A 250,096-nucleotide genomic window follows, 5' to 3' on the forward strand; every position below is an offset into this window, starting at 1 on the left:
GAGATGCTGGATGGAAAGAAGAATGAAGAGGATAATTAAAGCAAAAACGACAAAAGGTAGATTTTCTTTGTTGCTTTATTGTAGCTGTACTGATAAATGTTTATATATATTTCGATTTCTATCCCGTTCTCCCAGAAGCTCAGAATGGGTTACAAGTAGACATTCACAATCATTTGAAAACAGACTAATCATGACAACAAATAGGTTACAGTAGACAATAACAGAGCTTATTCTAGAGACCAGACTGGTCATAGTGAAGAGTACTAGGAGAAGTATATTGAGGAGGCAGTTTTTAATGGCCCGATTGGCGGAAGAGGAAGGTCTTTAGTGAGTCTAGCGACCTAATCTGTGTGTGTAGTTGGTTCCATAGCTGAGGTAGGAAATAGCTAATGGCTAAATAGATAATGGAAATAAAGTAATCTTTTTATTAGACTAATTTTTATACATTTTTACTAACCTGGTCAGGATAGGATACCATAACAGCAGTATGCTGTACTGACCTGAAGAATGAGGTTTTGGCCTCTGAAAGCATGTATTAGTCCAATAAAATTGTATTTTTTAATTTTTATTTTATTTCTATATGTTAATTTGTAAAGTGGTGATTATTATTTGTCAGTTATGTCAAATTTACATCTGCTATCTTTATATTTTGCACAGTATTAGGGAACATGTGTTACTGTTTCTGTGGTGTTGGACTGTATGCACAGTCTGGCTTCTTGGCAGTTTAGTTTAACTTTTGTCTACATATTTCTATTTTTAGTTTGTGATTATTTATTCCATACTTAGTGAAGGTGTATCTGTGTCCTGTGTGTATGAAAAGGACATGGTTTTCTGTTAGCATTGACTGCAGGATCAATCTTTATTAATCTTTATTAATTGTTTAAAGTTGAATCAATTTTTATTGTAAAACTAAACTTAAAAAGCTTGCATTGAAAGCAAATCTTATTGAATTTAAAAATTGATTCAATAGACTAAATCGAATCAAATCAAATCGAAAATTTTTCCCTGAATTGGACAGCTGTATAGTAGACTGGCCACACAGACATCCTGGCAGAGCAGTAGGGCACCATAGGGGGCATTGTAATGAACTTCACATATATAATTCTTAATATCTTAACAATTCTTATGTAATCCGCCTTGAACCGCAAGGTAAAGGCGGAATAGAAATCACTAATGTAATATAAAAGGCCCAGGCACACATCTCATTCACCATAACCCCCTTAAAGTGTATGGTGAGCCGTCCACAATCCACCCAAAACCTACTGGCCCCATATTGTGCACCATACCAATAACCTTTATGCCTGTATGTAGGTACAGTAGGATTTGGGTGGGTTTTGAAAGGCTCACATATTCCACAATAAGTGTAATAGTGATATGGGCCTGAGTCTTCATCTCTATAATTCACTACACCACCCATCAGGCTACTCCAGGAACCTGCTTGCTGCTCTATTAGGACTGGCCATAACATCTGAAGCTATCATACAGGCAGGTATGTACTATTTCATTCATATATTTGGGGGATGGGGTGGATTTAGTGATCACTGTGGGAGTGTATGTGGGGGGGGAGGGGTCATGTCTTCATCTCTCCAATGGTCACCTGGTGATTTTGGGCACATTTTTGGCACTTATTTATTGTTAAAACAGGTCTAGCCTGAAGCATCCAAATTGTACCCTGGACGTTTTCATAGGGTTACCATAAATCCGAGTGTCCCTGGACATGTTCTCTTATTCAGGACTCTGTTGGGTGTCCGGGCAGCTTTTTTATGTTATTGTTTTGTCTGGGGCTCTGGAAAGGTGTTGAGGCAGCAGCCTGAGAAAATCCCTGCAGTGACAGACGCACATGCACAGAGCTCTGGTCCCTTTTCCATGCTGTAGCCTACAATCTTTGGGCCGCTGAAACTTGTCCAAAGAAAAAATCCATAGTCTGCTATTGAGGCAGACATGGGGGAAGCCATTGCTTGCCCTAAAATCTGTAGCAAGGAATGATGCTACCACATGGGTTTCTGCTGGGTACCTGTGACCTAGACTGGCCACTGTGGAAACAGGAAACTGGGCTAGATGAACCATTGGCCTGACCCAATATTGCTGTTCTTATGTTTTCTTTCATTTAGAGCAGGGGTGTCCAACCTGTGGCCCAAGGGCCACACGCGGCCCAGTGAAGTATTTTGTGTGGCCCCGGTCGAGGGCGATGCAGTGTTTTCCTCTGCTGCCATGTGTTTAATGTCTTGCCGGCTCCCTCCTCTGTCTTGTTTCAGCGTTTGCGCATTTGTGTGGCCCCAGAAACATTTTTTTCGACCAATGCGGCCCAGGGAAGCCAAAAGGTTGGACATCCCTGATTTAGAGTGTTTCTTGCTTTCACTTTTACCTGACAGGTAAAGATATTGACAGGCAAAGTACTCCTCAGCAGGTTTCTGTCATATGTTTTTGATGTCAGCTTTTAATCATTTATTTTAAGGAGCTGATACAGTCTGTATCTGTTGCACAGTTTTCTAGCATTACAGACTTACACACTGCAGATACAATACATTATGAGTAGTTACTCCTGGGCTTGACAAGAGCCAGGTTTATTCACAACATTTCTTGCTCTGACTCACTTTGCTACAGTGTTTTCAGGAGCAAATGGTCTGCCCTGGGTGCAGCCCATAAGGGGGTGCTCCGATGACTCCTCCGAGGGCCGGCACTGGAGTCAAGAACTTCCTCCCAGCAGCAGCAGTGTTCACAATTTGCTGCTCTTATCAGCATTGGGCCTTCCTCTCTGCCGGGTCCTGCCTACTTCCTATTTCTGCGAAGGCAGGACCCGGCAGAGAGGAAGGCCTGATACTGGCAAGAGCAGCAAATTGTGAATGTTGTGCTCCTGACTGGAGAGTGACAAAGAGAGGGAAGGGTGGGGGAAGAGAAATGCTGCACCCGATTTGAGAGAGGGAGGGAGAAGGAAGACCAGGGAATGGAGAGGAGACAAAAGAGAGATGCCAGACCATGGGGAAGGAAAGGAGATGCCAGGCCTTGGAGGGAGAGGAAGAGATGCCAGGGTATGGGAGGGAGGGAAGGGAAGGAGACAAAGATGTCAGACCAGGAAGATAGGAGAGAGAGAAAGGAAAGAGAGGAGATACAAAAGCATGAAGGAGGATGGAGAGATGGAAAGGAAGAAGAGGAGAGAGATGCCAGAGCATGAGGGGAGGAAAGGGAAGGAGATGTCAGAGATGGAGGGAAAAGGAGAGATAGAAGGAAAAGAGAGGAGAGAGAGATCCTAGGGCATGGGGAAGGGATGCAGATGCCAGACCATGGGGTGAGTAGGGTTGGGAAGATGGGAAGAAAAGGTGAAGGGAGAGATGCCAGAGCATTTGCGTGGGAGTGAAGACAGAAAGAGAGAAATGGAAAGGACAGAGAAAGAGGGCAGACACTGGATGGAATGGAGAGTGAAGAGAAGTTGAGGAAAGCAGAAACCAGAGATGACAAAAGGTAGAAAAATATTTTTGTTGTTGTTTTAGAATATAGTAGTATTGTAGCTGTATTGATAAACATTTATAAATAGAAAATGGAAATAAGGTGTTTTTTTTATTGAACTAATTTTAATACATTTTTTACTAATTTTTGGAGACCAAAATCTCCTTCCTCAGGCAGTGACATACCAAGAGGGTTGAGGCAGTCTGCCTCGGGTGTAGCTCCTAGGGTTATACTGGGGTTTTTTGTTTTTTTTAATGATCGACCCCGGGTGTTTCATACCCTATGTACAATAGTAAACACTTTCAATAACGACTAGAGAGGTGTTCATAAGTAAAGTGTAAGAACAGTAAAGGCTCTGTACCATATAAAAAATGAAGGAAAAAGCCTCAGAACAGGCCCTCCCACCTCCACAAAAGTGGATAGTAAAAGGTGGTCAAGCGGTAACTTCACTGGCAAAAAACCTTCAATAAATACTGGGCACTTGAGCTTAAAACTGTGCTTCACTAATAAATAAAACTGATAGAGGAAAAAATCCACTTATCTTCTGCTGATCGGCACACCAACGAAGGCCAGCGTTTCACCGATAGGCTACATCAGGGTGTATCCCGACTGATCAAGCTTCTTTCAAGAAGGGACGCCGAAACGCCTCACAAGTCCGAAAAGAGCTCCCCCGTTCTGAGGCTTTTTTCTTCATTTTTTATACAGTACAGAGCCTTTACTGTTCTTACACTTTACTTTTGAACAGCTCTCTAGTCGTTATTAAAAGTGTTTACTATTGCACACGTTGGTTTTCAATATACAGTAAAACCTTGGTTTACGAGCATAATTCGTTCCAGAAGCATGCTTGTAATCCAAAACACTCGTATATCAAAGCAAATTTCCCCCTAAGAAATAATGGAAACTCAGACGATTCGTTCCACAACCCAAAAACTATAATGCAAAATATGTACTTGTATTGCAAGATCTTACTTATATAGAACAGTCACTACACTCCCGCAGCATCAAAGAGAGAAGAACCGTCGGCTCAGTTGTGATGATGTGACCCGTGTATACTGTACTGTATGTACTTGTATTAAAAGACTTTGCTTGTATATCAAGTTAACATTTAATAAAATGTTTTGCTTGTCTTGCAAAACACTTGCAAACCAAGTTACTTGCAATCCAAGGTTTTACTGTATCTGAGTTTTTTGTCGTTATACCCTATGTACGCCACTGGGAGCAAATACCTTTTAATAGCTTTGTCATGATTGATTTAAGCTTTTATACATTCCTCTTGAATTTTATCGGTATAATGTTTCTCTTACACAGAGCTCTGGTATCCAGTTATTTCTACATTCAATAGCTCAGAAGTAACTGCAAAAAGACTTAAAACATCCTTCGCTAAGCAATAATTGTAAAGAATGAGCACAATACGATCAGCACGATATACTGTATGTTTTATTCTAAGAAGATGATTTATCCTCATTCAATAAGAAACATCTCTTTTTTTGTGGAGAATATATGCTATATGAAGTCATATGATATTATTTCTATGTGTTAAATATTTCAATATGCCCTTATTATGCACATTTTGCTCTGTGTTTATTTGTATTTAAAATATGAAAATACATACTAATGTTAAATCAGTGGTTTCAGTTTGTTCATCAACCCCTGTTGTAGCCTGTCAGTGAAATGTTGCGTTCTGTGAGATCACCTAGAAGTCAAGAAATATACTTTTTAACACAGAGCTCTGGTTTGGATTTTGGCGCAGCGTGCATTTTGGATTTGGGGAGTGTGTGGTGCAGTGGTTAGAACTACAACCTCAGCACCCTGAGGTTGTGGGCTCAAATCCCAAGCTGCTCCTTGTGACCCTGGGCAAGTCACTTAAACCCCCTCCCATTGCCCTAGGTACACTAGATAGATTGTGAGCCCACCAGGACAGATAGGGAAAAATGCTTGAGTACCTGAATGTACCTATACTTGAGGCTATAAGTGGAATATAAATACTAAACTTAAATTAAATTAAATTCCTTTTCCCTAGCTTTTTGTGTGCACTTGCCTCTTTTGTGTTTTTGACCTCTAGATAGGGTACATCTCTATCCCAAAATGTTTGACTTGACAGATTATTGTGCCTCAGGAGGTGATTCAGAGGAAATCTGAAACAAGGGGTATGCCTTTCAGTGCTATATAAGTGATAAATAGCGGTAGTAGTCCTATCTACAGAAGTTTATCCAAGTCCCATAAGTAGTTAAAGCTGCCCTAGGTTTAGGTCGGGAAGCACTGCTGGCAACATAATTTTAAACACCTGCGGAGAAATAGGGAGTGTTAAGCCTGAAGAATCAGACAGAGAGGGGAAGAAGAGATAAATCAGTGATGGGCTTGGTGCAAATGAGAGAGGGAGAGGCAGAGGAGTGTTTGCAGGAGAGTCGTGGCTTTCAGGAGAGAAGCAGGTGCAGAAGAGTGTACCCGGAAGAGTCAACAGCTCTAAGGACAGAAGGAGAAGCAGAGGAATGTGATCAGGACAGTCTTGGCTCTAAGGAGAGAGGGAGGGGCAGAGAGAGTGGGCCCAGGGACACAAGGAGTAAAACTGTGGGAGTATGTCAGGGGGTTGGGGTTAAGGAAGCATGTCTCAGTGGTGAGATATTAATCTTCCTGGGAGATTCTTTGATAGGTTTTTAATGGAAGGTGATAGGGTCGGGGGACAATGTGGAATCCTGTTTGTTCTTTTCTTATGGTTACTTTTCTTCTTTTTCTTCCACTGACAGAGAGAGATTAAAGTGAGAGTCCCTTCGTGTAAGAGAGTCTTCTTTGATGAGCTGTAGACTCTATTTGCTTTCCTTGTGCACAAAGAACTGCTGGCAGGCAACCGTCACCATAGCAATCAGGGTAGAGTACTCCTGGAAATCAATCTCTGAGTCTCCGTTGATGTCCAGATCTGCGATGAGTTGATCCAAGACCTGGGGTTCATGGATCTCCTGCAGCAAAGTGTAGGAACAGTGTAAGAAGAGATGGGAACAGCTAGGCAGGTAGTGTGTGTTAATCCATTCTCATTTCCTGTCACGAATTTGATAGCTATGTTACATATGGATAGGGTTACCAGATTTTTCATCTGGTAAAAGAGGACACATGGCCCCGCCCTGTTCTGCCCCCAGGTTGGCCCCACCCCATCCCCCAGTCCTTCCCTATTCTGGCCCCCAAACCCAGCCCCACACAAACTTCGTCTCTTCAGACCAGAGCTGGAGTGCATCTGTGCATGCATAACGTGACCATTTATTTTTTTCATCAAAACGGGACATCTATTAATATTCAGTCCCGCCCCCAATTTCTTCCATTCATTTTTCATGTACACACAATATCTTATTTCATAATGGTAACCATAAAATTTAAATAAACACAAAGCACCCTATACGCAGAGAAAATGTTAATTATCATTTATATTGGGGGGTTTTCAAAGATGTCACCTCAGTAACTATAGAAAAATAGACAAATATAGTGCAAAATATAGACAGCGGATATAAATTCTCAAAACTGACACATTTTGATCACTAAATTGAAAATAAAATCATTTTTCCTACCTTTGCTGTCTGGTGATTTCATGAGTCTCTGGTTGCGTTTCCTTCTGACTGTGCATCCTTTCTTTCTTCACTCAGGCCCAACAATTGTCCCTTTCTATTCCCTCCCTCTTTCCTTCCTATGTCCTTAGTGCCCCCAGTGCCTTCTTCCTATGTCCTTAGTGCCCCTTTCTATGTTCTTAGTGTCCCCAGTGCCTCCTTCCTATGTCCTTAGTGCCCCCCAATCCAGTGTCAGTTCTCCTTTGTACCTTTGTTCCTGGTCTCCCTCTCTCTCCCTCCTCTGTTATGATCTTGCCTCTCTCTGCTCTTCCTCAGGGGCTCTCCCCCTCTGTCTGCACCTCCCAAAGTCCTGCTTCTGCCTCCTGTCTTTCCCCTTTGGTCCAGGCCTTTATCTCTCTAGTCTTTCTTCTACTTACAACCCCCCCTTCTCTGCCTCTTTCTCTCCTTCCTTCATCCTCCTTCCTATGTCCCCCTCACTGCCTTCCAGCATTTGTTCCACCCCCTCCCAAAAAGCCTGCCTGCCTACCTCCCCTAGAGCCTGCCTGCCTCCCCCAGAGCCAGTCTGCCTGCCTGCCTCCCCCAAAGCCAGCCTGCCTACCTCCCCCAGAGCCAGCCTGCCTACCTACCTCCCCCCCTAAACCAGCCTGCCTGCCTGCCTACCCCCCGAAAGCCAGCCTGCCTTCCTCCCCCAAAGCCTGTCTGCCTACCTCCCCCAAAGCCAGCCAACCAGCCTGCCTGCCTACCTACCTCTCTGCCGCGCAAACGACAGCCAGCTTGCCTGCCTACCTCCTTCCCCCCCACCGCGGAAAAATAAAGCCTGCCTCCAGGCCCGATTTAAACTTCCCCAGGTCCACCGTCGCTGCTCCTCTGCTTACCTCCCTGCCGCTAATCACGCCCAGAAGCCTTCTTCCTGTCGGAGAGGATGTTCCGGGCCAGCCAATCGCTGCCTGGCAGGCCCCAAACGTCCTCTCCGACGTCAGAATTGACGTCGGGAATAAGACTTCTGAGTGCTATTAGCGACAGGGAGGTAAGTAGAGGAGCAGCGGCAGCAGACCTGGAGGGAGGCTTTTTTTTTTTTTTGGTGCGGCAGGGAGGGACAGGAAGCATTGCCTGTCTCGTTGTCCCCGCGCACAGCTTCGGGACGCTGTCCCTGAAAACGGGACATTTTGGCGTCCCGAAGCTTTGTATAGGGACAACGGGACAGGGGATCTGAAAACGGGACTGTCCCGTTCAAAACGGGATGTATGGTCACCTTACGCATGCATCAAGTCGCATCCACGTATGTGCAGATGCATTCCGGCCCCGGCCCCAATTTTACCAGCTTTTCAAATCTTGGACAAAGTGCCGGGTTTTGGAAAGAAGGCATGTCTGAGGAAATCTGGGCGTTTGGTAACCCTAACTATGGAGAAGCAACAGAGTCCTTGCAGATCCTTTGCTTCAAACATATGCAAGAGAATTAATTAAGACTTGCAACATCTCTATGGCAGTGCACTCAGGCCCTCAGAGAAATACACTCAGGCCTGCTCTGGGCATAAAGACAGCTGGCCAGATATTCAGAAGCGCTTCTCCAAATAGTGGCAGCATAATGGGCCCAATATTGAGATTGCGGGAGGCAGCCCAGCTACCTCCCACGGTTAGTGGCAATCCAAGATATTCAGTGCAGGGACCATATCCAGCCATCAGCACAGACTTAGCCAGCCAAGCCAATATTCATTGGCTAGCCAACTAAGGCTTCGCAGCCAATCTGATGAACTGGATATTCAGCAGGAGAAAGCCACTGAATAGCTATCTCCCCACTGAATATTGGTGAATAGCTGGCTAAGCGGTACTTAACCAGCTGGGAGCCTCTCCTGGTCAAATACCACTGAATAACGGGGGGATAATGCCACTGAAATTCTTTTTTATTCTGTTTCAAGTAATTCTTATTAATGTTTTATGTTTTATTAAAACTTGATATATCGCTTGTTCTTACGACAGGTCCAAGCAGTTTACAAATATGCAAAATTTAGAAAACTCCATTTAAAACAGGACAAACCTACATAGTTCTATAAACATGCACACAAGAACTTACATATCAAGATTCAATTTACAACATATCGCTTGTACTAATGTTACAGATCCCCAAATTTGGAACTCACTTCCTCTCAATATAAGAGAAGAAAAATTACCCACTAAATTTAAAGGCCTACTAAAAAGCTGGCTGTTTAAGGACGCCTTTAACTGACCCTTTTCATAATCACATTATCTCATTCCCTGAAATTTATCTGGACAAGGAACACTGTTAAGTAGAAATTAAATGGGTACTGTTCCCCAACCTTTTGTTTCCTTACCCTTCCTTTTTATTTATTTTTGAATTGTATTTAATCCATTTTCCCCCCCCTCCTCTTCATCAGTGTTTTTACGTCACAATTGTCTTTAATGTCCTGTTTATTGGAAATTTTTTATTTTTTCTATTTTTAATTTTGTAAATCGCATTGGATTTGGATACTGCGATTATATCAAATATTTTAAATAAACTTGAAACTTGATGTCTGCTAACAGTCCTGATTCCTCTAATATGTATGAATTGAGTCAGTTAAAACTGAATCTATTCCAAATGCTTCCTGAAACAAATGAGTTTTCAGCAAAATTGTAAAAGCCTTAATATTGTCTTCCAGCCTTATATGTTGTGGTAAAAGATTCCATAAAACTCACTGAAACCTCCCCCCCCCTCAACAAACTTGTATGGAACAATACAAAAAAGGGAGGAATTATTGCCCTCAACACAAGTTAAATAGTATATCAAACACAACCTCTATTGTCCTCTTACCATTTTTAAGAATTACATAACCAACTGCAACCCTCCAACCTCCCCCACCCTGGTCCTAGTTTATAGTTAGAAAACAACAAAGAAAAATGGCATTCACCATTGTTTCTGCAGTGGACACCAACATCCAAATTCCTCCAAACATTCACCGCTAACATTTTTACAGACCACTTTAGCACTATACCAACAGCACTGGGACAAAATGTTGGCATTCAGCCTAACGCTACGGATAGTCGGAAACGTTCATCTTGCTCTGCAGGTAAAAGGCTGACCTAACTTATACCACAGCGCTGAATAGCGCTGGCTGTCCAAAGAGCTAGTGCAGAGCTTCCTAAATGGTAGCTCAGGATCCTAAATGGGGGGGTTGTCACATAACCTGCATTTGGGATCACAACATATGTGGGCTCTCCACATATGCATCATTATTCTGCACCTCTAGTGGGTCTGTCACAAAAGATTGAACGGTACTGAGCTAGTGGCTGTCACTGCGGAATCCATAGATTCAGCTCCATTGCATCACTGCACAGCTGTACTGAATAATATTTATTTATTTAATTTTCTATACTGTTCTCCCTGGGGAGCTCACAACAGTTTACATAAATTTATTTATTCAGGTACGCAAGCATTTTTCTCTGTCTGTCCCGGCAGGCTCACAATCTATTTAATGTACCTGGGACAATTAAGTGATTTGTTGGACTGGGACAAGAAACAGTGTGGGTTTGAACCCATAACTAGAGAATGACACGGGGACCATTTACCACAGTAAACCGCGGGTCACTGCAGTAAATCCGCAGGAATGGAGACATTTGCAACTGGTTTATCGCAGCAATGGGGACAAGACCTTTCACCGCCCCGTGGGAAAGGGAACAAAGACCTTTTACCGCCCCGTGGGAGCGGTGAAAAGTCTTACTCCTACTCCTCTTGCGCCTATTTTACCTTCAGGAACCAGCCATGCCACAATGAAGACAGAAGGAACCTAAAACCAAAGCCTGAGACCAATGTGATTTGAAGAATAAAATCACCAGACAACAAAAAGAAAAAAAAAATTATTTTATATTTTGTGATTAGAATATTTCAGATTTGAAATATGTATCCTGCTAGAGCTGGTATTATACATAACTGGGGACCGCAAAGTCCAGGCTGTGCTTCTTTAGCTTCTAGCTGGCTTCGGGCTCACTCTTTCTGACCAGGGGACAGTTGCCCTCCCCTAACACTATTCCTGCCATGTGTGACTAAAGTATTCTGTTAGCTTGATTTGTCTATGTAGCATTCTGTAGTAATTTGGTTTGTTCAGTTTTCACAATAGTGGAATGGATATTTGTGAAAGGGAGGGGAGACAGGGATTTTGTTGATCCTTGCTCTGTATTATTTGTGTTTATAAAATAACAATTGTACAGAATATTGTCTCTTTTTATACTTTAATAAAATAAGTTCAGTATAAAATCATAACTATTCGAGGCTTATGCGAATGGTATCTGACAGTTTGCAGGGCGGGGACGGGGACTGAACTCACAGGGACGGGGCAGGGACAGGGACTGAGCTTGCGGGGACGGGACAGGGATGGGGACGAGCTCACAGGGATGGGGCAGGAACGGTGATAAATTTTTCCCCATGTCATTCTCTACCCATAACCTCAGGGTAGGGTTACCAGAGTTTACACCGAAGGAAAATCCGGACCCATGGCCATGCCCCCAGTTCCGCCTGCGTCCCGCTCCATTCCGCTCCCACCCCCTTAACCTGTTCATGCCTCGGGACAGCATCTGCACATGCACGGATGCGATGCGTGCATGCAACATGATATCACGCGTGTGTTCGTAACGATACCTCGTTGCGTCCATGCTTTTGTGGATCCTATCCCAACATTGGAAGCTTTTCGAAACCCGGACAAAGAGATGGGTTTTGAAAAGCCGTGCGGACCCCTGGACGTGTCCTCAAAAGGAGGACATGTCCGGGGGAATCTGGACGTCTGGTAACCCCACCTCAGGGTGCTGAGGCTGTAGCTTTAACCACTGCACCACATGTGGACAATGTAAATACCACACTGGTGTTTAAAACAAACTCTGCCTGTGGCATTCAAATACTGACCAGGGGTATGCTTGGTCTGAAGCCCCCACCAAGAGATGGGAGAAGCTTGTGGACTGATAGCATAGTACCAAGCCATGACATTCTGTATCTGTTTTGGAAGCTCTCTTTATTTAGGTCTGCCAGCGTCAGCAGGTAACCTGGGTCTCACCTGGATGAACTGAGGCAGCTCCTTGTTAATTAGCTTTTTCAAATCTGCTTTCTTCAGCTTGCATTGGTACCTGGAGTACAGGTGAAACACCCTCATAATTGTCACCATGGCATTCTCCAGCTCTGTCAGTTCTTCTCTGAAGAAAAAAGGGCCATATGGAGTTAGTATAGTACAACAGAGTGATTCTCCAAAGGATACTCTCAATAGAAGCTTGAAATTAACACACATGTACCTCTCAGAACGACCATGTTTACCCAGTTCCAGGGGGAAGATTTTTATCCAGTCTTACTTTTGAAATTATAACTGCAGTTCAGCATGGTTTTTGTTGTCTCCGATTCATGCATTGATTTATTTATTGGGATTTATTTTTTTTCTATACTATACCATTCTCCCAGGGGAGTTCAGAACGGTTTTACATGCATTTATTCAGGTACTCAAGCAGTTTTCTCTGTCTGTCCCGGCAGGCTAACAATCACGCTATGAGCGTCGGGAGCAGCGCGGGCCATTCAGAACGGCTCCCTGCACTAGAAACTGCTAGCGCAGTTTCGTAGAAGAGGGGGTTGGTTTACTTACTTAATTAGAGGTAGCAGTTTACATGCAAAGTAAAAATTAGCAATTTTAACTATTGCTAGTCACTTAACATGGGGGTTGGGACCATTCCATTAACAGCGCAGGACATGTTCATTAACTTCTTCTATTTTATGCATTTTCTTCTAAATACCATCAGTGGTGTAGGGAGGGTGAAAGGTGCCCGGGGTGGGGGCACCCCTCTCCCACCCTCATCTCCACCCCACACTCCTTCCCTGATCTTCCCCGCCATGCGCGTTCCCCCCTTCCCTTGCCGTGAGTGACAAGAACGTCAATGTTTTGGAAGCTCTCTTTATTTAAGTCTGCCAGCGTGTGCAGATAATGCGGGTCTCACCTCGTGGCCCCGTCGGCTCGCCCTCCGTCACTTCCTGTGCGCGACACCCAGAAGCGACATCAGCAGGAGAAACAACACAGCTGCGAGGACCACGTTGAAGTTGTTCCGTGCGGCGGTGAACAACTAGAGCAGGGCTGCCGAAGTCCGGTCCTCGAGATCTACTGGCAGGCCAGGTTTTCAGGATATCCACAATGAATATGCATGAGAGAGATTTGCCTGCACTGCCTTCTTGGTATGCAAATCTCTCTCTTATGCATATTCATTATGGATATCCTGAAAACCTGACCTGCCAGTAGATCTTGAGGACTGGACTTGGGCAGCCCTGAATTAGAGGTTCGGGGAAGAGTGGGAAGGGGCTGGGGTGGAGAAGAGGAGGAATGCCGGTGCCCCCACTAACATGGCGCCTGGGGGGGGGTCCATCCCCCTTACTACTCCACTGAATACCGTATCATAATTCCAACATATTTCTGCAAGCAACATAGGTAATGAAACTATTTGTGGATTCAAGACAGTTACGAGGAATGTTGAATGTGAGTTAAGGGTTGTGGAAAGACTGGTCTGCATTGAGCAGTCTATGTCCGTTAGCAGCTTAACAGTAGTAAAAAGACCAAATATAAACTGAAAATAATAGACTACCATGAAACGGTATCAGAAAAATACTTATTAACAGCACTGAAATTCAAATAAGAGAGATATGATACATACTAAAACAGAGAAAAAATACTTATGAAGCATCTAATAAGCAAAAATCAAAACAATCAAATAAAATAGATATGACATTAATGCTTTTTTATAGTACAACTTATCCTATAGCCAAGGGTTCAAATGCAGATATTAGATGGGGAAAAGATAGGTGGTACAGAGTGAGCTGGGATAAACATATGGGGGGGCTAAACTCAAGGCAAGTTCTTTATACAGTTAAACAAGGTATAAGGAATTGGTTTAAACCCCCCCCCCCCCCACACACACACACTTTTACTAACCTATGGTAGAGGAAACGAAAGCTAATGTTGGTGTGAGCAGCAGACCAGAGAAGTTGCTTGTGCTGGTGAAGATTTTAAGAAGTATGTTTTGGGGGGGATGGGAGATGTAAGGCAAGAGCATGGGGGGGGGAAGAGGTGCCAGCACCTTCACCAAGACGGTGCCCTGAGCTATCCACCACTCCCCCCCCTAACACTGGCCCCAGCATATCTAAAACCATCCCTGCACAGAAGCCAGCTCTGTGGGTGCTTGAGCACCCCTAATATTGACTATTTATTTATTTATTTAGATTTCTATCCCGTTCTCCCGAGAGCTCAGAACGGATTACAATTGACATGCACAATAAAGTTACAAGACAATAAAATTATAGACATTCGAAGAAGAGACAGGTGAGAAGACAGAGAGAAGGGGAGGGGGAGCACGGGAAGGGAGGAGGGAAGAGATTCGGGCAAAACTGGGCAGGGACAGGCAGAACTGGGTGGGCCTGGGGGCGGAAAATCTGGTAACCCTAGTTCTGTCTCTCCTCTCCCATCCAGCACTACCTTATTTCATGCTCTTTTCTCCAGCACTCTCTCCATTCCATAATTCTTCTCTGCCCTCTCTCTCTCCCTCTATACCAGCAGTTCTCAACCTGTAGGTCGCAACCCTTTCACATGGGTCGCCTAAGACCATCAGAAAACACATATTTCCGATGGTCTTAGGCAGTGTTCTTCAACCGCCGGTCTGCTTGTCCGGCACGTCCATCGGGCCCAAGATAGCATTCTTCAGCTGCCGGTCCACAGTACAATCAACACGGCGTCTTCGGGCCGGCTCCCTAAGTGCTGCAGTGCACAAAACCGAGGGAAAAGGCTCATACGTGCGGCCTGCGCCTGAACCAGAAGCTTTCTCTCCGACGTTGCAACGTCAGAGGGAAGGCTTCCAGATGAGGCGCGGGACGCTACCCACAGCTTTGTGCAATGCAGCACTCAGGGAGCCGGCCCGAAGACGCGCTAGTGGCTGTGCTGTGCTAATGGCCCCGAAGCCCATAGAGATTTAAAAGGCTTCGGGGCTGTTGCTGTGCGGCTTTGTAAAAGAGGTCATAAATTTTTAAAATAGAGAAATCAATCACTAAATTAAAAAAAAAAAAAGCATTTCCCTACCGTTGTTGTCCCTCTCCCTCCATGTGCCTTGCCTTCTGGCCTGCCCCTCGGTGTTATCTTTGGGCCAGTCCACTGTGCGATCAACACAGCATCTTCAAGCCGGCAGTTAGTGATTGATTTGTCTGTTCAGGAAGAAATGCATTTGTTTCTTTTCCTCTGGGGTTGTACTGCTTGCAGAGTCTTGCATCTTAGGGTTTGTTTGTAAATATTAGTACTTTTAGTTTTTGGTCCTGCATTTGCATGGGGTTATCTGTTTTCTGGTAGGAATGAATGTTAAAAAGCATACAGTATGCTTTGTGTATTTTAATTATGTGGTTAACCATTATGTGTTGTTAATATAATTATATTGTGTGTATATATGAAAAATGAATGGAAAAAATGGTGTTACAATTAGTACTATTATGGGGGCAGGGTCTGAGGCGGAGATTGAGTGGAGATGGGCTTAGCCCAATATTCTTCAACTGCTGGGCCGCGGACTGGTGCCGGTCCACAAAATAATTCTTTTTTTTCCGCCGATCCATAGGTGTCAAAAGATTGAAGAACACTGGTCTTAGGAACCGAGACACCGCTCCTCTATCCGTCTCCAGGCGGGTCCGCCTACATGCAGATACGCCCACATACATTTAGTTGTAATTAGAAATAAATATTTCACAATATATAATTACATATTGGTTTCGTGATTAATCATTATGCTTTAATTATGTTCAATTTGTAACAATGAAAGTACATCCTGCATATCAGATATTTACATTATGATTCATAACAGTAGCAAAATTACAGTTATGAAGTAGCAACGAAAATAATTTTATGGTTGGGGGTCACCACAACATGAGGAACTGTATTAAAGGGTCACGGCATTAAGAAGGGTGAGAACTATTGCTCTACACTTCCCCCTCCCCATTCGCAGTTCCTGCACTCGCAGTTTCATATAATTGCGATTTTTTTCTGGGGAGGGGTAAAATAAAAAAAACAGTCTTAATGTAAAAAAAAACCATCTTTTTTTCCTCCCTGCTTATTTCCCGGCCTTACCTGGTGGTCTAGAGGGCTTTCGGGGCAGGAGCGATCTTCCTACGCTCCTGCCCCGTGCAGATCGCCATGAGGAAATGGCTGCTGGGAGTTCCCGTAGTCTCCAGGCCAAACGGCGCATCGCCACAGAGCAGGCTGCCGCTCGGGCCAAGAGCTCGAAAGCATCATAGGCAGATTGTATCAATTGAAGACGAAGCTGGGACAGCGAGGCAATCACCTCCTCGAACTCAAACCTGGGACTCGATGTAGGGCGTGAATTTCCGAAGCACAGGTAGAAAAAATTCCAAGTAGGTGGCAAAGTGGAAATTATAATTCAGGACTCGAGACGCCATCATAGAATTCTGATAGATGCGTCGTCCAAACTTATCCATGGTCCTGCCCTCGCTTAGCGAGGAGGAGCGGCGGGCGGTGTCCAGTTCGTCGAGGTGGTCCTCGGGTAGTGCCATGCCTCCCTTGGAACTGATTCCCTCGAGAAAGGCCTCCCTTAGTGATATGCCTCCCTTGGAGCCTATTCCCTCGAGGAAAGCTTCCCTTAGCGACTTACCTCCCTTGGAACCTATTACCCCGCCCCATGACACAGTGTGGCGTCCACCTTCGAGGCCTCCCAGTCCTGGGCATAGCAGGAAGCAGGATGAGTTCTTCCAAACCCCCTATCAAGCCTGGGCGGTTTCTGGGGAGGCGCCGACTCTTCCGCCTCTCCGATCGACGGCCTCGAGTCCTATCTGCTCCTTGGAGGCCTATGCACTTCCCTTCACTCTTACCTCCATCCCTTCTCCCCAATTCCCCTGCCTCTTATCCTGCTGTCCACTTACCTTTTCTCTACCCTCACCCTCTCACTTCCTCTACCTTCTCTCCCTCTCCTGTTTCAAGACTATTCATATTCTAATCCAACCCCACACTCTCCTCTCTGCCTTTTACTCTTCCCTCCTTGTTTATACATGGGCAGAACACAGCAGAGGGAAGAATCTGGCGTCAGTCCAAACTGCATGTAATTGTGACTGCTGCCTGCAAAGGAGAAAAATTTGAAGGACTGGGGGGGGGAGGGTATATCTGAGTGAGGTCGAGCGGTGCGGTGGAGGAGGGGGGGTGGGCCGCCCCTCGGAGCCGGAACTGGCAGGTCACCCTGGATCGAGGCAATCAGCCGGGGACCCATGGTAGTCATGAGTTCCACAAACTGAGCCTCCAGAATTGACCTCAGCGAAGCCGATATGGAGGGATCCGCACCAAAAGGGGGCCCTTCCGCACGGTCTCCGCGCTCTTTCGGTGCTGCGTGCTTTTGCTTGCCAGCCTTCGGCACTTTAAGCACCACCGGTGGAACTATAGGAGTCGATACCTGTTCCGAGGAGACGGAGGAAGGCACCAGCGCTGAGGTCGAGGCCGAAACCGGCGTGAACGAGGCTGGTTTCAGAAGGCCCGAAGCGGCCGGGGAGGCAGAGGGCTTCGCCGACGATGTCGAAGCCGAAGGATCCAACGAAGCTTCCATCTTGAACATAGACTCCCACAGCAGGCAGCGGCGCTTAAACGCTCGCGCCGTCAGAGTGGAGCAAGGCCGGCACGATTTCGGAAAGTGGTCCGGGCCCAGACACTGTAAGCAGCGTCGATGAGGGTCCTTGAGCGAAATTGCGCGCTGGCACTTGCTGCACTTTTTAAAACCGGTGATCGGCTGGGACATAGGCCGGAAAAGTTCCGCCGCATGGTCGAAGGCGCGGGGCCCCAGCCACGCGGCCGACTCGGTATCGGAAGTAAAAAATTATTTTTTTTTTTAAAAGAAATCAAAGAAAGAAAATAAACTCACGGGAGAGCCAAAAGAACCCAACCCGCGGCAATAAGAAGGCAAAAAAACAGATTCAATGGGCGTAGAATTGAAGTGAACTTCTCAGCTCCGCGGAAGAAAAAGAACTGAGGAGACACGCCTGGACCATCGGGCGGGAAGGCACTGGCGCATGCGTGGTGCGGGCATCTCGAAACCTCTGAGTTTCTTCAAGCAAGACATGCTTGTGAGACGTCCGTATCGGGGCTCTGTCGGATGACATCACCCCACTAGTGAGAATACCTGCCTGCTTGTCCTGGGATAATGGGACATTTTGGTGTCCCGAAGTGGTGGGTCGGGACAACGGGACAGTCGGTCCAAAACCGGGACTGTCCCGTTGAAAACGGGATGTATGGTCACCTTAGTTATGGCAATCTACCGACCTCTTAGAACTTTGAGATCTGAGGGTGCAATGCGACTGTTGGTGATGGACTTCTCAAAAATGTGCTATGAGAATTCGAGAGCTTCTACTTTCTCCATCATAGGAGTAACTCTGTGGAATAAGTTAACTGGACCACAAAAAGCTCTCACCGATATTCAGAAGTTCAAGAAAATGCTTAAGACTACACTCTTTGTAGAAGCATTGTAATGAATGACGATTCTTGGTTTTGATTGATATAACAGAACACTGTAGTTCTTATTGAAGGACTTGAAATGTTTACTGACTGTTTAAATTCTATTTTCTGTATGTTTTTAGTTGTTTTATGAATGTTGCTATTTGTAAATCGCCTAGTAATAGATGGTTGAGAAATTTGTTAGATAAATAAGTAAGAGTTCCACCCTGGGCTATAACCACATTAATATTTCTTACTTCTAGCAATTCTATCTTCTTCAGTACAGTTGCAACTTCTCATACATAAATCCAAGGTCTGGCTCCAACTATGGCACTCATCTCCCCCCTCACCCTCCCCCCCCACATACACTGTGCAGCCAGTGGTGAGCAGCACTTTGACTGCTCACCACCAGCGTTCAACTCGGATATTCATTGCTGGGACTTTTCCACTGACCGGCATTGAGTATTCAGATTTAACTAGTCCATGCCTTAGCAGGTAAAGATAGACCTGCTTTTTATGCAGACTGGTTAGCTCTCAAGACACGAGTTAACTGGTCAGTGGCCATTCCTGGGTCTTTACAGAAAATTAAAGGCACTATTTTACCTTTCCATTCTTCTGTTTCTTTTCCTGCAATCCCTGGGGTTCTATAGGGTGCAAACCTCTGAGCTAGGATCACTCCTTAAGAACATAAGAATAGCCTTACTGGGTCAGACCAATGGTCCATCTAGCCCAGTAGCCCATCTTCATGGTGGCCAATCCAAGTCACTAGTACTTAGCAAAAAACCAAATAGTAGCAACATTCCACGCTACTGGTCCAGGGCAAGCAGTAGCTTCAACCATGTCTGTCTTGATAGCAGACTATAGACTTTTCCTCCAGGAACTTGTCCAAACCATTTTTTAAACCAGCTACATTAACCGCTCTTACCACACCCTCTGGCAATGTATTCTCTGAGTGAAAAAATATGTCCTCCTATTGGTTTTAAAAATATTTCCCTGTAACTTCATCGAGTGTCTCCTAGTCTTTGCAATTTTTGATGGAATAAAGAACTGATTCACTTGTACCCGTTCTACACCACACAGGATTTTGTAGACTTCAGTCATATCTCCCCTCAGCCATCTCTTTTTCAAGATGAAGAGCCCTAACCTTTTTAGATTTTCCTCATACAGGAGGAGTTCCATCCCCTTTATCAGTGGTGTACGAAGAAGGGGAGAAGTTTCTGCACCGGGTGCAGACCATAAGGGGGTACTTCTGGGGTTGGCATCATGGTTCAAGTTTCAAGTTTAATAGTTTTTTTTGATTAATCGCTTAATCATACTTCTAAGCGATGAACAGTTTAAAAATTACATTTGATGGGTAACAATACAATAAAAGACAAAATTTAAAAAAACAACACGGGATTGAAATTAAATTTTTAACATACTCATAACATTGGGTAAGGGGGAGTGAAATACAAATCAATAAAGTAAAGAAGAAACATTAAGGGAAAAATACAAAAGGTAAAGTATTAAAATTAGTTTTCAAAGGCATCACTGATGATGTGGCAGAGAGAAGCCCTGGCTGTAAAAAATCTCATGGTGAGATGGGTAGGGGGCTGGGGGTTGGTCAGGTCTGGAGGTGATGCACAGGGGATGGGAGGGAGGGATGGAAAGCTGCTGCAAATGGAGAGAGGAAGAATTGTTAGAGATGGGCTGAAGAAGAGGAAGGGAGATGCAACAAAGAGGTAGAAAGGGGTGTGAGAGGGAAATCCTGCATATGGTGGAGGGAAGGGAGACATATATGGAGAAGAGAGAAGAAGAAATGTTGGACATAGGGTGGAGGGCAGGGAGAGCTGGTGCATAGGGAGAAAGAAATGTTGCACGTGATAATGAAGGGAAACAATGGCGTAGTAAGGGGGGTGTGTGCGGTAGGTCTGGACCGCCCTGGGCGCCATGTCAGTGGGGGCACTGGCACCTCTCTGGCCCGCCATACCACACAATGCTCATGCCCTCCCTCCCCCCACCCTGTACCTCTGTAGATTTTCGCTAGCGCGAGCAACTTCTGCCTGTTAATCGTGCCAGCCTGGTTCCCCTCTGAATCAATTCTGGGTCATGGGCCAGGAAGTGACATCAGAAGGAAATCCAATGCTGGCACGAGGAGCATGCTGCAGAAGCCATTCATTCTGGCAAAGATTTAGAGGTACGTGGGGGGAAGGGGAGAGAGAGAGCACAAGTGTGGAGTGGGGTGTGTGGAAGGAGTGGGGGAGCGGAGAGGAGGGCGCAGGGGGGTGCCACTACCCCAGGCGCCTCCTACTCTTTATATGCCACTGGAGGGAAGGAAGGGAGAGATGCTGCATGGAGAACAGAGAGCTTTGACCCAGGGCACAAGGCAGGGAGAGAGAGAAAGAAGAGAGATGGTAGACAGTGGGAAACAGATGTTGGATATGGCAGTGGAGGGGAAGGTACAGAGAAGGAAGATGGATGGTGAGCACAGAGAAAGAAGAAAACATCAAATGGGCAGGAGACCCTGGCAAGCGAGTTAACAGAAGACAAACAGAAACCAGAGCCTGGGATCAACAGGATTTGACTAATAAAACGACCAGACAACAAAAGGTAGAAAAAATAATTGCATTTTCTGTTTTGTGATTACAATATGCCAGATTTGAAATGTGTATCCTGCCAGAGCTGGTGTACAGCGAGCCTGAGCTAGGACCTATAAAAGAAAAGTCTTTTTTGTTTACACCACAGCGCCAGCATGGGGGTTGGAGAGGCTGTAACGCTATGTAATATTATATTGTAACACTGTGAATGTTAAACTGTAACCTATTCTGAATTCTCTGGGGTGGACGGGATAAATAAATAAAATTACTAAACATTTTTTTTTTATACGGGGGGTATTAAAAAATGATCAGCACCAGGTGTCGCATACCCTATTGTTCTTTATCACCTTGGTCATTCTTCCTTACTTCCTCGGACTCCTCCATAGATATTGCAGCCCAGCCGTCACTTAAGAGAAATTTTTTCATTTGGAGCCTCCCTCCAGATCTCTGCACTCAGGATTTTCCTGGAGAACTCTTACCTTCGAGCCTCTCTGATCCACTCTGCTCCAGGGCATTTATCCTCTGATATGGCAGTTTAGTGCCACCTTCTGTAAAGTGACTACAGTGTAATCTCTGTGAAGAAGTGTTCTTAGTAACAGCTGCCCCTCTATAACACACCCTCCTTCATACACGCATATTCATTGTAGTAATCCTGAAAACCAATGGGCATGATGCACTCCCCAAACAAAAAAGCGTTCCGCTGCTGATGCCCCCAAGGGAAAGAGAAAGCAAATACTTCCCCTCTCGGAGAATGGAAGAAAGAATCTTTGCACCCCTTCCCCCTCCCCTGACAATGTAATGAACAGGCCCTTCATATTTCCCCTATAGAGAAATCAGATGGACTTCTGTATTCACAGTTCAAAAACAGATTCCTTAGACTCTCTATTAGAGAATGACACGGGGAAAAAATTTACCACTATTCCCGCCCCGTCCCTGCCCCATTCCCGCAAGCTCAGTCCCCGTCCTGCAAGCTCGGTCCCTGACCCCACCCTGCATACTGTCAGATCCCATCAGCACAAGCCTCGAATAGTTATGATTTTATACTGAACTTATTTTATTAAAGTATAAAGAGACAATATTCTGTACAATTGTCATTTTATAAACACAAACTAGTCTTTAAGCCCGTTACATTAACGGGTGCTAGAATAGATGTGTGTGTGTGTATGTCTTTCTTTCTCTCTCTCTCTCCTTGGCCGCTGTCTTTCTCTCTCCTTGGCCGCTGTATGTCTGTGGGTTTTTTTTTGCTGTCTGTCTCCTTGGCCGTTGTCTGTCTGTCTTTTTTTCTGTGTGTCTCTCTCTCCTTCTCTATTGTCAGTTTTTTTTCTCTTTCAGTCTCTCTCCCTGGCCCCCTGTCCTTCTGTGTGTGTCTTTCACTCCCACCTACCTGTCTTTCAGTGTGTGTGTCTCTATTTCTGTCAGTCTGTCAATGTCCCGTCTGTTTTTTTTTTTCAGTCTCTCTCCCTATCAATTATCGTGCCCCATCCTACCTTTTTTTTCAATCATGCGTTGTGTTGGGAAGGGCAACCGGCACACAGTAACCACTGCTGGATTAGGTTAAACCGCCACTCGAAGTAAATCATCATGTGTGCACACGCCAAACGTGTTCACGCGCCGCACACTTTACAATTTCTCTACCGGCCACGGAGCTACAGACACACGGAGCCACGAAGACTGAAGTGTGCATGTGCGCTAAGGGTATTATTATATAAGATAATACAGAGCAAGGATCAACAAAACCCCTTTCTCCCCTCCCTTTCACAAATATCCCTTCCACTATTGTGAAAACTGAACAAACCAAATTACTACAGAATACTACATAGAAAAATCAAGCTAACAGAATACTTCAGTCACAAATGGCAGGAATAGTGTTTGGGGAGTGCAAGTAGGGCAACTGCCCCCTGGTCAGAGAGAGCCCTAAGCCAGCTGGAAGCTAAAGAAGCACAGCCTGGGCTTTGCGGTCCCCAGTTATGGCTAATACCAGCTCTAGCAGGATAATATTTCAAATCTGAAATATTCTAATCACAAAATATAAAATAAATTTATTTTTTGCTACTTTTTGTTGTCTGGTAATTTTATTCTTCAAATCACATTGGTCTCAGGCGTTGGTTTTGGGTTTCTTCTGTCTTCATCGTGGCATGGCTGGCTCCTGAAGGTAAATTAGGCACAAGAGGAACTGGGGAGGAGATGCCAAGTCTGACACAGGCGCAATTTTTTTTACCACAGGAGCAAGACTTTTTACCACTCCCACGGAGCGATAAAAAGTCTTGTCCCTCATTCCTGCGGGGCGGTGAGAGGTCTTGTCCCCATTCCTGCGGTAAACCAGTTGCAAATTTCTCCATTCCTGTGGATTTACTGCGGTGACCACGGTCGTGTCATTCTCTACTCTCTATCTCCTGATTCCCTGTCCCTTATAAATCAGAGACCCTCTTACCTGTCATAGGACCTTGAGCGCTTGTCCATGATGGCAGCAATTTGAAGGCAGCTAGAAAACAGACCTTACTGTAACTTGTCTTTCGGAGAGTCTGACTTCCAAAAGCACAGGATCCAAGGAAGCATCTCAGCGATGTCCTAAACAGAAGTATCGTAAATATCAATCTTTAAGCACATCCCCTTTGCTAAATAAATTAAAGTCCATAAAGCTGGGGTAACTCTGAAAGTCTAGCTCAATTATTCAGTATTCCTCAAGGAGCAAAAGCTTTTAAAAAACCTAATGGATGGGCAATCAAGTCTTAGAATAAAATGTACCGGTATATATTTATCAACAAAATCAGTCAGTCCCTGCAAGGGCAGTATCTGACACACATGAAGGTAAATCAAAAAGTAAAGGCAAAATACATTTAGTGGCTTTAATAGAAGTAACTGTGAGCAACTGAACATATCACTTTTCCACACAGTCCCCCAGCAAGACGACACATTTGTTATATCATGTGCCTAGCTTCTGTGTTCCTGCAGAAAAGAAATTTTTGGGCTGCTCCTGAAGCCAGTTGAGCACTCTTTCCCTTACTTCATCATGCTTTGTCTTTTGCTCTTTGGGTCATAGTAATGCGTCCATTTCTTGTTGCCGGTGACAATTCTCTCCAGAATACTCAGATCTTCTTCATACCATCTCAGGAACTGGGTCGCAACCTCCACATGCTTTTGCTTGTGCAGATCAGTAAGCTGTTTGGGAACCCATCATGCGTAGACATGTCGAAGTGAACTTCCAGATATTTCAAGCACTGAAGTTAGCTGATGACTCTTTCAGAAGTTGACTATCCAACCCAACATCTAGAGAAAGATTCCTACCTGTTGTACTATGTGCTTACCTTTCTTTTGTGAGGGGGCTCTGATTAGCCAATTGACCAGGTAAGGATGCACCTGGATGCCCATCCTGCATAGGAGGCTACTATAACCACATCATCTTGATAAAGGTGCGGGGAGCTGTGTCAAACTGAAAGGGAGTGCCACAACCTGGAAATGTCACTGCAGAATGTGGAATCTTATTTCCTGTGATCCAGAAAGATGGGGATATGAAGATGCACCTCCGTTAAATCCAGAGAGGCAAGGAATTCTCCCAGAGCCACCGCAGCTATAACAGAGTGGATCATCTCCATATGAAAGCGAGGTACCTTTAGGGCCTCATTTACTGACTTCAAATCCAGAATGGGCCTCCAATCCTCTGTGCCTTTCTTGGGCACTATGAAGTATAAAGAGCATCTGCCTGAGCCCGATTCTTCTTTGGGAACTGGTTTTATGGCATGAATGTCCAAGAGTCTTTGCACTGTTGCTTGGACTCTGGTCTCCTCCTGTCATCCAACTGGGAAGTCGAGGAACAGATCTGGAGGGAACTGAGAAAACTCAATCTTGTGCCTCTCCCAAATAATGTCCAGAACCCAACAGTCAGACAAAATCTGTTCCCAATCCCTCCAGAAAGCTGACAGCTGCCTGCTATGAGGGGCAGCCGTTGTCCTGGCATCATTGCTGCTTCTTAGAGGCTGAGCCACTGTGGGAATCCGTGGATTGCTGGCGTCTGTAACTGCTAAATCTCTGTCTGGACCTCTGAAAGGGCCTCTGAGAAGAGTAACCGGAGGGAAATTGATGGGATCTCCTAGAGGCACGAACACTTCTTCTGCTGCCCCTGGAAGAATGACAGCACCTGCTGTCCAGGAGGGATTTGGGGCAGCAATCCGCTACATTGGCCATGAAGTCATCCAGTCCTTTGCCAAAAAGCATCTGCACTTTGAAGGGTAATCTGCTGAGAGTGGTCTTGGAGACAGAGTCACATGCCCATTTTCTGATCCAGAGCATTCAGCAGGCATAAATGGAGTAAGCCGAAACCTTACTCAGGACTCTGATGATGTCATAAAGAGCATCGGCCACATAATCCACTCCCTCCGTAATCATGGGAGGACAGGCATACCTAAGCTCTGAGGAGCTGGTCCACAGTCTGGTAAGACAGGCCCATGCCAAGAAGGAGGCAGCTGCTGCAACTCTGATACCCAAAGCCAGCGCTTTTAAGGATCATGTTCATCTTACGATCCTGTGCATCCTTAAGCATCACTCCATCATCACTAGGAAAGGAGGTGCACTGAGTCACTTGCGCTACTGTGGAATCCAATTTTGGCTGCACAAACAGCTATTGGAAGTCTGGAGCCAAAGGACAGAGCCTAGACATAGCCTTAGTCACCTTCAGAGAGCCTTCAGGTGACTCTCATTGGTCAGTGACAAAGGAGGTGATGTCTGGATGAGCAGGAAAAAAGGACATCTGTGCATTAGTGCCTCTCATAATGGAGTGCTGAGAGGTGAGGGGCTGCTGGGCCTTGAGCTTCATCGCAGAGAGAATGTCAGAAATGACATGTGAAACAGAAGCTGATTTGAAAAGGCGACACACTGAGGGATTATCACCGTGATCCGCAGCCAGTCCTGCCACCTGACTTCTGGATCCCGAAAGGGATTCCAAATCATCCACAGAAGCAGAGGAGCAATGTGATAATAAGGGCATAGAGAGAGGCATCCAGTCATCCCATTTCTGCTCCAAAGGGTCACTGACACTGGAAGCCAGCGTGGTATGAGGCGGAGATGGATGCTTGGGAGAAGGATTCCCCCTAAGATGGAGCCGGCACGTCCAGTAGGCAGCACAGTGCTTCCTGGACCTATTAAATAGGCTTTCCATAAAAAACTGACAAAATCAGAAAAATCTTGCACCAGAGGCCCCGAGGACCCCTGTAAGACCTCAAACTGGGAATCGGGCTCTCCTCTGCCACTACACGCTTATGTTTTACCCCCTCATTACTCACGGTTTCTGAGTGGGATCTCATCCTCCGCAGACCGTGCTTTCTGGGCTTTTTGGGGTTCTAACTTCCTGGCAGACTGATTAGAGGCTGAACCTGAAGCACCCACCCCTTTCTCCTGCACCCCGTGAAACACGGCCACTCCTCAGCCGGTACATCTGTGCAGAAAATGCAGGTATTGGCTCTAGTTTGATCTGGGGCATCCATTACAGATGATCCCTACACAAAATGAGGGATTTTGAAGTAGAAAATAGAACTTACAAAAAAAAAAAAATGCTAAAAATCCAAAATGACCACTGCCAGAAAATTCACACCAAAAACAGCCCATTGAAGCCAAACCAAAAAATAAAAAATAGCAAATTAGGGATTTTGGAAGTGGGGGAACCTAGCCCTAACCCCAGAAACCCTCAAAACTAAAATTTTTTTAAGACATCCCCGCCCTGATTTTCCACATAAGGAATAATGGATACTCACTTTGACTTCAGATGCCTGTCAGCTTAAATCATCCTGTCTGCAGGGAAAGGATTTCTGCTTCAGAGATAAAGCCAGTACAAGTCTGTCGATGGAGATCTTCTGGCTGTCGATCGGGTGGATCTCGACCATGGATTCCCACTGAAATGGATAACCTGGACATACAGGCCTCACTTGTGTATGCTGGACACTACAGACATTTTAACACATTTTTCCACAGCCTAAAACAGCCTTCCTTTACAAGCTAACCAGATGGAACAGTATGGACTTTGCTATCTGTGAACATATGTATCCTTTGAAATGCTAACCCAGCTGACCACTGCTACAAAGTTTTCGTCTCCATTCCCTGCTGGGAGGATACTTCTCTAAGGCTCTGCTGAGCTATTATCAGTTCTGTATGACTTCACAGATGCAAGGCAACCTGGAAAGCCATAAACCATTTATAATGAGCAACATCCTCTGCAGAAGACGTAGGCGACTGATACCAAGACAGAACTTTTAAAAAAACATGCTGGACATTTGCCTATGGGAACTAGGGGCTGCTAGAATGTCACCCTTGCATTTTTGTTTCAACTTTCTGCATAAGACTGTCTACAAGGACACCATCCTGAAGATATACAGTGTTGTAAAACCACAAATCAGCCTCTGCAAGGTGATAAGGATTTCAGAGCTGGAGGAAGAAAGTTCATGAAGAATTCTCTGTTTCTGCAAGGGCCCCCCTCCTGGGGGGCGGAGTGAGAGAGGCGTGGACTAGGGAGAGGAATAGTTAGGTATACATTTTTGTACCAATAGGGAGTCACATGACCAGAGTTCAGGGATGGGCCTTTTGAAACAAAGAAAGAATTTATCTGTATAAAAAAGCATGCATCACAGGTAGAGCCAGAGAAAATTTAACTTGGGTATGCCAGCAGGGACATGCTAGCCCCCTGCTAGGCATATGGGTATAAGTTCTTCTCTCTATTGCATATTCTGAACTGACAATATATTTTTCTGCTATGCCTTTGTTGCTGTAATTTTGTAAGTTTTTATACTAACAATAAACAAATATTGTCTGTTTTGGAAGAGACAATGCCATCTTGTAGTTATTCCAATGAGGTAAACAAATCAGCCTTTACTTCACCACCCCCATAGTTCTCGCGATGCGCCAGGGGCATAACTCTGCAGCCGGCTCCGTGATATCCCGAGGTTTGTTATACAGGGTCCCACAGCCTGCACTTAAGTCTCTGATAAATCGGTAGGCAAGCAGCTCCTAGGGGAACAGACCCCGAGCTCCTGAAGGGATACAAAGCAGGTTAGCTCCACAGATACTCAATGAGATTGGCCTGGGAGCAGCAGTCCACCCACTTGGAACTAGATCCTTTCCCTGGCAGAGTTAGCCCAAGAAAGGAACCTATGATAGTCGAAGTCACGCAGAAAAAAATTCAAAGACAGATGGCAAAAACACCCGAAAATAACAAAAAGAAATAGAGCAGATCAAAACATACCTTATGAGTTTGCTTGCAGAAGGAAAAACTGAGGATAGAGATGTTCTCCACTATACTATGTTGTCCTGCTCTTTCTTTTCTCTCAAAAGATTCTCTTTATGATTATATTTGGCACGTTTGTAAGCCCTATTTAATAATTTCTTACTATATCCACGCTCCTCCAAATCTGGGCTGAAGTTAAGTGCTTTTCTTATATACCCTAATACACACAGTTGTTGATATGACAGCCTAAAATCACAATTCAGTATGCAAAGAAAATAAGACCGATGATGAATGCACCACCCCAGTAAGGGCACGAAAGAAATTCAAGTAAGGCCCTGGGTGTATGAAGTCATATGAAAATATTGGTTATATTGCATGAGTTTGCTCTCTATATTTGTTTAGATTTAAATTTAGAAATAACTTTTGCTTATTAAAAGCTACCTCTCATGCCATTAATACTGTAATGAAACAATTATATCAGAATTGGACTGATATTGCAGTTATCTCACTATGGTATAGTTCTTTTTTATTTTAAGATTCCTTATAAAATAAGAAGGGAATGGTGTAATCCAAACATTTGGTCTCTCTCAACTTTATGAAAATGATAACTTACCGTACTTACTTTTCAGGTTATTAGAGACAAATATGATCTAAGTTTGAAACATGAGTCAGTTTGGTTTCTATTGACTCAATTTGTGGAAAACACTTTTAATCCTCCTGCAGTTACTTCTAAACCTCCATCTGTGTATCACTTCTACAGACCGCAAAGCTAGCGTCTACTGTATACAAAATCCTCCAAGCTTCTAAAGACCAAACTGATGTTAATCTTAAGTGGAATATACAATTAGATCTGCACTTAACCTCTTCTCAATGGAAACATTTTTGGTCTAAATCAATTAGACCATCTTTATCTGTGTCTTTATTACAATCTTCATACTTTATTTTGTATAATGCTTATTGGACCCATGTAAAACTTGCAAACCTTTCACATAAACCTGGTTGCTGATCTTTGTTGGTGGGATCATTATCGTATATGATTTTTTAATGTACCAATTTAACGCAATACTGGACATAAATTTGGGACACTATTTCCAATGTATTTTCTATATCAAACTGTATAATATATGAAACTATAATTCTTCGATCATCCAACCCCAATATTGTCATTAATTCCACTCATTCTAGATTGTTTGAGCTCTTGATAACCTTGGTTTTACACATCATTGCAATTCATTGGATAAATAATTAAAAATGTTTCTTTTCACAGAATGGTGGAATACTCTATGTGGCTTTTAGAAAATACTAGCCGATCCCCCGGCATTGCCCGGATATTTATTTATCCCACATGTCCCACCCCCACATCACCCCTCACATGTCCCACAGGAACGTACCTCTCAATGGGGCTGAACTTGGACTTAAACAGCATTGGGAGTGTCACTATTCATCTCAGCAAGCCCGAAAAGTATGGGTTAGACACTAATATCTGTCATTTTCAAAAAAATTTTAATGTCACCTCCTTCCCACCCCCACAGTATTTTCCCTAGATAGTAAGTAACATGTATACCAAGTTTGGTTGAAATCTGTCCATGCGTTTCAGAGTTATGCTGGGAACATACATACACACACAGATACATCAGATTTTATATAGAGAGAAGATAGATGACAAAAAAACAAGAGGGCATTCAGAAAAGTCGAAAGGAGACAGTTTCAAAACGAATGCTAGGAAATTCTTCTTCATTCAGAGGGTGGTGGACACCTGGAATGCGCTCCCAGAAGAGGTGATAGGACAGAGTACAATATTGGGTTTCAAAAAGGGATTGGATGATGTCCTGAAGGAGAAGGGGATTGAAGGGTACAGATAGAGGGTATATACAGGACACGAAATTAATAGGGAATACACGATTTAGGTAAAGGATCAAGTCATGGACCTGGGGGGCCGCCGCGGGAGCGGACTGCAGGGCACGATGGACCCCTGGTCTGACCCGGCAGAGGCAATGCTTATGTTCTTAAGAAGTTATAGCCTTAAAACAATCATTTGCCATCTTTATCAAAACATGGGGAGTCTTGGATGCATATTGTACTCATTCTTAACATGGGTAATACTATATTCATGTTCCTTTTGTGAACTCTCTTAATATTATTGCAGCTATTTGCGGTTATTGTGCTTGTTATTTATGGTTTGAAAAATTTACAAATAAAATTAATAAAAAAAAAAAAAAGAAGAAGAAACAGTCACTGAGCAGCAACACTCACGCGACAACCCCTCTCTCAAACCCAGCATCTCGCTCTCTCATTCTAAGCACCACCCCCTCCCTCGCGTCCCACAGTCCAATCGCGTTCCAAGTCGCAGTGACCAACCCGTTTGGACGCATTCACGTCTTTCCCTTTGCTGCACCCCGCCCCCCCCTGCGACGTAACTTCCGGTTTCTCGGCGAGGCGGCACGCTGGGGGAAGGAAGGCTGTTGGGCTGGTCACGGGCCGTTCTGAAGCACGAGCTGGAAGGTAGGGCGGGAGGGAAGTTTGAGAATGAGTGACAAATGCCGGACCGAGGGCAAGGTAGGCTGCGAAAAGGTCCCTTGTGAGGAGGCGCGCTCCGTGTGCGAGAGGGTGACTTGGTTATGCGAGGGAGGGCCACGGACTAATAGGGATGTTTTTAATTATGGGGCGTCGGGGGGGCAGCTAAGCAGGTATTAGACCGCTAAGGATCTCATGTTTGATGTTGGGAGGAGGAGGGGGAGGCGGGCATGCGATTTGGAGAGACAGAGGGGGAGCATTAGAATAGTAGGGCTTTGTGTTTAGGGGCGGGTTGGAGGTGGGGAGGGAGACTCATTGCCTGAGTCAGTCACTGCGCAGACACTGACATGAAGGGTGACATTTGAGAACCAGCTGAGGATTACTGCCACATTTTTTAATGTTTACAGTAATTTCCCTGCTCATTGTTCATACTAGCATAGCTGCAGGATTTGTTTGAGTTAATTGCGTGGTAAAACTGGCTCGCTGAACCAGCTCTGCCGTTTGTCTTTTTGTATGGGCCCAAGAATGGTTACATTAATTTGCTGCAAGGAGTTAGCCTCGGGTTATCATTTATGGTAATAATTGCAATAACATCTGAATACAGTGATTTTTTTCTTCTTCTTTCTACTCAACAATCCAGTAAAAGCAGCTGTGCTAGAGGATTTGCAGCCACAGTGCTGTTGAAGGGTCGGTCACAGGCGCTAGGGGTTTGGAGGGTACATGGTGACTGTTACCCTTAATTCTGGTCTGACCATCCAAGGAGGCACAAAAAGAGATGGAGAAAGGTAAGAAATTCACTAACTCTCCCCCCCCCCCCCACCATTTGCAGCACCCAGTGTACTGGTGACCAGCTTGGGCCCCCAAATAATGGAGACAATTTGCCTAGTATTCAGTGCTATTTGGCTGACCAGGAACAGCTCCTTACCAGCCAAATAGTATATAGCTGGCTAGCCGCTGATATTCAGTGGAAAATAGCTGGCTATTTCCTGCCAAATATCCCATTCCCTGGATTGGCTAGTGACTTAGCTGGTCAATGCCAATATTCAGCGGCTGGCCAGCTGAGGCTACCAGTTAGATAGACCTTAGTTGGCCAGCCTATGGTTATTGGCTTGTCTGGCTAAGTCCGCAGCAGTGAACTTTGACCCAGATGTTCAATACTGATGGCCAAACATGGCCCTGGCATCGAATATCTGTTATTGCTATGGACCACAGGAGGTAGCCAGACGGAGTGTATGCAACTGTAGAATTATCCCGATGGGTATGCAGTAAAAAGAAGGAGTTGCCTTGTTCTAGGTAGCAGGAAGAGACATAGGGCTCCGTTTACTAAATCGCGTTAGAGGTTTAAACCGCGGACCAGCAAGGTAAATTCTCTGATGCTCATAGTTTTAATAAAAGCCAGCAATAGCAGAGAACTGGCCAGGTTTCATGGTACATACTTTGGTGGTGGAAGTGTGCATGGTAAAATTTGGGCATAGTGTTCAGTTATAGGACTGGTGTAAGTGATGCTTAAATGTATGTTCTTTCTCTGCCACTTGCACTAATATTCTGTAAAGAAAATTTGGAGTCTACATCTGTTTGTAGAATAGGCTTAAAATAAATATCATAACTAGTGCCTATAGCACTGCTTTCCAATCTTTTTGTGCCTGTGATTCTTTGATTAAAGCCAAATAAGATTTTATGACCCCCATGGAGGTGCAGAATAATGATGTACTTAAGGAGAACTCACCTAGGTTGTGACCTCAAAAGCAGGTTCTGTGACCCACAGTTTGGGAGGCTCTGGGATGGAGAACGAGGGCTGCAATCCAGTCGGGTTTTCAGGATTTCCCCAATGAATATGCTTGAGATCTATTTGCATACAATGGATGCAGTGCATGCAAATAGATCTCATGTATATTCATTGGGGAAATCCTGAAAACCCAACTGGATAGCGGCCCTTGTTCCCCACCCCTATGTATAGTAAGTGTCTTATACTATTACTACTTATCATTTTATAGTGCTGCCAGATGCATGTTTATGGTAGGATATACACAATGATGTTAATTCTAACAACCCAACTGGTTGATAGACTGAGAATTGGTTTTGGCACTGTTGACTGAGGCAACAATGATGCATGGAGGTGCCTTGAAACCACTCATGGGGTTTAGTGTTATCCTGGGGACTACCAGCCCATTGGGTTTTCAGAATACCCACTATGAATCTGCATGTACTGATTCTTATTTACAGATTTATCTTTTGCACATTTATTGTGGATGTTCTAATAACTTGGCTAGCTGTGTGGTCTCCAGGTCATTTAGCTGTGCAGGAGAAGCACTAGACTAGAGCTTTACAATGCTTTAATCCTGTGTTCTTCAACTGCCGGTCCGCAGAAATTTCCTGCCAGTCCACAGGGTCAGCAGGTGCAGTGTTCTTCAACTGCCAGTGATCGATGTAGCGTTATCTTCAGGCCGGCTCCCTCTTTCTCACTGCCATAGTGCACAAAGCCACGGGCAACGGCTCCTACACGCATCCTGCGCCTGAACCGGAAGCCTTCTTTCTGACATCGCAACGTCAGAGGGAAGGCTTCCAGATAAGGCGCAGGACGTGTGAGGAGCCACTGTCTGCGGCTTTGCGCATTGCCTGAGGAAGAGGGAGCCGGTCTGAAGATAACACCGGGTGCGGCATAAAAGACCAGACAGGAGCAGGCCAGAAGGTAAGGCACAGCATAGAGGGAGGGAGACAACAAAGGTAGGGGGAATGATTTTATTTATGAATTTAGTGATTGAATTGTGTCAATTTGCATAGGGGTTATATGTGTTCTGGTAGGAATGAATGGTTTAATTTTGTGGTTAACCATTATGTGTTGTTAATGCGATTATATTGTGTGTATCTATGAAAAATGAATGGAAAAAATAGTGTTACAATTAGTACTATTATGGGGGCGGAGTCTGGCCCACGACTTAGACCAGTGTTCTTCAACTGCTGGTCCGTGGACTGGTGCTGGTGCACAAAATAGTTCTTTTATTTCCGCCAGTCCAAAGGTGTAAAAAAGGTTGAAGAACAGAGCTTTAATCCATTAGAAGGATAGCAATCTTGGGTTAAATACATCACTGCAAAGGCATGCTTTCTTATATTCATAAAGCGTTAATAAAAAAATAAGGCAGAACAAAAAATATCCCTGAGGTAACAAGATTTGTCAAAAGTGCTTTCAGTCCATAGTGCTTCAACCGTGTGGAGTGAATCTGTTGTCCTCTTTGTGGCTGCAGATAGGTGAAGTGATTGGTGCTGAATGTGAGAGAAAATCTGTGTTCTAACCTAGGTGATCTGTTAATGACCTCGGGTGCTGCCAGCAGATCAGAGGATGAGGAATCAATGGCAGGACAGAAAAGGAGCATATCGCAGGTATCGGGAGTCATTCCCAAACGCAGGAGTTCATCTAGGTAAGATGCTTAACCTCGGGTAAGAGAGAGCTCTGCTGCTTTTTCTTTCACTTGGTCCTGATGCTCTTTATCCTGCCCCCTCTAGGTTTATCAAGAGGAAAAAGTTTGATGACGAGTTGGTTGAAAGCAGTCTTGCTAAGTCTTGCAGCAGAGCAAAGGGCCCAAGTGGCATGGAGCCAGGACGCTGCTCAGGGAGTGAACCTTCATCTAGTGAAAAAAAGAAAGTAAGTTTGAAACTCAAATGTGGATCTCCTAGGGCAAATGTCTGTAACCTTTTCAAAACACAAGACCTATCTCACATTTTTGATTTTATTGTTGTTTTGATCCATAATATCCCGAGAGCCAGATTCCTGTTGTCATCCGTGATACTCATTTAAATTGCTGCCATCTCCAGCATTATGTTTTTTCCCTATCCTCCCATTTATTGTTTTTCTTAGTGCTTCTGTCAGCATTAGTATGTCATGACATATTTGATTTGAGGAAGATTTGGTTCTTTTCAAGATTTTTGCGGTATCTCTTCTAAGCAGCAGTTTTCCAACTTTTGATGAAACAAAAGTCATGGAGTTAATTCTAGCAACCAGGGCTTGCGTATTGCATTTTGGACCCATATCCATCAAGGGTTATGAAAATGTTTTTACTTATAATAGGTAAGCAGTTGCCTATCCTGGTAAATTTCATGTAAGGGTCATTTTCCAATACAGTTAAGATTGGCTCTGCTGCTTCCAATTTTCAAGTGTGTGTGTGAATGCGCTTTCGGGTAGGAGAGGGTTTGGATTGGTTCTTTACTGGTCTGGCAGACCGTTAGGTTGTTTCAGATTTACTGTTTTTGGGAAAGTTGTTGATAAAAAAAAGTGTTCCATAGCTGCAAAACATCTAGTGGAATAGGCTGTGCAGGTTTTAGAAGGGCTTGCAGTAGTGAGATATTAGTGTGGGCGGTGGGAAGGAATTTGCTTAGTGGTCAGTATTCAGCTGGCAGCAAGCAGCATTTAAAAAATGCTACCATCCTGTGCTAAATGAGGCCCAGATATTTTGTGCTGGATCCTATCTGGGTAGGAGTAGGTTGGAGATGCCGTTGAATGTTTCCATTTAGGCTATCTGCTAGTTTTCCTTTGGACAAATAATCTTTTTTTAAAAATATTCTTTATTGATTTTCCATACTTCAATAGTGCAATACATGAATATATCACATATAATACTTACGTCAGTACAAGCACATTCAACTTACAATTATGCATAATCATTTTCTCCCACCCACTCACTCAATGATTATTCATTAAACACATAGACATAGATTTTCTCAATAACCTTACCCTAATCAAATTAATAATATCCTCCCACCCACCCTAAGCATCATTCTTTGACGTGATTGGTCCTTGAAAAATAACGACAAGTAATTTTAGTTTTATTTTTTATTCAATAGTTATTCTAACTTGAGCAACAAACCAATCAAGGCTTTGTTACTGTTTGGATCTTCTTATATTTGAGAACTTGGATTTTCAGCTCTGACAAATCGTAACAAAGAGAACGACTGCAGATGGTGGATGATGAAATGCGTGTTTGCTTGTTGACTATAGAGCCGCATTTTGAGTTAATTTGCACTAAAAAAAACAAGCACATCCATTGCATAGATTAGTAATTCTATCTACTTTATTTCTCTGTTGTTACAATTACCCATATGTAACTTAAAGAACTTTAAATAAATAACTCTCAAATTTAATTTTTTGTTGGTGTTTGCAATTATATAATTTCAATTTATTTAAAAAAAATTATAATCGCTTACAGGTAAACATACATAATTGTACTCCAAATTTTACAGTACACTTTACATCATATTACAAAACCTACATGTAATAAAATAGGAGAAAAAAAAATCAATCAGTTAACCTTAGTTTCTCTCTTCACCATGAACTTACTGTACCATCATCCCAAGTCTATATAAACTGCTAGAATCAACTAAATGCTAACACAAAAAAAATGTGTCTTAAGAAATTTTCTAAACACTAGTAATGTAATGTAATTTATTTCTTATATACCGCTACATCCGTTAGGTTCTAAGCGGTTTACATTCGTTCCATAGCACTGGACCTGCAACCGAAAAACATGACTTTCTGGTGGTAACATATCTAATTTCATCTCTTTTGTACATTTAAGAGCATTCTGATCTCAGTTCTCTGTTTGTATATTTTCAGGCATTTGGTCAGATAATCTGTCAAAATACCATATATTCCTTGCTGAATTATTTTCAAGATTTTAAATTCTACTCGGTAGCAGATTGGTAACCAATGCAGTTTCTTTAAAATAGGTGTAATATGTTCATATCATGATTTTCCCATCAAAACACATGCTGCGGAATTTTGAATAATCTGTAGTGCTTTCAAGTGGGATGAAGGCCCAAGTAAATGCCATGAAAAACATTTGTTCCATTTAGGGCTCCTTTTATGAAGGTGCGCTAGTGTTTTTAGCGCACGCACTGGATTAGACGCACGCTCAAGAGGAGGCGGTAGCAGTTAGCACGCGGGGCATTTTAGTGCGTGCTATTCCACGTGTTAAGGCCCTAATGCACCTTCGTAAAAGGAGCCCTTAGAGTGCTGGAGCTAAAAAAAAAGTTTGAGAGACATTGTTGTAGATAATGCCTTTTGCACAGCTTGTGGTTAAGGGAAGTTAGTCCACTTGCCAGGACTCATATGCCTTGTTACCAGAAAGAAGATAATTGAAGCATCAACCTAATCTTCCCATGTGATTTTAACAAATGCCTTCATATAAGAACGACTTGGTTATGTTCTAACAAGCTATTATTAGAAATGTAAAAGACTGAAATAATTAGTGTCTCTAGGAAAGGAGGTTCTGAAGTAAATCCCCTGATAGTGAAGATGAGTCTTTCACATTTAGGAGAAATATGGGAGTTGTTTGATTTCTCAGCTATCCTTTTAAACAGGTGGCTTGTATGGCTTTTTATAGATTGTTTGCTATGGAAACTGAAACACTTGATTTCAGCTCGCAGTTTGCATCTAGTAGTCCAGGCAATAGTCCTTTTCATCATTTTAATGTTGCATTTCTAGCATGGTTTTGGAAATGCTTCAGCTTTTTTTGGACTGGAGCAGCTAGGCTGGGGTCAGTGGGATCATATAACTCTAGCATTAAGTCTTTATTAGTTTCCTGTTAATGTATTGAGTAAGATTTTACATTTTAGTACTTCATGGACATACAGTATGTAAGTGACATCGTTTTTGATGTCTGGTCGACTCTGCTCCCCCAGAGCTCAGAAGAGTCTGCAAAAGCTCTCTGGGCATTTGTGAGTGCTGACTGACTTAAGTCAAAGGATAAAGAGAGAAGTAAAATTTAAGGAAAATATAACTTTATTAAGGCACCAACTAAAAGGACCCAAAATGGTATCTGCAGGGGATAATTCCAAAGGGCTCAGAGTGGTACCTGCAGGCATTCTGTCTGGGTCATCAAATGGCCATATACCCAAGGAACTCGGAGACAGTACCCTTGGGCTGCTTTGCAGAGCTGAAGTGATAATGACAAGAGACTCTTCAGTCTGCAAAGTGCTGTGTTTCTGCTGTGCTAATCCTGTGGGCTGCTTTGTGCACAGACATGGGACCGATGGTGATAGTGCATATTTTACAGGTAATCATGCTCATAGGGGGGTGCACATTTCTACTTACATAACTTATAGAATACTGTATATTATGTATGTATTACTGGCATGTAGGTGCACACTGAAGTCATCTCTATGGCTTGTGTTTAAGTGCCTATATACCCAGTTACACTAGGGTTCTATAAAGGAAAGTAGTCACCTACTTTCCTCTATAGACATGCACCTATATATAATAATAATTTATTTTTATATACTGCCAAACCTTCAGTTCAAGGCAGTTTACAATAAGAAAAAGTTGGACATAAAGCAAATTACAATAATTGACAAATGGATTCTCAGAAGAAATACAGATTACAATTAATTCAAAATCAGAATCAAAATTAATTAATTAATCTCAAAGGCAGTTCCAAATAAGTAGAAGTAAAAGTATAATAAATAAGAATCATGCTCAAATATATCATAAAAGATAAAAAATACAATCAAGTCAAACAAATAAGTTTTAAAAAGTTTTCAAAGTAAGTAATAGGATTGAGTTTGAGAGATAAGAGCATTCCAGTAAGAATTCATTGCACCAGCCTGAAATGCCAAAGTTTTCCCCCCAAATTTCTTATTACAGCATGCTTTTGCAGAAGGAAACAAAAACCAGCATGATCTTTGTGTATTCTTGTTAGGATTATAGAATTCAAAGTGGGAAGAAAGGTAGGTTTGAGACAATCCAAATAAAACTTCAAAACAGATACAACCGAATTTGAACAGAATTCTAGCCTCGAATGGTAACCAATGAAGCTTTAAATAGTAAGGGCTTACGTGATCATGTTTTTTAAGGCCAAAAATCAGGCAAACTGCTGTATTATCTATTATTCTTATTCTACTAAAGGTCTTTTTGTAAGAGCCTAGGTAAACAATATTACAGTAGTTCAATGTAGACAAGATTGATGACTGAACCAGAATCCAAAAAAGACGTTGAATCAAAGTATTTTTTGATGGTACATAGCTTCCATAGGATTGAAAAGCATACTTTAACCAAAAGGTTGGTATGAACATTAAATGATAATGAACGATCTAGAGTAACACCTAATATTTTTATCGTGGTAGCTGTGGAATAATTTTGACATTTAAATGACATGTCTTTTCAATGATTTTATCATGGGGACTGGCAAGGAAAAACTTTGTTTTCTTTGGATTGAGCTTCAGTTTGAATGTAGTAGTCCATTTTTCTATTTGTGTCTGGATAAACGATATCTGATTTTTTACTTCAGTCGTAAAAGATGTTAAAGGAATAAGTATTGTTATATCATCGGCATAAATATAGAATTTTACCTGTGGGCTGCTTAGTAAATTACTTAGTGATACTGGGTAAACATTAAATAGGATGAATGTGATGAACCCTGTGAGACACCACATAGGTTCACCCACAAAGAAGAGTATTCACCAGCACTGACCACTTGGTATGATATATTTTTCAGAAAGCCTTAGAACCATTTCCCGAAATGATACTGATACAAAAATATCTTCTGTGCCTCTAAGGCACCATAATTATTGCATTAGTTTGATCTAGGACAGCTGTGTTTTGATCATCATTATTTGATTGCTGCTTCATTGAATTAAAAATAATTGGCTCTATGCCTTAGAAAGGCATAGCAGGACAAGAAAAGCAGGCCTGGGTCATTATATAAGGGGCAGGGAGAGAAGGCATTTAAATGCTAAAGGTCCTGCAAATCCTGTCTAAATGGAGTGCAATCACATAAGTCTTATTTGTGTAGCTAAAGCAGGGAAAACAAGCTAGAGATTTTCAAAAACCTAGAAATCAATATCAGTTAGTTAGCAATAGATGCTATTAGAAAGGCAAAGACAGCTAAAAATAAACTACATTTAAATTCTCAAAGAGCCATGTGCGTCTCAGGAGCCATAGTTAGTAGCCCTCTATCTGAGGGACACTAGAGCTGTGGAAAGTATTTTGATATAGGATCTTGGAGCCACACACAGCATTATACTATGGCCTTGCTTATAAAACAGTCTGTGGGTTTTTGGAAAATTTGTCCAGTTTATTTGCACATCAGGTGTCAGTATGCACCTATTCCATATGGGGCAGTCTTGTTCATTTTCTTTTCTTCTGTCGTTCTCTGAGAAGGTCTGGTACTGTTGCTGGGATGTGGGGACTAGAATTGATGCTTGGTGAGGGAGTTGTAATACAAACCTTGATAGACTGGAGCCAAAATAAGAAACCGTGTTAATCCTGATACAAGACAGTGTTATCAGGCAGAAGCAGTATCAAGTTATAAAATGGCTGTAGTGTTGGAACATTTTGTGTTGTTGAAGAAGCCTTTGCTTTTAACTGCCTGTTCTGAATGTGTCAAAACAGCGAGCACCTTGGTTCGAGTCTTTAATGAACTGGATACTAAGCAGCTCTTGCCGCAGTCTTGGCGAATGGCAGCGGTGACCTTGCTTTTTAAACCGGGCAAGAATGCTCAATCCTGTGAGTCTTATAGGCCTATTTCCCTTCTGAATTCCAATTATAAAATTTTTGCAAAGATCTTAGCCCAGAGGCTTCAGCAGGTGTTACCCTCTTTGATTCATGTTGATCAGGCGTGCTTTATTTGTCGGTGTTAGGTGTTTGATAGTATTAAAACAGCATTACACTTGATTTGGCATGTACAACAGCAGAAGATTCCAGCCCTTGTGCTCTCCCTCGACACTGAAAAGGCCTTTGATCGGGTTAGATGGGAGTTTTTGATGGCAGTTTTGATTAAGATGGGATTTGATGAAAAGTTTTGCCATTGGATTCTTTTATACACAGCACCTTCATCCCAGTTTAAGGTGAACAGATTTTTGTCAGAAGCGGTGGAGTTGGGCAGGGGAATGCGACAAGGGTGTCTGCTCTCCCCGCTTCTGTTTGCCATTTCTATGGAACCTTTGGCTTGCAGGGTAGACATTAGGGGAGTAGAGGTTCGAGAGCGGTCTCGTAAAATTCTGCTTTTCGCAGATGAAGTTCTTCTGTTTCTTCGTGATCCAGAGGTCTCTTTGAGCACTTTGGTTTCCACTTTGGAAACCTATGGGGTGGTTTTGGGTTTTAGGGTGAATATGGAAAAATCTAAAATTTTAAATCTTTCCTTTTCAGACCCTCAGATTATATAGGTTCGTGTGCACTTTCCATTTCGTTGGGCGACTTAAGTCCATTAAATATTTGGGTGTTCAATTGATGGCGCATTCTTTCACCTTGTTTGCGGTAAATTTTCCGGCTCTTCAACAACGCTTGTTTCAGGAGCTTGACAGATAGGAGAGGATGACGATTGGTTGCTTGGGGCAGATTGCTGCCATGAAAATGATGATCTTACCTAAGCTGTTGTACTTTTTCATGGCTTTACCAATTCCAGCGGTATTTTTTCGTACTCTCAATAGGAAGCTGTTTGCCTATATCTGGCGTCGTAAGCCGCTGCGGGTGCTCAGAGCAATATTGTTTCAGGTGAAATAGCAAGAGGGGATGGGTGTGCCAAATATCTTTTTATACCACCAGATGGCTTTGTTGCAAGAGGTAGCAACCTGGCTTGGATATGTGGATCGGCCATGGGTGCATTTAGAACAGGCTTTTATGCCTGACACTTCCTTGTGGCTTTTACCTTGGGCTCCTCTGTCAATTCTGCATGCCCATTTGGGGATCTGCAATCCCTTTATGCACACCATACTGTCCGCTTGGTACTGGGTGCGGAAACAAATGTTCTGAGAACATTTGTATTTTCTTTAGATGCCCATTAGCTTGCTGACTGATTTTGTTCCGGGGTGGGGGGGTGAAGATACCATCCGTTACCAATGGGTTAGAGCCGGGTTGAGAATGGTGGGACAAGTCTGGCAAGAAGGTTCGGTGATGCCCATTGAAGCTTTACGGGATGAATTTGGTTTAGCGCACTCTGATGTATTACCTTATGCGCAATTACGGCTTTTTCTAAAGAAAGGGCTTATTGGGACTTAGTATTGGGTGAAACTTGGTTGGAAATAGCTTTATGAAGGGGAGTGGGGAGGGGGGACTTCTTGTTTGTATGGGGCACTGCTCCTACTGGAGGCCCCGGAGGATGTGTATAGTTCTCAATGGGATCAGGATTTAGGGGGGATAGGGGGATCCTCTGAGTGGCGGGTGTTCTATAAGGGTCTTTTTTCCCTTCCCAGTACATCAGCCCTTATTGAAAATGGGTATAAAATGTTCTATCGCTGGTATATGACACCCCAGCGATTGTCCCGCATTTATCCTGAGTATGACGCAAGCTTGTGGGGAAGAAGGCTCCTTTTTGCATATATGGTAGTCATGTCCCAGAATTAAGGACTTTTGGAATATGGTGGGACAATTAATTGTTTGCATAACTGGGAAGCATTATTATTATTATTATTAAATTCTTATATACCGCCATACCCAAAGAGTTCTAGGCAGTTCACATCAATTAAATTAGGATCCGGTCTGACCACGGATTTACAAAATTTTGTCGGAATTACAAGCAACGAGGAAGGAAGTATTGGGGTTTTAGCAGATGTTTGTCATAGTTGGATTGGAAGAGAAAAGGGAGGGAGAGGGAACCAAGAGAGGGGAGGGGGAGAGAAAGGGAGGGGTGGGGGGGTAGGATTGTAGCGGGGAAAAAGGGTTAAGGATCCTGTTCGCGGAAGAGGTGTGTTTTGAGAAGTTTTCTGAAGTCGAGATAGGTCGGGGCCACTAGCATCATTTGGGCTAGCCAAGGGTTCAGCTTGGCCGCCTGGAAGGCGAAGGTTTTGTCGAGGAATCTTTTGAGCTGGCATAGTTTTATGGAGGGGAAGGCAAACATCTGAATTCTGCGGGATTTCTTATTGGTGCAATACATAGTGAAATGGGGGGAGAGGTATTTTGGTGAAAGACCAAATACTGTTTTGTAGCAGATGCAGGCGAACTTGAAAAGGACTCGGGATTCGAAAGGTAGCCAATGCAGTTGGTGGTAGAAGGGAGTGATGTGTTCCCATTTGTTCAGGTCGAAAATGAGGCGAACGGCTGTATTTTGAATCAGTTTTAGTCTTCTGGTGATTTTCTTTGTGGAGCTTAGGTAAATGATATTGCAATAATCCAGTATACTGAGAATGGAGGATTGAACTAGTAGGCGGAATGCGGTGTCATCAAAGTATTTCTTTATGGTACGGAGTTTCCAGAGTGCTGAAAGGCCTTTCTTGACAGTGAGGTCGATGTGATTTTCTAGGGATAAATGTTTGTCAAGCGTGACTCCTAGTGTTTTTAATGTTTGTTCGAGTGGGAAAACCAATCCTTTCACTTGGATTGTGGTGTCTTTGATTTTGTCTTTGGGGGTGGCTAGGAAGAATTTTGTTTTGTCCGGGTTGAGTTTTAGTCTGAAGGAGAGCATCCAGAGTTCTATCTGACTGAGTATGCTAGTTATGTAGGTGAGAAGTTCCTGGGATAGACTGGTTAGAGGGATGACAATTGTGATGTCATCTGCATAGATGAAGAATTTGAGCTTGAGTTTGTGAAGGAGGTTACTGAGGGAGGCGAGGTAGATATTGAACAGGGTGGGGGACAGGGGGGAGCCTTGCGGTACGCCGCAGGAGTTAACCCAGCTGTAGGAGAAATTGTCATTTTTGCGTACCCTTTAGGATCTGTTTCGTAGAAACCCTTGGAACCAGCTGAGGACCAGGTCGGAGATGCCAATGTGGGCCAGGCATTCCAGGAGAATAGTGTGGTCGACTAAGTCAAACGCACTGCTTAGGTCAAATTGCAAGATCAGGGCGCTGGAGCCCCGACTGAAGAGTATGTGCAAGTGGTCAAGTAAGGAGGCTATAATGGTCTCTGTGCTGTGGTCCGTGCGGAAGCCCGATTGATTGTCGCTTAGGATATTGAATTTTTCCAGGTATGCGGAGAGTTCTGCTTTTACTGCCCCTTCCGCGATTTTGGTAAATAGCGGTATGCTAGCTATTGGTCTATAATTGGAAGGTGCGTTGGAAGGTTCCTTTATGCTTTTTATGATTGGAGTTATTAAGATATGTCCTTGCTCTGGAGGAAAGTATCTGGTATTAGCTGGGTGTTTGTTGAATGCCCCCGTTCCTGGCTATACCAGGCAGGTTGTCCTTATTTATAGTTAATTTAGCTAGGCTTGCCCTAGCCCGTCTTTGGCGTACTCGACACTTGCCAACCTGGGATTAGTTGTTTAGTCGTTTAGACCAATGGTTCCCAACCCTGTCCTAGAGGACCCCCAGACCAGTTGAGTTTTCAGGCTAACCCTAATGAATATGCATGAGAGAGATCTGCATATAATGGAGATGCCAGGCATGCAAATCTGCTCCATGCATATTCATTAGGGCTATCCTGAAAACCCGACTGGCCTGGGAGTCCTCCAGGACAGGGTTGAAAACCACTGGTTTAGACTATGTACATATAATGTGTAAGTTGACTCTTTACCATAAGGTTTGGGACCTTTATGTATCATGACAGCCGGCTTCACACCACTCTGGGGCAGGGATAGGAGGTTTATGGGGATTGGGTTTGAGAGGGGGTGGTAGGTTGGGGGGGAATGGGGAGAGTGGCTTGGGGGTTCTGGGTTTGGGGATTTGGGAGGGGAAGTTTTGACCTTTGTGCATCTTTCTTGGGTATTTTGGCGCAGTGTACTTTGGGATGTTTTGCTGACCTGTTTTTTGGTTGGGATGAGTAAGGAGGGTTGGGGGTTAGGGATTGCGCTTGGGGGGGTTGTCTTCTCATATCTCATCATTGTTTATCTTCAGTGTTTTATTTTGGCTTGTTTCTCTTTGGCAATGAGATATGATTGTATGGGGTCTTTGTTGGTCTTTACTATGATGTATTGGTGTGTTTTTTTTAAATTTAATAAAAATTTGCTTACAAAAAAAAAATAGTGGGGATGAAGAAAACAACAACGGAGAAAATCTCATATTGTATAAATACGAGGATCATTTCATAAATAATGCACACTATTTTTTTTTTTTCAAAGTATTTCTTTACAATCCTTCAATATAGTCTCCCTGCTTTGCAATGACTGAGTCCCAACATCCAGGAAGCTTCATTATTCCATCCAAGACACCGTTTTTGTTCAATTGCCGAATGACTCGGGTACCAGTGGAATAAAGCTCTTCCAGAGATGCAAAATGATGTCCATGCATAGGTTGTTTCAACTTTGGAAAAAGGTCGAAGTCTGGTGGAATTATATCTGGACTGTAGGGAGCATGAGGTAACACCTCCCAGCCGTATTTGTGTAGTTTTTCAATGACGAGTGGAGAGCTCCATCTTCCGCACGACCAAAAATATTTCGACAAGCTCAATCAAAAGTCAAATGATGATTTTTGCATATGATCATGAAGGAAGGCATCATCATCACAGACAGAGTTTCATGTGGAAGAAGTGTCACAGCAGTGTATTATTGTGATTTTTTGCAAAAAATGCACAGAAAAATGCACAAAACCCGACCTCAGTTGCTCTTGGCTGGGCCACTCATTCTTCACAACATCGCTCGTCTGCACATAGGGAATGTCATTGAAAAGCTACATGAATAAGGCTGTGAGGTGTTACCTCATGCTCCCTACAGTCCAGACATGAGTCCACCAGACTTTGACCTTTTTCCAAAGTTAAAACAGCCTATGCGTGGACATCGTTTTGCATCTCTGGAAGAGCTTTCTTCTGCCGGTACCTGAGCCATCCATCAACTGAACTAAAAGGGTGTCTTGGATGGAATAATTAAGCTTCCTGGACGTTGGGACTCGGTCATTGCAAAGCAGGGAGACTATATTGAAGGACTATAAAGAAATACTTGGAAAAAAAAAATAAAACATGTAAATTACAAAAATAGTGTGCATTATTTGTGAAATGACCCTTGTATTTTAATAAAAGGATCTTTAAAAAGTTAATTACTTGGTATACAAAATAAACTTGCTCAATTGCAGATATTTGTAGCACAAGGGGTTGGACTTGACACCATCATGTTTTTGCTATGTTGCCTGCATCAGGAGTCACCCAATCTAATAGTTATATCACAGGATTCAGCAGGGAGCTTATGTAGAATAGTCATACAGAACACAATATTCAAGTGACTCTGATGCAGGCTGTACCACCGAAACACAGGTGTCTCAATTCCAACCCTTTGTGCCACAAACATCTGTAGTGAGTTTGTTTTCTTGTGCCATGTTTATCTGCAATTGATCAAGTTTATTTTGTATATTGAGCAGTTGAACTTTTTATGAAAATATTTTTACAATATTAGGTTTTTTCCTTCATCTTCAATGTTTTGACACATTGTATACCCCGTGAGGATTTCATCCTTCTTGCTACGCTTTACCTGTTCTGAGTGTCTTCATTGAAACTGATAATTTAATGTATATTCTGGGATTTCTGAAGCACTTTGTGTGCCACAAGCTTCCCTCACTCCCCCCTACCTTTAATTTCAGCAGGTCTCCAAATCTGTGTCTATTCCTGTTGTTGCCTCTCCCAGTCCAAGCCCCAGTACTACTAAACGCATGAAGAAGAGCAAACAGCCCCTGCAGGTGACCAAGGACCTGGGACGCTGGAAACCTGCAGATGATCTGCTGCTGATCAATGCAGTGCTACAGGTAGGGACATAATGAGCTTGATTTTGCTGCTGGCTATTTGTGTACAGGCGCTATTAATCGGTGTGGAAATTTTAGCTCTCATTGAGCTTCTATGGCACAGTGGGCCCCTTAACTGAGCTCCTGACATTCAGATTATGTCCACTGCTCCATTGGGTTGCACTAACCATTTCATGTTTGTGTATATTCACTTCTAGACAAATGATTTAACGGCTGTTCATTTGGGAATGAAATTCAGCTGTCGCTTTTCCCTGCGTGAGGTACAAGAGCGTTGGTATGCTTTGCTTTACGACCCCGTCATTTCCAAGTGAGTAATAGACAGAAAGCAGAGCCACAAATCCTTTCCTTAGCTAGTCCCAATCCAAGAGGCCTCTGTCTGAATTCATACTTCTTGAGTGAATGCAAAGGGCCCAGATGCCTCAGAGTTGTGTGGAAATGATCCACTCTAAACTAAACTAAACCTTGGGTTTGTATACCGCATCATCTTTACATTCGCAAAGCTCGACACGGTTAACAAGGGTTAGGGTAGAAAGGAACTCCAGTGAAAGGAAAAGACAAAATGAAGAGAAAATTTAGGACAGAGTAACCAGAGAGAGGAAGAGTTACATTTTTGAAAATAACCAGGTTTTCAGATGTTTACGGAAGATTTGGAGGGAGCTCAGATTCCTAAGAGGGAAGGTAAGATTGTTCCAGAGCTCAGTGATTCTGAAAGGGAGGGAGGAACCTAGTTTTCCTACAAGGGAAATGCCTTTTCTAGAGGGAAAGGAAAGTTTCAGTTTCTGGGTAGATCTGGTGGAATTGGGGTTAGAGGAATTCCAAGAAAGAGGAATAAAAGGGGGGAGAATGCCATGTAGGATCTTGAAAGTAAGGCAGGCACATTTGAAGTGGACTCTGGAGATTATCGGGAGCCAGTGGAGCTTGGACAAAAGTGGTGAGACGTGGTCGAATTTGCTTTTTGCGAAGATAAGCTTAGCAGCGGCATTTTGAATCCGCTGGAGTCTTTGAAGGTTTTTCTTTGTTAGGCTTAGGTAGATAGAGTTGCAATAGTCTACCTGCAATAGTCTACCTGCAGCTACCTGCATTCTACCTGCAGCTTTCAGCAATGACTGGTATTAGTCCCACAGGATGAGGCAGCAGTGTGCAAATGTGTGTAGGCTGTCCTTCAGAGCTGCAAAGAGTTTCCAATTATTTCTCTGCCGCCTATCTAGCTATCTTCCTTGTTTGTTTGTGCTCTCTGCATTACATGCAATGCCCTACCCTGCTTTGTTTTTCCCTCTTGCGCTCCGCTTCTCTCTTGATAGACTGGAACCAAAATAAGAAACCATGGTAATCCTGATGCAAGACAGTGTTCCCGGGCAGGAGCAGTGTCAAGTTATAAAATGGCTGTAGTTTTGGAACACTTTGTGTTGCTGAAGAAGCCTTTGCTTTTAACTGCCTGTTCTTTCTTCTCGGAGATCCTTCCAGTTTTCCTCTGGTTCCTCTTCCAAGGTTCCAGACAGGGATTTGGCAACTACAGTGCCAACAACCCTCAGGTTTATGTGGTGGCTCAGGCGACAAAAAACAACAATGATGCCAGGTCAACGGCCAACCACCCCTCTCCCCCCATACACATTGGCGGGTGGCTTTCTGCAGGGAATAGGAACAGACCTCATCAGACTGTTTGGTGCTGGACATCATTTGGGAAGGGCACAAGATAAAATTTTTTCACCGCCCTCCAGATTTGTTCATCGATTCCCCAGCAGGTCAACCAGAAAAGGTGCTAGGGTCTGCGCAATGGTGCAATGATTCTTGGACATAAACACCACAGAACCAGTTCCTGAAGAAGAATCTGGCTCTGGCAGATATTCCATACTTCATAGTGCCCTAGAAAGGCACAGAAGATTGGAGGTTCATCCTGGACCTAAAGTCTGTGAAGCACTAGGAGTTCCCTGCTTCCGTATGGAGATGGTCCGCTCAACCATCATGCTGTCGCTTTCTTCAGCGTTCTACCTGACAAGACGCAGCAAGACCCGGAAACCTGCAACAAGCATGATGCCAGTTGCGGAAATCCTAAGAGAACATATAACCCAGCTTCATGGGGAGAGCATCTTTAAACTCACCAGAGACTTTTCCATTCTAGGGGAAAAAGAGACCAACTGATTTTCCCAACAAAATTCAGGTTGGTAACCAACGGACTTTCCTGCCTCATTCACCTCACACCCCAACTAATCGAGTTTGAGGACCTACTATATAAAGACAAACTGCAGACCTAACAGCATATCCTGAAGAAAGCCACAGCATAATGGATAAAATGTTGGTTCTGCCTGGCAAGGAGTAGTGAGACTCTGAAACTTACAATGGTGCCAGCTGCGGAAACCCTAAGAGAACATCATCCTTTCTTAATTGCTGTTCTCTGCCCTCCTATTGGACACTTTTTTCTTTGGCCTCCTGTTCATACCTGCTGCTGCCTGAAGGATGCCAACCTCTGTTTAGTGCCCTGCACAAATGTCTTATCCCCAGACTTGATCTCCTTTTTCTCAAAAGTTCCCTGGCTTCCTCCAAAGATGTTCTCTTTCTATTCACATCTCTGATGGTAACTAGGAGCAAATTGGTCCTGTTGTTCTAGTTTTTTGCATCAGTCTCTCCTTCTCAAAATTATGAATGCATGTCACAGTATCTCGCAACTGACTGCCTGGGGCTTCTTTTTGCTACTGCTCCATTTTCTCTGATGCAACTTCTGTGGGCAAGACAGCAACAGGGAAAAAGCTTTAAAGCCAGCAGCAATGGTGTGTTTTCCTGGCTGCCAGCGGCTTAGTGCAATTGAAGTATCAGGAGAAGGAGGGTGCCAGTGATTAGGGAAGAGAGGAGCGAGAGATGCCACACAGGTGTGGGGGAAGGAGATGCTTAACCCATGGGGGGGCAGAGGAAGAAATGCCAGACGTACAGGGAAGGGGAAGATACTGGACTAGGGTGGAGATGGAGAAGGAAGGGGGAGAGGTGCTGGACTCTTTTTGGGAGGGAAGTAGAGGAAGGAAGAGAGAGAGGACAAGGGAATCGGTGAAAAGAGAGGGTGAGATGCCAAACTGGAGGAGGGGAAGATAGAGAGGAGAGATGTTGATCCCATGTGTGTGTGTGGGGGGGGGTGTAGGAGAAGGGGAAGAGGGGATAAACTGGACAAGAGATGGGACAGGGACATAAATAAAATATTTAAGCATGGAGGGAGTATAGGAATTATGTTGAATACTAGGAGGGCTAGGGATACTCAGAGAGCAGATGATAAACATTGGGGAAGGATAGAGACAGGGGAGATGCTGGACAGGAAACAGAGACATAGAGGGAAGATGGATGGTGGACATGGACGGAGAGGAAATGTGAAATAGCCAGGAGACATGGGTGTCAGGTCAAAAGCACGCCGGGACAAAGGCGCGCCCAGACAATTGAGCGCAGCGCGCGCCGCCGCACCGCTCTAAATTACTGTTTTTAGCGCTTTGACGGGGGGCGTGGGGGGGAACCCCCCACTTTACTTAATAGACATCGTGCCGCATTGTGGGGGCGTTGTGGGGGGTTTGGGGGGTTGTAACCCCCCACATTTTACTGAAAACTTCACTTTTTCCCTGTTTTTAGGGAAAAAGTTCAGTTTACAGTAAAATGTGGAAGGTTACAACCCCCCAAACCCCCCATAACACCGGCGCGGTGTCTATTATGTAAACTGGGGGGGGTTCCCCAACAAAACCCCCCGTCGGAGCCCCTAAAAACTGTAATTTAGAGCAGCGTGGCGGCGCGCGCTGCGCTCAATTGTCGGCGCGCGCTTTTGTCTTTCGCGCCGTTGTCTATGAACCGGAGACATGACATGAAACATGCAGAAAAGAGACACTGGGACCAAAGCAAATGGAAAAATAAAATGCTCAGACAACAGGAGTATAAAAACAAACAAAAACCCCAATCCAGCCAATAAAGAGATGTAAGCGGGCAAGAGCCTCTTCTGTCTACTTAAATCGCTTACTGCCACCTAAGTGGGGATATTCCGTGGACAGTGCTGTTGAACATTTCCGCAAATCGCCCAACAAAAATGTGGGCAGTTCAAGGGTGGCACTGGGGGCAGTATTGGGGAGAAGCCAAGAGTTATTTGAGTGCTGAAAGTATTTAGTGCTAGTACCTGAGTGGGTGAATTTAGGACAGCTCAAAAGCTGTCCTAACTTCACTTACTTAGCTATGCAGGCTCTGGCATTGAATATTGGCCGGGATCTGCTTAATTATTTTTTATTTTAAAATCCCTCCTGAGCCACCTCTACCCCAGTCTGTTGGCATCAATGCCCCCACCCCCCTCAGGGTCCTGGTATGACCCCCCAGGATCTATCTGACTCCCTGGGGTTGTTGGAGACAGAAATGAGGCAAGTTGTTCTTGCCCCTTGCAAAATGGCTGCCATGACCTCTTGTGGCAGCTTGCAGTATTACATGGAGTACTGTGAGCTGCTGCGAGAGATTTCAGCAGCCATTCTGTAAAAGCAGGAGTGAAGGGGCTTCTGCCTCCCAACGACCCACCAGGGAGACAGGTAAGCCTGGGAGGAGAGGAGGGGCTTTGAAGCTTTCAGGCTGGGGGGAGGGAGGCTATTTAGGAGGCCAGGAGGGGGATTGTTACCTTAACTTGATCCTGATCTGTTTTTATCTGTAGAGATCAGGGTGGATAAAAATCAATGATTTCTTTAATAAATTGGATTTTTTAAAATTTAAATTGGATTTTTTTTTTTTTTTTAAATAAAATGCTTTTTTGAGGAAAAATCTCTTTAAAGATAGTTTTCTATTTAAGATATATTATAGTCCAAAAGTTATTCATCATGAAATAAGGATTAGTTTTTAATTATGTAGTATGGGGCTGTATGCTCATGCAATGCTTACATTTTTTGGTAAATGAATTCCATTAATTCATTCATAATGTTATGTCAATTTTTCTATCTAGAATAGTGGTTTCCAACTCTGTCCTGAAGGACCACTAACTAGTGAGGTTTTCAGGATAGCACTAATGAATACACAAGGGGCAAATTTTTAAGCCTGTCACCTTCATTATACACAGATCTCTCACAAGCATATTCACTAGGGCTATCCCGAAAACCCTACTGGTTTGGGGCACTTACCTGGTTATTGCCACTGAAAATTAACGGTTAGTGTTTAAGTGAAAACCAGCTATTTTGGGGGTGTTTTGGGGGCAGAGTTAGCAGTTGACCAGTAAAGAATGGAACTATACAAAACACAGTCCTATCTTTTTGTGGTAACCCATAGCTGTTTAAGTTCCAAATATTGACTTAAACCGGCTTTGCTTTAGCCAGCTTTGCATAAATCAGATATTCAGTGCCATGATCCAGCATTGAATATCTAGGAATAACATCAGCAGCGGTCAGCAAAATACTAGGGCCAAATTTCTATAAATGTCGCCTTAACTTAGGTGCTGGTAGGCGCCCTACCGATTCTTAAATTAAGATGAAAAGGCCGTTTAAAAGTGCTTTTAAAAGTTTTTTTTCCAGGCACCTACTGGTGATTAAAAAAAGGCACCGGAATCGCGCCTACGTAGGTGCTTTATGATGCCTAACGCCAGAAGTGGCATTAGGCGCTGTAAAGCGCCTACGTAGGCATAATTCATGTCAAAGGTAGGCACCGTAAATGTTGGCCTTGAAAACCTTGGCCTACATTTCTGGCACCTACCTTTGCCAGAGGTATGATTCTCTAAATGGTGCCGTTGCATGATTGACACATGATTGGCGGCTGCTTTTATGGTGGTTGACAACAACTGCGCCGTTTAGAGAATCTGGGCCTCACTGTCGCTGCTGAATATTTACCCCCATTAAATAACGTTGTTGGTTTAATTGTGAATTGATAATGAATAGGACTGTTAGGCAGACTGGATGGACAATGCAAGTCGTTATCTGCCATCATCTACTCTGTTGCTATGTTACGTGATTGTCTTCTATTTCTGGGAGACCCTGACTTATCAGGTTTTTTCTGCACATATGTTTTCTAAGTTCTATACCTTATTTAATAGCTCTGTGTTCGCTTCCTATGAATCCTTGAATGTTTTTGTTTTTTTTTGCAGATCTGTCATGGTCATGTTATAGTCCTCCTTTTTTTCATCATGTCTCTCTGGGCCCCCAATACCACCATCTCCAACTTGAGGCTTTTCATCACCTCCTTTTTATTCCCTCGTCACTTGTTACAGTTTCTGTTTTGATCTCTGCAATTCCAACCTTGCATATCTTCCTTGTAGTGATTTCTGTACCAGGTCTCTGTTCTCCTTGGCTGTTCATCCTCTGACTTCAGCTCCAAGAGCTCCACTGTTGCTTCAGCAGACATATTATATGGTACACTGCCCACAGTTGCTCTCGCTCTTGTTGCCTCTTCTATTTTTTTTTCCTTCTTGCTGTTTTCTGTAAAGAAGGCTAAGTTGGGACTGTGCTTTATTCTCTCAATTTGCTCTATTTAATTACTTCATAGGTTGGTTTGTCTGTCCCATCACAGAGCACCCATTTTAGGTAGCCATGCTCTGTGGTGATCTCACCAATTGTCTTCCATGCCCATGTTTTGAACCATTTCCCATAATGTCAAATGCCTTAAATCTTTGTTTTGAATAGTGTATGCTCTATGGAGCAGGGACAGTCTCTCCCATATATTTGTACAGTGCTATGTACAATAGTGCTATAAGTAGAAGTGATTTATTTTTAAAAAAAAAGTCTGTATAGGTTATTCTGCTTCCTCACTTTGCTTTTTAAGATGTTTTTTTAATTTTTATAGAATGGCCTGTCAGGCTATGAGACAGCTTCACCCTGAGGCAATTGCAGCCATTCAAAGCAAGGTTCTGTACAGCAAGGCTGAAGAGGAGCTTTTGAGCAGCATTGGATCAGTACGTACTGGACAAAGCCACTTCCATCCCCCTCCTTTTACACACTACTTCCAGCCCCCTCCTCCCCCTTCTCTCCTGTTCTTGCATGGCTCCCCTCCTCTTCTGGCATCTTTTTCACTGCAGTTTAATAAAGATGGCTGTTGTTCTACAGACAAGTCAACCCACGCTGGAGACGTTTCAGGAGTTGTTGAATACACATCCCCATGTTTTCTACCCTTCCCGCACAGCAAAGTCCCTGCAGATACACTGGCAGCTCATGAAGCAATATTACCTGCTGGAAGATCAAACAGGTATAATTCACCTCTCTTCTGTGGCATTAATTAATATCAAACAAATGCTGCTTTTCTGTGGCATTAATTAAGCATCAGACAAGTGCTGGGGAATCAGAAATGTTTCCTATTGTGCACATGCCCAGTTTATATGTGTTTGTCTTGTAACTGGGTGCTAGAAAATTCCTGGTAATGTAGCCCTTTGCACTATTTTCTTGTCTCTGCCTTGACAGCAGGAGATGCTATTTGATTCTTGTACACACTGTGTAACATGTAGACTCAGTGGACACAGAGGAGATATCAGACTCTGTGCACTCTGTAACATGGCAGATCTTGTGTTGTAACGAGCTGGGTATGTGTCTATGCACTGTAACCTGGGGGTGGGTATGCGGATGGCAAATTGCCTGATGTCTTTTGTCCCTGCAGTGCAGCCACTTCCGAAGGGGGATCAAGTGCTGAATTTTTCCGATGCTGAGGATATGATTGATGACAGCAAACTAAAGTAAGCTTTAAATTAGATTGCTTGATTTATTTTCATTGTCTTTAGTTTGGCGCGTTGTATCCTGTCTGTAGATTCCATATCTGCATCAAAGAAAGCAGTCTAACATGACTGGACTTTATAATACCCTAGTTTTCCTTCCTTGTTCTTATATCAGTCTCCTTTTCTCCTCAGAGACTTACGGGATGAGGCACTCGAACATGGTGAGTCTGCTGTCGCTTCCTCCCTTATTTGTGTCTCTGGTGCAGTGGTTAGAGCTACAGCCTCAGCCCCCTGATCCCATGCTGCTCCTTGTTATCCTAGGCAAGTCACTTAATCCCCTATTGCCCCAGGTACATTAGATAGAGTATTAGCCCACTGGAGCAGAGAGGGAAAAATGCTTGAGTTCCTGAATGTATACTACTTATAGATTCACTCAACCTCCTTCTGCTGATAAACTGCTCCTTTCCCTTCCCTGTTGGTGAGTTTGTCCTCTCCTTTCTACTTCTCCTTTTCCCTGTCTCCTTTATCCCCCCTTGAAGTTGCCCTATGTCCACCTCCTCTGCTAGTACACTGCTTCTACTTCTCCACCACAGGATGAGGTAAATCTCATTCCTGAGTTTCTTATAATAGTAATTTAAATAACAGCATCTGTCCGTTCCTTCTGGCCCTTGCTGTGAATTTACATTTTTCCTCTGTGCTGCCTGACTTCCATGCTGTTACTCTCTTATTCTGGCTTCCCCACTCCTGACTTGCTTCTGCTCTTGCCCAGTCTCTCACTCCTTGGTTATCAATGCTGCAGCTGGCAAACCAACCAAGCGTGCATACTCTTACTGTCTCACATGCTGGCCTGCCTAACGCAACTATAACTGCTGCAAAGTAAGTGGCTGGAATGGGGCATGGAGGGCTCTGATGTCAATTCAGCTACTGTTCTCCTCCTTCCTTCCTAGGCCATGACTTGCAGTGCTAGATGGGCAGCTCTAAGACAAGATGAGCTTGTGGTCCCGGCCCTTTGCTGCTAGTTTATTGCTCCCATTTTTGCAGCCATAGATGGGATGACTCTTAAGAGAAGGGATGGAGGGAGCAGAAAGTGAGGACAGTGAGTGGAGAATCCTAACGGGAAAGACCGAAGAAGAGGCACAAAAGGGAGAGCCATCTTGGATAACTGATGCTATCTACCTCTTTTTTCCTCTAGTGTTAATTACTACCTGCTGTGAAAGCAAACATACTTCATATTTTACACATGCCCTGAAAGAGGTGAGAGGTATATAAAGGGCCCAGAAAGAAATGGAGAATTTCAAGGAATTGAAGAGGGGATAGTGAAGAGGATAGATTCCTGAAAGAGATAATGGAGAGATGGGGTTGGGAACCTGAGAGGGGAAGAAAAAAGGGGTGATAATGCAAAACAGTATGAGAATTGGAAGAGATAGAAGGGAGGGAATGAAAGAGAGGTCTAGATGAGATTGGCTATGTGATAGTAAGGGAGCATGTGGTGGGAAAATTTGGAGGGCTAGAAAAGATGGAGAGTAACCAGCTTTCACCCCTAGCTACTTCACCTTGTTTCAGTACCATTAGATAAAAATAGGCAGTTGCCTAGGGCAACAGCAAACAGCACTTGCCATCAACACAGAACAGTGGGACCTGATAGCCACAGAAACTCAAAGAAACATCAGCACATACTTTAACCTGCATTTTTATAACATGCTTGTGTGATTATCATGACTGAATTTAACTATCAAAATCTTGGAGTGGGGCAGTGGGGGGTTGCAGCAAGGACCTGGAAGTTAATTGAGAGGGATGTAAAAATGAAGGTTTGCATAGGGTGCCTACTACTCTTACACTTGTTCTGATTAACACATCCTCTCCAAAGGACATAACACATTGTGATACCTGCTAGCGAGAGAAGGCAGGAGAGAGCAAGGGGCAGCGGCGAGAAGTAGCTCTGCCCACCCCCGACGTCATCCACTGGAGTTCTCCCTTAAAAGGGGAGGGGCCAACGGCGCTCAGTTAACAGGCTTGGGCAGGCGGGCAGGAGAGGAGAAGGAGGCAGAAGCAGAGAACAAGAAGGGAAGAAGGAGCAAGAGAAGGCAGGCGAGAGCAAGGGGCAGCGGCGAGAGGTAGCTCCGCCCAACCCCTGACATCATCCACCTGTCCTGACATCATCCATCTGAGCTCTCCCCTAAAAGGGGAGGGGCCAACGGCATCGAAGGCGAGTGTTAAAGGCACTCGCCTTAGCGAGAGCACCTTTGCGAAGGGATGAGTCACTGCAAAGAAGAAACACTAGGGAAGGACACCTACACAGGCACGTACCACAAGGGCAACAGGACAGAAAAGCAGTAGATAAACAAACACAGTAGTAGCAGAGGACAATCACAGCAGACACAGAGGACACACACAAGGAACAAGGGTGGCAGGTTTAAAATCAGGAGAAGGACTTCACAATAACACCAAGGACGCTACACAGATTCCTGCACAAGGAGAAGTCACTTCAGACAAAGTGTGAGAAAGCATATAGGGAAACAAGAAGAAGCCACTTCAGACGGCAGACCAGCAAGCGGACAGCAATGGAAGCAGCAGACAGAAGCAGGATGTTGAGCTACCCAGTTTTCTGCACCGTTTGCCATATGTTTGACTACCTCCCCTCTAGGAGGCGGTCTTATGTATGCACTCGATGCAAGGAACTGGAGGGCCTGAAGAAGCAAGTCAGACTCCTGGAGGGCAGAATACTGGAACTAGAAGCACTTCGAGAAGTGGAGGAGGAGGACAGAGAGGCAGAAAACTTCATGACAGAGGAAACCATTGAGGAAGAAGTTAGGGAGTTAGAGAAGTTCAAAGATGAGGCATACAGGGAGACCGTGGAAAATCACCAACAACAGTGGAACTGCCAAGATACACCTACAGAGAGTGAGGACCGCCTAGAGAACAACCACAAGGAAGGAATAGGTGACAGCAGTGAGACCTGGAAACAGCGGAGGGAACCCACAGGAAGACGAGTCTGGTGCATGCCAATGCCAGGATGAGGGAAGATGGAAGTGCACAGAGGACACGGACCTATGGCTGGAGAGATGGACATACAATAGGGACATGGACCTGCAGCTAGAGAAGCAAGAGAAGATGGATAAGACAGCAATCGTCGTAGGGGACTCCATCATCAGACAAGTCGACAACCACATAGCGGGAAGAAGAAAGGATCGGCTGGTGACCTGCCTACCAGGAGCCAAGGTAGAAGATGTAGTGAGCTGCATCGACAGCGTGGAAGGGGAAGACACGGCGTTGGTAATCCATGTGGGGACAAACAACGTAAGCAACAGGAACTACAGCAGGGAAACACTGAAGGACCAGTTCTGGATGCTAGGAAGGAAGCTGAAGACCAGAACACCAAGGGTAGCATTTTTGGATATCCTGTCGGTACCCAGGGCCGACAGGAAGAGACAGACGGAGCTGCAAGCAGTCAACGCGTGGATGAGGCGCTGGTGTGAGGAAGAAGGATTCTACTTTGTGCGCAACTGGATGACGTTCTGGGGGAAGAGCAAGCTTTACAGGAAGGATGGACTCCACCGCAGTGGAGATGGAACGAGGCTACTTGCAAGCAACATCAAGCGAGAAATTGAGAAGTTTTTAAACTAGGAAGAAGGGGAAAGCCGACAGTCGACCAAGAGTTGATGGTTCGAGAACCGGTATATCAAGAAGATACCATGTAGGAAGATTGCGGGGAAGAATCACCAGATCATAGGCAAGATAGAAATCCTGATGGATTGAAAGGGACACAAGAGGGAAGGAAATGTAAGAAAGTAACAGGCCGCAAACTCAAGTGTATGTACACAAACGCAAGGAGCCTAAGTAATAAGATGGGGGAATTGGAAGCTATGGCACAAAAAGATAACCTTGACATCATCGGCATCATGGAAACATGGTGGAACGAGGAAAATGTCTGGGACACTGTGCTACCAGGATACAAACTATACCGCAGAGACAGAGTAGGACAAAAAGATGGGGGTATTGCACTATACATCAAAGAGGGAAACGAGTCTCCTGGAGAGAGCATGCTGGAAATGAAAAATCTGTATGGGCCAAAATTCCGGGAACAAATTGAATGGACACGAAGAACGGCATCTACTACCGACCCCCAGGGCAGTCCAAAGAAACTGACAGAGAAATGACGGACGAGGTTAAACACAACTGCAAGGGAGGCAATGCAGTTACCATGGGTGACTTCAATTATCTGGGGATAGACTGGAGCCTAGGCACATCCGACTGCAGTAGAGAGACCAAGTTCCTGGATGTTGAAGGCGATTGTTTTCTAGAACAATTTGTCAAGGAGAATATGAGAGGAAATGCAATTCTGGACTTAATTCTTAATGGACTACGAGGACCCGTCGCAAGGTGTAGAAATAAAAGGGACGCTGGGAAACAGTGAACACAATATGATTCACTTCAACCTTGACACAGGGGCAAAACATCGATCCAGAATGACAGCCACGGCACTGAACTTCTGAAAATGGAATTACGAAGGGATGAGAATCATGGTGGGGAAGAAGATTAAGAAGAGGACTGTAAAAACGCTAGAGCAAGCATGGTCCCTTTTTAAGGACACAGTCACTGAGGCGCAAAATCTATATATACGGGTATCAACAAGGAACCGGCGTGGCTCACTGTAGCAATGAAGGAAGTGATCAGAGAGAAGACTTTGTTTAAGGAATGGAAAAGGTCAAAAACGGACAAAACCTGGAAAAAGCACAAACAACATCAAAGCAGGTGCCATAAGGCAGTAAGAGGGGCCAAAAGAGACTACGCAGAAAAAAAAGCTAAGGAGGCAAAAAACCTCAAGCGAAGGAAGTGGTGGGGCCGTTGGATGACTAAGGAATAAAGGGAGTACTAAAGAAGGACAAAGTCATCGCCGACAAACGAACACATTTTTTTGCATCTATATTTACCGAAGAGAATATATACAATATACCAGAAGCCAACAGGCTATACGCAGGAAATGAAGACGGGAAACTGACAGGGTCAGTCTAGAAGAGGTATGCAGGCAGATTGATAGGCTTAAAAACGATAAATCCCCAGGAATGGACGGCATTCATCCAAGGGTAATCAAGGAACTGAAAGGGGTTATATCTGAACTGCTCCAACTAATAGCCAATCTGTCGATCAAATCAGGAAGGATTCCGGAAGGCTGGAAAGTGGCGAATGTTACGCTGATCTTCAACAAAGGTTTGAGGGGATATCCGGGAAACTACAGACCGGTGAGTCTGACCTCAGTACCAGGAAAGATGGTAGAGGTGCTGATAAAGGACCATATCATTGATCACCTTGACGGACACAATCTGATGAGGACCAGCCAGCACGGCTTCAGCAAAGGAAGATTTTGCTTGATGGACTTACCACACTTCTTCGAGGGAGTAAACAGGCAGATAGATAAGGGTGACCCGGTCAACATTATATATCTGGATTTTCAGAAGGCATTCAACAAGGTCCCACATGAACGACTACTTCGAAAAATTGCGAGCCATGGAATCGAGGGTGAAATACTCACGTGGATTAAATATTTTTACTTATGTTTGACTTATTCTTGCTGTACACCACCTTGAGTGAATTCCTTCAAAGAGGTAGTAAATTAATCCTAATAAATAAATTACCATAGTAGTACTCAACCCTGTCCTTGGAGCCAATCTGGTTTCAGGATATTCACGGTGAATATGCATGGAGACAGATTTGCATACTGAGGGGGCAGTACATGCAAATTTTCATGCATGTGCATTGTGTAAACCCTGAAAACCAGACTGGCTGTGTCCCTAAGATTGAGACCCCTGCACTACTTGGATGAAACAAGAACTGTATTAAAAACAAAAAACAAAGCACATAGGAAAAGGAAGGAAGAAACAAGGATGCTTTTAGAACAAGGAATGAAAAGGGAAAGAAAAATTAGGTAGTATAGCAAGGAAAGGAGATGGAAGGAAAAAGATGTGGGGTTATGGAGGAAGAGAAAAAAATGGAGGCAGGAAGGAAAAAGATGTGGGGTTATGGAGGAAGAGAAAAAAATGGAGGCAGGATAAGAAAGAGGAATGGAAAACAAAGAATGTTGCCCTTGCATGTCTCCATGATGGCAACATCATCTTGAATACTGGGTGTAATTTTGGTTACCACCTCTGAAAAAATATATAGCGGAATTAGAAAAAGTACAGAGAAGGGCGATGAAAGTGCTAAAAGGGACGGGATGATTTCCCTATGAGGAAAGGCTAAAATGGCTAGGGCTTTTCAACTTGGAGAAGAGATGGCTCAGGGGTGATATGATAGAGGTCTATAAAATAATGAGTGGAGTGGAAAGGGAGGATGTGAATCGCTTATTTACTCTTTCCAAAAATAGGACTAGGGGGCTTGGGATGAAGCTACTAAGAAGTAGATTTAAAACAAACCAGAGAAAATATTTCTTCACACAACATGTAATTAAACTCGGGAATTTGTTGCCAGAGAATGTGGTGAAATCAGCTAGCTTAGCAGGGTTTAAAAAAGGTTTAGATAATTTCTTAAAAGATAAGTCCATAGGCCATTATTGAGATGGCTTGGGGAAATCCACAAAACTGAAGCAGGAGAGTGAAGTCAATGTTGTAAAAAAGTTTATTAAAACAATAGAGTCAGTTTGTAAAACAAAAGAAATAAAATATATTAACTAACTGGATAGCTATAATTGATAATAACTCATTCCAAAATATGGTCCAATGAGTATAACAGTTAAAATCCAAATATCGATATGATAAATATCCTTTGGGTAAATGATGCAGCAAAGGTCTGTATAGATGTTGAGTGGTAACATAAGGTAGAATAAAAAATGACCCAAATATCCTGGATAAGCCTTGCAAGAAAACTATCTGGGAGCAAGTCAAGCTGAGACAAGCAGTCCAAAATGGTGAACCTGAGCTTATTCCTAGGATAAGCAGCATAAAATCTGTTTTACTACTTGGGATCTAGCTAGGTACTTGAGTCCTAGGTTGGCTACTGTTGGAAACATGATACTGAGCTTGATGGACCAATATGACAACTCTTATGTTCTTATAGAACAATACTAAAAATCTTTGTTCTTTTACAAAACAAAAGGAACAAAAAAATCGATGATATTAGCTGGGTAGTATTGATGATGATGATGATGATGGGTATTTTTAGCCCACCAAATCCCCAAACAAGGCTTGAGGTAGATTTACATATCAAGAAACTAATTCATTAATCAGGAAATTGAACAAAATTTATAAAAAAAAAAAAATCATATACCAAAAGATCATAAAATAAAAAAATCACAAGTAAGGTTCATAATAAAAATTTAGAAAATAATGTTTCAATATCAATAATTTGAACACATCTGAATATTCACAGGCAATGTATTCCAACTTTTCACCAGTTGATAAAACTTTTCATATAAAGATAGCTTCTTTACCCACTTAAGCACAGGATATTGCAAAGCAGAATATTTGCAAGCATGCTTATGAATTCCTAACAATTGTACAGAAAATATCTGATCAGCTGAGCCAATGCCCTCCAAAATCTTAAAAGCTAAATAGAGCACAAATAGTTTTTAAATTATGCTAACGGGAAGCCAATGAAGATCAGCAAGCAGAGGGGTCACATGATCAAACTTTGACAGTCGTGTCAGTGAAGTATGCAATACATTTTCTTCAAAACCCTTCATTTTGTCATCTTTAATTGTTTGTGTTTTGGTGTCGTTGACTGTGGGGGCTTGTTCTTCCTTTGTTTTCTGCAAAATATTTACTGGCCATTAGTATATTGCTCTACATGTTTACATTCTTCCCTTGCAGAACTGACGGTAGCAGACAGGCGTCAGAAACGAGAGATTCGCCAGTTGGAGCAGGAACTGCAGAAGTGGCAGGTGCTGGTCGATAGTATCACTGGTGAGCTTATTAATAGGCAAATGGAGGGGACTGGCCAACCACACACTGAGGATCAGCCTAGAGTTTTCTAAGTGTGTCTTAAGCAGTACATGATCTGCTTTCAAAGCTGCCTCATTAAGATACAGCTTGAGTGATAGAATACTACATTTCATTAAAACTTTTAACAAAAATCATAGAAACATAATGGCAGATAAAGGCAAATGGCCCACACAGTCTGCCCATTCACAGTAACCATTATCTCTTCCTCTCACTAAGAGATCCCACGTGCTTATCCCGTGTTTCCTTGAGTTTAGACACAGTCTGTCTCTACCACCTCCTGAGCCTATCACCTCTTAACTTCATCCTATGCCCTCTCATTCCAGAGCTTCCTTTCAAATGAAAGAGACTGAGCCTTATTTAGATAGAGAAAAAGATGATTTAGAATTTTTAGAATTAATTAAGGGTCCAAAAATTCCTGATCATATAAAAGGAAGTCTGGAAGAGCCTATATCATTAAAAGAATTACAAACAGCGTTAAAAGTCCCTTAGAGTAGGGACCGCTCCAGGTGGTGATGGTTTTACAGTAGAGTTCTATAAATCATTCCAAATCACCCTATTACCTCATTTATTAAATTTATATCAGGCTCAACTAATTAAAGGTTGCATTTCAGGTACTATGGCAGAATCGTTAACTATAGTTTTGCCAAAGCCAAATAAAGATCCTACATTGGTTTCAAACTACAGGCCTATTTCTTTAATTAATGTAGACGGAAAACTTTTGACTAAACTTATGGCTTTACGTTTGGCCAAAGCTCTCCCTTATATAGTTGGTATCCACCAAACGGGGTTTGTTGCTTAGAGACATTCTTCCAGTAATACCAGGTTGGCTTTTCATATGTTGTATTTAACAAAAGCCATGAAAGATCCGGCCTTCTCTGTATCTTTAGATGTAGAGAAGGCCTTTGATCGGGTGGAATGGACCTTCATGTATCAGGCTATGGATTGGTTTGGTATAGGTCCAGGATTTGTACAAATGATTCAAACATTGTATAGCTCCCCTGTTGCTAGATTGTATATTAATAATAACTTCTCAGATCGTTTTAGTCTGCAGCGGGGGATTGTCCCTTGTCTTTACTTTTTGATATAGTATTAGAACCCTTGTTATTAGCTATTCAACAAGTGAAGGAGATACAGGGTATCCCACGTTCTGGTCGGTAATATAAGGTCTCTGCTTATGCAGATGATATACTGCTTCATTTGAGGAATCCTGGAACAACCATTCCACATTTGCTTGAATTGATAGATAAATTTGGGAAATTTTCAGGTTATAAAATAAACTGGAGTAAATCAGAAGATCTTCCTCTAAATGTACATTGCACAAAAGGTTTATTCTTTAGCACTCTCCAGACCAGTAGAGGTTAACTTTACGATTGGGTATATATCTAATCATGACCAGCAGGTGGAGACTGAAAACAAAACTTTGGGACAGTATATCCTAGCCCCTCCTCTCTATTTCCCTCAGTCTTCTTTCAGTCTCCAGCAGGTGTTGAGTGATCTGTACCCATCTCCCTTGGTAGGGCTGTTGGAATTTGTTTAGAGGTTTATTGTCCCTGTTTTTAGCCGGACGGAGCTTGGACGGACTCTGTTTGGGGGTTCGTCCGACCTCGGGGGTGTCAAACCCGGCGGGTCACGAGCGGGGTCCCTCCCCCCACTTCCTCCACCTCCCCATATTTTTTTAGAGGAGCCTCAGCAGTAAGCCTTGCCCCCTAAATCAAGCAAGGCATATTGCTTCGAGAGCCTGTGGAGTCTGTTCTGTAAAAAAAAAAAAAAAAAAAAAAAAATCCTGAGGTAGTGCTGGTCTGGAGGGTTGTATCCCTTTAAGAAAACTGTATTTTACTGTATTTTTTCAACTAACCGGCACTTTTTTACAGCTAGGTCGCGTATGGAGCAATGAGCACTTCTAAAGGGAAAAAGTGCTCATTGTGCTCCAGACGCGAGGCACTCGCGGCCGGCCTGTGCAAGCGGTGTTCAGGCCGGTGCGGTGGAGGAGCTCCGTCGGCAGCGGCTGCAGGCGCCCAGAGCTCCCCGCCGATGGTGCCTCGCGAGTCGGCAGGGAACGGTGGAGAAGCCCGGTCTTCTCCGTCCGCCCACGGAGGGATTCCCCGAGCCGCCGACGGTCGGGTTTTAGAGGATTCCCTCTCAGCTGATATTTTGACAGCTGATGCCGGCTTGCCTGTTTTAGCGGCTGAGACTATTCAGGTCTCTCAGCCGCTTCAGGCTGTGGAGGGAGCTGTTTTGGCGGGAAAGACGCCATCTTCTCTGTCTGGCCCCTCCATTTTGTCTTCCACCTCAGGTGACCTTCCCCCTGTTTTGTCTAAGCAGGGGCAGGTTTCTGCTGGGTCCCCTGCTGTGGCAGGGAGTCCCTTGGGACCCTCGGGGGGTTTTTCCCCTGATTTTTTCTTTTCATTATGCAAAGCCTATTTTCAGGCGGCTGGGGGTCCCGGTTGCGCCCAGGGGGTCTCGGGGGGTGGGGTTTCCTCCGCGCTCCCTGCGGCTTTGCCTCTCTCGTCTGACGTGACGTCCCCTCCGCCGCCTCTCTTGTCCAAGCGTCCGCGGGTGTCGTGGGACGAGGATTTGTGGTCGGAGGAACGTGTCGGTATGGAGGAGGACCTGGACCCTTCTGAGGAATTCCAGGACCCTCTGGAGGGGACGGAAGCTGGCGGCGGGTTGTCGGGTTTCCCGTTCTCCAGTGACGAGGCGTCCGTGGTGCGCCTTTTTCAGAGAGATGAGCTGCCTGACCTTATTCAACAGGTTTCTTCGGCTTTGCGTTTTGAGGACGCGCCGCCGGAGACTCCGCGTGTGGGGGACCCTCTGTTACGAGGGATCCGTTCCGTTTCCCGCTCTTTTCCTATGCATCAGGATATTCGGGATATTATTCTTGAGCAGTGGAAAACGCCGGAGACGCCGTTTCGGCTGGCGCGCAGCATGGCTCGCCTGTATCCCATTCCTGAAGGGGATCGGGCTACGTTAGCTTCGCCAGTCGTGGATGCGGTGGTCTCGGCTATTTCCAAGCGGCATACCGTGCCTGTTGAGGGCGGTTCTGCCTTGCGGGACTCTGAGGAGCGCAAATTGGAGACCATCCTTAAGCAAAATTTTCAAGTCTCTGCTTTTGGGGTCCAGGCGGCTATTTGTGGGGGACTGGTCGCTCGCGCCGTGTTTCGGTGGGCGGAGCGGGTCTTGGATCGAGAGTCTGACGACTGGTCTCTGGTGGATCAGGAGGTAGCAAAGATTGAGATGGCTGCCTCATTCCTCTCGGATGCTCTGTATGACTTGGTGCGGATCTCGGCTAAGTCCATGGCTTTTGGCGTGGCCGCAAGGCGTGTGTTGTGGCTGCGCGCTTGGGCGGCGGATGCTGCGTCCAAAGCTAAGCTTACTAAATTTCCCTTTCGGGGGTCGTTTTTATTTGGAGAGGACTTGGATAAGTTAATTCAGACTCTGTCGGACTCGAAAGTTCCCCGTTTGCCGGAGGACCGTGCCCGCCCGGCGTCTCGGGGGGGTGCGGCCCGGGGGCGTTTGCGGGAATTTCGCAAGTATCGCCCTGGGCGTGGGGCTGCTTCTTTCCAGTCTCCGGGGTTTTCCCGGGGTCGGTTCTTCCAGCGCATGCAGCCCTTTCGGGGGGCCCGTCGGGGGGCAGGGAACCCCTCCGCCGGTTCCCCCGCTTCCCGTCCTGCACAATGACGCCTTGCCGGCGCCCCCCTTGGTTCCGGTGGGGGCCCGGCTGCGCGACTTTTTTCCCAAATGGGCCGAGATCACGTCCGATCAGTGGGTCCTGGAGGTGGTGCGGGACGGTTATGCCCTGGAGTTCGCCCGCTCTCTGCCGGATTTTTTCCTCGCTTCTCCGTGTCAGACTCCGGGGAAGAAGCAGGCTTTTCGCCAGACCCTTCAGCGCTTGCTAGATCTCAGGGCAGTAGTTCCGGTGCCCCCCCCGGAGTGGGGCACGGGCAGGTACTCCATTTACTTTGTGGTGCCCAAGAAGGAGGGGACTTTTCGGCCCATCCTCGATTTGAAAGGGGTCAACAGGGCTCTCAAGGTTCCCTCTTTCCGTATGGAAACGCTGCGGTCGGTCATTCTGGCGGTTCAGCCGGGGGAGTTTCTCACTTCTCTCGATCTGACGGAGGCCTACTTGCATGTTCCTATTCGGACCTCTCATCAGCGTTTCCTGCGCTTTGCGATCTTGGGTCGGCACTATCAGTTCTGTGCGCTTCCCTTTGGGCTGGCCACGGCTCCCCGGACGTTCACCAAGGTGATGGTGGTCGTCGCGGCAGCCTTGCGGTCGGAGGGCATTCTGGTACACCCCTACCTGGACGACTGGTTAATTCGGGCCAAGTCGTTGCAGGAAAGCTACCGGGTTACGGCTCGGGTGGTGGAGTTTCTCCGGTCGCTGGGCTGGGTGGTCAACCTTTCCAAGAGTCGGTTGGTTCCGGCTCAGCGTCTGGAGTACCTCGGGGTGCTGTTCGACACCTCCTTGGGGAAGGTCTTCCTCCCAGAGGCCCGGGTGAGCAAATTGCAGTCTCAGATTCGCCTGCTTTTGGCGTCCCGGTGTCCTCGGGCGCGAGATTTCCTCCAGGTCCTGGGGTCGATGGCGGCGTCCCTGGACGTGGTGAGGTGGGCGCGGGCCCACATGCGTCCTCTTCAGTATGCTCTGCTCCGGAGGTGGTCTCCCCAGAGGCACGGGATGGATGTTCCGGTTCCCCTGCGAGGCTTGGCGCGCTGCAGTCTGCGTTGGTGGCTCCGGACCCCTCACCTAGTTCAGGGGGTGGGTCTGGATCTTCCGCAGTGGACGGTGCTCCTTACGGATGCGAGTCTCCTGGGTTGGGGGGCCCAGTGTCTGGGTCACTCTGCTCAGGGAACCTGGTCCACGGAGGAGGCCTCCTGGTCGATCAACGTGTTGGAGACCAGGGCGGTCCGGCTGGCGCTGTTGGCTTTCCACTCCCTTTTGTTGGGCAAGTCGGTCAGAGTCCTGTCGGACAATGCCACGGCGGTGGCTTATGTCAATCGTCAGGGGGGCACCAAGAGCACTCTGGTGGCGCAGGAGGCGGCTCGGCTCATGGTTTGGGCGGAGTCGCATCTTCTGGACCTCTCGGCCTCTCACATTGCCGGGGTAGAAAACGTTCAGGCGGACTTCCTCAGTCGTCACTTCTTGGATCCGGGAGAGTGGTGTCTCGGCGCCGAGGCGTTTCAGTTGCTAGTGCGTGCTTGGGGGCAGCCCCTGATGGATCTGATGGCTACAAGTGGCAACGCCAAAGTACCCCGCTTCTTCAGTCGTCGCAGGGACGGTCTGGCCGAGGGTCTGGATGCTCTGGTCCAACCGTGGCCAACGGAGGGGCTGTTGTATGTGTTCCCTCCTTGGCCATTAGTAGGCAGAGTACTGCTTCGCATTGTTCGCCATCCGGGGCTGGTGGTCTTGGTGGCTCCGGATTGGCCTCGTCGTCCGTGGTATGCGGATCTGGTGAGGCATCTGGTGGCGGATCCTCTTCCTCTGCCTCTCGAGTGCGATCTTCTGACGCAGGGTCCCATTCCCATGTTCGACCCGTCTCCCTTTTGTCTTACGGCTTGGCTCTTGAAAGGGGCCGCCTGAGTAAGAAGGGATATTCCGACAAGGTGATCTCTACACTTTTGGGGTCCCGGAGGCTTTCTACCTCTCGGGCTTATGTACGGGTTTGGCGTCTTTTTGAGGAATGGTGCCGAGCGCGGGGAGTGGTCTCCTTTCGCGCTTCTCTGCCTAACATTCTAGAGTTTTTGCAGGATGGCCTGGATAGGGGCCTGGCCTGGTCTTCTCTTCGGGTTCATCTGGCGGCCCTGTCGGCTTTTCGGGGGCTGGTGACAGGTCAGCGTTTGTCAGCCATTCCTGATGTGATTCGCCAAGTTGCTCAGGCCTCCCATAAGGCCCTCGATTCCCTCTTGGGATCTCAATCTGGTTCTCTCTGTTCTAGTGCGCCCTCCTTTCGAGCCGTTGGATGGCTGTTCGTTGAAGGACCTTACGCTGAAGTCGGTCTTTTTGGTGGCCATTACTTCCGCTAGACGGGTGTCGGAGCTACAGGCTTTCTCTTGTAGGGCTCCCTTCCTGGAGTTTTCAAAGGAGCGGGTTGTTTTGCGGCCTGTTCCTTCCTTTCTGCCGAAGGTAGTTTCTCCTTTTCATGTCAATCAATCGGTGGTCCTCCCGGTCTTGGGTAGTCGGGAGGGTTCTTCTGAGCAACGACAGCTGCGCAAGTTGGATGTCGGTCGGGTCCTCCATGCTTATGTGCAGCGGACCCGGGATTTTCGGAGCTCCGATCATCTCTTTGTGCTTCTGGCGGGTCCTCGTCGGGGGGCTGGCGCTTCTAAGGCTACTATTGCGCGCTGGATCAAGGAGACGATCGCTTCCGCTTATCTTCTGAGTCAGAAGCCGGTTCCGGAGTTTCTCAAGGCTCATTCCACTAGGGGTCAGGCGGCTTCTTGGGCTGAGTCGTCGCTCGTGCCTCCGGTGGATATTTGTAAGGCTGCGGTTTGGTCCTCCTTGCATTCATTTGTTCGGCATTATCGGGTAGATGTTCAGGCGCGTCGGGACGCGGTGTTCGGTGAGCGTGTTCTGGTATCGGCCCTTCGGGGGTCCCGCCCGTGAGAGGGACTGCTTTGGTACGTCCCAATCGTAAAGTTAACCTCTACTGGTCTGGAGAGTGCTAAAGAAGGAGAAATTAGGTTCTTACCTGCTAATTTACTTTCTTTTAGCTTCTCCAGACCAGTAGAGGTCCCCACCCTGTCTGTTGTTGTTGTTGTTGGGGCTGTTGCGCGGGCAGTTTTTGGTTTTTGCTGCGGGTTCTAGTATTTTTCTAGGGCCGGGGAGAATTGAAGAACAGCGGCTGTGGCTCGGCTGGCTTAGCTGGCGAGCTGTGGGGACCTTCTTCCTTCGGGAATTTCTCCTCTGCATTTTCCAACAGCATTTTTTGGGTATGTTATTGGTTACTCCTTTCGGAGTATTGTTTTTTCTCTCTGTTGTTTCCAGTTCTTGGTTCTGCTTGGCTATTCGGCAGACTGAGGGAAATAGAGAGGAGGGGCTAGGATATACTGTCCCAAAGTTTTGTTTTCAGTCTCCACCTGCTGGTCATGATTAGATATATACCCAATCGTAAAGTTAACCTCTACTGGTCTGGAGAAGCTAAAAGAAAGTAAATTAGCAGGTAAGAACCTAATTTCTCCTTTGATTCATTTCCTTTTTTATGGAAAGGGGAAGGAATAAAATATTTAGGTATATGGATAAAAACATGCTAGAAGAAACAATGAAGGTGGATGAAAAATCTTTATTAAAAAAGATAACAGAATTGTGTGAGCAATGGAATCATTTACATCTGTCTTGGTGGGGGAGAGTCCATACTATTAAGATGATGATTTTGCCTGTGGTTTGTTACCAAATGGGTATGATTCCAGTTTTTTTTCAGGGGTCTTTCTATAAAAAATTAAATAGTACTCTTACAAAATTTGTTTGGCTAGGTAAAATTGGTAGAATTGCATTAGTGTCTTTACAAAAGCCAATTGCAAGGGAGGGGTAATTTTCCCAACTTTTATAGGTATCATCAAGACTATATTATGCGCCAGGGTATGTATTGGGTCCTCCCAGAGCTCATGGAAAAGCTCCCTGACTGGTTGTGGTTGGAATGGCAGCTCCTGTTTCCTCTAGGCTCGGTCATGTTCTTAGTATAAAAATGCCTAGAGTGTATGAAGAAAACAGAATATTAATTGGCACATGGAAAACTCTGTGGTATGTCAATAATTTAACACCTATTCCAATTCAAAAATCTACAAATCGAACTATATGGCTGAACTCCAAGATTCAAATAGGCGGGTTTAAGATCGTCTGGAAGTATTGGATAAAAGCAGGTATACGCACGTTAGATGTTATATCTAATGGTAAACTGCTTGATTTTTCACAGTTGTAACATAAATTCGGTTTTGATAAATCACAAAGTTATAGGTGGTTGCAACTAAAGCAGGCTATTCAGGTGGGGTTTCCTGAATGGAAAAATCTTAATACTCAATTTATTCTAGAGTTCTTATGCTTTCAGGCGGACTTTCTGGGTCACCAGGCCATACAGTGGTACAAATTAATATCTGGATATATGAATAAAAAACCAAAAACTGGACTTAGAGATATTTGGAGCATTGAGATTAAGCATCAAATTACTGCGTCTCAATGGCTATGAATTTGGTCTTGGAGGATGAAATGTACAATGAAATGTCTGCATCTATGAGACAAACGTGGTTCTTCCTGTTGCATAGAGCATTCTGGACCCCTGTTCGTTTACAGAAATTAATTGCTCTAAGTCTAATAGATGTTGGCATTGTCATCTCGAAGCAGGGGCTTTAGATCATTTATTGTTCTATTGTCCATTTATTTTTGCTTTTTGGAAATCAATTTGGGGCCAAATAAATTGTTTACTAGAGAATCACGTGGCATTATCGTATGACACAGTTTTATTTGGCATGTCTATGAGTGCTAAGAGCCAAATATCTTCCAAAAATAATAAACTTTTACTGATTTTGACAGGAGTTGCCATTTAACAATGTATAATTGGAAAGATTGGAAAAGACTGAATTATAGTTTTTGGTGGTGTTCAGTATGTCACATGTATAAAATGGAGAGAGCATTAGCCTTTCAAAAAGGATATTTTAATAAGTTTCAGGATGTGTGGGGGCCATTAATAAATTATTGTAATGAATAGATATCATTTTCCCCTGATTATCATAAATGAAAGAATGGGGGGTGTTGTGTTTCGATTTTCATTATTGGTTATGAAGGGAAGGAATGATTTTATTATATTTTATGTATTAAATGATATTAGAATGGTAGGTGGGAAGGGATTAAATCTTATTTTGGGAGAAATTGTGGTATTTCAAGTGATGTACTAAGTTAATATGTTGTTACTTTATGTGCACTTGATGTAAAATATAAACATAGAAAATGACGGCAGAAAAGGGCCTCGACCCATCAAGTCTGCCCACTCTAATGACCCACCCCTCAACTTCACCCCCCAAGAGATCCCACATGCCTATCCCATTTTTTCTTAAAATCTGGCACGCTGCTGGCCTCAGTCACCTGCAGTGGAAGTTCATTCCAATGATCAACCACCCTTTCGGTGAAGAAATACTTTCTGATGTCACCATGAAATTTCCCGCCCCTGATTTTCAGCAGATGCCCTCTTGTGGCCGTGGGACCTTTAAGAAAGAAGATATCATCTTCCACCTCGATACGGCTCGTGATATATTTAAACGTCTCAATCATGTCTCCTCTCTCTCTCTACATTCCTCGAGTGAGTATAGCTGCAATTTACTCAGCCTTTCCTCATATGGGAGATCCTTGAATCCCGAGACCATCCTGGTGGCCATTCGTTGAACCGACTCAACTCTCAGCACATCTTTTTGGTAATGTGGCCTCCAGAATTGTACACAATATTCTAGATGAGGTCTCACCATGAATCTGTACAACGGCATTATGACTTCGGGCTTCCGGCTGATGAAACTTCTGCGGATACAACCCATCATTTGTCTAGCCTTGGATGAAGCCTTCTCCACTTGATTGGCAGTTTTCATATCTTCACTAATGATCACTCCTAAATCTCGTTCTGCTGTAGTCCTAGCTAAGGTCTCACCATTTAGGGTGTAAGTTCTGCATGGATTTCTGCTGCCAAGGTACATGACCTTACATTTTTTAGCATTGAAGCTTAGCTGCCAAGTCGAGGACCAATGTTCCAGTAAGAGTAGGTCCCATGTCATACTGTCGGGCAAAGTGCTTTTACCTACTATGTTGCATAGTTTGGCGTCATCGGCGAATAATGTTATTTTACCTTGAAGCCCCTGAGTCAGGTCTCCTATGAATATGTTAAAGAGGATTGGGCCCAAAACCGAGCCCTGCGGCACTTTACTGGTCACCCTCGACGTTTCGGAGAGGGTACCGTTAATCACCACCCTCTGAAGTCTACCGCTTAGCCAGTCATTGACCCATGCAGTTAATGTTTCTCCTAATCCCATCAAATTCATCTTGCTCAAGAACCTGCGGTGTGGGACGCTATCAAAAGCTTTACTGAAGTCCAAGTACACGACGTCCAGAGACTCCCCCATATCCAGCTTTCTTGTTACCCAGTCAAAGAAGCTGATTAGATTGGATTGGCAGGACCTTCCCTTTGTAAATCCATGTTGATGGGGATCCCGTAGATTCTCCTCATTCAGGATCGTATCTAATTTATGCTTAATTAGTGTTTCCATGAGTTTACTCACTATTGATGTGAGACTCACCAGTCTGTAATTCGCAGCCTCCAACCTGCAACCCTTTTTGTGGAGTGGAATGACGTTAGCTGTCTTCCAATCCAACGGGACTCTTCCTGTACTCAGGGAAAGATTGAAGGGCACGGATAACGGTTCCGCCAGGACATCACACAACTCTCTAAGCACCCTGGGGTGTAGATTGTCCGGTCCCATGGCTTTGTTCACTTTGAGTTTCGATAGCTCACAGTAGACGCTGCTGGGTGTAAACTCGAAATTCTGAAATGGGTCTTCCGAGCTTTGCCTTGCCTGCAACTGTGGACCGGACCCTGGCACCTCGCAGGTAAAGACTGAGCAGAAGTATTCATTTAGTAGTTCGGCTTTATCGGAATCCGATTCTACATAATTCCCATCCGGTTTCCTAAGGCGTACTATCCCATCTGTGTTTCTTTTTCTGTCACTAAGAAGGATTTATCCCCTTTCTTAATGTTCTTTGCTAGATTCTCTTCTATTCAAAGTTTGGCCTCTCTGACTGCTGTTTTGACAGCTTTAGACCTGGCCAGATAGTCTTCTTTTGCCTCCCTTTTTCCTGATCGTTTGCAGGAAATAAATGCTTTTTTCTTTTCTTTAACAAGGTCCGAGATCTCCGCAGTGAACCACTGGGGTTTATTGTTTCTCCGTCGTTTGCTTACTGTTTTTATATAGCGGTTTGTTGCTTCGTGTAGGGTAGATTTCAGAGTTGACCACATAGCCTCTACATTATTGGTTTCAGCTTGGTTTGGCAGTGCCTGATGGACGAAATCTCCCATGCGTTTGAAGTCAGTGCCCCGAAAGTTGAGAACTTTGTTGCTGTGTTTGAACTAGTGAAACCTTTCCTGAGGTTCAATCATACCATGTTGTGGTGACTGGAGGCTAGCGTATCGCCTACCAAAACCTCTGAGACGCTTTCTCCATTGGTGAGTACCAGGTCCAGTATCACCTGATCCCTAGTGGGCTCCAATACCATTTGTTTGAGTCGTGCTCCCTTTATGGAGGTTAATAGCCTTCTGCTGCCACTGGTTGTAGCGGAAAGCGTGTTCCAATCTACATCGGGCATGTTGAAGTCCCCTAACAGTACTGTGTCCCCACGCAAAGTGATGTTCTCTATGTCTTCGATTAATTCTATATCCTTGTCTTTCTGTTGTCTTGGAGGTCTGTATACCACACCAAGATGCAGGCATTTGTCGTTTCCACTGGCCAGGTTCACCCAGAGGGATTCCCCGGTCTACTTGACATCTGTGATTCTGGTAGCTTTGATGTCTTCTTTAGTGTATAGTGCTATCCCTCCTCCTAACTTGCCCTCTCTGTCTCGACGAAGTAAGTTGTAACCTGGTATAGCCATATCTCACCCTTGTGAATCCGTGAACCAAGTCTTGGATATCGCCACCACGTCTAGGTCGGCATTCATTATTTCCATCTCCAATTCCAGAATTTTATTGCCTAAACTGTGTGCATTAACATACATAGCCCTCCATATCTTATGTTTGCTAAGTCCCTGTGGAGAATTTCCCACCTGAGTTAGTGTGACTCCTGTATTATTGTTTTCAATGTGTGTACTTACCTCAGACTTAGAAATGGAGTTTCAACTTACCTCTCCAGGATAGTTACTTACTGCGCTGGTATGTGAGTGGGTACTCTCCCCCAACTTACCTAGTTTAAAGCCCTACGAAGTAGGCGGGCTAGTCGATGTCTGAAGATGTTCTTACCTCTTCTGGTCAGGTGGAGTCCGTCTGGTCCCTGAAGTCCGTGCAGTGCCTCTCCATGGTTCAGGAATCCAAAGTTCATCTCCTTGCACCATCCATGTAACCACTCGTTAGTCCTCTGGATACGCTCTTCCCTTGCCTCTTACTGGGAGGATCGAGGAGAATAAAGAATAAATGAATAAAGAATTAAAAAAAAAAAAAAAGATACAGCTTGAGTGATAGAATACTACATTTCATTAAAACCTTTAACAAGAATCATAGAAACATGATGGCAGATAAAGGCCAAATGGCCCACACAGTCTGCCCATCCACAGTAACCATTATCTCTTCCTTTCACTAAGAGATCCCACATGCCTATCCCATGTTTCCTTGAGTTCAGACACAGTCTGTCTCTACCACCTCCTGAGCGTATCACCTCTTAACTTCATCCTATGCCCTCTCATTCCAGAGCTTCCTTTCAAATGAAAGAGACTTGACTCATGTGCATTTACATTATGTAGGGATTTAAACGTCTCTATCATATCTCCCCTCTCCTGTCTTTCCTCCAAAGTATACAGATTGAGATCTTTAAAGTCTGTCCCCATATGCCGTATGACGAAGACTACGCACCACAAAGATAAGACAAAGTAATGGGGTTAATCAACTAGGTATGATGAGGATTAGGGATGGGGATGAGTGAATGAGAGCTTAATGGGAGAAGACCATATTAATGGTGTATGTGTAACACCTCTAACTTGGAAAGTGAAGCACCAGTTATTATCAGGACTTAGTCCTGACCGGCTGAGCTAAACAATGGATCTTCTTACTGATTTGAGGGTGGGAGGTGGGGACGGGATGGGACAGTAAGGCAGCAGAAGGGATTTAATTTTAGGATTCAAGGCAGTTAACTCAGAACAGTTCCAAACAAATACTTAACATCAATTTGATGTTCAAAAAAAAGTCCTGCACTGGGAGGGGCCTAAGGGGCCTGATTGGCCTAGGCACCTTTTGCTTCTCCTGTAGGAGGGGGTCTTAGGCACCTGGGCCAATCAGAGCCTTAGGCCCCTCCTTGGTGCTTTGAAGGCGGGCATGCCAGTGGGAGGGAGTGGGGATCCGTCCTGCTGGATTGTTATTGAAGGTATGGGGTTGATGTCGGGGTGGGGTGCTGGGATTTCGAGGAGTGTTGGGTAGGGTGCTGGGTGTTCAAGGAATGCCGCGGTTTGGAGTGGGGAGTCGGGGTTCGATGGAGCCCGGCAGCAGGAAGGAGTGGGCATCCTTCCTGCCAATTGTGCTGAGGAAAGGTACAGGGGGTATAGGGGTTGTCGGGGGAAGTTGGAAGGGTGTAGGGTAGGTCTCTGAGTAGGGTGCTGCGGGATTGCTGAGTGTGAGGGAAGGAGGAAGAGAGGAATCAGATGGCCCTGCAGGTTCAGCTGATCCTGGCAAGGGAATCCCCATCAGCTGAGCCAGCAGGACTTCCTGAAATCAGCTCAGCTGGTGGGGATTCCCCTTCCGTGATCAGACAAGATAGTTGAGTACATCTGCAAAACTTGCTTTTGTGTGTTTTTGATGTGGACATTTTTATTTTTGAAAATGGCCAAAAGAGATAGGCATCCTAAGGACCAAAACTTTAGCTCAGAGGTGATTGTTAGCACTGAATCCCCTATTGGCTTCATTTCACAGTTTAGGTTCAGATAAAGGCTGCAGAATTCCACGAGAGCATACAAACATGCGAACCGGTTGATGTAGTGTATCTAAATTTCCAGAAAGCTTTTGATAAAGTTCCTCATGAGAGGCTCCTGATAAAATTAGTCATGGGATAGGAGGCAATATTCAGTTGTGGATTAAGAATTGGTTATCAGACTGAAAACAAAGGGTAGGGTTAAATGGCCATTTTTCTCAATGGAGGAAGGTAAATAGTGGTGTGCCACAGGCATCTGTACTGGGACCGGTGCTCTTTAACTTATTTATAAATGATCTGGAAATTGGAACTATGAGTGAGGTGATTACATTTGCAGATGACACTAAACTGTTCAAAGTTATTAAAATGCATGTGGACTATGAAAAACTGCAGGGAAGACCTTAGGAAATTGGAAGACTGGGCATCCAAATGGCAGATGAAATTTAATGTGGAGAAATGCAAAGTGATGCACATTGGGAAGAATAATCCAAATCATAGTTACCGAATGCTAGGGTCCACCTTGGGGGTCGGCACTCAAGAAAAAGATCTGGGTGTCATCATGGACAATACGCTGAAACCTTCCACCCAATGTGCAGTGGTGGCAGCCAAGAAAGTAAACAAGATGCTAGGAATTATTAGAAAAGGAATGGAAAACAAGCCTAAGAATGTGCCTAAGCTCAATGGTGTGGGCCTCACCTTGAATATTTTGTTCAGTTCTGGTCTCCTTATCTCAAAAAAGATATAGCGGCACTAGAAAAGGTTCAAAGAAGAGCGACCAAGATGATAAAAGACTAAAGAGGTTAGAGCTCTTCAGCTTGGAAAAGTGATGGCTGAGGGGAGATAAGACTGATGTCTACAAAATCTTGAGCGGTGTAGAATGGGTACAAGTGGATCGATTTTTTTACTGCATCAAGATTTACAAAGACTAGGAGATACTCAATGAAATTACAGAGTAATACTTTTAAAACCTATAGGAGGAAATATTTTTTCACTCAGAATCATTAAGCTGTGGAATGCGTTGCCAGAGGATTTAGTAAGAGCAGTTAATGTAGCTGGTTTAAAAAAAAGGTTAGGACAAGTTCCTGGAGGAAAAGTCAGACATAGGGGACATAGGGGAAGACAGACATAGGGGAAGCCACTGCTTTCCCTGGATTGGTGGCATGGAATGCTGCTGCTATTTGGGTTTTTGCCAGGTACTTGTAACTTGGATTGGCCTCTGTGAAGACTGGATACAGGGCTAGATGGAAAAGACAAACAAAAAAGAGTCCAACAGCTCTGCAGTAGGAGTCGAACTGCAAAACAAGAAAAGAGACTGCAGAGATGATGCACAGGATTCAGGAGCTTTATTGAAGACAAACAAATGTGTTGCTTTCCAAAGAATGGTTCACGTTGGTTAGAAACCAGGAGCAGACATGGTCCATATTCGAAAAATTCTTCTTCAGGGGTCCTAAAGTAGAATATAATGGAGTATGTGTGTGTAAATTATTGGAATAACCAAAAAAAATTGTGTATAAGTGGTAAATTCAGTAAATAGTGAAAACACCACGGTGTGGTAATGAGAGGGGGTGTAAAGGGCATATAAATGACCTAGCTTGTGCAAAATATGGTGATAAAATGACATGTACACTGATGTGATGTGTGTTGAGTGGTAAAGAATTAATAGAGTCTGTGATGCAGCAGTGAATAGTGATCGGAAGTATAAAATAAAAGTTATGGAGAGAAAGTGGTATGGAGAAGATGGGGGATTTTGTGGAGGAGGAGGTTATGTTTACGAACCAAGATGTTGGGTATCCGGTGTACCAGGAACCAATTTGGCATATAACTAGAATCACATAAATTCTTGAAACATGAAAAATGAGAATTATTTTAAAAAGTAAAAATGAAATAATAAGAGTATTAAAAGAATTAAAAAAAAATAAAAAAAAATATATATATATGTTCAAAATCATATAGAGGAAGATACCAGTGTATAAAATCCTTAAAACATGAGGAAGAAGTGGTTTTTTTAAAACACAGACCATGTGGGGTCCTGGTTTCTAATCAACGTGAACTATTCTTTGGAAAGCAACACATTTGTTTGTCTTAAATAAAGCTCCTGAATCCTGTACATCATCTCGGCAGTCTCTTTCTTGTTTTACTGGGCTTGATGGGCCATTGGTCTGATCCAGTTAGGCTATTCTTATGTTCTTATGTACTAAGTTCAGAAGCTGACATTTACTCTGCAGTATCCTTAGGGGCAGTTCTTAACTGATGCACTGATGTCTCCATAACACAACAATTTATTTATATACTGCAGTACCTTAGGAGTTCTATGCAGTTTACAAAAGAAAATTGAAACAGTGACAATAAAAACAAATGACCTGGAAATTACAAAAATTTCTTAAATGAGTAGGTTTTCAATAATTTCCCGAACTGCTGGTAAAAGACGGAGCTAACAGATTTAAAAAAACTCTTTATCACAAGAAGCTGCCTGAAAAGATAGGAGTTGTTGAAAATAGCTCTTGTATAAACGACCCTTTAACGATGGAAAAGCAAACAAATTGCAATTATGTCTTGGGTGTTGTGAATTAATGAATAAGAAATGATCCACAAATAATCAGGTGCTAAACCATATAAGACTATAGCATATGCAACCAAACTTAAATCTGACTCTGGCCTCGACTGGTAACCAATGTAGTCTCTGGTAATAAGCTATGACATGATCTGATTTTTTTCAGATTGAAAATTAGTTGGACTGCCGTGTTTAGTATGATGCAGAGTCTATGAAGATTTTTCTGATAATCCGCTAAGTAAACTATATTACAGTAATCCAAAATACTTACAATTAATGACTGCACCGACAGTCTAAAAGAAGAAACATCACAATGTGGTCTAATAGCCCGTAATTTCCACAACATAGAGAAACCTTTCCTTACTAAAGCATTTGTATTTGAATTCATAGTGAGATTTTGATCTGAAATAACCATTAGAATTCTTATGATGGGATTAATCGAGTACAAAATTCCATTCAAATATATATTTGTCTCTATTTCTTTCTTCTTGCAAGGAGCAGCATAGAAGAATTTTGTTATTTCTGTATTAAATTTTAACACAAATTCGGTCACCCATAATTCTACAGTTGTGATTGTGGTGGAGGAGACAGAGAAAAGAAACAGCAGGAGAGAGAAGGCAGGAGAGAGCAAGGGGCAAGTGGCGAGAGTTAGCTCCGCCCACCCCCGACATCCACCGGAGCTCCCCCTTAAAAGGGGAGGGGCCAACGGCGATCAGGTAGAGGCTTGTGAACAAGCCAGGAGAGGAGACAAAGGAGAGAAACAGCAGGGGAGAGACAGAGGAAAAAACAGCAGGGGAGAGAAGGCAGGAGAGAGCAAGGGGCAAGTGGTGAGAGTTAGCTCCGCCCATCCCCAACGTCATCCACTGGAGCTCCCCCTTAAAAGGTGGGCCAACGGCGATCGGGTAGAGGCTTGTGAACAAGCCAGGAGAGAAGACCGAGGAGAGAAACACCAGGGAAGAGACAGGAGAGAGAAAGCAGGAGAGGGCAAATGGTGAGAGTTAGCTCCGCCCACCCCCAACATCATCCACCAGAGCTCGCTCTTAAAAGGGGAGGGGCTAACGGTGATCGGGTAGAAGCTTGTGAACAAGCCAGAAGTGGAGACAGAGGAGAGAAACAGCAGGGAAGAGACAGAGGAGAGAGAAGGCAGGAGAGAAACGGCAGGGGCAAGAAGGCAGGAGAGGGCAAGCGGTGAGTTAGCTCCACCCGTCCCCCTAACGTCATACACCGGAGCTCCCCATTAAAAGGGGAGGGGCCAATGGCGATCGGGTAGAGGCTTGTGAACAAACCAGGAGAGGAGACAGAAAAGAGAAACAGCAGGGGAGAGACAGAGGAGAGAAACAGCAGGGGAGAGAAGGCAGGAGAGAGCAAGCGGCGAGAGTTAGCTCCACCCCCCAAAATCATCCACCGGAGCTCCCCCTTAAAAGGGGAGGGGCCAAAGGCACACAGCCGTTCAGTGCGCGTCGAAGGCGAGCGTTAAAGGTGCTCGCCTTAGCGAGAGTATCTTTGAGAAGGGACGAGTCACTGCAAAGGAGAACAAAGGGCAATCGCAGCAGACACAGAGGACACACAAACAAGCAAGGAGAGCAGAGGGCAATGGCAGCAAACACAGAGGACACACAAACAAGCAAGGAGAGCAGAGGGCAACGGCAGCAGACACAGAACAACCACAACAGTCACAGAGGACAGCAACAGCAGACTGGCAAGTGGGCAGCAATGGAAACAGCAAACAGAAGCAGGAAGTTGAGCTACCCAGTTTTCTGCACTGTCTGCCATATGTGTAATTACCTCCCCTCTGGGAGGCGGTCTTATGTATGCACTCAGTGCGGGAAACTGGTGAGCCTGAAAAACAGGTCAGACTCCTGGAGGGCAGAATGCTGGAACTGGAAGCACTTTGAGCAATGGAGGAGGAGGACAGGGATGCAGAGAACATCAAGACAGAGGAAACCATCAAAGAAGAAGTCTGGGAGTTAGAGAAGTTCATCGAGGAGGCATACAGGGAGGCTGTGGAAAATCACCAGCAACAGTAGAACTGCCGAGATACACCTACAGAGAGTGAGGACCATCTGGATGACAACCACAAGGAAGAAATGGGAGACACACCAGCGAGATCTGGAAACAACAGAGGGAACCCACAAGAAGATGAGTCTGGTGCAAGCCAATGCCAGGATGAGGAAAGATGGAAGTGCACAGAGGACATGAACCTACGGCTGGAGAGATGAACATACACCAGGGACACGGACCTGCGGCTAGAGAAGATGGATAGGACAGCAATCACCGTAGGGGATTCCATCATCAGACACGTCGACAGCCACATAGCGGGAGGAACACGGAATTGGCTGGTGACCTGTCTACTGGGAGCCAAGGTAGAAGACATAGTGAGCCATATCGACAGCGTGGAAGAGGAAGATACAGTGGTGGTGATCCATGTGGGGACAAACAGCATGAGCAACAGGAATTACAACAGGGAAGTACTGAAGGACCAGTTCTGGATGCTAGGAAGGAAGCTGAAGACCAGAACGCAGAGGGTAGAGTTCTCGGAGTTCCCAGGGCCAACGAGAAGAGGCAGATGGAACTGCAAGCAGTCAATGCGTGGATGCGGCGCTGGTGTGAGGAAGAAGGATTCCACTTTGTGCGCAACTGGACAATGTTCTGGGGGAAGGGCAAGCTATTCAGGAAGGATGGACTCCACCTCGGTGGAGACGGAACAAGGCTACTTACAAACAACATCAGGAGAGAAATTGAGAAGTTTTTAATTAAGAAGAAGGGAAAAGCTGACAGTCGACAGAGAGTCGATGGTTCAGGAACTGGTATACCCAGAGAAAGATACAGGGGAAGACTCACTGGATCATAAGAAAGACAGAAATCCTGACAGATCGAAAGGGACACAAGAGGGAAGGAAATGCAAGAGAGTAATGGGCCGCAAACTCAAGTGTATGTACACGAACGCATGGAGCCTAAAGAATAAGATGGGTGAATTAGAAGCTGTGGCACCTTGACATCATCGGCATCACCGAAACATGGTGGAACGAGGAAAACATCTGGGATACTGTGCTACCGGGATACAAGCCATACCGCAGAGACAGAGTGGCCCAAAAAGGTGGGGGCATTGTCTTATACGTCAAAGAGGGAATTGAGTCTACCAGAGAGAACATGAAGAATAAGATAGAGCCTCTATGGGTCAAAATTCCGGGAACAAATGGAACAGAAACGAAGATCAGCATCTACTACCGACCTCCAGGGCAGTCCGAAGAAATTGATAGAGAAATGACGGACGAGATTAAACGCAACTGCGAGGGAGGCAACGCAGTTATCATAGGTGACTTCAATTATTTGGGGATAGGCTGGAACCTAGGTACCTCCGGCAGCGGTAGGGAGACCAAATTTCTGGATGCTGTAGGCGATTGTTTCCTGGAACAACTTGTCAAGGAGAATACGAGAGGAAACGCAATTCTGAACTCAATTCAAAATGGACTACGATGACCGGCGCTTGGTGTAGAAGTAGAGGGGATGCTGGGTACCAGTGATCACAATATGATCCGCTTCGACCTGGACACAGGCATGGTGCTGAACTTCCGAAAAGGGAATTACGAAGGGATGAGACTCATGGTGGGGAAGAAGATTAAGAAGAGGATAAGAACTGTAAAGATGCTAGAACAAGCATGGTCCCTTTTTAAGGACACAGTCACCGAGGTGCAAAATCTATATATACTGCGTATCAGCAAGGGATCCAAGAGGAAAAAAGAACAAGGAACCGGCGTGGCTCACTGTAATGCTGAAAGAAGTGATCAGAGACAACAAGACTTCATTTAAGGAGTGGAAAAGGTAAAAACGGACGAAAACTGGAAAAAGCACAAACAGCATCAAAGCAGGTGCCATAAGGTGGTAAGAGGGGCTGAAAGAGACTATGAGGAATAAATAGCCAAGGAGGCGAAAAACCTCAAGTCGTTCTTTAGATATATTAAGGGGAAACGACCCGCGAAGGAAGCGGTGGGGCCGTTGGATGACTATGGAATAGAGGGAGTGTTAAAGGAGGACAAAGCCATCACCAACAAACAACACATTTTTTTGCATCTGTGCTTACCGAAGAGGATATACACAACATACCGGAAGCCGACAGGCTATACGCGGGAAATGAAGACGGGAAACTGACTGGGTTGACGGTCAGTCTAGAAGAGATATGCAAGCAGATTGATAGGCTTAAAAACGATAAATCCCCGGGACCGGATGGCATCCATCCGAGGGTAATCAAGGAATTGAAAGGGGCTATAGCTGAACTGCTTCAACTAATTGCCAATCTGTCGATCAAATCGAGAAGGATTCCGGAAGACTGGAAGGTGGCGAATGTTATGCCAAACTTCAAGAAAGGTTCGAGGGGTGATCCAGGAAACTACAGACCGGTGAGTCTGACCTCGGTACCGGGAAAGATGGTAGAGGCACTGATAAAGGACCGCATCATTGAGCACCTTGACGGACACAATCTGATGAGGACAAGCCAGCACGGCTTCAGCAAAGGAAGATATTGCTTGACGAACTTGCTGCACTTCTTCATGGAAGTAAACAGGCAGATAGACAAGGGCGACCCAGTCGACATTGTTTATCTGGATTTTCAGAAGGTGTTCAACAAGGTTCCGCATGAACTGCTACTTTGAAAAATTGCAAGCCATGGAATCGAGGGTGAAATATTCACTTGGATTAAAAACTGTCTGGCGGATAGGAATCAGAGAGAAGGGGTAAATGGACAATGCTCGGACTGGAAAAGCGTCACTAGTAGAATGCCGCAGGGTTCGGTGCTTGAACCCGTACTCTTCAACATATTTATAAACGATCTGAAAATTGGTATGACGAGTGAGGTGATTAAATTTGCAGACAATACAAAGTTATTTAAAGTAGTGAAGACGCAGGAGGATGCAAATATCTGCAAAGTGACATAAAAACGCTTAGGAAGAGTAAAAGGATTCTAACGCAGCCAGAATGAATCAAATGCTTAGTGCAGAATTTAGTTTAATAGTAGGTTAATATCTAAGTACTGCTCTTTTGCTTTAAGTTTTAATTGTACTTATATCCCTTCTCCCCAGGGGTTTTTCTATTTGTCTTGCCTACCTCTTTGAGTTGAGGACTTGTACTTATATCCCTTCTCCCCAGGGGTTTTTCTGTTTGTCTTGCCTATGCCTACCTCTTTGAATTGAAGACTATATAAGTTGTATATTGCTTTGTACATTTTTCTTTAGTCAGTGTTGACTAACCATATGTATTTCAGTATTTCTTGTACCATTTTTGGTTGTATAGAATTATAAATAAATAATTAAAAAAAAAGCTTGAGAAATGGGCTGCGACATGGCAAATGAGGTTCAGCGTGGATAAGTGTAAGGTGATGCATGTCGGTAACAAAAATCTTGTACACGAATGCAGGATTTCTGGGGCATTACTTGGAGAGACCTCCCAGGAAAGAGACTTGGGAGTGCTGGTCGACAGGTCGATGAAACCATCCACACAATGTGCGGTGAAAAGGGCGAATAGGATGCTAGAAATGATTAAGGGGATCACGAACAGATCGGAGAAGGTTATCATGCTGCTGTACCGGGCCATGGTATGCCCTCACCTGGAATACTGCGTCCAGCACTGGTCACCGTAAATGAAGAAGGACACAGTACTACTCAAAAAGGTCCAGAGAAGAGCAACTAAAATGTTTAAGGGGCTGGAGGAGCTGGCGTACAGTGAGATATTAGAGAAATTGGGCCTCTTCTCCCTTGACAAGAGGAGACTGAGAGGGGACATGATCGAAACATTCAAGATACTGAAGGGAATAGATTTAGTAGATAAAGACAGGCTGTTCACCCTCTCCAAGGTAGAGAGAACAAGAGGGCACTCTCGAAAGTTGAAAGGGGATAGATTCAGTATAAACATAAGTAAGTTCTTCTTCACCCAGAGAGTGGTGGAAAACTGGAACGCTCTTCTGGAGTCTGTCATAGGAGAAAACACCCTCCAGGGATTCAAGACAAAGTTAGACAAGTTCCTGCTGAACCAGAACGTACGCAGGTAGGGCTGGTCTCAGTTAGGGCACTGGTCTTTGACCTAGGGGCCACCGTGGGAGCGGACTGCTGGGCACGATGGACCACTGGTCTGACCCAGCAGCAGCAATTCTTATGTTCTTATGCATAGATTGAGAGAATGATGAATATATTGGAATTGCAATAGTAATATCATCAGCATAACTGTAAAATGTCACACCTAACTTAGATAACCTACGTCCCAGAGATGACAAGTAGACATTGAAGAATACAGGAAAGAGAGAGATCCCTGAGGAACTCTACAAGAAGTAGTCCATTTGTTAGAAAATACCTTTCCAAATCGGACCTGGTAGGTACGAAAATGCAAAAAGCCCTCAAACCATTTATTACTAGTAATGCCCAAAGCATCCAAACATCTAAGCAGTTGACAGTGATCAACAAGATAAAATGCACTGCTTAGGTCAAATTGTAATATCAATTCCCCAATACCTTGACTAAACAGATTATAGTAGAGACTGTTTTAGACTATCTGTACAAAGAGGACGAAAGTCTGATTGAGATGACTGTAACAGCGAGTATTGTTCTAAATAAGCAACGGTGAATATACCAATCCCTCCATTATCTTAATGGAAAAAGAAATAAGCGATTGGCCTGTAGTTAGAAATAAGCGATTTTTTTTTTCCCAATTCTTTATTCATTTTTTCATCTTAAATCAAGTGCACAAATATTATTTCAATTGAACTTATACACATCACTTGAAATTCTTAATGTTATCATCTTACATAAATAAATTTATTATCTCCACCCCCCACCCTTTCCACAGATATTATAGTCAAAATATCATATAAATATTACATTCATATTATTAATTAAATCTTTAATACAACTAAAAACCGCCCTCCCTTCCCCTAATTATAAATATACTTTCAGTGTAAAAAGGCGTCTAATCATTACAATAGTTTTATCAATGGCCCCCAAATCTTTTTAAAATTATTATAATTCCCTTTTTGCATGGCAATTGTTCTTTCCATTTTGTATATATGACACAACGAATTCCACCAGAAAGTGTAATTAAGTCTAGAATAATTTTTCCAATTCATGGTAATATGTTGAATGGCAAAATAAGCGATTTTTAAATTATAGGTGTAATAACAATGTGCCCATCCTTTGCTGGAAATTCTTCTAAATCCAAAGCCATTTATCCACTGTCTGCCATCTGGTAATCTTTTATTCACTTGCTTTATCAGTAAGGTACAGTTCATGCAGGTCTTTCAGTCTGGCTTTCCTCAGCGCCTCAATAGCTATTGCAAAAGTATGGATCCAAAAAGATATTCCAAGGGATGTAGCCACTTAACTGTATGTTATTCCTTCACAGTTATTTTTATTTTTTTAGCAACATCCCTAAACTCTCTCCCTTTGTGGAACATGTTGGTAGATTCTGTATTTCCACAAACATTCTTATGCTATGAGCTTCCCGGTCAATATGGCTGATCTGCTAGATGACCTGCAGTACTTTTTCTTTCTTAACAAACCAGAGGAAGCGAGCATCAAAATATCTATTTTCTTTAGACCCCCACAGCTTATTTAGTGTCAAACATTAACTCCTTTGTATTCTCAGCTGCTTACATAAACTCCCATGTGCATCTTTTGAGTAATGATCATGAACATCCTTCACTCTCAAATTTTATTGCATCTTGAATGATTTTTTTACATCTTCTATTTTAGAGGGCAGCTCATTGGATTCATGACCAGCATGGTCTAAGGTGCTTCCCCCCATCAAGAGTATAGAGAACTCAGAGTTTCACTAATAGTAATTTTATTTTATCCTTTTCTTTGTTGAGTATACAATAATACTTCAGAAATCAGAGCAAATACAAACTAATATAGGCATACATAAATTATTCTTAAAGCACATTGAATACAAAGAAACTGAGGGAGAAAAGCAGTTTAACAGAGTTGAAACAGACTTGTGGCAGTCTCTAGTTTGCTCAAAGAAAAATTCCCTTCTTTCCTTTCTTAAATAGTTTATTTTTTTTTCTCTTTCTAATCTAATCTTCCATTTGTGCGTCGCACATACCTATACAGGCTCTTTGTCTTTGCCTGGTACTATTCAGTGAAAATATCTGCAAGTCTTCAAGTGTGACACATCCTGTCATTAATTTTATAATTACCACTAGTATTTAAGCCCGTTACATTAACGGGTGCTAGAATATATGTGTGTGTCTGTTTTTCTTTCTTTCTCTCTGCTTGGCCACTTTTTGTCTGTCTTTCTTTCTGTTTCTCTCTTTCTCTCTCTCTTTCCTCGGCTGTCCACCACCACCCCTTGTGTCCATCAGCACCCATTCCTTGCTCCCCCTGTCCAGTAGCAGACCTTCTCCCTTCCTTTTACCTCCCCCCCCTGTCTAACAGCACCTCTTCCCTGCTCCCCCTGTCCAGCAGTAAGCCCCCCTTCCTGTTATCTTCCCCCGAGGAACTGCCAGGCCTGTTACACTGTGTCACAATGCTCTAGTCTCAAGACTACAGGATTACTGACTTTTTAAGCCAGCTCAAATTTGAATAAAGTGTTGAAATGCAGTCACTACTGCATAGTTTGTGCTCCTTGCCAAGGTAAGTCTGAAAGGCAACCAAAGAGAAGATATACTGTAGTATAGCACAATCCTTAGCATGAATTGGCAAAACCCCCCTCTGGATCCACTCTTTTATAAGGGGGTGAAGCATACGGATGTCGGCATGTACCCGGGCTCCGTGCACCCCCACCCCTCCCTGCAGAGCTACCCTGGTGCCGCCCAGTACTCTGACTACGGAGGCTACCACAGCCTGGACTTGGACCCAGCCTCGGTGTCCCTGGCCTGGCTCTCCCCCTATAGTGCTTCCCGGGAGGAGTGGGGTCACACGAACTATAGCGTGGGAGCGGCCGCTCTCAACCCGTCCCCCGAGCCCACACTGGATTACAGCCCGTAAGCCGAGTACCTAACCCTTTACCTGCTTTTCCTGGTCTTCCCCGAATAAAGAGAGAAAGAGAGAGCAATCTGCAATCAAAAAAAGCCTACTGAGGATCGCGGCCGGCTGTAGCGAACCTTGCAGGCACTATGCACCCCGGTAGCATGTTCCCTCTGACGCGATCCGGTGCGTCAGAAGGAACATGCTACTGAGGTGCAGAGCAGCCAGCGAGGTTCGCTACAGCCGGCCGCGATCCTCAGTAGGCTTTTGCAGACAGAAGAGCCCTTCAGTGGACTGGGTGGAGGACTGCCGCTCGATGCCTGGAGGAGCTGGAGAGCAGGGAGGTCCGTGCTAGCTGCCAGTAGCACGCCTGCGCACTCCTTCGGCCACAGACCTACGGATCATGGAAGCACGCAGTTAAGAGTGCGCATGCGCAGCTAGGGTTTTATTATATAGGATGTTGTTACTACAGTGCTATAGTTACCTTATCTCTTGCTAAGTTCCCTGGTATGTGTACTTTCATAAATTTTCTTCGGGGTTGTTACTTATAGTGCAAGGGGTGGGGGGTCCTCATGAAATTCTCTTACATAGGCTTATGAGTATCTTGCTATAATAGGACCCTCCAGGCCAAAAAACAAATCTCTGTCTCTCTTGAATCTCTTGAGTGCCATTTTATAATTTATTCCCTAGATCAGTTATTTTGCACTACAGGCCTGCTGTATTCTCAGTATTTTCTTCTATTTTACATTGTGGCTTCTTCATTATTGTCAGCATGCAGTTCCTATGAACCACTCTGTATAACTTCCTTACGAGCAACCTGGATTATTCTAATGTGGCCACTCTGAGCATAGGAATTTTGACGTCCTCATGAAGCTCAAGGTGTGAAAAATAATAAAACATGCAAAATGACACCAGCACAAGCTAGAAAGGAGTACTATTGCAAATGGTTTATTTTTTCACTACTCTTGATAACTACAGTATATTGCCATCTGGGTGGCACATAGACCTTAGCAAACAGTCCATGGATGCTTTTAAATATGTTCTTCATTAATGGTTTCCTTTTCTATGTGCTCTGGTGGCAGGGATGAGTTCCCCAGATTTTGATAATCAAACATTGGCTGTGCTGCGGGGCAGAATGGTGCGCTACCTGATGCGGTCTCGTGAGGTAAGAAATAACTGACCAGCAAGAGCCAGTATTCTTGCATATATAGAAACAGAGAAACATGATGGCAGATAAAGGCCAAATGGCCCATTCAGTCTGCCCATTCACAGTAACCATTATCTCTTCCTGTTTTTTCCTGAGATGAAGAATTCTAAGTGTTGCTATAACGTCTGCTTGTCATGTTGGGCTTCTTCAGCATAATCCGCAATCTTATGTATTGCTGTTCTTGTCTAGGAGAGCATATTATTGTTATATTTTGTAGATTCTCCTGCAGGGTACTGAACGCCTGTGACACATTCTAATATGCACTCTGGGACTCTCCCATATGTCAAGCTGTACGACATTTTTTGCTGCTGAAATCTCTGACAATGCTGTTCTTCCCACCTTAGATAACTCTGGGAAGAGCTACAAAGGATAATCAGATTGATGTGGATCTGTCATTGGAAGGACCGGCTTGGAAAATTTCAAGGAAGCAAGGTAAGAGCTTCCTTCCACCACTGGATCTGGGACACTGGTATACAGCACTGCCTCCTGGATGTTTTTTGATTTTATTTATATCACTTTATTCCTCCTTACTAAAGTGTCTTAAACCACAAGCCAAGCAAATGAAAAAGTGAGCTCCTGTACTGAAGGATTAGGTTTATGGATGTGTCATGTTAAAGGTGTGCTTTTTGAGATTATTAAAAGAGGGATAGTGATGCACATCTTGAATGGTAGAAAGTGGATTATTGTAGTGAACCCCAGGACAAGGAAGCATGAAGAGGGAAAGAAGCTTTTTTTGGAGCAAAGCATTTTTAGATCATAGTAAGAAATTTAAAAATGGCACAGAAAGTTACTAGTAGTTGTAATGAGAGGGGAAGTAGTAAGGGGATTGCAGAGCAGAATTTTGGAGAGTAGAATTACAGAGGGTGTATGGTAAAATCAAGAAGTTTCATGTTTATTTATAAATTTGATGAATCGCTTATCCATGATTTATTAAGCGAATTACAATAAGTTATAATAAACTTACTAATAAACATACAAATTAAAATTTAGTAAATAAGGGTATAAAAACAGACACATGAACAAACAAAACAAAAATACGAGAGGATAAAGGGGAAAAGTTACATAGTTAATGTTTAGGAAAAAAAAGAGAGCCATCCAGGGAAAAATCATAAGGAGGGGTAACTCAACTGCACTGCGTAAATTCTGTTTAATTTAAAGACTAAAAGCATCATTAAAAAGAAAGATTTTTAATTTATTTTTAAAACGGCTGAGGTCTTTTTCATCTCTTAAGTATTGTGGTAAGGAGTTCCAAGTTTGGGGGGCCACTATTGAAAACAAGTTGTAACGTCTAGTACCTATAACTTTTAAGGAAGGAACTGCCAATAGTCCTTGTGCTGTTGATCGAAGAGCGCAGTAGTAGTATTTTCTTTTCCATACTTGACAAAGTAGGCGAAACAATCAAGATAAATGTGCAGACAATAAGGATTACAATCTTTGTATCTGGAGAAGAGAGAAAGTTATATTGGAATAGAGGAAAAGGTCTGAGTCCTTAGTCTTGCCCAGACTTTTCCTGGACTTGGTTGATGAATGAGGATGAAATTCAAGAACAGAAAAGTAAAAAGGAAGGCAGGAGTTGCCAGCAAGAATATAACTTTGTAGTGATAATATCTGGAAAGATGTATGTAACAGTTGAATGAGAAGATAGTGGGTAAGAGATAGAGGATAACAAGGCTGAAAATGGGATGTTTACGCTTCGGACAAGAGTATCCAATAAAGATACTGAACGGGAAAAATGCGGGGAAGAGGTCAAAGGCGAACTACAGGGGTCAAGGGACCAAGTGAAACTAGAGATCAAAAAGAAGAGGAAACAGCAGGAGCATGAAAAATGTTGGGAAGAACCTAAAAGCCAACTACAGGACAAAAAAGACGCACCACAAGGAGAGGAGGATCAAAGCAAACTTCAGGGGATGGCAGCCCTTGAGGGGGACAGCAAGAGAAACAAATTGCGAGAAAAAGCAGCAGGGGTAAAAAAGAACTGGGACTTAAATTGCCTATACGCCAATGCAAGGAGCCTAAGGACCAAAATGGGAGAACTGGAGATCATGGCCAAAAGAGAGGACCTAGACATAATTGGAATCACAGAAACATGGTGGATAGAGGACAACAAATGGGACGTGGTACTGCCAGGATACAAACTCTATAGGAGAGACAGGACTTGCAAGAAGGGTGGAGGAAGAGCACTATATGTAAGGGACTCTATCCACTCGGCCAGGATGGATACGGCAGCAAAGGCAGAAGGATTGGAATCACTATGGGTCAAATTAACAGGGAAAAATGGAGCTGACACAAAAGTGGGGCTGTACTATCGCCCACCTGGAAAACCAGAAGCAAACCTCCATGACCTGGAAGCAGAATTGAGACGGGAATGCAAAAGCGGAATTGTGATGGTGATGGGGGACTTCAACTACCCGGGGATCGACTGGAGTATTGGTCACTCCAACTGCGCAAGGGAAGAGGAATTCCTAGAGGCTGTGAGGGACTGCTTCATGGAACAGCTAGTCAAGGAACCAACGCGAGGGGACGCCACTCTCGACCTAATCCTCAACGGACTAGGCGGACCTGCAAAGGAGGTGGAAGTAGTAGGGCCACTAGGCAACAGTGATCACAACATGATCCGGTATAAATTAGAAGTAGGGACCTCAAGGGTGAAGAGAACCACATCGACAGCGCTCAACTTCAGGAAAGGGAACTATGATGCTATGAGGAAAATGGTGAGAAAGAAACTCAGCAACAGCTCTAGAAAGATGGGGACCATAGAGGAAGCATGGTCCCTTCTCAGGGACACGGTGCAAGAAGCACAAAACCTGTACATCCCCAGGTTTAGGAAGGGGTGCAAAAAAAATCGAACAAAAGACCCGGTATGGACAACAAAAGAAGTAAAGAAGGCGATAGGTGACAAGAAAGTGTCTTTCCGAAAATGGAAAAAGGACCAAACTGAGGAAAACCTGAGGGACCACAAAAAGCACCAAAAGGAATGTCACCGAGTGGTTAGAAAAGCTAAGAGACAATACGAAGAGAGGCTTGCTGGGGAAGCAAGGAACTTCAAAGTGTTCTTCAGATACGTGAAAGGGAAGCAACCAGCGAGGGAGGAGGTGGGCCCGTTAGATGATGGAGACAGAAAGGGAGTGGTTAAAGAGGAAAAAGAGGTAGCCAATAGGCTGAACCGGTTCTTCTCGTCAGTCTTCACAAGTGAGGACACCTCCAATGTACCGGAACCCGAGGAGACCATAAGTGGGGATCAGGATGAAAAACTGGAGACCTTAGAGGTAAGCTATGAGGATGTCCTCCGACAAATAGACAGATTGAAAAGTGGCAAATCACCGGGCCTGGACGGAATCCACCCAAGGGTACTAAAAGAACTGAGGATGGAAATAGTGGACACACTCCGACAAATCTGTAATCTATCCTTAAGCACTGGGAAGGTACCAGAGGACTGGAAGCTAGCGAATGTCACACCTATCTTCAAAAAGGGATCGAGGGGTGACCCGGGGAACTACAGATCGGTGAGCTTGACTTCGATTCCGGGCAAGATGATGGAAGCATTAATAAAGGATAGCATCTGTGAACACATAGAAAGAAATGGACAGCTGAAACCGAGCCAACATGGCTTCTGCAAGGGAAGATCGTGCCAAACAAACCTACTGCACTTCTTTGAAGGGATAAACAGCCAGATGGACAAAGGGGAATCCATAGATATCATTTATCTCGACTTCCAAAAAGCCTTTGATAAGGTCCCCCATGAGCGGCTACTTAAGAAACTGTCGAACCACGGGGTGGGAGGGGATGTACACAGATGGATCAGGCACTGGTTGGTCGACAGAAAACAAAGGGTTGGAGTGAATGGCCAATACTCCGACTGGCAGAGGGTCACAAGTGGTGTTCCGCAGGGGTCGGTGCTGGGACCACTCCTGTCCAATATATTTATCAACGACTTGGAAACGGGGACGAGGTGTGAAGTTATAAAATTTGCTGATGACACCAAACTCTGCAGCAGAGTTAGGAACACAAAGGAGTGCGAAGACCTGCAAAGGGACCTAAGCAAACTGGAAGAGTGGGCAAACAAATGGCAAATGTGCTTTAACATAGAAAAATGTAAGGTCATGCATATAGGGAAAAGGAACCCAAGGTACAGCTACAAAATGGGGGGAACATTGAAAAAGACTTGGGTGTGCTGGTGGATACAACCATGAAATCATCAATGCAATGTGCAGCGGCCTTGAAGAAAGCTAACAGAATGCTGGGCATCATTAAGAAGGGAATTACAACCAGGACGAAGGAAGTCATCATGCCACTGTATCGTGCAATGGTGCACCCGCATCTAGAGTACTGCTTCCAATATTGGTCACTGTACCTCAAGAAAGACATGGCGATACTTGAGAGGGTCCAGAGAAGAGCTACAAAGATGATAAATGGCATGGAAGACTGTTCATACGCTGACAGGCTAGACAAGTTGGGACTCTTCTCCCTGGAAAAGAGGAGGCTTAGGGGAGACATGATAGAAACTTTCAAGATCATGAGGGGCATGGAGAAGGTAGACAGGGATAGATTCTTCAAACTACGGGGAACCACAGGCACAAGAGGGCACTCGGAGAAACTGGAAGGGGACAAGTTTAGAACCAATGCAAGGAGGTTCTTCTTCACACAGAGGGTTGTGGACACATGGAACGCGCTCCCGGAGGAAGTGTTCGGGAAGAGTACGCTACGGGGATTCAAAGAGGGATTGGATGGATTCCTGAAGGATAGAGGGATTGAGGGATACAGATAAAGGTAGATAAGAGTATGGAAAGAGTAAAGATAAAAACAAGGGGGCTATAGGGCTAAATCAAATAAACATGACAGGTCATGGACCTGATGGGCCGCCGCGGGTGCGGACTGCTGGGCGCGATGGACCTCTGGTCTGACCCAGCGGAGGCAAATTCTTATGTTCTTATTATCATCTGCAAAAGACTGATGAGAACAACCAAAGGAAATGATTGAAGATGCAAACGTCATGCATAAACACAAAAGAGGTGCATTGTGTCCTGATTTCCCATCTTAGGCAGGTTAATTTAATTCAGACATTTCTGTGCCAGACAGTTCCAAGCAAAATGAAACAGAGCACAGACTATAGATGCTAAAATCGCATTTTTAAAAAATCCATAGCAAAACACACATTCAAATCTACCCAAAATTTATGGACTAGATTCATCTTTCAGGTTTTGATGGAATGTTGTTTAATTCCTTTCTGTTGCAGTAGCATTAAGGCATTACCTTCAACTGCAGTTTTAAACTGTATTGATTTCTCAAAACTAGGTTTCAGCAAACAAATATGAGCTGCAGGGAAACTAAATTTATACAGTTGAATTGATCTAATAGACCTTGTAGAAGATAATAGCCTTAATGAGCCCATCAGGTACTCTAGGACTAGCCCACAAAGAATTTTAAAAGCAAAAGTTAAGTTTAAAGAAGATGTGTGTTTTAGTAGGTAGCCAGTGTAAATGTATTGAAAATAGAGTAGCCTTCTTGCCCTTTCAAAATCGATTTCATTTCAACATTCTGTACAAGCTGCAAACAAAGCAGTAGTTTAGCAGGCAAGCCTAAATAGCAAATAAAGCAATAACCAACAGAATCATAACCTGAATGAATGATCTTGTGAGAATTTATTTATAATATCTATTTTGCTTTACTTGACATAACTATTCTCCAAGGACAAGAAGGAATATAAACCCTTTCTGAATGGCCCTTTCAACTGCAACCATTTATAACCTTGAGATTTTGAAATATCAAAAACGATTGTTGTAACTGCAATAAAGAAACCATTTTTCTATTCAAAATTACATTATTTAGAGTTTGAATGCCTACCTTTAACCAATGTTTCCATAGGATTTTAGAATCGCCCACCTTGGAGTTCAGCCATAGGGATTGACATTTTAGATGTTCTATTGGGACAGGAGTCAAACAATCTATAAATTTTAATGTAGTCCAAGTTGAATGAAAAATAATATTGTCCTTGTAAATTCTAGGAAGCTTGATATTCAAAATATGGCTAAGATGAAGTGGGACCATAAGATGATTTTCAAGAATCAACCAATCCAGTAGATTCTCCATGAGTTCAGGAAGGATCCAATACATACCCTGACACAAAATAAAAGCTTGATGATATCTGTAGAAATTTGGAAAATTTACCCCTTCCATCGATTGAGATTTTTGCAAAGCCAAGCCAAAGAAATTTTGAAAGAATCCCATTTAGTTTTTTATAAAAAGATAACTGAAAATAGATTGATAACATACTCATTTGGTAATAAACTACAGGCGAGATCATCATTTTAATGGTTTGGACTCCCCACTAAGAATGATGTAATGGATTCCAATGCTCACACAATTCTTTGACCTTCAACAGTAAGGATCTTTCATTTACTGTAATTGTATCTTCCAGTGTCTTTTGAATCATTATATCTAAGTATTTTATTCCCTCTTCCTTCCAAAGGAATGGAAATGGATCAAATATTCCTTTTACACAGTGTACATTCAATGAAAGAACCTCTGATTTACTCCAGTTTTTCTTATATTTGGAAAATTTACCAAAACGATCAATCAATTCCAGTAAATGAGGGATGATTAATTCAGGATTTTTCAAATGAAGCAATATATCATCTGCATAAGCATAGTGCCTATGGAGTCTGCTCCTATTAATTTAAGTTTTCTTAAAAAAAAAAAAAAAAGACTTGGGGGCAGTGCTTTTTCTTTCTGTGTTGGTTTGCAGGGACTGTTTTCATTTCATAATATTTTCCCATTCAACTGTCAGTTTCATTCAGCCTGCCTTGCGGTTCACAATGAGCACTTCTCGCAAGCCTAAGAAGTGTTCAGTGTGCTCCTGCTGAGGACTTAATGTGACCATTGTTTGTTGTTTTTGTTTGCTCGTTAACTTCAGAGCTGGTCAGCTTGAGAATTTCCCCAGCAGCTGCGAAGGATGAGTCAGCCATAGGTGGTGGAGATGACCAAGGTTCCCTAATCGCCACCACCGCTGGAGATTCCCCAGCCATTGCAGCTGCCAATGGTGGGGGAAGACCGGGTTTCCTTTACCACTGAAGGTGCTGGGAATTCCCTTACTGGCATATTGGGCCTTTCTAGGGATTTAGTTACCGTGGCTTTGATTTTTCAGGCTTCTCCAGTGGCCTCGGGTATGCCTTTTACAGCAGGCTTTTCTTCAGTGTGGTTTCTTTCTCTGAACATGATTTTTATTACTAATTGGCACTTTTCTTTGAAAGTTTAGTATCATTTGTAAATTTAATGACCTCACACATAGTCCAATTTCCAGATCATTTATAAATAAGTTAAATAGCACCAGTCCCAGTACAGATTCCTGCAGCACACCACTATTTACCCTCCTCTATTGAAAAAAATGGCCATTTCAATCTACCCTCTGTTTTCTGTCTGATAACCAATTCTTAATCCACAATTGAACATTGCCTCCTATCCCTTGACTCTTTAATTTTCTCAGGAGCCTCTCATGAGGAACTTTGTCAAAAGCTTTCTGGAAATCTAGACACACTACATCAGCTGGCTCACCTTTATCCACATGTTTATTCATACCTTCAAATAAGTCAAGTAAATTGGTGAGGCAAGACCTCCCTTAGCTGAACCCATGCTGACTCTTATTTAATTAAATCATGTTTGTTTACATGTTCCACAATTTTATTTTTTATAATTGTTTCCACTATTTTGCCCGTCACTGAGGTCAGGCTTACTGGTCTGTAATTCCCCAGATCTCCCCTGGAACCCTTTTTAAAAATCGATGTAACATTGCCACCCTCCAATCTTCAGGTACTACAGATGATTTTAGCAACAGGTTAGAAATCACGAACAACAGATCAACAATTTCATGTTTGAGTTCTTTCAGTACCCTGGGATGTATAGCATTCAGTTCAGGTGATTTATCATTCTTTAACTTGTCAATTTGGCTTACTACATCTTCCAGATTCACCAAGATTTCTTTCAAATCCTCAGGCTCCACCTCATCACCCTTGAAAACCATTTCTGGTTCAGGTAGATCTCTTCCATCTTCTTCCATAAAGACTGAAGCAAAGAATTCATTCAGTCTCTCCGTTATGACCTTATCCTTTCTGAGCGCCTCTTTTACTCCTTGATATCCAACGATCCCACAGATTCCCTCACAGGTTTTCTGCTTCTGAAGAAACTGCTGTCCCTTCTGTTTTAGTATGTTTCAGTTTGCACTAGAAAGACAATGGATTTTGGAAATATATTTTAAGGTTAGAGATCTTTTATTTATGAATTGCAAGATTAGAATGTTTCCAGATATCTGTCATGATGTACAGAGGAGGAAGCAATTTTTGCTGAGACTGAGGTTAATCTAGTTGGGGGCTACCATTGTTATGCTTCCTTGTCAGCGTGTAATCACATATCAGGGGGTTAGGTATCTGTTTGTGTTCATTTCTACCAAACAGTGGAAATTGCACCTACAGTCCAGCTTAATGTAAATCTTCAGGCACTTTGAGTAATTTGATGTAACTGTTATGTGCTATACCGTTTGTTTCCTTTATGTAATATTTTCCTATGTCTCTCCGGTTAAGTTGTTCGCCCCCCAAGTTCTACCTGATCTTTATTTCCTAAACTTGGTTTAACCTTATGGAGTATTGTTAGTTCTCTTGTATTACCTTAGAACAGTGTCAGTGTCTTGCAAACTGTGTGCTGTGGCTGAGAGATTCCAGAATTTATTTTCAAAATTCCCTTCATAAGAAATAATTTATAAAATAAATATACACTAGAATAAAAGACCCAGAGAGTGGTAGAAAACTGGAACGCTCTTCCAGAGGCTGTTATAGGGGAAAACACCCTCCAGGGATTCAAGACAAAGTTAGACAAGTTCCTGCTGAACCAGAACGTACGCAGGTAGGGCTGGTCTCAGGGCGCTGGTCTTTGACCTAAGGGCCGCTGCAGGAGTGGACTGCTGGGCACGATGGACCACTGGTCTGACCCAGCAGCGGCAATTCTTATGTTCTTACATGTACGTTGTGTACACAAGAGTATCGCTGCCAGTGCTTCCCCTCTTCTCTACCCCCCCAACGTGCCTCTGTATATGTTCGCCAGTGTGAGCAGCACCTTCCACCTGCTGCTCGTGCCAGCCTTGGCTTCCTTCTGATGTCATTTCCTGTCACGAGACCAGGACGTTGCATCAGAAGGGAGCTAAGTTAGATGCGAGCAGCAGGTAGAAGATGCTGCTCATGCCGGCAAACATTTACAGAGGTATAATTTCAGTTATAAAGTGCAGCGAAAAACATTTGCTTTGTTTAGTGTGCTGGAGCTAAAAATGTTTGCAACGCACTGCCTTAGAACAAAGTTTTGTTTGTGGTGATAAATTTAACACAGTAACAGATGGTAGATATTAAAGACCAGCATATCTAGTCTGCCTAGCAAAGTGATTCATGTCATAGCTGCTGCTTTGTGCAGAATTTGCAGGTTACCTCCTTTATGTCTTTGTTTAGGGCTGTTCTCACCACTCCATACGGGTTAAAACCCTCTGTCTTTTTTGAAGCATGAAAGTCATTTCTTTTGCTTTGATCCCACACTTGCTATACTAAATACAGTATAAATTTAAAAAATAGTTTCTAAATTAAATAAATGACTGCTTCATGGAGTAGCTGGTTCAAAAACAAACACAAGGGGGTGCTATATTAGAATACAGTACTCCCCCAAAATTTGCGGGGGGTTCCCGTTCCAGGAACCCCCTTAAATTTTGAAAAACCGTGAATACAGTTTTTAGGCAGGGGAGACAAGAGAGGGCAGCCAGAGTGCTGGCGAGTGAAGGAAATCACTCGCTGTATGCACCGACCACCTCTTCCTGTACTAAAGTTGGGCCTCACCAATCAAGAGCTGCTTTGACACGCAGATCCTGATTGGTAAGGCCCGACTTTAGTACAGGAAGAGGCGGTCGGAGCATACAGCGAGTAATTTCCTTCACTCACCAGCGCTCAGGCTGCCCTCTCCTGCCTCTCCAGCTGCCCGGTCATTTGCAGTCGGAAAATACCGCGAATGACCGGGACCGCAAACCGCCGGCTGCAAATTCGCGGGGGAGCACTGTAGTCATCATGAGATGATCAAATTTGACTTAGTAACTGGAGGGAAGCCACTAAGGAAAATTACTGTGAAAGCATTGAACTTTCAAAAATACAAATTATGATGAAATGGGGAAAATGGTTAGAAAAATAATCCTAAAAGGGGAAAATGTAAAGACAAAGGGCTTGCATTAGGCATGAACTTGGTATTTCTAATAATCTTGAAAGCCCAGAACATATGTATTCCATGCATAAAAAAGGTGGAAGGAAGGCGAAATGACCATCAGTATGATGAAAAGGTGCGATGGAAAAGGCTAATCTAACTAAAAACATTTTTAAAAACTGGGCAAAAGATTCAAAAGATAAAGCTGGGGCAACACATAAGTATTGATTTAGCAGGTAAAGAAAAAATTTGAAAAGAGTCTTTTTGTGGCAACGACTTTCAGATATAGCTGAAGCAAGAAGCCTGTGAGGGAGTCATTTGGACCATTAGATAATGAAGGGTAAAAGAAGCACTGAAGGAGGGCATGGCCATAGCAGAAAGACTAAGGGGCAGATGTGCAAATCTCCGTCGTTGTAGAGCAACAGCATCAGAGAAATACAACTCAACACAAACAGCATGCAAATTATATTCATACTGTAGTGTTGAGCATTGGCTGCTAAGGGGGTTGGAACTTCTCGGGCATGTTCACAAGAGCTGTGCGGTAAGTACAACTCTTGCATACATGTCCAGGGAACCCCGACCACCTCCCTCCCTAATAAAACAACAAACAACCCTAGCCAATTTGACCCCCTCACCCTGACCAAAATGAAAATATCCCTGGTGGTCCCCAATTCCCCTCAAGCCGTAACACATTATCTCTGGTGGTCCGAAGGTCAGGCTGGGCCTCCAAATCAACAACTTTTCTTGCTCCCTCTGTCCCAGATCCCCCCTGATAGGAGTGGGTGGGCTGCCCAGCTGGCTAGAACACAAATTAGGTATTCCCATCCTATACCTGTTCTGAAGTGGTAGGAGGGAGGTGTACCTACTCCCTGTTGCCTCTGGACCCATCTCTTCAATATGGTGGCACCCTGCCCCTGCCCAGTGCATTTTGAAGAGGTGAGTCCAGAGGCAGGAGGGAGTAGGCAATCCTCCCTCGTGCCACTTCAGAAGAAATACGAGAAAGGGGGGTGCTTAGCTTGTGTTTTGGCTGCCAGATCACCCACCCACTGTTGGAAAGGGGGAAAAAGTAAGGAGGGCTGTTGAGCTGTGAGTTCTTCCTGAAAATACCAGCTAATTGAACAATGTATGCCCATACAAAAGTTATTTTGAAAAGGTAAAAAGGATCTCAGATATCCATACCAGTGGCACATAGGTGTCAAATGGTAATATTTGGATGATCCTAAAAAAAAAAAAAATCAAACTTTTATTGAATCTTTAATTAAATCTTTTAACATTTTTAAATTTGATCTTTCTTTTTTTTTAAACTTTGTTTTAATTATTTAATTAAACTTGTGATTCTATACTATTTAAAAAGCAAACTATATGTCAAGACAAAAGTTACACAGCAAAAGTAGCAAAAATACTCTGCTAGTAACACTTTCTCAAGCAGTAATATAGCTCCATATGCAAACACAGACCCTGATGTGAAACATAGTGGATGATTAGAAGTTAAATGAGTTACTGAAGTTCTTCAATCTGATTATTCTCAATCCACTTCAGAGCTTTTGCATGATATACAAACTGGCATTCTTAAACTAAAGAAGCCACATAATTTGAGGTTGAAGGGTGGAAGACTCAAGAGCAATGTAAGGAAATTCTTCTTTACAGAGAGGGTGGTGGATGCCAGGAATGCACTCCAAAGAGAGGTGGTGGAGAGGAGAACGGTGATGAAGTTCACAGAAGCGTGGGATGAACACAGAGGATCTGGAATCTGAAAATAATAGTAAATATTGAAGAACTAAGGCCAGTACTGGGCAGACTTGCACAGTCTGTGTCTGTATATGGCCGTTTAGTTGAGGATGGGCTGGGGAGGGCTTCAATGGCTGGGATGGTATAGATGGGCTGGAGTGAGCTTTGACAGAGACTTCAATAGTTGGAACCCAAGCACAGAACCAGGCAGAGCTTTGGATTCTTGCCCAGAAATAGCTAAGAAGAAGAAAAAAAATTTTAATTGAATCAGGGTAGGTAGTCTTTATCTGCTGTCATCTACTATGTTACTATGTCACTAAAACAGCTATGAAGAAAAAAGGAACACTTAGCTCCAATCATCAGAAAAACAACTTGGGCTCTCTCATTGAACTCGGCCGAGAAACAGGGCTGTTTTATTTATTTATTTATTTAATTTATCATGTTGAACATATTTCAATAAAATACATATTGAATAGATACAAGAGTCTTACGCATTAAAATAAAAAAATAAAAAATTATAAACAAATAGATCAACAGTTCCTTACACTGCATCAGTACTCTTGTAATAGTCCTCATTATGGAGAGAGACAATTTCACAATCAGAAGGAATGATATTATAAACAAAAATTTATTAGGAAAAGTAGTGACACATCCCCATTTATGATATGGACTTGTGAACTAAGGTCCACTCTTGGAAATCTGCATTGTTACCCCTTTCCCCTCAGAAAAATTGTAACTGGGAGGGCTCATAAAAAATATATAGGAATTCTGATCCAGATAGATCATACATTTACAGGGATATCGCAATTGAAATTTTGCTCCCAATTCTTTTCCAGGAATCTTTTCCTTCTTGTCTGTGTAGTTCTTAATACATCTGCAAACATCGAAATTTTACTATTCAAAAAATGGGCTTCCTTCAGCCTACGAAGGAGTGCTTTTTTATATTGATGAAATACAAATGTTACAAGAAGCGCTGAACACAAAATGACTTCCTCTTGTGAGTTCTCCAATATATTTGATATATCTAGTGGACCAGCTGTCGTTATCTGAGGAATAACCTCAGGATCAGAAGAGGAAGGCTTTTTTGGAGAAACTGGCAAAAAATAATTTTTTTTTTATAAATCTTTATTAATTTTAAAGCCAAAAATAAGTGCAACATATTATACAGTCATTTTATACTTTACCATCACTTAAATTCAATCAAAATTATATTCTATGACGAATACATATATCCCCCCCACTACATATCCAACAATTTGCACTCTAAATTTTATGTAGAGGAGGCAGTCCATTATCAGGATATTTGAAAACTTCTTTCAGAAACATAAAAAGTTTCTTTTGGTGTCATAGTCAGTGTCTTAGGGAAATTTAACAGTCTTAAGTTCAATTTCTTAGTATAATTTTCAAGATTTTCTATTTTTCTCAACATCAAAAGTTTGTCCTGCAAAATAATTCCAGTAGTAGGTTTTATTTCCTGCACCAACTGTTCTTTTTTTTTTTTATAAAATTTGTTTTAAAACTTACAATAAGTGTGACAGTAAGTCAAAACATTTTTTTTTTTTAAATCTTTATTCATTTTCATATCTTACAACAAGTGTATAATATTCAATCAAAAATTTTTACAAATCACTTGACATTCTTATTTATAATCATTAAAGTATAAAAGAATCCCTCCCCACCCACCCCATCCATTAATAATAAACCAATTAGCAAATATCATATTTCCCAATCCCACCTTACTTATATCTTATATAATAACAAGGTTTTTAAGGTGTCTGATCATTAGAATATGTAATCAATGGCCCCCAAATCTTTAAAATTATGATAATTTCCTTGCTGTATAGCAAGCACTCTCTCCATTTTATAAATATGACAAACTGAATTCCACCAAAAGGTATAATTAAGTTTAGTATAATCCTTCCAATTTCCAGTAATATATTGAATGGCAACCCCCGTCAGTATTAATAAAAGTTTATTATTATTTGCTGAAATTGGACTCTTAAATCTCATAGATGTACCAAATAATATATAGTATCATATGAAAGGGCAACATGATTTTCTAACAATGAATTAATTTGGGACCAAATTAACTTCCAAAAGGCATTTATATAGGGACAGAAAAAAATTAAATGATCTAAAGTCCCAGCTTCTAAACTACAATGCCAGCATCTATTAGACCTAGAGCTATCCAACTTCTGTAAACGAACTGGGGTCCAAAAAGCTCTATGCAACAAAAGAACCAAGTCCGCCTCATAGATGCTGACCTTGTAGTTCTTATTCTCCAAGACCAAAATCGTGGCCATTGAGAGGCAGAAATTTGGTGCCCAATCTCAATGCTCCAAATATGCCTAAGACCAGTTTTGTGTTTTTTATTCAAATACCCATACAACAATTTATACCATTGTGCGGCTTGGTGACCCAAGAAATCTGCATGAAAGCATAGGAATTCCAAACTATACTCAGAGTTAAGAACTTTCCATTCAGGGAACCCCTCTGAACAGCCTGCTTCAATTGCAACCATTTAAAATTTTGTGATTTATTTAAACCATATTTATGTTGCAATTGTGAAAAACTAAGCAGTGACCCACTTAGAACAACATCATTTAAAGTCTGTATACCTGCAATAATCCAATGCTTCCAAATGATTTTAAATCCGCCAATTTTAATCTTGGAGTTTAGCCAAATGGATTGATTTAATGATTTAGAAATTGGATCTAGTGATAAATTACTAACATAACGTAAAGTGCTCCAGGTATCAAGCAAAATTCTATTTTCTTTATATTTCCTGGGCAAATTTATACTAATAGATGAGACAAATGCAAAGGAACAGGAGCCGCCATTCTAAATATAACCAGTCTGGGACATTTTCCATAAGATCTGGGAGGATCCAATACATACCCTGTCAAAACATTTTAACATTAAATAACACTTAATATTCAGCGATATAAAACATAAGTATCATATGATTAAATTTCCCCCCATCATTCTTATATTATTAATTAATAAACTAAAAATTACCCCCCTCCCCCAGTATTGAACTTGTAAATTTAAGGGAAAAAATGGAATCTATTCATTGCAATATTTTGTTAACGGTTCCTACACATCTTGAAACTTCCTTAAATACCCCTGCTTGTAGCTATTGCTCTTTCCATTTTATATATATGGCACAGCGAATTCCACCAAAAATTATAATTCATTCTATTCCAGTTCTTCCAATTACTTGTAATTTGTTGTATGGCAACCCCTGTCATAAGCAAAAGCTTGGCATAGAGGGAGATATACAAAGATGGATAGGCAAATGGCTGGAAAACCGAAAGCAGAGAGTGGGCATAAATGGGAAGTTCTCCGACTGGGAGAGAGTGACTAGTGGTGTGCCCCAGGGCTCGGTACTTGGGCCGATCCTTTTTAATATTTATATCAATGACCTGGAAAACGGAACATCCAGTGAGATCATCAAGTTTGCAGACGACACAAAACTCTGCCGGGCAATCAGATCGCAGGAGGACAGTGAGGAACTCCAGAGCGATTTGTGTCGGTTAGAAAAATGGGCGGAGAAATGGCAGATGAAGTTCAACGTGGAGAAATGCAAGGTAATGCATTTAGGCAGTAAAAATAAGGAATACGAGTACAGAATGTCAGGTGCAACTCTGGGGAAAAGTGAACAAGAAAGAGATCTGGGTGTACTGATAGATAGGACCCTGAAGCCGTCGGCACAATGCGTGGCAGCGGCAAATAAGGCAAATAGAATGTTGGGCATGATAAAGAAAGGAATCTCGAGTAGATCGGAGAAAGTTATAATGCCGCTTTATAGGGCAATGGTCAGACCCCACTTGGAATACTGCGTCCAACATTGGTCTCCCTACCTAAAGAAGGATATAAAACTGCTGGAGAGGGTGCAGAGACGAGCAACTAAACTAGTGAAGGGTATGGAGAAACTGGAATATGAGGATCGACTTAAAACACTGGGATTGTTCTCCCTTGAGAAAAGGAGACTGCGTGGGGATATGATCGAGACCTTCAAAATACTGAAAGGAATTGACAAAATAGAGCAGAGAAGATTATTTACAATGTCCAATTTGACACGGACAAGAGGACATGAAATGAAGCTAAGGGGGGGCAAGTTCAGGACCAATGTCAGGAAGTTCTGCTTCACACAGAGAGTGGTTGACATCTGGAATACTCTCCCAGGGGAGATTATTGCGGAATCGACAGTCCTAGGTTTCAAAAGCAAACTAGATGCATATCTCCTTGAGATAGGCATATAAAGATATGGTTGGCTATAAAATAAGCCAGGCGAATACCTAGCAGGGCCTCCGCGTGTGCGGATCGCCGGACTTGATGGACCGAAGGTCTGATCCGGAGATGGCGCTTCTTATGTTCTTATGTTCTTATGTTCTTATTGTTATTCGGAGATATCTGACTTTTTGCCCTCATTGACATGCCAAATAATATAGTATCATAGGTCAGTGCCACCGGGTTTTCTAATAAACTATTAATTTGGCCCCAAATTGATTTCCAAAAAGCCATATTAAATGGACAATAGAACAATAGATGATCTAAAGTCCCTGCTTCAAGATGATAATGCCAATATCTATTAGACTTAGAGCTATCTAACTTTTGTAACCGAACAGGGGTCCATAATGCTCTATGTAACAGAAAAAAACAAGTTTGTCTCATAGATGCAGACATCCTCCAAGTCCAAATTCGTGTCCATTGAGACGCAGAAATTTGATGCTTAATCTCAATGCTCCAAATGTCCCTAAGGCCAGTTTTTGGTTTCTTTTTTATAAATCCAACTATCAGTTTATACCATTGTGCGGCCTGGTGTCCCAGGAAATCCACCTGCAAGCATAAGAACTCCAAACTATATTGATTATTAAGATTTTTCCATTCGGGGAACCCCACCTGAATGGCCTGCTTCAGTTGCATCCGTCTAAAACTTTGTGATTTATTGAGGCCATATTTATGTTGCAATTGTGAAAAATCAAGCAGCTTACCATTAGAAATAACATCATCTAATACATGAATACCTGCTATCATCCAGTACTTCCAGATGACCTTAAATCCGCCAATTTGAATCTTGGAGTTCAGCCATATAGTTTGATATGTTGATTTGTGAATTGGAATAGGTGTTAAATTATTTACATATCTTAATGTTTTCCAAGTATCTACTAATATTCTATTTTCTTTATATAATCTAGGCATTTTGATACTAAGAACATGGCATAATCGCAGAGGAAACATGAGTCGCCATTCCAACCATAACCAATCTGGGATATTTTCAGTGAACTCTGGGAGGACCCAATACATGCCCTGGCGCATAATATAGGATTGATGATACCTATAAAAATTGGAAAAATTTACCCCTCCCTCTGCAATCGGCTTTTCTGACGATACTAAAGCAACTCTAGGAGTTTTACCCAGCCAAATAAATTTTGTAAGAACACTATTTAATTTTTTATAAAAGGACCCTTGGCAAAAACCGGCAACATACCCATTTGATAACAAACCACAGGCAAAATCATCATTTTAATAGTTTGGACTCTCCCCCACCATGAAAGATGTAAAGGATTCCATTACTCACACATTTCTGTTACCTTCTGTAATAAAAATTTTTCATTCACTTTCAATGTGTCTTCCAGTGTATTTTTAATCCAAATACCTAAATATTTTATTCCATCATCTTTCCATAGAAAGGGGAATGAATCAAACAGACCTTTTGTACAATGCACATTAAATGGAAGAACTTCTGATTTACTCCAGTTTATCTTGTACCCTGAAAATTTTCCAAATTTCTCTATCAAGTTTCAAGTTTAAGTTTCAAGTTTAATTCAATATTTGATTAATCGCCTATCGTAACTACTAAGCGATTTACATTTACAGAAAATACATCATAAAAATTAACAATAATATAATAAAATCTAAAAATCAATTTAAAACAAACTAGACAAATTTGGACAGGAAACATTGGGAAAGAAGGGGAAGAAATACAATTTATAATAGGAAAGGAGGGATCAATAAGGGTAAATACACAGAATGGATGGGAAAACAAAATATATATATAGCTGACTGAAGTGAAAGGGAGTTGTAAAGAGTAATTGGTAATTCAATTAAGGATTAAAAGCGTCTATAAAAAGAAAACTCTTAAGTTGGCTTTTGAATTTGTCGAGGTTTTTCTCCTCCCTTAAATAAAGTGGGAGAGAATTCTAATAAGCTTGGAATGGTTGTTTCTGGATTCCTCAAATGAAGCAGTATGTCATATATTCCTGGTCTGAATAATAAATACCCTGTATCTCCTTCGCTTGCTGAATAGCTAATAACAAGGGTTCTAATACAGTATCAAAAAGCAGAGGAGATAATGGGCAGCTTTGTCTAACCCCCCTCTGTAGACCAAAACGCTCTGAGAAATTATTATTAATATACAACCTAGCAACAGGGGAGCTATACAATGTTTGAATCATTTGTATAAATCCTGAAACTATACCAAACCACTCCAAAGCTTGATACATGAAGGCCCATTCTACTCGATCAAAGGCCTTCTCTGCATCCAAGGATACAGAACAGGCCGGATCATTCATGGTTTTTGATAAATTTAACATGTGAAGCCAACCTGGTGTTATTGGAGGAATGTCTCTGAGCAACAAACCCTGTTTGGTGCATACCAATAATGAAGGGGAGAGCTTTATTAAAGAAATAGGCCTGTAGTTTGAAACCAATGTGGGATCTTTATTTGGCTTCGGCAATACTATAGTTAATAATTCTGCCATAGTACCTTTAATGCAACCTTTAGTAAGTTGAACCTGATATAAATTTAATAAATATGGTATGCAACGACTGTTCTAAGGAATTAACTTTTTCTCCCTGGGACTTCAAATTATCTTCAAGTTTTTCTAACCTCAAAAATTGAGTCTGAACAAGAGGATAGATTCCCAGACATACCTTGTAAAGGGAATCTAACGCAGTCCAAATAGTGTCCAAAGTAACCTCAGCAGGTCTAACAAGGGGCTGTAATGTTAGTAATTCCCCTCTCTCCATTGATTGAAGATCTCCCAGCCACAAGTTCTGGTGAAGCTGGCAAGCCCTATAGCTCTGGGGGCAGCGGAGAGTTCACTGCTGACATTGCTGCCAAAGTTCCCCTCTCTTGCGGCTGCAAGGGAGATGCAGGTCCTGCGGGACTAAGCGAGATCTCGCTTCCTAGTGCGAACGCTTCCTTTGCATCTGTCTCAGCAGGATCGCCCCGAGGCGAGGATGTGTAGAAGCTCGTGGAAGGCCTTGCCTCGTTAAGGTAGATTCCGGCTGTTGGGCTGAAGCAGCCACCCTGCCTCGTCTCTTCGGCATAACAAATTTCACTCAGAGAGCTATTAACGTAGAAGGAAAAAACTTTCTAGCGAGAGGAGAACTCGGAGCATCCTTCCACTATGACGCCATCTTGCCTCTGAAACAGGGCAGTTTTAGATGGAATTATATGAGCGTCGGAGCTATTACCACCGCGGCCAGTGCTAAAAACTGCTATGTTTTTGTAAAAAGAGTGGGGGTTAGTGAAGTTGCAAGAAACTAGATTATTTTTGAGCCATCTCGGCTGCAATTATTTTTGGAAGGCAAAGGAACTGGTGTATTGAGTGAGTCTACAATGTTACTGTATTTAGGGTCTTAGGAAAACAAGTGTTTGTGCTTTTCTTGTAATAATTTTCCTTTTCTATTCTAGCCCCCAGGCTGTAGGCTAGCTTAAGTACAACTGTAACTCTTTTGGTATATTTTTTTCCTTTTATTATCTATTTATGGAAATTGTACATTTTCATATGAAAGATTAAATTCTTTTGTAATTTTCTTATTTTAAATGCAATAAAAAAAATTTGGGGAGAAAGATGAATATAGTAGGGATGTGCATTTGCTTGCAACAACATGGGACATGTCAACACATTTCCCATCTGGTTTCATATCATTTTTTCCCCAAATGAAAGGAAACCCCCCTGATATTTTGGTGTTTTTTTAATAGTATGCCATTAATAGTGTGCACCCTTCCAAAGGAGTATATGCTTACAATGTGTGTTTATACAAATGAGCACATGCTCTTAATCAGTGGTCTCAAACCCTTTGCAGGGCCACATTTTGGATTTGTAGATACTTGGAGGGCCGCAGAGAAAATAGTTAATGTCTTATTAAAGAAATGACAATTTTGCATGAGGTAAAACTCTTTATAGTTTATAAATCTTTCCTTTTGGCTAAGTCTTAATAATAATATTATAATTTATAGCTAAAGAGACATATGATCAAGAAACCGTTTTATTTTACTTTTGTGATTATGATAAACATACCGAGGGCCTCAAAAGAGTACCTGGCGGGCCGCATGTGGCCCCCGGGCCGCAAGTTTGAGACCACTGCTCTTAATGATATTGCTTTATAATGAAAAAATAGAGGAAAAAAGCCCCAAACAAAATGACAGTTCCAGAAAATGATGCAGGAAACAATATAACATGAAAATGTTTGGGTTGTACGCCCCCAGGAATCTGTACTGAGATCACTGTTTTTTAACATATTTGTAAATGGTTTGGAAATAGGAACAAGTACTGAGGTGATCAAATTACAAATGACAGCAGCTACTAAAATGGACAGTAGTCTTTGTCATAAAGCATGATTTACAGTAAGATCTGAATAAGTGGGAAGGAAAGATAGGAGAGAAGAAACAATATATCGCAATGAAATAAATGCACAGGAGGCAGGCCTCTGCAAAGAAGCTCTGGAATGAGGAGCATAGGATGAAGGTGAATGGGGACCAACTCAGGAGTGATCTAAGGAATGACTTCTATACAGTAAAGGTAGCGGAGAGGAAGACTGTCTGAATTCATTGGACAAGCACTGTAAGGAAGAGAAAGGGATTGTAAAGGTTAGCAGTTGGTATGGATGGATAGACTGGATGGGCACAGTTGACATTTGTGGGGTATAAGAAACAATATGGTATGGTGTTTTCTGTTTCTATGGCACAATTTTTATTCTCAATTGAGAAATTGTAAGAACACCTTGAGAGAATGAGAAAATAAATGGCAGATGAAATTCAGTGTGATCAAGTGCAGAATAAGAACATAAGAATAACCTTACTGGTTATTCAGACCAATGGTCCATCTAGCCCAGTATTCCATCTTCGCAGAGGCCAATCCAAGTTACAAGTATCTGGCAAAATCCCAAATAGTAGCAGCATTCCATGCTACCATCCCATGTCTGTCTCAACTGCAGACTATGGACTTTTCCTCCAGGAATTTGTCCAAACCGTTTTTTAAAACCAGCTTACCACATCCTCTGGCAGTACATTCCAGAGCTTAACTATTATCCGAGTGAAAAAATATTTCCTCCTATTGATTTTAAAAGTATTACTCTAACTTCGAGTGTCCCCTAGTCTTTGTGAATCTTGATGCAGTAAAAAATCGATCCACTTGTATCTGTTCTACACCACTCAGGATTTTGTAGACTTCAGTCATATCTCCCCTTAGCCATCTCTTATCCAAGCTGAAGAGCTCTAACCTTTTTAGTCTTTCCTCATACAAGAGGAGTTCCATTCCTTTTATCATCTTGGTCACTCTTTGAACTTTTTCTAGTGTTGCTATATCTTTTTTAGATCAGGAGACCAGAACTGAATGCAATACTCAAGGTGAGGTCGCACCATGGAATGATACAGAAGCATTATAACATTCTTATCCTTATTTACCATCCCTTTTCCAATAATTCCTAGCATCCCGTTTGCTTTTTTGGCCGCCACTGCACATTGGGCAGAAGGCTCCAGTGTATTGTCTACGATGACACCAAGATCCTTTCCTTGAGCGTTGACCCCCCCCCCTCAAGGTGATCCCTAGCATCTGATAACTAAGATTTGGGTTATTCTTCCCAATGTGCATCACTTTGCTTTTGTTCACATTGAATTTCATCTGCCATTTGGACGCCCAAGGGTGGTTTGTAAAGTTTGGTAAAAAGGCAAGTTAAGCAATGTCTCCATTGAGGGCTATACACTTAGTCCAGTGAGTCTGCATTTTTTTCCGTAAGTTATTTTTCCTACAATATGAACAAACTAGAAACTTGCTGGACTAGTTTATGAAAATCTGGAAAGTCACTGGACTAAGTGTATAGCCCTCAATAGAGACTACATTGTCTAACTTGCTTTTTACCAATCTTTTCCAACCACCCTCATAGTTCCATATAAGGCATCACCACCAGAAAACATTTCTGGATCTCTTTATGGGAAATTCTCTGTTCAGTGTGCAGCAGTGGCCATGAAAGCAAAGAGAATGCTAGGGATAATTAAGAAAGGAATAAAGAATAAAACAGACTTTCATAATACCTTTGTATTGCTCTGTGATGCATTCACTGAGTATTATGTGCAGTGCGATTTGAGTCCTGGATTTTATGGTTCACCTACTTCTCTGGCTGCTAGGAGCTACTTTGCCACTCCGTGGGACCTTGTATATAATTTAGCCTTGTCAGTATTTATACCACTCTGATCATGCACTCCTTCCTTCTACAGCTCTTCTCTACACATTCATTCAGCTTTTTCTTTCTTTTAGGTGTCATTAAACTGAAGAATAATGGTGATTTCTTCATTGTGAATGAGGGGCGTCGACCTCTATATATCGATGGCAGGCCTGTGCTGCCAGGCAACAAGTGGAAGCTGAGCAATAACTCTGTTGTGGAGGTGAGCTAACCACTATGACTCTGGTCATAGCCCTTTTCCTGTAGATTTCCGACTTCTGTCCCTAGATGTGACATCACTTCTTAAACCAGCTGCTTGCTGACTTGTTACTAGAGAATAGCACGGAGACAAATTTGTCCTCGTCCCCCGCAGGAACTCAATTTCCCCATCTCGTCTCCGTGTGTTTTGTTGCTGTGCCTACCCCATTCCTGTAAGCTCTGCCTTAACCGCACAAGCCTCGAACACTTATGATTTTAAAGTGTTTGAGGTTTGTGCAGATGAGGATTGAGCTTGCAGGAATAGGGCAGGGACAGGAAAAGAACTCACTGGGACGGGACAGGAAAATGAGTGCCCGTGGGGACAGGGAAAAATTTGTCCCCGTGTCTACTTGTTACCTTTCACTTGTTCATACTTTTTTTTTTCTCATTACAGATTGCCTGCCTTCGCTTTGTTTTCCTCATTAATCAGGATCTGATTGCACTAATAAAAGCAGAAGCGGCCAAGATTAATCAGCAGTGACAGGAACGGAGGAGATAAGACTGGTTACAATAGTGGTGGAAGAGAAGGAGATGTACCTTCTGGGCAGCATCTTGGAGGGCAGGCTCCTCATATTCTGCATAAGTCCAGAGTATATACTCTGACATTTGACCTGCAACTTGGGACGTTTCCAGAGAAGAAAACACCGGGTGCTGCTGAATGTTGTTGGGGACTGTTCAGATCTTCTTTATAATTCCTAGACAAGCAGGGTATATGCTACCACAGAAGTGGGTGAGGTCAAACTGATTCTGATTTCATCCTTGCAAAAACAAGAGCTTTCTGTAACCCTGAAGCACAGTCCATGGTTCCTGACATTTAGCTATAGAAGATCTCAGAAGTGGAAACTTTACACACATGGGGTAATAGGAGATAGGTATTAAAGACCCCAGTCTGAGAGTCCCCCTAAATGCCCCTGTGGATTTTTGTGGTAAGATGAAATTGAGAACAGAGCTCTTGGTAATAAGAATAATTAGATTTTAGAGCTGCCAGCCTGTGAGACTGAGGACAAACTCTTTTGGGCAACAGGTGACAATGGAGGCCCAACTCAAGAGTTTTAAGGACAGTGCTGTGGCACAAACATTCAGCTGAGATGTCACACTGTACTTTTCTAACTGTGGCTGAAACAGACCCTACTTGTTTTTCCCACATGCAAGAGACATCTGATCCCTCTCACTCTTGTATCTCCTTTCATGTATGTTATATAGACACTACAAAATGACACGGGGGAAAGAATTGGTCCCGTCCCCGTGAGCTCGTCTCTGTTCCCTCCCTGTTCAGTCCCATCCCCACGAACTCAGTCCCCATCCCTATGAGCTTGGTCCCCATCCCGTCCCTAGAAACCATCTGATCCCATCCATACAAACCTCAAATAGTTTTATACTGAACTTAATTTATTAAAGTATAAAAAGAAACAATATTCTGTACAATTGTCATTTTATAAATCAAAGTTCTGGCTGCCGAACTAGAGAAAGATCTTCAGCTGGCAGGGCTTTGTTTATAAATGTTTATCAACACAACTAATATATTATTTATTCTAAAGCAAAAAAAAAAAAGAAAAGAAATATAAAATTTTTTTCTACCTTTTTGTCTGGGTTCTGCTTTCCTCATCTTCTCATTCAATTCCTTCCATCTATTGTCTGCCTTTTCTCTGCCTCTTCCAAATGCTCTGTTACTGTGCCTTCCATCTCTCCCTTAAACCTCCCCCCCACCCACTGGTCTGGCACCCATCTTCTTCCCTCTGCTTCCCCCATAGTCTGGCATCTCTGTCTTCTTCTCTTCCATCTTTCCTTCCCTCCCCCAGATGATTTTTAGCATTTCTCTCCTCCTTTCCTCCCCTCAGATCTGGTATCTGTCTCCCCAATCCAGCATGTGCCTTTTTTTTTCTTTATCCCCTCCTATTCAGTTCCCTTCAGTGTCTGTTCCATTCTCTCCTACCCCCTTTCCTTCAGCGTCTTCTCCCCTCTCTCTCTTCCCCATTTCCCTTCAGTGTCTTATTTCCTCTCTCTCCTACCCATTTCCCATCAGTGTCTTCTCCCCACTCTTTCTTCCCCATTTCCCATCAGTGTCTTCTCCCCATTCTCTCCACTTCCCTTCAGTGCCCTTTGCGCAGTCCAGCAGCCCCCTCCCTTAGTCCCTCTCAATTGTCGCGGTCCAGGCTTCTCTCATCCCTTCGCCTTCGTGGTGATTTTCTTTTTTTTTAATCTCCTAGCTGCCCGAGCCGGCTTTCATCAAGTCACGTGCAGGTGCCTGAAACTTCTAACGCAACTTCCTGTTTCCAGTTGTGTCAGAGGAAAACTTTCATGCAGCCATGCGCAACTTATTATTATTATTTTTTTTTTTTAATTCTTTATTCATTTTTAGAACTTACAATAAGTGTATAAGCAAATAAAAACATTTTTAACTTAAATACAACAGCTCGGGCAGCTGGGAGACAAAAAAAGAAAATCGCCATGAAGGTGAGAGGGAGGGAGGGAGATGCCCAGATGGCGGCGATCAGAAGGAGGGAGGGGGCTGCTGGACCACATGATCGGTGACTGCGCACATTCCCTCAATTAACTGCGGAGACAAGGCCATTCACCGCTCCACGGGACAGTGAATGACCTTGTCCCCATACCCACGGCAACCACTTTTTTCCTCTCACCATTTCGGCTGGTTACCCATGGCTAGCCGTCATTCTCTAATAGACACACACAACAGCTGTAAGCCTCTCTGTTCCATGTGTGAGACATTTATAAGCTGTGGCAGGGTACCTTCTCTACGAGTTTGTATTACATGAAAAAAAAAATCTTTGTTTCATTTGTAAATGTAAATTTTAGCATTGACAATTAACTTACCTTGTTACTACCTATTTAAAATATAAGAACATGGAAAGATTTGTTTAAGGAAAGAAAGGATGTCAGATATGGAATGGCTACTTAGCCAGTTCTGTACTTGTAAACATCTTTAGAAAATTTATTGTGCATAGGGGTGCTGCAATTGCTTTTAAGGAGGCTGGTATTTTAAAATTGATCAGTGAGACTCACAGAGCCACACTGGAACCTTATTGGAGTAGAATCAGGTCTTCCTTCAGCTTTGCACCAGTGACCTATTCAAAGGTTTCCACCTCTTTAATTGTTTCTGTATCAAGGCCCTGTCCACCTGGGGAGTTAGTACTGTCATAGCCCTCCCTAACCACTGTTTTAGATTTGAGCTGACAGGAAGCTGTTTAAACAAAAAAAAAAGTCCCTTCTCCAGTAGCATAAGCTCTATGAAGCTTCTCCCCCCCCCTAAGATCGAAGAACTCCACTGCCTAACCTCCAAGACTTATGAGAAAGATCATGTCAAACAGCTTTCCAGTGCAATAGGAATGGTTTGATGAACCTTAGGGTACTTTGTCCATTCTTGCAAGCATTCTGCAGGAAGATGTCAAGCACAGCTTTCGAAACCTCATCCTTCTCCCAGGAGTCTGCTGCCCCCATCAGTTTCTCTTTCTGAAGGCGAGCTTGAAAGATGTCTTCTGATCTGCTTGGTTTATTTCTTTTTTATTTTATGATAGTTTTGCTTTTTTTTCTCTAGTTGTGTGAAATCAGAGATCCTTTTTGATAAGGGTCTCTACTCTGCCTGTTTGGAGAGGAGCAGATTTTAAATCTGCAGCTAGCAGATGTATCCTTCGGGGACCTGTTTCAGCCAGTCTGCTGAAGAATAGTGGAGCTCAGAGTCCATTCCCCTAGTCTTTGCTCGCCCCTTTGACTTAGTCAGGGGCTGGAGCACAGGCTGTTTAAATGCTAATGGCATTCCGTTGGGAGATTCATGGTGCCATCTGCGCTTCATCTCCCCCCCACTCCCTTTTTTTTGTGAGTCTGGGGGGAGGTTGAGGGTTTGTCCATGGAGGTCTGACTAGCAGCCTGAATATCCCAGCGAAGTGGCTTATTTATTGATATTATAGCCTATCTTCCCAGAGAGCCCAGAATGGGTTGCAAATTTACATTCATAGTAAGAATAATTCCAACACAGGAGTAAGGGTGATAACAGTAGTATGACATCTGATAAATTACAATTACTACATGGGTGATGGGACTAGGCCAGTCCCATCACTATAAGAGGATTACCACAGTAGTATGACAGCACTGACAGATTCTGACAAATTATAATTATAACTTAAGTGATAGGGCTATTTGCAGTAGCAAGACAATGTTAGTAAATCACAAGTCTGATCAAGATTGGTTAAGGGTAGAGGTGGCCTTTCTGGACTGTGCTTAATTAAAAGATGGGGTTGTCTGCCTTTCTGAAGTTGTATTCTTGCTAGTGATCTGATAGTGTGGGATTCTGTTCCATAGTCTGGGTAAGAAGTGAGAGTAAACGTGCTTTCAGGCATTTTCTAGGTAGAGGGTTTGAGCTGGCGGGGCGGAAAGTCTACTCTCAGTTTGCGATCTTAGAGGCCGGTTAGGGATATATGTTGTTAATTTTTTTGTCATATAGGCTGGGACCACATTTTCAAAGAATTTAAAGGATAGTGTCAGGGCTTTAAAGATAACAGCAGTTTTAAATGTGTATACAGTGTACAGTAGCCAAAGCTGGAGAGATGGGGTCACGGATGGCTGAGTGACTAGAAGCAGAAGGCTTCTCCTAGAGCAGTACCAATTCCCCAGCACATGATCTGTGAGTAAGGCTGTGACAGCCTGTGAAAAATTGTGTGTGTGTGTGGGGGGGGGGGGGGAGTGTCTTCAAAAGCTGTTTTTTAATTGTTTCTACAGCTAGGATCTTAGTCTCCTTCCTCTAAAATTCTGGGGTTTTTTGAGGTTTTTTTGTCATATCTAAAGTGATTTTAAATTATTTTATAGCACTAAAATTCACCAGCTACGATCATCTTGGATTTTCCCAATTTTTTTATTTTCTAAGTTCTCAAACTTCTCCAGAACATCACATTTTGTTTCCAAAGTACCAGGGATGGAGTCCTCTAACTCCAATACCCCTATATGATGCCTTGTTTGTGAAGGATGGATGATGAAAGGAACATCCTTTCAACATGTGCTGCATTGAGCGAATTAGAGAGGGGGGAAACTCTAGGGCAGCGATGGCGAACCTATGGCACGCGAAGGCCTTGCAGCTGGCACGCGCAGGGCCGCCATCAGGGCAGTACTACCAGGGGGTGCACAGGAGAGAGAGCTGAACGGGGACGATGGGGGACCCGCGGGGTTAAATATAACTCGAGCCGCGAGGCTCGTCTTCTACTCCGACTGCCCTGCCGCTCACACAGCCGATCGGAAATCTTCCCCGATGTCAGTGCTGACGTCGGAGGGAGGGCTTAAGCAAAGCCCACCCTCCGACGTCAGCGCTGAAGTCGGGGAAGATTTCCGATCGGCTATGTGTGCGCGGAGGGACAGGCAGGAAATAGAAGACAAGCCTATGCGGCTCGAGCTACATTTTGCTGAGAAAATTGCTAAGATGGGCTGGGAGACAAACGGGGAACACAAAAGGAGGGAGTGCGTTTTGGACACAAGGCATGAACTTGGGAGAAAGGAAGGGAGGGAAAGAGATGCTGAGGTGGGGGAGGGAATGGGTTTTTGGACACAGAAGGCATGAACTTGGGAGAGAGGAAGGGAGGGAAAGAGATGCTGAGGTGGGGGATGAAATGGGGTTTTGGACACAGAAAGCATGAACTTAGGAGAGAGGAAAGGAGGGAAAGAGATGCTGAGGTGGGGGAGGGAATGGGTTTTTGCACACAGAAGGCATGGACTTGGGAGAGAGGAAGGGAGGGAAAGATGCTGAGGTGGGGGAGGGAATGGGTTTTTGGATACAGAAGGCATGAACTTGGGAGAGAGGAAGGGAGGGAAAGAGATGCTGAGGTGGGGGATGGAATGGGTTTTTGGACACAGAAAGCATGAACTTGGGAGAGAGGAAAGGAGGGAAAGAGATGCTGAGGTGGGAGAGGGAATGGGTTTTTGCACATAGAAGGCATGGACTTGGGAGAGAGGAAGGGAGGGAAAGAAATGCTGAGGTGGGGGAGGGAATGGGTTTTTGGACACAGAAGGCATGAACTTGGGAGAGGAAAGGAGGGAAAGAGATGCTGAGGTGGGGGATGGAATGGGTTTTTGGACACAGAAAGCATGAACTTGGGAGAGAGGAAAGGAGGGAAAGAGATGCTGAGGTGGGGGAGGGAATGGGTTTTTGCACATAGAAGGCATGGACTTGGGAGAGAGGAAGGGAGGGAAAGAAATGCTGAGGTGGGGGAGGGAATGGGTTTTTGGACACAGAAGGCATGGACTTGGGAGAGAGGAAGGGAGGGAAATATATGCTGAGGTGGGGGAGGGAATGGGTTTTTGGACACAAGGCATGAACTTGGGAGAGGAAGGGAGGGAAAGAGATGCTGAGGTGGGGGAGGGAATGGGTTTTTGGACACAAGGCATGGACTTGGGAGAGAGGAAGGGAGGGAAATAGATGCTGAAGTGGGGGAGGGAATGTGTTTTTGGACACAGAAGGCATGGACTTGGGAGAGAGGAAGGGAGGGAAAGAGATGCTGAGGTGGGGGAGGGAATGTGTTTTTGGACACAGAAGGCAAGGACTTGGGAGAGAGGAAGGGAGGGAAAGAGATGGTTGTGTACACGGGGAATAGAAGAAAGGAGAATTTTTGGTCATAGGGAGGGAGGTACAGACAGTGGCATACCAAGGTGGGGGTGGGGGCGGTCTGCCCCGGTTTTATGCCCCAAGGGGGTGCACAGCTGGCCACCCTCCAGTGTTCTCCCTAGGCTGGCAAACTGCGTCTCTTTAGCCACTTGAGTGCTACCGCTGCCATTGGGAACAGGCCGGTGCCAAGTTCTCCCGGCTTTTCCCTGTGGGGCCGACCAACTCTCACCACACACATCAATTCTGATGTCGGAGAGGACGTTCTGGGCCAGCCAATCGCTGCCTGGCTGGCCCAGAACGTCCTCTCCGATGTTAGAATTGACGTCGACTGGCGAGAGTTGGTCGGCCCCGTGGGGAAGAGAAGCAGGGCGAACTCGTCGCCGGCCTGTTCCCGATAGCGGCAGTGGCAGCCTATTCCCCAGTGGCGGTGGCAGCATTTTCCCATTGGTGGTAGCATAGGGGAGGGCAAGGAGAAAGAAAGAAAGGGGGGACAGGGAGCCAAAAAAAAAAAGAAAGAGGGCTGGGTGAAACAAAGAAAAATGGGGCACGGAGAGAGAGACAGACATACAGAATGAAAGGGGGTATGGAGAGAGAGAAAAAGAAAGAAGGGGGCAAGGTGAAACAAAGAAAAAGTTTGGGGAGGGAATGAGGTCTGGAGGAGAGAAAGCATACAGGAGGCTGAAAAAAGGGAAGAAATATTGGATGCACAGTCAGAAGAATAAAGTGAAACCAGAGACTGATGAAATTACCAAAGGTAGGAAAATGATTTTATTTTCAATTTAGTGATCAAAATGTGTCCGTTTTGAAAATTTATATATGCTGTCTATATTTTGCACTATGGCCCCCTTTTACTAAACCGCAATAGCGTTTTTTAGCGCAGGGAGCCTATGAGCTTCAAGAGCAGCGTGGGGCATTCAGCGCAGGTCCCTGCGCTAAAAACCGCTATCGCGGTTTAGTAAAAAGGGAGGGGGAATATTTGTCTATTTTTGTATAGTTGTTACTGAGGTGACATTGCATAAAGTCATCTGCCTTGACCTCTTTGAAAACCCGCGGAATATAAATGATAATTAACATTTTCTCTGCGTACAGCGTGCTTTGTGTTTTTAAAATTTTATTGTTGGTAGATCATTTTGACTTGGCCACAAAGGTAAGGGGGAGGGAGGGGAGCTGCTGAAAGAGTCTACCTTGACGTGGTTGCAGGCTTACAAATCATTTGGTCAAAGAGTGCGGCGACAGAGAAAAGTATGTGTGTATTCGGCCCTTGAATGAAATCATTAAAACATTATAAATTGCCAATAAATTGAAATGAAAACCAAAGGATTGTGAATCAAATTGATTCTCTGACAATACAAAGATTCCAACCTTTAAAAATGATGTTACATAGTTCAGGCAACTTTATAAAGAGTTTTTAGATACTAAAATCTTGTTATTAAGGTTTAATTGACGTGCTGGCACTTTGAGGAAATTCTTTGGTTTTGTGCGGCAGTTTGGGCACTCGGGCTCAAAAAGGTTAGCCATCACTGCTCTAGGGCATGGTGCACAGCTTTGAGGAGCAAAAATTTCCCCAGGAGTCTCAGAACAGGGCATGGCATGCCGAAATGGCACAAAGGCTCCGCAACCAAAGAAGAGGCATCTCTTCCCTTCTAAAGGGGAAAGGAGAGTTACCTACTAAGTCCTTTACCGCAGAGTTCAGTAATCTGCTCTGGTAGGTGTATGTCCATAGCCAAAATACACAATTTAGGTCTGCTGAAGAGTCACCCTCGGCATATGCCTCTAAGAATCCTCAGAGCGCTTCTTCTATGAGAGCAGAGTTCCTCCCTGACTGTCAGTCAGACAGGGATTCAGGGAATGAAAGTTCAGTCTTGATCCCTTTACTGTCTCTGAGCAAGGCCTTCCTAATTGGAGATTCAGCCTCCTATGTTGAGGATCAGGATGGAGTCCCAGCTGCGGACCCAGGAGAGGATCCTTCTATATGGCAGCTGTTCAAGTCTTTGGCCCTGCCAGACATTACTGAGTCTCTTCATGAGTTCAAGATTGATTCGCCTCAGTTCCAGTCATTTCAGTGTTCTCTTTTGAGCGGGGTACGATCTCAGCCCATGTCCTTTCTGTGGCACCCAGACATGAAACTCCTGGTTATAGAGCCCTGGGAGATCCCAGAAGGCTCCCTCAAAGAGATCTTATGGATCAAGAGTTCCAACAAATGTTTTTAAAAGGAGGAGTGTGTGGCGCAGTGGTTGGATCTACAGCCTCAGCACCCTGGGGTTGTGGGTTCAAACCCCACACTGCTCCTTGTGACCCTGGGCAAGTCACTCAGTCCTCCATAGCCCCAGGTACGTTAGATAGATTGTGAGCCCACCAGGACAGATAGGGAAAATGCTTGAGTACCTGATTAGATAACCTCGATAGGCGGTATATAAAATCCTAATAAACTTGAAACTTTGCTATGCCAAAGGTAGACTCCCTGGTGGCATAGGTGTCTAAACGCAAGTCCTTTACCCAATGAGAGAGGAGTCGTGCTGAAAGATACATAGGAATGCAGAGTGGATATGGTCCTCAGGATACAGTTTGAGGCCCTGGCCCTAGGAGTTCAGTTGGCGTCAGCTGCTTCTGTCGTGTCACATGCCTGCCATTCAAGGCGTTTTCATCAGTATCCCTCAAGAGGCTTGTCTTGGAGAATCTATCAAGGTTCCAGACAGATATTCCAGAAGTCGGAAAATTCCTGGGCCACAATTGCAGCCAAGAAGCTACAATGATGCCAGGCCTCCAGCTGCCCTTCAGAAAATTGGAAGTTGGCTCTCGACCTTTCTGGAGGCCTGGGAAAGCATAATAGATCTTTGGGTCTTGGATATTATCAGAGAAGGTTACAAGATAGTTTGCATACCCTCTGTCCAACTGGTTTGTGGATTCTCTGACAGGCCAACGGGATTGGGTGGTCCAAGTTTGGGCAATGTTAAACAGATTGCTGGATAATCAAGCCATAGAACACATTCTGGAAGAACCCTCGGGTTCAAGCAGGTACCCGATATGCTTTGTCATGCCTAAGAAAGATTCCAACAACTGGAGGCCCATTCTAGATCTTAAACATAGCAGTGTGGCCCAGAAGGTTATGCGTTTCCAGATGAAGACGGTGAGATCTGTCATTTCAGTGGTCCAGCCCGGAGAGCTTCTGGCCACTCAGGATTCCAATTTTCCCGGCAAACAGAAAGTTACTGAGATTTCATGTTTTGGAGAATCACTGACAATTCTCAGTGCTACCATTTGGGTTGGCAATGGCACCCCAGATGTTCATCAAGGGTGATGGTGGTGGTAGCATCTCATCTACGCAGGGCGGGCTGGCTGGTTCATCCTTATCTAAAAGACTGACTCATCAGAGCCCCCTTCAGAAGAAGGAGAAAAAGTAGTGGCGGCAGTTGTGCAAACTTTGCAGAGTCTGGACTGGATTGTAAACTTTCAAAAAAGCCAGTTAGTCCCCACTCAGTCTTTGGAATACTCGGGAGTACTCTTCAACACAGTGGAAGGCCAAGTTGTTCTACCAGAGGCACGCAGACAGAAGCTTTGTAGGCAAATTATGAATCTCCTGTTGCAATACCTAGAGGTTCTGGGCTTGATGGCAGCTACCAAAGAAGTAGTGCTTGGGCAAGGGCACATATGCGTCCTCCTCAGGATGTGCTATTATCTCGGTCTCCCCAGAGAGACTCCCTACAGGCCCCACTCTCCTGGGTGGAGGCAGCCGCAGCAGCATGAGCTGGTGACTCCACCCAATCTCTAGCAAAAGGGATTCCACTTCAGATCGATTCCTGTGTCACACTAACAACTGATGCCATCCTGTTTGGCTGGAGGGGCACACTGCAGTGGTCGCCCAGTGCAAGGGAAATGGACATCATCCCAGCAGAAGTGGTTGATAAACAGGCTAGAACTGTGAGTGGTTCACCTGGCTCTGCGAATCCTACAGTTGGTGCAGGAAGGCAGAGTCACAAGAGTATTTTCAGACCATAAGAACATAAGAATAGCCTTCCCCCATGTCTTTCTCAGTAAAAGACTTTTTCTTCTGAAACTTGTCCAAACCTTTCTTAAAACCAGCTACGCTATCCACTCTTACCACAATGCCACAGCAGCACCTATGTCAGTCAGCAGGGAGGCACCAGAAGTATATTTCTCCAACTAGGGGCTAAACTACTGTTTGTTTTGGCAGAAAAGCACCTGCTGACCATCATGGTGACACATGTAGCCGGAGTGGACAGTCTGCAAGTGGACTACCTCAGCAGACCCAGAAGAGTGGTCATTGGTCCTGTGGGCGTTCCAAGACATTGGAATGGCAATGGCATTCAACAATAAAACACCAGTTTTTCAGATGAAAATACAAGACTGGAAGTGCAGGGCTAGACATAGCCATGGCTGAAGTCTGGACTGCTCTATGTGTTTCCTCTATGGCCCCTAGCAGTGGCATCCCTTAAGATTCAGATGGAAGGCCTGACTAGCTTTGGAAGCCGAGATAAACTAATCTCCTTGGCTACTCATCCAGAGATTATTAGATTCTTCAAAAGAGTCCTGAGGCTCAGGTCGCCAATCCGAGATCTCTTCCCTTCCTGGAATCTCAACATCATATTAGAGGATCTTTGGAGGGCTCAGTATGAGCCTTTGGAGGAAGCTTCTCTCATGGATCTTACAATCTAAGTGATGTTCCTAGTTGCAATTGCTTCAGCCAGAAGAGTCTTAGACCTGCAAGCTTTCTCATGCAGGGAACCGTTTCCTAGGATCATGGAAATTAGAGTGACCTTGCGTATAGTATCATCCTTTTTGCCAAAGTCTATTTCAGCATTTCACATCAAACAGGAAGTCAGGCTACCAGCCTTTCAAACTACGGGTTCTAAGAAGAAAGACAAGGCTTTAAAGCTGCTGCACATCCACAGAGATTTCTTGCTTTACCTGGAAGTGACAGTTTCATCTATTGAACCATCTCTGTCCTAACCAAAGAGTCAACCAGCCTCCAAAGCCTCCATTTCCCGGTAGATTTGGACAGCGATCTCCACCTACATTTTCTGCGGCAAACAACCACCGTTGTAGTTGAAAGCACATTCAACCAGAGATCTGTGACATGATCTTCTCTACCCACTTTTACTAAGTTCTGTAGGGTGGATGTAGCAGTGCAAGAGGATTCAGCCTTTGGATCCTCAGTATCAAAAGCAGACTTATCTCTCCCACCCAGAACTTCAGGGACTGCTTAGGTACGTCCCTAAGGTTCAGCATGCCATTTCTATTGCACTGGAAAAAGAGATTAGGTTCTTACCTTGATAATATTTTTGTCTAATAGATGGGAATGGTATGCTGAACCTTCCACCCGATAATTTCTGATGTGCCTATTTTTGCCTTATGTTTCATGGTCCTCTCCATAGCTAAGACTTCTCTGCTAGTTGGACTATGGGTTCAAAATCAGTTTGTATATATAGAATCTAAAGAGAGAATTGAGATTCATTAATATTCAAGTTGTTGCCTTTATTTGATGTGTTTTTCTGTTCAGTTGTAATGTTTGTTCATTTATTCATTACATTTTCATTATTAACATATGAGCAGATCAGATGTTATCCCAGGACAAGCAGGCAGGTATTCTCACTAGTGGGTGATGTCATCCGACAGAGCCCCGATAAGGACGTCTCACAAGCATGTCTTGCTTGAAGAAACTCAGAAGTTTCGAGATGCCCGCACCGCGCATGCGCCAGTGCCTTCCCGCCCGATGGTCCGGGTGTGTCTCCTCAGTTCTTTTTCTTCCGCGGAGCTGAGAAGTTTACTTCAATTCTGCGCCCATTGAATCTGTTTTTTGCCTTCTATTTTTCCGCGGGTTGGGTTCTTTTGGCTCTCCCGTGCATTTATTTCTTTCTTTGATTTCTTTTTAAAAAAAAAAAAACAAAAAAAAATTTTTCCTTCCGACCTTGCGGCGGAGATTTTCCGGCCTATGTCCCGGCCGATCACCGGTTTTAAAAAGTGTAGCAAGTGCCAGCGCGCGATTTCGCTCACGGACCCGCATCGACGCTGCCTACAGTGTCTGGGTCCGGATCACTTTCCGAAATCGTGCCGGCCTTGCTCCACTCTGATGGCGCGTGTGTTCAAGCGCCGCTGTCTGCTGTGGGAGTCCATGTTCAAGATGGATGCTTCGTTGGATCCTCCAGCTTCGACATCGACTGGTGCTTCGACTTCGTCGGCAAAGACCTCTGCCTCCCCGGCTGCTTCGGGCCTTCTGAAACCAGCGTCGTTCACGCCGGTTTCGGCCTCGACCTCGGCGCCGCTTCCTCCGTCTCCTCGGAACAGATATCGACTCCTACAGTTCCACCGGTGGTGCTTAAAATGCCGAAAGCTGGCAAGTAGAAGCACGCTGCACTGAAAGAGCGCGGAGACCGTGCGGAAGGGTCCCCTTTTGGTGCGGATCCCTCCATATCGGCTTCGTTGCGGTCCCTTCTGGAGGCTCAGTTTGTGGAACTCATGACCACCATGGCGATCCAGGGTGACCTCCCAGTTCCGGTCCCGAGGGGCGGGCCGCCCCCTCCTCCTCCTCCACCGCACCGCACGACCTCATTGCTCGGCGAGGAGGAGCGGCGGGCGGTGTCCGTCTCGAGGCGATCCTCGGTTGATGCCATGCCTCCATTGGAACCGATTCCCTCGAGAAAGGCCTCCCTTAGTGATATGCCTCCTTTGGAGCCTATCCCCTCGAGGAAAGCTTCCCTTGGCGAATTGCCTCCCTTGGAGCCTATTACCCCGCCCCATGACACAGTGTGGCGTCCACCTTCGAGGCCTCCCAGTCCTGGGCATAGCAGGAAGCAGGACGAGTTCTTCCGAACCCCCTATCAGACCTGGGCGGCTTCTGGGGAGGCTCCGACTCTTCCACCTCTCCGATCGACGACCTCGAGTCTGATCCGCTCCCTGGAGGCTCCTGGGGACCAGTATTCTCATAGACGGGCTCGATCCCCTTCCAGGCATCGAGAAGGGCATCGATCCAGATACTCCTCGAGGCATTCCTCTCGGCACTCGACCATCTCGCCCCAGAAGAAATTGCCTCGGATGGGGTATGCTACTTCAGCTGGGTTTCCTCCGGGACCGGAGTTCGAGGACCCCGAGGTTTTTTACTCGCCCTGCTGTTCCCAGGCCTCTGTGGAGCCCGAAGCCTCGTCTTCTAGCCCTTCTCGAAGACCGGCGTTGGCGGACCAACTGTCTTTTTCTTAGTTTCTCCGACAGATGGCGAATGACATGGACATTACCCTTGATGGTGGGTCTCGATACTCCAAGGAGTACCTCGATACCATGCACTTGCCTCGTCCTCCGGCCGAGTCCTTGCGCCTACCTCTGCATAAGCTCCTCGACCAGACCTTCATGAGGTGCTTTGAGTCTCCATACTCTATTCCTGCGGTCCCTGGAAAATTGGATGCTCGATACCGCACGGTGCATCATAAGGGCTTCGAGGGACCTCAGCTTTCTCATCAGTCCCTCCTGGTCGAATCCTCGCTCAAGCGGTCTCATCCTGGCCAGGTGTATGCTTCGGTGCCTCCGGGCTGCGAGGGCAGGACCATGGATAAGTTTGGACGACGCATCTATCAGAATTCTATGATGGCGTCCCAAGTCCTGAATTACAATTTCCACTTTTCCACTTACTTGGAATTTTTTCTGCCTGTGCTTCGTAAATTCACGCCCTACATCGAGTCCCAGGCTCGGTTTGAGTTTGAGGAGGTGGTTGCTTCGCTGTCCCAGCTTCGTCTACAGTTGATGCAGTCTGCCTATGATGCTTTCGAGCTCTTGGCCCGAGCAGCGGCCTGCTCTGTGGCGATGCGCCATTTGGCCTGGTTGCGGACCATTGACATGGACCCGAATCTTCAGGACCGCCTGGCAAACGTCCCGTGTGCTGGGGCGGATCTTTTTGACGAATCCATCGAGACAGTCATGAAGAAATTGTCTGATCATGAAAAGTCCTTCCAGTCCATCCTTAGGCCGAAGCCTAAGCCTCAACAGTCTCGACCCTCTCGACCGCCATTGATCTATCAGCGGCGTTATCAGCCGAGGCAAGCTCCACCTGCGAGGCAGCCTGCGAAACGGCAGCCTCCTCAGAAAGGACAGCAAAAGTCTCAGCCAGCTGCTGTCCCTAAGGCTCCTCAGCCTTTTTGACTGTCTCGTCGAGGGCATAACCAGTCTCGTTCTGCCTCCCCCTGTTTTTCCTATCGGAGGGCGCCTCCATCATTTTTATCATCGCTGGGAGGCCATAACCACCGACCTCTGGGTCCTCGCTATCGTCAGGGAGGGATACTCTCTTCAATTCCAGCAGGTCCCTCCAGACCACCCTCCAAGAGAGTATCCTTCCAACTTGACCCAAACCGCCCTTCTTCAGGAAGCTCAGGCTTTGCTTTGAGCCGTCGAGCCGGTCCCTGCGGACCAACTGAACCAGGGGTTTTACTCCCGGTACTTCCTTGTTCCGAAGAAGACGAGCGACCTGCGACCTCAGGGTCCTCAACAAATTCTTAATCAAAGAGAGGTTTCGCATGCTGACCCTTGCTTCTCTCTACCCCCTCCTCGAGCAGAACGACTGGTTATGCTCTCTGGATCTCAAGGAGGCCTACACTCACATTCCCATTCATCCGGCCTCTCGCAAATTCCTCAGATTTCGGGTGGGACATCTGCATCTGCAGTATCGAGTGCTTCCATTCGGTCTGTCCTCGTCTCCCAGGGTCTTCACGAAGTGTCTGGTAGTGGTGGCTGCGGCACTCCGGAACCAGGGTCTTCAGGTATTTCCCTACCTCGACGACTGGCTCATCAAGGCTCCCTCAGCCTCGGAGGTCATCTCGGCGACCTTGTCCACGATTCTGTTCCTGCAGAGTTTGGGATTCGAGATCAACTTTCCCAAGTCTCATCTACAGCCTACACAGTCGCTCCCCTTCATCCGGTCCTGGACACCATACGTCTCAGAGCATTCCTTCCTCCTCAGCGCATGGAGGCTCTTCTTCATCTCTGCCAGTCTATCTCTTCTCGCCAGTCCATCTCGGTGAGACACATGATGGTCCTCCTAGGCCACATGGCCTCTACAGTTCATGTGACGCCATTGGTCAGGCTCCATCTCAGAATTCCTCAATGGACCCTGGCATCTCAGTGGAATCAGGTGTCGGATCCGTTGACTCGACACATCATCGTCACTCCTGCTCTTCGGCAGTCTCTACTTTGGTGGATGACCTCTTCGAATCTATCCAGAGGTTTGCTGTTTCACACACCTCCCCACCAGAAGGTTCTCACAACCGATTCCTCGACCTATGCCTGGGGAGCGCATCTGGATGGGCTTCGCACTCAGGGATTCTGGACCAGTGCGGACCGACTCCATCAGATCAATCTTCTGGAGCTCAGGGCAATCTACAATGCTCTTCAAGCTTTTCAACATCTGCTTCACGACATGGTGGTCCTCATTCGCACAGACAATCAGGTCGCCATGTATTATGTCAACAAGCAGGGGGGCACGGGCTCGGCCTCCCTCTGCCAGGAAGCTCTCAGAGTCTGGGATTGGGCGGTTTGCCACAACGCCTTCCTCAAAGCTGTCTACATTCAGGGGAAGGACAATGTCTTGGCGGACAACTTGAGTCGTCTACTCCAGCCTCACGAATGGACGCTCCATTCCGCAACCCTTCATCAGCAAAGGCTCAGTGGGGAACGCCTCAGATAGACCTCTTTGCGGCTCCCCACAATTTCAAGCTGCCTCAATTTTGCTCCAGGATCTACGCTCCTCATCACCTCGAGGCAGATGCTTTTCTGCTGGATTGGGGGAATCGCTTTCTGTATGCGTTTCCTCCATTTCCTCTTATTCAAAAGACTCTGGTCAAGCTGAAATCCGACCATGCCACCATGATTCTGATTGCTCCTCGGTGGCCCAGACAACCTTGGTTCTCCCTTCTACTCCAACTCAGCAGCAGGGAACCGTGCCTCCTTCCAGTGTTTCCTTCACTGCTTACTCAGCATCAGGGGTCTCTGCTTCATCCCAACCTGCAGTCTCTCCACCTGACAGCTTGGTTCCTCTCAACGTAACTCCTCACCAGTTTTCCCAGGCAATGAGGGATGTCTTGGAGGCTTCCAGGAAGCCTGCTACTCATCAATGCTACTCCCAAAAATGGACTAGATTTTCTTCCTGGTGTGTTTCCAATTCTAAGGAGCCTCAGCGAGCCTCCCTCTCCTCTGTATTGGACTATCTTCTACACCTGTCTCAGTCTGGTCTCAAGTCGACATCTATACGAGTCCACCTGAGTGCTAATGCGGCTTTCCATCAGCCTCTACAAGGGAAACCTCTCTCTTCTCATCCTGTGGTCTCCAGGTTTATGAAAGGACTTTTTCATGTCAATCCTCCTCTCAAACCGCCCCCAGTTGTTTGGGATCTTAATGTTGTCCTTTCGCTGCTTATGAAACCGCCTTTTGAGCCTCTGAGAAAGGCTCCACTTAAGTTTCTCACTTGGAAAGTGGTTTTTCTGGTGGCCCTCACATCCGCTCGCAGGGTCAGTGAGCTTCAGGCCTTGGTGGCGGACCCACCTTTCACAATATTCCATCATGACAAGGTGGTCCTCCGCACTCATCCGAAATTCCTACCTAAAGTGGTCTCTGAATTTCATCTCAACCAATCCATTGTACTTCCAGTGTTTTTTCCAAAGCCGCATTCTCATCCTGGAGAATCAGCTCTTCACACTCTGGACTGTAAACGTGCTTTGGCTTTCTACTTGGATCGCACCAAACCACACAGAACTGCTCCTCAACTTTTCGTCTCCTTTGATCCAAACAAGTTGGGACGACCTGTATCAAAGCGCACCATCTCCAACTGGATGGCAGCTTGTATCTCTTTCTGCTATGCCCAGGCTGGATTACCCCTTCCCTGTAAGGTCACAGCCCATAAGGTCAGAGCAATGGCAGCCTCTGTAGCCTTCCTTAGATCGACACCGATTGAGGAAATTTGTAAGGCTGCCACTTGGTCCTCGGTTCATACATTCACCTCTCATTATTGTCTGGATACTTTCTCCAGTTTGGCCAAACAGTGTTACAAAATTTATTCTCCTAAGTTGCCAACTCTCCCACCTTCCCATTGAGGTTAGCTTGGAGGTCATCCACTAGTGAGAATACCTGCCTGCTTGTCCTGGGATAAAGCAATGTTACTTACCATAACAGTTGTTATCCAGGGACAGCAGGCAGCTATTCTCACGTCCCCCCCACCTCCCCTGGGTTGGCTTCTCTGCTAGCTACCTGAACTGAGGAGACACGCCCGGACCATCGGGCGGGAAGGCACTGGCACATGCGCGGTGCGGGCATCTCGAAACTTCTGAGTTTCTTCAAGCAAGACATGCTTGTGAGGCGTCCGTATCGGGGCTCTGTTGGATGACATCACCCACTAGTGAGAATAGCTGCCTGCTGTCCCTGGATAACAACTGTTACGGTAAGTAACATTGCTTTTTGGTGAGTTCCCCATGTCCCACCTTCTGTCTTTTACTCTAGAGCTCTTGCATGCTTTGGAACGACTTGAAGGGGGCAGCAGACTCCTGGGAGAAGGAATAGGTTTCAAAAGCTGTAATTGACATCTCTCTGCAGTATGCTTCCGAGAATGGAGAGAGTACCCTAAGGTTCAGCATACCATTATCAAGGCTAGAACCTAATCTCTTTTTCTATTCAAAAAGTTGCCATGCTGTCACCTTGAATGACAGCATACTGCCTTTCCCTAGCAATGGGAAAGCATATGAGCACCTTGATTCCAACAGTCAGGTTGGTCTATCCTGGCAAGAGATTTCTGCCTGGCAGCTTGAGATGAAGTATTGACCTGTTTCTCTGGCTGCCAGGGCTTTGATGGAAGTCAAAGGGAGGCAGTACAGCAATGCCTTGAAAAGTATGTTTACTGTGCTCTGCCTCCTCCACTAAAGTGTTGCATTACAGCGGCTCCTTCTTGACTGCTTCTCTCCTTCCCCCTGCACTGTGGGAGTTATGTGGGTGGAATTTATGCCACTACCCTCCCCCTCCCTTTCTTCCAGACTGTGTTTTAAAGTGGGAAACAAAACTATTTTCAATCTATTGACAAATTCAAAACATAGAAACAATTTTATTTTTTTTGTACAAAGTATTGTTTCCCCTTAATACCCAAATATAACTCTGGCAGATTTCAAAAGTAGAAAGGGGAAGACTGTTGTAGTCTACCAGAAGTTACATTTGCTGTAAGAAACCCAACATAGCTGAAAAGGGAAAGATTGTGTATTTACATAAACATTTGTTAGCCTAATACAGGCATCATCTGTACTCCACACACAAAGGGTGGAGGTTCTGTTAGTAACACACAGTAAAACCTGCATGCATAGATGGTAGCCAGTGTTCTGTGGTACTGCTTGGGCTTTGTCCATTTGTCCTGTGCTACTGGCAGCTCTCCGTTTATCATGCTCGGTAAGAGTCTATTCCATGGGAGAGGGATGCATTTGTAGCTGCCTGTGGCTGTACGTTCTGAGACTGGAGACAGAGCCGGTTGCGTCCCCCCCTCCACATTTCTTATTTGTGCTTCTGATCCTGTGATTTGCACAGGGCTGCTGTTAGGGTATGTTCAGTGCATTGTGGCTGTTCTGGTAAGAGGCTTGAGGCTGATTTGGCAGAGCCCTGTTTTCCCTGTCACACAGTACAGAATTGTTACCTCCCCCTACAAGTACTGTACAGCTGCAGGGGATGTGCATAGACTGGATTGCTGGGGACCACACTGTGTCCTTTTTTTGGGTTTGAGCATAAATCATGGTAAAATGGAACCACCACCTTGCACGGTTGTGAGGCTTCAGCCCATCACTATAGCTTCCTTGGCACTTCAGGCAACAGCAAAGGGTAGCCAAAAAAGTAAAATTTTGAACCAGGGCTCACAATAGAATCTGAGTAAATTCCACATAGGCATAACCAGGGCCAGCACACATCGGGATCAGTCTAGCTGCTGGTGAATTCTGTTCCCTGTTTTTTTTGTTTTAGATGTATCTGTAGGAAAGCAACTTTAGCCCATTGCTTAAGCTGAATGAAATATTAATTGGTTCATAATATTGTTGCTTCTTCTGAGGTACTTTTCACCCCCCCACCCCAGCAGCGGTGGGTGCAGGTTATGCTATGCTATGCTTTGTAGGTTTTCTTGCTAGTCCTTGCCTGTATAGGCAGTACTGCAGGATCTAGCCTCCTTCCGTGGGATTCTCACATCTATCTTCATCTGAAGAGCCCTTTGCCTTTCAATTGAGGAATGCGATGACACCCTTGTGGAAGTCATCACTATATGGTTTCTTCTATCTCCTCAGACACCTGTACTTTCCTCACAAGACCACGCTATTGTGCATGGGGTGGATTCTTCTGCTACACTGTCTTGCTGGATCAAAGCTGCCATCTCTAGTCCAGGAGAGTCCCATGGATTTGGGCTGCTTGGAACCTCGTGGTCTGTTTTTGATCTATCAGTTGGTGGCTTGAAACTCAGGTCACTGGTGTGGGTTCCCTGGGCTGATGAGTTTGGCTCTGGAAGTACTGGACTGCTTAAGCTTACCTCTGCATCAGTCCCTGCAGAGGAGCTCCAGAAGACTTTATAGTGAGGCCATGGGGAACTTTGGGAAGCAGGGGGAACCCAAAACCAAGGAGGTGGTGTTTGGTGGCTTTCACCTCTGTTCCTGTTGCACGTTGTGAGGCAGGGACTGGGAGAGCTATGCAGGTAAAAGGCCTGGAGTCCTGTGTCTACCCGCAAAGGCTGCAAGAGGGGAGGTGCAGAGCTAGAGCCTCGGCTGGCAGGATAAGGACACTCTGTCCCACTGTGGAGGTAGGAGGTAGCACTGCGAGAGACCAGAAACAACTGCACAGCTTGCCTGAGCGTCTGAAGGCCTTCCCGCATCTGGAGTACCTGTTCTGAGAGTTCAGATACCTGGAAAGGAGAGAATGGAGGCAAGTCAGCAGGAAAAGGTTCATTTATTTTGCTCATGCAAAATTTATATGCATTTTAGGCTATCTGATAAGATTTTTTTTTAACTTTTAGCTAGGTTTTGAGCATGACACAATGGAGACCAGCATCCCTCCTCTCAATTTAAAAACCAAAGTTTTCCAAAGGGCTAGTACTATATATACTTGAATATAAGCTGAGATTTTGGGGCCAAAAAAAATAGAGGTCTTTGCTTATATTCAGGTCAGCGCCCATCCATCCTCCTCCTGGACCTGTGTAGGCCTCCAGTGGGCCTGCCATAAGACCTGGTGGTCCAACAGTGGGCTGGGACAAGAAGGATGCCTTCTGCCTCCTATCCCAACCGACCGTGACAACTTTTACCTTCCGCCTCCCCCACGCACCTTTCAATTCCCTGGTGGTCCAGTGGTGAACTGGGGCAGGAGTAATCTTCCTGAGCTCCTGCCCCATGTAGAGCCCCTAGCTGAATGGTTGCTGTGAATTCTCAGAGACTGCAGGAACTCAGCCATGTAAATGTACCTGAGCAGAGAAAATCTCTGACATGATCTGCATTAGTACTCTGGGAACTCACCCACAAAAGAGAATCAATTACTCCAATAAATTTTTATGTGAATGTGTACCCTCAGTGTGTTCAAACGAACTAAGAGAACTATGGAGTCCATGCTCAGAAGCTCATACACTGAAAAACCCAAGGCTTTATGGCAGTCCTTGGTTACACACCATCATATGAGTACACGTGTGTTTTTGTAAAATAACAGTGAATTTTTATTTATTTATATTCCACTTATATCCTAAGTGGTTTACATTCAGGTACTTTATCATATTTCCCTATCTGTCCCGGTGGGCTCAAACTCTATCTAGTATACCTGGGGCAATGAGGGGATTAAGTGACTTGCCCAGGGTCACACGGAGCGGCAATACTTTGAAGTGCCCAGTGTACTAGTGCTTGAAAAAGGCTGCACTAATCGCAGTACTTGTTTTGGGAAAGTCCGTTTTCTTTCATCTTCAGATGGCATCCCGGAAATCTATGCAATAGCAGGCACTTTTTGACTGTGCCATGAATTTTCAATTGTCACTACTGTGGTTCAACAGAGCTCAGTTTCGGGATGGTCTCCCCTTGGTTAGGAACTGTAGAGATGCTTATCTGGAGCCAAAATCTCAGTATAAAGTCCACTTCTGAAATTACCACTCAAATCAATGGTGCAGTGCAGGCTGAAAGGAGAGGAAGTCGTCACCCACTCTAAATATGCTCCTGTGATGTCACTTTCAACAAACTTTCTTGTTCACATAATAAAGCTTACACAATGGTAAGACATGAAAAAGGTTTCAACGCTCCATAAAAAAAAAAGAGAAAAGGAGCCCCACTGTAATCTCAATTAACAGATCCAAAAATATTGGGAGCTCAATAAAAGGCTTCAACAAAAAGAACCTCACACTACAGCAAACAGAGGCTAAAGGATAATTTTATAGATCCTTTACAAGTGCTCTTCAGCATAAACCAAAAAGAGCAAAAAGCTAAATTATGGTATTTCATTCAATGCAGTGGCGTACCAAGGGGGTGGGGGGCAGTCCGCCCCAGGTGCAAGCCCTGAAGGGGTGCTCCCGGCCTGAAGTCATTGGCGTCCGGTTCTCCCGTCTGGCGTCTGGATTTCCTCTCCCTGGCCTCCCCACACCATTTACCGTAGCGAAGCAGCCTGCAGCAAGATCGTGATGCCAGCAATCTTGTGCTGCTTCGGTGCTGTTTCCTCTGCCGCGGTCCCGCCCCTCCTCTAACGTCAGAGAAGGGGGCAGGACTGCGGCGAAGGAAACAGCACGAAGCAGTGCAAGATCGCTGGCATCGCGATCTTGCTGCAGGCTGCTTCGCTACGGTAAATGGTGCGTGGAGGCCAGGGGAATAAGCAGTCCTTTGGGGTGGGGGGGCGAGTGGTCCTTCAGGGTGGGGCAGCAGGCCTTCATGGGGGAGACAGGCCTCCAGGGGGGGACAAGCCTTCATGGGGGGAGACAGGCTTTCGGGGGGACATGCCTCGAAGGAGGACAGGCAGGCAAGCCTTCAAGGGAGGGACAGGCCTTTAAGGGGGGGGGACAAGCCTTCAAGGGAGGTCAGGCAGGCAGGCCTTCAAGGAGGGGACAAGTCTTCATGGGGAGACAGGCTTTCGGGGGACATGCCTTCAAGGGGGGGACAGGCCTTCAAGGGGGACAGGCAGGCAGGCCTTTAAGGGGGGGGGACAGGCAGGCAGGCCTTCGGGGGGGGTGCAGGTCTTCAGGGGGGGACAGGCCTTCAGGGGAGGGGGGCCTTGGTGTAGAAGTACATGGAGGGAAGGGGGGGTTCAATGAGATGTGCATATGCCGGACTTTGGGGGGAAGAAATAATGGGTCTGAAAATAGAGGAGAGGGAGAGAGATGATGGACCATGGGATTTAGGGAGGGAAGGAACAGAAAGGGAGAGAAGTTGGACACAAGGGATGGTATGGAGGGGGGGATAGAGATACTGGATAGGAGGGTAGTTGGGAAAAGAAAGGGAGAGATGGTGGACCCTGGGGTGGTGGGGAAGGAGGGAGAGATGGCGGATGAAAGGGTAGTTAAGAAAAGATGGATCTGTGGAGGGAGACAAAAAAAAAAAGAAAGATACCAGACCTCCTGGGGAGGGAAGAGGAGGACAGAGATGGCAGATGGATGGTTAGCACGGAGAAAGAAGGAGACCCTGGCAAACAAGTTATCAGAAGACAACCAGAGCCTCGGACCAACAAGATTTGAAAAATAACCAAACAACAAAAGGTAGAAAAATTAATTTTATTTTCTGTTTTGTGATTACAATATGTCAGATTTGAAATGTGTATCCTGCCAGAGCTGGTGTTAGACCGCAAACGTGAGCTAGGATTTAACAGAGAGAGGAAAAGTCCTTTTTGTTTCTTTATTTTATTTGCACCACAGTGCCAGTGTGGTTAGGAGAAGCTAAAGGGGGTGAAAAAGCTATAAAATAAACCCACCAGGATGTTTGAAAAAAAACACCCAATTGGGCAGGAAAATCAAATTGAAAAACCAATTCAATAGGCTGAGTCAAATTTTTTTTTCCTGAATCGGGCAGTACTAGTTTGCGCTACTGTCTTAGACTTTAGGACCTGGGATTGGGGAGAGATGGCATCCTCAGTACTTTATAATGCAAGTGAAACGAGGATTTGGTGAGACTTTTAAAGGGGCTGCAGAAGAAAAATATTATATAGGCCGGGGACATGAGACAGCAGGAAATGGGAATTTTTCTTCCTTCTATTTTTGTGAATGGCAAGGCTGAGGATGTTAGAGAGTTCAGTTAAAATATGCTCTTTATAAGAAAATATAATAATGTGTTTTATAAAGTTTATAAACATTGCTGGCCTACCCAGTGAGGTGTTCCTAGTGGTGGTGCTGGTGGCAGCGTGTCAATGTGTTGAGAGGAAGAGGTGGTCTGGGAAATTCTGCTGAGCAAACTCCGGGCCCATTTCCACCCCTAGTTAGTCCACTCCACTCAACTGGTTCACACACTGAGTGGGTCTTTGGATGTTGTGCCTGGGTAGTTCTTTTGGGATCTCTTCCAGTGGTTTGTCAGTATCTCCTTGTGGTCCAAGGAAGGAAACTTTGTTAACCTTAGCATTGACCTTCAGAATATGTTTGTAACAGCGTTGCTTGTGTGGCATTAGGCTATGTAGTGATCGAAAGAAAAAAACAGACCTTTGTACATTTTTGCACTATATGGTGGGTGTATGAGGAGATTCACATTTCCTGCACAGCTAAGTCCGTGTGAAGTTACCTTGTGCTGTATTTGACATCTAGCAAGGTCTCTGTTTGGAAGGAAAGATCTAAGCTTAAAAATGAAGTGGCCAGAAGTTATGGTAAAAGCAGATAGCGTAGCTGGTTTTAAGAAAGATTTGGACAAATTATTGGAGGAAAAGTCCATTGTCTGTTATTAAGACATGGGGGAAGTGTCTGCTTGCCCTGGATCGGTAGCATGGAATGTTGCTACTCTTTGGGTTTTGACCAGGTACTAGTGACCTGGATTGGCTACCATGAGAATGGGATTCTGGGCATGATGGCCCATTGGTCTGACCCAGTTAGGCTATTCTTATGTTATGTTCTCATCTATAGGGGCCTTTGTTTTCACTTCTTATTTTAATGTATTTTTTTCTGGGAACTTATCAGTGTTTTTTTTATAATGGGAACAAAAATGGAAGAGAATTAATGTGTGTGGAATGGGGGGTAACTAATTTCTTCAGCTAAACAATTCAATCCACCTCAACCAGACATAGGAGAACTCACGCACCATTCACACACCCTCCAACCAAAAACGTCAAAAGAAAAAAACTGTTCGACAACCTCCTAGCCATTCGAGCTGCAACACTCGACCCCCAATTGACCTTGACCATAGACTACAAAACCTTCAAAAAAGAAATAAAAACCCTTCTATTCAAAAAATACATATAACCGAACTAATACAATCAGAACTGTCCCAAGCATCACCTGCAACTACTCCATATGTACTTCTGATGTCATGATAATTCAGACATAATTTATGTTATGTTATGTTATGTTTGGAATAATGGTTACATATATGAGGTTCAATAAATGAAAATTTTCACTGCCTGTTTCTATTCTGACCATTTATTCCATTTCATGGTTATTACAAAAAATATTTTTTTATATGGGGGGTGGGGGGGTGTCAAAAAATGATGGGCTCTGGGTGCCACATATCCTAGGTACACCACTGATTCAATGCATTCATTAAGGCCGTTAGGTATAACTATATTAAGTTTAAAGATCCAATATTGTTCCCTCAGCTGTATTTGGGCCTTTCTATCTCCCTCATAGGAGTTCGGAATCTGCTCAGTGACTAGCCACCTCAGGTCATCAAAAGTATGACCCTTTTCAATGCAGTGGGGGACCATAGGCGCTGTAGCTACTGCAGTATGTAGTCTACTGTTATGTTCCAGTACACTTCTCCCTCTGTATTCGCTAGGGGATTAACACCTGCGAATACAGAAAAACTGTGAATAACTTTTTCATATGTTATTCGCTGTTTCCTATTAAAAACCATCGTGAATACGATGAAACCGCGCATAACATGGTGGGAGACCTGGCCTGTTCCTGAAGGAGAGGCAAAACACGGTGAAGAAAGTGCTGGGAATCAGCAATTTCTCTGTAAACGCTTGGAATCAGCGATTTCTCTATGGAAGCTGATGTAATTGGGGGAGGGGGGGAGGAGCCAGCAAGCTAAAAACCATGAATAATCGAAACTGCGATTGCTGAAACCGCAAATACAGAGGGAGAAATGTAGTCTGATTTTTACTTGTCTCATTGTGCGCCCGACATATATCAGGTCACAAGATGGCGTATACCACCCATGTTGATCTGCATGTTGTCTAGTGGTACGATCTGTATGTTTTACCATTATTTGGATGAACCGGTGAATTACGACTCAGGTAGTACATACAGAATATTGTCTATTGTCTACAGGAGTTGTGACCCCCTATCTCTTGGTGACGAGCAGGCTGAGCAGGATATTGTGTTCTCACTAAATGATTGGCTAAGAAGTTAGAACGGTTCCTGACGAAGGGGAGACCATCCTGAAACTGAACTCTGTTGAAGTGGAGCAGTTAAACAATTGAAAATTAAATGGCACAGTCAAAAAGTGCCTGCTATTGCATGGGTTTCCGGAATGCCATCTGCAGATGAAAGAAAACGGACTTTCCCAAGATAAGTACTGTGATTAGTGCAGCCCTCTTTCAAGCGCCAGTACACTGGGCACATCAAAATATTGCTTTATTAGTTCACTTTTATGTTATTTCACAAAAACACACACACGTACTCCTATGACGGTGTGTAACCAAGGACTGCACTAAAGCCTTGGGTTTTTCAATGTATGAGCCTCTGAGCACAGACTTTGTCCACAGATTTCTTAACTCGTTTGAACACACTTGAGGGTACTCATTCACTTAAAAATTTATTGGAGTAATTAATTCTCTTTTGTGGGCGAGTTCCCAGAGTACTAATGCAGATCGGGGATTTTCTTTACTCAGATATTTGACATGTCCCCTTATTGGGTGTTTTGTTAAGACATGTAAATGTAGTACAACAATGTCATTACTATTAAAATAGTATAACAATGAGGTCATTCTCTAATTTACAACACACGTGAGGTGCCCAAACCTTAGCCTGATCTCCAATTATGCAGCCAAAATAGAGTTCATAGGCTTTCCTTATGAGTGGAATCATATTTCTCTTCTGAGACTTAACTGCATACTCATCACACACGTAAACAGAAGACGTCAGGGTGGTTCGCACACTTTCTTGACATTATACTAACAAAACAACAAAAACGTTTCAAAAGCAACAAGTTGATAACTAAGAAGCAAAACCCTGATACAAAATCGACGATTTAATCTCAACTGTGCTGATGAAGCTTAAAAATTGCTGATGATGCAATAGGCATACAAAGAACTGCATATTTCAGTTCTACCTCCTCAGCCTTAATAATTTGATTATATAAAGCACAATATTTTTGCATTATAGTGCTCTTTTGCCAACAATCAGAGTGTTATACTGAAAAATTAAGGTCAGTTTTGAATTCAGCAACCCCATATCACCATAGAACACCCACTACAATTCATGCCCCAAAACCTCTGTTGCACAGTGTAATTGAAGTCATAACTCCTTCCTCTGCTAGTGCATCCTGGAGCATGCCCAGTAGAGATTCCAGTCTTACTTTCTACATGCTAAGCCTGTAGAAGCTTATTTTTTTCTAATCATGTTTTCTTTTGATAGTTTCAGTAATGTTTTGTTATTTCTCTTGTAGGTCTGCCCTTGTGCTGTGGAGGTTCCCTGCGGGGACATTCTTGCGGCAGGAGATCGCAGATGGTTGGAGAACGTCTGCTTCTGCAAGGCATTAAGCCCCCTAGACAGCCTGCTGGACAGATCTAGGCTTCGGGATCTGGAGCTAGCTCACCCCTGGTTTGTCTTCTAGTGGGTGTAGTGCAGGCCAAGCGGTTCCATGGAGGCGCGACCAGGATCGGAGCCAGATTGCATGCCTCCGCCAGGTGGTTGTGCAACATATCAGAGGGTGGTGGATGTCACTGGTTGTTATGGTCGGGCCAGTGGGGCAGTCAGAAGACTTGAAATCCAGTTTTACAGCTTCCTGAGGCTTTGGATCTCCCTACATGCTTTCCCAGCATTGCCTGTATTCTCTCTCATTCAGGACAATGGAACAGTGAGTAACAGTGTGACAGCCTGTTTTGGTGATTTTTGGAAGTCTTAAAAAAGGGATTTTTGAGTGGTTTCCCTGCATGCCCTACCCCCCACCCCACCTCTAAAATCCCCAAATTGCCATTTTCTGGGGATTCCTTTTCCTTTATCAGATGATTTTATTGCAAAATTGGCACCCGGTGGCCATCTTGGATTTTCCTGATTTGAATAAATCCATATTTTTGATAGTTAGGAGCTTCATTTTTGCTCCAAACTTCATAGTTAAGTTTCGCCTCAGGGTAGATCCTCCTTGAGCCTTCTTCCCCAATTTCCACAAAAATCGCATTTGAGGGCACTCAGGTGAGCACTGTAGCGTTTCGGTGAAACATAAGTGCGGTTCTGGAGAAAAACCTTATAAGTCCTCCAGGTACTCTAAGTCTTTTGCCGAAGGAGTCCTCTTTTTCCCCAGGAATTGTGCTTAGGCTCTCTCAGGCATACTTTTTACAGAAGTCCATGCTTGTGATCATCCCACTGAAATCTAGGCCGTCCGTGGGGACATTGCCATCACTCAACCTGAGTCTTTTGCTTGGTTCCCCAGCAGGAATTCCAGAACGTAAAAGGGCAATGCCCGCGATGGCATTTGGAAATCTCGCAATCCCTCTGTTTTTGTACGGATGTTCGGCGGCAGCCACTGATGTGGAGTGTTTGGCGGAGCTCCGTGATCAGGCTCCGTGTGGGTCTTTAGACCTGACTGACAATCTCACAGCATGCAGGTTCCTAAAACCTGCTTGTTTGGAGGACCTTATTACAGAAGCTCTACAGGAATGGACACTGCAATCGACTCAGCCTGTGCAGCAGGAATATTCCCTCATGAGTGATCAAGAGGCCGCTAACTGCCTCCTTTCCTTGATAACCCCAATGCTGTTTATATCCTGTCAGAGATTTGGGGTAAGCCGGAGGGTCCCCTGTTTTGCGCTTGGGCCATAGCAAGGATTTGTCCCATGGCGGGCGGTTTTACCAAGTGCTTTGCTTCTTTGAAGGTGGATTCAGCTTTAACTCAGGTCACCAAACCTTTTTTGATTCGGCTGCGGCCGGGGTCAAGGCAGCGCCAGCCTCGTCCTTCGTTGCATGGACGTGCCTCTCCACACTTCACCATGTCCTGTCATTGTGGCGCTACGTGATTTGGATTTTCTCATCTCTGGGGTAGATTGTATGGCTGATGCCGTAATTGACATTCTGAAAGTTTTTGCAGAGCTGGGCATTTCTTCATTGTCTTCCCGGAAGATGCCGAGGATCAGGCAGTGCTCTGGGGACTCCTCCTCTGAGGCCACCTTGAACAAGTTTCCCTTTTAGGGACAGGTTCAGTTCGGCCAGCATCTGGATGACCTCATGGCAAGTGTACAAGACTGCAAACCGAAAGCTTTGCCTGGGAACAGATCACGTCCCACCAGGGGTTTGTGGCATTCTAATTTTAATCTGGACGTCCTCACCAGTGTGACTGTCCTCCCTCCTTAGGGCAGAGGAAATCTGTGATTCCAGGCCCCGTTTCGGGGGGGTCTGGACGTCAGCAGTCCTCAAACTAATGTCCAGCAGCCCCCCCCTAAGAGACAGTTCTGGCGCCAGGCCTTAGGCCCCTCTTCCGTGCATCAGGGAGCGACTGTCTGCTTTCTTGTTGGAATAGGAGACTGTCACATCTGGCTGCTGGGTCTTGGAGGTGTTGCATGACGGGCTCACATAGGAGTTTCTCCGTCCTCTCCGTGTACTTTCTAGTTTCCCCTGCAGGCCGCCCTGCGGTGGCGCTTCGGGTGCAGGCTGCGGTCCGCAAATGTTTGGATCTTGTGGCCATTGAGCCTGTGCCAGAGGGCGACTTGGGCTTTGGGGGATACTCGATATGCTTCATTCCAATGAAAGACTCCAAAGTTTGGAGACCGAGCCTAGATCTCAAAGCAGTTAATACGGCACTCAAGGTGCCCCACTTCCGCATGAAGACGCATGGTTTCATCATTGATTCACTGACGCCGAGGGAGTTTCCAGCCTCCATGGATCTCACGGAGGCATATCTGCATATCCCCATTTTTCCTGGAGCAGCACTTTCAGTTTGTGACTTTCCTTCGGTTTGGTGACGGCTCCCAGGACCTTCACCAAGGTGACAGTAGTAGTGGCAGTGCATCTTTGCTATCTGGGTGTCCTAGTCCATACGTATCTGGATGATTTGCTGTTCAGAGCTCCCTCTCTGGCTGATGGGATCCAGGCAGTTCTGCAGGTGGTCCTGTCAAAGGAAAAACAGTTTGTTCAACTAATAAACAGACAAATTGATCTTAATCTGAGTGATATGAGAAGAGCCTTCGTGACATAAATGAGGAAACTTGCCAGTGAAACAACTGGGTAGCTGCCGGGCCACAAGTTAAGTGCTCTTCTTAATATCAATTATTGCACCATAGTTGTAAAATTTGTTTTTGCTTGCACTAAATAATAATTTTGAAACAAGACCAATGATGAACACTTCACCCCCAGTAAGGACACGAAATACATTCAAGTAGTGTCTTGGGTGTTTGAGGTTTTGGACACTAAGTAAATCTGCACCGGTTTGTTCATATCCAGTTGTCAGTTCAGCAGGTGGTCCACTTGCTGCAGCATCTGGGCTCGGTGATCAACCTTCGGTGGAGTCACTTGAAGCCCACCCAGGATTTGGAATACTTGGGGGTTTGCTTTCACATGGGATAGAACAAAGTGTTCCTTCCATTTCCCGTCAAGAGAAGATTCGGACAGTCATCAGAGACATTCTGGCCAATCAGACCCCGAAGGCCTGGCAGTAGAGAATGACACAGGGAAAAAATTTGTCCCTGTCACAGCCCCGTCCCCGTGACCACTGTCTCTGCCCCTGCCCCATCCCTGTCCCCGCCCTGTCCCTGCGACCACTGTCTCCACCCCGTCCCCGTGACTACTGTCCCTGCAGCATCCATACAAGCCTCAGTACTGCAATATTTAGCTTATTCCTTCCTTATAAATCAAAGTTCTGGCTGCTGAACTAGAGAAAGAGATGTTCACCTGGCAGAGCTTTATTTGTAAATTTTTATCAACACAACTAATATACTAATTTATACTAAAGCCAAAAAAAAAGAAAGAAAATAAATATAATTTTTTTTTCTACCTTTGTTGTCTGGTTTCTGCTCTCCTCATCTTCTCATTCAATTCCTTCCATCCACTGTCTGTCTTCTCTCTACGTCTTCCATTTGCTCTGTTACTGTACCTCTCTCTTCACACCCCCCCACTCCCAATTGGTCTGGCACCCATCTTCTTTCTTCCACTCCCCCCATAGTCTGGCATCTATGTCTTCTTACCTTCCAGGGTCTTCTCCCCACTCTCTGTTCCCCATTTCCCTTCAGCGTCTTCTCCCCACTCTTGTCTTCCTCATTTCCCTTCAGCATCTGTTCCATTCCTTTCCACCTCCACCCTTCCCTCTTGCCACCCCCTTCAGTGTCGGTTCCTTTCTACTGCCCTTCAGCACCCTTCACATGGTCCGACCATCTCCCTCCCGCTTACCTTTGTGGCACGTTACAATGGAATTTGTGCAAGCTGCTAGAGTTTGCGATCTCAGTCCCCATCCCGTCCCCACAAACCATCTGATCCCATCTGTACAAATCATCTTGCTTCTGTGTTCCTATTTTCCCCATTTCTAATATATCTCCTATGTATCTGGCATTACCCCCCATGTCCATATACCATCCTCATGTATGTCCCCTTTATGTCTCTGTCCCTATGCCCCCATGCACATAATTTCCCCTGTTTCTGTAACCTTCCTTTGTCCAGATTTCCCCTCTCTTCCTCTTCCACACTAATGTGTCTCTTCTCTGCAACCCCATCTAGCTTCTTTCCCTCTTTCTCCCCCCCTGCTTCCAGAAACTGGCTCACCTGCCTGTCCTCCCCTTTCTTTCCTGCTGTGGGTTTATTTCTCTCCCTCTTCATCCTCTTGGCCCAGCATCTCTTCCCCTTTCACTCCCTCCTTCCTAATATGAGGGAACATGCGTGATCACAGATCGCATAGTCCAGAAGCCCCCTCCCATCTGATCGCCGCATCCCGCCATCTCCCTCCCTCCACCTCACCTTAGGTGCTGACTTTAATTCTTCTCCCAGTGGCACACTTTAAATAAGCCACGTGTGCCTGCTTGAACTGTTGAATTATCTCCTCTGATACAACCGGAAACAGGAAGTTGCATCAGAGGAGAAGAACCTTATCCCCATCCTCGCTGCAACCACTATATTTTCTCTCCCCGTTTCGGCGGGTTACTCGCGACTACTTTCTTCAGCAGGATGCCGCTTTTGGTGCTTCAGTGTTGGTAGAGAGCTTATCAGTCCCACCCTGAATTTGCGGGGACTGCTCTGTTACGTTCCACTGGTCCCAGAATAAAGTGGGATTGCATAAGAATGAAAGATTAGTTCTTACCTCTGCTAATCTTCTTTCTTGTAAATCAACACTTTATTCTGGGAACCCACCCTATATATGTCTGATTCACTGATCACCTGCCTTGAAGTACTGGTAAGTTGGATTTATGTTTCAGACCAGCCTTTATAAGAGTACCATCTAACTAGATGTAGTACTATATTTGGGGGGGGGGGGGGAGAATCCCTGGGTTAGCCTCCTTCTGACATTGCAGGTTGTGCCTCCATTTAGCACAGTTTTATAGTTCAGGTTCTAATGTTTCATAACCTGTTTTACAGTTTTCATTGTTACTGTTTTGCATATGTTCATATGAGCAGAATTTATTTGTTTGGTGGGAAGTTCTCCGTTTCCCTTTCTCTCTTGTTTATTGTTTTGTATAGATGTTCCTGGCTGCTTGAAGACTGACTGGAATCTATTGGGCATGCTCCAGGATACACTAGCAGAGAGAGGATTTATGACTTCAATTATCTGGAGCTTTCTACAGTGCCTAGCGGTCAGAGATTCATAAAACCCACTGGCACTCGCTGAAGTTAGAAGGGAAAAGATTCTGTACAAACGTAAGGAAGTTTTTCTTCATCCAGAGTGGTAGAAACCTGGAATGCTCTTCTGGAGGCTGTTATAAGGGAAAGCACCCTTCAGGGATTCAAGACGAGGTTTGATAAGTTCCTACTGGAACAGAACATACACAGGTAAGGCTAAACTTTAATAGGCACTGATCTTTGACCTAAGGGCTGCTGCATGAGCAGACTGCTGGGCACGATGGACCACTGGTCTGACCCAGCAGCGGCAATTCTTATGTTCTTATGACTATAAACCCATTTCTGTCCATCCACCGGTATCAGGATTCATGAAAGGACTTTACCATTCCAAGCCTCTACTAAATCCTCCACCGGTTGTTTGGGACTTGAATGTGGTTCTTTCCCAGTTAATGAAGCCTCCTTTCGAAGAATTCTTCTCCATTTCACTGACGTATCTCACCTGGAAAGTCATATTCCTGATTGCTCTTACCTCTGCTTTTAGAATCAGCAAACTACAAGCATTAGTTTCTACCAAAGGTGATCTCTGCTTTTCATCTCAACCAGTCCATTGTTTTTCCTGTTTTCTTTCCAAAGCCACCTGCTCATCCTGGTGAGTCAACTCTCCATACCCTTGACTATAAAAGAGCTCTGCCTACTAAATAGATCACACTGAACCATACAAGACTACAACTCAATTGTTTATCTCTTTTGATCCTAACAGTCTTTGAGTTCCAGTTGCTAAGCAGACTTGATCATGCTGGCTATCAGACTGTATATCCTTTACCTATTCTCAGGCTGGGCTGATGCTCGAGAGTCAGGTCACTGCATATAAAGTATGAGCTATGGCCGCTTCTGTCACTCACTCTAATTCCACTGAGGACATGTGTAAAGCAACCACCTGGTCCTCAGTTTACACATTTACTTCCTATTACTGCTTAAATCAACATTCCAGAAGAGACAGTCAATTTGGTCAGGAAGTTCTCAAAAAATTATTCTCTCAATAAAAGCCATCTACCCTCCATCCTCAGGCATTTCACCAGCCTCATGACAGTTATATTTAACCCCCTTCCTAGAGGCATAAGCCTGGCAGCTTGGAATTTCCATATGTGAGAATATACTGTCTACTTGTCTTCAGAGAAAGCATAGTTACTCAGCAGGTGTTCTCCAAAGACAACAGGCAGATATTCTCACAACCCACCCACCTCTCCTAGCTGGCTTTTTAGTTTTTGAATGGAACCGGGGTTCATGCGTGCCAACATTGGGCAGGAAGGCACATGCACACATGAGGTTTGGACAGTGCTAAAGATTTAAAGAAACAGAACTCTTTAGTACGTGTCCGGGCTGGGCTCCGTGGACGATGACATCCATAGCTGAGAATATCTGCCTGCTGTCCTCGGAGAACACCTTCTACAGGTGAGTGAGTATGCTTTTCTACTAGCCATGGCTCCCCCTAACTTTAATTCTTACCGCTTGACTCAGTTTGTCAATGTTCTCTGTAGTCCTTTGATCTTCTGCTCCAGGCTGAATAGTGAGTAAACCTGTTTCTTGAGATAACAAAAATGTATGATGATTTAACCACAAATTATAACATCCCTCCTTGGTGTCTTCCCTTCCTCCTCAACATATTTATCCTATTAAACTCAGAAATACTGAAAGAACTAGCAAGGGTTTATAAAGTGCCCATTCTTATTTGTCTGAAGCTCCTAATCTTTACTAAAAATATTATCTGAAGTTCCAGGTCTAGCAAATCTCATTTTAGAAGAGGATCACTAGCCCATGTTATTTAAATGTAATTGAAATAGTATTTATACCTTTTCCAACAGTTACCAATACTTAAAATGACATAACCCCCCTCCTTCCTTTTACAAAGTCGCATTAGGCTTTTTTTATTGCCAGCCGTAGTGGTATTAGCTCTGATGCTCATAGAATTCCTATGAGCTAATACTGCCACAGCCAGCGATTATAAAAAGCCTAATACGGCTTCAAATTTATTACAAATTTAAATCCAGTCAAAGATATACATCCATTCAACATCATAACTATCTTATACTGCATCTCCCACCCTGCCATTTTGAAATTCACAGTCTCAATCAATCAAAACTTTTTATTAACCCTTTACTTGGCAGATGGTGAAATGGCTGCTTAATGTAACTTGATGTTGAATGAGAGCAGCAGTGCCAAGTAACAGGCATATGGAGATGTAGATCTCCCATAAGAGCCATAGGAAACACGTTACTTCTGAGCAACAATGCCAAATAAAAGGTTTAAAAAAATCAGATAATTCACTGCCACATTTCTCTTAACCACCCTTGCTCTCTTTTTTCTATTTTAGAGGGTCCCACCAATCCAATTTCAAAGTTACTTAAAATTTTCACTATACGTATGTTATCTCCTGGAACAAACCTAATTTGGAAGGATCTGACTGACATTACCTTGAATAGATATGAACATTGATTCCCAAACCTTGTCCTGGAGGCACCCCAACCTACTGGACTTTAGTTTAGGTTTTCAGGATATCAACAATTAATATTTATTTATTTAGTGTCTTCCTTTCCCCCCCCCATCCTCCCAAAAGAGCCCAGAACAGGTTACAAGTCAACATACACAGTATAAATAGGCAACTGGATAGTATGTGCAGACACTTATTTCTACATAGATTAGCAGAAAGGAAAGATTAGATTCTTACCTCGGTAATCTTTCTAGTAGACTGACAGACACATTATTATTCCTGAATCTGCAGGTAGTCAATCTATTTCCACAAGAATTCTTGTAGAGAGCCTCATTAGCATTCTTTTGCTCCACCTCCCATCCCTCTGGGCTGCCTTCCAATTCCTCAGTTTGTACCAAAGCAGATGGTCAGCCCTAAAGAGGAAGCAGAAAAGGGAGGGGTATGGGGGCTCTCCCCAAGAAACATGTCTATTCTGCTCATATCATTTACATGTAATGGATGAAACAAAACTTACACCATTTACAATGCATAACAAGGTAAAAACAAACAAGTCACCTACTGAAGTGCAAACTGCACTAAGAGTGTAGGAGATTCATCAGATACCTTTGAAGCGGCAGTTGCGTCCTCTATTCTTGTCAATCCTGGGTAAAGGAAAGAAACAAGATGTCTGGATTCCCCGGCACATTTGAGGCAGTAAGTAGACAAATGAACAACTGACATGAAGGACTTTAGGAATAATGTGTATACTAGAAAAAAGATTACCAAGGCAGACACATTATTTCTGAACCTGTGGAACATATCAAAACAGTCCCCTGCGTTTAAGGCAGGACAGATGAGCCCTTCTGACAGAATGGATGATCCAAATGCAGAGTCTGTTTTGGCTGCTATGTCCACCCTGTAAAACTTTGTGAATGAATGGAGAGAGGGCCATGTGGCTGCTCGACATATTTCTTCTGGGGACACCACTGAAGATTCCTCCCACGAGGAAGCTACGCTTCTAGTGGAGTGCACCTTTATGGATATAGGTGATTTCCACTTCTGATATAGGCTGAAGAAATGGCCATACGAATCCATCTTGAAATAGTTGGTTTTGAGGCTGGTTGATTTTTACAAGCAGCACCCATCAGTATAAAGAGATGATCTGCCAGTTGAAATTTGTTCATAACCTCCAAATACCGTAGTAACACTCTGCGCATATCCAACAATTTCAGCACTTTTATCATTCTTCCTCAATCCTGAGGGAGTGAAGGCAGGCAACCACACTTTCTAATTGATATGAAAGTTGGAGACTACTTTTGAAAAGAAAGATGGCTACTGTACACAGTACTATGCCTGAATCTGAAATTCTGAAGATGGGATCTCTGTGTGAAAATACCTGTGATTCCGACACCTGTCGAGCTGAAGTGATTACCACCAAAAACACCATTTTGACTATAAGCTTATTCTGGAGATTCATAAGGTACTCTAGCTAATGTCGGTAGAACCAGATTAAGACTCAGTGCTGGAAAACGCCATTGTACCGGAGTACGTAGGCACAAAGCGCCCTTCAAAAACCTGTCCACATCTGGGTGTGTGGCTATGGTGCTCTTATTAACCTCGCTAACTGAACTTTCAGGGAGCCAGCTGCTAGGCCTTTTTCTAGTCCTTCCTGCAGGAAGGCAAGCACCACAGATATTGGAACTGAGCTCAGATCTTCACTTGTCTGTGCACATCAGGCTTGGAAACACTTCCAGGCTTTCACATTTGTGGCTATAGTAGCTTTCTTCCTACATCTTAGAAGGGTGGTCATCACTCCATCTGAATAGCCTTTTATGTGCTAGTGCTGTGCACTCAAAAACCATGTCATAAAACCAAAGCGTTCTGGATTCTACAAGGTATTTGGATCTTGTGTAAGCAGTTTCAGATGGTATGGAAGTCTGAGACCCTGGTCCCTTTGCAGATGGACCAGATATGCATACCATGGGTACCTCAGCCAGTCTGATGCTACTAGAATCACCAGGCCTGGGTGTATCATGATCCTGTGCAGAAGTCTGCTTTTCATGGGCCACAGAGGGAAGACGTAGAGAAGTCCTGCCTTTGGCCAAGGTTGCACCAGGGCATCCAAGCCTTCACTTCCTGGTTCATATCTTTGACTGAAGAACCAAACTGCCTTCTTGTTGGCTGCTGATGCTATCGGATCTAAAATCGGGTTCCTCTACCAACTCACAATGCAGGTGAAGGCTGCTTGAGACTGTGCCCACTCCCTGGGATCCAGAGTCTTGCAGCTGAGGAAATCCGCTTGCATGTTGTCCACTGCTGCCACATGTGCTGAAGAGAGCACCATGAGATGGGTTTCCATCCATCAAAACAGCATCTGGGCTTCCAAGCGCAGAAGAGAACTCCTGGTGATTGACATAAGCTACCGCTGTTGTGTTGTCCAAGAAAACTCTTAGTGCTTTGCTCTGCAGTGCGCTCCTGTATGCCTGAAGCACCAGATGAATGGCTTCAAGCTTTAAGCAATTGATCGACCACTTCCTCTGAGAAGGGGACCTGCGTCCCTAAACTGGATGCCTTTTGCAGTGTGCACCCAGTCGTATAGGTTGGCATCTGTCATCAGGATCACCCATGCCGAGATGCAGGGGAACTCTTCTGGCTAGAGACTGAGGCTTCAACCACCAGATGTCCAAGGGCGCTGCTTCTGCAGCGCATCTCTCTGCAGGCACCATCGAGAGAGAGAGCATTAGAGAAAGCGTATTTTGGAGAGGACACATGTGCGCCCTTACCCAGGAACCACATTCTTGGTCACTACCATTGATCCTAGCACCTGCAAGTACCATATTTTCCCATATATAGGCCGCGGCAGAGGAAATTAAGCCAGTAGAAGACCCGAAGCAGCGTGTTTAGTGTGCCTGGGACGCTGCTGGAGCTGCCAGGTTTTTCAGCCGTCTAGCGGTGGAAGGGTCGGCTGGGAGGGTCAACGGGGGTTTCTGTTGTGCCGGGTAGGGTCGGCGGGGGGGAGGGGGGAGTCGTGGCGTGTTAGTGGTGTGCCTAGGGTGGGGGGAGGGGGGATTCACGGCGTGTTAATGGTGTGCCTAGGGTCAGCGGCAGGGGGGAAGGGGAGTTGCAGCTGTTACCTGGCCGATCCTTACACGCACGCAGATCATGGAAGCACGCAGTTCAGAGTGCGCATGCACGGCTAGGGTTTTATTATTATTGATGAATAATTTTTATTGATGATAAACCATAACACTCACAAACACACAGCAAGATCATATCATAAGCAGCAAATAGGAGGTCAGCAGAACAGAAAATAAAATAAACATAGTTGTATCATCATATTTTACAATATTTTACAATAACAAAGGTAACATTAATCTCCCACCCCATGGAATCCAAACCCCTCCCCCAAACACAAAAATTGAAGTTCAAAAACAGCCAACTCCCCCCCCCGGAAACCTCTCAACCCCCCCTCCTTTGTTTACCCCCTCCCACCCAACCCTCCACCCTCGCAGCCAACCCAATGATAAGGTCCCAGGTAAATGAGGACAAAATACCTTCGGAGCGGGATACGTGTCCTACGTTCCAAGTTTATTGAGAAAATAACTGCCCACACGTGGGGGCAGCCGATGAATATACAGACCCCAGAGTAAAAATAATTAGATCATTTAAAGGTAAAATTCAAAGCACGAAATTGCAACAGCAGCAGTGCATGTAAGCGATTTCTCCATTGCTAAAAAGTGGGGGTTTCCACCTGAGCCCAAAATTGAAGAATACATTTCTTGCCCACGAGACAAGCTTTCAGGACCCAGCAGTGAGCTCCCTGCCCTCGAACCTGCAAAGCAGACACTTGCCCGAGCAAGATCCCACCAAGTTGAAGGGTAAGTGATTGTCGTAAAACATCTCCCAAATAGGTAAGAATCTCCTTCCAAAAGCCTGTTATGGGAGGACAATACCAGAAGGCATGTAGAAAAGTATTGGAGGCCTCCTTACAGCGTACAGAAAGAGCCGACAGGATTCCATCCAATGAAAGCAGGAACTAGGCCTAATTTCCTCTGCCGCGTCCCTGATGGAAGGGGGATGGGAGGCAGATAGGCTGGTATCGGAGGTGGGATGGAGGGGTTCAATGGAAGGCAGGCAGGCAGGATGGCATCGGGGGGGTTTCCATGGAAACATGCTGCTCAGGGGGATGGGAGGCAGGCAGGCAGACTGGCATCGGGGGTGGGGTGGGGGTGGGTTCAGTGGAAGGGGGATGGGAGGCAGGCAGGCAGGCTGGCATCAGGGGGGGTTCAATGGAAGGGGAATGGGAGGCAGGCAGGCTGACATCGAAGGGGGGGTGGAGGGGTTTCAATGGCAGGCAGGCTGGCATCGGAGGGGAGGTGGGGGGGTTTCAATGGCAGGCAGGCAGGCTGGCATCGGGGGGGGTGGTTTCCATGGAAACATGCTGCTAAGGGGGATGGGAGGCAGGCAGGCTGGCATCGGAGGGGGGGTGAGGGGAGGAAGGAGGCACTGGGGGCACTAAGGACATAGAAAGGGGCACTGGGGGCACTATGGACATAGGAAGGGGCACTAAGGACATAGGAAGGAGGCACTGAGGGCACTAAGGATACAGGGAGATTCACAGACAGAAAAAATGACAGACAGGCAGCGTTCAAGGAGAGAGAGACAAAGAAAAAAAATACCCAAACAGATAGACATCTACTCTAGCACTCGTTAATGTAACGGGCTTAAAGACTAGTACATAAATAATGTAGCTCCCTCGCTGGCCTCCTGCCTCCAACAATGTTGCAGCTGCGGTGCAATCCCACGAGAACTGACGCAGGCATTGAGGAAGCAGCGCGGAGTGGGCTGGACGCTGAAAAGATCGCTCCTACCCTGCTCCATGGCCACGATATTGCAGGAGGCTGGAGGCAGCTGGCGGAGGTAGGGGGGAGGGATGTATTCAAGGGGGAGGGATGTATAGGCTGCCCCATGTGCTTTTAAAACTCTTAGATAAGCCGCGGCGTGTAACATGATTGTCGTAAAACATGGGGAGACCTATTTAAGAGTTTTAAAACATGTATAAGCATTTTTTGCACCTATACACTGGGACAGCCTATATGCAGGGAAATACAGTAATGCCAGGTCGTCGGAGCTGTCGCACTCTGATACAGAAACTTCTCTCTGCGGGCTTCTAGCAGAAACACCTTGTTCTCCCTTGTGTCGAACCATACTCCCAGATACTCCAAGATCTGCCTTGTCTAAGGAAGTTCTTCTTCACCCAGAGAGTGGTAGAAAACTGAAACGCTCTTCCGGAGGCTGTTATAGGAAAAACACCTTCCAGGGATTCAAGACAAAGTTAGACAAGTTCCTGCTGAACCAGAATGTACGCAGGTAAGGCTAGTCACAGTTAGGGCATTGGTCTTTGACCTAAGGGCCGCCGCTTGAGCGGATTGCTGGGCACGATGGACCATTGGTCTGACCCAACAGCGGCAATTCTTATGTTATTTAATCGATTAGTAAGTTAAGGTTTTACTGTTTTTTTTACTTTCACATTGTATGTACGTACTGATGATTTTATATTGTGTTTTATTCCCTGATTGTCCAGCACTTCTTGTTGTAAACCGCCTCGAACTATTATGGCTTTGGCGGTATATAAGAATAAAATTATTATTATTATTATTATTATGTTCACCCAGCCTCTGCAGTAACTGAATCACTCTTTGCATAGCTGGACTCTTATCAGCTAATCATCCAGATACAGATGCACCTGTATACCCACTCTGCATAAGTATGCTGCAACTACCACAAACTCAAAATCATGGTTTCATCTACCTCATATTTATTAAAATTTTAATATGCTCATAATATTTTCAGTTTTTAATAATAAACGTTAATGTATGTGGTTTTTAATATGGTTTTTAACAAGTTTTTAAATCTGTTACCATATGCTATTTGATATATTTTTTATTTATATTTTGGTTTTAAATAAATTTTAATAAGATTTTTGTGTGAATATATATATTTTGTATAATCATGTTTGTATGCTTTGTAACCTATTCATAATGCCTGTTTTATTTATTATATGTATTATTAATCATTGTTTCTCAATTATTAATGTTTATTATATTTCATAATTATGCGGCAATAGTAATAGTACAAGATTGTTTAATTCATTTCCCCATATTTATTTACTTTGTGTATTTATGTTTTAACATATCAGTTTATTCGATTTATTGCTGTTTGTTACAATAACTTATTTACCACGGTATGTCAACTCTCATCATTTTATCTATTTGGGTCACTTGTCACTTTAATTTTTACTTTTTACTTTTTATTATTATTTATTATTTTTATCATTTATGATCTTCATTCATTTTTATTCATTTGTTTTTCTAAACATTTATTTTTAATCACATTTCACTAGGGCCTACTTATCTCATGCTTTTCCTTTCTTTTTTCAGATTTTATAAGTTACAGTAACTATGAGATTGGTTCTCCATATCAATCTCTTCACATTCTTCCACCTTTCTGCTCACACCTTTGGTTTCATCATTTCTGGGACATTTACACTTCTACTTTAATATTTCACTAATTTCATCACACCATCACCACAATTATTATTTCATCTAAAGTATTATATTTAATACTAGTATCATTATCTGTGTTTATTAGGACCCCTGAGGAAGGCAATTTGTCCGAAACACGGACCGTGTTGGGTCCCCTGGTTGGTAAATAGTTGTTATACCATCTACATTACAATAAACAGTGCCTGCATCTTGTACATGATCTGCAGTTTTTGTTTTGTTTTTGCTGGTTCTTTGGATTACTGCAGTTTTTGTTGGGCTCTTTTTGTGTTCCGCAACTACCACCATCACCTTGGTGAAGGTGTGTGGTGCCATGGCCAGCCCCAAAGGGTAAGGCCGCAAATTGGAAGTGTTGCTCTAGCACATGAAATTGCAAGAACTTTCTGTTCTCCAGAAAAATGGGAATATGCAACTAGGCCTCCATCAAATCCAGTGAGGTGAGAAATTCTTCAAGTGCCAACCTCACCATCTCCATCTGGAAACTTATCTTGAGGGCTGCATTGACCACCTTGAGGTCTAGAATCAGCTTCCAGTCATCTGAGCCTCTTTTGGGTACTATGAAGTATATTGAGTATCAGCCGGAGCCTATTTTAATTCTGGTACAGGTTCTATGGCTTCTAGATCTAGTACTATTGATCAGACTCTGCATTTTCTGGCTTCCCAGCCAGAGAGTCCAAAAAGAGGTCCAGGAGGGAACGAAAGAACTCGAGCTTGTACCCCTCCTGGATAATATCCAGCAGTCTGTAGTGATCTTTCCCCACACCTCCCAATAGGCCACTAACCTCCCTTGATGCATGGAGGCCTGGCTGAAGGCCTGGCATCATAACCGCTTCATGGGAGCGGCTGTCGAGAGGGATCCTGAAGATTCTTTACCTTAATCTTTGAAATGATCGCTCACCAGAAGGTCCTCCTGAGAACTGGTGATAACCAAAAATTATTGCGTTCTGACTCCCTAGGGGGTAAAGCCCTCCGCTTGCAATCCTGCACATTGGCCATAAGATTATCCAGACCTTTCCCAAAGACTAATTTTACTTAAGGTCGCCTTGGAGGAGGAGTCCCCCACCCACTGTCTGATTCACAGCATCCTGCGGGCAGAAATGGAATAAGCAGACATTTTGCTCATGACTCTGAAAAGATCATACAAAACATCAGCTACATAATCTGCTCCAGACATTAGAAACTGGTGATCCCTCATGGCCACTGCCTCCAGATTATGGCACAACTTGGAGTAGCAAGCAAGGGTGACAAAGGATGTCACTGCAGCTGTTTTTAAACCTGAGGCTGCAGCTTCAGACTGCTTCTTAAGAAAAAAAATCCAGCCTGCGGTCCTGACTATCTTTTAATACCACACCACCTTCACTGGGAAGGAAGAGACATGCTTGGTTACCTGTGCTACCAGGGAATCCACTTTTGGTGGAACAAACAGCTAATTAAATTCAGCAACCATTGGACAGAACTTTGCCATGGCTTTGGTCACCTGAAGGGGTCCCTTTGGGACTTCCCAATGGTTGGTTAGCAATTTTTTAATGTCTTGATTTGCGCTTTAGTGCTACTCATAAGCAAGCGCTGTGCATCTGAGGACTGCAGAGACTCTATCTTTAATTCCTGGAGAGATTCCATGATTACCTCCAACAGCGCTGAGAGCTTAAACAGCCAGCACACAGTCGGGTCCTCTCCAAGATCAAGGGCCTCCACCAGGTCTTGATCCAGCCCCCACTAGACATGAAACAGCATCTCCTGCTACTGCGGGCCCAGACTGGAAAAGTAAAGGCACTGATATAGAGCCCTCATTGTCCTAGTCCTGCTCAGACTGGACCTCCCCGTCTTGTGCAAGGCACTGTTGCTGGGGAATTTCATTCTTTTATGGGGGGAAACCCCTGGCGCCAGTATGGCCATAATCTCCGAGGGTTCCACGCAGCTCTTGTTAATTGTGTAAGCTTCAAACATCATATTGTCCAAGCCACCCAGCTGGCCCCTGAGCTCCTTTCTAGGGTTTTGTGGCAGCTGTGCTTTGCCAGGGATGCATTTTTGCTGCTGCTTGGCTTAAACCTGGACTTTTTGCCTGGTCCTCGCACCATCTGGGCACTAACACCCCCAAGGAACTAGAAGAGGCTAAGCCAATGGCTACCCCCTCCCCCCCCATGCTGCATGGCATGTCAGCCATCCAGCACACATCTGGCATGAATCCAAGATATCTTGGCCTGAGGAGTCCATAACACCTGTTTTTGATCAAAATCCATGTGTTTTTAGGCAGATAGAGGCTTTTAGTTTCAAATCAGGAAATCCAAGATGGCCACCATGGCAGTAATTTTAGCACAAAAAACAGCCTGTGAGAGCTACACTGGGGGTTCAAACATTAGTGATTTGGGGTTGGGGACCTTGGCTTTAACCCCAGAACCCCCCCCACCCCACCATTTTGTTTTGAAGGCTACCAACTGTTATTCATTGTGTCAAGTAGTGTGCTGGGGCTACTAATGGTGAAGCTGCAGACAACTTACAGGGAGAACTTTCTGCCTCAAACAAGCCTGGAATTCGGACTGCTTGTCTCTTCAGGCTGCCATTTGGATGCAGACCTCTGACCTCAGAGTCTGTACTCTCCTGCAGCCAGAGATGTCCTAAGATTGGGATCCTATGCAACAGAGAAAAGCCTCGCAAACAGTAAGCAAAAAAACAAAATTAAAGGAAAAATAAACATGAGCAGAAAAGACAGGCTCCTACTATCTCGCTTATAGAGAGACAACTGAGGAATTGGAGGACAGCTCAGAGAGATGGAAGGCAGAACATAAGAATGCGAATGAGGCTCCCTATAAGAATTCTCACTGGTTCAGGAATAATGTGTCTGTCGCACTAGAATTTTCATTGTTACAGAGTTGAAATACCTTCAGTAATCAATTTAGCAGTCAGAGTTGACACTTGCAGTCATTTTCATGTAAAAAGGTAGATTTTTACAGCTTTCCTGAAGCTCAGTAACTCTTCCACTGATCTAATGGTTCCAAACTTTTGGCAAGATATGAGAATAAACTTACCTACAGGCACTCTTTAAATGGAGGGACCGTCCTGAAAGTATATATAACTGTCTTTCTTGTTTTGACTGTAATGGTTGGCCAGGAACATAAAGTGATAATTTATTTGATATTCACAAGAGATTTGCATGCAATGGAGGCAGCACGTGCACATCTCTCTCATAGATATTCATTGTGGATATCCTGAAAACCTGACTGGCTGAGGTGCCTCCAGGACCAGGTTTGGAAATCACTACCTTAGGGCCTCTGGTTGCATAGTCTGCTATAGGAAGGATTGTCACGGGGATCTGTTACACTTTCTTGGAGAAGCAGGACTGACTACAAGTCTCTAGATCCGTGCTTCCCAATCCAGTCCTTAAGATACACCTAGGCAGGTTTTCAAGCTCTCCGTAATGAATAAGCATGAAAGATTTGCATGCATGGCCTCCTTGCTATGCAAATCTATCTCATGCTTATTGTTGGCATCCTGAAAACACAACTGGCTGGATATGCCCCAAGGACTGGGTTGAGAACCCTTCGCTCTAGGTCAGTGTATCGCAAACTGTGTGCCGTGACACACTGGTGAGGAGGAGAGTCATCCATGCCGGCTGCCTGCCTACAGGACGTATCTCTCGTTGTGAGAGGCACATCCTGTAGGAAGTCAGCCGGGTGGATGACTCTCCTCCTGACTGGAGTATCTCCTCTCCCCACACCTCCCGGATCCCTCCACCGAAGCGGTTTGAGGCCAGATGGGCCTCCGCGCATGTGCGGATGGCAACGCGATGACATGCATGCGTGTGACATCATTGCATCGACCTCAACACACTTCCGGGTGCGTTCCAGCTGGGGCATTGGATTTAGTGTGCCACTGACCAGAAAGTTTGCAAGACACTGCTCTAGGTGAATGACACAAAACTAAGATCAGCCTTGGTGAGTGGACCTGAGCCAGGGGAGAATTCTAAATATAAATGAAAGGCTTCTTTTTATCTTGTGGAGGATTACAGCTGTATTACCTGGCACCGGTGAGGGGCTACTGCAGTCTGCATTCAAATGATCAGCCTGGAAATTGAACTTCTGCTGGTCAAAGCTAGAACCATCTTCTTCTATGCCATCAACCACCCTAAAAAGAGAGCAGGAGACTAAGTCAGCATGTGCGGTAAAACACAAAGCCCGAGTACTGCAGTATGCCAAAACAAAAGCTGACAATGAATCCTTCCTCCTATCTTGCCTCCATAAACACAAGTATTACTGGAGTGAGGGCTCTGATACCAGACTTGCCTTCCCACAACTGATGCTGGTAGTGTGAGAAACCAGTTCTCCCTTTCTGAAATTCCTTAGATATAAGTACTATTGGGCCTGGGAGTAGAATTTGGACTCTTACCTTGGGCTGAGGTCTGGGGGTCCATTCCAGGGACTGTTCTGGATATGCAGTTCTTTTAGCCCTTTATTACTGCCCGTGATGGAATCTTGCTGTGTTCTGTTGGTTTGACTAGGCCTTATTCGGGAATGATCTCTTGGTGGGGCTCTTCTGGGAGAGAGGTGTTTGGTATGTCGAGGGGAGAGAAGAAAGCTCGGTGATTTCTCTGAGAGGATTTGAAGAGTTGTGCTAGGATGGGACAAAAATGGTGACATTCTGCCTCGTTCAGCCTCATTCTCTTCCATTGTGGACTGAAGGGTGTTCTCTGCACTGAAGGAGCTGGTGCCATCTGCCTGAAGGATGCAGAAAGAAGGCAGTTATACATGCTGACTAGAGATAATGCCCTCTTTCCTTTTCTCTCAGCCTAGCACTTTCTTTCTTGGCAGTTAGGCCCTGTAACTAGGGAGATCATTGATTCCAGTCAGGTCATATCAGGAAACTTCCAGAACATGGTTGAAAGAAGAGCTAAACACTATTTTCTGTCCTATATACAGTAGAATCCTGATTAACTGGTATGCAAGCAACCAGCACTCTCGCCCAACCGGCAAAAAAATAAATAAAATAAAATCATCATCCCTGAAACAGTAGAGGCAGCGGCCTTGAGCCACAAATCCCCCTCCCTCCAGCCCTGAAGCAGTGGCAGCGGTCCTGAGCTATGAACCCCCCTCCCTCCAGCCCTGAAGCAGCGGCAGCGGTCCTGAATGGTGAACCCTTTTCTTCCAGTCCTGAAGTAGCAGTAGGGGTTCTAAGCCATGAACCCTCCCTTCCTCCAGCCATGAAGTAGCAGCGATCCTGAGCTGTGAAACCCCCCCCCCCTCACCGAAGCAGCAGTGGTAGCCAGTCAGCAGAGACAGAGCTGAAAATAGGCTATTCATGGCCGCCTCGGCAAGGCCTTTTTCTCTGATACATCACTTCTGACACAGCAGAAGAAAGGCCCTGCCAGGGCTGGCTGCGAGCAGCCCAGTATCAGTGCTGCCTCTGCTGACTGACTTCTGCTGCTACTTCGGTAAGTGAGAGGGGTCCAAGAGGCCAGACCCACAAGGAGGGAAAAAGGGCAAATGGTGAGGGAGAGGTGAACCAGGATGGGGGAGGGAGGAGATGGATGGATGGATGCTGGACCCATAAGGGGGGAAGAGAAAATGGGAGAGAAAGCGAGTCAGAAAGGAAGAACAGATTCTGGTCCTACAGGTGGGGGTAGGAGGATGATAGAATGAAGTGGAAAAGAAGACAAAACTATTTGTAGAGTAACTCTCAAGCATCCAGAAACTACAGTTATCCGGGATCCACCAATCCCCATGGGTGCCGGATAACTGAGCGTTGATTGTACTCAACTTACCTCAAACAGCCCATCACCTCCTAAATTGTAGCTGAGCTCACAGCGAATCTCACGGGTGAACTTCTGGGCATACTCTGGATACAGCTCCAGGGTCTCGTATAATCCCTTTAGTTGGATGCCTTGCAGGTCACAGTAGGTCAGCCCTTTCACGTCTGCATTAGCTTTAATCACCTGGTCCTTGGATGCCAGGTCACAGCCAATCAGATCTCCTTTTCCTAGAGAGAAACAGAGAAAATGACATAAGATAAAAGGTCATGTCTGCCCATGCATACCAAACCCACTCTACAATCCCTTTCTCTGCCTTAGAGATCTTCTGTAGTCTTGAATTCAGCTACAGCCCTCATCTCCATCACCTTTCCTGGGTGGCTGTTCCACAGGCCCATTCTTCTGTAAAGAAAGATTTCCTTAATTTTTTCCCTGTGTCTACATCTTTTCATTCCAGAGCTTCCTTTCATTTGAAAGAGACTTGACTCTTGTGCATTGATGCCATGGAGGTATTTAAATGTCTCTATCATTTCTCTCTTTTCCCATCTTTCTTCCAGAGTATACATACTTAGAACTTTATCTGTTCCCATATCTTTATGATAAAGTTTTATTAGTTGCCCTCTGAGCACGATAAAGCATCCATGTCAATATGCAGAAGGCTGTTGGGAAATCCCTTGGGCTCAGATCACAGGGCTCAGGGTCCTCTTCTAAGGCTTCCTGGGTTAGTAATGTTATTTTCTTTAAAAGGGAACCCTTCCCATAGTTCTTTGGGTTAGGAGTTAATAATAGGAAAATTAGTTCCCACTAGCCCACTGCTAGCCCACAAACCCACTGCTGCAGCTAGTCTAGCCCACTGCTAGCCCTCTAGCCCACTGCTGCAGCCAGTCTAGCCCACTGCAAGCCACTAGCCCACTGCTAGCCCACTAGTCAACTGCTGCAGCCAGTCTGGATTCCCATAAAAAAAATCACGATCCCTCACATCACTCATCTACCTTTACAGTATATCTCCTACATCACTCCCCACGCTCATCCTGCTGACATTACATACTCCCATCCTTATGACACCGTACCACTCCACCCCTCATATCTCCTACATCACATCATCCTCTGTACCTCCTACATCACACCTTTGTCCATCTGATCACACCCCCCCTCTAACTTTATTCTACTGCTCCTCTAGTATCTCCACCATCTCTCCTTACTTTCTGCATATCCATTTTCCAGCACCTTAAAGATGTTAATGTTATATCCTTTTTCTACCACAAGAAGCCCATCTTTTCCCCAGTTCCTCCAGTCACTGTACTGCAGACCTAGTATGGCCAGCACGACGTCATCCTTCAGTACTTCCATGGAGCCAGAACAAATGAAATAAAAGGCCTGAAGGGCATCACCCTGGCGAATGAGGTACTCTCCCGGGGTGCAGAATGAAGGTTTGATGTTGAGGGACAGGGAGCGCAGGCAGCCACGACTAGCAGACTCGAAGATAGGCAACTGCAAGATCTCTTTGTTCAAATGCATGGCAATATCTGCTCGTAACTCATCTGGAAGACTCTGCAGCAGCTGAGGAGAAATAAGGAAAACTGGAAACTGATTCTATGAATGGGCTGCACCATACTGCAGCGAATGCTCCTTGGTTTTTGTGCTAAAGCATAGTAGACTTACTTACCTCATTAGTATCAATGCCATTGTTGACGGACCAGGTGGTCTGAAAATACTCCAGCATTCTCTGCTTAAGTGATTTGGGGATGCGGTGAATCCTGATATAATCTCGTAGATCTCGGGTACGGCTGTGGTACAGGAAGCGTCTTGCATACATCCGCTGGATGATGGCGGTGACATTTCCAAAGACTACTGCGTGCATTAAGGCTGAGGATGAAGAGGAAACAGAAACATTAGGAATGCAAAGGAACAAAACTACTGAAAGATCCTCATTTGGCATTGATCCTTCTGCCTCCAGGTGGGCATTGCCTTGTGACTAGCTTTTCCACCCACAGTCAGTCTCTTAGAACATAGTAAATTATGGCCGATAAAGACCTGCATAGTCCATCCAGTCTGCCCAACAGTCACACCTCCATCAAGGCAATGTTGAACCAACAATCTAATAATTATTAATTTTACTTGCTAAGTTCCACAACAAGATGTTTTCTCCTCCCCCCTGAGATAGGCTAGACTATATGAATGTGGTATAAAATATGCACACTTGCTATTGATCCATCTTGCTGCATATGGGCACAGACTGTAGAAGTCCATTTGGCATCGGCTACACTGTCCCACTGCTAGAGTGCCTCAGCACTTGCTTGGTGTTAACTCTTTCATCCAACAGTCAGTTTTTTGAATCCAAAGCTTTCAATTCACCAGTAACCAAATGAGTCAAGCTGCCCTCCACCAATAGTCTGCCTTTCATCATTGGTCCTTCTGTTTTTATGGCCGGATAATATCTTAAAAGTGACCCTTCCATCTACAGTTGACTTATCTTCTGGCAACAACCCTTCCATCACTAGTGGCCATTCTCAGCCATTCGTTAATATTGAAACTCCTGAAGTTAACCCTTCTGGTTAGTATCTTGCAATTACTCTTTCTGTTCTGAGAGATGAAAGCATAGTCCTTTGTGAGAGATGCTATCAGTGACTCATCTTTTGAGGTCCCGATGGTGCCAATGCATATTCTGCTTGTTTGATAGATGTGGAAGAACAACAGCAGGCTGTATGAATGCAGTGGGTTGTTCTAAGGGTTGAGGGGATTGAGAGTACTATGATAAGTACATGAGCAGTTTTCTATGCCCCAACCTTTTCACAATCAAAAGCTAGCAAAGATAATAGCAATTCAACAGTATCATGAAACAGTGACATATTACTGTGATCACCCTCCGCTCCCATCTTCCTCTCTCCCCTTAGGAGGAAGCAGGTTGCTAAGACTCATCCTCAGTCCTTCAACAATAGCAGTCTGCTTAGGGCTGGGGAGAGATACTCTGAGATGACTGGAAAAGCTGTTGACTTTGGGAGAAAGGAAGGACATGAAAATTATTTTAATTACAGCCTGGTGTCTGGGAGCGGAGATGCAACACTATGTGGGAGTGAGGGGCCGTCTTCTCCTGCTATTAATACTACCGTTCACCGGCACCAGCATTGCCCCCTCCCCCTCCCACCGCCCACCGAGCACACTGTATCTCTCTCTGTCTCCATGGCAACACCTTGCCAATTTACCAGGAACAGAAATTAGATAGTTACAGAATGCCTTTGGATCACTCAATGATAGGCTCTCTTCCAGTGAGTGGGGGTGGCAGTAGATAAAGCAAGGAAAGAAGGGAAAAGGGGGTTACAGAAGGGTGAGAGCAGAGCCAGTTGCCTTTCTTATAATGCAGACTAGTGCTGCCCGATTCAGGAAAAAAAATTTCGATTCGATTCAGCCTACTGAATTGATTTTTTGATTTGATTCGATTTTTCTGCCCAATTGGGTGTTTTTTTCCAAACATCCTGGTGGGTTTATTTTATAGCCTCTTCACCCCCTTTGCCCTCTCCTACCCACACTGGCGTGTTGGTGTAAACAAAACAAACAAAAAAGACACTTCCTCTCTCTGTTAAATCCTAGCTCACGTTCGTGGTCTAACACCAGATCTGGCAGGATACACATTCAAATCTGACATATTGTAATCACAAAACAGAAAATAAAATTATTTTTTCTACCTTTTGTTGTCTGGTCATTATTCAGATCATGTTGGTCCCAGGCTCTGGTTGTCTTCTGATAATTTGCTTGCCAGGGTCTCCTGCCCATTTGTTGTTTCCTTCTTTCTCCATGCTAACCATCCATCTTCCATCTCTGTCCTCCCCTTCCCTCCCCCGGAGGTCTGGCATCTTTCCTTTTTTTCATCTCCATTCCTGCAGCTGCAGTGATGGACCCCACTATCCCCAGATCAAACATCTCTCTTTTTCTCAACTACCCTTTCATCCAGCATCTCCCTCCTTCCCCACCACCCCAGGATCAACCAGCTCTCCCTTTCTCTTCCCAACTACCCTCCTATCCAGTATCTCTATCCCCCACCCCCACCCCCTCTACCCCATCCCTTGCGTCCAACTTCTCTTCCTTTCTGTTCCTTCCTCCCTAAATCCCATTGTCCACCATCTCTCTCCCTCTCCTCTGTTTTTAGACTCATTATTTCTTCTACTCCCCTCCCTCCCCCACAGTCCAGTGTATGCACGTCTCATTGAACCCCCCTTCCCTATCTCCCTCCATGTACTTCTACACCAGGGCCCCTCTCCCCCGAAGGCCTGCTTGTTCCCCCCTTCTTTGCCGCATCCTCCCTGCCCCTCCCCTGAAGGCCTGCCCGCCCCGAAGGCCTGCATTTTGTCCCCCTTTGCAGTGTCCTCCCTGCCCCCTCTGAAAGCCTGCATGCTCCCAACCTTCTTTGCAGCGTCCTCCGGTTTCCCCCTGGCCTCCCACTCTTACCTTCAGATAATACCGCAGCCTGCAGAGAGGTTCGCCAGTGCTGTAGCGATCCTTGCAGGCTGCGTCGGCCTCTGCAGCATGTTTTCTATGCCACGGTCCTGCCTCTCCTCTGACATCAGAGGCAGGATCATGGCAGAGAGAACGTGCTGCAGAGGATGACGGCAGCCTGCAAGGATTGCTACAGCATCGGTGATCCTCTATACAGGCTGCTGTATTATCTGAAGGTAAGAGCGGGAGGCCAGGAGGGAAGATGGAGGACACTGCAGCACTTCCCAACTGACCCTCCCCCCTTCTCCCCTATGCAGGAGTGGCAGTGGACAGCCAGCAAGAGGCAGCACTACCGCTCTTGCTTTAGGAGACCTGAAGGCACGAGGAGGGTTGGTCACCAAATTAGGAAGCCGATTTTTTTTTAACAAATGAATCGATTTGAATCAGAAATCGGGCAGCACTACTGCAGACCCACAATTGTGCCTACGTATTGAAAGGTCTTCATATGGGTGACTCCATGAAAAGCCTAGGGAACCAGGCCATAACACAACATAAAATCAATTTCTAGGCCACATAACCCAAAGAGTTTTATGCGGTTTACATAAGATTAAATAATTATTAACACCAGGGTGAGAGATTGGAAGAAGGTAACGTAAATGTCAGAATGAAGTAGAATAAGAAATAAATTTGAAGGTGTTGGTTACTTTATAACTTGGAAAACAAATACGTTTTCAAATGCCTTCTAAAATGTAAATAGGAGAATGAATTCAATAACATATTCTTAAAGACCTTGTCCCAAGTTGCTGCTTGATCGAGAGTGCACGTTCATGATATCTTTTAAAGTTGCAACCCCTGACCAATGGGAAAACGTATAGAGCATGTGATCTTCAAAGATGCTTTTGAGTAGAACTGAGAAATGTTTTAGTTAGATAAGACAGGGCTCACTTCACAAGCTCCATTCCTAGGATTCATCCTCTGAGCTATAGGTAAAAAGGTACTAAGTATTACTTCATAGGAAACACCCTGGGATTCATTCTCTATGAACCACAGGGATTACATTTCCATGAGGCACTTCTGCCCTCTACATATGTAATCTGCCCCAGGGATTCACCATCTAGAATGCAACTTTAGCTTCCACTCTTGAGTTTCCCATATCCTCCCCCTAGACTTGGTACTGATCTCTACTTTTCCCAGGAACTGCACTCTGCTTGTCATCATATACGCCTTTGCCACCTTAGAGCCACCCACAGAGCATGTGGGAATTTGGGTTCCGTCTTACCTCCGATGAGCATGGTGCAAATGGAGAATATTTTCTCAGTGTCGGTGTTGGCTGAGACGTTGCCAAAGCCGACGCTGGTTAAGCTGCTGAGTGCAAAGTACAAGGAGGTGATGTAAGAGCTACGGAGAGAGGGTCCCCCCAGGAGTTCATAGCCAGAGCTGTTGATTCCCGTTGCACTGCAGTTCCCAGACTCGGCCAAGTCACTGCTATCGTTTTTCTTCACTATGTAGTAGGGGGTCTCCAGACGCCTGGCCAGCTCCTGAAGCCAACCTGCATAAATACAAACCCAAGGTCTGTGATTAGCAACCAACAAATCTGCCTGTGACCTGTTTCTGTGTACAGTGGAGGAGCTGGTTTCTCGGTGCTGTATTAGGAAAGCTCTTGGGATGTGAGTTTCCTGCTTATGTCACCTCCCTGTGTCTCAGTGTAACAGGCAGTAAATAAATGTCAGTAACAAGAGTGAGTTTTTCTTCCCTCTCTTCTCATGCTATGTTCAGCCTAGCAGTCATAACTATCCTTCTGAAGGGCTTTCATGATAAGGTGCATTTAGATGCTCTTTCTATAAAATAACTGATTAGTTGTCATCCTCTATAGGTTTTTGTGTGCATGTTACATGCCCTTATGTATGTCTGTTGGCGCTGTGCTTGTGCAGTTCTGTGTGTGTTGATTTGAGGGTTGCTCAGTGGCGTAGCAAGGATAAGTGGCACTCGGGGCAGTGGCGCTCCTCCCCCGCCCTCTTCTCCAATCTCCCCGCTCCTTCCTGACCCCCCCTTGCATGTGCCCCCTTCCCCCTAACCTTTTTAATTTTCCAGGCGAGAGCAGCAGCACGAACTTGCTGCTCGCGTCATGTCAGCTTAACCCTCTGACATCACTTCCTAGGTGCAGGGCCCGGAAGTGACATCAAAGAGAGGCGATACCGACACGGGCAGCAAGTCAATAATGCTGCTTGTGCAGGAAAAATTTAAGAAGTACGAGGGAAGGGGCGCACGCATGTGGGGGGTGGGGCGGAGAAGAGGACGGGTGCCTGCGCCCTTTACAAAGACCACGCCCGGGGTGGACCGCCCTCACACCATCTCTTGCACTTACCAATCTCAGGCAGTTCTGATTGGTTGCTTTCAATCTCCCGTTGGCCTATGAAGTACCAGATGCAGGCTACCCAGTGGGCCAGCAGTGCAAACACTATCATTAGCAGCGTCAGCACCACTGCGCTGTACTGTGAATAGCGGTCCAGCTTTGGGAGGAGCCGTAGTAGTCGTAGGAGCCGGACTGTCTTCAGCAGGTGGGCACCGAAGTACTGTGGGAAATTTCAGAACAGCAGGTTACCTCATAGAAACATAGAAACATAGAAAGATGACGGCAGAAAAGGGCTATAGCCCATCAAGTCTGCCCACTCTACTGACCCACCCCGATAAGTCTAGATGCTAGTGATTCGTCCTACGTAGGGATCCCACGTACATGTCCCATTTACTTTTAAAGTCAAGCACGCCGGTGGCCTCGACCACCTGCACCGGAAGCTTATTCCAGTGATCTACCACCCTTTCCGTGAAAAAATACTTCCTGGTGTCACTACTAAATTTCCCTCCTCTGAGTTTAAGCAGATGCCCTCTTGTGGTCGAGGGTCCTTTGGGGAAGAGGATGACATCTTCCACCTCGGCACGTCCTGTGATGTATTTAAATGTCTCATAGAAACATAGAAACATAGAAATAGACGGCAGATAAGGGCCACGGCCCATCAAGTCTGCCCACTCCAATGACCCTCCCTATCTATCTTTGCGGATAGATCCCAAATGTTTGTCCCATTTGGCCTTAAAATCTGGCACGCTTCTGGCCTCAATAACCTGAAGTGGAAGACTATTCCAGCGATCAACCACCCTTTCGGTGAAGAACTTCCTAGTGTCACCGTGCAGTTTCCCGCCCCTGATTTTCCACTGATGTCCCCTTGTTGCCGCGGGACCCTTGAAAAAGAAGATATCCTCTTCCACTTCGATGCGACCCGTGAGGTACTTGAATGTCTCGATCATATCTCCCCTCTCTCTACGTTCCTCGAGTGAGTAGAGCTGCAACTTCCCTAACCGCTCCTCGTACGGGAGCTCCTTGAGTCCCGAGACCATCCTGGTGGCCATTCTCTGGACCGATTCCAGTCTCAGTACATCCTTGCGGTAATGTGGCCTCCAAAATTGTACACAGTACTCCAGGTGCGGTCTCACCATGGATCTATACAGTGGCATAATGACTTCAGGTCTACGGCTGACGAAACTCCTGCGTATGCAACCTATGATTTGCCTTGCTTTGGATGAAGCTTGCTCAACTTGATTTGCAGACTTCATGTCTTCCCTGACAATCACCCCTAAGTCTCTTTCTGCTTCAGTTTTTGTCAAGATCTCACCATTTAGGGTGTAAAGCTTGCATGGATTTCGGCTTCCCAGGTGCATGACTTTGCATTTTTTGGCATTGAAACTGAGTTGCCAGGACCTAGACCAGTGCTCCAGTAGAAGTAGGTCATGCATCATATCATCTGCCATTGAATTATTGTCTGTTGTGCTCTTGTTCACTACATTGCTTAGCTTGGCATCATCGGCGAATAATGTTATTCTTCCTCGGAGCCCTTCTGTCCAGTCTCTTATGTAGATGTTGAACAAGATCGGGCCCAGGACGGAGCCCTGTGGCACTCCACTTATCACCTCTGACATTTCGGAGGGGGTGCCATTCACCATTACCCTCTGAAGCCTACCTCCAAGCCAGTTCCCAACCCAATTTGTCAATGTGTCGCCCAAACCTAAAGAACTCATCTTGCTTAGCAACCTGCGGTGTGGTACGCTATCAAATGCTTTGCTGAAATCTAGGTAGACAATGTCCAGGGACTCACCAGCATCCAGCTTCCTCGTCACCCAATCAAAGAAGCTGATCAGGTTGGATTGGCAGGATCTCCCCTTAGTAAATCCATGTTGGCGGGGATCCCTTAGTTTCTCCTCGTCCATGATTCTATCCAATTGGTGTTTGATTAGGGTTTCCATTAGTTTGCTCACTATCGATGTGAGACTCACTGGTCTGTAATTTGCCATCTCCATCTTGGAGCCTTTCTTGTGGAGTGGGATGACGTTAGCTGTCTTCCAGTCCATCGGGACGTTACCTGTACTAAGGGAGAGATTGAAGAGTCTCAATCATGTCCCCTCTCTCCCTGCGTTCCTCTAGAGTGTAGAGCCGCAGTCTGCTCAGTCTCTCTTCGTATGAGAGACCCTTGAACCCCAAGATCATCCTAGTGGCCATCCGCTGAACCGACTCGATTCTAATCACGTCTTTACGGTAATGTGGCCTCCAGAACTGCACACAGTATTCCAGATGAGGTCTCACCATGGTTTTGTACAGCGGCATTATGACTTCTGGTTTCCGACTGACGAAACTTCTATTGATACATCCCATCATTTGCCTTGCCTTGGATGTGGCCTTCTCTACCTGCTTGGCAGCCTTCATGTCTGCACTGATGATTACTCCCAAATCTCGTTCTACTGAGGTCGTGGCTAATGTTTCTCCATTTAGGGTGTAAGTTCTGCATGGATTTCTGCTACCGAGGTGCATGACCTTATATTTCATAGCATTGAAGCCTAGCTGCCATGTCGAGGACCAGTTTTCCAACGTACGAAGGTCCTGTGTCATACTATCCTGTAAAAAGCTTTCACTTACTATGTTGTACAGTTTTGCATCGTCGGCGAATAACGTTACTTTACCCTGTAGCCCTCGTGTCAAGTCCCTTATGAATATGTTAAAAAGGAGAGGACCCAGGACCGAGCCCTGCGGCACTCCGCTGGTCACCTCTGATGTTTCAGAGAGGGTACCATTGACCATCACCCTCTGAAGTCTACCACTCAGCCAATCATTGACCCATGCAGTTATCGTCTCACCCAACCCCATTGATTTCATCTTATTTAGTAGCCTGCGGTGTGGGACGCTGTCAAAAGCTTTGCTGAAATCCAAGTATACTATGTCCAGAGACTCTCCTGAGTCCAACTTTCCTGTTACCCAATCAAAGAAGCTGATGAGATTGGATTGACACGACCTACCCTTAGTGAATCCATGTTGACTAGGATCTCTAAGATTCCCCTCATCCAAGATCGTGTCCAACTTACATTTAATTAGTGTTTCCATGATTTTACATACTATCGATGTGAGACTCACTGGTCGGTAATTCGCAGCCTCTGCCCTGCAACCTTTTTTATGCAGAGGAACAACATTCGCTGTTTTCCAATCCAGGGGGACTCTCCCCTTCTTTAGGGAGAGATTGAAGAGCATGGCTAATAGTTCCACCAGGACCTCGCACAGCTCTCTGAGCACTCTTGGGTGCAATTCGTCTGGACCCATGGCTTTGCTCACCTGGAGTCTTGACAATTCGCTGTAGACATCAGCTGGTGTGAACTCAAAATTCTGAAATGGGTCTTCCGCGCTTAACATTGCTTCCAGATGTGGCCCTTTCCCTGGTGCCTCGCAGGTAAAAACCGAGCAGAAGTATTCATTCAGTAGTTTGGCTTTATCGGAATCTGTTTCCGCGTAATTCCCGTCCAGTGTTCTGAGGCGTATTATCCCGTTTGTGTTTTTTTTCCTGTCACTAATGTACCTGAAGAAGGATTTGTCCCCTTTCTTAATGTTCTTTGCTAGAGTTTCTTCCACTGCAAGCTTGGCCTCCCTGACTGCTGTTTTGACTGCTGCAGACCTGGCCCTATATTCAATGTTAGCTTCACCTGTTCCCATACTTTTGTATGAAAGAAATGCTCTTTTTTTCTCCTTGACAAGGTATGAGACCTCTTCAGTGAACCATTGGAGTTTTTTGTTTCTTTGTTGTTTATGTACCAATTTTATGTAGCGGATAGTTGCCTCGTGTAGGGTCAATTTCAAGTTTGACCACATGGCTTCCACATTATCAGTTGCTTCTTGATCCTGCAGCGTCTGCTGGACGAAATCTCCCATACATGCGAAATCAGTGCCCTGGAAATTGAGTACCCTCGTTTTAGTTTGTGGTCCAGAAACAGAGAAAGCAGCAGCTCCCCAGAGCCAATGCATGCCACGTGATCCCAGGAATCTGCCTACAGTCATCTGAAACCCAGCAGAAGTTTTGCAGGGACCTCTGTGCCCCTCACACCATGAGACATTCAACAGAGCTACCACTTTATGCAGTTCGAAAGAGATTTCTAGCAGTCCTGTTCTGATGTTCTCTGAGGCCTGCACAGTGGTGTAGTAAGGGTAGGAGGCACCCGGGGTGGTGGTAGTGCCCCCCAGCACCCCTAGCACCTCTGCGCCCCCACTCCTTCCCCCACCATTCCATACTTCTGCTCTCTCTCCCCACCCCCACATACCTCTAAATTTTGGCCAGCGCAAATGGCTTCAGCAGCATGCTCCTCGTGCCAGTGTTGGATTTCCCTCTGATGTCACTTCCTGGCCCTGTGACCCAGAAGTGATTCAGAGAGGAACCAGGCTGGTTTGGGCAACAGGCAGAAATTGCTTACGCTAGCAAAGATAATACAGAAGTACGGGGTGGGGGAGGGATGGCGCAAGAGTGGCAGGAGACGGCGGAGAGAAGCCAGCGCCGCCATCAACTCAGCGCCTGGTGACCCCCCTGCACCCCCCTTACTATGCCACTGGGCCTGCAGCACTCATTTTGGTGGGTGGTGTCAAGGACTACAACTCCCACATTGCTTTTGGGATGCGACTTCAAAACCAGGACTGGCCAAAACAACTCTTCATAGAGCTGGTCAGTTCTGCTCCTAGATCCCAATATTTTGATTTTGTTTTCTGTCAACTTGTATTATGATGCTGCTCTTACCTCCTTCATCAGATGCTGTTTCTTGCATTCACCACCTTTTCTGTGAAGAAATACCTCCTTATGTTTCTGCTAATTCTTTCTCCCATTCAGCTGCCTTATGTAGAATTTTCTTTCCACTGATAAATGTTTGCTTCTTATACTTGTTATCTTTGAGGTATTTGAATTCCTCTACAGAGCTGTAAGTTACCTAGTAGTAGGTACAGTGTTCCCCCGCGAATTTGCGGTTTGCGAATCACAGACTCGCTCATTCGCGGTCTGCTCCGACCGCCTCTTCCTGTAGTAAAGTCGGGCTACACCAATCAGGAGCTGCATGTCAAAGCAACTCTTGATTGGTGTAGCCCGACTTTACTACAGGAAGAGGCGGTCGGAGCAAACCGCGAGTGATTTTCTTCACCCACCGGCGCTCCAGCTGCCCTCTCCTGTCTCCTCTGCTTTTTGACAGGCGAAAAACCGCATTTGTGGTTTTTCAAAATTGGAGGGGGGGGGGGAGGGGTCCTGGAACGGAACCCCCACAAATTTCAAGGGAGTACTGTATACACTTTTAAGCCAGTTCTGGATTTCTGACAATTCCATCCTGATTACAGATTTGCTCTACTAACTTCAATGGGTAAAATCAGAGACTACGATTAGCCACCCAGCAGTGGTGATTAAGATCAGTGGTGTACTAAGGGGGGGGTGAGGGGGCAGTCCACCCTGGGTGCCTTGGGTGTCTTCCTTGGGGTGCTGGTACCCCTCTTCCTCCTCTATGGCCCCCTTCCCACTCCTCCTTCTGCCGCACGCACACACTCGCCCCCCTTCCCTGTACCTTTTTAACTTTGGCATGAACAGTGATAAACTTGCTGCCCTCGTTGGCTTCAGTGCTTTCTCTGATGTCACTTCTGGGCACTGATCACCTTTGCTACGCCACTGATTAAGATCAATACCAAGACTTGCCAAAAAGTCTCTCTCCTGGAACAAGTAACTTGGCACATATTGCCCATCTCTCTTCTCCTTGTGAGGGAATTTTTTCTAGGTCCTTGAGTCTAATTTCTACACTTGGAACTTGTGGTCATCATGAGATTCGGTATAGATTAGCAGGGTTGGGAAGAAGGAGGGTAGGAGGGAAGCACATAACATTCAACTTTCTTCTACTCCTAACACTCTCGGACATATACACTCTCATTCTGTCCCTTGCAGGGATGGCCTCACTACCCTCCTCTTTGTCCCAGGCTTGACCCCCAGTACCTTCCCCTCCCTGATCCCAGCACTAACTTCTCTGAAACAAAGTTATCCAGTTCCAGGCTAGAGACTTTTTGGCCAGTCCTGGTTTTGAATTTACATCCCAAATCAGTGTGGAATTTGCAGTGCCTAATCTGCCCATTGAAATCAGTGCTGCAAGTCACATAATGCACTAGAATGCGGTGATCAGAAATCGAGGACTGTCCCACAATCTCTATTCTAATCTAATCTAATTCTTAGGGCTAGATTCACTAAACTTTGCGAGCCTTCTCCGACCCGATTCACTAACCTTCTGGCCGATCCGATCTGCACATGCAAATGAGGGGAAACGGCATGCAAAGTAGGAAGGCAGCGATTCACTAAACCAATGAAGGAACACCAATTGGGCTGGCCGATCCGAAAAGAAGCGACTGCTGAGGACCAGTCACTCATGTCCTTGCCGACTGTCCTGCTCTCTGCCATCCTGAAATCCCAGCCCTGAAACCATCAAAATAAAAAACATCTCCCATGTGCAAAAAGCGCCCTGCTATCTACCGCTCTTGCCTCTCTGCGAGCCCGTGGGTTTAACCCGTGGGTATAAAGTGGGACTGCAAGGCGTGTTCTGCTTAGTTGTTCCAGTTGTTCTGCTTGGTTGTTTGTGGGGCCAGCAAGTGCAGCCACACCCCTTCTGTTTTGACCTCAAGCTTGCGCGGATCGCATCTCCAGGCAGAGAGGATGGTCAGTGCATGCATCTGAATCACTCTGCAACGATCTGTGGGATCGCTTGTGGGCGTATGTCCGATCAGATCATTTGCATGGGGTCTCTTTAGTGAATCGGTCGCCCGGCAAGACTCGGACAAGGATCGCCCATGGATCAGATCGGAAAAGTGAGTTTAATGAATATAGGCCAGAATCCAATTGGGTTTTCAGGATTTCCCCAATGAATATGCATGAGATCTATTTACATGCACTGCTTTCAATGCATATTCATTGGGGAAATCCTGAAAACCCAATTGGATACCGGCCCTCGAGGACCGGAGCTGCTCACCCCTGATCTAGGCCAAAGTCTTATATACCGAATCATCTCCTTAAAATAGGAGCTTGATTCAGTTTACATAATTAGATCACAAAGAAAGATCCATTAACATTCATTGGAGCTATAGCCTAAAAAGCGTTGAAACATAGTGGTTTTTAAGATTTTGCGAAATATCTGAAGAGATAAACACGATCTAATTTGAGGAGGTTGTCCATTCCATATCGCAGTGAGTAAATATGGAAAGGAGCTGGGTAACGGCATCTCTGTCCAAAGTATGAGCACATGGGGCTTCTATAAGGAATCTGACTCAGCAGAGAACAGCCCTTCGCTTCCTTCTCCAGTCCCTTCTCTCCTGACAGCATATGTGGAACTGAAGAGGTGAGGTCAGAAGTGGACACTACAGAGGCCAAAGAGCTTCTCTGCTCTCTACATAAGGCTCCCAGCCCTTGCCCCTGTCTTCCTGTTAGTTTATCTCCTTTCCAGTAGCTGGCAGGAAAAAGGAAGGGAGGGGCTGTCACCCAGAGATTCCCTGGATGGCTTTGGAGACTTAAGGGGCTCATTTTCAAAAAAGAAAAATGTCCAAAAAACAGCATAAAGTGGCACTTGGATGTCCAAGTAGCCATTTTCAAAACTGACTTTCAAGATGTCTTGCTAGGCTTTTTATCTGCTATGCATCCAAAAGGTCAAGGAGGCATGTTATGGGAAGGCTTATGGTGTGCTTAGCACTTGCAGCCATACTCGAACATTTACCAAAAGGTCCATTTAGATGTTCAAAGCTAAACCTGTTTTAAAAGTGAATAAGGGCCAAAAAGGTACCCAAACTGACCAGATAACCAATGGTGGGATGAAGGGATGAAGGCATGACCCCCACCCCATTCCCCTAATGGTCACTGACCCCCCTCCATCCCTCCAAAGAACTGAATAAACCAGTACATACCTGTGTCTTTAACCGCAACACATGGGAAATCCTAGTACAGCAGCAAGCAGGTGTCTGGAATGGCCTAGTGTATAGAACAGGGGACCCAATCCCATATCCCACTCTAACCACTATATTTATGGTGGAAAATGTGAGCCCACCAAAACCTTCCTGTACTGCCATATAGGTGACATCTGCAGCCATAAGGGCTATCGGGGTGGTAGATAGGTGGGAAAAGTAGGTTTTAGAGGGCTTACCATACATTATAAGGGGATTATGGTGAGATGTATACCTGGCATCCTTTATGTGAAGTTCACAGCAGTGCCCTCTAAGATCGCCCACTGCTCTACTGACATGGCTATGTGGCTAGTCCATTAAAAATGCTGGCCCCTCCTATATGCAAATGGCTTGTTTTGGATGTGTTTCATTTGGATGTCCTATTTTTCATAAATGGCCAAAAAAGATAGATGTCTTGCTAGGCTAAGAAGTCTAACAGGCCATTTTCAGAAGAAAAAGATAGATGTCTTGGTGATTTTTGAAAGAATAAAAAAGACAGATGTCTTACATTTTCTTTACTGGAGTTTTGGACATCTTCCCAAAATGTCCAAACTCAGACTTATAGAAAATGCCCCCTCCATGTGCTTTCATTGAAATTTTGAGTCTCAAAGTCCAAAGAGTTATCAGGTTTGCTCATTTCATGGAGCTGTTGGTAGCTCATAAGAACAAAAGAGCTGCCTTATAGGGACAGACTGAAGGTCCATCAAACCCAATATCCTGTTCTGAACAGTGGCCAACCCAGATCGCAAGTACCTGGTAGAAACTCAAAGAGTAGCAACATACCAGAGCTCATATTATGACATCACAATGCCTCATTCCACCAATACCCAAGAGCCAACCTCATCAGTGATGTCACAAAGGCCCGACTATTCCATACCAGGCTCACTTAAGAGCATAAGAATTGTCATACTGGGACAGACCGAAGGTTCATCAAGCCCAGTATCCTGTTTCCAACAGTGGCCAACCCAGATCCCAAATACCTGGCAAGATCTCAAACAGTAAAACATATTTTATACTGCTTATCCTAGAAATAAGCAAGTCCATCTTAATAATGGCTTATGGACTTTTCTCTTAGGAAATTATCCAAACCACTACACTCTTCCCTCCATATTCGCGGGGGTTAGGAGCAGAGCCAGCCCGCAAATATGAATAACATTTGGGCTGACACTGACCCATCCCCGCCTCCCTCCTGCATCCTGGACATTACCTGGTGGTCTAGCCATGATGCGGGGCAGGAGCGATCTTCCTACACTCCTGCCCCGTGCAGAGCTGTCATCAAAAATGGCTGCTGTGAGTTCCCGTTGTAGTCTCGTGAGACTACGGGAACTCACAGCAGCCATTTTCAATGACGGCTCTGCACGGGGCAGGAGTATAGGAAGATCACTCCTGCCCCACGTCACCGCTAGACCACCAGGTAAAGTCGATTCACATGGAGGGGGGGGGTCCCGGCACCAAAAACCACGAATAGTTGAAACCATGGGTGCCGAAACTGTGAATAAGGAGGGAGAAGTCTATCTCTTTTTTGAAATGTGGTGGCCAGAATTGCACACAGTATATGAGGTGCGGTCACACCTTAGAGCAATAGAAACGCATTATAACATTCTCATTTTGTTTCCCATTTCTTTCCTAATAATTCCTAACATTCTGTTTGCTTTCTTGGCTTCCACTGCACATTGAGCTGCCTTTGCTTTATAATCTTTAGAGGTATAGTATCCAGAACTAAACACAATACTCTAGATGAGTTCTCACCTACAATGTTTACAGAGACACTATTGCCACCTTTTTTTCTACTTCTTTTTATGCACCCTGCTATCCCTCTGATCACTTTTGCAACCTTGAGGTCATCTCATGTGGTGACATTTACAGGTTTGCTGGTCTCATGGGTTGCAGGTATACCCTAGAACAGTTGTTCCCAACCCTGTCCTAGAGGACCACCAGTCAGTCGGGTTTTTGGGATAGTCCTAATGAATATTACATTACATTACATTACATTACATTAGGGGTTTCTATTCCGCCATTACCTTGCGGTTCAAGGCGGATTACAAAAGGTTAATTTAAAAAGGACAGAATTACAATGATTATCTAGAGAGGTAAGTTGTAGATCTTAAGAGCATTTAGAGGTCGTGTTGTTATTGCTGTTTCAGGAATTTCTTGAAAAGTGTGGTTTTTATTTCTTTTCTGAATGTCTTATAGTCTGGGGTGGTCATCAGAAGGTTGGAGATCTGGTTGTCCAGTCTTGCGGCTTGAGTGGCTAGGAGGCCGTCGTGTAGTTTTGTTCTTTTTACTTCTTTGATTGGGGGGGGTATGAATGGGGAGTGCGTTTTTCTGTGTCTGGTACTGGGTGCTTGGATGAGGCGATTGTTCAGGTATGATGGGCTGTCTCCGTGTAGGGTTTTAAATAATATGCAGTAGAATTTGAAATGGATTCTTTCTTGGATTGGGAGCCAGTGTGAGTTGATGAAGGCTTCAGTGATGTGGTCATGTTTTTTCAATGAGAAGATGAGTCTCAAAGCTGTATTTTGGATTGTTTGGAGTTGTTTTATCGTAGTTGCAGGACATGGAAGGAAGAGTATGTTACAGTAGTCCAATATACCTAGTATTAGTGATTGTACTATAAGTTGGAATTGTGTTCTTTCAAAGAATTTTCGGACTTGTCTCAGGTTTCTCATGATTGCGAAAGATTTTTGAATTGTTTTGTTTATTTGCGGTTGCATTGTGCAGCATCTGTCTATGGTCATGCCTAGTAGTTTTATGGTGGTTTGGATGGGATATTTGGTTGCGTTTATGTCTAGGTTGGTTGTGGTTTGGATCTTGTCATTTTCTAGGAGGATGAATTTGGTTTTGTCTTGGTTGAGTTTAAGTTTGTGATTTTTCATCCAGGTTGTGACTGCTTCAAGTGTTTGGTGAAGTTTGTCTGTCATGGTAGGTTTAGAATGGTCATATGGGACGAGGATGGTGATGTCATCCGCATAACTATAGGAGGTTATGCCTAGATTGTCCAGATGCGTTCCTAGAGAAGCAGTGTAGATGCATGAGAGATTTGCATATACTTGAGGAGACATGCATGCAAATCTGCTCCATGCATATTCATTAGGGCGTCCTGAAAACCTGACTGGCTGGTGGTCCTCCAGGACAGGGTTGGGAATCACCGTCCTAGAAGACCATAAAAAATAATTATGAAGTTCATCTTAAGAAATAGCTGAATCAGTATAGTATAGGGGCCAGGAACTCCTCATTATGGTTTGTCCTATTAATTCTTTCTGGTTAGCTTTCTGCCGGGTTCTGTCCTGTTCCTACCAACTGGTTTATATTTGAGCTGAAGGAATCCAGACTCACCACATTGACTTTGAAGGCATACAGCAAGTCGACAGGCAGCGCTGCCAGTAAGTCCAGCAGGAACCAGGTGCTGATGTAGTGAAGGAAGATGGAACGAGGTTCGAACACAACCTGCCCAGACTTACTTACAAATGTGGTGCGGAAGTTCAGGATAATATCTGAAACACAAGCAAGTCAAGCACAAGTTATGCAAAATGGGAAAATGTACACTGGGATGGGGATGGGGATGGGATAAGCAGCGACATGAATTTTATATTACAAATAGACCTTTATTTAGGGTTACCAGATGTCTGGATTTATCCAGATGGTTTCCTGGACTGGAGGGAGTTTGTGGTTTGGATTCACTCTCTCCAGTCCAGCCCCTACCCCGGAAATAAATATGCCTCTCCCGTTGGCCTGTCCCAATGTCCACATACCTCTTCCATTGCTGCAATTTCCAAACTTCGGGCAGCCAACAGCGTTAGCAACATGATCCTGTTGTCCTGCCCCAGAAGCCTTCGCTCTGCAGCGACTTCCTGTTCTCGTGTAGGCAGGATGCTGCAGACGAAGGCTTCCGGGGGCAGGCCGATGGTAGCAAGATCCTATTGCCAGTTGTTGGTTGACCACAGTTTGAAATTGTAGCACCAAGGAGGTACATAGGGACACAGAGGAGACCCGAGTGGGGGGCAGGAGAGAAATAGAGAGAGGCTGCACTGGGGGGGGGGGGGGGGCAGGGTAGAGGACAGACCAGTGGAAGGCAGGAGCAGGGCAGGGCACTTTGGATGGAGCAGGGGTGGGGTCATGTATCTTTTTTTTTTAGTTTACAAATATGGTAACCTTTAGAGTTACCTAGACACGCCCCCAGGCCTGCCAGTCCCACCCATCAGATTTCCCAGACACACAATGGCATGACTTAGACTAATTCTACAAAAAATACAGTCATGCAGCCTGTGACCTCAACCACTGTCCCCCATACCTGTTAAAAGCCGCCAGGACTAGATTCTGCACCCACGTCATGCTCACAGAGAGTCAATTTCCATAAGAGGTCACCAAAATCATCATAACCTCTATTCTGAAAGACCCAAAGGGAGCACAGATCAGCCATCCAATTACAGACCTGTAGCCTCAATACCGCTACACGTCAAACTAATGGAAGGCCTCATAGCAAAACTTCTCACTGAATACTTACAAACCCATAACATTCTTCACCCCTCACAATCAGGTTTCAGAGACAACTACAGTACAGAAACACTTCTAGTCTCTCTCCTAGACACAGCTAAACAATACCTAAGCAAAGGCAAAAAAATGCTGCTCATACAACTCGATCTCACAGCGGCATTCGACCTAGTATGAGAGAAGGCCTCATCCAAGGCAAGGCAAATGATGGGATGTATCAATAGAAGCTTCGTCTGTCGCAAACCTGAAGTCATAATGCCACTCTACAGAACCATGGTGAGACCTCATCTGGAATACTGTGTGCAATTCTGGAGGCCACATTACCGGAAAGATGTGCTTCAAGCTGAGTCGGTCCAGCGGATGGCCACTAGGATGGTCTCCGGACTCGAGGGTCTCTCATACGAAGAAAGACTGGGCAAACTGCAGCTCTATACCCTAGAGGAGCGCAGGGAAAGGGGTGACATGATTGAGACATTCAAGTACGTCACAGGTCGTGTAGAGGTGGAAAACGATATATTCTTTCCCAAGGGACCCTCGGTCACTAGGGGGCACCCGCTCAAACTCAGAGGAGGGAAATTTAGTGGTGACATCAGGAAGTATTTCTTCACAGAAAGGGTGGTAGATCACTGGAACAAACTTCCACCACTGGATCAAGGCCACCAGTGTGCTCGACTTTAAGAATAAATGGGACATCCACATGGGATCCCTACGACGGTCGAGTTAAGGAACTAGGTCATTAGCACTCAGACTTAATAGGGTGGGTAAATGGAGTGGGCAGACTTGATGGGCTGTAGCCCTTTTCTGCCGTCATCTTTCTATGTTTCTATGTTTCTAGTAGATCACGACATCCTACTACAAACACTGGAGGCAATAGGAATCACGGCAAAGTCTACAATTGGTTTGAAGGATTTCTCCGCTCAAGAAGATACAGAGTAAAAGCAAACAATGAACAATCAGAATCCTGGAACAACCCTTGCGGAATCCCCCAAGGCTCCCCACTATCACCAACACTCTTCAACCTTTACATAGCCACACTTGGCACATGCTTAGACAAACAAGGTATAACATCATACAGCTAAGCAGACAATATTACATCCTCCTGCCTTTCGACCAAAGCACCCCCAACACAACGAACAAACTTACACATTGCACTAGAAACAGTGTCAAAATGGATGAGAGACCACAAATTAAAACTGAACCAAGACAAAACCAAATTCTTATTTCTAGAAAGAAACAAAACCCCAACCATAACAAACCTAGAAATAAACTCCACCACATATCCCTTACAACCCTGCTGGGAATAACCTGCTGGGAATAACAATAGACAAAGGCTGCACCATGCAACTTCAAATCAGCAAAACAGTTCAGAAGGCATTCGCAACCATGCGCAACTTAAGACAAGTCCGAAAATACTTCAACAACGAACAATTCAAACTCATAGTACAAGTGCTAATCCTAGGACTCCTGGACTACTGTAACATACTTTACCTGTTATACCCCCCCCCCCCCAACATGCTAAAACAATTACAAACAGTCCAAAATACAGCTCTTAGGCTGATATACTCACTGAAAAAATATGACCATATTACCTCAGCTTTCCAAGACTCACACTGGCTCCCATTACAAGCATGCATACAACACAAATTCTAAGGCACTCTAGTCAAAGCCCTAAATGGAAATGGACTAAGCTATCTGAACAACCGCCTAATCAGGAAAAACACATCCAAACCAAGGAGAACTCAAGCACACTTTACCCCCTCCCCCAATCAAAGGCATACAAAGCAAAAAAATATATGACGGTCTACTAGCCACCAGAGCAGCAAAAATAGACCACCACCTCTCAAATCTGCTGACCACGACGCCCAACTACAAAACATTCAGGAAAGAACTGAAAATCATACTATTCAAGAAATTTATCAAATGATCTAACCAAACCGTATTGACCATTCCCAGATCCCGACGCATACTATAGCTACCAACCTTGTAATCTCCCTGGGAATGCCCAGGCTAATTTCTTGTTGTAAACCGCCTAGAGCTGAAAGGTATTGGTGGGATAGAAGACATCAATGTAATGTAATATAATCCCTGCCCCAGTTCCACCCCATCACACCCCCGATCCCGCCTCAGCCCCATGTCCAATCCCGCCCTCAGCTGCCTGCTCTCGATGGGCAGGACATCCGTACATGAGTGGATGCCCTCCTGCCCGAAGGAAAGCTTTTCAAAACATGGACAAAGTGCCGGGTTATGAAAAGTGGTCCGGACTCCCAGAGATGTCCTCAAAAGCAGGACATGTCCAGGGAAATCCGGACCTCTGGCAACCCTAGTGACCCTAGCTTTACTCTTTTGCTTATTGAACTGAGGAACACTGAAGTGGTTTACAGAGCATTAAAATATATAAGTAGCAGCTAGACAAAAAGGAAACAAAACTTAATAATAGCAAAAAAAAAAAATCAAAGCAATAAAGAAGAAATTTGTGGTACCTCTCGGCCCTGAGAGCTACACCATGAGTTAGCCAAAACAACCATGTTTTAATGGCCTATTTAAACTTATGAAGTAAATGCTGTGTTTGAATAGAGGTTCATAGACAAAATTGTGTGAGACAACGGCGTGCCGACAATTGAGCGCAGACAACTGAGCGCAAGGTTGACGGCGCGCCGAAGAAAAGCACTATTTTAAAGGGTTCTGACGGGGGGTGTTGTTGGGGAACCCCCCCCTATTTTACTTAACAGACATCGCGCTGGCGTTGTGGTGGGTTTGGGGGGTTGTAACCCCCCTCATTATACTTGAAACCGAACTTTTTGCCTGTTTTTTAGGGAAAAAGTTCAGTTTTAAGTATAATGTGGGGGGTTACAACCCCCCAAACCCCCCACAACGCCAGCGCAATGTCTGTTAAGTAAAGTGGGGGGGTTCCCCCCACACACCCCTGTCGGAGCCCTTTAAAATAGTGTTTTTCTTTGGCGCGCCGTCAACCTTGTGCTCAGTTGTCTGCGCGACGTTGTCTTGCGCGATTTAGTCCCGTCACTTTGAATAGGGAATGGAAAAGAATTCTAGAGGAAAGGACCTAAGTAGGAGAAAGCAGTGTCATGTGCAATCATGAGGGGGAGGGGGGAGAGCAAAGAAGCCCTGGGAGGAATGAAGAAGCAAGGAAAAGATAAGGAATGAGCAAACAGAGAAAGGTAAAGAGGGGTCTCAGAGTGAAGCACTGAAATGGATTGAGTGTGAGGTGCGCAGAGAAGAGGAGAGGCAAAATCAAATATTGGAGAGCCCTTAAAGGAGTTGAGTTGAAGATATTTGAAGAGAAACTTAGGGAGACCATTGTAAAGGCTGATGTAGTAATCGAGACAAGTTATTACCAGGATAAGAAACAAATGTCTAAGAATATCAGTGAAGAGGAATGCTGTGATAGATCTACAGAAAAAGGCCCGACTTTAGTGCAGGAAGAGGCGGTCGGAGCATCCAGCGAGTGATTTCCTTCCCTCGCCAGCGCTCCGGCTGCTCTCTCCTGCCTCTCCAGCTGTCCTCTCCTGGTCGGCGGTTCGCGGTCGGAAAATACCGCGAATGACCGGGACCGCAAACCGCTGACCGCAAATGACCGGGGGAACACTGTATTATAGCTGTGTTGATAAACATTTATAAATAGAAAATGGAAATAAGGTGATCCTTTTATAGGACTGATTTTAGTACATTTTTGACTAACTCTCAGAGACCAAAACCCCCTTCCTCAGGTCAAGACAGGATACCATAACAACAGTATACTTTACTGACCCGAGGAAAGAGGTTTTGGCCTTTGAAAGCTAATCGAAAAATATATTAGTCCAATAAGATGGTATTATTTTCCATTTTCGGTATTATTTTTATTTGTTAATTTGTAAAGTGATGATTGCTATTTCTCATTTATTTTTTAAAAATTTACATCTGGTATCTTTATATTTTGATACTATACACCCAAAACGGGATATTTTAACTAATTGTCTGGTATTCTCTCTTTAAACACATAGATACAAATAATACATAGTTCATATTCTTCACAGTTCCTCTTCGGTGCGGCCATGACCCAGTACAAAGTAAAGTGATTCAGTGATATTGCATAACGTCTATTAAAAGCTGCCTTATAAAGGCCTCTATATTCACTTCCATACAGATGTCTGCTACTGCCAGTTGTCTCCTGTAATAGTGGACATTTCTATGGACTGGCAGTAGCGGACTGGCCGTAGCGGACATTCGTATGAAAGTGAATATAGAGGCCTTTATAAGGCAGCTTTTAATTGACGTTATGCAATATCACTGAATCACTTTACTTTGTACTGGGTCATAGTCGCGCCGAAGAGGAACTGTGACTTTACCTTGTACTGGGTCACAGCCGTGCTGATGAGGAATTAAAACTGTGAAGAATATGAACTATGTGATTTAAATGAAGTTCTTTACTGGTTAACACTACAAGATTCTTCCATCTTTGGCCAATGCCGTTCACAAGGTCTACTGAGCACTTAGATGAATTGTTAAGTTATGTGAAAAACTACTGTGTGATTATAAGTTATTAAATGTTATTTGGTTGTATAATTTAAAAATGAAATGTTTTCAATAAAGAAATGAATTAAAAGTAATTAGAGGGTATTACTTGTATGTATGTATATCTTTATATTTTGCACAGGGGGCATGCATCACTGTTTCTGTGGTGTTACACTGTATACAGAGTATGGCTTCGTGGTGGTTCAGTTTAACTTTTGTCTACAAATTTCTTGTTCTAGTTTGTGATTACTTATTCCATACTGGGAGAGGGTGTATCTGTGTTCTGTGTGTATGAAAGACACGGTTTTCTGTTAGCATTGACTGTGTACTATTTTGGCTTGTTTAGTTTTACATTGGGTGTATTGATGTTTTATTGAGGAGAAACTGGAAGCCCTGAATATGTATACCCTAGAGGAAAGGAGGGACAGAGGAGATATGATTCAGACGTTCAAATACTTGAAGGGTATTAACGTAGAACAAAATATTTTCCAGAGATAGGAAAATGGTAAAACCAAAGGACATAATTTGAGGTTGAGGGGTGGTAGATTCAAGTTTCAAGTTTAATAATTTTTTTGATTAATCGCTTAATCATACTTCTAAGCGATGTACAGTTTAAAATTACATTTGATGGGTAACAATTAGAGAATAACACGAGGAAAAAATCTGTCCCCGTCACTGCACCGTCCCCGGCCCACCATCCTCTGCACCGCCCCGTCACCGCAGTTCCTTTCAACGCCCCGTCACCGTCACCGCCATCCCTTTCACCGCCCCGTCACCGCCACTGCCATCCCATTCACCGCCCCGTCACCGTCCCCGTCCCCGTCTAGCACCCATCTTCTTCCCTCCGCTCCCCCATAGTCTGGCATCTGTCTTCTTCCCTTCCAGCGTCTTCTCCCCACTCTGCCTTCCACATTTCCTTTCAGGGTCTGTTCCTCTCTACCCTCTTTCAATGTCTGTTCTATTCCTTTCCACCACCACCCTTCCCTCCCTCCTTTACCATCTGTTCCTTTCTACCACCCTTCTTTCATATCTTCTATCAGTCCCCCCACCATCACTAGCAGTCTCTCTTCTCCCTTACCATGAGCAAATAGAACTTCTGAAAATTGTATTGCTGAGGCATTATTTCTAGTACACCTTTTTTTCCAGATGGATAATGACATCAATTTTATAATTCTTACTGTCTGCTCTGATTTCATTCACAATTTGGTTTGTGTTTTGTACCTGAGGATTCCATGAGGCATTTAACCTTTTCCTGTCTCTTCTGTGATTTCAAGTTGATTCCTTCAATAATGGAGTCTCAAGGCAGTAGCAGTTTTCTATTTTGGGCTCTTTTGACATTGTTTAAGGGATTTCTTGTACATTTGGTGCTGGTCTTCTTTGATGAGGTCACTTCAGAATCTTTTTCCAAGGAAGAGAAACTTTTTCCCTTTCACCCCCTCCTTCCTTGTGTGAGCCGGAACACGCGGTCCCCGCAAGCAAGTAATTTTATATCATTTTCATTCTATTCATTCATAGAAATTAAAGTCTAGATAATGCCAGTCACATAACAAAACATGATTTTACAAAAATAATTCCCTGCACAGTCAAGCCTGCAAGGATTACTAGATGTCTTTCAGCAGCTCCCCTCCCTCCCTCCCCCTTACCTTTGTGGCCAAGTCAAAATGATCTACCAACAATAAAATTTTAAAAACACAAAGCACGCTGTACGCAGAGAAAATGTTAATTATCATTTATATTCCACGGGTTTTCAAAGAGGTCAAGGCAGATGACTTTATGCAATGTCACCTCAGTAACAACTATACAAAAATAGACAAATATTCCCCCTCCCTTTTTACTAAACTGCGATAGCGGTTTTTAGCGCAGGGAGCTGCACTGAATGCCCCATGCTGCTCTCGACGCTCATAGGCTCCCTGCGCTAAAAACCGCTATTGCGTTTTAGTAAAAGGGGGCCCTAGTGCAAAATATAGACAGCAGATATAAATTCTCAAAACGGACACATTTTGATCACTAAGTTGAAAATAAAATCATTTTTCCTACCTTTTTGTCTGGTGATTTCATGAGTCTCTGGTCCTTCTTCTGGTCCTTCTTTCTTCACCCGCCCCCCCCTCTTTATTTCTCTCTCCCCCTGGCCCTCCTCTTTCTTTCTGCCTTTCTTTCTCTCCCCCTTGACCCCCTCTTTATTCCTGTCTTTCTTTCTCTCTCCCTCTGGCCCCCCTCTTTATTTCTGCCTTTCTTTCTCTCTTCCCCTGGCCTCCCTCTTTATTTCTCTCTCCCCCTGGCCCTCCTCTTTCTTTCTGCCTTTCTTTCTCTCTCTCTTGACCCCCTCTTTATTTCTGACTTTCTTTCTCTCTCCCACCTGACCCCCCTCTTTATTTTTTCCTTTCTTTCTCTCTCCCCCTAGCCCCCACAAAGCCATCGTGCCAATTTCTCCACTTCCACGATTCTTTCCCTACCCTCACCCCCAAGCCAGCAGCTGATTTCTCCCTGCTCCTTCCCCGATGTCCTGAACTTCATCGGGCAGGAGCAGCATTCACAATTCACTGCTGTTGCCTACTTCAGGCCTTCCTCTCTGTCGGGTCCTGTCTTCATGAAAACAGGAAGTAGGCAGGACCCGGCAGAGAACAAGGCCTGAAGCCGGCAACAGCAGCGAATTGTAAACGCTGCTGCTGCCCGAAGAAGCTAATGGAGCACGAGGCAGACCGCTTCTCCCCCCTCCCAGCCAAACCCCCGCTGACCCTCCTATCTCCCCCCCTCCGTGAACCTTTCCGACCCTCCCAACGAGAGCAGCAAACCTCCTTCGCGGCTTTCTCCTCCCTCTGCCGCGTCACTGATGATGTCATCAGTGATGCGGCAGAGGGAGGAGAAAGCCGATGCTACTGGAGGGAGGTTTGCTGCTTTCGCTGGGAGGGTCGGAAAGGTTCACGGGGGGGAGATAGGAGGGTCAGCGGGGGTTCGGCTGGGAGGGGGGAGAAGCGGTCCTTCGTGGCTTTCTTTTCCCTCTGCCGCATCACTGATGACGTCATCAGTGATGCGGCAGAGGGAGGAGAAAGCCGACGCTACTGGAGGGAGGTTTGCTGCTTTCGCTGGGAGGGTCGAAAAAGTTCACTTGGGGGGAGAGATAGGAGGGTCAGCGGGGGTTCGGCTGGGAGGGGGGAGAAGCGGTCTGCCTCGGTGCTCCAAAGCCTGGCGCCATTACCTTTTTCGCCCCTCCCGCCCCCCCCCCCCTTGGTACGCTACTGCTCTCCAGCTCTCCTTAGTTTGCCGGTTTTTTTTTTTGGGCGACCGGCACGCTTTCAAAGAGCCGCGCACGCGCTGCTGCTCAAAGTTCAATCTTCTGCTCTGCTGCAACTTCCTGTTTCCGGTTGGGTCAGAGCAGAAGACTGAATACTGAGCAGCCGTGCGTGCGTGGCTCTTTTGAAAGCGTTCTGGTCGCCGAAAAAGAAAGCCGGCAAACTAAGGTGAGGTGGAGAGAGGAAGCTGGTTAAACAATCGAGCCGGCATGCGGGTGGGCGGGTGGGGGCTGCGGGAACCGCACGATCCTTTATGCCTCACTGCGGTGACAAGACCATTCACCGCTCCACGGGGCGGTGATGGCCTTGTCCCCGTCCCCGCAGAGGCTGCTAATTTTCATTCCCCGTTTTTGGCGGGTTACCCGCGGCTAAACGCAATATTAAATATTGAACTAAGGCCAGTACTGGGCAGACTTGCACGGTCTGTGTCTGTATATGGCCGTTTGGGGGAGGGCTTCAGTGGCTGGGAGGGTGTAGATGGGCTGGAGTAGGTTTTGATAGAGATTTCGGCAGTTGGACCCTAAGCACAGTACCGGGTAGAGCTTTGGATTCTTGCCCAGAAATAGCTAAGAAGAAAAAATTTAAAATATAAAATTGAATCAGGTTGGGCAGACTTGATGGACCATTCGGGTTGTTATCTGCCGTCATCTACTATGTTACTATGTATGTTACTATGTTACTGCTTGCTGCAGTGTGTAAGATGCTGCCTTTTCCTAGATACACTCTTGTTGTGCGACTTGTGGATTATTACTAAAAATCATGTTGTTCATACAGAGGAGGGGAGTGTTAAAGAATGATCGGCCCCAGACATTACATATGCTTGGTACGCCACTGACTGTAGCCAAGAGGAAGAGGGAGCAGAACAAAGTGACCTTGTGCCACGTGGGAGGACAGAACAAAGTAACTGTAAATTTGCGGAACCTGGGTTTCAGACAGCTGAAGCTGCTGGACCTCCACTCAAAACATTTGAATAACCCTGACTGAGATGTAAGAACTGCAGCCTATTATTAGAGGGGGAAGAGGTGATAGAAAGATATTAAATAGGGTGAGGGAAATCTCTAAAGAATACCATATAGGGTTAGGTGAGAAGCTGAAAGCAGTGATGGGAAATCTGAAAGTGGTGAGAAGTATGAAGAAAACCAGGTTGAGCTCATAAAGACTTTGCATAAGCAAAGAGTGATTAATCAGGTCAAAGGTGGAAGACTACAGCATTGCTTTTATCCAGGGATGTTCAAATTTCGTTAAAGAGGGTGCTGTGGCAGCTACAAAAAAACCCAACAAACCCAGAATATCTTGGATGAAGAGCTGAAGTCTTATTGAGGAATAAAGCCAGCTGTTTTAAGATAAGCTTTTCAAGAATCTTGGACAGGAAAGGCAAGCTAAGTCAGAAGAAGGATGGCAACAGCATGTTTCTAAGGATCGAGCATTTGGCTGGAAGACAGACTAGCATGGAGCAAAGGAAAAATTACTAGACAAAAGTATCTGAGCAAGTTTCACAATCTAAAAGACAAGCCTGTGATCAAGGCAGGATGAGGAGAGATGAATGCTAGAAAGGGTGCACTCAATGCAGAGCATTATCAAAGAGTGAAATTCTGGCCAGGGAGAAGGTGGACCAGAAGATGAATGACTGGTGAGCAAATCAGAGTGAGAAGAAGAGGAAGGAGTGGAGGGGAGGGGAGGGGGGAGGGAGAAGAGAATAGATAGGGTGGGGAAGAGGCAAGGCAATTTGCAGAAGCTGGATAGTAAAGGAATGTTGGAGGAGAGAGATTTTCAAAAGTAGCTGGCAATCTGATTGGCTTTGAAGAAAGGGGTGGAGAGATGAGGGTGAAAAGCAAATAAGCTTAGAAAAGTAAGGTCTCCTTTTTGGAATGTGCCAGATAAGACTGGCACTGGCTAATCAAGCTAAGAGTATGACATTTGTGCCAGATGCATTGTGCATGATAAAAGTGGTGTTTGAGAACACTTAGCTCTGTATAGAACAATGGTCTCAAACTCAAACCCTTTGTAGGGCCACATTTTGGATTTGTAGGCAGGGCTGGATTAACCAATAGGCCCAGTAGGCACGTGCTTAGGGCCCAAAATGGTCAGGGGGACCCGATGAAGGAGGGTATTTTTTTTTTTCAAATGGCGATGGGCCCCCCCAATCGGCAACGCAGGCCCACGATCGGCAACACGGCCCACTTCCTGATCGGCAACGCGGGCCCCCATGATCAGCAACGCGGGCCCCCCCTTCGACGGAAAGTAATACAAACGAGCAACGCGGGTAAGAAAGGTAAGGGGAACTGTAATTTTGCAAGCGGTGCTGCTTGCCCAAAGCTTCCCTCTGATGCAGATACCTGTATCCGCCTGGGCACGTCAGAGGAAAGAAAAGGGACAGGACTGGACTGATGATGGAAGTGGGGAGAAGAGAGACAGAAGGGAGCAGGGCAGATGATGGATGTGGGAAGAAAGGGGCAGGGCAAATGATGGAAGTGGGGAGAACTTGTGCCCAGCCCTCACCTCCTTACCACTGCTACTGCTTTCCCACATGCTGGATGGGGGGAAGAAGATAGAGTTAGTGAGATAGTGGAGGGGTGAAGGAAAGGGGTGGCAAGCTGTGAGTAGACACAGTGAAAAGAGGGAAACTGAGGGCTGAATAGTAAGAAACAATTTAATTTACACAGAGGCAGAAAATAGAGAAAGAAGACCAGAGAAGAAAAGGAAAGGGAAGAGAGAGGAGAGAGATGTCAAAGAACGGGGAAGGACACAGAGATATCATATCCGAGTGAAGGAAATTAGAAGAGAGATGCTAAAAACCACAGAGGGGGAGGGAAGGAGAGATGGAAGGAGAGAGATGTCAGACTATGAGGGGAACGGAGGGAAGGTGATGGATGCCTGACCAAGGGGGGGAGGGGGCAGGAGCATTGATGGCAGAGGGAGACAAACATTTTCTGGAAGGAGCAGACAGTGGATGGAAGGAAGAGAATGATGAGAAGATGAGGAAAGCAGAAACCAGACAACAAAGGTAGAAAAAAAATTATATTTGTTTTATTTATTTATTTTTGCTTTAGGATAAGGCATTATTGGAGCTGTCTTGATAATTGTTTATTAATAGAAAATGGAAATAAGATGATACTGTTTATTGAACTAATTTTAATATATTTTTTTTACAAATTCAGAGACCATAACTCCTTCCTCAGGTCATGACAGGGATACTGTAACAGCAGTATAGTTTACTGATCTGAAGAAAGAGATTTTAACCTCTGAAAGCTAAGTAAGAAATGTATTAGTCCAATAAAATGATGGGCACTAAATTTTCTTTTGCCATGCCCCATGCCTCCTACCCAAATGCAAAATATAAATTGGTGGGCTTCCCAAAGCCCTGCCAGTTGAAGGAAGGGGAGTTTTGTTCAGAGATGTTTGGAGGTTGCATAGAAGAAAAACTACACTGGCACTGGTATGGCAATCTTTGCCGTTTGTTTTGAATTTTAAAATAAAAGAAATAAAGAAGTAAATACATGGGGGCGGGGCAGGGGCAGGGCATTTTGGGGTGGGGGTGGGGTGGGGCGGGGCAGGGGAGCTCAGTGTACTTGTAGGCCTAGGGGCCCTCGACAAATTAATCCTGCCCTGTTTGTAGGTACTTGGAGGGCCTCAGAAAAAAACCAGTTAATGTCTTATTAAAGAAATGACAATTTTGCATGAGGTAAAACTCTTTATAGTTTATAAATCTTTCCTTTTGGCTAAGTCTTAATAATAATATTGTAATTTATAGCTAAAGAAACACATGATCAAGAAACTGTTTTATTTTACTTTTGTGATTATGATAAACATACCGAGGGCCTCAAAATACTACCTGGTGGACCGCATGTGGCTTCCGGGCCGCGAGTTTGAGACTACTGGTATAGAACCAGTAGGCTGACAATATGTGCACTGAGCACAGGAGCACATGCTTGTCAAATACAGAGGATATCAAGAAGACCAGGCAGAGATGTAAGGGGGCATCAGAGGGGTAGACAGGACAGGCAGTGGCCTCTTGGGCCATGGCCTCAAGACTGAGCATAGAATAGTTTCTAGAAAGTTTAGAGATCAAGAAAAAAAATGAGGACATGATCTGACTAGGAGAGGGGAAAAGAAGGAATAGAAGACAATGAGAGATAACCAGGTCCAAGGTGTGACCTGAATGATGAGTTAGAAAGGAGACAACCATATTAAAACCAACATTTTTCACTCTTGTCAAAAATTACACAGACTAGGGGACACTTAATGAAGTTACAGGGAAATACTCTTAAAACCAACAGGAGGAAATTTTTTTTTTTCACTCAGAGAATAGTTAAGCTCTGGAACACATTGCCAGAGGATGTGGTAAGAGCAGATAGCGTAGCTGGTTTTAAGAAAGGTTTGTACAAGTTCCTGGAGGAAAAGTCCATAGTTGTTATTGAGAAAGACACAGGGGAAGCCACTGCTTGCCCTGGATCGAGAGCATGGAATATTGCTACTCCTTGAGTTTTGGCCAGGTACTAGTGACCTGGATTGGCCACCGTGAGAACGAGCTACTGGGCTTGATGGACCATTGGTTTGACCCAATAAAGCTATTCTTATGTTCATAACTTTTGAGAGCAAAGGCAATAAATTAGAAGAAGACCAGAACACACCAGAGCTTGAGGAAATGCTGAAGTCAACTGTAACTAAGAGCAGAGAAGAAGCACAAAAATCTGCAACCAAGAGAGACAGTTTGTCTTGTAAAGCTTGAGAAGAAGAGGGGGCGTGTAGTAGACATTGCAAAAAAAAAAAAAAAGAGGAGACAGAACCTGTGGAAATGCAAGTAAGCAGAGCCTCAGAGAACACAGAACTGAAAAAGGCATAGTTTTTGATGCTATTCAGTGCTTATAATGTACAATTCATAGACAAAAGCACGCAGGACAATCGCGTGAGGACAAAAATGCTAAGACAAATGCGCGCAGGACGTCAGCGTGCCGGACTAAAAGGTAACTTTAAAGTGCTCCGAGGGGGTATGTGGGGGGAGGAACCCCCTGATTTTACTTAGACTTGTTGGTGCTGCCGTTGGGGGGCTTGGGGGGAGGAACCCCCCCATTAGAGAGGAAAGTATCATTTTTCCCACTGTTTTAGTGTTTCCTCTGTAAGTGTGGGGCTGTTCCCCCCCACCCCCCCAACAGCAGCGGCAACACTCCCCCTCAGAGTGCTTTAAAGTTACCTTTTAATCCAGCGAACTGACGTCCTACGTGCATTTGTCTTAGCGTTTTTGTCTGTGCTTTAGTCACCATAATATCCTATTCATGGTAGCTGATACTTACTACAGTAAGGGAATCCAGATTTTTGTGGTGCATCTCCAGTTACCTCTCCAGGCCCACTTATGCCCCTTCACTATGTTACCTCATCAGTTCCCCGGGGCCTTTACCGCCTTCCCACAGACCTCACCTACAATGAAGAGAATTTCGACAGCAAGGTCACAGATGCTGGGTGGTCCGCGTGTGGAGGGTGCTCCCTCGTCTTTGCTGGTGCTGAAACACACGCTGTAAGGAACAGTCACAGCCACATAGAGGGTGGCCAACAGTATCAGGCAGTCCCAGCCAGCCTTGAATGTGCCATAGTGCAGCAATATGAAGGGAGACTTCCTCACTGCAGCCACCTTATACTCCGGGAGAGATGGTTTCTCTGCAAAGACACCCTGGATAGGAACACAAGGACACAGTCACTAGAAGCAGCTAGCTGTTGTCTCGTTTCCGCTGTCTCCGATTGCTGAAATTGTTTCTTCCTAAATCTTTCATTGGCTCCTGGTTTATCTTAGAATTCAATTCAAATGTGCTTGCATCTTTTTCAAAATTTTAAATGGTATTTTTATTTCCCCTCGTTCCCTTATTATGGATTGTTTACAGATTTTCCTATGCAAGAGGCATCCACCAATTCAAACTCTCCCTTCCTTCTAGAAAAGGAATTAAAGGACTTAAGATCTTTAGTCAATCTTTGGCTTTTAAACTTTCGCAACTATGGAATGAACTCTCCTTAACTCTGAGGAACCCCAGTCCTTTCTAATCCTTTTGTAAATTTCTAAAAACTTTTCTATTTGCTAAACATTTTGAAAATTAATTTCTTTTGAAACTTTAGGGCTCCTTTTACGAAGCCGCGTTAGCGGCTTTAGCGCGCACAACTTTTAATCTCGCGCTAACCCCCCCCCCCCGCGCTAGACGAAAAACTACTGCCTGCTCAAGAGGAGGCGGTAGCGGCTAGCGTGTCCGGCAGTTTAGCGCACGCTATTATGCGCGTTAAACCGCTACCGCGGCTTCGTATAAGGAGCCCTTTGTTTTTTACTTTCTTCAGTTTTTACTTAATTGTTGTAAACTGAGTCGATCTTCCTTAGGTTGATGATCTGGTATATAAAGTTAAGCTTTAGTTTAATTTAGTATCTCTTTTAAAAAGTCTCTTTTTCTCCCTTTGTTTTTTCCTTCCCCTTCAATTTTTTTTTCACTATGGGCTCCTTTTTTAGCGCATGCACCGGATTACTGTGCGCTAGCCATAAAATTACCGCCTGCTTAAAAGGAGGCAGTAGCGGCTAGCGCGCTATTCCGTGCGTTAAGACCCTAATTCACCTTTGTAAAAGGAGCCCTATGTAATCCTATCCGTTTCCCTTTTGTATCCTGTGAAGTTTTTTTTCTTATGATCTGTTTAATATTTTAATCATGTAGGCCTTACTCCCCCCTCCCTATTTTTTAAATTAACTTTTAGTATTGTACAATGTAAACCGCTTAGGACTGTTAAGCAGTATATCAAGCTTTAATAAAACTTGAAAACCTCTTTTTTGGGAGGAGAAAGGGTCCTGCCCAGTAGTTTTTCTCCAAGATCTTTGAGCTTCCAGTTCAGAGGTGGGTATGGAGAGGGAGAGGGAGAGGGATATGATGTATTCCGGAAAGGCATTTAAGATCTGGTGTTAAATGATCATAATAATTACAAGTCAAAGATCTTGATGCTTTTTTGGAGTGTGTTTCTGTTTCTCTCTATGCTTATTTTTATCTCTATTTTGTTTACTTTAATTATTATTTTAATTCTATCTTTAAATTATTTATTCATTACTTGTTGGAATATTTCATTTCTATCTCTATCTCTACCTCTGTCTTTTTATTTTTATTTTTCATACTGTTTCTTCAGGTACTTTAGTTAGATTGTGAGCCTTTGGGACAGTTAGGGAATTTCCAAGTACCTATCTTATTTATTTAGTTTTTATTTATTGTATCTTTAATGCATCATTTTTGTAAACCGCTTAGAAACCTCACGGTTATTAGCGGTATATAAGAATTAAATTAAATTAAATTAGAACTGTTTATGTTTATCGAGAGCTTCTATACTGCTACTAATGGCTGGGGAGTCAATTCAGAGCGGTTTACATGAGCTTCTGTAGAGATGTTACAATACGTGAACTCTATACTGAAATACACGGAGCTCTGTGGTGGTGTTACAATACAGAGTTATTAATACCGGCATGATTATGCTATAATCAATCATCCTACTTATGTTACTGGCACATTGCACCCTACGTTCATACCAAATCAATCGTCCTACATATATACACATATAACACTAGGTTTTCTACTGCAGCTAAATGCACTATATTTACACACCTCCTATGGAGGTTGGCCATTTCAACTAAATATAACTGGAATGATTGTGTTGCAGTATCAAAGCAGGGTGCTCCTTGTGTCTAGAGGTAGGATGAGCAAGTGCTGCTAAGGTAACTTTACCCTCTCTCACAATGCTCAACGCCCGACATCACATCTCATTTCTTGGGAGTGCTGGTGGCTGGAAGCTACAGCAGTTCGTGCAATGGAGACATCAATCAAAGGCAGGAGATACAGAGGCAGACTGTGAGAGCCTATTAGGACAGTCTTTGCCCTGTTCTTCAAGTCTGAATTGCTGCGGGACCCACTTCCCTAGGATCAGCTCTGATCATCAGCAGGTTGGGTGCCTTTAGCCTTGCACCCTCTGACTTATTTTCAGATCCCTAGCTCCCTCCCTCTTGAGATTTAGATAATTAAGTTCTAAAGTTGTGCATCATTACAACATCATGCTTTTCAGAATGGTCTTGTAAAAAAATGCATAATTGGACATCATACTATTTTTTTAATGTGTTTATTCAAATTTCCCCCCCCCCCCAAAAAAAAAAAAAAGAATACAGTATTGGTATAGCCCGACTTTACTACAGGAAGAGGTGGTCAGAGCAGACCGCGAATGAATGAGTCCGCGATTTGCAAACCGTGAATTCACGGGGGAACACTATATTTCTAGAAATGTACCCATTTTATGTCTCTTTCTAATGGCTATACAGGTGTCTATGTGCATGTATAAAATAGGCTCCCAGAAACATTCCTAGCATGGCACAAGTGGGTTTTTGAATGTATATCTGCTCTAAGACAGGTGTACACATGAGAGGGTGGTAGATGCCTGGAATGTCCTCCTGAGGGAGGTGGTGGAGAGGAAAACGGTGATGGAATTCGAAACGGCATGGGATAAACAGAGGATCTTTAATTAGAAAACAAATTGGATAAATTAAAGAACTAAGGCCAATATTGGACAGACGTGTACGGTTTGTTTCCCATAGAAACATAGAAAGATGACGGCAGATAAGGGCTACAGCCCATCAAGTCTGCCCATACCATTGACCCCCTATTAAGTCTACTGGCCCCCTTAACTCTACTGACCTGCTCTATTAAGTCTATATCCTAGCGACTCTATTTATTGGTATGACTCCCGTAGTGATCCCACATAGGTATCCCATTTGTTCTTGAAGTCTGGGATACTGCGGGCCTCGATCACCTGTACTGGAAGCTTGTTCCAATGCTCTATCACTCGTTCCGTGAAGAAGTACTTCCTGACGTCTCCACGAAACTTCCCTCCCCTGAGTTTGAGCGGATGTCCTCTTGTGTTCGAGGGTCCTTTGAGAAGAAAGATATCATCTTCCACCTCGACCCGTCCCGTGATGTACTTAAATGTCTCAATCATGTCTCCCCTCTCCCTACGCTCCTCGAGAGTATAGAGCTGCAATTTGTTCAGTCTCTCTTCGTACGAGAGACCCTTTAGCCCCGAGACCATCCTGGTGGCCATCCGCTGAACCGACTCAATTCTGAGCACATCTTTACGGTAATGTGGCCTCCAAAATTGCACACAGTATTCTAGATGAGGTCTCACCATGGCTCTGTATAATGGCATCATGACCTCAGGCTTCCTGTTGACGAAACTTCTCTTGATGCAACCCATCATCTGCCGTGCCTTAGATGAAGCCTTCTCCACTTGAGTAGCAGTCTTCATGTCTGCACTGATGATCACTCCCAAGTCTCGTTCTGCTGTAGTCTTGGTCAAAGTTTCTCCATTCAAGGTGTAAGTTCTGCATGGATTTCCATTTCTGAGATGCATGACCTTACATTTCTTGGCGTTGAAGCCCAGCTGCCAGACAGAGGACCAACTTTCTAAAGTACGGAGGTCCTGTTCCATAGTATTCTGCAGATTGTAGCCGTTTATGATATTGCATAGTTTGGCATCATCAGCGAATAAGGTTACCTTACCTTGAAGCCCTTGAGTCAAATCCCTAATGAATATGTTGAAGAGGAGTGGACCCAGGACTGAGCCCTGTGGCACTCCGCTGGTCACTTCCGATGTTTTGGAGAGGGTACCGTTAACCATCACCCTCTGAAGTCTGCCACTTAGCCAATCTTTAACCCATGCAGTTAGTGTTACTCCTAACCCCATCGATTCCATCTTGTTCAGCAGTCTGCGGTGTGGGACGCTGTCAAAAGCCTTGCTGAAGTCTAGGTATACGACGTCTAAGGACTCTCCTGAGTCCAGCCTTCTTGTTACCCAGTCAAAGAAGCTAATAAGATTGGACTGGCAGGACCTACCCTTGGTGAATCCATGTTGACTGGGGTCCCGGAGATTCCCCTCATTCAAGACCGTATCTAATTTATGCTTAATTAGTGTTTCCATGAGTTTACACGCTATTGAAGTGAGACTCACCAGTCTATAGTTCGCAGCCTCAGCCTTGCAACCATTTTTATGCAGAGGAATGACGTTGGCTGTTTTCCAGTCCAACGGAACTTTCCCCGTGCTTAGTGAGAGATTGAAGAGCACGGCCAACGGTTCTGCCAGAACATCTCTCAATTCTCTAAGCACTCTTGGGTGTAAATTGTCCTGTCCCATGGCCTTGTTCTCCTTGAGCCTTGTCAGCTCGCTGTAGACGTCTTCAGGTGTGAACTCAAAATTCTGAAACGGGTCTTCCGCAATTTGTTTTGCCTTCAACTGTGGTCCGTGTCCCGGTGCCTCACAGGTGAAGACTGAGCAGAAATATTCATTTAGTATTTCGGCTTTTTCAGAATCCGCCACCGCGTAGTTTCCGTCCGGTCTTCTAAGGCGTACTATGCCGTCTGTGTTCCTTTTCCTATCACTAATATACCTGAAGAAAGATTTGTCCCCTTTTTTAATGTTTTTTGCCAAAGTTTCTTCCACTCGAAGTTTGGCCTCCCTAACTGCTGTTTTGACCGCTGCGGACCTGGTCTTATATTCTACTTTAGTTTCCCTTCTCTGCGTACGTTTGTAGGAAAGAAATGCTGTTTTCTTCTCCTTAATGAGGTGCGAGATCTCCTCAGTGAACCATTGGGGTTTATTGTTTCTTTGCCGTTTGTCTACCGATTTTATGTAGCGATTAGTAGCTTCGTGTATGGATGATTTTAGGTACGACCACATAGCTTCCACATTACCGGTCTCTGCTTGGTCCTGCAGCGTCTGATGGACGAAATCTCCCATGCGTGTGAAGGCGGTGCCCCGGAAGTTAAGTACCTTTGTTTTTGTGATTGATTTAGGGAATCCTTTCCTAAGGTTGAACCATACCATGTTATGGTCGCTGGAGGCTAGCATATCTCCTACCAAGACCTCTGAGACGCTTTCCCCGTTGGTGAGTACCAGGTCAAGGATCGCCTGGGCCCTAGTGGGCTCCGTTACCATCTGTTTTAGTTGTGCACCGTTTATGGAGGCCAAAAGCCTCTTGCTGCTACTGGTGGTTGCTGAAAATGTGTTCCAGTCTGCATCAGGCATGTTGAAGTCCTCAAGCAGTACAGTGTTGCCCCGTAGAATGATATTCTCTATGTCCTCGATTAATTCCGTGTCCATGTCTTCCATTTGTCTTGGGGGTCTGTATACCACACCAAGATACAGGCATTTATTGCCACCTCTTGCCAGGTTAACCCAGAGGGACTCCCCGGTGTATTTGACATCTGTGATCCTGGTGGTTTTGATGTCTTCTTTAATGTATAGTGCTACCCCACCACCTAACCTACCCTCTCGGTCATGACGAAGTAGATTGTACCCCGGTATAGTCATATCCCACCCATGTGAGTCCGTAAACCATGTTTCGGTTATTGCCACCACGTCTAAGTTGGCATCCCTTATTTCAGTTTCCAGCTCTAGAATTTTATTGCCTAAACTGTGAGCATTAATATACATGGCCCTCCACACATTGTGTTTGCTAGGTCGCTGTAAGGCGTTTTCCACCTGAGTCTGTGTGGCTCCTAGAGAACTGCTTGCTATGTGTGCCCTTACCTTGGAAGCAGAGTGTCGACTCGTCCCATCTGGATAGTTCCTTTCCGCCCACCCATGTGTGGTGGTTTGGTGTAGGATAGGCTGGGGAGGGGATCAATGGGAACTCCACTAACTTGGAACATGAGGATGTTATTGGCCAGACTTTATGGTAGATATCCTGCAAACAGGATAGTTGGATAGGCTGGAATGAGCTTGGACAGCAACTTCAGCATTTGGAACCTGGAACAATATCAGGTGGACTTTACAGTCTACGACCAAGAAATATAAAAAAATAGATTTTTAATGTATTTTTAATGAGAATAACTAAAGGGCAGACTGGATGGACCATTCAGGTCTTTATCTGCTTTCATTTACTATGTTACTAAATAAATCGCATCTCTGTTCCAACACTTCTGAAATGCCACCCCCAAGGAATGCCTATGTGTTCTGACTGCATAAAAGTACTTTTCAGTTTGTGGGAACACTGTCAATTGCCCGTGCAACTTTATAATAGCCATTTCTGCATGTAAAACATGTTTTATGTACGGGAAGTGTTTGAACCAAATTAATCCCATTAAGCGCAGTTTCCAAAAGACATTTACCTGTGTAAATGGACTATTTAAAAATCACCCCACCCCTTGCAGGTAAAAGCATGGGTTTTGGAGGCCACAGGGGCCATGACATCCCCAAATATTGGTGGTCGCCGGTCGGTTATGGCTCTACTTCCCTCCCACCTCTTCCCGGCGCTGTACTTTTAAATCTTTGGGCAGCCGCTGTGCAGCGTCAATGGGTAGGCCTGCCCTGGAACCCTTCATTCTACTTCCAGGGTCAGGCCTGCTCGTTGACGATGCGCGGCGGCTGCTCAAAGATTTAAAAATACAGTGCTGGGAGGAGGTGGGTGGGGGAGTCAGAAACTGGTGAGAAGTCATGCCACAGGACTCTGCTGAGGCCTAGGGTGGAGCCCCTGGGCCCCCCCAGTGTTCTGTTGCCTATGGGTAAAAGGTATATACACTGTTGGTTCTGTGAGTTTGTGTGGCTATCAATATCTATTATTTTGCTTTGACTATAGCTGATCTTTACCACCACCCAAAAGTTACTATCCTAGGCAACTGTCATGTCTGCCTACTGGCTAAGCTTCAATAATACTCCTTCCGGAACCCTGCGTGGGAACTGCCACTGAGCAATGCCTGCTTCTCCCTCGTCCCATATCCCGAGTGCTGTGAATACTGCCTGTGCCTCATTTCAGTCTGGCAATATTACATGAGTCCAGTAAACTTATAGTGCAGGGGAAACCAAAACAATGAAATATAAACAAAACCCAGCACAAACTTATAAATCAATAGCATCCTTTCATAAAACTTAAATGCAAAAGGTTAGTGCATCCTACTGCGTGGCCACACTCATTCAGTCAAATTAATTATTATAGCATATGGAGATCTTCTGTAGTGGACTAATTCAATTTAAGAGCTGTATAAAATGAATTTTTGAAACATTTTTTTTTTCTCTAAAGCGGGAGACTGATGCTGAAATGGGTGGCTATGAGTGGTTCTGTTGAACGACTTCTTTATAGATCCCCCATTGGATCTCCGCTTCGAAAACTCTCTCGACAAATTCAAGTCAAAACTCAAGACTTTTCTTTTCAAAGATGCCTACGACCTCTGACCTAATTTCTTCCAAATAGAATCCATGTAGTTCCTCTATGGACTTTGCTAAAAATAAAAGTGCTTCTTTTGAAGCGAACCCTACCATATATTTCTCACCCCTTCCCTCACTTTTATTTTATCTCGATGTATTTACAGTGTTCCCCTGCAAATTCGTGATTCGTGGACTCAGTTATTCGCAGTATTTTCTGACTGCCTCTTCTGGTCAGAAAATACAGAGAATGAGTCCGCAAATCAGCCTTCTGAACAGCCGATTCTTCCTCCTCTCCCACCCCGGTCAGCCAATCAGCCTTCTGCACAGCCGATTCCTCTTCCTCTCCGCTCTCCCCCCTGGTCAGCCAATCAGCCTTCTGCACAGCCGATTCCTCTTCTTCTCTCCCCCGGAGCATACCAGGTATGATTTACTGCACCCGCTGGCACCCCAGCAGTCCTCTCCTGCCTTTTTACAGACTCAAAACCGAATCTGTGGCTTTTGGAAATTTGCGGGTGTTCCTGGAATGGGACCCCCGTGAATTTCGGGGGAGTACTGTATTAACTTACCAATTCTCTCCTACTCTTATTTGTTCCAGTATGTCAGTTTGTCATGCACTCCTCTTTTATTAATTTTTTTATTTGTCATTTTCTTTTAACACATGTTTTATTGTAAACCGTTTAGGTCCCTGTCTGATAAACGGTATATCAAAGAATAAAGAAACTTGGAAACCTGGATCTCTATTATGCCTATAATTAATTTGATCGAATGAATGTGGACACGCAGCAGGATGCAGTAACCATTTGTATTTAAGTTTTATGAAAGGACGCTACTGATGTATAAGTTTGTGCCGGGTTTTGTTTATATTTCATTTGGGTTCATTGTTACTCTTCATATCTCTCACTTCTTCGCTCCATTTTATCCCTCACCCTCAGGTTTCCGCCTCTTGTCTGCTCTTTTCCTACTGACATGCAAGGTACCTTGTTCAGCTTGCGTTTGGTCTTGCTCTGTTTTTGAAGGTGCCCAGAGAGATGGTACAGGACAGCTCGACTTCTTCTGCGGTTGGCATTGAATCCCTTTGCCCGGCCATACTGCCTCCGCCCACCTGTGAAATCATGTGATAAAAGAGAAGGATGCCAAAAACATGCATCACTTTAATACAGATCTGCATACCTAATCAATGTGGGTTGTTGGAAGACATAGATCAAAGGAAGAATAGCCAATAAGTCACCGATTCATGAAAAGGAGGTGGGGAGGGAGGAGATGCAGATGCCCATGGAATGAAAGGTAAAAATAAACCACATTGAATAAAATAAGTCCATGAAAACATCAGAAATAAAATACCGTATATTCTTGACTATAGGACAAGATTTTTGGGCCAAATAAATGGCCCAAAAACGGGGGTCTCGTCCTATATTCGGGTCATCGCCTGACCCTCCTCCCTGACTTGATGTAGGCCTCTGATAGGCCGGGACAGGAGAGATCCCTCCTGTCTCCTGGCCCGGCCGATGCAAATCATTTTTTTTTACCCCCTGTGTACCTTTTCTGCTACCCCCTCAGTACCTTTTTAGTTATCCCTGGTGGTCCAGCGGTATATGGGCAGGACAGCGCTCCTGCCCTGTGCACCTCATTTGACTGCCGATCGATGCTTGGGGCTCGCGGTGCACAGGCACACAGGAGTGAGCTTCTTGAGCTCCCACGCAGCCCTGCGCTGCAAACAGAATAGCTGCCGCAGTGCAGAGCCTGGCACGGGGGGGACGACAGGGTGCAGTGCAGAGCTTGGCAAGTAGTGAGGGGGGCTGGCTGCATAGCCTGGTAGGGCAGGGAGGGAAGGGGGCTGGGTGCAGAGCCTTGCAGGGGAGGGTATGAGGGAGAGGTCACTAGGTGCAGATCCTGGCAGGGCATGACACTTGAATATTAAGCCCTGTCTTATATTCGAGTCAACCATTTTTCCTCCTTTTGAGGGGAAAAATGGGGGTCTCGACTTATATTCGGATCGACTTATATTCGAGTACATGTGGAAATTAAAAGACAAAACCAAAAAGTTAATGGGCAATAAATAGCGGAGAAGTAATTAAAAGTGAACGATCAAGGAAAATAAACATATATTTCAGGAAAAATGGATCAAGATCATTATAAAAAGGTGGCATGCTAAAAACAGGGAAAAAAAAAAAAAGAATATGAAATCTGAAGGAGAAACCAAAAAGCAAAAAATGCTGTGGAATGGATGTTCATGATGCAAATGTTTATTTAGGGGTCCTTTAATTAAGGTGCGTTAACTGATTGAGCGCACGCTTAAATGCTAAGGCGCCCATAGAATATAATGGATGCCTTAGCATTTAGCGATTAGCGTGACTTAATAAAAGGACCCCTTAATTAAACACTTGAGGGTACAAATTCAACCACATGAAAAAGCGATGATGCGGACCCAACACTGTGATTCAGCTCGATTCTCATCATTTTCACATTCACAAATTATTGTTTTACATTCTCGCTCACATGGGTCTTTTTGCAGATCCATTCACCTTCCACTCATTTAGGGCTCCTTTTACGAACAGCGCGCGCTAAAATGCCGAGCGCGCTAGCCACTACCGCCTCCCCTTGAGCAGGCGGTCGTTTTTTCAGCTAGCGCGCGCTAATCCGGTGCGTGCGCTCAAAACGCTAATGCACCTTTGGAAAAGGAGCCCCTTAATCTTGCACTGCATTCCGCAATATTATACATTTTAAATATATATATACTTCATACTTTATAGGACCCCGAGGAAGGCGTCTCTAGCTGAAACACGGAGTGTGTTGGGTCCGCATCGCCGCTTTTTCATACGGTTGAGTTTGTAACCTACAAATGTTTAATTAAATAAATATCTGCAACAAGAACATCCACTCCACACCTTTTTTTTGTTTATTGGTTTCTCCTTTTTTACTGTGGAACAGTCGAGTTTCTTTGTTTGCTGAAATCTGAAGGAGACATTCAAAATCTTTACAGATTGCGTGTGTATAAGCTCATGTACCACTGTATACATCTTGAGGGATGCCTGAAAAGAGGGGTTTAAACCAAAAGATTGGTGACAGGGCGATCAGGGGTACAGGGTGATCAGCTGCTTCTTTAGTTGTCACAAGGGATATGTCCACCAAACCATCAAGTTAATCCTGGGAACCCAGCAGCCCCTTTTGGACAGCTTTTTATGGACCCCTTTTATCAAACCGCGGTAGATGTTTTCACCACAGGCTGGCGAGGTAAATGCTCCGACACTCATTCAATTTGCATCGGGGCGTTTACCTCGCCGGCCCATGGTGAAAAGCTCTACTACAGTTTGATAAAAGGGGCCCTTTATTTGTTACAGACAGACAGCAATCCCAGGAGATGACAAGCTGGGAACAGAAGGTTAATTGATACATACCCGAGGTAGCTTTTCCTCCCTCCCCCCACTGCCAGAAGCACTGGATATTGTTTTTTTGGGGAGAGCTAATGTGAAAGAGATGTTTTCCCCATAGTATACTGTAATTTTTGGCAGGATTACAGCCTCCACTTACGTTTCCCCATTGATAAAATCCCCCCTCTGTCACCGCTGGTGATAACAGAGTTACATGGAGACTTTTTAAGTCAATGCTAAGGGGCCCTTTCACAAAAGTGTGATAAAATCTTAATGGTCTGTAGACAGGCAAAAACAGAAGACAACAAATCATAAGAACATAAGAACATAAGAAATGCCTCTGCTGGGTCAGACCCGAGGTCCATCGTGCCCAGCAGTCCGCTCACGCGGCGGCCCAACAGGTCCAGGACCTATGCAGTAATCTTCTATCTATACCCCTCTATCCCCATTTCCAGTAGGAATTTGTCCAATCCTTTCTTGAACCCCAGTACCGTACTCTGCCTTATAACGTCCTCTGGAAGCGCATTCCAGGTGTCCACCACACGTTGGGTAAAGAAGAACTTCCTAGCATTTGTTTTGAATCTGTCCCCTTTCAACTTTTCCGAATGCCCTCTTGTTCTCTTATTTTTCGAAAGTTCGAAGAATCTGTCCCTCTCTACTCTCTCTATGCCCTTCATGATCTTGTAAGTCTCTATCATATCCCCTCTAAGTCTCCTCTTCTCCAGGGAAAAGAGACCCAGCTTCTCCAATCTCTCAGAATATGACAGGTATTCCGTAGAATACAAGTAAACAGTACCACAGCGAAGGAGATGAAAACCAATGGATTTTAATTGGATCAATTTATTAGGTAAAATGGTCTTTTGCTGTGCGGGGGTCAAATTAGGGAACTCACTTGTCAGTCAATTAAGTAGATGTTATGACAAGGGTAATTTCAGAAAACTATTAAAAACGCAGTTATTTGTTAATGCATTTTTCTAGGAAGAAGGAGCCCGAGAGCTGGTCTCAAAGGGCGGAGAGTAACACGGGGCTGGGAGGCCCGTGTGTTGCTTGCAGGCAAGGTAGGGAAGAAGGGGGGGGGGGGGTTGGTAGAGAAGAACAGTTAGAAGGAATTATATGGAAGAAGGGGAGGGGTTCGCGCCAAAAGGAGAGGCAGGGATTGGATAGTGCAGGAAAAGGGGGGCGTTTTACTTAAAGTTTAAGCATGAGCCTTGGAGGACTGAGTTCATTGCAGGTCCTCCAAGGCATATTTTTGTGCCTTACCGGAGCTTTGTCCTGGTTCGCTGATTCGGGGGTGCGGTTATGGAGTCCTCCAGTCGGGTAGAAGAGCGTGGAGAGGTGGAGGAAGTTGAAGTGTCCTTCTTAGCTGGGGACTCGTTCGCGGAGGAGCCGCTGGAGCAGGTTGGTGGGGGTTTGGGTGAGGAGCGTGTTCAGCCTGTCCGGCGGTCCAAGATCGAGGCAATGTCGGCTTTAGCCATGGCTGGTGCGGGGGTCAACCGGGGGACTCGTTCGGGGTTCCTTCCTGTGGCGGGGAAGGCCCGCCGTAAGAATAGGGCGTCGGGCAGTGAGTTGGGAGCTGTTCCGGCCGGCCGCAGTTCGTTAGAGGAGTCGGGGGGCGGGGCTTTTGCAGCGGTTGCCAGGGGTGATGGTTCGTGCAGGAACGTGCTGCACAGGGAGACGGGGGGAGATTTAGCTTCGGCGAGTGAGGCGGCTGTTGGGGGCAGGGACATGTCTGTTGCAGCCTCTGTCTCTGAGCCCTCTTGCTCTGGGGTTTTAGGTGAAAGCGCTGTCTCTACTGGGTTGCTGGCTGGGGGTCGTGGTGAGGCTTGTGGGTCTCCTGGGGTTTTTGGATTGGGTCGGGGGATGGGTGCACCTGGATTTATACCTGTTCCCAGTGCGTCTGGTTTTATGTCCGGTACTGGTGGGGGGTCTGCTGGGACGTTCCCTGGTTTGTTTTCGGGCAGTTGGACTCCGAGTTGGGGGGCGGGTTCATGGGGAGCTAGTTCGTCGGGGGGAGGTTTGCTGCCTTCGGTTTCCCATTGGGGAGGTGGAGTGCCGGGGAACATTCCCTTGGGGATGGTGCCTGGGGCCGGTTATGGTGCGGGATGGGGTGTTCCTGTTGGTATGCCCGGGTTTTGTTTTCCTGGTCCTGCCTCTGTTTCTTGGTCTCCACAGGTTGCGTGTATCCTTCCGGGAGGACAGCTGGTGCAGACGGATGGATTGGGAGCAGTCGGCAGTCCTGGAGTTACTGTGAGACCTGGCTGTTCTACTACGGAGCGTGGATCGACGCTGAGGGCTGCTGCAGTTGCTGGCGGGGGCACTGCGGATTCTCTGCACAGTTCATCCCAGATGCCGGAGGTTGCTGTTCGTGGCGGCTCGGTGCTCGCTTCTGATGTTTCTTCCGTGGTGGGGACTGCTGGCCAAGGCGTCTCTGGAGGGTCTGCTGGAGTTCCGGGAGCTTCTACTACAGGTACTAAGGCGCCTGCTCAGGTTGCTGGTGGGGGGAAGGCGCGGCGTAAGAAACGCAGGCGACGGCATAGGGGTTCGTCTTCCTCGTCGTCTGGGTCTTCTTCGTCGGGCTCGTCGTCTGCCTCTTCTGTGGAAGTTAGGCCTCCAGAAGGTGTGGACTCTACTGGTGCGGGTAGTGGGGAGGCATCTACAGGGGAAGTCCGGGGTGCGCCGGCTCTAGTGGCACTTACTGAATTGTGGGAAAAGGTTCCTCGGGACTTGCGGCGGAAAATTCGCCGGCGGTCCTGCTTGGATATTTTTCGCCTCATGGAGGGTAGAGCCCATAGGAAGCGGCATAGGAAATCTAAGCGGGACGGGAAGGAGGTTAAACCCTTTCCAGTTGCTCGTTCCATTATTAATTGGATACGTGCTTTTTTACGGTTAGCGAGTGTGTGGGGTCGTGCTAATCCACAGGATGCCGGTTTATTGTTGTCCTATGCGGATTCGATTTTGGATTCCTATCAGCGCTTCGGCGGGTGGGCTTGGTTGAACTATGACGAAGCCTTCAGGGACAAAATGGAAGAAAATAGTTTCATGTCTTGGGGTTCTCAGGATGTGAATCTATGGCTTACACATATGGCTTCCAAATCTATATCGGGGGCGCCGGTGCGGACTTTTGGGAGTCCTGGGAGTGTTCGGCCCTTTCGCGGGGGGTCGGGGGGGAGTCCTTCAGCAGGTTCCGACGTGTGTTGGAAATTTAATAAATCCAACTGTCCCTTCTCCGACTGTAAATTTCGTCACGCCTGCTCCATCTGTGGTCAATCCCACGCGGCCGTTAAATGTCCTAAACGGGTCAGTGGAGCAGCTGCGGGAGTTGCGAAGTGATGTTTCGGTTGCGGTGCCTACTCCGATTCGGGTTGGAGCTATGCGCCCGTGGTTGCACAGTTATAGTCGACGGAGGGTGGCGGATATTTTGGAGGCAGGGTTTACAGAAGGTTTTGATATTCCTTTTTTGGGGGAGGTGTCGGCGGCGCGGGTTCAAAACTCATCTTCGGTGTCCACTTTACGTGGTATTGTGTGGGATAAGTTGTCTGCTGAGATTCGATTGGGGCGCATTGCGGGTCCTTATCGTGTTCCCCCTTTTTCCAGCATGAAAATTTCACCTCTGGCAGTGATTCCTAAGAAAGTGCCGGGGCAGTATCGTCTCATTCATAACTTGTCTCGGCCTGTTGGTCGGTCGGTTAATGACGGTATTCCCAAAGATCTTTGCACTGTGCGGTATGCCTCTTTGGATAGTGCATTGAGGCTTATTGTCTCTGTCGGACGTGGTGCTTTGCTGGCTAAGGTGGATATCGAATCGGCATTCCGATTGCTACCCATTCATCCGCGGGCTTACCCGTTATTGGGTTTTCGTTTTGACGGTTTGTATTTTTATGACCGGTGTTTGCCCATGGGCTGTTCCATTTCGTGTGCTTACTTTGAAATGTTCAGTTCATTCTTGCATTGGGTCTTAGTTCAACAGGTGGGTGTTGACTCAGTTGTACATTATCTGGATGACTTCTTGTTTATTGGTGCAGGGAGTAGTGGGGTTTGTGAGCGTCTTAAGCAGGTTTTCGAGGATTTGGCAGAGGATTTTGGTGTGCCTTTAGCTCGTGACAAATCGGAGGGGCCGGTTACTTCTTTGGTGTTTTTGGGGATAGAATTGGACACAGAGGCGTTAGTGACGCGGCTGCCTGTGTTAAAAGTTCGTCAATTACTCGGACTCATTGAGCAGGTGATTCTTGCTCCTAAATCTACCTTGCATACGATTCAGTCTTTGTTGGGGTCTCTTAATTTTGCCTGTCGAGTTCTTCCTATGGGGAGGGCTTTTTCACGTCGGTTGGCAGCTTCAACGGCAGGGGTACGGGATCGTCATCATTTTTTGCGTCTCCCTGTGGGTGTCCGTGCAGATTTGCGTATGTGGTCAGTTTTTCTTCGGGATTTTAATGGGACTGTGCCAATGCTGGCACCTGAGATTTCTAGCGTTGACCTTGAGCTGTTTTCAGATGCGGCAGGGGGTGTTGGTTTCGGTCTGTATTGCAATGGCGACTGGTGTGCGGAGCGTTGGCCTGAGGAGTGGGTGCGGGCCGGCGTTACAAAGAATATTACCTTGTTGGAATTGTTCCCGCTCATAGTGGCTTGTGAGCTCTGGGCGGGTGTTTTGCGTAATAGACGGGTGGTATTTTGGTGTGACAATTTGGGAGTTGTGGAGGTCGTTAATCGTCAGGCGGCGCGCTGTTTGGCGGTGAATGCGCTCATGCGGGAGTTGGTTTTGCGCTGTTTGCGGTTGAATTTGTTTGTTCGTGCTCGCCATGTTCCGGGTTTGCAAAATGGCATTGCTGATGCTTTGTCTCGTTTCAATTTTTTGCAGTTTCGTCGGCTGGCGCCAGGAGCTCGAGCAGACGGTTCGCGGATGCCAGCGCGTTTGTGGAGCCTGGTCGGGAAGGAGTCTGGACGATGCTCCGTATGTCTGTAGCATCTTCTACGTGGTCACGCTATTCAGCGGGGTTTCGGGCGGTAGCAGCTTTCTTAGCTGATAGGGGTTGGTGTCCGGGAGATGTGGCCGAATCCTTATTGGAGGATTTCGTGCTGTCTTCTTTTCGGGAGCGGGTTTCTCGGGGTGTTGTGCGTGGTCAATTGGCGGGTTTTTCTTTTTTCTGCAGGGCCTTGGGTTGGGCTTGCCCAGTATCTAGTTTTTTGGTCCAACGGTTGCTACGGGCATTAGGTCGCGTTCTTCCTCAGCAGCGTGACTCGAGGTTGCCTGTTACTCATGAGTTACTTTTACGTCTGTTGGCGGTATTGCCTGAGGTTGCCAACTCGTCTTTTGAGGCCTGTTTATTTCAGGCGGCTTTTCCCATTGCCTTTTTTGGTGCCTTACGGGTTAGTGAGTTAGTCGTAGGTCCGGCTTCTGGAGGAGTCCCACGGGGACTTCGGATTCAGCATGTGGCTTTGCAGGATTCGGTGTTACGGCTGCATATTGTTAGCTCTAAGACTGATCAGTGTGGTGTTGGGCATTGGGTGGTGCTGCACGCTGTGTCTGGCTGTTTGTCTTGTCCGGTGTTGCGGATGCGTGGTTACTTAGCCATTCGACCCTCTAGCACTCAGATATTGTTTGTCCATGCTGATGGCGCCCCTTTGACGCGTTACCAGTTTCGGGCGGTACTCAATTTAGTGTTGGTGCGTTGTGGTATGAATCCGGCTGATTTCGGAACTCATTCCTTCAGGATTGGTGCTGCCACGAGTGCTAACAGGGCTGGTATGTCTGGGGAGGGCATCCAGAGATTGGGGCGGTGGGTTTCAAATGCCTTTCGGGGTTATATTCGTAGTGAGGGTGCAGGTGCTGGGGGCCTTGTTGCGCGAGGGTCTCAGTGATGGGATTTTCATAAAGGCCCATTGGTAAGGGGTTTGATTTGTTTGTTTTATTCTCTTTTCAGCTCCCAGTTCCCGTTCCTATTCTATGTGGATCGTGGGCCATTCTTTCATCCACTGGGCTAGCGAACGTGCAGGTATCCGCCCAGGTGGTCGTCATCTTGGACTGGGGCATTTGGGACTTCGTGTTTCCTGGTGGGGACAACGTGGGATGCGTTGGAGTCAGCTGTTGGTCTTGTTGACGGATCTGCGATCCCGGACTAGTCATCCTGACATACTGCTGATCCATTTGGGGGGTAATGATGTGGATGCCTGGACGGGAAAGGACTTGGTCAATAGGATCAAGGATGATCTGCGGTGGTCTGGGATTGGTTCCCGGGGGTGTTGCTCGTATGGTCTGACATTGTGCCTCGTCCACGTCGTATAGCGTCCCGACGTTGGACGAGGGGCCTGGCCAAGCTTAACAGACAAGTTGGGAAATGGGTGGTTGGTCATGGAGGGTGGCAGATACTGCATGATTGGGTTGATGTTAATTGTTTTGGTTTGTTTCATACAGATGGGGTTCACTTGTCGGATGTGGGGTGGGACCTTTTGCTGGATGATTTTGCGTCCAGTTGTGAGAGGTTTCTCAGTGCTCGGTAGTAGTCGCTGCTCTTTTGGGGGAGGGCCTGTTTGTACAGGCCTGTGGCGGGTCTCCCGAGCTACTGGGTGCTGGGGCTCATCCGGCGATGAGCGGTGGGCCGGCTGGGAGCCGTGCCTTGGGGTCAGGTGACCCGGGTTAAAGGGGCATGAGGTCATGCCACCCCTCAGACACTTGCTGTTGGTGGCGGGGTCGGGGGCAAAGGTACTGTTACACAGGGTAGCTCGGGAGGAGCTTGCTGAGGTTCATTGTTAATTAAGGTTCAATGTGTTAATGATGTTAATTTATGCAAATGTATTTATGGGTTATTGTGATATAATAAAGAGCTGCGGCTATTTACCACAATAAGGTGTGTTGTTTTATTAATATGGGGTAGGAAAAGTAAGAGGGAGATGGACAACATGATGGGACTATCCAGATCCCGATGTTAGAAGGAGCCCGAGAGCTGGTCTCAAAGGGCGGAGAGTAACACGGGGCTGGGAGGCCCGTGTGTTGCTTGCAGGCAAGGTAGGGAAGAAGGGGGGGGGGGGGGGGTTGGTAGAGAAGAACAGTTAGAAGGAATTATATGGAAGAAGGGGAGGGGTTCGCGCCAAAAGGAGAGGCAGGGATTGGATAGTGCAGGAAAAGGGGGGCGTTTTACTTAAAGTTTAAGCATGAGCCTTGGAGGACTGAGTTCATTGCAGGTCCTCCAAGGCATATTTTTGTCCCGCCCTCCCTCCCTGTGGTGAACTTCGTGGTGTGTGAGGCGGGTCTCCCGAGCTACTGGGTGCTGGGGCTCATCCGGCGATGAGCGGTGGGCCGGCTGGGAGCCGTGCCTTGGGGTCAGGTGACCCGGGTTAAAGGGGCATGAGGTCATGCCACCCCTCAGACACTTGCTGTTGGTGGCGGGGTCGGGGGCAAAGGTACTGTTACACAGGGTAGCTCGGGAGGAGCTTGCTGAGGTTCATTGTTAATTAAGGTTCAATGTGTTAATGATGTTAATTTATGCAAATGTATTTATGGGTTATTGTGATATAATAAAGAGCTGCGGCTATTTACCACAATAAGGTGTGTTGTTTTATTAATATGGGGTAGGAAAAGTAAGAGGGAGATGGACAACATGATGGGACTATCCAGATCCCGATGTTACTGATCTTTGCGACTGTTCTTTTGAAGGGCACTTTATGTGATTTTCTGATGATTATATGCTAATGTTTGTTTTTATTTGTCTTACTGAATTATGTATGTAACGATATGTAAACCGTTTAGGTTTAAATGGTGTATAACTTTTTAAAATAAATAAATAAATAAAAATAATACACAATGACTCCATGATTTGTGCTTCGGCTAAGGCCTGCATCAGGAGTCAGTAGCGTGGAATAAATCGATCTTGTTCCAAGCTGATTTGGTCGCAGTTTTAAACAGATGTAAAATCTCAAAGGTCGCACAGTCTCAGAAGTTAAATAAAATGTTATAGCAAGAAATTTGCGAATAGGTTTGGACACGACAGAATAGACAGTAGTAGTAAACCAATGAAGTGACATTAACTGTAGAGGATTCGACAAGTGTGCTAAATAACAGGAGTTCAACAGGACCAACACAACACTTTTCACCCTCACGGGAACAGCTGAAGGGGCTCAGCTCCCACACCACCACAGAAACGGGAAGAGGGGTTCTACAAACCCAACACTCTCCCCTATTCCAAGAAAAACAAGAAGAAGGGCTTGGCAACACCGGCGCACTTCTCACCTTCACAAGAACAACCGAAGAGACTCAGAGCGAGATGCACTTAAGTCAGCGATTGTCTAATGATCGTCGCTAAGCCAGTTTTGACTGGTTATGCGACGGTCAAATATTTCAACCTGATGTACAAAACATCTCACTGCGTGTTTTTTTTGCGCAATTGCTCATTCTCCGACTCAGCCATGCAAATAAGCTCTTTACTATTGCAGGGGAGGGAAGTTCCATAGCGACTACAGAAAATACTTCTTCACTGAAAGAGTAGTGGATCATTGGAACAAACTCCCACTGCAGGTGATTGAGGCCAACAGCGTGTCAGATTTTAAGAGAAAATGGGATATTCACATGGGATCCCTAAGGGAGTAAAATCAGGGGGGCGGGTATTTGGAATGGGCAGACTTGGTGGGCTATAGCCCTTTTCTGCCGTCTTTTTCTATGTTTCTATTTTTCTAAAACCATGCAAACTAGCCGAGCGATTGATGCTCTAACAATGCTTCGTGATGCATAAAAAAAAGCGATGACTTTTAGTGATCCGAAAAAAAATGACTGGTCAAGACCACTCCCTTACGTGTCTTACTGATAGTTAAGCCCTGAAATTAATATATTTATAACATTTGCTATACTTTTTTTTTTTTTTTTAATGGGCACAGATGCTCTACAGTAAGTGTCTTACACATGCACAATATCTGCATCTAGCTCTCAGCTGCCACAGCATAACACCTTCCACCCACCAAAAACCAGTAAGAGGGACTTGGCAAACACAACACCATACCTCCCACTCCAAGAGAAACCTCCCCCCCAAGAGAGGCTTGGCAGTCTCAATATAACACCTTCTACCCTCACGTAAACAATAGCAGGGGCTCGGTGACTACAAAGCAAAATCTTCCATCCCTAAACAAAATCAAGTGTGTGGGTGGGGGGGGGGGGGGTTCAGCAGGCCCAGCATAACAGTTTTCACTTCTCACAGAGACAAGAGAGTTAAAGGGTCCCACAAGAACACCTTGTGCCCCCACAAAAACACCACCTGCGTTCTTTCGCAATCCCCTTTCTTCATGCTTACTGGGTCTGATTCTATAAAGGACGCCTAAGCAGGTCTATGTTGTAGGTGCCACTCTGCACAGTTGTCAATCAACCACTAGGTGTCCTTCATAGAATCACGCCTAGCAGCATCTAGGTGTGCTTAAGCGTCGCTGTATATTAGGCCAGAGTTTTCCTGGCCTAATTTACTGATGCCTAGCTACACCTAAATTAACCACACCTATTTTCCACCCCTAACCACGCCAACTTTTCAGGTAGGCATCGTTAAGCGCAGGTAGGTGCCTCAATTTAGGCATTGCTAGGTGCTGCTCCGAGTTCCACTTGAAACTTTTAATTAATTTTTACTTTAAAAAAAAAAAATAAACAAAACTTAACCTCAATGACATGATCAGTTTAGGTTCCGTGCGAATTTGTTAGACATCACTAGGCTTCCTCAATGTAGGTGCCTTCTTATAGAATCTACTCAACAGCTTCCTCCTCTGTCTCACCCTTGTGTTTTACCCTTCTCTTGTCTCCCATCCACCCCATACTCCCCTCTGTCTTATTCTGCTGCCTCTTTATCTTGCCTCTCTTCCTTCACCCTCATACTCACCTCCACGTTCTCTCCCTCTCCGGTTGCCACACTCCCTCTCTTCCTATCCTGACCTCTAGCCCACACTGTTCTCTCTGCCCCATCTCTTTATTCTTCCCTTCTTCTGCCCCATAGCCCTTCATTCTACCTACCACCCCTCCCATAGGCAGCAGAACACTGCTTTGTTTGGGGGGGTACCCAGGAGCTCCGCCCTAGTGTACAACCTCTCAGCAGCTCCCGAGTCCCCCATCCACCTCCTCCCAGTGCTTTAGTTTTAAATCTTTGGGCAGCCGTCGTGCAGTGTCCATGAGCAAGGCCTGCTCCCGGAAGTAGAATGAAGGGTTCCGGGGCAGGCCTGCTGTTTTACGTTGTGCGGCGGCTGCCGGGAGATGGGAGTGAGGGCGGACAACGATCAATGATCAAAAATCTTATGGGAGGCCATGGCCCCTGAGGCCTCCCCCGTTCCGATGCCTATGCCTCCTACTCCCCTCTTTCCATCCCACCAAACCCTATCCCTTTCTCTCTTCTCTTCTTTCACCCAATACTCTTTTCTTTATAGCCCCAATGTTTTCCTGGCCCCAACATCCCCTTTTTTCGCCACTCACTTCCTTCTCTCTTGCCATTCCAAGATCTATCCCCACTTTGTACTCACTTTTCGGTTCCCAACTGACCCCATCCCTTCTCTTTACCTTTTGGCTCCCTCAATACTGCACTTTGCTCCCCACCAGTAACCAGGCCAAAAAAAGACAGTGAACTTAATATCTTTATGGTAATGATGACCTGGACTGATTTTAGCATTAAAGATTACAGGGATGCTGATAGGTAGAGTCGGCATTGCAATCACAGAACCCAGGAGAGTTTGAATGACTCTGGGCTCAGAGCTGGATCTGAGATACTGATTCTATTTGGGCAGGAAAGAAGCATGGTGTTATGGTGGTCAATTGAAGGGCTTCCAGCTCGGAGGGAAGGGGAGTTATTAATGTGAGTTACTGTTAAGATGTGTCATTTTATTGTTAATCCCAGTGGTTATTAGTAACTACAGTAGGTCTCATTGCATAAAATGGGACTTAGAAACATAGAAACATGATGGCAGATAAAGGCCAAATGGCCCATCCAGTCTGCCCATCCGAAAGAACCATTATCTCTTTCTCCGAGAGATCCCATGTGCCTATCCCAGGCCCTTTTGAATTCAGACACAGTCTCTGTCTCCACCACCTCTTCCGGGAGACAGTTCCATGCATCTACCATCCTTTCTGTAAAAAAGTATTTCCTTAGATTACTCCGGAGCCTATTACCGCTTAACAGAGTTTTCTTTCAAGTGAAAGAGACTCGACTCATGCGCATTTACATTATGTAGGTATTTAAACATCTCTATCATATCTCCCCTCTCCCACCTTTCCTCCAAAGTATACAGATTGAGATCTTTAAGTCTGTCCCCATACGCCTTCCTCTTGACCGACTCCATCCTTTTATATCTTTTTGACCCAGCAGCGGCAATTCTTATGTTCTTAATGTCATGGAAGAAATGGCAATCTCCTTCTGCCCAAATGTACAGAAAGCACAGTTACTTACTCTAACAGGTGCTATCTGGGGCAGCAGGCAGATATTTTCACATGTGGGTGACATCATCCATGGAGTCTGGTATGGACAGTGGTAAAAGTGTACTGTCACTTTAAACTTAAGAAGCTTTGAGACTGCTCACACCACACACGCCTGAGTGCCTTTTCGCCCAACGTCGGCTCACGGTTTTGCAGTTGCATAAGCAAGCTAAAAAGCCAACCAGGGGAGATAGGAGGGATGTGATAATATCTGCCTGATGTCCCTGGATAACACCTGTTACAGTAAGTAACTGTGCTTTATCCTTGGACAAGCAGGCAGCATATTCTCACATGTGGGTCTTCCTGGCTTACTGAACGGGATGGTGGGAGAGTTGGCCAGCCATTAGGAGGAAAAATGAAGAAACCAATAAAGTTAATAAAATCAATTCTGTAAAACTGCTTGACCGAAACGACCATCTCATCTGGAATAGGATTCTAGACAGTAGTAGATGTAAATATGTGTACTGAGGATCAAGTAGCAGTTTTACAAATATCTTCAATGTGAGTGGAATGCAAAAAAGCCGCTGATGCTGCCATAGCTCCAACCTTGTGTGTTGGAACACGTCCCTCGAGCCTCAGCCCAGCCTGAGCATTACAAAAGGAAATGCAGGCTGCTAACCATGTGGAAATAGTTTATTTGGTTATAGGCAGACCCATCCTGTTAGGATCAAAAGAGATGAACAGCTGAGGCAAAGATCTGTGGCTTAGTTCTTTGTATATAATAAGTCAAGGCACGTTTACAGTCCAATGTGTGAAGAGCTGTTTCTTCAGGATGAGAATGAGGCTTTGGAAAGAATACAGATAGCACCATGGGTAGATTCAGGTGAAATTCTGTAACAACTTTGGGAAGGCATTTAGGGTGAGTTCTGAGAACCACTTTATCGTGCTGAAATACTGTAAATGGTAGATTACAAACCAGCGCCTGTAGTTTGCTCATTCAACGAGCAGAAGTGACATAGATCAAGAAGACCACTTTCCAAGTGAGAAACTTAAGATGAGTAGTTGCCAATGGTTCAAACAGCAGTTTGATCAGACTGGTGAGGACCACATTGAGATCCCAGATAACTGGAGGCAGTTTTAGTGAAGTTTTGGAGTTCAAGAGTCCTTTCATAAATCGGGAAATAAGTGGATGAGAGGCTAATGGTTTATTATTGAAAGGCGCAGAGTAAGCACTAATAGCACTGAGGTGAACTCTAACCTAAGTGGTCTTAAGTCCAGAGTTGGATAAATAGAGAAGGTAGTCCAATACTGAAGAATGAGGAGATGTGAAGGGATCAAGTTGATGGAGATTGCACCATGAAATGAAGCGTGTCCATTTGAGTTGAAAACATTGCTGAGTAGAAGGCTTTCTGGAAGCAGCTATAACGGATTGTACTGAGTCAGAAAGATTATAGTTTGTTGAAGTCAGGTTGAGAGGTACCAAGCTGTTAGGGAGCAGAGATTGCAGATTGGGATGTAAAAGAGAACCTTGACTCTGAGTGAGTAGAGATGGAAAGATCTGTAATGGAATTGGATCCTTAACACTCAGTTGAAGTAGAAAGGAAAACCAAGACTGTCTGGCCAACCGAGGAGCTATTAGGATTATGGTGTCTGACTCTTGTTTGAGTTTCACTAACGTCTTGAGAACCAGAGGGATTGGCGGAAATGCATACAGGAACTTATGTGACCAATCCAGAAGAAATACATCCGCTTCCAGGCGATTAAGAGAGTAGTGTCTGGAACAGAAGAGAGGTAACTTGTGGGTGAGGTGAGACGCAAACAGGTCTATCTGAGGAGTCCCCCACATCGAGAAGATGTAGTGTAGGACTTGGGATTTGAGAGTCCACTCGTGCAGCTAAAGAAACCTGCTGAGCTCATCGGCTAGGGCATTCTGTTTGCCTTGGACATATATGGCTTTGAGAAATGCGTTATAAGGAATGGCCCAGTTCCAAATGTGCTTGGCTTCTTGACATAGAGGAAGAGAACCTGTTCCCCCTGCTTGTTGATGTAGTACATGGCCATTCAATGCTGGACCCTGCTACGGCATTAAATAGCTGGGTTTACCGGTTCATAGACAACAACGCGGAAGACAAAGGCGCGCGCTGACAACTGAGCGCAAGATGGAGGTGCGTGCCGAAGAAAATTACTGTTTTTAGGGGCTCCGACGGGGGTTTTTTGTTGGGGAGCACCCCCAGTTTACTTAATACAAATCGCGCTGGCGTGTGGGGGTTTGGGGGGTTGTAACCCCCCACATTTTACTGTAAACTTAACTTTTTCCCTAAAAACAGGGAAAAAGTGAAGTTTTCAGTAAAATTTGGGGGGTTACAACCCCCCAAACCCCCCACAACGCCCCCACAACGCGGCACGATCTGTATTAAGTAAAGTGGGGGGTTCCCCCCCCACGCCCTCCCTAAAAACATTCATTTTCTTTGGCGCGCGCCTCCGCGCTTCGCTCAATTGTCTGCTCGCGCCTTTGTCCCAGCGCGCTTTTGACCTGACACCGGGTTTACCCACAGTCACTTAACCCCCCCTACCCTTTTACAAAACTGCGGAAGCAGTTTTTAGCACAGGCCAGTATACTGAATGCTCTGCACTGCTCCTGACTCTCCTAGAGTTCCTATGAACATCGGGAGCAGCACAAAGCATTCAGCGTGTCACCCTCCGCTAAAAAAACGCTTTCGTGGTTTTGTAAAAGGGGAGGTAAACGCGATATTCAGCGGTGACTTTTATGTGGTCCTATTTATGCTGTTATCTTGACTGATTAAGTGTTGAATATTGGCACTTAACTGGCCAAGTGCCGACTCCACCCCTGAAATGCCCCTAAAATAGCCAGTTTTGAGTTGGGTTCTATGAGGGAAATTCTATTAAAGGTACTTAAACTTAAGTGCTGGCAGGCGGCCTACAAGTGCCTATGTTTTTTTAAAATAAAATCTGGGGTTAGCACGTGATTAAATGCCTGATGCGTTAACCCCACTAGCACGGCTTGATAAAAGGACCCCAATGAGTTCCACCAAAAATTATAATTCAGTCTATTGCAGTTCTTCCACTTACAAGTAATTTGTGGTATGGCAACCCCTGTCATTATAAGCAAAAGCTTATTATTGTTTGAAGATATCTGACTCTTTGCCCTCATTGAGATGCCAAATAATATAGTATCATAGGTCAATGCCACCAGGTTTTCTAATAAACTATTAATTACAAGTGCCTATGTTAATTCAGAAATGCTGTTTGAAATGGCAATTAACGTTAAATTTAAAGCGCCTAAACTAAAGGCACAAGAATCGTGCTTCCTGAGGCACCTACTGGCATCTAGCTCTACTACAGGCGTGGCTGACGCTGAAAGTGGCATTTAGGCGCCATAAAGCGCCTACTTAGGCACAATTCACGGGAAAGACAGACACCAGAAATGTAGGCCTTGAAAATCCTGGCCTATATTTCCGGTGCCTATCTTTCCCAGAGGTGAAATTCTCTAAATGGTGCTGTCGCATGACTGACACATGATCGGCGGCCGCTTATTAGGTGGCCACTGATACCAGCGGCATTTAGAAAATCTGTGCCTAACTGGACATTTTCAACGACACTAACTGGTAAAGTTAGGGTTACCAGATTTTTTACTTTAGTAAAATCCGGAACTCTAGCCCCGCCCCCCCCAGGCCTGCCCAGTTCCACCCATCTCTGCCCTGCTATGCCCTAGCCCTGCGCCCAATCCCACCCTAGCCCCGCCCCAGCCCCCACTGCCTGCTCTCGTCAGGCAGGAGGGCAAGCGCGGATGCCCTCCTGCTCGATGCAATTTCGAGGAAGCTCTTCAAAACCTGGAACCAAAGGGGCCCTTTTACTGCTAGGTTTGTAGTTCTAGTGATACCAAAAGAATTAAAAAAAAAAAAAAAAATGCGCCGTGCATAATGATGTCTTCATCATATAACCATTGCCAGTTTCACTAAGGGCTCCTTTTATCAAGCTGCTGTAGGCGGTTAACGCGCGGAATACCGCGCATTCAACCGCCTGCCGCGCTAATCGCTAATGCCTCCATTGACGAGGCGTTAGTTTTTTGGTGTGCCGCAGGGGTTAGCGTGTGATGAAATGTCCGACGCGCTAACCCCCATAGCGCACCTTGATAAAAGGAGCCCTAAGTGTTGAGGAGTCGCCTAACAGTTAATGCAGTAGCCTGAGAACCAGGAGACTCAGGTTCAGTTCTCATTGTGGCTTCTTATGACTCTGGCCAAGCCACTTAACCTGCTCCAGGTACAAAATAAATATCTGTATATAATATGTAAACCACTTTGATTGTAACCACAGAAAGCCAGTATATCAAATCCTCCCTCCTCACATAAAATGAGCTATTTAGCATGCACTAAGCACTTTAGTAAAAGGGCCCCTATAATGGAGTCTCTGCGGGTAAAGAATCCTGGACTTGTTTTTGTTACAGTGACAACTGGGAATGTTGTAAAACAGTGGTCTCAAACTCAAACCCTTTGCAGGGCCACATTTTGGATTTGTAGGTACTTGGAGGGCCGCAGGAAAATAGTTAATGTCTAATTAAAAAAATGACAATTTTGCATGAGGTATAGTTTATAAATCTTTCCTTTTGGCCAAGTCTTAATAATAATATTGTCATTTATAGCTAAAGAGACATATGATCAAGAAACTGTTTTATTTTACTTCTGTGATTATGATAAACATACCGAGGGCCTCAAAATAGTACCTGGCGGGCCGCGAGTTTGAGACCACTGTTGTAAAAGAAGCCATTTTCCTTTATTTAGCATTGCTGACACTGTGTACAGGCCTTGCTGTGGAGACCTTGAAGGGCCGATGAAGTAAATTCTTCTCCCTCAACTGGTTCTCTGCCGTGCACTTAACTGAACCACAAAGGATAACTGCTGATTGGTCCATTTGGTGCTGGTGACCTCTCTGGTACAGTCAGTCAGAGTGCTTCCAGATTCCTGCCACACACAGGACTGATAAATCCCAAGAACTTAAAAAGACAACTAAGAACAAAGACTCGACTTTGAGCCTGGGTTTTCACTTTTCTTGAGTGGCTTTGGCTTTTGTCCTGGCTTTCCAGCCACCGCTGTCCACGTATTAACACGTATTGCTGTTTTGAGCCAAGTGCTTTTCTCTTTCCCAGGTGTATGTCTCAGCTCAGTACAACGGTATTTAAGAAGTAAACTTCCTGTTGCTTGAGATTCCATAAATAATTCTGCCTTAGATCTCTTTACACTTCGATGAGAGCAGTCTAAAAATTAAATAAGGCTGTGTTTACCTTATAGCTTTAGGGCTAGGTTAGTGCACATTCAGTTTTACGTCTCTTGAATGTCTGACTGCAATGGTAATACTCAGAATTTTATTATCCTGCCTTTCTAAGAATTTTGTAGCTGTTCACTGTTTGCTTAACCTATAACAAAAAGTAATCTTTATTATTACTGTGACATTGTGATTTATTAATATCATCCTGCTAGTTTTGATGATTGATTTGTATGTTTATTTGTTTCTTGTAATCCACCTTGAGCTGGCTCTAGGTGAAGCACAACAGAATACTGTAATAATGTACAGTCCATGAACAGCATAGTCAGACACTATAGGCCCAGAACCTCCTAAGAACCCTATATTAAAATAAAGCATATGCATCAAATTAATCCAAAGAATTGGTAAAGAATTGGCGGTTACAGTGGTTATCGGTGGGAAAAAGGGATGGAGCCTCGAAAAAGCGATCTAGGCGAAACAGCTGACCTGATGACGCTTCGGACAGCAGTATCAAGAAAAGATGCTGAATGGGCTGACTGCAGGGAGGAGGACGGGGGTCCAATGGAACTCGCGATCAGACAGCGAGGGAAGCACCAGGTAACAGAAACTTGCTGGGAGAAGTCTAAGGGGAAGGGGAAAACAGGGGATTCAGGAGGACAAGATGGCACCAGGGTGCAAACAGAAGGCAATAAGGCGGAGCCACAGGGCAAAGGGGAGACACAAGGCAAGGGGGAACAAACCAAGGGCCAGGGGATGATAGCACAGGAGGGGGCTGGTACTCCCCGAGGAAAAGCGGGGAGGTGGGGTGGAGGGGACATGGGGAGGAAGAGAGTTGCGAGGGTAAAGGCGGAGGGCACAGCAGAGGCACCGGGAGCGGGAAAACGGCCCGAGACCCAAGGGAAGGCGGCCCAGGTAAAGGCAGAGGTGGAGGACAAACACCGGGACCTACAGTGCTTATACGCAAATGCAAGAAGCCTCATGGCTAAGATGGGTGAACTGGAAGTCATGGCCAAGGGGGAGGACCTGGATATAATAGGAATTACAGAAACCTGGTGGACAGAGGAAAATCAATGGGATGTGGCGCTGCCAGGGTACAAGCTCTACAGGAGGGACAGGACCCACAAGAAGGGGGGAGGCATAGCGCTGTATATAAAGGACTATATCTACTCGATTGGGATCGATACGGCAACAAAGGCAGAGGAGCTAGAATCGCTATGGGTCAAATTGCCGGGAAAGAAGAGTGCAGACATAAAGCTGGGGCTGTATTATCGCCCGCCTGGTGCGTCAGAAACAATAGGACAAGACTTGGAAGCAGAACTGAGACAGGAATGCAGGACTGGAAGTGTAACAGTGATGGGGGACTTCAACTACCCGGGGATAGACTGGAGTACGGGACACTCCACCTCCACGAGGGAAGCAGGATTCGTAGAAGCTGTGAGGGACTGCTTCATGGAGCAACTAGTCAAGGAACCGACGCGAGGGGATGCTACTCTTGACCTCATCCTTAACGGATTAGGGGGGCCTGCAAGAGGGGTAGAAGTGGGAGGAACACTAGGCAACAGTGATCACAACGTGATCAGATTCACATTAGAAAGGGGGTCACCCATAGTGGGGAGGACCGCAACGACTGCGCTCAACTTCAGGAAAGGGAACTATGTTGCTATGAGGAAAATGGTGGGGAGGAAGCTCAGGAACGGCTTTAGGATGGAGACTGTAGGGAGCGCCTGGACCCTTCTCAGGGACACACTGCAGGAAGCGCAAAAACTGTACATCCCCAGTTTCAGGAAAGGCCGCAAGAACAAGCGGTCAAAAGACCCGGTTTGGATGACACATGAAGTAAAGAAGGTAATCAGTGACAAGAAAGTGTCCTTCCGGAAATGGAAAAGAGATCCAACGGAGGAAAATCACCAGGAGCACAGGAAATGCCAAAAGGAATGCCACCGAGAGATTAGAAAAGCAAAAGGGAAATACGAGGAGGGGCTGGCCAGGGAGGCGAAAAACTTCAAGGCATTCTTCAGTTACGTAAAGGGGAAGCAACCAGTGAGAGAGGAGGTGGGGCCATTGGACGATGGGGATAGGAAGGGAGTGATTAAGGAGAATAAAGAGGTAGCTGAGAGGTTGAACATGTTCTTCTCGTCGGTCTTCACGAGCGAGGACACGTCCAATATACCGGACTCAGAGGAGCTCATGAGTGGGGAGCAGGCCAAAAGATTGGGGCATATAGAGGTAAGTCGGGAGGATGTCCTCAAGCAGATTGACAGACTGAAAAGCGGCAAATCACCGGGACCGGACGGGATCCACCCAAGGGTTCTAAAGGAATTAAGTCAGGAAATAGCGGGCGCAATCAAGCATGTTTGCAACCTATCCTTGAAAACTGGAGAGGTACCAGAGGACTGGAAACTGGCGAATGTCACACCTATCTTTAAGAAGGGATCGAGAGGTGACCCCGGGAACTACAGGCCGGTGAGCCTGACTTCAGTTATAGGGAAGATGGTGGAAGCAATGATCAAGGACAGCATTTGCGAGCACATCGAGAAAAATGGCCTACTGCGGACAAGCCAGCACGGATTCTGTAAGGGAAGGTCGTGCCTGACAAACCTTCTGTACTTCTTTGAGGGAATAAGCAGTCAGGTGGACAAAGGGGAACCCATAGACATCATTTACCTCGATTTTCAAAAGGCCTTTGACAAGGTGCCACATGAAAGGCTGCTTAGGAAGCTGTGGAACCACGGGGTGGGCGGGGATGTACACAGATGGATCAAGCACTGGCTGTCAGGTAGACTACAGAGGGTCGGAGTAAAGGGCCAATATTCTGACTGGCGGGGAGTCACGAGCGGTGTGCCGCAGGGATCGGTGCTGGGGCCGCTACTCTTCAACATATTTATCAATGACCTGGAAACGGAGGCAAAGTGTGAGGTTATAAAATTTGCAGACGATACCAAGCTCTGCGCCAGAGTTAGGACCAGGGAGGAGTGTGAGGAACTGCAAAGGGACCTCGATAAGCTGGAGGACTGGGCAAACAAATGGCAAATGCGCTTTAACGTAGATAAATGCAAGGTCATGCACATAGGGAAAAAGAACCCGTTGTTCGAGTATAAAATGGGGGGGAGATTGCTGGAAGACACCGGACTTGAGAGAGACTTGGGTGTGCTAGTGGATCCATCCATGAAATCATCCGCACAGTGTGCAGCAGCCTCGAAGAAAGCCAACAGGATGCTGGGCATCATCAAGAGGGGCATATCAACCAGGACACGGGAAGTCATCATGCCGCTGTATCGAGCGATGGTGCGCCCACATCTGGAATACTGCGTTCAATATTGGTCGCCGCACCTCAAGAAGGACATGGCAGTTCTTGAGAGAGTCCAAAGGAGGGCAACGAAACTGGTAAGAGGGCTGGAAAACTGCCCATATGCTGAGAGGCTGGATAAACTGGGGCTCTTCTCTCTGGAAAAGAGGAGGCTCAGGGGGGATATGATAGAGACCTTCAAAATACTTAGGGGCATAGAGAGGGTGGACAGGGACAGGTTCTTCAGACTAAAAGGGACGACAGGTACGAGGGGGCACTCAGAGAAACTGAAGGGAGATAGGTTCAAATCAAATGCAAGGAAGTTTTTCTTCACCCAAAGGGTCGTGGACAAATGGAATGCGCTCCCGGAGGAAGTGATCCGGCAGAGTACAGTACAGGGATTCAAACAGGGATTGGACAGATTCCTGAGGGAAAAGGGGATCGTGGGGTACTGAGGGAGGTGGTGGGGTGTTGCATAAGTATAGACAGCTCACCAGGTCGTGCAGGTGCAAGGCCGGAGGGTTAGGACATTGATGGGAAGATAGGACTTCGATGAGAAACCTAGGGGGCAAGGGGGCCCCTTCTGGTGATTAAGGCAGGTCATGACCTGTTGGGCCGCCGCGGGGGCAGACTGCTGGGCGGGATGGACCTCTGGTCTGACCCAGCAGAGGCACTGCTTATGTTATGTTCTTATGTTATGTTATGTCGGCTTTGACATCCCTAACTAACACTGACATCTTGAGCCAAGAAGACTTAGCCACAGTTTTAAGCTAAGTATAAAAATATAAATAGATGAAAAGTTTGAAAAAATATTGAAAAATTAAGCTCTATGAAAAATACTATAAGACCCAGTGACGAGCTGACACGTAAAGCTCAGGACAATGAAATGTTTGAGTCCTGAGTGGTGCCACTGAGGGTCTGATAAAGTGCAAATACGGTTGCTTATACAGCTGGAAAGAAATTGTTTTCTAGCTATAATGGAGTCAAATTAATCCAGAACATTTTAGCTACCATAATTCCTAAAAAAAAAACCCTTAACCATAACAATTACAATTTTAAAATTAAACCTTCTTAACCACTGCATTTGCCATTAAATTAAATTAAAATTGTAAAATGAATTAATAAGTAATTTTTACCACCTAATGACATAAAACATTTTGCAAGCAATTTCAATATAAATGTACCCAAGGCTAGGACTCTAGGGGCTCCTTTTATCAAGCCGCGCTAGTGGTTTAACGTGCGCTAAACCGCCGGCCACGCTAGCCTCTACCGCCTCCTCTTGAGCAGGCAGTAGTTTTTGGTCAGCGCAGGGGTTAATGCGTGATGAAAAGTCGTGCGCGTTAATCCTGCTAGCGCGGCTTGATAAAAGGAGCCCTAGGTCTATATGCCAAAAGTCCTTCCTGCGTTTCTGTGTTACTTGAGATATATCGGGAAACAAACGTACTGTTGAACCTAGAAATTGCTCATTGATATGTCTGAAATAGGTCCGAAGAATTAAGTCCCTATCAAATTCCAAAGCAAATGTCACGATGAGGGTAGTCCTCTCTGTAATTACTTCCAAAGAATTTTCCAGAAATTTTGAAAGATTCATCTCAGCATCAACCCCTCCAGCCATATCAATAGGAGTTGAATTTCTTATTTTATTCCCAATAGAGATATACTGAGCTCTCAATATTGGAGGTAAATTCTCCACAGAAATTAATATCTCTCTCATATATCTCCGTACCATTTCAACAGCTGATACAATTGGGGAGTTTGGAAAATTTAAGATTCTCTAATTATTTCTCCTTTGTTTTTCTGGATAAAAGACCTCTCAATAACTTTAGGGCTCCTTTCACTAAGGTGCGCTAGCGTTTTTAGAGCACGCGGGATTTTAACGGGCGCTAAACCCGCGCTACGCTTCTAGAACTAACGCCAGCTCAATGCTAGCGTTAAGGTCTAGCATGGGGGGCAATTCAGCGCGCGCTATTCTGTGCGTTAAAGCCCTAACGCACCTTTGTAAAAGGAGCCCTTAGTTTCTAAAGTCCTAATTTGATTAATCTGCTCTTCATGTTTTTGGATAGTCTCACCGTGTTCTCTCAGCAATTCACCTTGAGTAGTCACCAGGGAGTTGATAGAAACACAGTCATTCCGTAGTGTACTCACAGCCTTCCTCAGATTGGAGTCCACAATTTCGATAGCCTTCCATAGGGGTGTCCAAATTGACTACTGGAGGCTTCACTAAAACTCCAAATTGTATGTCTTCTCTCTGGATGGCTGAGGTTTCTGTAGCCCCGATATCAGGACTTCAGCAGGTCCAATCTCTCCCAACAACTTCTCTCCCGCTCTTCCTCCAAGAGTTAACGCCAGTCCCCCATCTCAGGGGGAATTAGCACTCTCTGTGCCTGCCAGACTTTCCCTTCCAGGTTGGAGCGGAGCCTGCCCCTGAAACAGGCTCAGAGAAACCCATTCTAAACTAAGGTCCACTGTTGGTTCAGGCATCCCTCCCAAAGCCAATGATTTCTCTGTTGCATGGCATGAAGTTACATCCAGGATGGTTGTCTGCAGCAGTCGCCGCAGGTTCCTGGTCACTGGAGGACCTGACCAGGTACTCCCTTTTTGTTTCTCCACTATTGAAGAGGAAGAAAAACACTCAAAAGTAAGTGTCTGTTAGGATTTCATCCTCAGAGATGCTCTGTGCACATGTCTGCCCCTGACGCCATCTTGGTCTCCTCCTGATCTCAGTGTTTAACCAGACCAAGCTGCAATATTACTGATATCTTCTGACTGGGTCTGCAGACATTGATCACGGGAGGCTCTGTCTAAAACACTTGACTTCCCTACAGCAAAAAATACTTTATCATTTGCATTGTTATTATCATCTATATTAGAAGCAGTGTGGTCTAATCCAGTGTTCTTCAATCTTTTTACACTTATGGACCGGTGGAAATAAAAGAATTATTTTGTAGGCCGGCACCAGTCCGCGGTTGAAGAACACAGGGATAAGTTGTGGGCCAGACCCCGCCATCTCTGCCCAATCTCCGCCCCAGACCCTGCCCCATAATAGCACTAATTGTAACACTATTTTTTCCATTCATTTTTCATATACACACACACACAATATAATCTTATTAACACATAATGGTAATGGTTAACCACAAAATTAAACTACACAAAGCACACTGTATGCTTCTCAACATTCATTCCTACCAGAACACAGATAACCCCTATGCAAATATGGAACCAAAAACTAAAAGTACTATTATATACAAACAAACCCTAAGATGCAAGACTCTGCATGCAGTACAATCCCAGAGTAAAAGAAACAAATGCATTTCTTCCTGAACAGTGCAAAATACAGACAGCAGATATAAATTCTCAAAATTGACACAATGTAATCACTAAATTCAAAAATAACATCATTCCCCCTATCATTGTTGTCTCCCTCCCTCCATGCTGTGTCTCACCTTCTGGCCTGCTCCCGCCTGGCTGTTTTATGTCAGCCCCGATGTTATCTTCGGGCCGGCTCCCTCTTCCTTACTGACGCAGTGCACGATGCCGTGGGCAGTGGATCCTCGTTCATCCCGCATCTCATCTGGAAGCTTTCCCTCTGATGTTGTGATGTCAGAGAGAAGGCTTCCGGTTCAGGCGCAGGCTCAATCATCTCTTTGTGCTCTGCTACACTCACCCCCTTCTTTCTTTCCCCTCTTGCTCCTTAAATACCCCTTTCTCTCTCTCTCTCTCTCTCTCTCTCTGCCTCCCACCTGACCAGGCATGACTTAATGGGTGAAAAGAATGCTCCCTAATTTTACCTGTACTTATATTTGGTTCTTCAATATGTGTCTCCGATGATGTCATCAGGGACGTGCCAGAGTAAATCAGGGCAGTAGAAGGCCCCGAAGCAGCGTGTGTAGAGTGCTGCACACGCTGCTGGAATCAGCAGCTTTGTCGGGACAGCAGGAAGGGAAGTGGGAGTAAGTGAAATGCTTCTGCTGCACAGGGAAGTGGTGTGGGGGGGAGGGAATGCTGCTGCTGCACAGGGAAGTGGGGGGAGGGAATCGAAATGCTGCTGTACAGGGAAGTAGGGGGGGGGGAATGCTGCTGCACAGGGAAGTGGGGGTGAAAGAAAGACAGACAGCTGGCACCCGTTAATGTAATGGGCTAAAATACTAGTTTTGAATATTAATTCATTCTACAATTATGAATAGCATTGACTATTGCAACTCTGCTTAAAGGGATTTAGTTGATTGATTTAAGACACCTTCAAATTATTCACATCACAGCAGTGAAATTAATTAAAGGTGCCAAAAAAGGGTCCTTGTCACTCCATTATTAATAGAACATCAAATTCCATTTGCCATAGAATTACATTTAAAATTCTAGTTCTCGTACATAACATTTATCATTCAGGTATATCCTTTTTTTTATTGTGCTCTCTTATTCTCAGCATTAGGAGTCAGCAGAATTTTACAAAGATGTGGTAAATGCGCTGGAGTCCGTTCAATTTCTGTGGTCTTTGCTGCATTTATTGCAACAGCATTGCTACTGTGGTTTTGTAAAAGACCCCACTTAGTAGTACCATCTTTTAGATTTTATTTGGATCTATAACTGCCTTTTCATGCAGAGATTCATCCAAAGTGGTTTTACAATACATTGACTAGTAACCAGGCATTCTTAAGCATTTTCCCTATCTGTCCTGGTAGGCTCACAATCTGAGGTGCCTGGGGCAATGGAAGTGCTAAGTGACTTGCCTAGGGTCACAAGGAGCAGGCTGGGATTGAGCTCACAACTTCAGGGTGCTGAGGCAGAAGCTCTAACCACTAGGCCACTTCCTCCACTCCTCCAAGTATAATTCTATTCTCAGTGTAGTACGTCCTTCCCTCTAGTACTCTGCTTTAATGTTAACGGATGGAACTATTCTATCAAAATTTTAGGCAAGGATCTTAAGACCTTCGTATTTAGAGATGCCTTTGGGACTTAATTGATTTTTAAGTTCTCTTTTCCTTTTATTGCAGCTAAATTTTGGAATGATCTTCCTGGAGACCTTTGATTCTGGAAACACCTTAAAATCTGGTTGTTTCAGAAATATTTATCATGAGGAGTGGCCTAGTGGCTAGAGCAACTGCCTCCGCATCCTGAGGTTGTGAGTTAAATTCCCACTGCAGTTCCTTGTGACTCTGGGCAAGTCACTTAACACATCATTGCCTCAAGTACAAAATAAGTACCTGTCTAAGATATGTAAACCACTTTGATTGTAACCACACCTAAAAGCAGTATATGCATCCCATCCCCTTTCCCCTTAGGGCTCCTTTTACTAAGCTGCGCTAGCGTTTTTAGCGCACGCTGAAGATTAGCGCGCGCTAATCCCCGCACTATGCGGAAAATACTAACGCCAGCTCTATGGAGGAGTTAGCATGTAGCGCGCGCTAAAACCGCTAGCCCAGCTTAGTAAAAGGAGCCCATAATATAAGAAAAATTTATTATACTGTAAGACTTTTGTGCTTTTAATTTGATTGCATTTTTTTATAATTCTCTGGGTATTGTTATCTACATTGTACTGCATTAATATCAGTATAATTATGGTATGACAGCAGTGGGGTATGGTGGATTGGAGCAGGGCATGCGACACGGGCTCTGCTTTGTTTCATTTCTTTTTCCTACTAATGGGTTGGATTTTCTGTTTCTCTCTTTATTTTATCTACTTACTAATGCATTTCTAATAATTATTGTAAACCACTCCACTGGAATTTTAAATAAACCATAACTGCAAAAGGCATTCAAATGAATAATTACAGGTTCCTTCTCCTCCTACCTCCATGATGATGATAACCTAATCTCTCTTTTTCTTCCTTCAGGACCTGTGAAGATGTTGTGCCAGCAGAAGGGAGGGGACAGATGGAAGTTTATATGAGAAATGTGGCATCCTGCTGCTTCTCAGAGGCCAGGGTACGCCAAGGTTTCCAATGTTTTGAAAGCAAAAATCTGCCACCTGTCTTACCCATGCTCTGCTCTTTGCTCTTCCCCCACAAATAATTGCAGCTACCAAGTACCTATACTTGTTAAAGCTACAATGAGGGCTGAGGGTGGGGGTAGGAGAGTACAGTACTCCCCCGAAATTCACAGGGTTTCTGTTCCAGGAAACCCTGTGAATTTTGAAAAACCGCAAATGAGATTTATCACCTGTCACAAGGCAGGGGAGGCAGGAGAGGGCAGCTGGAGAGGCAGGAGAGGGAAGCTGGAGCGCTGGCAGGTGAAGAAAACCACTTGCGGTCTGCTCCGACCGCCTCTTCCTGTAGTAAAGTCGGGCTACACCAATCAGGAGCTGCTTTGACACGCAGCTCCTGATTGGTGTAGTCCGACTTTACTACAGGAAGAGGCGGTCGGAGCAGACCGCGAAGGAGTGAGTCTGCGATTCACGAACCGCGAATTTGCGGGGGAACACTGTACATGAGGCTGCATCCTTCAGCCCCCATTGAGCCACAGTCCTCCAACACACATATGCTTCCCCCATATGGTATTAAAGGTAAACAAATTCTTTGTCAGACTGGGATACAAAACAGGGGCGAGTATTGCTTTCAATTTGGCAGCCTTTTCTGGACACCATGACTCCACATGCACGCAGCCATATTTCCTTGGTAGCCCCTAAGTTGAGTTTTCGTGCTTTTTCATGCATTCCTTAAGTGGGAGGGTGGGGGGGGGGGAGGAAGTTGGGGGATTGATTGGATGTTAAATTTCTTAGTGGACAATGGAATACTGTTTTAACCTGTTTATAGCTCTTTGACTATGGCAACTTATTTTTGCAGAATTACATTGTTGTATCTGCTCATATTGGAAAATGTAATAAATGTAATTAAAATAAATAAATAAAGGTAAACAAATCCTGCATCCATAACCCCCCCAGTGGTGTAGCAAGGGTGACCGGTGCCAGGGGTGGTGGTGCCCCCTTCTGCCCTCTTCCTCGCCCCACCTGCCGCGCATGAATGTGCGCTACCTTTTTTTAAATTTAGTGCGAGCAGCGATGAACTTTTCCAGATAATTTAGCCTGCCTTCCTAGTTCTGCGATCTTTCGTAATTTATGAAAGTTAACCTCTTTTTCCCTGCCTTCTCAGCTACTACTTTTGAGAACCAAAGCAGCCTTCTTTTCCTCTTACTTTTACTTACCGTAATTTCCTTACCAAATGGCCTGTTGCCCTTACAGTAGCTCCTTTAAGTTTTGCCCACTACTTTTCTATTTCTTCCAGAAGTTCCAAACCAGACAACTCCTTGACATAATCCTCCATCTGAACAAAGTTAGTTTTTTTAAAAAGTCTAGAACCTTTGTTTTGAAAGAGCCCTCTCTACACCTATTTTAATATTAAACTGCACCATTTGGTGATCACTGGATGCCAGATGATCACCCACTATAACATCAGAAACACTTTCCTAATTTGCAAGTGCCAAGTACAGTATGGCCCCATTCTGCATGAGTTCCATTACCAACTGCTAGAACAGTTCTTCTTGTAGAGAATCCAGGATCTCCCTACTTCTTGGAGACCCCCCAAATAGGGATACTCCAATCAACATCTGGCATATTAAAATCACCAATTAGTAGTACTTCCCCTTTTACAGCTATGGCTTGAATGTCTTCTATAAATCTCTGTCCACTTTTTCTGTCTGTGAAGGACGCCTGTATATCACACCAATTTCCATTCCCTCATTTCAGATTGACCCACAGTGCCTCTTCCTTACCCTGTAGATCCTGCAATTGTGTGGCTTTAATATGATCTTTAATATATAATTCCACTCCTTCTCCTTATCTTCCTACCCTGTCTTTTCTGAACAGATTATAGCCTGGTGTAACTACATCCCAGTCATGGTTCTCCAAGAATCATATCCCCATGATCACCACTATATCCAACTCATCTTCTAGATCCATCACATCTTCTAGATCCAGAATTTTGTTTCCCATACTTCGAGCATTATTATATACTGCTTTTCAGACATTGCCTCCTTTTCCCATTCGTGTAGAGGTATTCAGTGATTTACTTACCTGAGGGCTTATACTCACCTGGGGGCTTTGATCATCCTGCACAATCACTTCTAGTTTAAAGCCCTCTTCAGTAGATTAGCCAGCCTGCCGCCAAAGACACTTCTTCCCTTCTTTGATAGATATATACCATCCCTGCTCAGCAGCACTTAGAAAATCATCCCATGGTCCAGGAAGCCAAAACACTCTTGATGACACCATCCATGTAGCCATATATTCATCTCTAGGATGCGTGCTTCTCTAATCTGGCCCTTACCTCAACAGGAGGATGGACGAGAATACCACCTGTGCACCTGACTGCTTCACCTTCTCTCTCAGAGCTATGAAATCACTTTTGATACATTCACAGGGGTACCTGGCAGTATCATTAGTGCCAACATGGATGGGCAGCATCGGATAATAGTCATCAGGTTTGATGAGTCTTGGCAATCTCTCTGTAATATCTTGGATTTTGGCACCAGGCAGACAGCATACCTCCCGGGACATCTTGACTGGTCTGCAGATGGATGATTCTGTACCCCTCAGAAGGAAATTACCAACCACCACTACCTTACACTTCCTAGCGATCATGGATCCAGCAATTTTTGGGATTTCAAACTTGGTCCTAACTCTCCCTGGGATGCTCTCATCTCCTCAACTTCCAGGGCAGCATACCGGTTCTTCAGTTCAAGGGTGGGTGGAGTCACAGTCTTGCAGGGTTCCATAATCTGAGTCCAGCTGTCTTCTCTCAGCACAGTCTCTTCTTCCTCACTGCTGGAAATCTTTTGACACCTCATTAACTATTTCATTGATGTACCTCTCATTCTTACAGATGCTTCTCAGTCATGCCACCTCCTCTCTCAGTTCCTTTACTTCCTTCATGAGGGACTGAAGCTGAATAAAGCTTACACATGGAACCACTCCCTCTGCCTGGGTAACATTTTCTGTCTGCACAGAGACAGAAGCTGTAACCTGAGCAGCAGAGGTATTTAATGATTCACTTAGCTGAAAGCTTATACTTACTTGGGGGATTTGATCATCCTGCCTCAATAATTCTAGTTTAAAACCCTCTTCAGTAGGTTAGCCAGTCTGCTGCTGAAGACACTTATTCCCTTCTTGGATAGATGCACACCATCTCTGCTCAACAACCCTTGGAAAATCATCCTGTGGTCTGGGAAATCAAATGCTCTTGACACCATCTGTGCAGCCTTGCATTCATCTCCAGGATGCAAGATTGTCTACCTTGGTCTTTACCCTTGACAGGAAGGTACACCACCTGTGTATCTGACAGCTTCACCTTCTCTCCCAGAGCTACAAAGTCACTTTTGATATTTTTGGAGGAGTAGCGTTTGATATGTTTGGAGGAGTACCTAGCAGTATCATTAGTGCCAACATGGATGAGCAGCATCAGATAATAGTCATTAAGTTTGAAGAGTTTCAGCAAGCTCTCCATTACATCTTGAATTTTGGCACCGGACAGACAGCATATCTTCCAGGATATCATATTTGATCTGCAGATGGATGCCTCTGTACCCTTCAGAAGGCAATTGCCAACCATCACTATCTTTCGCCTCCTAGTGGTCATGGATCAAGCAACTTTGGGGAATTCGAGCTTTGGTCCTTCCTCACCCTGGGATGCTCTCATCTTCTCCACTTCTAGGGCTGCATCCTGGTTTTTCAGTTCAAGGATAGGTAGAATCACAGTATTGATCCTACAAAGTCCCATAACCTGAGTCTAGTGTCCTTCCTCAGCATGGCCTCTTCTTCCTCACTGCTTTGATGCCTCATGAAGCATTTCATCAATGTATCTCTCGCTCTCATGGATGCTTCTCAGTCTTGCCACCTCCTCTTTCAGTTCCTTCACTTCCTTCATGAGGAATTCAAGCTGAAGACATTGTGCATATGGAACCACCCCTTCTGCTTGGGTGACATTTTTTTGTCTGCACAGAGACAGAAGCTTTGGTGACATGATGTTTTCCAGTCATACTGTGTTTGAAGAAGTACTTGCACCTTATCCCAAGTCTGAATGACAGCAGGTAAGATATTCCAATGAAAATTTTCTTCCCCTTAGCTGGTCCTTACTGATCACCTCTTTAGGTACAGTAGGTATTTTCCTGTCCCAGATGGCTTGCATTCTGGATCAATGAAGGGTTAAATGGTTAAACGGGGACAGAAGGCACATTAGTGGACTTGAACTCTGGTCTCTCTAGTTCATAGATTGTTCCTCTAAACACTAGACTAGTCCTCCACTCCTAATCACTAAATAGAAAATTTTTTTTTCTTCCATTATTGTCTGGTTCTTTTATTTGTTTTAATTGTAATAATTTCTGCTTTCCTCAGTCTTTTATTTACCCTTTTGCCAAGTTTTCTTGTCCATTTGACATTTCTTCTCTCTTCATGTTCATTATCCATCTTCTACATATGCCTATCCTTCCCCCATTTTCAGCATCTCCCTTCTCTGTGGCCCTATTTTTCAGCATCTCCTAGACCAGGGGTAGGCAATTCCGGTCCTCGAGAGCCATACACAGGTCAGGTTTTCAGGCTATCCACAATGAATATATATGAGATGGATTTGCATGCACTACCTCCTTGAGATGCAAATCTATCTCATGCATATTTATTGTGGATATCCTGATAACCTGACCTACCTGTGGCTCTCGAGGACTGGAATTGCCTACCTCTCCCTCTTTCTTCCTCTTCCCTACATGGATCCAGCACCTCTCTCCCTCTCTCCTCTCCTCCCATAGGACCAGCATCTTTCCTCTTCCTTGCTCCCTCCAAGGGTCCAGCACTTCCCCCACCTCTCTCTCTCATGCTGACAGTCTAGCTCATCTCCCTATTCCTCCCTCCACAGCCCCTATTCCTCCCTCTACAGCACTTCAATCTATCCTTCTTTGCCAGCACCAGTAGTAATAAACACCAGCACTGCCAGCAAAGTCAAGATTTACGGACTATGGAGGCGCAAAAGGTGCTGGACCATAGGTCAGGGGACAGGAGAGATGCCAGACCAATTGGGGAAGGTGCAGGAAAGAAAGAGGAGAGAGAGAGAGGGAGAGATAGAGATGCTGCTCTAAAATTTTTCAAAAAAGAACCCCCCCTCCAAAACAAACCATCATAATTTCACAGAAAATCCAGAAATTCACTGAGTGCTAGATTCACAAAACTACATGGTAAAAACCGATGGGCTGCTGTCGCAGCCATTATTGTAGCGATTTCAAAAAGGCAAGTCATTCTCAAAACAATGCACATGCAAATGAGGTTGGCGGAGAGTAGCGAAGGTTCGCTAAATTTACATGAGATGAGTCACTGGTCATAGTGATCAGCAAATGCACAGAATACACCACGAAAGAGGTGTAAATGTGCATGTATTGTACAGAACACTCTAAGAACACATAGTAGAAACAATAACTCTTCCTTATTACAGCTCTGTCTTCTTATTTCATACTCTGTCTTGCTAATAACTTTAAGACGAATCTAAAGACATTTCTCTTCCGTGATGCCTTTGAGACCTAACTGTCCTTTTAAGGGCAATTGAGTGAAATTACTACTAAGCTTACAGCAGCCTTTTACCCTATGTTTTTGTCTGTCTGTGTTTTTAAAAGTTTTTATAGTTATAGTTTGACGTAGTGTCATTTTAAATTTTTATTTTACCTAAAGTTTGTCCTTTGTTTTTACAAATTTGTACACCGCCTAGAAGACTGATTGGGCGGGATAAGAAATTTTAAATAAACTTGAAACTTGATTAAGTGTGTCAGCTAAAGCAGTGTTTCTCAAGTCGGTCCGGAAGTACCCCTTTGCCAGTCAGGCTTTCAGGATCTCCACAATGAATATGCATAGAAAAGATTTGCATACAAATATCTGATTTTTCTTTTTGAGGAGAAATAAGGAAACACCTAAACGTCTAGAAGAGTTTTTTTCTCTCCCTTTTTAGATTTATCTTGGGTAATTATAAAGTCTATATTTTTTCCTAGGTTTGGGGAATTACTGTTCTTGTTTTCCTGTATTAAAATTTTGTTTTTTAAAGTAGTTAGCCCTCCCATAATGTAGGCTAGAAGGAAGTAGTTTATGATGTAAAGATTTTTTCGTTATTTACTTTATTGGATTGTAAAATTCCACTCCTAAATGGTTCTGGATGTAGAACTGCTGTAAAAAATGACACAAAAAAAAATTTGCATACAGCAGAGGCAATGTATGCAAACCAATCTCATGCCTGCTCAAATGACGGTGTTTTTGAACTGGTTGGCTGAGCAGCAGAAGTCCTGTTGGTAGTGTTGCCATTAGGGTACCTGTGGCAGAACAAGTTGTTTGATAATTATTTATTTGATAAAGATGATAAGAATTTATTGCAGAAAGAGTGGCTTGAATAAATTGCCATGCTGTAAACCATTTAACTGTTTCAACTCCTGAAGAAGCACTGTAAAACACAGAATCTGTGTCGTACTGAACGAGGCAGAGCTGGGGGGGGGGGGAAGGTTTACGCAAGAAAGATTATGCATAACAATTTGGAGGCATCAATGAAGTGACGTTGGAGGTGATAAGTTTGTACAGCCATCTGTTTACATTATGGAGGGGCTGCAGAATGTTTGGGACAGAGGCAATTTGGCTGATATGAAAGAAAGACATTTACCATGTTTAAGCCAATCTGTGTGCAACATACAAGAAATTTTTATGTTTTAATCTATTTTTGAGATAGTGGGCACATGAAATTTGATTATAATATAATATATAATGTATCATCAAAGCAATTTGACATGAATGTAAGGATATATGTAGGGTTGTTTTTTTTTTAAGGGGTGGATAATGCCCATTCATTGTGGATATCCTGAAAACTTGACTGGCAAAGGGGTATTCCAGGACTGACTTAAATTCTGAGCTTAAGAACATTAAACTCAACTGTCTTTTTTTTAATGGGAACTTTATACTGTTGGCAGTTACTTATTTCAGTTTTATAGGATCACTCTCTAAAGGTAGCCTGGTATTCTCTAACACTAATTGGTCACGAGCTTGGTCTCTGATAATGTTTGTGATATAGTGAAAGCCTTGGTTATGTTCTCCACAAAAATCTCACCTGTCTCCTTCCAGCTTTCAGCCCCAGATCTGGACTTTATGTCGGTGATGTCCTTATGAGAAACCAAAAACAGCACGACTTCCCCTTTCTCATTTTTTATTGGAACAACATCCAAAAGGCACCAGAAAGGCACTCCTAGGACAAAGAAAGCATAAGGCACTGGTCAGATTGATGTCTGAGAGAGAAAGCAAGAGAGCCAAAGACAGGGCAAGGTCAGTCTTTAATCCTTAGGTTGCATGGAAACACTGGACCTCCTCCTCAGCAAACAAAGTGATCACATCTGAGAAAGGGACGTGTGGTCTGGAAAGATCATGCATAGAATCATTGGATAATTATGGTGATGAGTTAATACAAGGCATCACAGTATTTGGAAGCTAAACACAGAATTTGATCTTCCTCTTCACTCAATATCTATATTTACAATTGAGTAGGTGTTATCAAATCCAGTGCCTGAGAACCTATTAGAAGAGGTATATTTCCATGCCATATCAAAATGCATTAACTTCCATGTACAGAAGGAAAACACTTACAGCTTTCATTAACAAATGAAATAATGAATTACAGTTTAGTTGGATGTGGAAGACTGAGAGAAGCTCACAATTTCAGTATATAAGATATCTATATGTAGTTTGGAACACTAGCGGCATGGGAGCAGTCTGTCCAGGTACAGGGAGTTGGGGTGTGCAGGAGAGATTGTGGGCCTGTGGTCTACCTGCATGCAGCTGTCAGTTTCACTGGCCCTGCCCCCTCTGACATCAACTTCCTGTTTTGAGGTGGGGGACCGGCGGAGATAACAGCCAAGTGCAGGTGGATCATGGCCCTGTGACCACTCTACAAACCCTCCCACTGCCTGAAGGAGGGGGGATGCTCAGGCCAGAAGAGGGGTGCTCTGCCCCAGGTTCCCATCCTGCTAGGTACACCACTAATTTGGAATAGTTCCGTGCACATACAGATATCCTATGCTATTTTACAGCGTTTGCTCTCCTAGACCACTTTGCACTAGAGGAATACAGATTGAACAGACTTTATTCCCACGTTCTGACACTGCAAGTACTTTCATTATTGTTGGTACAGATTTTACTTGAACTCTATAATTGTGTCTACTAGAACACTGTGGCCTTGTAGACATTCACCTAACTAGGAGAAGATGTTGCAGCTCTTTATTCATGTGATCAAACTAACTACTGCCACTGGGGCTTGTGATCATCTGAGAAGCTGAAAGTTATGCTGTCAGTAGTTTCACTGCCAGCAGGGTCTCCCAAGGCAGACAAGTTTCAGTGGAGATGCCAGACTAACGATATACCACCTATCTCTGGGCATCAGCAGATGGGCAGTGTTGGAGGCGGAGGATTGCATTTGATTCAACAACGGCAACAACATCTAATTTATGCTGTGCAGAAGAAAGGTCCGGCAATCTATTTCTGTATTCTACCAAGAAAACTTGCTGCTGCTGATGAGCTATAATGTATAGCTGAATCAATGTATAGTGCTGGAAGATGGTCCCCTAGGTCAGAAGGCACTCACCATAGTACTAGGGAAGAGCTGATCATTACCCAGAGTATGCCCAGTGTTTGTGAAGCTTATGGATCAAAGGCGCCAGGTCGACCAGATGCTGATGTTGCTGGACAGAAAAGGGAGATCATAAGCTGTAAAGATATTCTTAACAAAGGAACATGGAACGTGCGAAGTATGAACCAAGGAAAATTGGAAATTGTTAAAGATCAAACGGGAAAAAACAAAATTGATTTGATAGGGATTTGTGAACTCAAATGGACAGGACAGAACCATTTTCAGTCAAACGACCATTGGATCTGCTACTCTGATCATGAAACACACAGGAAAAATGACGTGGCATTCATCCTCAACAATAAGCTTTCAAAAACAGTACTAAAGTACAATGTTATCAGTGATAGAGTCATATCAATCCATCTACAGGGAAAGTCGATCAATATCACCTTGATCCAAGTATATGCTCCAACGACAGACACGGAAGATGAGGTTATAGAGGTTTTCTACAAACAACTTCAAAATGAAATAGATCCAATGCCAAAATAAGATCTACTGATCATTATTGGAGATTTCAATGTATAAGTAGGAAGTACACCTGAAGAAGCAGTGGTTGGAAAGCACAGCATAGGAGAAAGAAATGATAACTTAGTATAGTTTTGTAAAACAAATCAACTGTCAATCATAAGTACACATTTCCAACACCATAAATGTCATCAGTACACTTGGACTTTTCCAAATGACATATATCATAATCAAATTGATTACATCTGTATAGGACAGAGATGGAAATCTGCAGTTTTGACTGCAAGAACTAAACCAGGAGCTAATTGTGCAAGCTACCATGAGCTTTTGACATGCAAGATCAAAGTAAAGCTTCACAGGATCATTAAAGACCTCCCACAATATGACATATTTTTTGTCACGTTGGTTTAGTTATATTCGTGATATTTATATGTTCTAGAAGACTTACTAATGTATGGAACAGGAGAACCAAATTCGCAAATTCAAATGGAGTGGAAATGTCCTAAATAGACTGGTGGACACAATTTATTGCATAAATGTCCTTTCATTTATTCAATAATTCAATGATTCGACATGTACATGTTTCAGTCGAAATGGCCTGCTTCAGGAGTCTTGAAAATCTTCAGCGCAATATTAAATGATGTATCGACTGATATTCAAATTTCCAAGTTGCTAACATGGTATTTGAGTCTGCTAAAAGAAATTATAGGAGTCATAAGTTGTCCTGGGCGTTCATGATTGGACTGAAAGATATACTTACATATAATTTTTATGTATTTATGGTGTATGTTTACTTATATTTATATATATATATATATATTTTACTAATATGCTCAATTTGTAGACTCTTGAAAAAGGCACTTACGTGCCAAAACACTGGCCAGACCCAATAAAGGTTCCATTTGATGATATATTCCTGATTTGTGGCTTCTCTTCCTCATGACTCTTGTGCTTGGATCGAAAATATTCCATCAGATTATTGGATAAAACTAGACAACAGATTTGTCTGTCATTTTATAGGAGATAGAGAGCCCAAAGAGTTAAGAAATGACATCAAAACCATAATTAGTGATGAAGCTAAAAAAAACATTCCAGAAGAGAAAGAAAGCCAAGAAAGCAAGCCTTGGATCTCAGAAAAACCTGGAAAAGTAGCAGAACAAAGAATACAAGCAAAAATTTCCAGTGATAGAGAAAAAGTATCACACATGAACTGAGTGTTTCAACGTTAAGTTCGGTAAGACAAAGAATGAAATCCAAAGGTTATTTTTCAGAAAATTGAATCAGAACATGTAAATGGAAAAACCATATTAACATATCAGGAGTTTAAGAGATTGCAGTAGAAATTCTAGCCTTGATTGGGGATACTTAAATGTGCCAATGGAATATTATTTAATAATCCAGAAAGCATTAAAAAGAGATGGAAAGTATATATGGAAAATCTATATAAAAAAGATAACTTTGGGGAAATTGAACTGGAAACTGATGCCGAAGAAGAACCAGATATTTTAAAAGACGAAGTCATAGCAGCAATTAAAGCTTTATAAAAAAAACAAGTCACCTGGTATCGATGGTATTCCAATTGAATAAATCAAAGGCTCAGAAGGTGCTATCATGGCCCTCATTTGACTGTCTCAACAGATTTGGAAGGAAAAAACGTGGCCAACCTATTGGAGAAGATCACTCTTCATATCTATACCGAAGAAAGGTGATGCCAAGGACTGTAACAACTACAAAATGATTGCATTAATTCCACATGCTAACAAAATATTCCTGAAAATAATACAACAAAGGCAACAATCGTACACTAAGCAAGAACTACCCGTAGTTCAGGCTGGTTTTAGAAAAGGTCGAGGAACAAGAGACAATATTGCCAATGTTAGATGGATATTGGAGAAGATCAAAGAATACCAAAAGCCCTTCTTCAAATACAGCAAAGCTTTTGACTGTGTGGATCACGATAAACTATGGAGAATTCTAGCACAAATGGGAATACCCAAACACATAACTCAGGTGATAAAGAGTCTCTACAAAAATCAAGAAGCTGCTATGAGAACAGAATATGACAACACTGATTGGTTTCCAACAAAACATGGCGTCAGGCAAAGATGCATCTTGTCACCTTACCTGTTCAACCTTTACAGCAAAGCCCTCTTCAGAAAAGCACATTTGGAAGAATAGAGCATTGGTTTAAAAACTGGTGGCCGAAATATAAACAACCTGTACTATGCAGATGATATAATACTCATCACCAGAAGCAAAGAAGACATGCTGTATCTATTGAGAAAAGTCAAAGCCGAAAGACATAACATGGGATTAGAACTTAACATAAACAAGACAAAGATCATGAACATGGAAAATTTTGAAGTTTTTGAGCTTGAAGGTGATAGAATATTAGTTGTAAATGATTTTAATCTTCTAGGCTCTTTTGTAAACAAAGCATCAACTAACAAGGAAGAAATACTCTGCAGAATAGCACTGAGTCGCTCTTAAATGAAGGCTCTTGACAAAGTATTCAGAGGCAAGGAAATAACACTCCAAATGAAGGTCAGACTTATCTATGCACTCATTTTCTCAGTGGTAAATTACAGATGCGAAAGCTGGACACTATGGAAACAAGACAGAAAGAAAATTGGCTCTTTTGAGTTTTAGTGCTGGAGAAGAATTTTATGTATGTCTTGGACTACCAGAAGAACTAACAAATCAATTCTGGAAGAGATCAAACTGGCTATGTCACTCAAAGCCCAATTGATGAAGTTACAACTGTCTTATTTTGGTCACACTGTCAGAAGAGAATGATTATTGGAGAAGGTAATGAGGGCAACCTGCAATCAGATGGCTGGATATGTTGAAAACAACCATGGGGATGATGCTGGAGGACCTTACTGGACTAGCACAAAACTGATCTCTTTTTAGATCTGTAATTCCATCAAGTTGATAGGACTCGAGAACAAGTCAATGGTACCTAACTAACTGACTAATTCTTTATTGTCTTTTTTCAATGACAAATAACAAAGACATTTCCAGTCCCTTCAGGACACAAACAATAGCTGAGACCCAATTAAGCGTATACATTAGTTTGACCAAAAACATCTAATGTACCCCATAACTTTTTAAAAATTATACGTAAGCATCGTTTTTTAACAGCAGCTACTTCTTCAGACTTCCCTACCAAAGAAACCGCATTCTTATCAGGCATGCACAGATAGAGCAGAACTGTTTTTGTTAAGATATATTTTTCATTGCTATCTCCATTAATACATCAAATAATTTAGCTTCTTCCCCTTACAACATAAAGGACAATGCCGTTGACCTTAAATGAACAATTTTATAAGTGAGCATAACTACTACTACTACTACTTATCACTTATATAGCGCTGAAGGGTGTACACAGCACTGTACATTCTGACATTTATAGACATTGATTGACATTTTAAATTTCCTTAAGTCTCCCCCAAACCAAATGCCAATATTGTTGTGTATTGCATATTTTTAGAAATTTATACCTACAATTTGGAAATCAGCTATCATCGGACCAATCCTGAAAAAGCCCATACTTGACCCAGCAACTTTAAGCCTTCCCTTCATATTCAAGATCATGGGAAAAAAATTGTACATAACCAACTCCTCTCCTACATAAACAAGAAGCCCTATCCACATACCAGTCAGGATTCAGAAAATACCACAGCACTGAAACTGTTCTGATGGATGTAATCGACGACTGCTGGAAATTCATGGACTGATGTACTACTAGTACTGCTCGGTCTCAGTGCAGTCTTCAACACTACTGACCATTTAGCCCTCATTACTCGACTCCAAGATATTGTACTAAGCTGGTTCAAATCCTTCCTAAGCAACAGGACCTAAAGGATACTGCTGGACTCCACCCTATTTAAACTGAAACCAAGAAAATACGGAGCCCCATAGGGAGCTCTCTTGTCCCCTTTCCTATTCAACCTCTATGTCAAACCTGTCCTAGATATAGCCCACAGACACCACATACATATCCACTTCTTTGAAGACAAAATCCAACTTTACCTTCCTCTGGGTAAGAGCCACGACGCCCAGATTGCAAGACTGCACAGCTGACTCATGGAACTAAAAAACTGGATGTCTACAAATAAACTTCAGCTAAATGCCTCAAAAACAGAACTCCTATGGATCTGCAAAGAACAGTGCTCTTACACTTGTCCCTCTCTCAACTGGGAAGCCACAACCATAATTGCAAAAGACCAAGCACGTAGCTTAGGTATACTTCTAGACACTAACCTTTCTGGTCACATTTCTCAAGTAGTCTTATCCTCATTCTACTATCTCAGACAGCTTAAGAAATAAGGAACTACTTCTCCGAAACTGACTTCCCCTAAATTCTCTATGAATTCATTCTATCCTGCATGGACTACTGTAATGCCTTATTCAACGGTATAAGAACAAAACAATCTCACAAGCACTGTCATCAGCCCATTGGCTCCCCATCACCAAACACTGTATTTTTAAGGGACTAATAACAGCATACAAATCCTTACACAGCATGGTACCAGCTACATAACAGACAAGCTTCCACAATACTTCCCAAACAGACCACTCCAGAAATTCAACTCCAAATACCCCCTGGCCGTGCCCTCTAACTCCAGTGTGCCAGACGCCGGTCCTACTCCCAATTTCTACCAAGCTACTGGAATCAACTGTCCCCCACATCAGATTCCTTGACAGACTTCTTAACTTTTAGGAGAGCAATAAAGGCCTATCTCTTCCTAAAAAAAAATCACTAGGTATTCAAACTCTATGTATGCAAACTTAGAAAACACCTAAGAATAACCAAATGGTATACTAAACTCTTCTCTACATGTATATCTACCTAAGAGAGTCCAACTATAATGTACAACCGCAAATTGTATCCTGTTTTTCTATGCATTATATATGTTAACATGTAACCCGTTCCGAGCTCATTGAGGAGGACAGGATATAAAATGAACCAAATAAATAAATACATTTATTGGAAAAGACATGTTGTTGAGACTGCTTTATTAGAAAGAGAATTTGGACATAAGGTGGACAAATATTCTCCAATCTCGGGCAGGTATAAATCCTGGAGAGAATGAGCACCTCCATGGTCTATCATACACTTTAACTCATTTTGGAGCCTTTTAACCAAAGCGCATTTGGGGCTCCTTTTACAAAGTCGCGCTAGGGCCTTAACAAGCAGAATAGCGCGGGCTAAATTGCCATGTGCGCCAGCCGCTACCGCCTGCTTTTGAGCAGGCGGTAGATTTTCGGCTAGCGTGTGCTATAGCACGTGCTAATCCAGTGCGTGCGTTAAAAACGCTAGCTCACCTTTGTAAAAGGAGCCCTTAGTTATGGGCTTAACACCAATTATTGTTTTTACCAAAGAATAGTGTATGACCTAACCAGTACTATAGGTTGTAAAGTCAAAAAGCACATAGCATTAACTTATCTTGTGCTTGGTAACGCTCTCTAATTTGCCAGAGCTGCATAAATTGGTGTTAAGATTCACATAATATTGAAAAATTTGTTGAATATGAGATTGAGTAGTATAATGCACAAGAAGGATTCAATTTTATAGTCCTCTCAACAGTGAAGGTTTTTGATCAATGATAGATACTCTCTACCACTGGAAAATCAAAGGAGAATAGTAATATGATCCTTGGGGTGGTATTCTGAGATTTTTCCTTCACCTAGGCATTGACAGTTTGCAGTTAACTGTGCTGACTAGAATGGTGGCCTGTATTTGTTATAAAACATTATATGGTCTTATTCCAAGTTATCTTTCAGATAATTTTGAACTAGTAGAAAACAGACGTTCTTCACGAAACACAACCTTATTTTTTCCCCCCTCAATAAAAGATTGTGTATACAAAAGATTTCTTAATAGAACCCTGTCCTTTCAGGCAGAACTTTGGACAAAAGTTTTAGTGGTTTGATCTTAAGTTTTTCTTCTTACTAGGCCTTTAGAAGATTGTTAAAAACTTATCTATTTGATAAATATGTATAATCTAGATAAGTTAATAATTTCTTAATGCTATATTTTATATATAATGTACACTTCCCCCTCCCCATTCGTGGTTTCGGCAACCGCGATTTCACATATTCGTGATTTTGGGGGGAGGGGGAAAAAAAGAAAAAAAACCCATAGTTTAGCCTTCCCCCCGGCGTCCTGGCCTTACCTGGTGGTCTAGAGGGCTTTCGGGGCAGGAGCAATCTTCCTACGCTCCTGCTCAGTGTAGATCGCTAATAGGAAATGGCTGTGGGGAATTCCTGTAGTCTCTTGAGACGACGACGGGAACTCTCCACAGCCATTTCCTATTGGCGATCTGCACGGGGCAGGAGCGTAGGAAGATCGCTCCTGCCCCGAAAGCCCGCTAGACCACCAGGTAAGGCCGGGATGCCGGGGGAAGGCGGGAGGAGCATTGTTAAACAATTAAGTTGTACAAGCTAATCGACTGTGCGCACAGCTCAAGGTGCTATATACAGAATTTAGGTGTATGTACAATTTGCTGCTTTGAAAGAGTGTGTGTTCTTTCAGAAACGTGAGCACTACTGATGACACATGAAAAAAAACCATTAATTTTTGTGTCTTCCTGCTCATTTTTATCTGTCAGTGACATGAAAAAACATACAATATGATGTCAACATTTCCTATGTTATTTCAATTGAAAGCATATTCTTATAAATGGGTGGGAGGGAGAAAGGAAGAGATCAGTTATCAGCCCTTGCTATAGAAGACTTTAGGCTCTGTGGAACTTACCACTCTTTCTATATAGAATAAGTTCAGCCTTGAACTCCTGCCTCTCATCCAGCGCCTTCTGAATCTGCAGCTGAAGCAGCTCATTGGTCTCAGGCCCATAGAGGAAGGTGCAAGCACAAGACCGTTGCATGACCTCTGCACGGGTGAAGCCAGTAAGGTCACAAAAGCCGTCTGAGCAGTAAACCACAGGGAATGTGTCCAGCACCTGAGCATTCCCCAGAACAAAGTTACTATCTGCAAACAGACAAAGAATGAGGGTCATGAAAGAATGTCTATCCAAGTAGAATGGGTAGCTGTGCCATGGAAAAAGAATTGCCAAGTAGGGAGACAAGGTGAGCATTTGTGGGAAGGTCCTTTATCTTTACAGGTAAGTTTAAGTTTCAAGTTTATTAGGATTTTATATACCGCCTATCAAGGTTATCTAAGCGGTTTTTACAATCAGGTACTCAAGCATTTTCCCTCTCTGTCCCGGTGGGCTCACAATCTATGTAATGTACCTGGTACAGAACTTTACGATATCTGGACTGTGGGAAGTGGTGAGATTTTTGTTGAGTCTTTCATATTAAAAAAACTATAACACTCCTGAGCAAGGGAGGCATCTCTGTATGTATTTGTGTAGGGGAGTATAAAGTCACCACCAACTTTTATCATTGGCTCTGGATTTCAGGCATACTGGATATATGGCATAAACTGAAAACATAAGTGGTAGAAATGAAGCCAGTTCAGGTTCATCCCAGTTCAATGCAGTAAGTGAGATCCAGATAAACCAATAACAAATGCCACTCTTGGACCTTAAAGTTTATTTAAGATATAGGGAAAAGAGTGTCTAATTTTATATTGCAGTCCAAAATATGCAACTTTTAAAAACACAAGAAAATGATTAAGGGACCTTCTGTGTGTACTAAGCTTTTCCCTTATTGACACAGAATGGGAGAAAATTCTTGTGCTGAAATTGAGGAAAATCCTTCACAGTAATAGAGTGGCACTCATGGAACTGGTTTAATTTGTGTGTGTGTGTGTGTGTGTGTGTGTGTTTGGGTCCACCAAATGACTTTTGCTTAGTGCCCTATCTGGACATTTGAGGGGTGTGGGTGTGGGTGGAGTAGGGTGGGGAGAAAAGACATGAGAACTTTGACAGGGATTTTTTTTTCCACATCCATGCATGCACCGAAGAGGTGCAGATGTGCTTATCCTGGTATGAACAGTTCTGGGTGCAACTTTTTGTGTGTGTGTTTCCTGTGCTGTGTATCAGGCTCTGAACCCTTGCTTTGGGATCTTTTTACTGTTACATGAGAATAACAGTACACTGAAACCAGAGGGAAGAAATTAAAAAGGGGGGGGGGGAGGGGGAAGGGGGTTATCCCGCTTAAAGACCAGAGAAAAAGGAAATTTTGCTATTGCTTTGTAACCTTTGATCATGAACACTATAAAACAGAAATAATAATAATACTGGAAGCTTTTAATACATATTTCTCTGCTATATATCATATGATTATTATGACAACAGTTTATGATAGAAAACCTCTTTTTTTTGCTTCATATTTTGACAACATAATCTCCTATAAAATGTAGTAGCCATTTTCAAAGAAGATTCATACAAAGGCTGACTTAAAATGTGCTCTAAATAGCAGTAAAGGCGCCAACATTTCAAAGTGACTGGGGATACTAAACACAATACAAATAACCCCTCCCTGGACTCAGTGAATATTGAGATGAATAACAATATCCAGGCTCTAATTTTTTAGTTTCTCTTAGGCTGTGTATAGATTTGAAAGTTGAGAAGCGCACTTTTGCCCCTGTACTCGTGCACATTGGTGCCTGGGGCGTAAGACAGAGGAGCTGTCCAAAGTGCTGAAACTCGCTCATGTCGTCCAGAAAATAAGCGTCATCTTGCATTCGCTAGCATGAGGAATAACGAGCACTGGACCTAACACCCTTGTGTGTTAACTTTAATTGGAAGATCTAAAAAAAAAAAAAAAAGTGAATGCTTATTTTTATAGTGTTCTACATCATTATGTTTTTATAATGTTAATGCTGGCAGTATAAAAAGAAAGTAATCACTGTTCATATAGTGAATATTAATATTTTCCCTGCAGTCTATTTCTCAAAACAATCATACGAGTTAGGCATGCAGGGAACTGCTTAGTTATTCAGTCTCAAAGGGAGCAATGTTTCTTGTTTAGAGCCCAAATAATGGGCTAAGCATATGCATCTATTAGACTTTTTCTTTCTTTCAGAAAAAGTCATTTTTATAATTACAACCTCCTAAACAATTCTATACAAAAACTAATGAAACACAAACAGCTACTAGAATATGCCACCTAGCCACATTTCCCCCGATTTCTAGGTGGAGAGACAGAAGCTTTACCCTCATCTTATGTAACCAAAACACCAATGATTTCTGAGTTCAGAAAGTCTGGCATTTTGGATTAATTCATTCTTCTGGCAAGCATGTACCTTTGTCGTGCTTTGTAGTTCACCTGTTTTGGAAAGTTCACAAAATGTGAAAACCTGTGTTTAGGACCTGTTTGATGCGACTATTTTTATAAACAAAAGCGTCAATAAAATCAGTTTTTGAAAAGAGCCAAATGCAGGCAGTGCTTTGATTTTCAACCCCCAACTCCTCCTCACATTTCTAATTACTGCAGCATCTACGTCGGGTTCTTCTGTAAGAGCTGACTCAAATGATGCTGGCTAATTTCAGGCTTTCAAATTTTTAAGTGGCGCTCCTATATTTTTAGCAGTCGCATCTTCACCTACAGTACAGAAAAATGTTTATCTTGTTATGTGAAATCAATGCTGTTTTAAACTCCAAACTTATGGTGTGTGGTGTGTGTATATGTGTGAATTTCTCTCTCTATATGTGTAAAGTCATATATATATATATATATATATATATATATATATATATATATATATATATATATATATATATATATATACACACACACACACACACATATAACACATACACACACACACATATATATATAACACATACACACATATATGAAAGTCTGATTTTATATTTATCAGATTGTAGTTGAAGAATAATTATCTGCTAAAAATATAAAAGCCACTTATTATAAATATTCAAACACCACAATGATTCAAATGAAATAGTATATGCACAAACTGAAAATACGAAGGAGCATTTAAAATACAGTACACTGGATATTAGATACATCTGTCGTCGCAGCTTACCCTGCGCCTGACCAAATAGACTCCTGTCTTCCAAAGTTTATTCCTAAAGAAATCTATTTGGCGATGAGTCTTTACCCTACCCATCTTCACATACTTACCTGTTCAACTACAGGCACATATGGCTGGCTATATGTATAGAGAACTCATGAAACACATGTTGAAAGTAAGTTGAGTGGTTACGAATATGTCTGTCCATTTTATGTGTACAAACAAATACAAATGCGTAGAGTGGACGGTGTGAGTCTGTAAGAGACGTGGCAGTGTATTGATAAGTGACTTTGTGTCGATGACTTTGTATGGAGCCTTGTGCAAGTCAATGTTGCAGTGCATGCAATTATATACGCTCATTTTCGTGGCAGAGAGCCTGAACATATTGTGTGCACTGCTCTCGCTTCTTTTGTTATTAACAGTGACGGGGGGGGGAGAAGAAAAAAAAAAAAAAAAACACCCCAGAATCTTGGCAGAATCATTTTAAATGAATGGCAAACGCCATAAACAGGCAGTGCGGTCACCTAAAATCCCCTCAAGAACACTAAAGCTTCAGTTCTTCCTTCCTGATAAATAAATAACATCTTGAACGCCACCCAAACCTCACTAGTACCAGAACTGGTGTTTGTGCTGAGATACTTTAAGGAGATGACCAAACACGAGAGCCCAAGAGCTCTGAGGACATTCCAGCAACTTCTCCGGATCTTTTTCCTTCACCTCTCCCTTCCCTACCCGCCTATAGGCACCTGTAGAAAGAAAAACCCTCCTCAGGTTTTTTTTCTGCCTCATGGACTCTCTTCTGCTTGGGCACTTCCCTCACTGGATTATCCTTGCAATCTCTTCACCTATTCTCTCCAAGGTAGCTCAGAAAGGCCCATAACATCCTCAGTTCCCTCTCTACAGCTCCCTCCAGCTCGGCCTGGTCACAGAGCCTTAACCCGAGCTACTGAAAGCAGCTTAGTGCCATCCATTCCGCAATCGCCCTGCACCGAAACTCATCTTTAAAACCGCATCAAAGGCTGTACTTGGAAGACATTGCATCATGTCAACTCCTCAAGGGACATTTGAAACCGGTAAACACATAGCAAACGGCTGAGACCTTGGAAACTCGTTACTTACGTGTCCCATCAAATCGAGTTGCTATTGTGTCTAGAAAAGTGTTCTGAGGAGCAAGCAGACCCCTCATAGCAGGCATTTTAAGGACTTCTCGGAACGAACTCCATCCTCCAGGGAATATGGGAGACAGTAGATACTCAATCCTTTTTTCTTTTTTTTTAGATATTGCTAAACAGTCTCAACGACACTGTAAATTCCAGCCCCGGGGAAAGAAAAAGTTATTTTTTTAAAAAAAGTATCTTTCCTCTTTCGAGATTCCAGCATATTGCTTCTATCCTTGTTTTTTTGAAAAGTCAATAAAGGGCGCCTTTGTTTTGCTCCCCCTGGGTTGGCAGGGAGTTTGCAAGGCTGTCCTGGCTGCTCTCCCCCTCCCAGATCTGGGGTGTTCCAGGAGCTCCTCGTGACTGATGGGGGGGGAGGGGAGGAGGGGGGTTGACAGCTTTTCCCTTTGGGAAGCGCACGATCTGGCCACACACCTGCGCAGGGGGGTCCTTTTTGCACTCCCAGAAGATCCTCCGGAGCCCCCTGACCAGGAGCAGCAACGCCTGCTAGTATCTTTGGCTCTCCCCTTCGGCCCCCCCCCCCCCGTTCCCTCCGCGCCCCCCGCTCTCTCCTTGGCACCTCCGGGGATGCTCGCGAGGAGACGCGTCAAAGCCGGGCTTCAGGCGCTGAGCAGCCCAACTGGATGGAGATCGGGGTCCTCCAGCTCCAGAGCAGCAGCAGCTCTCTCTCTTTTCCGGCTCGCAGACCCTCCTCCCCGCAGAGTTGCTTTGCTCCCTTTGGAACTCCACTTCCCGCCCTCCCAAGTCTTGTCGCCGGAGCCAAGGGAGGAGGGGGGGGGTAAGTTTCTTGCCTACTACGGTTGAGAGCAGCCTCCCCTTCCCTTCTCTCCAGCGCAGCCTCTGCTTGCAGTAACCATAGACACAAAAGACACACCCTGCCTCTTCCTTAAAGGGCCCGAACCCACCAGGAGAACAACGGGGAGGGGAAGGGAAGGGGGGGGGGAGGGAAAAGCATTAGGATCCGTCAGAACTAAAGTGTCGTAGAGGTCTGGCAGAAGCCATAACCTACAGCTGAGACTAAAAGTGGCCCGGACCTCAGATTTTTAAGGACATGCTGTTAAGATCCGTGAGTGACATAGTAGATGACGGCAGATCAAGACCCGAATGGTCCATCCAGTCTGCCCAACCTGATTCAATTTAAATTTTTTTAAAATATTTTCTTCTTAGCTATTTCTGGGCAAGAATCTAAAGCTCTACCCGGTACTGTGCTTGGGTTCCTACTGCCGAAATCTCCGTTAAAATCTACTCCAACCCATCTACACCCTCCCAGCCATTGAAGCCCTCCCCAGCCCATCCTCCACCAAATGGCCATATACAGACACAGACCGTGCAAGTCTGCCCAGTACTGGCGTTTTAACCCTTCCCAACGGGGAAGAGTGACATTCAGCCCAAATCGGCTGGGGTGGAGTGGGGGAGGGGCATTACAGTAAACGCTGTTGTTAGCCTTCTCTTTGGATGTAGATCCAACTATTCAGATTTAGAACCAACGTTTAAAGGCAAGAAGACTAAAGGATCGGGTCATGTCAATGGGCAGTGTATCCAGGGGGGGTGGGAAATGTATTTTGAGGAGTTAAGCTATTTCTTTATAATATTGAAATCATAGGGGATGGGGGTTGGAGGGTGGACATATTGGGTACTGTAGTGATGTTTAGGTAACTTGCTTGATGATCTGGCTAATATTGTTCTGTTTATGTACAAAACCTAATAAAATTGTTTTAAACATAATATTGAAATCATATCATATCTATTATTGTTTTAATAATTAAGATAGGAAGGGGAGAAAATGATTGTTTAATGTAATAATTGTATAGTTAATTGTTTTTGTGCAGTTTTTCTGTTTCATCATTTGTATTGCACTGACAAAGTTTAAAAATCAATAAAGATTTACAAAAAAAAAAAAATGGGCAGTGTATATTTTTGCTAGTCTGCTTGTCTTGGTGTATGATGATGTGTATTTATGCCCTTTGCTTGCTTGGGCTTGAGCTAGGACAACGTTCCCCAAACTGTTTTCTGGTCTTCGACTTACTGTTCTTCTTGTGCTTGCCAACGTTTTG

General features: G+C 44.6%; 3 protein-coding genes across 6 annotated transcripts; 1 reads left to right on the forward strand and 2 right to left on the reverse strand.

Moving 5' to 3' along the window:
* Positions 1-5,409: 5,409 nt before the first annotated feature.
* On the reverse strand, positions 5,410-30,577 carry LOC117357864 (protein S100-B-like). 3 transcript variants are annotated; one of them, XM_033939057.1, is made up of 5 exons: positions 29,641-29,994; positions 26,787-26,938; positions 23,474-23,610; positions 12,035-12,170; positions 5,410-6,398 (listed from the first exon to the last, which is right to left on the reverse strand). In XM_033939057.1, the coding sequence occupies exons 3-5, from the start codon at positions 23,500-23,502 to the stop codon at positions 6,249-6,251; spliced, it is 315 nt and encodes a 104-aa protein (XP_033794948.1). In that variant the 5' UTR covers positions 23,503-23,610; positions 26,787-26,938; positions 29,641-29,994; the 3' UTR covers positions 5,410-6,248. The 3 variants fall into 3 exon arrangements, with proteins under 3 accessions (XP_033794948.1, XP_033794946.1, XP_033794947.1); XM_033939055.1 differs by lacking the exons at positions 23,474-23,610; positions 26,787-26,938; positions 29,641-29,994 and adding an exon at positions 30,503-30,577; XM_033939056.1 differs by lacking the exons at positions 23,474-23,610; positions 26,787-26,938.
* An 18-nt stretch (positions 30,578-30,595) lies between these two features.
* Positions 30,596-112,308, forward strand: MCRS1 (microspherule protein 1). Of its 2 annotated transcripts, none has more exons than XM_033939053.1 (15): positions 30,596-30,751; positions 31,404-31,548; positions 34,059-34,179; positions 34,265-34,403; positions 46,190-46,351; positions 46,546-46,655; positions 53,108-53,216; positions 53,368-53,506; positions 53,912-53,987; positions 54,159-54,187; positions 61,769-61,861; positions 88,114-88,196; positions 88,583-88,670; positions 110,732-110,859; positions 111,289-112,308. In XM_033939053.1, the coding sequence occupies exons 2-15, from the start codon at positions 31,539-31,541 to the stop codon at positions 111,373-111,375; spliced, it is 1,374 nt and encodes a 457-aa protein (XP_033794944.1). In that variant the 5' UTR covers positions 30,596-30,751; positions 31,404-31,538; the 3' UTR covers positions 111,376-112,308. The 2 variants fall into 2 exon arrangements, with proteins under 2 accessions (XP_033794944.1, XP_033794945.1); XM_033939054.1 differs by having other exon boundaries at positions 46,193-46,351.
* Positions 112,309-129,610: 17,302 nt separating this feature from the next.
* On the reverse strand, positions 129,611-248,133 carry KCNH3 (potassium voltage-gated channel subfamily H member 3). The gene is made up of 16 exons (XM_033937814.1): positions 247,984-248,133; positions 243,673-243,906; positions 234,879-235,013; positions 233,498-233,500; positions 199,511-199,635; positions 190,761-191,010; positions 176,392-176,549; positions 165,124-165,331; positions 164,038-164,307; positions 159,994-160,193; positions 159,638-159,887; positions 158,343-158,557; positions 156,971-157,299; positions 156,603-156,709; positions 145,064-145,140; positions 129,611-131,395 (listed from the first exon to the last, which is right to left on the reverse strand). Exons 1-16 carry the CDS (start codon positions 248,057-248,059, stop codon positions 130,784-130,786), a joined length of 3,249 nt encoding a protein of 1,082 aa, XP_033793705.1. The 5' UTR covers positions 248,060-248,133; the 3' UTR covers positions 129,611-130,783.
* Positions 248,134-250,096: the final 1,963 nt, after the last annotated feature.

The sequence above is a fragment of the Geotrypetes seraphini genome, chromosome 3, assembly GCF_902459505.1.
Source record: "Geotrypetes seraphini chromosome 3, aGeoSer1.1, whole genome shotgun sequence".
NCBI classification, from domain to species: domain Eukaryota; kingdom Metazoa; phylum Chordata; class Amphibia; order Gymnophiona; family Dermophiidae; genus Geotrypetes; species Geotrypetes seraphini.

Bases quoted from the DNA above. Each gene is read 5' to 3' on its own strand.
- LOC117357864 (XM_033939055.1), bottom strand. From the start codon at position 30,543: ATGAGAGAGCGAGATGCTGGGTTTGAGAGAGGGGTTGTCGC. The intron at 12,171-30,502 runs GTGAGTGTTGCT...TTTTTTCTTCAG, and splicing joins TTTGAGAGAGGGGTTGTCGC to AGAAGAACTGACAGAGCTGG. The intron at 6,399-12,034 runs GTGAGACCCAGG...ACTTTGCTGCAG, and splicing joins AGCTGCCTCAGTTCATCCAG to GAGATCCATGAACCCCAGGT.
- MCRS1 (XM_033939053.1), top strand. The intron at 34,180-34,264 runs GTAAGATGCTTA...TGCCCCCTCTAG, and splicing joins AAACGCAGGAGTTCATCTAG to GTTTATCAAGAGGAAAAAGT. The intron at 53,217-53,367 runs GTACGTACTGGA...GTTGTTCTACAG, and splicing joins TTTTGAGCAGCATTGGATCA to ACAAGTCAACCCACGCTGGA.
- KCNH3 (XM_033937814.1), bottom strand. From the start codon at position 248,059: ATGCCTGCTATGAGGGGTCTGCTTGCTCCTCAGAACACTTTTCTAGAC. The intron at 156,710-156,970 runs GTAAGAGTCCAA...CTCTCTTTTTAG, and splicing joins CCCCCAGACCTCAGCCCAAG to GGTGGTTGATGGCATAGAAG. The intron at 131,396-145,063 runs GTAAGAATTAAA...TCTCCTTTCCAG, and splicing joins TTGACAAACTGAGTCAAGCG to GTATCTGAACTCTCAGAACA.